This window comes from Notolabrus celidotus, chromosome 6 (genome assembly GCF_009762535.1).
Source record: "Notolabrus celidotus isolate fNotCel1 chromosome 6, fNotCel1.pri, whole genome shotgun sequence".
NCBI lineage: Eukaryota > Metazoa > Chordata > Actinopteri > Labriformes > Labridae > Notolabrus > Notolabrus celidotus.
The window spans coordinates 36212528-36415147 of NC_048277.1; the positions used below are offsets into that span (position 1 = coordinate 36212528).

Here is a 202620-nt window from a genome sequence, read left to right on the forward strand (position 1 = left end):
GAAAGAATAGACTGTAAAGAGAAAAGAGAGAGACACAATAGAAAGAGAAGATAAAGAATAAAAGAGAGAGAGAAAGAAAAAGGGAAGGGGGATTCTGAATGTGTGTATGCAGTTATATGAGTGTTGGTGTTCATGTAAAAACCCTTTTAAACACTTTGTTAGGTCATGATAAAATTCTTAAATCATGGATAAATGATGTAAAACTATCCTCACAGGACGGGGTGTTATGAACCCTTCAGGTTACATTTTAAACATTAAATAGCTCATTAAATTCAGACTTTATGCTTTTAATTCCCAAAGGTTCCTTTATATTTTTCTCTTTAACAGAAAGAATTGAAAGGAAAAAATATCAATAATATTTTACCTTTTTAAAATGTTTTAAAAATACAATTTAACCTTTATTTTACCAGGTAAGTCAATTGAGAACCAATTCTCATTTACAAGCAACACAGGAGGCATGATAATAAATAAAACAATAAAAGAAAAAACAGAGAGGACATACAGAGAAACCTAGAGACAGAACAATATTATACAAAACTATGACAGAACATTTTAGGGGCTCTCAGAGAGGAAACTGTGTTCAGCAATGTGCAGTCTCTATGCAGATGTGTAGCTCACTCTAGCACCGTCTGTTATTGCTTCCCTGCCAGCCTGAGGTGGCGTTGATGGTTGTGAAGTATGAGCAGACGCTGCCTGCAACCAATTCATCAGGACTCAAACTTTCCCCCTTAATCGGTCACTTGTTGTCTTAAATTGAGGAATCTTTTCAATCAAACCTGCACTCTGAAAGGTTTATCAACCTCACAGTGAAACGCTTATTTCTTTAAATGCATGATTCTGACCTAACGAGGGAGAAAAGCGTTGCAGAAGAGTGTTGCAGTACCCTTTAGAAACACCAGAGGGAGCTATCTGCCTCTGACCTCTTACTGAGCGTTCCTGCTGAGACTTCAACTATCCGTCTCCCCACTATCATCTCTCTCTCTCTTTACCTCCCTCTATCCCTCTCTCCAACACGGTCTCAGCAGATGTGTGTCTAACATGAGTCTGGTCCTGCTGGAGGTTTCTGCCTGTTAAAGGAAGTTTGTCCTTGCCACTGTAACTTGCTAAATGCTGCAAAGTGCTCTACTCATGGTGGATTAAGATGAGATCAGACTGAGTCCTGTCTGTAAGATGGGACTGGATTTGATCCGGTCTTGATGTTGGGTCTTTGTTAATAATAGAACTGAATCTGAACTCTAGTTTTTGTTTTCTTCCAGTTTCCCCACGATATACTTTTCACCAGCCGGACGTAAGATGAGCCCAAAGAAATACGAGGTGAGCTTCAGCTTCAGTGGCGATAAAACAAAGGTGTGTTTGTTCCAGCTCTGCTCTAACCGCTCTCTCTCTCTCTGTTCGTGCTGCAGGGAGGTCGTGAGGTGAGCGACTTCCTCGCTTACCTGAAGAGGGAGGCCACAAACCCTCTGGTGGTGCAGGAGGAGGCCAAGAAGAAGAAGAAGTCAGAGCTATAAAAGCTCCAAACAAGAACTCAGCACCCCCGCAAACACATCAGGAGGAGTAGGAGGAGGAGGAGGAGGAGGAGTGGGGACATCATGCGAAGAAAGAACTAAATTATATTCCACTCTCTTAGTGAACTACCGAATGCTCTGAAGCCGAATCAAAGAGACCCGGCTCCCCCTTTAGGTCCTCCACTGCTCTGGGGAAACGGTGGAAAGTGGTGGCCAGGGCCTGTCCGATGTTTCAAAACAAAAACAAATTTTTAGGGAAGAGGGGACAGCTTTTTGACAAATTGAGATTTTGATTTCCCCGGGTCTGTCTACCACACCTCAGGCTGATGCACTTTGGTTAGACACCAGTCTCCGGTCATCTGTCGCTTTGGTTTTTGTTGTCGTCGTCACGGGATACTGGTAGCGGTGAATTCCTTTCTTTTTCTTTTTTTTGTTTTTTGTAAAACATCTTTGTTTTTGTACATTTGGAAGGATTGTGAAATAAAAAGGCCCACAAAACCAAAAACTAACTGATCTCATGAATCTGAATGCTTCATTGCTCCGCTGCGGCACGCTCTGATTTGTTTTCTAATTCTTCAAACTCTCACTGGTGATTTATTCTTTGCGTCTCTGCAGAGACTTCATGGTCTTAATGTCTCTGTTTGTCAGATAATCTGTTCATCATTTTGTCAGAAAATAAAACAAATATTCATGTTTTCAGATCCAGAGGTCTTAAGTATTGTGTTTTTGTTTGAGCAGCAGTCCAGAGTGAATGTCCACGATGTTGAAACTATTAAAATGTTTAAAAAGATGAAGAAAAATCAGAAACAAATATTCTGTCTCTGTTGTGCTTCAGGACAGACGATAACCTTGGCATAAAAATCCACAATAAGGAAGCAATGAAAGCCACTACAACAAAAACGTGGTTCACAATTACAATTAAAAATGTTTTTATTTTTGCAGGAAAAGGAAATTTAGCAGAATAAATCAATTTTAAAAACATAATAGTAAACAGCAATGCAACAAAATTACTGTGAAACAAAAATTTTGAATGGTAGTTTGTAATAAAAAATAGTTACAAATAAATAGAATGATAGCAATGTATCATATTTTACTTACTTTTTATATTACAATTACTAACGTTGATACAAATCTTAAACTGAATCTTATTTGGCCACGTGTTAAACAAAGATGACGGAATAAATAATGTTATTAATTTAAAAATGGCGTGTAATTCATTTTATATACAGTTTCCTTTTAGCTTTATCACAACAATTAATTTAAAAAAAAAAAGGACTTTCCAAAAAATGTACACATTCGTGTCCGGGAGAATGTACAAAATCAAATTAAGGTTAAAAAAAATTAACTGAATCTTATTTGGCTATGTGTTAAACAAACACGACGGAATAAATATTGTTATATCAAATTAAAAATGGTGTGTAACTAGTTTTAGACCGTTAAATTTGAGCTATATCACAATCATTTATTTTTTTTTAATTAAGGACTTTCCAAAAGATCTACATATTTGTGTCAAGGATAATATAAAACATCTAATTAAAATAAAATTGTAATATTTTTAGATTTATTTGTACTATCGAGATTAATAAAATAAATAATTTATTAGTTTAAAAAAAACATTTTGTAAATATATATTTCCAGGCTGCAATATCACTCCCAGCCAGCAGGTGGCGACAACACCAACTGCTATCCAGTCTGTTAATCAACAAACGAAGAAGAAATCGAGCCAATCAGAGGAGAGAAGAAGAGAGTTTTGCCCTGACATGTTCTGAACTGACACGTGCTGCCTCGAAACAGGTAACATACCTCTAATTTAAAGTCTTTATTTCTCTTTACTTCTTTATTATCTGTCACATTAAGTTTCTATCGATCAGGGGAAGATGATTAGAGTCGAGTTTGACGCGTGTGTCTTTATATTATAGAGTTAACTCGATGTTTCTACCACGGAGAGCCAAACTGCATTCAAATTATTCATGATTCAATTTAAAATGTATTAATGTCACTTGTTAAAGCTTCTTAAAAATATGTTTATGCTTTTTTCTAAACTTTAAGGACCTCCTGGTTAAATCGGCTCTGATATACCTGACCAAACATGACTCATTAAATGTGTTTAAACAATAAAAACATCATGCTAACTCTGCTTCTCAACACGGCCTGCTCGAATAAACTAACATGTGGCAGCTCATAATGACTCCTGTGTGAGGTTATAGGAGACTTACTGTCTGCCGAATTTAACATTATAGTCCAGAGTTAATATAACTCGAGTTAATCTGTCAAAGAGGAAAGTTCAGAAACATTAAATCAGATTTTGGACACACTTGTCGTCATTTTGAACAGAATCAGGTAGGTGGAACATGTAACATGTGATGTGGCACATTCCTCAACACAGAGCATCCATTACTCTCACTTTACTGTGTGTAATATCAGTGATTATAACTAGATAGACTGTTACATTCATAAAACAATGTCTAGTTTCTCAGTTCATTGATACAGAATTGGAGTAGTAGTTGTTGCTGTCAATCACCCGACCCCTAAAGTCAGGGGTATTTCTGTCCCTCAGCTTAAAGCACGTTTTAAAGGCTGAATAATAAGGGACTGCACTTTATATTGTACCTGATATCACAGGCAATACAAGACCCCAACAATATGTACAGAGACCAGAGGGGCCATGACAGTAAGATGATTAAAAATATAAAAGGAAATAATGAATTCAAAGGAGATACAAGCAGTAAAAAGGAATAAAGCACCAACAGAGGGGGGGAAGCAATAAGGTGAAATAAAAGCAAAACAGAGATAAAATCATCAATAAAGACAAAAAGTGATCAAATGAATTCAATTAGAATAAATGAAAGCAAAGAAGCAGAAAGACAATAACAAGGTGAAGACATAAAACGAGATTAAAGCAATAAAATAAATGAATCCAGATGAATAATTAATAGGAAAGGAAAATAAAATGGGATATAAAGTAAAATGATAATAAAGGCAGTAAGACGATGTCACTGAAAAGCAAGTCTATAAAAAGGTGCATTTCGACCAAGAGTTCCGAGGTCTTTTAGCCCCCAGAACTATTTCAACACGGCTTTAAAATCCTTGTTAACTCAAAAAGCCGTGGCAGAGATCGGCCGGTGTTTTGGTTCAAACAGCGACCCTGTTAACTGGAGACTCTCAGCCGGATGCATCCCTCATAAACGTCTTTAGACCATCATTAAATATCTGATGAGGATATTTTGTAATCTTAATAAAAACTAAACTAGTTTGCATTCTCAGGAACTCCCTCTGTGTTTCAACAGCTGTGTAAACTCCACAAACACTGACACGTTCAGCTGAAGGTCTCCAGTTTACAGGGTCACTTTTAAAACCGGAACACCGGGAGGAGAGACACATTCACTGTGGGCTGAGAGAAGACTACTGTTACAATCTGCTAAATCAAGAGAATCACAGCTTCTTCTTTTGAAAAGTACACACACATACAAAACAGATAGAACAAATAAAAACTAATGAAAGAAAGAGAAATCAAGTGAATCACAGATGTGTGTGATGTTATTGTGGACGGCTGGCGGAATAAAAACACTGCGGCTAATCTACCAATCAGACACTTTCAGCATTGCAGGCCCCGCCTCCCGAAAGTCCCGGGACCTTTGAAAAGTACTACCTCTCTAGCAGGGGCTTTTTAGGGGGGAGGTTATCTACCCCTGAACTAAATTTAGACCCTGGGTCCACCGGTTGAAACACACATAGTTCCGGGATAAAGTTCCTCTGGTTGAAAAATGCAGTTACTTCTATTTCAGTTTTATAATCAGGCTGTTGTTTTTGTCACTGTCTCAGAAATGACCCCCAAACCTCCTGACAATGGCGGAGCGGTCGAAGAGGACGAGAGGCAGCTCTAAGGGGCTTCTCAACAACTACAGGTACCTGTGTAAGAGATCCATGATGCTGCACGCTTTGGAGAGCGCCAGAGCCACGAGGAAACATCAGCAGAGGATCATCAGCGCCAACATCAAGAGGAAAACATCGGACAAACTCACAGAACCAGCGGACACAAATAAAGTGGTCAAAAGAACTAAACCAAGCGAGCACAGTCACATGACTGCTGCGTCAGATTCTGGACTCTCTGAGCCGAAAGCTTCTGATCGGACCGGGTTAGTCGCAGCGTTCAGAGACAGCTGGGAGGTGGACAGCGGGTTCTCCTCCGAGGCGAGTCCTCCAGCCAGCGGGAGGAGCTCGCCGTGTCTGAGCTCGTGCTCGACCTCGGTGGTGGCGTTGGACTGTGAGATGGTGGGGACGGGGCCCGGCGGGCGCTGCAGTGAGCTGGCACGCTGCAGCATCCTGGACTATCACGGGAACGTATTGTACGATAAGTACGTCCTGCCGAGTCGGCCCGTCACGGACTACAGGACTCGCTGGAGCGGCATCCAGAGGCATCACCTGTTCAAAGCAACGCCGTTCACTCAGGCCAGGGACGAGGTGAGACCTGCACACTGAACTACCATCATGTGTTCTCTTTGTTACGTTGATTCAGACTCTCAGGTAGCAGGGTGTAATGGACTCTCTGCTGTGCTTGAGTTGAAGTTGTAGATTATCTTACACAGTTTAAGTAACTCCTCTTCTGTTCTCTTCTCCTGCAGATCCTCAGGATCCTCGAGGGCAAAGTGGTCGTCGGCCACTCCATCTACCACGACTTCGAGGCTCTGGACTTTCTCCATCCTGCCCACATGGTCAGAGACACCATCACCACGCGTCTCCTCAGCAGGATGGCCGGTTTCCCTCGTGAACGCTGCGCCTCCCTCCGAATCTTAGCAGGCAAACTGCTGGACAGGAAGATACAGGTGAGACTTTGTTACTATTAAACATTCGGGCTGTCCCGATTAGGGATGGGCATTTCAAGCCAAAGTACTCTTCGATAATCATTGGCATCTATTCGACGGTTATTCAAATAATCCCCTCCCCCCTGACCTGTCCCATTAACGGCCCGTTTGTGTGGCAATCTTGTTAACCTGCAGCAGGACGAGGTGCTGCTAGTAGCGGGCACTGAAAGCGTCTGTCTCGATCTTTATGTCAGTGTTTCTGTGACACAGCGTGACGTGTGTGTTTACATTTTACAGCCATGCTCGGTCTCTGGAAATACATTTGTAGTAGTGCAGGATTCAGGAACGGAGGAAACTGCTGCGACTGTCACTAATGCATTCTTCTTCTGTTAAGGCTGATTTATACTTCTGCGTCTCCCCTACGCAGCAGGGGCTGACGCGGACATGAGCCCCACATACTTGTGCGTCGGTGTGTCCGTGTCGCGCAGCAATTCTCCGCCGAAACACTAGAGGGCAGTGTGGTCTCTCTGATAGCCGGCCGCCTGCTTCCGGTCCTGCTACGATCTCTGTTTACTTTTCCACAGAGATTCAGAGCGTGTTATGTTAATCTACAGCTGATACATGTTGCTGTTTATCATACAGACATGATTACATGAAGAATAGAGAGGAGGAGATCAAATACACGGCCGATGTGCGGCCGATGTCCGGGATCCCGGAAGTGTTGTAAATGCGGGAAAGACAAAGCCGCCGAGCGGACCAATCACAGAGCTTGAGGTCCGCGTCGGCTCTACGGGGAGTTACATTTTGGAGGAGGTGCACGTCAGCTACGTGTGTAGGCCTCGGCGTAGGTACGGGAGCTACGCCATTGATTCAACGCAGAAGTATAAATCAGCCTTTACTTGATGCGGTCAGCAAACAGCTTTAAGACGCTCTGTAGCCACCGTCTGGTGGGAACACCGTATTACAACCAGGCACTGGTGAAAACGATGAAAAATCAAACTTTTAAAATGAGAAAATATTCAAAGTAACTCTTCGATTTTTTACTAAGTGAACAAATATTTGAATTTTCGAAAATTTGAAAATCATTTCCCATCCCTAGTCCCGATCCTGATCTCAACTAGTGGAACAGGGCCGATCTGGAAGTTCTTTAATTGATCAGTGATCGACATTTGAGCCGATCATCTCATCCGATCATTTACGTCTGGCAAAAATAGAAGTCTTGCATATCTGATCCGTTGCGTTCCGACCTGCCGGCTCAGAGACGCAGGCGGATCCAGTGGGGGTTAACAGATTGACTGGATTAGAAACCGATCAGATCCGGTGCCGTGATGGATCGGAGACTGACCGGAGACGGATCTGGTGGAATTTGCCGTTAAGCGTGCTGTAGTGAAGCACACCAGTTTCTTGGTGTCATACAGCAGAGCTTGTAAAACAGATTGAGTTTATGAACAATACTAGCTGGATTAAGTTAAATGTAATAAACATAAGACATATTTTAGTTATTTTTTTAATTACTTATTTTTGTGAAAGGAAAAAAATTAGTGTGCAGCTCAACTCTCATCTCCTGTGCAACTATTATCTATGCAAACACAAGTACCGTCACAAATCGTATTTCCTGATCCCCCTGGTGGCGAACAAACAGTTTGACCTGAATGTGTTCAGCTGTCGAGTTAGCAAAATAAGAATCAGGAGCCTGAGAGAGAAAAGGATCTGATGTTTGAGGAAGATGTATACTCATGCTGAGTCTGTCTGTTCACCACGTTGACCCCGTCTTCGTCTCTGTCCTCTGCTCAGGTGGGGAGGCGAGGTCACTGCTCGGTGGAGGACGCTCGAGCCGCCCTCGACCTCTACAAGCTGGTGGAGGGAGAGTGGGAGCGGGAGCTGCAGGAGAGAATGCGGGACGACGCCAACGCTCCACGAGCGCCGAGCTTCGCCGCCTCGAACCACTACATGCAGGACGAGTACTGGCCCGATGACGTCACGGCTGACGGCCAATGAGAGGAGAGCGGAGCCCTGTGACGAGCAGCTCTTAATAATGTTAATAAATGACATGGACAGTACGATGAATTTGGATTTAAAGGGCACTAAAGAGAGGAACGTGATCGTATCTGCAGCGTTTCACTTTCACAATAAATAAACACTCATTAACTTATTGATTAGAAACATGTTAAACATGGTTGGAGTGCATTTCAGCTTTTTGGCTGTTGCTTAAAGAGTCTTTGATTCACTTGATCATGTTGATCGTGTGAGGGTGCTGGAGGTTCATTTCTGAAGATCTGCACAGTTTGGAGTTCTGTTTCTTCTCTTCCTTAAAGAGAATCTACTCGTGTTAACCCGACAGGAACACTGATTTAAGGCTGCTACTTTAGAAATAAGCAGATTTTTGGTGTTTTTAAAATGTCTGTTTATATCACATGAAATGCAAAAAGATATTTAAAGTATCTTCAGAAGCAGAAGACATAACACTTTGAAATGTTTTCTGAAATACACTTGAGACAAATGTAAACTGTTGAAGTTTCACTTCATGTGTGTGATGGACTGTGATGGTTGTAACTCATTACCTCTCATTGTAAGGTTCTCATAAATGTCCAATTAAAAGTATTATGTAAGAAATCAATCCCAACAAACGTTCTCCTCAGACTCTTTCCAAACAGAGCAGGTCTAGACCGTCCTCCATGTTCTATTATTAACAAAGACCAAACATCAAGACCGGATCAGATCCAGTCCCATCTTCCAGACAGGACTCAGTCTGATCTCATCATAATCCACCATGAGCAGAGCACTTTGCAGCATTTAGCAAGTTACAGTGGCAAGGACAAACTTCCTTTAACAGGCAGAAACCTCCAGCAGGACCAGACTCATGTTAGACACACATCTGCTGAGCCCGTGTTGGAGAGAGGGATAGAGGGAGATGAAGAGAGAGAGAGAGATGATAGTGGGGAGACAGATAGTAGTAGTTGTAGCAGCTGGAGTCTGGAACGTCCACAGCAGCAGAGATCCAGAGGAACCTACGAGACAAGGGAGCTCAGGGACTCCAGAAAGGTCTAAGAAAAGAGAGAAGAGAGGGAGACCAGAAGAAAGACAAAGAGGAGAATAAATGGTGAAAGAATGACAGAAGGAAAGGACGGGATAAGAAAAGGAGACAAAGGATGAAGAAAGAAAAGAAAGGAAGGAAGGAATGAAAGAAAGAAAAAAGAGAAAGAAGTAAAGTAAGAAGGACAGAAAGAAAGACAAAGAAAGAAAGAAGGATCTACAGCAGAGATCCAGATGAACCTACGAGACAAGGGAGCTCAGGGACTCCAGAAAGGTCTATGGTTAGTAACTTTAATGGGACAGGAAGAGTTAAAGTAAGAGACAGGAAGAGAGAGGAGAGAGAGGGAAAGACAGGATCCCAGTGTGTCAGTCTAAGCCTATAGCAGCATAACTAAGACCTGGTCCAAGCCTGATCCAGCTCTAACTATAAGCTTTATCAAAAAGGAAAGTTTGAAGCCTACTCTTAAAAATAGAGAGGGTGTCTGCCTCCCGCACCCTGACTGGTAGATGATTCCAAAGGAGAGGGGCCTGATAACTGAAGGCTCTACCTCCCATATTACTTTTAGAGACTTTAGGTCTGCATGTTGGGAGCGTAGCGTTCCAGAGAGGTAATAAGGCACTATGAGGAAAAACATCCTTTTTATATGATATGTGATTATAGGACAGCATTGTGCTCATAACATGTTGTAAAATGACATGCAGTTCCTCGAGTGTCCACTAGAGGCTGAGTCCAAAAGCCAAAGAAACCCCTCCAGGTCCCAAATCAACACGCCTGTTTCTACAGCAGAAGTAAAAATATTCACAGTGAGGTACAACGATGGATTTGATCTCTATACTTAAACCGTAATGATTACATGAAGGCTAAATGTTGTGTATGATTACACATAAAAAAGGGGCGTGGCTTATTTGACCATCAGGTGGATGCGTTGCAGCTGTTTAGACCCGCCTGAACTCACCTTAGTTGCTCGTTTCTTGATTTGCCAGACGTTAGTTGAGGCTGCATTTCCAATAAAACGGCCACCATCGTTGGGCTTCATTACATCATAACTTCTACTGCCCCCTAGTGGACAAACATATGAATGAATGCCTCATTAAATGTTAGTTTTATTTATAATAATATTTGTGTTTAAACTATAAATAGACAGGATCAACCTTCTTGCATGGATTCTGTTAAATTCGTTCACCATTCATGCAACGACTTCATGGATGTGTTGTAATTTAATGAGTGATTCTGGCTCGGCTCATCGGGTCATCTTATCGCAGAGGAAACTCTCCAACAGTGTCGTCATGTTTGCCCCACTTGTGCTCCTGCCAGGTCAGCATTAACAGCCGCATTGTTAGCAGCAGAGGCATTAACGGATGAAACTCTTTATTGGTGTTGAGAAACGCTTTCAGGATCATCCAGGGAGGCTTGACAGAGTCTGACACAAACACGGGATTAGGAGGAGAAATCATATAACGGCACGAGGTTATCAAATCTGCAGGTGGGTCGAACAGAAGATAACGACCAATGAATACTTAGATTTTAAAAGGAGAGGGTTGTTTCTCTCTTTGCACATCAGGATAAACTTCAGTGAAGTCGTTCAGCTTCTCTGCCTCAGTTTCATGTTGTTGTGTTTTCTGCAAACCCTCAGAGATATGGAAGCGTTCTGTTTACTTTAACTTGATTTGACACACGCTGTGGTGCAGGTGGAACTGCACATTTTAATAATCCTGCATGTTTCTGTGAATGGCTTTATCCTTGTTTCTTTCACACACACACACACACACACACACACACACACACACACACACTCACACACACACACACCTAAAGCCTGAACTTGGCCCCACAGCTCAGGCTATAGGGAGAAAAGAGAACAGGCACGCATTGTTAGACCAATCCTTCTATTTTCGTTCCCCCAAATCGCTTTATTGAGCAGATCAGGCCTGATTTAGCCGATTACGAGTCGGCTGCCTGCTCCTTCATCGTTGCATCAGGAGGAAAACGTGTAGTGGTGACATGAGGGGTGGAAAGAAGGAGAACTTCCATCATCCACCACACAAAGAGCGATCGGCAGCAGAGACGACTTCATCGACTGGACTGGGCACCACATTCAGAGCAAGGGCTTGAAGTTGGTTTAACTTGAAGTTTGGGATTATGATTGTTAATTTCCAATTTATATCATTCCTGAATTGTTTACATTCAGTTAAAGGTGGAGTAGGACATGTTATTTTGATACATTTTTCTCAATCACGAGCAAAATGCGATGTATACATCGATAGGGAGTAATACACAAAGTGATCTAACACTGAGATGAGAAATCTCAGTTGTCTGTGTCAGCAGCTAGACTGCAATAAGTTCGTCCAATCATTCATTCGCCACCGAGCGCAATGATTGGCTGACCGGCCGGATGACCTGTGACCTGCCGAAAGACACACCTCCTGTTTACAGGAGTGCGCGTGACCTGACTGAGATCGTCATCAACAGGCTGTTCACTAACGCAGAACATCTGATAAACATGTCAGAGAGAGAGTAACCAACGATTTAGCTCAACTTCTGCCCTCAAGTTCTGTCGCTAAACAGAGCAAGAAGAGGAAGACTGTGATGGAAAAGGAGACGACTTAAAAACACTGGATGAAGATACAAACACGAGTCAATATTCGGGATGCATTTCTGCGACGGCTGAAGGATTTGAAGGGTCTCTAAAGCGACGCCATGGTTGCTGATTTTCTACTGGACAGGTAATCATGTCATTTCATTTGTCTTTGTGTTCATGGTTTAGTTCATCTATGAGACAGCTAGCGATAACTTCGGCTAATGCTAGCGGCCGGCTAACGGCTTGTAGCTCTGTTTATAGAGACCTGTACACAGTGTGTTAGCTTGTAGCTCTGTTTATAGAGACCTGTACACAGTCTGTTAGCTTGTAGCTCTGTTTATAGAGACCTGTACACAGTCTGCTAGCTGCTAGCTCTTTATAGAGACCTGTATACAGTCTGTTAGCTGCTAGCTCTTCGGTTGCTCTTTATCAGCATGAATGGGGTGTTGTACTAAGTCTAAATGCCGTGTTGTCTGTGTTTTCATAGCTACGAGAAGGAAACATCGACGTCCACACCGTTAAAACACGGGACGCAGAGGCCTCCACCCCAGCTGTTTCATGTGTTCGGAGTCCCCCTCTGACCGGTGAGTTTCAGGCCCGATAAGAACTCCATGAACATGAACGTTGCTTTGACCACTGCTTGCGTGGAGGTATAAATACTGCTCTCTTTTTTATTATCAGCAATTTTTGATTTACGTACGCAGAAGGGTTTTTTTTAATGTCCGCACAAAATAAAATCCAAACCCTTCTCTTTCACTTCACGTGATCTGCATGCTAAATCGCAATCTGAGACCACACCATACAGACTAAAGAGATGAGAGACAAAAAGTTTGGCTGATAAAAAATCCTGTGAACGTTAGCTGCTTCTCTAAAAGCTTGGTTTGGTGAAGGAAAGCATGAATAAAAGTGTTCAACAAGGAATCAAATACACAGAATAATTGTATCAATAATCTGTGGGCACAGTCTTCCTCTCCAAAGAGGGAGAGAGCATATTTTGACATCACTTACTCTGAAAATATTAGATAATATTCAAGATATCAATAAGAAATACAGTATATGTACCATATGTGCACAATACACACTGCAGTAGGCACTAAGCACACACTAGTGATAGTGGTGTCAACTCCTTGCATGGCTAGAAGAAATAACTGTTTACATATGGGGCTGAAGGAAGGGTTATTATGATCGAAATCAAATGCACAGTGCTGTAAAATAATGAGAACCTTTGACTAAACTTCTGATTCTTTCTTCTATGTCAGGTATTGCACAATATTTAACAAGAAGTCAAAAAAGTGGAGCCTGTACACAATGAAGGTGGATAAGGACTACAAGTACATCACAGACCTCCAGAGCACAATCCTGCACAGAAAGCTGACAGCAACTGGGGGATGCCATAGAAGAGAACAAGGAGGCCGGATGATCCACGCCAACATGTTTACCTTCAGCCATTATTTTTATTTCTGTAATAAATACATTTTCTAATAAAAGTAAATGTAAAACAACTCTTTGATATTGCAATTATTTGTTTATAATGTTGTATGTTACTTGATATGGATTTAAATTATTTTGTGATTTGAAGAGAGAAGGCCAGGGTAAATTTAAAGATTTATTTAACAAATGTATACACAGCACACTCAAGTATTTTTTTTACATGAAGGTAAAATATATACAAAGGAACTAAAGGGTCACCATACAAGTATTGTATGTAATCATGTCATAGTTTAATTCACTTCCAACTGAAACCTTTATACTGTCCATGTGGAAGGGTCACGGATTTTCCAGATACAGCAACAAGGTATTACTCCTCTATGACCTGCACCAAGTGCTCCATGCTGCCAGACAACAACCTGTCTGTGCAGAATGGCGGAACTTTGTGTTGCTGTCCCCAGGATCTGGAGCTCGTCCCCGGTCGTTGCTCTCCCTCTCGCTCGTATGGCTCTGCCTTGCACTCGACCCCGGTCTCGTCCTCTCCGACCTGAGGTGCTTGGCTCAGGATCGTAATCAGAAGTCATCATGAGAGCTCTAACAAGCACAAAAAACAGTCAATATGTTGTAGTTCCAACACGAAAATGAAGACTGTCAACAATGGTGAACGCTAATAAATATATAGGCACTGTAGCCGTCTAGTAACTAAACATCATGACATGCTAAATCAAAATAAACATGGCTAGCCGGAGTTATTAGCCCGGCAGCAACAACTTGCTCTAGCTGTATTTCAGATGATAAAAAAACAAACACACATAAAGCTAACATGCAGGCTATGCTGTGCATTCTAACTAATTACATTATGTTTTAATGTGGTAATATAATCGGTTTACTTACATGGGAGATAGACGTGTTTTTCCTCCGATGAAAATAAAGTCATTCGCTCGCCGCTCCACAGCTAGCTATCGTGACGTCATCCTCCAGCTGGAGTCTGCCACAGCGCGTTCATGTGTTTGGAGGCGTGTCCCTCCCCTCTCCCTACAGGCTGCTCTGAAGGAGGGGGAGGGCTCTGTTCGGCTGTGTGCTTTCAAAGTCAAGCGAACTGCTGCGGCTTTCTCAGGATCTCCTACTCCACCTTTAAGTTGGGACCATCACATCTGTAATTTCACACTGAACCCTCTCTTCATGATGTGACAGAGGAACAGCCCAAACCACTGACACGTTTACTGGAGACTAGGGGTGGGAATCGAAAACCGGATCTGACTTAGAACCGGTTCCAATTGATCAATTCCATCGGAATTGTACACCTGAAATGTTAACGATTCTTCTTGACGATTCATTTCCCAGCACGATGTCACGCCACGTCGCGGTACGTTGCATCACGTCACACACTCCTAGGAACTCCTCGGTGCAAATACCTCAAATATGCTGAAGCATTTGTGGACTCAGCCTCGAAACCTTGGAGTTCGCGTCGGGCCGAAGTGGAGAAGGGTTCCATGTGAACATGTTCATGTTGGGGAGGCAAACCCTCGCCTACCTCTCCCCTTTCAGAGTCAGGATGCTTTCCTCCAGGCTCGAGGGGCCACGTCGGGGCTCACGCGGCCGAAAATGAGGCATCGAGAGCGGGTAAAATACCTCCGCGATGTCCCCCGGATGAAAAGCATTTTTCCTCTCCAAATTCAAAGTCTTTTCCTCCAGGCTCCAGGGCCCATGTCCGGACTCACACGGCCAAGAATGAGGTCAACCTATTGTTCAGTGTGTTCAAGTTGAATATGTTCCTGTTCAGTCTTGTGCAGACATCATTTTGGAGAAAATAAAATGCTTCCTTTTGGTGCAGAAGACTGTGTAGAACTATTTTTTTCCCACAAACAAATACTCAGGAATCGTTAGAACTGATAAGGAATTGGATTGATAAGCAGAATGGACAATGACATTGACATTGACACAATCTTATCAATTCCCAACCCTACTGGAGACGCACCTCAAAGTCTGTGAGTGCCAAGTCTGGGGTTAGGCAAAACAACTAGGAAGGCCTGCACCACCAAGCAGACCAACATATATGCACAGACTTTCAAAACCAGCATACTGGTGTGGTTGATTTTCTCTGATGGTAGGCTTAATTTGGAAAGTTAAAACGGCTGCCTATCATTGTGAATCTGCCAAACAGCATTTAGCAAGTTACAGTGGCAAAGACAAACTTCCTCTGGCCAGAGCAAACCTACGAGACAAGGGAGCTGAGGGACTCCAGAAAGGTCTATGGTTAGTAACTTTAATGGGACAGGAAGAAAGATTTTTTTGTCATATTTTTCACATTAACCTGGCTTCATCCATCTTCCAGACAGGACTCAGTCTGATCTCATCTTAATCCACCATGAGCAGAGCACTTTGCAGCATTTAGCAAGTTACAGTGGCAAGGACAAACTTCCTTTAACAGGCAGAAACCTCCAGCAGGACCAGACTCATGTTAGACACACATCTGCTGAGACCGAGTTGGAGAGAGGGATAGAGGGAGATGAAGAGAGAGAGAAATGATAGTGGTGGGACGGATAGTAGGCTTTGACATATACTGCATCCAGACAGCAGAGGGAGCTCTGACGGTTTAGCTTCACTCGTGGGAGCTGTCATGCTGTTCATGCTTTCATACAATCTGTGGTTACAACACAGGTTGTGTTCCAGGATTACTCCGAGGATTAAAGCACAGAGGGAATAGAAACTGAATGAATAAACTCTCATAGATGTTATAAATTAAACTACAGGGTCACTTAACGTCAACAAAGCTCCTGCTTCAATGTGTGCTCTGTTTTCATCACACCTTCGTGTTGTGTTCTCCGTCCTGCAGCTCTCTGTTGCTCAATCTCTCCGGGTTTAATCTGCAGGTTTTTAACTCGGCCTTACTCAGAGGACGTGAAGTGTTGATTAGATGAAGTGCTCTCATTATATAAACCTTTACACTCAGTAATGCTCACAAAGTCCACGGCAGGAATAATCGAGGTGACCGGTGTCATTATGTTGAGATCCAGCGTGAACGTGAGAAATAATCTGATCACAGGGAATTGTGGATCGTTAAGGGTTCATGCTACCTGATATGAATGCACCTAAGTCTTTAGACTTAGACCTAAATCCTGTGTGTGTGGAGATATTTATGGTCTTTAAAACACAAGGGGGGTAGATTAACGTACATTTTCTAGCTCAGTATGGATTAATGGATTTAAAGTAAACTAGTTAATCAAAGCGGAGCTGATTTAATTAACCCTCCTGTTATGTTTTGTTTCTCAGTAACAGCAATAATGTTCCTGGGTCAATTTGACCCGAAGCATACTCAATTATCCAAAAGTGTCAGAACCCCAAAAAATCCCACTAAACATTTTTTAAAATCTCATCATTAACTCCATTACTAACCATTTAAATCAATATTTAGTGCAATGGTGTTCTTTAATTCTCACAGATCATGGTTCAATGAGAATAACTTGCTTGTTTTTTTATTAAAATTCATGTTAAAACTTGTTTTAATGTAGATAGGATGTTGCATTTAGCTGGTTTGGAAGGCATATATTGCCTAAAAATTAAATGGACTTTAAAAAGGGTCAATTTGACCCTTAACATAACAGGAGGGTTAATCTATCCACTCTTTTCATTTTGCATTTTGCTGTTTTTTTCATGCTTTTTATTATTATTTACCACTTAAGTGTAGAATTGCAACCAAGGATTATTTCGAGCATCTTCTAGTCTGCTGATTTCTTAAAATTGTATTAATTTAATTCAATTTGAGTTTATTTGATTAGGACATTAACATTTCAACAGTGTGCCTCAATGTAAATGTGCCAGAATTAGCACAATAGCTAAATTTCATCTATAGTCCTCCTAAGGCAGGTACTCACATAAAACATAAAACATAAAACATAAAACAACAAATTGGTGGATGAAATGCAAAAACAATATTTTAAAAATAACAATTGGTCTACCTTCATATTTACAACATTGCTTGTTTTTTCCAACCTATAGTTCAACATTGAGATATGTTGAATTAAAATAAACAGAATAACCTCACACTTTTTCATACATTAATTAAAGTATATTTGAAAACGTTAAAAAAGCATCCATATATGGATTGATCATAGACTGTATAATAAATGGACGTAGTATCTGTGATCTGTTTCTGAAGTGCAGTTTTGAAGCCAATCGGCGGCGGCAGCCATATTGGAAATGCTGAACTCAACATAACTGCTGTCGAGTGATTGTGATGTAAAGAGGCGGGCTTTGAGCCTCCTCGCCAACAGCTACAGTGTTCCCGCCTGTCAGTCAAGTCAGTCATGTCCTTATTTGGGCAAAAACTTCACCCCCCGTACAGTGTGTGCCGTGAATTAGCGAAGTAGACCAAAGCCGTTTTTTGAACCAGGCTGTAAACATGTATATTTCTGCTGCAAAGATCGTCTTCTTTGAATGGGTGTGTATGTGGTTTCCTGTGTTTCTGCAGCCAGCAGAACTGCAGTTTATAACACTTCTGCATGGGCTTCATATTTTGAGACCGGAGGACGAGCTCCTGAAAGCTCATGTTTTAAAAGTAAAGCACAACTTAAAGCTCCTGTAGGGAGTTTTTAGCGGTTTATAAAGAAGACTGAAATGAACATGAATGTCTCTCTATGGCCTATAAAAGCAAACGAGGCCCTCAGCATCATCGCTGATCATTTATATAACTTCATTTTTAATGTGTGAAACTGTCAGCGGTCGCAGCGATGAACTGCACGCTGCTGAAGAAGTGTTTTTGTTCATCTTGCACAGAAAAGACGTCCAAGGAGTCAAACGTTTGAGTGTGAAAATAAAGCAGGGGAAGATTTAGAATTACAAAGACACTACTTTGAGGGTAGCCACTTTGTCCACTTAAGGCCTCTTTGAATTATTCCATTTTGTTTCTTAGAGATATTTTGTTTGCACTGTAAAGGAATCAGCCTTCTAAAAGCTTCATTTTAAAGTGTCATTGAGATATTATTGCTCCTGGTCCTGCTTCACGTCGTCACATCAACACCAGGTTTAACTCCTGTTAATCATCATGCCTCAAAACATGTGAACTGGAACATTTGCACGCAGCCTCCCCTCTCTCTCCTCTCACCTGAGTGTGATCACGTTGCAGAAATCAAACCGAGAACGAGCCGTCACAATGGTCACTTTTCACTCCGTCCAAGTCTCCCTGGAATGTAGCTCAATCCCTCCAACTCCTCCATCCTCCACCTCTTACCTAAAGTGTTTAATCAACATTACATCATCCCAAATGTGCATCGGCCCACACTGCCGCTCACCGTGCGAGGACCTCCACCATTGGCCCGCCTCCCCCCCCTCCCTTCTTCTCACCCTCTGCCACTTTTATGCTGATTGAAAAGAAAAAAAGAAATCTGTGGGATGTAATCTGGTGTGACGCCACTAATCCCAACACTACAAATCATAGGTCCCGTCCTGCTCGCTCCACACAGACCCCTGCAACTCCCAGCCAGCAACTTCACACCTGCCTCAGGTAAGACTCCTCGGCTGAAGTGCTGCTTCATGCTCTGCTTTCTTCTCCTCCAGCTTCTCTTTGTGGAGCAATATTTGATCTGTACAACTGGTTTGAAATCCAGAAACTGTGGCGTTTTTTGCAGCTTTAAACTTTCATACAAAATATCCTTCTTGTATCTGGTGGGTGTTTTCAAAGTGCTAGATCTGAGGAAGTGAAGTCTGTTGATGCATCATAAGACTAACACTTGCAGGGTCCAGAGCTGCATTCCCACTGTGAACAAAAATCCCAAATATGCAAGAAGTAGTCCTGCAGCTTCTAGTTTAAACCTGAGTGCAGGATGGCTTTTATTATGATTTAATACGAGGATACAGGGAGGTAGCTCTGGTGTTCTGGTCTTTGGAAATATGCTGCAGAATCACAGAGCAGCAGGAAGAATACCTTGAGTGTTTCCAAACATATGCATGCAAAACTTATCAAGAAAGACATGTGCAAGTCTGCAAACAAACCCATGAGAAATATGAGAAATATGCAAAAAGAATAACAGGCAACCTAATGTAAAATGATCTGCAAGACATTTCACATCATAGTAATGCTGCAGCCACAGAAGTGTCAACTCTCTGTAAGATTTTCTTGCAGTTTTAGTTCAATAATCTTTAAAATGAGGCTGCAATAGTTTTCATATCAACAAGTCTTCTTGCTGTGTCCTTGATTCACAATTTTGGTCTGCAAAAATCTGGAGAAATATTCAAATACTACTAGGGATGCACCGATCCTACTTTATAGGTCCTGATACTGATATCGATACCTGGGCTTTGGTATCTGCCGATCCGATCCTGGTATTGATTTAATAATCTCTGTTCCTTAATGTGAGGATAGAATCATGTTTTGCAACTTCAGGCTTTTCTGACTTTGTAAACCAAAATAAAATGAACATTTTTAAACTGACAGTGTTCAAGAGATTATAAATGTGTACCAGCAGTTTGGTGAGTTAATCTTCATAACCAACAGATATTACAATTACAATTCAAGTGTAAACCTCAGCAGTGGATAAGAGGAATTAAATATTCTGGATAAAAAAACTGCTTCAAATGAGAAAATAAAAAATATGTCAACATAGTTTCCATAGAGTGTTTCCCTCAGAAGTACAGAGTACCTGTGGCTTGGATTAAAATCATTGACTACATTATTACTCTACCCAGCTTTACCCTTCCTGTTTCCCTTCTCTGCGTCTGATACTGAGACAATATGAATCAGCAGCACATTTACAAAGATGCTGATGACGTAGGAGACACTACATGTATACATTGTAAACACAGAAAAGCATAGAACTGAGATGAATAGATCTGCCATATGGATCGGCACTATATATCGGCCCTTTGTCACCGATATCTGATCTAGCTTTTTGAGTCCGATCCAGCCGATATCAGATACCAGGATCGGATCGGTGCATCCCTAAATACTACTATCACAATCTCTGAAGGCCCAAAGCTGCATCTACAAATGTATAAAGTTATTCAATTTAAGAAGCTGCAGCAGAAAAGCACATTCAAGAATGAAATAACCTGCATTACATCTACTTTACGGTCATTTTGAAGGAACATTAAAGGTGAAAATTGTGAAACTGATACAATCTGACTCACTTTCCTCCATGAATGTTATATAAAATGTGTAATAATGACACTGAGGAGTTTAAATCCTGCCTGTTGAGTATGAAACAAACAGATTCTGGACTTTAAATCTCCTGATGAATCATCCAGGAACGGGCAGGTGCTAAATTTAGCTGAATTGAGGTACCCTGTGATTGCAGAGTGGGTGGGACAAAGAGGGATTAATGTGGAGCACAGTGTGTCAATTGTTTAGTCTAACTGCATTTCATGTGAACCATAACCTCTGTCTTATTCTCCTCTGCACAGTTTGAAGCTGACATAAAGAGCAGAAGAGATGGCTGTGGTTGTAAGTACCTCCCTTCTTACTCACTATACTCCAGCTGGATTATTACTGTGGTGATGTTTACGTGGATTCCTGAGCTGAAGGACTTCCAAGAAATACTTTAAGACAAAACCGCTCTTTCACCTTCCAGACATGAACTCAGCTGCAGCTCAACATTTCCAAACACCAAAGCTCATTGTCATGGATGCCGTCAGCAGCTACAGTAGCTTTAGCTCTACTCTAATCTCTGATCCCTGCTTCAGGTCCACTACCAGTCCTCCTTACCGTGTATTTACGGGCTTTACTGGACTCATGTGAGGCAGATTAATCAAACACTGAGGTCTATTGATTATGCCCCTGCAACACTAGCAAACATGCACTCTGTCTCACGCGGCTGAGGCAACGTTTTATACCTCACACACCACAACCAGGTCTTGTGAGGGAATTAGATAGACTCAGGGAGACGTTTAGCTTTTATCCACAGCAACATGCAAGAGTGGAAAACTACTTTGGATCGGATTTACAAGCCGTGAGCAGGAAGGAGTACAAGTTTCTCTCTGTGGAGGAAGATGTAGGTGTGTTTAAAGCAAACAAAGTTATTACAGGAAGACAACAGATAACATTAATATTAGCATTTCCTTACCCAACTTGATCAAGACCTTTGTAATCAGTGGAAAATAAAAACTTCTAACTTCTAACAGGCAGAAACCCTGAGCAGAACCAAACACGTGTGAAAGCCATCTGCCTTACCTTGCTTTACTTCAAGTATTATTTCATGTCTGTTGCAAAAGTGAAGAGGTGTAACTTAAACCTAGCAGAGCTGCACAGTATCAGCTGCAAGATTATCACACAGCTAAGCGTGATATGACCTTAGTTCATGGATTGAACATTTAAAATTGATGCACCATGCAGCGCCCTGAAGAGTCTTTCAAACACTCCAACCAGACTCAACAAACCCGACTAAAGGAGGTAAATATTGTTCTATAAAAATACTGTGTCCTCTGTTTTCAGAGTGGAACTTACCGTATGGTGTCGGAGGAGGAGCAGGCTCTCAGGGCTAAGCTGGAGCGCCTCACCGTCAAGGACCACGGACCAGTTTTTGGACCCTGTGCCAGCCTGCCAGACCACACCAAGCAGAAGGTAACAAAGCTAGTTTCACATGAACAATTCACAAACACAAAATCTCTCACTCTTCATATTGAACACTATCATCTGTAGATTGAAAACAAAACTAGGTTTAGGTTACAAAATTAATATTTACAGAAGCTATTTGGTTTTTGCTATTTTGCCTCATTTCCTGTTTCATTTTGTTTTCTTTAAATGAAAAAGGAATACCTTTGCATATTAATATCTCCACCACACACTTTCTTTATGCATATTAATCTACCCATTACTGCTTTTTGCATTTTCAGATAGATGTGAGATTGTTTATTTGCCGTCATAACTTCTTGAAAAGAGCTGAGCAATGCTACAAACTATCTGCTTAATATCTTTTGGAAATAACTATCTTTAAAAATGTTTTAAAATCCACCTACAGTGTGTTTCCTCATGTTATTACAGTTAGAAGGCTTGGCTAGCTTGCTACCTTTCATGCTAGCTAGCCTGGTCAGCTACCTACGTTTAAGCTACAATAACCCCTTTAGCCTAGCTGATTTTGTAAATTGAGGAAGTAAACACATTTATTGATATTTATTGATATTGATATCTATAACACAGTCTTCTTTATGCATATTACTTTGCACATTACTGCTTTTTGCACTTCTAGATTGATGCAAGATTGCTTGACCACTTCACTTCTTATAGAAATTAGCTGTTAGATCAGGCGTTCCCAAACACTTCAGTCCGCGACCCCCAAAATATAGATGTCAAAGACTTGTGACCCCCACTGTCCCTTAAAGTGAGTTAAACATGCTTCATACTTCATTTACTTCATACTTCAAAATGAGTTTACCTACATGCACATGTGGCTGTGTTTCCTGTGCTACTGTAAATTAACCTGCTGCTACTGATCCTTTTGTTAATGGACTGTTAGCCAACCCTGACCCTGACTTTAGGAGTCATCAGGCAACAAAGGAAGGCAGAAAACTAATGAAATGTTCTTATTTGCAGGGTTTATATTTTTACAATAATGAGTAAAATGATTCTTATACCTTCTTTAAATTTGTATTCAAGGGGGGGATTTTTAAAGCATTACTCTATTTATTAGTTTATTATGATTATTTTTTTTCCAGTGTATGTCAGAACACTGCATCACACCAAAGTTATCCAAACTGTTAGCTAACCGTTGACTAACTGTCCTCTGTGGCTCCCCCTACAGGCCAAGGACGAGCTGAACGAGACGGACGAGAAGCGGATAGCTGCGGTGAAGGAGCTGAGAGGAATCATCAAGGAGAAGGCCGACGGAGGGGACGACCTGGCCAAGGGGGTCCAGGACACCTTTGGGGAGAAACCAGACGGGGTCCTGGTCCGCTTCATCCGGGCTAGGAAGTACGACGTGAACAGAGCCTACGACCTGATGAAGGGTGAGTCTGGATTGAAGAAGATATCAAATACTGACAGCTTATTCCCCCCAAAAGTTCACACTCCTAAATTTTAAACTTACATCTCTATGTTTCAACATAACGTGCAGACACATTGCCCCAGAGTTCTCTAACTGCATGAAATAAGGTTGCATCATCAACATATCGGCCATATATTTAAAATGACACTTTCTACTCTCCTTTGAACCCATGCTAGATTTATCTTTAGTTTGGGGGTTGTTTGAGTTTAATGTGTTTTAAAAAGCAAACATTTCTAGGTGCATAATAAATAGTAATAGGTCCATAAATAGATGGTGTGACTGGAATAAATATACGGTTTAGTTTTGGTGCAGAAAAAAATAGTTGAAGTTGCATTTATAAATAATTTCAAGATCATTTATTCACATAACAAACATAAATGCATATTTTTAGTTGCAGGACAGGATTTATGATTTGCTTTAGGTGCATATTTATGTAGTTCTTGGTGCATTAAAGGTACAGTGTGTAGTATTTAAAGGTACAGTTAACTAGCAGGAGCCTTTTATTTCTATACAAGGAGCAGGTCCCTTCACGGAGACCGCCATCTTGCATCGCCATGTTTTAAACCAGCAAGGGCCACACGTGTTTTTTTTTGTATTCAGTTGGAAGAAGAGCGTGGTTGTGCTCAAAATAAGACGTGTTTGATGGTAAAACTTCATACTTATCATGCATCACAGTAACTTCCTGTCCTTATGGCAGCTCAGCAACAGAAAAGGCGAGCAGGGGAGTGTTTCAATATAGAACAGATAATGGTCCCATTTCTACTCACTGTACCTTTAATAAAAACTTCAAAGTGACATAAAAACATCATGTGCAAATACATGCAGAGTAGTTGCAGGTGCATTGATTTATACTTCACTAGCTCTTGGTCCAGCTCTTCTGTCACAGAGAGATCTTTATCATGCTGTCAGAGTTGAATGACTCAGCAGAAATGCCCCCTTTGTGACTCTAAAGTCTCCCTCTTTGTGTTTCCTCTCCAGGCTATGTGCGCTTCAGGAAGGACTACCCCGAGCTCTTTGAGAACCTGACCCCAGAGGCCGTACGCAGCACCATCGAGGCCGGCTACCCCGGCATCCTGCCCAGCAGAGACAAGTACGGTCGTGTCGTCCTGCTCTTCAACATCGAGAACTGGGACTACGAGGAGATCACCTTCGATGAGGTGAGTGACGGCCACACATTGACTCCAACAGGAAAACACTGCTGTGATGAAATACAAAACAAACTAACATTACTTTGTGTCTTCAGATCCTGCGTGCGTACTGCGTGATCCTGGAGAAGCTGCTGGAGAATGAGGAGACTCAGATCAACGGGTTCTGTATCATTGAGAACTTCAAGGGCTTCACCATGCAGCAGGCGTCGGGAATCAAACCCACCGAGCTGAAGAAGATGGTGGACATGCTGCAGGTGAGAGATCTGAACTCAGACCATGACATTTTTAATAAGGAGGGCAGATTACAGGGTGAAATGCATCTTATAGAGGCAGAAATTGAGGCGTAAGATATGTTTTCTTATTCTTATTCTCACTGTAACACTCAGAAGATTTGGGTTATTCCTCATGTGTGGTTTGCAGCCTAGACTAGGTTTAGATCTGGGGGAAAGCAGCCATCTTTACACTTCCTGTCTTCTCTCTGCAGAGCTCCCTCTTGGTCCCAGATTTACTGAGAGTTTTACTTCTAAACCATCTCATCTCTTGTATGTTCTTCTCCTGCAGGATTCTTTCCCTGCTCGTTTCAAAGCTGTGCACTTCATCCACCAGCCCTGGTACTTCACCACCACCTACAACGTGGTCAAACCTCTCATGAAGAGCAAGCTGCTAGAGAGAGTGAGTTCAACAAGTAGGGTTTTATAATAGCAATGATGGCAAAGACCAGAGGTGGAAAAAGCATCTTCACTGAAGTTTATACAGATACTTATGTGAAAGAAAGAAAAGGTGTTGATGAAACAAGCTCTGAAATGTATGGAAGAGGATAAAATTATTATTACTCTGAGGAAAAAGTCAGAATTCGGTTAGATTTTCAAAATAAAAGCCTTCTGAAATATAAAAATGTGCCTGGTAATTATATATTTGGCATTACAATAATTCTCAGTTTCCACTGACATGTTTTGATTCAGACTGAAAGGAGAAAACCTTAAAATGTGATGCTGCCAATTACAGCTACACTGGATTTGGAATTTCAAAATAAAAGCCTTTAGAAATGTAGCATATTAGTGATGATTTGGGATATTTTTAAAGTGAGATTATTTTAAAAAATCCCTGTTTCCACTGACTAATTTCAGTTCAGACTAAAAGTAGACAGAATTCTGACTCAGTGGCCCTAATCCTCTTCTGTAGAAATGCACCTGAAGTCTATGAGTGAAAAACAACATACCTTATGGAACACTCTAACATCATCTCTCCTCCCTTCAGGTGTTTGTCCACGGAGACGAGCTGGAGAACTACTACAAGGAGTTTGACGCCGACATCCTCCCCTCTGAGTTTGATGGAAAATCTTCCTGCTACGACGGCAAGGCCACGTCAGCCAAGCTGTTCGACTAAACCTCCCCCCCCACATTCATGCCACCGAGGCAGAGAGCTGTCATGTATTTCACAAACCCCACAGACTGTGGAGACTCAAAGCCCAATGAAGCTGTGTGGTTGTAGGAAAACAATGAGCTGAATGAATTCAACAGTGTGTGAAAAGTTGACGCGATGTTGTCCTCCAAAAGGTCCAGACGAAGCACAGCCGCAGGAACGAGACACTTCCAATATCATATTATAATCCCTTACATTTGGCTCTAGCTTTAAGCAGCAGAGAAGCATACTGACTGCTTTTTAAAGTGGATGTTTCAAGAGTGTAAGAGAGATTAGTTCACCCCTAACATCAGTGAAATCCAAAATGTTTCAAAGTCAGACTACAGGGTCGACCTTGGCAAGACAACAAGTCCACGTCATCGCCATTTTCTGTCTCATATCTGTTGATCTGTGCTTCATTTGGACCTCCACTCGACCACACAGCTTGTTGTAACTCTGGCAGGCCCCAGCTTTCAAAGTTTCCACTCTCTGCTGCTCCTCCTCCTCCTCCTCCTCCTCCTCCTCCCCCTCCTCCTCCTCCTCCTCCTCCCCCTCCTCCCTCATCCCTCCATCCTTCCCTCCCCGTCATGTACATGGCTGATATTCCAACAAGTGCCTGTCTCTCGAGTGTTTTTTTAGATTGTTCTTCCATATGAATATTAAAAAGTTTTACCCACTGAGCTACCTGGTGCACCAAGAAGAATGTCAATAAATGTACAATAAACTGTATATAAATATGAGTCGCAGTCCTTTGCATCAATTTACAAATCATAACAACGCTCAGACTCTTACTGAGCCCCTAAAGTGACATGGGCAGAAAAAAATTATTAGATATGTCCCCGTGTGCACCAAAAACTATCCCGTGCTCACAAGAACATTTCTTGAGATCAGGAAATATTATTGCGTGCTCATGAGAAACTTTCTGAGCACGTAATAATTTGCAGAAAGCACAAAAAGGTACGCATGTGCGCACGTGAAATAAACTGCATATCCCATTGGGCAAAACACACTTCAGCGAGGCAGAATGTACGTGTCAGGTGTCGTTCTGAGACAATGAAGCGGTGACGATGTCTAAGCAAAGCCATAATATCCTTATAATGAAGCCCAAGGTTGAAATAAAGATCAACTAACTCCTGTACTGTCATTTTTGGATCCAAACTGGAAGACAGCAAAATAATTATTCTCATGAGAGTTGTCCTGACTTAAATACCCTGGACTTTTGGTTCCTTTAGCCATCTTTTTATGTGGTTTCATCAAGGCCTTAAGACTGCTAAGTAATGGGCAAGTAAGCTGCTACTTATGAAAGATCCTTTTGAAAGCTACAAGTCCTCCACTAATATGAAATGTTCTGTCCTGGTTTTATCCAGGCAGCAACCTCCGGCCATGAGAATTGAAGCCAGTGTGGAAGTGTTAAAAACTGCAGTTCATCCAGTGTCCACTAGAGGCTGGCTTTGGAAGTACTGGAAACCACATACACACCCATTCAAAAAAGACAATCTTTACAGCAGAAATAAAATGTTTACAGCCTGGTGTGTAGTCTGGAAAGCTCATTTCTTGATCGGCATACACTACATGGGGGAGAATTTTTTCATAACACAGCATTTTAGAAGATATTAAGATTACAAGTTTTCCATTATGAGAGGCACAGCTGACTTGATTGACAGGTGGGAACACTGTAGCTTTTAGCGAGGAGGCTCAAACCCCGCCTCTTTACCTCACACTAGCTCGACAGAAGTTAGGTTGAGTTCTGCATTTCCAATATGGCTGCCGCCGCCGCCTGGCTTCAAAACAGCGCTTCAGATACAGATGGGTGACGTCACGGATACCATGTCCACTAAACTAAACTATCACCCTTTGCAGGAACCTTTTAAGGGTAGGATACTTACAAAGTACCCTTGAAAGCCGCTAGTCTCTGGGGGAAGTGGAAACACACCAAATGCTTGAAATGCAAATGGATGTTAGCCATTTAAATTTAACTTGTGGGTGTGTTAACATTTGCAAAGTACGCTACATTTTCTTCTGTAAGAAGTCGGGATATCTCCTGCATCAGACGGCTTCATCCTCTGGGGATAATGAATATGTCTGCAAGAATACATGAACATTTTTAAAACTGTTTTTGAGATACCAGACATAAAATTGTTAGACCAAAAGACGCTGCAATGCTTGTTTAAATAAGAATAATAAAAAGGGACAGATTACAATAAAAATATGCGAAAAATATTTATTAGTAGGCAAGTTAAAACGACAGTCAGTCATGACTGTGCACCACATCAGAACAAATGATTATACATTGTACACCATTATGCCGACACATATAGTGCGACACAAACCAAAGTAAGTCTACAGACATTAAAGTGCAGGCTGAGCGGTCCGTATCTTTAAGAGGCTGGACATATTGCACCAACAGACACATACCTGCTGTGGTTGGGGGTCAAATCTTGAAGAGCAGATAGTAAAAGTTGCATTAAATCAAAGGATATTTTGACCGGGTGGTGCTCACTTTCTAAAAAATATATCAGTGTCTAAGATCTTGAGCGATACATTTAACAGAGGAATGAATCATATGATGAGATGAGGCACAATACAGATATATTTCCCTGTCTTCTCTCCTCTGTTCTCTGTATTAAGTAATTCTTTATGTGGCAAACTCTACCCGTCCAGCATGGGAGCTTAAGCAGCTTATAACAAACCCCTAAAAAAATGTGGGTCACTTGTGCAACAAATCAATTAGTCCTTGTTCAAAGTAATATCTACATATGTGAGACCTCCACTGTGTATAATGTGATTACTTCCTGCAGTAAAGTCGCTAAAAAGTACAGGTGAGCAGCTTCTTACTGACAGTGATCTGTGCTTTGGTCCGTTTTTTATGGATACTGCATAAACTGAGAGTACTTCTTATTTAATGTGATCACTGTTTGGCCCAGTTTTGTCCTCACAGCTCAAGCAGACTGCGTCAAGCAGTGTTTAAAAAAAGGTGCTTATGAGAGTTTTAACACTCGTCTGATTGTGCTTACGATACTGCAGATAGTTGTAAAAAAGAGTCACCTGTGGTAGGAGAAATCAATGAACAGGACGAGCTGCACAACGTAAGAACAAGATGTGCCCCTTTTTTTCTTTTCTTTTTTTTTTTTTTTTACAAAAACACAGAAAGACTAATAAAAAGAAAAGCTTCTTTCTGTGTTAACTTGAACATTTCAAAAACACCCAGATTCTTTTATTTTGAAAGTCTGCAGCAACAATGCAGGCTGATGGTCCACCAAAAAGGGTGAAAAAGTAAAAAAACGTAGATTTGAATCTAAATTTGCAAAATGATGCTTCTAGTCTATATAAATAAACAGCTCAAGTGTTTTTGAACAAGCAAGACCTTATTAGAGGATGTTAAAGAAATTAGAAGTTGAAAAAGGCTGGAAATCATCACTGTGTAAACCGTAAATTATCAACCATATCCACACGATGGCCGTTTTTCTCTGATGTCACACTCAGGGCGGGAAAATCAACCTTTTTTATTACTTCCTAATGAGTGTTTAAAGTATGTGAATCATATAAATGTGTTGAATCTGAAAAAAATCCTTACAATTTCCCAACTTTGTGATTGATTAGCAACTAAAAAGACAACTAGTGAAAACCCAGAGGGACACCGGACCATAAAACAAGTGTTAATTTACTAGATAGATAGATAACTTCCTAGCTAGCATAACAGCTATGTGGTAATACACAACACAAGGAGGAGTAGCATCACTTTCTACCTAGCATAACTGTTAGCAGAGGAGCTAATGATAGCTAGAAAGTAACAGCTTCCCAGTTATCAAACATCTTTGAAAGCTAAATTAATAAAAATCTTATATTTTTCACTAAGCGTGTAGTAGCTGTTAGTGTGGTTAGCATGCTTTCTAACTTATTAGCTGCTGTGAGACAACCGACTGTATTAGCATGAAATCCCTTTTTTGCTAACATTACACTAAGATGGTGCTGATATCAGTGTAAATCATCACTTTATAGTGAATTTTACTGTTAGCAAGGGATCTGATGTTTGTTGTGTTTTTCCAATAAGCTAACTTTTTGGCAAGCTAAACTGTGAATTTAGACTACCTGTTAGCTAAGCTAACTAGCTAACCCGACAGCAACCAAAGGCAGTGTTAGCTAGGCTAATATGCCTTAAAGTTGAAGAAGCATATTTTAGACAACAGGTAATGTTAGGATTTAACCACCTCCTAGCTAACATAACAGATGTATTAAGTTGAATAATATGAGTATTATCTAGCATTACTGTTAGCAAGGGATCTTCTGTTGGCTTTTAAATTACAGCTTTACAGTTCACTTTTAAGCAAGCTAACAAGCTAACCCTGCAGAAGCCATGGGCATTTCAAGCTAGGCTAATATGCTTTAAAGTTGGAGAAGCATCTTTTATAACTCACAAGGTGCTAGACAAAAAGTAAAGTTAGGATTTAGGCACCTCTTTGCTTAGAATTACAGTTAAAGAGTGTTAAATAATACGAGCAGAAATGTGTAGCTTTATAACTAGCATTACTGTTAGCAAGGGATCTTTTGTCGGCCTTTAAGTTAAAGCTTTATAGTTCGCTTTTAAGCAAGCTAACGAGCTAACCATAAAGCAACCAAGGGCATTGTAAGCTAGGCTAATATGCTTTAAAGTTGAAGAAGCATCTTTAAGACAACAAGTAAAGTTAGGATTTAACCACCTCCTAGCTAACATAACAGTTAAAGTAAGTTGAATAATATGAGTAGTAACTAGCATTACTGCTAGCAAGGGATCTTCTGGCTACTGTTAGGCTAGGATATCATGCCTTCTGGTTTAAAAAAGCATGTTATAACTTAGTTGCTATTAGACAACAGGTTCACCTACTTCCTTGCAAACAAAGGTAAAGAGGTCAACAATACAAGCAGAAAAACTAGCAACAACTACTGTTAGCAAAGGAAATTTCTTTAGCTTTGTGATTACAGTTTTCCAATCTCAACCTTTCCAGCATGCTAAAAATATTGTGCTATTTTAGCAAGCTAATGCACTCACCGTACAGCAGCTAGCAAGCTGCTGTATTGGTAGCTAGGAATTGATGCCTTCAGGTCAAGAGCATTACATGTTACATTAGCATTCAATCACTTCCTTTCTAAAGTTAGTGTAACGTGATATCATAGGGTAGTAGGTTATAGTTGTTCAATGATCTAACTTTGTGGTGATCCAACTTTTAGTAAGCTAGTGTGCTAAACTTTCATTAACTAATAATGATCGCTAAAAGGTTAAGCTTCTGATTTGTGTTGTGTATCAATGTCACAAAAAGCTGCTGACTAACTCTAGCCATCAGATCACCCAGTTCCCCAGTGTGTTACTGTGAAATATGGTCTCATGTCCCTCCTGAGGTTCACTAACAAATGTGTTTTTAGTTGGGGATTAAAGGAGAAGCAGTAACATCACAGTTATTTGTTAAATGGTGATGTTTTAACGGCTTTTGAGGTTCCCACCCTGAGCGTAACAACAAAGGATAACAGCCACAGTGTGAATATGATGAATGACACATTGCTGCTTAATTCAAGACACCAGATTCCTCAAACTTGATGCAGATAAGCATTCCTATCAAGGCACTTTTTTTGATTAGATATGAATCATATTCTGAGGTGTGACGTGAAAGATATCTTATCAAGTCTCACGGTTAAGATTTGAAGGATCATTTTCCAGATTTAGAGCGATGACGTCTGATTAGTGTGAGCAGCTACATCTGAGTGTTTAGTAAGGCTGCAGTCCTTCTTAATACACGTCTTTTCTTAAAGCACGCAGGGTCAAAGGTCATATGCATGAAGTGTGACCCTCCCTGACTCGTTATATAACCGTACAATCCAGACTCAAGAAGCATAGCTGCCAAATACCAGCAGAGGGTGAACTCATATTACGCTGGCGTTAAGCCGACAACAACAAGAGGAAGGAACGATTCAACGTAGGGTCATGTTACATTTTCCAGTATTATTATCTTGTATGAGTTTCAGTTTACAACTTTGTGTACCCGCTTCCTCTCAGCCTGCCTGTTTTCAGCCTTTTTACACATTCCCTGCGTTTGCCATAAAAGGTTCACCAAACCATGCGGCCTTAAGAACTGAAGCAGAGTGAAGTCAGAAGGCTGAGTTTGTGTTTTTTGGTCGAAGGTTTTTTTTCTCCTAAACGTGTGCGTTTGCTACCCGCTGGGTGTCAGCTCTGTGCTCTGCAGGCAGGAGGTGATGCCCGGGCGGCTGCTCCTCTGGCAGGCCGGGCGCTTCTTCTCCCAGTGGCAGATGGAGTCCGTGTACTCCACAATGACCTTGTCCATCCAGGTGAGCGGCTGGGGGAACAGCACGGCTCCCTCAAAGAAGCCCAGGTGGCCTCCGTGTTGGGTCAGGGCGAATATCACGTTGGGCATCTTTTCTGTGGAGAGAAGGAGAGGGAAGATCATCACATGTGTTTGCTTTAAATGTTAGAGTATGGCTAAAACCTATGATGCAAGAAAAAGAAGACATGCCTGCACACTTACTGAAGGACACAAAAAGCTTCAGAATTAAGACATTTTAATGCAAAGCTCTTCGTCAGGGGGAAGGTGCTTGTAGTGACCATCACATCGATTTCAAGGATGCATTGAAACTTTTGGTTACTGAATATTTTCAGGCTGTCCTGCTTGTCTTCTTTTCCTTAGTGCTTTAGCCGAGCACCATGATACGGCCCACTTTAGATAAAACCTTCTAAATGCAAACTCATTCATCCTTTCAAACTCAAAAGGTTGAAGGAAACACTGAACGTTTTTTAGCCTCTCTGAGAACTCAAGTACCACTTTCCCTTCTGGATGATGCCTCTAATGTTACCTATTTAAATAAAGGTAAACAACACCTCTTATAATCAAGCTGGATGCTTTACAGGGTTTGGTTTCTGAAGGGGCCTTTTAAAGCTTTAAAGAGTTCACGTTTTCACCACTTGGGGGCAGAAGAAACAAGCTCCACAAACAGTACAACAGATGAGGTTGTGAAGTGAGTGTACGGTGTTCTGTTTCCAGAAGAATGGATTTTGGATCTATTATTATTCATGTTTGTGGTAGTCTGTTTGCTCCACCAGTCAGGTGCTGAGCAGGTGGTGTACAGAGGTCTTCAGAGCGTCTTCATGGACTCATTTAATCCACTGATTTATGACACAAAAAGAGGTTTGATTGCAGACGATTTAGCATTAAGTGATTTTTGAGGCTGATGTTTCTTCAGTAATTAATGCTTAAAAATCTGCACTGAAAGAAGCACTTCAGGAATAATCTCCACCCTACTAAAAATACAAACAACATGATGATTCATATTCACAAACGGACATCTGTGTGCATGTGTAGTTAGAAATCTGCAGGAGGAATCTCATCCAGTCTGCCTTCAGGTTGATGAAATTCAGATATGTAATAGCAGGTTAACAGAACATGGATATTAAATCACAGGCCTTGTGTCCCACAAGGCCTGTGATTTAATATCCATGTTCTGTTAACCTCTGGTAGAAAACCCAGATCAGTTTTCTTGTCTTACCTAAAAACAGTCGAATGGTAGAGGCGTCGACTAACGCAGGTTTTCTGCGGTTTTGTTTCCTGAGTTCCTGTTTCACAACCTCAGATTGGTCAAACGACAACAACAGGGAGGGTTTCCGTTCAGTGCAAGTGGTTTTAAACTGCAGGAGTGGTGTTGACTCCTCTCTCAGCCTAAACATTGCATAACACAAGTTATGCATTTTAAATAGAGACAAATGAGAGGTAATGTATCCCCGGAGAAACAAACACTTGACACACTTTTCTCAAAGTGAGCAAAACAATGGTCTTACAAGGTGCTGTGTGTCCCGCAGAAAACACCAGCATGCAGTTTGTTGTACTTCATGTCACATGAATAACACGAGTCTAAGTGTTTGCTCTTCTTGTTGGTCTGGTTTGGCCGCCACAAAGTGCAGGAAAAATATGTTTTTTTAGTTTCCAAAGACTCAACTCTGACCGCGAGTCACCCGTTTACCTCGCCTGTTGTGTGTTTTCTTTTGAAACACGTGCCCAAGTTTTAAATTTGAAGGCAGTAAGACTCAATTAAACTGACTAAAATGGTTAAATACACTTTGTAGGAGCCCTGTAATTTTGCTTGACTCCACTTGTGCTTTTAAAATTTTATAGACCCCATTTTGGTCAATGCTCTCACCACTGTTAGCTTCTCTGCACTGAGTCCCGTTAAAATCTAGACTAGAGTTTAAATCCTTCTGCTGACCGACAAAGCTCTTAATGATCAGACACCTTCATATCTTAAAGAGCTCACAGTGCCCTATTACCCCTCTAGAACACTACGCTCCCAACATGCAGGCCTGCTTGTCATACCTAAAGTCTCTAAAAGTAGTATGGGAGGTAGAACCTTCAGTTATCAGGCCCCTCTCCTTTGGAATCATCTACCAGTCAGGGTCCGGGAGGCAGACACCCTCTCTACTTTTAAGAGTATGCTTCAAACTTTCCTTTTTGATAAAGCTTATAGTTAGAGCTGGATCAAGCTTGGACCAGCTCTTAGTTATGCTGCTATAGGCCTAGACTGCCGGGGGAACTGGTGCACTGACACACTGGGATCCTAGCTCACCCCCTTCCCCCCAACCCCTTCATCACTTAAAGCCTTATAGTTAGAGCTGGATCAGGCTTGGACCAGCTCTTAGTTATGCTGCTATAGGCTTAGACTCCCGGGGGAACTGGTGCACTGACACATCCTATCTCACCCCCCTTCCCCCCAAAGAAGAATGGTAATGGTAAATGGACTTTTCTAGTCTTTCTGACCACTAAAAGCGCTTTTACACTATCCGTCACATTCACCCATTCATACTCATTCACTCACTGATTGTAGAGGCTAGAGATGGTAGAGGATCTCATTCGTTCACATTCACACACCTCTGAACAACAGAGGGAGCAATTCGGGGTTCAGTGTCTTGCTCAAGGTCACTTCGGCATGTGACTGCCAGAGCTGGGATCGAACCGCCAACCTTCTGATTGATAGATGACCGACTCCACCCACTGAGTCACAGCCGCGACAATCAAACATCAGCGACAGTCGCAGTGATTTTCTCCGTTTCTGAATCTCACACTACTACACATGTATTTCTAGAAACTGAGCATGGCTGTAAATGCACACACGGCACGCCGGGTCACAGAAACACTGACATAAAGATCAAGACAGACGCTGTCAGTGCACGCTACTAACAGCACCTCGTCCTGCTGCTGGTTAATGTGGCTGCCACACAAACCGGCTGTTAATGGGACAGGTGTGTGTCTGTCAGTGTGGTGGGGGTGATTATTCAAATAATCGGCCAACAGATTCCAATGATTATCGAACAGTATTTTGGCTTGAAATGCCCGTCCCTAGATGTGACCTTCATTCAACAAACATTTAAAAAGCTGCGTCCTTCTCTCCTTCACGACAAACCAGACAAAGCTTGACTTCTTACTCATTGGCCAAATCTCAATGTCCACCCTCAAGCCCTCACTGACTCTGAGGCACGTTCCCACTAAGTCAGTGAGGGCTTAGGGTTGTCCCACTGTCAAATCATCAAGTGTGTGAGGGGATCTCTCACTGACTTTTGGAGCCCTTTATGCCCCCTTTCCGTAAGTGGGCATTTTTGCAGACTTAGCGTAAGGGAATTACCCAGAGTTCATAGCATTGCGACGTGAAACACGGGATTCACAGGGGGAGCCCCGCGGGCATGAAAAGGTAGACGAACACCGTAACATGGAAATGAAAAAAGGAAGCAACAGTAAAAAAGAAGCATGAAAGTCGCAATGAAATATACAGGTAAAAAAGTTTAAACATAGAAAACAGCCTTAATCTATTAATCTTCACATGTATGTGTGTACAGTATAATTTATATATTAATAGTTATATGGCCTATTCATATATTCTAAATGTTGTGGTTAAGCAGTCTGTGCGATAAGAGCCTGGATCACATGACAGTCAGTCGTCCCTTAAGACACTTGAGTTTGAGGAAAGTAAACATTGTGCAATAAAAATTCCTAACATGGCTAAGGTGAGCTGGTGACGTCATGCAGGTTACGTGAGAGGTCTCAAAGTGCTGTCCCATTCCAGTTCCACAGTTTTAAGCCCTTACAGCCTCCTGCCCTCAATCACTTTCCAGCTGATGTCAATTAAGTCAAGAAGGACTCAGGGCTCAGGGCTTAGTGAGGACACTGAGATTGAGCCTTTGACTCTTGAATTGCAGGGAAATCACAAGAAAATCTGACTCTCTTTTGGGTTCTGTGTCACTGTTTACAGTGAAACTGAGACTCATAGATTAACAGGCAGCAGTCTGAGGATGTAATGAATCAGGAGATGGCTGCTTTCATTTTGCAGAACTATCAGATTTTGTTCCAGGTATGATCTGAGCACAAGCACATGCTGCTAAAGTTGCTAAAAAGGACTGTTTACAATGAAGCGCACGTAAAAAGAATACCCGTAATGTCGGTCATAGTTTTCAGAGGCAAATATCTCACTGTCAGTTGAGAGACAAAGATGTGGTGCAATCAGACATTATATGACTTAGATCATCCATGTATCATAAAACACAATCATTCACACTTTGTTTGAACATTAACAAGGAAGTATGCAGCCATGACCTCCTCCCACTCCTCCTCCTCCTCCTCTGTGTGCTTAATCATGCAGCAGAGTGAAGACGCTTCACTACACTGTTGCCATAACACTTCCATGTGTTATTGGTCGTGAATATTGTGCAAGTTTCCTGGATATCAGTGACTTCATGTCCCTTCATGTTCCTTCATGTCCCTTCATGATGCAGACTACAGAGGAGGAAATGAGCCTCCCGTCTCTCCAACATTCAAGCCGGAGTCTTGAGTGTTGAAAAAGTCTTGTCAGAGCTTTCCTCTCAACACCGCCCGGCACAGACAGTCTTGTTGAATTTTTCAGGGCCATGTGATACGCCTTCGCTGTTGGATTATATATAGAGAGCTGTGTGTGTGTGTGTGTGTGTGTGTGTGTGTGTGTGTGTGTGTGTGTGTGTGTGTGTGTGTGTGTGTGTGTGTAGTTGTGGCCTGAGCCTGCTGCCTGGTCTTGCCCGGTAGGTCACATGCACGAGTCCCTGTGTGTGTAAATCAGTGTGTGTGATGACTGAGACCGTGACAAGTGAAACTCTAAACCTGTCCTCTGCTTCAAGGAGACCTGAGCACAAGAAATTTAGTTTCTTCTTTTAATTCTTTCCTTCATTATTTACAGAGACTATGAGCTAGTTTTTTTTGCACAAAAATTATCAAAATTTCCGTCGTAAAGTTGAATTTATAATGTTTGAAGTATCTCCGGTTTGGGTTTAGTTTACCTCTGTGAAGGAGCCGTTTGTTTGTCAGTCAGCTGAGCAACTAAAACACATTTTGCTTGATTTTTATGAGGCTGGGAGGGTGAGCAGAGCACTTTGCAGCATTTAGCAAGTTACAGTGGCAGGGACAAACTTCCTTTAACAGGCAGAAACCTCCAGCAGGACCAGACTCATGTTAGACACACATCTGCTGAGACCGTGTTGGAGAGAGGGATAGAGGGAGATGAAGAGAGAGAGAGATGATAGTGGGGAGACGGATAGTAGTAGCTGTAGCAGCTGGAGTCTGGCACGTCCACAGCAGAAGGCCAGAGCAAACCTACGAGACAAGGGAGCTCAGGGACTCCAGAAAGGTCTATGGTTAGTAACTTTAATGGGACAGGAAGAGTTAAAGTGAGAGACAGGCAGACAGAGGAGAGAGAGGGAAAGACAGGATCCCAGTGTGTCAGTCTAAGCCTATAGCAGCATAACTAAGAGCTGGTCCAAGCCTGATCCAGCTCTAACTATAAGCTTTATCCAAAAGGAAAGTTTGAAGCCTACTCCTAAAAGTAGAGAGGGTGTCTGCCTCCCGGACCCTGACTGGTAGATGATTCCAAAGGAGAGGGGCCTGATAACTGAAGGCTCTACCTCCCATACTACTTTTAGAGACTTTAGGTACGACGAGCAGGCCTGCATGTTGGGAGCGTAGTGTTCTAGAGGGGTAATAGGGCACCTTGAGCTCTTTAAGATACAAAGGTGTCTGATTATTAAGAGCTTTGTAGGTCAGAAGAAGGAGAGATGATAGTAGTGAGACAGAGAGTAGAAGTTGTCTACAGCAGTGACTCAGAGACCTTGATGAAAGTTTTCAAACAGCAGCAGGTAGTCTAAAGGACAGGACCAAACTCCTTTTGCTTGTTGAACAATGCAAAGTGAAGTGCAAGGTGCAAAGATGTCTGGTTTTGTATTGCTCAACAAACATGTTTCATTCATTTGGAGGCTAGTTTGATTTATCCAACGACAAATCGACACTTCAAACTAATCTAGAACTGATAAATGAACACAAACCTGCGAGTGCGCGTGGAATAGCCAGGAGAGACTGATGAATCAGGGGGTCGTCTGAGGAGTTGACCAAGAGGAGAGGCACAGTGACCTGGAGAGGAAACAACACATCTTTATTATTGGAGCAGCTTCAACTACAGTGGAACTGGAGGTAGAGGCAACAGGAACAACAACAGGCAAAGCTATTTTTAATACTGCTGTATATTATCTGTATTCATGAAAGAAATAATGTGACCATTCTGGACCCATGCTCTCTTTTTTATGAGCGTTACATGACAGGATTGACACCACCGTTGTGTTTGTGCTTTTAGATGACAGCTTGTGGTTTCCAGGGAACGACAGAGGTGTTGAGGTTGCCAGGCAGCCAACAGAGGAAGTTTACACAAAACACTGCTCATAAAAACAGTGACACTTCCTCTAAAACCACAAACTATTAATGCAACAACACCCACAAGGAAACCCCCCGTGTTCTAAAAATTAAGCCGACGAGGTGGTTTGAAAAAAACTGCAGTACCTAAAACACCCACTAGGGGCTGGCTCCATCAGGTCCGATGTTGAATGTCAATTTTGTTACTGTAACTGTAATTCCCTTTTATCAGGCTGCCCTAATAAGTCTCTAAAAACTCTTCAGTTGGTCCTGCAGCTCGAATTCTGACTACAACTAGGAAGAGAAACTGGCTCCGCATAAAATCCAGACTAGAATTTTAATCCTTCTTCTGACCTACAAAGCTCTTAATAATCAGACATCTTTGTATCTTAAAGAGCTCAAGGTGCCCTATTGCCCTTCTAGAACACTACGCTCCCAGCATGTAGGCCTGCTCATCGTACCTAAAGTCTCTAAAAGTAGTATGGGAGGTAGATCCTTCAGTTATCAGGTCCCTCTCCTTTGGAATCATCTACCAGTCAGGGTACGGGAGGCAGACACCCTCTCTACTTTTAAGAGTAGGCTTCAAACTTTCCTTTTTGATAAAGCTTATAGTTAGAGCTGGATCAGGCTTGGACCAGCTCTTAGTTATGCTGCTATAGGCTTAGACTGACACACTGGGATCCTGTCTTTCCCTCTCTCTCCTCTCTCTGTCTGTCTCTTACTTTAACTCTTCCTGTCCCATTAAAGTTACTAACCATAGACCTTTCTGGAGTCCTTGAGCTCCCTTGTCCCGTAGGTTTGCTCTTGCCTGCTGCTGCGGACGTGCCAGACTCCAGCTGCTACAACTACTACTATCCCTCTCTCCAACACTATCGTCTATCTCTCTCTTTCTCTCCCTCTATCCCTCTCTCCAACACGGTCTCAGCAGATGTGTGTCTAACATGAGTCTGGTCCTGCTGGAGGTTTCTGCCTGTTAAAGGAAGTTTGTCTTTGTCACTGTAACTTGCTAAATGCTGCAAAGTGCTCTGCTCATGGTGGATTAAGATGAGATCAGACTGAGTCCTGTCTGTAAGATGGGACTGGATCGTATCCTGTCTTGATGTTGGGTCTTTGTTAATAATAGAACATGGAGTACGGTCTAGACCTGCTCTGTTTGGAAAGAGTCTTGAAATAACATTTGTTGTGATTTGTTGCTATCTAAATAAAGATTGATTGATTGAATAGTAAGGGGGTATCAACATGATGTACTCACTTTGTGGATGTGATGCACGCAGCTCTCCTTCTCGTAGTATTCCTTCAGAGAGCTGTAGCCGTGAAATTTTCTGCAAGGAAAAATCACGATAAGACATTAGTGACAAAGACATGAGCAGCCGGGTCAAATTTAAAAACGATCACGATGATTCCAAACGTCACCTCATGATGCTGTCGTCGATCTGCATCAGAGACGTGGCCGCATACAGACGACCCAGGTCTGCATCGCCGATGTTACTGGAGTTCAGACCCAGCAAAGTGCTCCTGTTGAAGAGTGATAAAGTTAAAGAAGATACAATTTTTTTCTGTATCATTTAGTAAATGTTCAAGATGCTAAAAATGGAATAAAAAGAACAGATCATTGGAGAGATGAACCCCTCTGTGACTGGTTCTGTGTTGTGTTTCTCCACCTGTGCGTCAGGATGAGCTTCTTCATGTTGTCCGCCAACACAAAGTTGTAGAGTCTTCGACACTGATCCCACTGAAGGAATGTTTCCTGGGCCCTACAGACGCACAAAGTCTGCTTGAGATCATGCAACAAACACGCAGAAGTCGTCTTACAGAACATGCATCTTCATCTTCACCAACCTGAGGGCGCTGTACCCCTGACAGACGGTGACGCAGCACAGCACTCGCTCCTGGTTGGATTGGTTCTCACCCAGAAACTTACAGACGATGTTTCCCCCCAAACTGAAGCCCACGACCACCAGCAGCGTATCTGGGAACGCCCGTTTGATGTGGCCCACCATGGCTGCATACTCCCAGGTACACCCTGAAGGAGAGAGAGAATGTGAAGACGTGGTGTGGAGAATAAACATGAATAAGATGACTGAGTAGAGGATCATAACAGAGGGAGGTTGTTTTAGGGAAAACAAACCCTGACAGGAAAAGGATTACTTTACGCTGTCACAACACCTGCTGTCTGTGTGTGTGTGGCTGCTGGCATTTCTACATAATCTAGATGGTCAGTGTTTCCTTCTTCTCTTTAAGGCCGCAGTGTTATCAGGCTCAAAGACATATTACTAACAACAGATAGACATTAAACTTAACCAGACTTCTTTCTCTTGATCGATCATTTTCATTTATCATTTCATTTTGGATTGGCATGCGAGTTCTTTAATAAAAGCTTATAGTTAGAGCAGGATCAGGCTTGGACCAGGTCTTAGTTATGCTGCTATAGGCTTAGACTGACACACTGGGATCCTGTCTTTCCCTCTCTCTCCTCTCTCTGCCTGTCTCTTACTTTAACTCTTCCTGTCCCATTAAAGTTACTAACCATAGACCTTTCTGGAGTCCCTGAGCTCCCTTGTCCCGTAGGTTCCTGTGGATCTCTCTTTCTTTCTTTCTTTCCTTCCTTCCTCCTTTCGTCTATTTTTCCTTTCATTCCTTTCTTTCTTTCTTTTTTCTCTCTTTATTCTTTCCATGTTTCTTCATCCTTTGTCTCCTTTTCTTATCCCATCCTTTCCTTCTGTCTTTCACCATTTATTCTATTTTTTTTTCTTCTCCTCTTCCTCACTTTTCTCTTTTCATAGACCTTTCTGGAGTCCCTGAGCTCCCTTGTCTCGTAGCTTCCTCTGGATCTCTGCTGCTGTGGACGTTCCAGACTCCAGCTGCTACAACTACTAATATCCCTCTCTCCACTATCATCTCTCTCTCTCTCTTCATCTCCCTCTATCCCTCTCTCCAACTCGGTCTCAGCAGATGTGTGTCTAACACGAGTCTGGTCCTGCTGGAGGTTTCTGCCTGTTAAAGGAAGTTTGTCCTTGCCACTGTAACTTGCTAAATGCTGCAAAGTGCTCTGCTCATGGTGGATTAAGATGAGATCAGACTGAGTCCTGTCTGTAAGATGGGACTGGATCTGATCCTGTCTTGATGTTGGGTCTTGGTTGATAATAGAACATAGAGTACGGTCTAGACCTGCTCTGTTTGGAAAGAGTCTGAGGATAACGTTTGTTGCTTTGTGATTTGCTTAACAAATGAAATAAAAATAGAAAAGAAAGTCCTTTAACTAAATGAGTTGTGTCACAAACATGAGTTTCTTGTTGTGTTTCTTGATGAAACTTCAGTTTGGACTAACACCTGTGAAGTCTCTTCATACTCTGCTTTGTTTGTTGCTTCCCTTACACTCAGGCGTCCACGCTCAAATGCACCAACAAGTAAACAGAGCGGAGGTGAACGTGCGATCATTAGCGTGTGTTGTTTCTCTCGTTACCGTAGGTGAACATGCGAGGCGAGGTGAGCTCCATGTTGGGAAGAGCTCCCAGGTGGTTGAGGACGGCGCAGCGGTAACCCTGCCGCTGGGAGTGATCCACGAAGGTCCTGATGTAGTTCTTCTCGCTGTGGTTACCGATCCCAGGGCAGATTACCATGGTGATGTCGTCTGAAACACACACACACACACACACGAGGAAACACATGCTCAAATAAACAGAGAGAAGTCATGTGGTGGTAGAGAGAGTGGACCTCATGAGTGAGTGTGTGTTGATGTAATTGGTCGCATGGCATTCCCACTCTGGGGAGTTCATTAGTCGTTCTTTTTCACACTGTTCTCAATTTGAAGACTTCAAATTCAAACAAGGACATTTAATTCAAGAGACAGAGATATTTTTAAACACATAAAGCTGCTGCACAAATCTAGCTCTCTTATTTAATATCTCCAGAGTCTCAAACTCACAACAACATCTTGTGATCACGCTGGACGACACAGAGACATGAGTCACCGAGGAGGCTGTGCACAAAAATTCAGGTCATCCATGCAAAGTGAAGAACTCAAACTAGGTCCAAATATTTACTCAGGGAAACAAAATTCCCTGAGTTTGTTAAGTTGTTTTGACGTGTCTGAGGTAGAGAGAGAATATGTGGTTCAGTTTTTACAAAGACCGGTTTCTCCAAGTGACAAACTAATGATACTGTTGTTGACTGCAACAAGAAAGTACTTATTAGGTGTAGCCTGCGTGAGAATCTGCAGTCTGGAGTTATTTACACTAGAACAGTTTGATGCTTTCTGAGCTCAACTTTTGATGCTTAAGAAATACATCTGGTCTGTTTGTGCAGGAAAGTTGTGCAGCAAGTTTGGTTTCAATTGAGCAGCAAAAGGGTTAGTTCTCACTTCTGCTGCAGACAACCTTTATTTTGAAAGGACCCAAAGAGTCATGCAGCCAGTCATACTCCACTTTTTCCACTTCTAATCCTTTTTCCACTTCTTCTACTTCTTCTACTTCCACTAATTCAACTACTTCTACTACTCTTCCACATGTTCAGCTGTGTTTCACAGCTTTCAGCCTTCAGCATTTCAACACATTTGCTTTCAGGAAATGCAACCTTTCTAGTTTATTTATTTATTTATTATTTAATTCAAATTTTAGTCACTCCTTATTTCATTTTGTTTGTTTATTTTAAGTATAGCATCTTATCGTATTTTAATGGTTTAATATTTTAGAGTTTTATTATCTTAGAAATGTATTTTATTTTGGTGATTTTAATTCCCTGTGTTGAGTTTTAAGATCTTATTTTACCTCCAGTGTTTCCTCATTAAGATATCATGAGAGCGTTTCCTCAGTTCGTTCAGCAACTTCTTTTTTATTTTGATTTATTTATTTCATTTTCATTGTTATTATTGTTATTGTTGCATATATTGTGTTCTTAACCTTAGGATTGTGGGGTGGGTTTGGAGTCAGGGCTGGGGTTGGGATTAGGATGGGGGGATCTTTTCATTATTATTTTTATATATATAAATGATATATAATGTTTTGTCAGCGTGCCGCATCAGGTGAGGACACTGAGATATGCTGTATGGGTAATGGTTCATTAATGCGTATAGAACATGTAATATATGTAATATGTGGTTGATATGTATGTGATGAATATAATATGTAATGAATATGGTGTGTGATTAATGTATATGTGGTGAGTGTAGTGTGTTGTGGATATATATGTAATGTATGTGTATGAATTTATGTGCTTTGGCAATAACATGTCTTTGTTCATGCCAATAAAGCAAAATTGAATTCTTTTATGTACAGCACTTTGTGTTACAATGTCATTGTATGAAAAGCTCTTTATAAATAAAGTCTGATTGACTGATTGATTGATTGATTGATTGATTGATTGATTGATTGATTGATTGATTGATTGATTGATTGATTGATTGATTGGGGCGTCCAGTAAACCATCGTCTCTTTTACAACTGAGCAAAAATCATGGGGAAGAGACACAAACTTTGTTCAACAGGTTTTAGTAAAGAAAGTGAATTCACCCAGCATGAGAAAGTTTCTGCTCCTCAAGTTTTGGATCCATTAGGCCTGGGATAAACTTCCTGTGCAGCTTTGCGTTTGTGTACGTGTCCGGCTGCATCGTGAGTGTATTTGTAAATATACTTGATTAAGCACTCAGCGTGTTATTTGAGGATATCTGCAAAGGGCACGGCATGAAGCTCAGGCTGGATGTGTGGGATGTAAACAACTTATTCGTAAGGGGCGCTACATCAAGCCTGTGTGATTGGGGCATTTTCGCCTTTATTCATAGGACGGCTGAAGAGAGACGGGAAAAGAGGGGAGTGGCGAGAGGGGGAAGACATGCAGCAAAGGGTCGAGGTCGGGTGTCGGATCAGAGAAAGCTGTGATGAGGACTGTAGACTCTGTTTATGGGTGCATGCTTAAACCGCTAGGGTAGGGGTTCTCAAACTTTTCAGCTCGCGACCCCCAAAATAAGGTGCCAAAGACTTGTGACCCCCCCTGTCCCTCAAAGTGATTTAATGTGGCTTCATTTAGCTGGTCTGCAGAATATTAGCATACCTATATGAGCCTGAGGCTGTGTCTCCTGTGCCTTTATAAATGAACCTGCTGCTACTGATGCTTTTGATAATCAACTGATCACTAAATCTAAACTTAGGAGTCATCTGGAAACAAAGAAAGGCAGAAAACTCATTACATTTACTATTTTCAAGGTTTTATTTCAAGGTTAGCTATTATTTTTGTCTATATTTTTTACCAAAATATGTAAAATGGTAAAACCGTTTTTAGATAACTTGGAAAAAAAAAAAAAACATTCAGGAAGACATCTCAAGATCCCCCGTTTGTGTCTCACGACCCCCCAAGGGGTCCCGACCCCCTGTGCTAGGGCAACCAGCGATCAAATCCCCAACATGTTCTCAGGTTTAGTGTCCTACCTCCTGTGCTGTGGTCTCCTAGTGCTTCAAAGAGGTCAAAGGTCGCTGTGGCCCCGTCGTGCATGTGGAGGAACTTGCGGACCCCGCTGGGCGTCGGCGTGTTGACACGTCCCATCTTTCCGTACAGAGCCGTCTGGAGGTGACCGCTCTTCCCCCACAGCAAGGGAGGAATGTATCTGAGGAGAAGACGAGATCAATGTCAAGGTACAGCTGAAACCTCTGCGCTGGAGATGTTTTGAGACGGACTCACAGTGCACAGTGCACAGTGCACACCACAGGGGGTGGAGGATCTGCAGAACCTAAGATACCTGATTCTCATGTGCTTGTAAATATATTTAAAGAAGTGTGTTTTAAGTCAGTGAGAGCTCTGAAAGCTTCGGTATCTTGATGGATTGAGTCCCAAGTTCAGAGGATTAAGAGCATGAGCAGGTCATTGATGTTGAAATATGAGCAGCAGAGGTTTGTCAAAAACACACCCTGAGCCAATCAGATAAATCAAATGTTTTTGCCTTCACTCTGAAGAGATAAGAAACTTAAAGAGCAGCTTTTAGTCTTCCTACTCTGACTGTCTAAATGTCTCAGGGAGTGCTGCTGCTTACAGTCCAACAAAAGCTTTGTGAAGTACTTTGCGGCACCACGCAAATCTGATTAATTGCCTCAAGTAGATTCTCAGAAATGGTTGCGTTTTAACCTCTCTGATACGTTGAGGTTTCAGTGACTCATTCGGTTGTAATTCATCGGGACTGTGTTCAAACAATGAGACAGAAGCGGCTCCTTCTCAGTCACTGTGCGGTTCGATATGAAGATAAATACTGGGCATGTGTGAGCTGCCAGGAGCACATTCTTCTCTTATCAGCACTGTTTTTCTGTAGTTGGACACCGAATGTTACTCATTAAGAGATTTTTTTCTCACAGATACATGATGTTTAAGAATCCCAAGAATAAAAACTTACATCACAAGTTAAAAGAACTCCCTAAAAGATGTCTCAGAGTTAGAAATGACGCAATCTGGAGGAGGTGAGTCAGAGAGGAATGAGCACACAAGGCGTGGTCCACTCCGGATAACTTATTCTGCAGGCCTAGCTTTCATTACACTCGTTTTAGTGACTTGGTCATTTTTCAGACCCTGCTCCAGAGTACACCGCCTATCATGCTGCCAAAACAAACACATCACATGCTTTAATCTGGACATGTTACATAAACGTAGATTTAACCCAAAACTATGAAAGCTAAACTTAAAGATCAAATCCCTGATTTTGAAAGTTAAGGTGACAACAAAATTCATCTTAAAGCCTCTGGAAACGTAAATGGAATTTTTAAAATTCACATAGAATATCAAAATGTAATGTGTAAATCAAGCTTCAGCAAAAGTCTGAGTGAAAATAAACATCCACAACTCTGAAAAAACTCCCTTCCAAAACAGCTTATTTTACAGGTCAGGGCATTTCTCAGGACTGTGTGGGCGTGGCCTAACTCTTTGATTGACAGGTCAAGAGAGAGTTCACAGCCTGCGTGTTTGAGCCGTCTGACTCTGAATCTAAAGACATCAAAACTCCAGAATCTGAAAATTGTTCATTTACAATAGTCTCTGAGTGCTGAGTCACAAAATACTTCAGAATCAGGACTTCTATCATTTATTAGTTTTATCACTCCGTAGTCTCCGGGGCATCAGGACCATGGGACGCCCGGAGCAGAGGAGGCTGAAGTGTAGTATGTGCACGCAGGGGAGCTCGGCTCCGGGTGTCAGACGGAGCTGTTTGGGAAAAGTGAGTGAACCGGTCCTGAGGAAAGTTAAGATGCATTTCGACCAGGAGTTCTGGGGTCTTTTAGCCCCCAGAACTACTTTCCCCTGAACTAAAAGGTTCCTGTGCCCCCATTGTTGTCTGCGTTTCGACCACGGGCTGAAGTCTCGGGTAGATTGTGCAAATCAGGCCAGTGACGTATGGAGGGGGAATAAAGTAAATGCACTACACCACCAGACCAGTAGAGGGCAGTAAAACAAAGAGGAATGCCATTCATCACAGATGACACCATAGAAGCAGACGGACAGGCGGGTATCATTATGAGCAACACAGCAGTTAGCCTGTTAGCATGAAGAGACTCAGCTGGCGCTGTTTTAGATGGTGCTATATTTCATCACAGATGGATTCACTGAATCAACACGTGAGAGGAGATAAGCACGAGTAGCAAAGACGTTTCAACACGGCTTTAAAATCCTTTTGAACTCAAAAAGCCGTGGCAGAGATCGGCCGGTGTTTTGGTTTAAACTGCGACCCTGTTAACTGGAGACTCTCAGCCGGATGCATCCCTCATAAACGTCTTTAGACGAACATTAAATATATGATGAGGATAGGGAAATAAAAGAATGGTAACAAGCTGTCATCTTCACCGGTGGATGTGCAGACAGGGACACACGAGCACAACGGTGCAAAGAGCAGAGAGACAGCTTGTTTGCTAATCACGTACTGCCTGTAATCTGTCTGTAGAGCTAACAGCTAAGACAACACTGAGGGGAGCTGGCTGAGACGTCAGGAGATGGTCTGAGCAGGAGCGGAGTAGTTTTGTTGAACATGTGTACGTGACTCAGTGTTTAATTTCTGATTAGTTAGATATTTCAGAATAAATATCAGGTTAAACCAGCCCTCTAAAAACCCAGTGTGAAAACGTGTTAAAAAAAAAAAATTGAACATATTTGAAAAGTTGAGTTCTAATATTTTTACACAGTTTTTAGTATTTACATATGGTTTGAAATATCATAGGTAGAACATTTTGGCTGATTTGGGTTCCCAGAGGCTTTAAAAGGTTTATATTGTTCACTAACCTCATGCTCGCTTCAAAAATCTGAAAAATGTGACACTATCTCAAGTAATCAAACACAAACTAGCTGCCAGGTGTTAAAGATCTGGATGTCAACAAACTCTTACTCTTTGGTCAACAGTGGGCAGGACTTGAGCAGGTAGCGGTTGAGCAGCGTGTCCTGATAGGTGATCTCTGGTGCTGCGGTGGGACTCTTCAGGTTCAGAAGACGGACGATGATGTAGAGGATGGTCGCCACAGCCGCCAGCTTCACACCGTCGAACATGGCGGGCAGCTCGGGGCCGAAGGTGTGCATGTCAGCGTCCTCCAGGGTGGTCATTGTGGACACCGGAGAGGCCTGTGAGAAGCACGGGTGGACAGACCTTGACTTGCATGATTTATTCAGAGCTCAGAGGAGGTGGGTGGTTTTGAAGCTGAAAGACTTGGAGATTGAAAGATGTTGATGGACACAGACCCGGACTTTAGATAAATCCAATCAAGATAGACAAAGCTAGCTGTTATTTTGTAGAATTGAACCTGTTAAAAACATCTAAAAAGTCCCTGTAGATATCCAAAACTTCAAAAATAAGCACAGTAAAGGAATGAAATGCTCTATTTGTGGCATTTACGTTCAAAGAAAACACACATAATGACTACAAGGCACACATTTTAAAGAATAAGTTGCTTCAATTAAACTATTCTGACATATTTCCTTAACAGTATTAACCAGCAGAGTGGATTCAAACAGATTTTCCCTACCTTGTTTCCTGACTTTGAAAATCCAGTGGTTGTTGTGGTCCCTCTTTCGTGAACCCAAGGTCTGACAATGTTCTCTCAGTGCTGGAAGAAAAACACACAGGTATCTGTTAAAACGTGACAGGGTTCCAGTGCCTCGGGTGAAGACAAACAAAGAAAAGGCCGTCGGTTAAACAGTAAGAGAGAGAGGTTTGTCACTGTGCAAGAGGTGACAGAAGAACTAGTTGGAATTCCAGGTGACGTGTGGGGGAGACCAGGGAGAGGTGCAACAAGTCACATATCTGCTTCAAGACACGTGCCACAGAGGGATGGTGACACTCCCAGGAAGTTAAGACACAGTGAACCATTGCTGCAGCAGTTATTGAAAGCAGAAGACAAAATAATCATAAATTAGAGACACTGATTTAGCTGTATTTTTAGCATGCTGTTCTAAAAAAGGTCAAAGTAGTGTGTCAGGCAAGCTGCAACCTCCAGTCTCAAAATATGAAGCCCATGCAGAAGTGTTAAAACTGCAGTTCATTGAGCGTCCACTAGAGGCTGGCTGCAGAAACACAGGAAACCACATACACACCCATTCAAAGAAGATGATCTTTACAGCAGAAATAAACATGTTTACAGCCTGGTTCAAAAAACAGTTTAGGTCTGAATAGCTCTGTCAGCACACACTGTACCTCACACTAGCTTGGACGACGTTAGGTTGAGTTCAGCATTTCCAATATGGCATCCGCCGACGATTAGCTTCAAAACAGCGCTTCAAGCTAGGGTTGGTAGTCACGGAAAACTAGCATGAATTTGAATGTAGCATTTCCTCAGGACTCCGTCTAACCCCTCCCCCCCTCCCCTCGGAGCTCCTCCAAAACGACGCTCCCGCTCACATGCACGACCGCAAACAAACATGAAATGTACGCTTTGCAGGAGGCGGGCAGAACAGCAGGACGGGGTCTGATTGGTTTCATCATTTGGCTCCTAATGGCAGGGATTGGTTGGTGTTTTCCCAGGTTTACTCTGGCTGTTGATAGCAGCCCTTTATACCTCTTTTTTAAGAATTCATTATGTATTGATTACCATCTGGACATAAAGATCATTCTAACCAGTATAACAAAAAGTGGATCTAAATCTGATTACCAACCCCAGCTTTAAAGGAACAGATGGGTGGCATCACAGATACTACCTCCATTTATTACACAGTCTATGGTGTCAAGCTGCTGTATGATGTTCTGTTATGACTTGTAGGAGGGGATATTTATTGAATCACTAGGCTGAATGTTAGATAAGAGTTCCATTATTACAAGATCACACCATAGACTGTATAATAAATGGACGTAGTATCCGTGACGTCACCCATCTGTTTCTGAAGCAGAGTTTTGAAGCCGATCGTCAACGGGTGCCATATTGAAAATGCTGATCTCAACCTAACTTCTGTCGAGTAAAGGCTGATTTATACCTCTGCGTCTCCCCTATGCAGCAGGGGAAGACGCGGACATGAGCACCACATACTTGTGCGTCGACGTGTCCGTGACGCGCAGAAATACTCAGCCAAAACGCTTGAGGGCAGTGTGGTCTCTCTGATAGCTGGTCGCCTGTTTCCGGCCCCACTACGATCTCTGTTTACTTTTCCTCAGAGATTCAGAGCGTGTTATGTTAATCTACAGCTGATACATCCATCCATCCATCCAGCCATCCATCTTCTTCCGCTTATCCGGGGTCGCAGGGGCAGCAGCCTCAGCAGGGAAGCCCAGACACTCCTCTCCCCGGCCACTTCCACCAGCTCTTCTGGGAGGATACCGAGGCGCTCCCAGGCCAGCTGAGAGACAGTCTCTCCAGCGTGTCCTGGGTCTTCCCCGTGGCCTCCTCCCAGTCGGACCAGATGCCCGAACCACCTCATCTGGCTCCTCTCGATCTGGAGGAGCAGTGGCTCTACTTTGAGCCTCTCCCGGATGTCTGACCTCATGACCCTCTCTCTAAGGCTGAGCCCAGACCACCCTGCAGAGAAAGCTCATTTCAGCCGCTTGTATTCTCGATCTTGTTCTTTCGGTCACTACCCACAGCTCGTGACCACAGGTGAGGGTTGGGACGTAGATTGACTTGTAAATTGAGAGCTTTGCCTTCTGGCTCAGCTCTCTCTTCACCACAACAGACCGGTACAGTGCCCGCATCACTGCAGACGCCGCCCCGATCCGTCTGTCAATCTCCCGCTCCCTCTTCCCCTCACTCGTGAACAAGACCCCGAGATACTTAAACTCCTCCGCCTGGGGCAAAGACTCCCCTCCGACCCAGAGAGGGCAAGCCACCCTTTTCCGACTGAGCACCATGGCCTCAGACTTGGAGGTGCTGATCCTCATCCCCGCTGCTTCACACTCAGCTGCAAACCGTCCCAGTGCGAGCTGGAGGTCACCGTTCGATGAAGCCAATAGGACGACATCATCTGCAAAGAGCAGAGATGGAATCCCAAGGCCACCGAACCGGACACCCTCCGCCACTTGGCTGCCCCTAGAAATTCTGTCCATAAGAGTTATGAACAGATACATGTTGCTGTTTATCATACAGACATGATTACATGATGAATAGAGGAGGAGATGAAGTACTCGGCTGATGTGCTGTAAATGCGGGAAGTGCAATGCTGCCGAGTGGTTACATTTTGGAGGAGGTGCACTTCAGCTACGAGCGTAGGCCTCTGCGTAGGTACAGGAGCTACGTGGACCCCTAGCGTAGGCTACGCCGTCGATTCGACACAGAAGTATAAATCAGCCTTTAGTGTGACGTAAAGAGGCGGGCTTTGAGCCTCCTCGCTAACAGCTACAGTGTTCCTGCCTGTCAATTAAGTTCAGCTGTATCTCTCATAATGGAAAACTCTTATGAAATAATTCACCCTCTGTACAGTGTGTGCCGATTGAGAACTTAGCTATCCTGACTACACTTGTTTTTTTGAACCAGGCTGTAAACATGTTTATTTCTGCAGTAAAGATCGTCTTCTTTGAATGGGTGTGTATGTGGTTTCTGGTGTTTCTGCAGCCAGCCTCTAGTGGACACTTGAGGAATTGCAGTTTTTAACACGCTCGCATACGCTTTAAACACTAAAATAAGGTATTTAATTAAGAATTAAATTCAAGTGTAATGACGTGTTTGAATAAATCATAGTATAATTATAGATATGATCATACAAGGTGCAGATATCTAGTGTAATCTGCATATGGAGCCATCAAAGACCGGTAATGGAAGGACTTTAATGTATTTTAATATGTTGCAACCTTCCCAGGTCAGTGTTGCAACCGCCTTGAGTTGTCTCCAGTTGCACTTTCTAACTCCAACGCAAACTTTCCAACTTCACATTTTGTGGTCAAGTCCAAACAGACTTTGAGTCTCTGAGAGAATGCTGAGAAATGTGCCAGCTCTCCCCGGTCTCCCCTATTTGTGAAGTCTGAACCACAAAGTCTGAACAATGCAAACTAAAGTAGGATCTAATGGACCAGAACAAGCCACCAGCTGATTTTCTGATTGCTTAAATATGAGTCACAAGTGATCCTGGTCCCAGTCCCAGTCTCTGTACACCCTTTTGTCACTCAGGTAAAAAACTGATCCTGAAGTGGTTCGAGGTGAAACTGAGCGCTTCGACACAAACTAAAACACCTTAAAAACACAACATGGAGTCCAGAAGAAGTTTAGAAGTGGACAGGAAACGTTTCCAGTCTTACCATTGTGCTTCTCTCAGAGTCTGTCCGGGTCCTGGTCGGATTCATCCGGAGTTCAGCTCAGTTTCCCGACACCGTCTGTTTACAACGGCCGAGCCAACTGACCAGAAGAGAGCTCCTGGTGCCTTTAAGTACTTTCACAAAGCTCGGATTTTCTGACACTCTAGGTCATACATAAAATAAACTATTCAAACATCACCTTTTTGTTATCAAATTACAAGAGCCTAATGCAATAAATCTAATCACATGCATATACTATCACATGATAGGTGTTATCACATTATATTCAGTTCAAGTTAAACCCTCAGAGTCTTCTTCTGTCGTCGTCGAGCTTTTAAAAGCAGGATATCCGACAGTCAGTGAAGGCAGCATTACAAACAGCGGTGTAGCTTACTTCCTACTTCAGAAAAACTCATTTACAGTAAAGACATGCTGTGATCACATTAATACTCATGCTGTATGCCTGCAATTCAGAAGGACACTCAATTTAATAAAAATAAAAAAATTGAAGAAAAAAAAAAAACACATTACAAAAAAACCTTCAACAACAATAGTCTAAAATTTGAATTTAGCTGACAAAAATGGAATACACTTACAAAAAAGCTCACCTGAATGCTTCAGTTACAACGTACAGGTATATCTTTGAAAACAGAGGAAGCACAAAAAAATATATTGATTGTGGGTGGATGCAATGTTTTATTTTGGAAGTCACTACAATCAAATTATAATAATAATTTGAAAAAAATGTTGTATCGAAATAAAATTGAAAGTTTAAAGCGGTTTTCATTCTTATTTGTCTAAAGTATAGAGTTGATGAATGTCCATTCAATTTACAGTGATCAACCAAACCCTCTTTAAGTGTTTTAACCACTGGAGGGCGCCATTCACTTACACAACACAGAGTGCATTCACTTCTGATCAATATATAATGAGCTTAACTTGCTTTTAAATAACAGAAACTTTCAGTTATTGGTGATTTATTAAATATTTTGTAACTTTTAAGTGTTTTTGAAATAACTAAATACTATTTATATTAGTATTTTGTGTACCAAGGACACTGAGAGCAAGAATAAACTATTAATTTGAATTTATTAAAGCTCTGAAAAATTTAAAATATAAATAACAGTGCTGATGTTGAATTATAAGCGTGAGAAAATTCTGTTTTTTTTATTTCATATTAAAAATAAAGCTTTGGGCTTTTGAGATAGTTTTTTTTTTTTTTTTTTACCACAAGTTGTTATTTTCTTTTTAAACATGTAATCAAAGCTCTGAAGAATTGAAAAATATAAATTATACATTTCAGAAAATTCTGTGTTTTTTATTTTATTTTACAAATACAGTTTTGGGCCTTTGAGAGACTTTTTTTTTTTTCTTTTTTTTAAGTTATATTACTTAACCATACACACATTTTATGGGCAAAACACAATTGGCTCTTGAATTGATATTTTTCTTTTGTATTGATCATGTGTTATTGTTGATGTTAGTTTTCAGTGCTGTTTTGAATTGACTTAAACTGAATTAAATTAACTAGAGCAAGCTGGATTGACTTGAAATACATCACTGAAACTTCTCATCATTATAAAACACCATGAGCTGAAATAATGGGACAGAGATTTGAATGCAGAGAGAAACATTTGACTTTTTCCTTTAGGTTCATTATTTTATTAGACTATCAAGACTATTAAGAGTATTAAGTTAGTCTTACAATGCATGAGCGCCAGCTGTGCATGCATGCTAGCCCCAGCTGCTCAAGCTTGTCTTCTTATTTCCTCATCATTCATCTTTCCTCTTTAAATGCTTATTGGATTTATTCTCTTTCATCTCCCCCGAGGATGAATGAAGTATATCTGATTCTGATTACCTCTGAACAAACACCTTGTATCTCTAGTTCTCAATAAACTTGGGAGCAAAAAAAATATCTGTAAGAAGAGAAAAAGTGAACCGGAAGCTTTGATTTAGCTGTTACCTCCTCAATCATTCTCACTTCCTTATCTATAATGTTGATAAGAGTGAGAAACACTCAGGTTTCACGTAAAGCAGAAGTGAAAAGGGCTCAGTGGGTTTGTATTAGAGTGGGAAATAGAAGTGAAAATTTGCTGACGTCCCACCAACTAAAGATTTATGAATTCCATTACACATCTCTTTAACAGCATTCCTCTGAACCACCTTTTCACGTGGTTCAAATTTACAGGATTATGTACGAGGATTAGGATCAAACAGGCTTCTGTCACATCGAAGTTCTATCTAACCATCATTAACTTCCTCGTCGGGCTCAGACTCAGCGAGGGCCAGTCATGAGAAGAAGCTTTGTGTGATGAGAGAGAAACATCAGAGGATGTTTCTGCTGTGGAGTCTCACAATGTTTGACGGCTTCTTTATGTCAGCCAGGTCCCGCACATGAGTGCACATGACTGTCTCATCTGTTCTTACGGCACCATGACTGTACAGATGAGACGGTTTTAGTACGTGTGCCTGTTTAATTTAGCATTCAAAGGATTCTACTGACAAACCAAACCAGTCTTTAAGAATCTTTGCAGAGGCACACGTCAACATGATAAAAGCACCAGCGTTTCAGGAAGCAAAGCAGGATTTCCTCTATCCCTGCATTTAGCTGTCAACACAAACTTTGAATATTTTAAACCACAACCAGCCATTACGGGTGTCTGTGGTAATATTTTTAACCTTAGTTTGTTATATTGAACGTCTTTACTTGATGCTTCATCATGAAATGTGAGGTTCAGACTAGCCCATAATGTAGGAGTCATTCAAGAACCCTCTCTTCAGCTCATGTTGTTGCATCTGTATGGTCTAAATATCCAGTTTATTGGTCATAAAATGAGCCTGAGGTCACGGGCAGTTTCCTGCTTTGCCTTCTCAGCATTCCAGCCTATAACAGAGAGAAAGAGGAGTTGATCTAGTGATGTAGTAATTCTCTAGCTACAGCAGTCGATGGATTATACAACAGATTTAACAGAGTGGAGAGTGAAAAATGGTACAACATACAATTACACACGACACAAGCACACAAACATAAGTCAGGGTACTATTTAGGAAAATAAGACAAGATGCAGCATGTCAAAGGGATGGGATACGAACAATACCACATCATAATAGGATATGATACAATATAAAATAATATACCATATGATACAATATAAAATAATATACCATATGATACAATATGAAATAATATACCATATGATACAATATGAAATAATATACCATATGATACAATATGAAATAATATACCATATGATACAATATGAAATAATATACCATACGATACAATACGTTGCAATATGATACGATACGATACAGTACAATACAATACAATAAAAAACTTTCAATAAGATACGATACATTACAATACGTTGCAAGAAGATATGATGAAATATGATACGTTACGATTCAATACAATACAATACAACAAAAAACGTTGCAATAAAATGTGATCCAATAAGATACGATACAATACGATATATTGCAATAAGATACGATACAATACGATATATTGCAATAAGATACGATACAATACGATATATTGCAATAAGATACGATACAATACAATATATTACGATATGTTGCAATAAGATACGATACAATACAATACAATACGATATGTTGCAATAAGATACGATACAATACGATACAATACGATATGTTGCAATAATTTACGATACAATACGATATGTTGCAATAATTTACGATACAATACAATACAATACGATATGTTGCAATAAGATACGATTCAATACAATACAATACGATATGTTGCAATAAGATACGATACAATACGATATGTTGCAATAAGATACGATACAATACAATACAATACAATATTTTGCAATAATTTACGATACAATACGATAATATACGATATGTTGCCATAAGATACGATACAATACAATACAATACGATATGTTGCAATAAGATACGATACAATACAATACAATACAATATTTTGCAATAATTTACGATACAATACGATATGTTGCAATAAGATACGATACAATACGATACAATACGATATGTTGCAATAATTTACGATACAATACGATATGTTGCAATAAGATACGATACAATACAATACGATATTTTGCAATAATTTACGATACAATACAATACAATACGATATGTTGCAATAAGATACGATACAATACGATATGTTGCAATAAGATACGATACAATACAATACAATACAATATTTTGCAATAATTTACGATACAATACGATAATATACGATATGTTGCCATAAGATACGATACAATACAATACAATACGATATGTTGCAATAAGATAGGATACAATGCAATACAATACGATATGTTGCAATAATTTACGATACAATACAACAAGAAACGTTGCAATAAGCTGCAATACAATACGATACAATATGATATGATACGATACAATAATATACGTTGCAATAAGATACGATACAATACGCGACAATACGAAACAATACGATATGTTGCAATAAGATATGATGAAATATGACACTTTACGATACAATACGATACAATATAATATGATATGTTGCAATAAGATACAATACAATACGCAACAATACGAAACAATAAGATACAATACAAGACAATATGATACAATACAATATGATGCAATACAATACAATACTTTACGATACTATACTATACTATACTATACAGAATGAGATGATAGCATACAATGGGATATAAAACTGTGCAACTTGACTTGCTAAGATTTAATATATCACACTTCAAAACAGTTTAATAAGTTACAAAACAATACAGTAACATGCAGCATCATACAATGAAAGAGAATAGGATTGGACAATACAGTGTATTAAGAACAGGATGTGATGCGATGCTATGTGAATTGATGTGTCATGTTAAGGTATGAGATGATCACATGCAACGTATTAAAAAAATATGCAATTTGACTTGATGGGGTACAATACAATATGGTACTTTACAGTATGATACTATGGAATACATACAGTACTTGGATTCAAATATTGCAAACGTTTAGTTGTCCTCACAGCATTATGAATGAATAAAAATAATACAGACTACCGAATATAAGTCTAAACAATGTAGCTCATGCATATGACTACTGAAAATTCAAATTTAATAATCTTATCTGCATAATATTTACAGATAGTTAAAAGGATCATAAGGAACAAGCTTTTTCTGAGATAATTAACCTCCCAAAGAGAAACTTGCTTACTTTTAATTTTTGCAGTTCAAGTAAGAGTCAAAGTCATGTCCTTCAAATCCCTTGTTGCAGTATTATATCCACGCTCTGTTTGACTTACAGCTCATCAAACTAATGAGCGGGAATATAAGAAGAGTTTTATACAGCTTGTGATTGAGCTTTGATGTAGGAAGGTCATCTAGGGAGGGATTTTTTTCTTCCTGCTCAGTATGTGAGGGAAAGGCCTATAGGTTTCACACAGCATCGCTCCAAGACTGAAGCGTCGTTTACTGTGTTTGATCCGAAGGTGCAAGAGAACGGAGAGTCAAACCGAGCAGGAACAAGAACAGATCATCAAAGCCTTTCACTATTTGAGCGTGAGACCACTTAAAGCTGCATTCAAATCACTTTGGCTTGTTACTAGGCTACAGAAGGGTACATTTCACCCTGCCAATCAAACTGTGAGGAGTTCATTTGAGAGTATTGTTGCTGCTATTTCAGAATGTGTCACATTTTGAGCAAACATGGGAAAGATGTTAGCCAGAGTGATACTCCAGGGTCACTGAGCAGGTATCAGATCCTTTGAGTGTTATATTTAGTCTGCTTTTGATTCCTAAGTTTTGAGAAGGAAAGAAAATCACGTTCACTTATTTTCATCCTTACAAGAGGAACTGAGTTGGTTTAAATACTGAAAGGGAGATTCCTGTCAAACTAACACTCATTAAAAGCAATGTTTCGCCTCACACCCACTCCCTCTGAGATCAGCTCTGACCCACTGCTGGATCTTGGCTCAAGAAACGCCCACAGATGAACCTTTCAGCTCTCCACAATAAAAACATTGGCCTTAATCTGCATTTCAGGGCCGTATTCATGCATGGTTTCATCATGGGAATTTTCCCAGAACTGCGTAAGAAAAGGACAAAAACGCATTACTTAAGTAAGAGCAGCTACAACAAGAAATGTATACATGTTTAAAGAGGAGGACCCACATTTTAGATTTAACTTTAAAAAGAGAATAAACTGTGTAAAAAAATATAATCATATTTGAGAAACTAAATCACATGTTTGTCCAACTGGTTGCTTTCAGAAAGTTCAAATATTATTATATTTGTGTCATACTTTTGCTGATGATATATAATTATAATAATTATTTTATTTGTAAACACTTTCTTTTGGAAATTAAGAAGATATTTAAAATTGATGTTCCTTTAAACCCATTTAGTTTTGTATTGGGATTAGATTCAACCTATCAACGAAAACACAGATACATTCTTAGAATTGCTCTTTATGCGGCACGGCTCACTATTCTCCAGAAATGGTTGGATGAAGAGCCTACTGACATTAAAACGTGGTATGAAAAACTCATGTCTATTTTACCATTAGAGAGATTATCTCATGTTCTCAGAGGCACTCTTGAAGTTTGACTGGTCACCAATAGCAACTTATCTGAAAGAAGAATGGGTAAGAGTAATAAGTATAGGGGTATCAAATGTATCACATTAAAATGTTAAATGTATACAGTACATGTTTCAGGTTGTGATTGCTGCATGTACTAACACTGTAAAAGAAAAAATTGTCCTTTATTTTATTTTTTGTCTTGTTTTGCTTTGTTTTGATAATGTTTTCTGTGGGAGCATTATGGGTTTATTTTCTTTGTGGGGTTATTGTGTATTGTGAAATGTTTATTTAAGAATAAATATATTGAAAGAGTAAACACTTTCAAAAGTGCTTTACATGGGCAGCAAAATAAAACAGGCAGTTCATAAAGTCAAGATAAAGAAATAAAACATATTTTAAAAGGAATAAAATTCCCCTAAAAGAACTCTAAAGGAAAACAAGTCTTTAAGAATATATTTCTTAAGATGGTTAAAATAAAATAAAATAAGATAAAATAAAAAAATAAAAATAAAAAAAATAAAATAAAATAATATAAAATATTATAAAATAGAATGTTATTAAATAAAAGGGAAGGCTCTACAATAGAATAATAATATTCACATTCAGAGAACTTTATTGGTCCCAGAAGAGCAATTTAGTTTGCATTCTACCAGCTTGTCAAATAAACAACACTAACACAAACACACAAACACTCAACGGTCAACGTGTTAGTGACAACAACAATGCAAGATGGGGCTTGTCATAAAATACATTACTATGCATAAAAGTTTCACTGGGATATTATTAATTGTGTGGCATTTGAACACATGTAATTGAAAGGCATTTATTAATTTCAGTCAGACAACTCACGTTTAAATTGTTTATTGTAGCAGCAATACATATTCAAGTTTGGCGCCCAGGCTCCGGCCTCATCACTCGCTGCAGATAAGTTTACACGCAGACATTGAGGAGTGATGAGCAAAACATACTGAACACCCCCGGAGCCTGCAGGTGGATGCTGGGGTGGTGGTGGGGATGAAAGAAAATTCAGCAATAGGCATGCAGGGCAGCAGAGGCGTTGACAGGCAGAGGGAGAGTTGGGAGATTTTCCCAGTTTAAATAGACCGCCAATTTGAGAGGCAGAGGGCAGGATTGGATGATGGTTATGAGAGTGGGACATGTGACGTGTATAGCAGTGCAGCTCGAGTTGTGTGCCTGAATTGCTCGCAGGCGTCGCTTCATTTGTCCAAATTTACAAAATATTTGCATCCATACTGTCCGATACTCTCCAAAAACATGTCTTTACAAATATGCAAGACCAAAAACCCATCAAAAAACATGGTTTTGGCATACTTTTTTCAAATCATACTACATGTAGCTGTGGGACAATCCTTCTAAGGTCAAAGGTCATGAAGTGAATCTAATTCCACAGATCAATATGAATGTTTTGGAATAATTACTGCAGCACGTATCAGCGGAATATGCTGCATTAAAGTAATTAGGTAACCTCAATATAGATTCTTAAATAGAATTAAAGTTGCTTTAGTCTGTCAGTTAAGCCAACCTAATTAGTTTCCACCTGTAAAACATTAAACTAGGTCAGAGGTTAAAGTCACTGCAGAGGAGGAAATTGTGAAGCATTTATTAAAGATGTTAATCAGGACAGTTTATTAAGTTTTAAAGGTAAGTGTGTGTATGTGTGTGTAAGGGAGTGTGGTTTTTGGGGTGCTGGGGGTGGAGGCATCAAGACGGGTGAGGCCAGCAAGCTTAACAAGCTGGTAAAGAAGGCTCGCTCTGTTGTTGGTCTAGAACTGGACAGTCTGGAGTCAGTGGCTGAGAGGAGGTTGATGGACAAACTGCGAGCCATCCTGGACAACCCCTTTCACCCTCTCCATGATGAGCTGTGGCTGATGGGGAGCTCGTTCAGTCAACGCGTCATCTCACCATGGTGCAAGACTGAACGCTTCAGGCGCTCCTTTGTGCCCACCGCAATCAGACTGTTGAATAGTAACGGAGGCCACAGACTGCACCATGCTGACCACTGACCCCTGACCCCCCCATGAACAGATCCATACCATCCCTGCTCTGTCTGTCACACTCCATCATCTCATCCCGAACTGACTCTCTTGACTGCAGCTGGCATTATAATGCATAATATACTGTATTATAATTATCTTTGCCATATTATATTATGTTATATTACATTACTATTGTAACTACAACGCATGGTCATATTAGGGCGGCAGTAGCTCAGTCCTTAGGGACTTGGCTTGGAAACCGAAGGGTTGCCGGTTCCAGTCCCAGTATGGACGAAGTTTGGCAAGTGGACTGGTGGCTGGAGAGGTACTGGTTCACTTGCCTGGGCACTGCCGAGGTGCCCTTGAGCAAGGCACCGAACCCCCAACTGCTCGGGGTGCGCTGGTTGACGGCAGTATCCTCACTCTGACATCTCTCCCAAAGTACATGTCCACTGCATGTGTGTGTGCATGATTGTATGTATACATACCAAAAAAACTGTGCGTGTAGCATGACCAAAAAACAACACGAGTGAAAAAATTGAATTTCCCCCCTGGAGATTAATAAAGTATGTTTCTTTTCTTCTCTTCTCTATTACATACCCATATTTACTTTTATTTATGGCTTAATTTGTCATTACCAACCACAATCACTCCATGTCAACCTGTCACTACTGAAACATTTTAATACTGCCTGTAATGACTTCTATTTAATCTAAATTCCATTGTAACATTGTATATATCTAAATTGTATTCTAGCTTTATTTATCTATTTTTAATTTTACTTATTTTATTTTATTTTATCTTATTTTACTTATTGAAACTTCTTCTTGATTGTACTTCTGTCTGGGTTGCTGTAACCACTGAATTTCCCCCCTGGGGGATCAATAAAGTAATATCTTATCTTATCTTGACCGCTGACCCCTCACACCCTGGACACAAATTCTTCAAACTCCTCCCCTCCGGCAGGCGCTACAGATCACTGTGCGCCAAAACAACCCGCCATAAGAACAGTTTCTTCCCCCAGGCTGTCACTCTGATGAACACTAAACCATAACAGTGTCATACATGTTGGATCAATACTCTCTGTAAATATACATGTAAATACACAATGCAACAATTCTCCAAACAGAATTCCATATTTCTATTTTTTGTATTATTTAACTACTATTTTTATAATGTAAAAACTACCTCTTCAACTCACCACTGCACTTTATCATATTATATTATTTTAGCCTGTAACTATTAGTCAAGCCTATTTGTTGTTTCTTTGTATTTATAGCTAATGTTGTTATTATGTTTTTATTTTATTTTTTACTGTAGGTCTTATTCTTATTCTTATGCCTTGTACAAAGAGAGCACAGTTTACTAAAGTCAAATTCCTTGTGTGTTCAAGCATACCTGGCCAATAAAGCTGAGTCTGATTCTGATTCTGATCTTATCTTTTTTTCTGCTCTAAAAGCGGGATAAAGGGGGAGGAGCTACAATTACAAGCACCGGCTGTGATTGGCTGGGAGCTGGACGCACGTGCTTCTGCTCTCCGCCTGCTGGGAGCGGAGTTTGGAGCCCCGCACAACAAGCTCGAGCCACAGAAGCTCCACCAGCCGCTGAGTCCAGTCCCTCTGCCGACCCTTTAAACTAACAACGACCTACTTCAGATCCAGGAGCGTCCAGGAACCTAGCAGCCATGAAGGAGAGCAGAACTTTATACCTTTGGCTCCAACTTTTCTCCGCGTGCCTGGTGTTCGGAGTGAAGGGTGAGTCGTTCTGTGTGTTTGTTTACACTGCAGCCGTTAATGTCCTCGAGACCACAACCGTTAGTTTAAATTCAGACCCACGTTTACGTCACTCTCTATCCGGGTCTTTTCCTCCTGTTTCCTTCAATATTAATCTATATTTATCTATATTAATCTATATTTATGGAGTTTTTTAAATATTAAGACTCTTATTTTCTGCTGGGTTTGCTATGTGATGGTTTAATCTCTGCCTGGCACAAGTGGCACCGTCAATTCATCACCAGAGAAACGAGCTGTGGGCATTTGTAGGAGCACAAGTTCAAGGGATCCTTGAAGAAGCAGACAGGACGTGTGGGAATGTGAGAAAGTCAGACATTGCCCAGCTGCCTGTCTCTCCTTGTTTTTGTTTCCTGTTAAAAACTGCCTTAAAAATAATGGAAATAAACTAAACTTTGCACATTTGTCCTGCAGCCCCCTTGTGTAAGCAAACGTTAAAGGTTATTTCTGCAATTTATACTTACATTTATGCCCATTTGAGCAAAGACATGTATGTGCATTGAGATGTCAGGCATAATTGAGTCACACATTATGTTATTTTTTATCCAAATGTTGCCACTGTAAATTATCAATTTACAATGCTAAACTCAATCAATCTTTATTTATTTATTTACTTAGCACCTTTCATAGAAATCAAATGCAATTCAAAGTGCTTTACAGCGATTGAAAACAAGAAAGAAGCAGAAATAAAATATTAGATGTATTAAAAAAACAAAAAACGATTTAACAATAGAGACTAATGCACACCAACAACAATAAAATATGTGTAATTCAAATAAGTTAAAGCATCAAATTAATATTAAAGATATAAATAGTTAAAGTAAATAAATAAAGTAAAATTGGTCAGGATAAGAGTTGGAAATAAAATGAAAGCTAAAAATATCAAAATTGATTAGATAAGTAGTTAAAATGAATAAAATGACTTAAAAATGTTATTTTTTTAAAGTTATGCTGGATGAAGTGTTTAGTTTGCAATTTATTTTAATCTGAAAAACACCTTTGTGATAAGTATTTTTGTTTTTTGTGCAATCAATCAGTAGGAATAAATCACAGATATCTTTAAGGCTCCTGTGGAGAACTTGCTCTTTGGTGCCCCCTGTGGATGAAGTTGTGTTTGCAGATTTTGTGCAGCGCTTACTGACAAAAAATGTTATCCTTCTGTCTTTTTATAGTCAAACTTATTTTATTTTATTCTATCTTATTATATATTTTTATTTTTTTAATTGAATTCTATCTTATTATATTATATTTTATTTTTATATTATTTTATTTTATTTAATTCTAACTTATTATATTATATTATATTTTATTTTTATATTTTATTTTTTCTGATATTTCTCTGATTTTATTTCATTGATTTGATCATCATTATTTTATTTTTTAAAGTCTTTTACATCCTTTTCCTTTCTACTTTTACCTCTTGCTGTTGTTTTCTGTCTCACTTTTGGCTGCATGCTTGAATGTATGAAAGGTGATATATAGAAATGAGTTGAGTTATAGAGCGATCAAACTGTAAAACTGAACCCCAGATATCAGTGATGACAGTTCTGCTCATTTCCCTCCCCTGAGCTGGTTTTTAAGAAACCTCTCAAAATTCACAGAATCAAACCCTGATAACGTGGACAGGATATCTTCATGTTGTGTCAGGTTTTGTAGGCCACCCACTAAAGCCAGACTGGTGGCTGAAGGAATACTGCCTGAGGGGGATTTTTGTGCACAGTGCCCCTTCTAAGGAGAATGACACATACTGACCGACTATTATACTCGTCCGTGTCCGCCTCATGCCACTGGCAGCCGTCTTTGTTTGCATTTCTATGGATCAAACACATTTAGGCCAGTGGACAAAGGGGAAAAAGCCTGGTTTGAAAGTCCTCTTTTTCTTCTGCACAGACCAGTGAGAAGCAGCACATGGCACACACATTTTTCCTGCCGTGATGGAGTATTTTCCAAGAGTCAATCTCAATGTTCCACTGAGCTCTTGTTGCAGGTTTAAAATGAGGCCTTCATGACTTGAGTTAGAGACTTGTGTAAGACCAGCTTGTGTGTGTCTTGTTGGTTTCAACTTTTGGACTTTTGAGTTTACACGCAATCCAACCTTTGACATTTCCTCCCTCACACGGGACTTCCACCAGATCCGTGTCCGGTCCTGCTCCATGCTCTCTCGTTCGGGACGCAGCACAAAGCAGGTCCGCCGGACAGCTGGAGTCATGTGACCGAGGTTTTCCTGCGGTACCTACTGAATGACGTGAAATACGATCTGGTGATAACACAGAGTGTTTTATTCTGAAAATGAACCGGATGTTTTCATTTTGTTTTGGTGAAACCTGACTTCCTGTCCCGCTCCATCTGCTCTGTTGAGATTGATGCGTCGTGCTCCTGCATTCGGCAAAAATAGAAGTCTTGCGTATCTGATCTGGAGGGCTCTGACCTGCTGGATCAGAGACGCAGCTGGAATGCCACGGAGCGGCTCCAGTGGAAGTTAACACATTGACTAGAATAGAAACCTATCAGATCTGGTGCTGTGGTGGAATTAGGCCGTCAGAGATCTATGCTCACTATCAGGTCTGGTATATTTTCCACCCTTTGACAGAGTACATAAAAACTTAGCAAAGGAATATGTCGCCCTTATTACACGAGTGATTTATGTACTGAATATTTTCCAGATGCTTAAATCTATCCAACGTGGAACTTCCTCCGTACGCCCAATCCTTTTCATGCACCGTCCTCATAAAGTTGCGTGACCGTCACTTCTGGATTCTCCCCGCTACATTACTCACATAAATGTTTCATATTTTTTTTCAATTAAATGAAAGTGAATAAGACCGCAGCTTGAGGAGAAGCACACATCCCAACATGTTTGTTCCTCAGTGCTCCGGGACGGGAACGGGGGACAGGGACAGGGACGGGGCAGCCTCGGAGGATAGGTGTGGTTACACTGACCACAACGTTGAGTCATGTTTCCGGATGCTGCTGCCAACACAGACAGCATGCTGCCAGTGAACTTCCACCCACAACAGCGCCCACTAAGACCTCTCCACACTGCCGAGGCGGGGGGGGGGGGGGACTTGTTGCTGCTGTGTCATGCAGAATGTTTACGGGGCAGAATTCGAGCTGAGGGGAGGCGTATTGGTGTTCCCCGGGCTTCATTCAGCAGCTTGTAGCTCATTTGTCTTTTCTGTTTGCTGCTGAGCAGAGAAAAGTAGAATGTTCTTCGTCAAAGCTGAGGCTGTCTTTTCTCACAACAACACCACTTAGGGCAACTGAGTGAACCGGCGCTAAATATAGCCAGACGCTGGGCCAATGGCGTGGCAGCTGTGTGTGCGTGTGTGTAATTTGTGGATGTGGGCAGGTGAATTTGTGCAGATGTACTCGTGGGTGTAAGAAGGTTTGATTGTCAATAAATCAGGCAGTTATTGAGCTTACTCTGATCATGTGATGGATGCCTCTTTCCTGCATACACTGCTTATCCAAATCTTAAAGGGACTTCAATCTAGAGTTTGATTAAGGTGAAGTTTATATCTTTGTTAATTCTAATGCATAAGTCATCCCTAGTACTGAGCACATCTTGTTTCCCCCGCTGCACATCATTGTTTGCAGTATTTCACAGGGTTTTTTATGACAATCTGATTCTGTAAAACTTTAGTTATATAACTTTGAACAAAATTAGATTACATATTTCATATTGGTTTAATGAAATCTGGAATGGGATGTTTCTTTTGGTAAATAATAAACTATAGTTAGTATCAGACATTGAATTACATGACTGGCCAGAAGTGTCATGGTTTGGAAAAGACTGAGGAGGACCCATATGCAGATTTAAATAACAAAAGATTTAATCAACTTAAACTGAGATAAAACAAAAACTGTGGAAACACAGGAACACTAGAAACACCATCACTTGACACCGATCAATCAACCTTTATTTATAAAGCGCCAAATCACAACAGAGCAGGTCTAGACCGTACTCTATGTTCTACTATTAACAAAGACCCAACATCAAGACCGGATCAGATCCAGTCCCATCTTCCAGACAGGACTCAGTCTGATCTCATCTTAATCCACCATGAGCAGAGCACTTTGCAGCATTTAGCAAGTTACAGTGGCAAGGACAAACTTCCTTTAACAGGCAGAAACCTCCAGCAGGACCAGACTCATGTTAGACACACATCTGCTGAGACCGAGTTGGAGAGAGGGATAGAGGGAGAGGAAGAGAGAGAGAGATGATAGTGGAGAGACGGATAGTAGTAGTTGTAGCAGCTGGAGTCTTGAACGTCCACAGGAGCAGGACAGAGTAAACCTAGGACAAGGGAGCTCAGGGACTCCAGAAAGTTTTTATGGTTAGTAACTGTAACGGCAGATTATGAATGAATGTGTGTGACCTGTGTGCGTAATTAAGGTTGTACGGGGGTCATTGTCTATTTAGGTAGGAACCTTTGTTGTGTGGTCAGGTGTTCCGCCCGGATGGTTATACAGTTTTTGACCGCTCAAGCAGCATGGTGCTGCGGGAGTTATGCGTGTATGTTTGTCTATAAAATGTCATGTTTTTGGACACTTTTGGAGATTATATCACGAAAATAAACGGACCAAGAGTTCAACTGGGAAATATGACTCGGACTTTCATTCATCAATCACGGTAACCCAAGCGCGTCAGATAGGTATTCCAGGTGCAGCGCCTCAGTGGCTTAAAGCTTTGGCTTGGCCTCTACAGTAACTTTAATGGGGCAGGAAGAGTTAAAGTAAGTGATGAGGGGGTTGGGGGGGAAGGGTGGGAAGCCTAACTAAGAGCTGGTCCAAGCCTGATCCAGCTCTAACTATAAGCTTTGTCAAAAAGGAAAGTTTGAAGCCTACTCTTAAAGTAGAGAGGGTGTCTGCCTCCTGGACCCTGACTGGTAGATGATTCCAAAGGAGAGGGGCCTGATAACTGAAGGCTCGACCTCCCATACTACTTTTGGTACAACAAGCAGGCCTGCATGCTGGGAGTGTAGTCATAAGATCCTAATCATCCTATTTGTTTGGCTTTGGGACGTTTCTGTCGTTTCTCACACAATCTGATTTGATGGATTAATCCGTAAAATAACGAGCAGATTGTTTGATAACTGAACAAATGGCTGGTTTCAGCACCAGAGTGGAAATGTTTGGATGGATTGGCTTCATACCCTGAGGACTTGTGTCACTTAATTTTGTGAATGTGTGTGTTTCATTGTGAAATCTAGCTCTCACCATCTCTTTCCCTCCAGGCTGCCGTCTTCTTCTTCTTCTTCTTCAACAACTATGACTTTATTTTTGCTTCTCACCAAATCCCTCAAAACCATGTGGGCCAATTTTTCCTCCATTTGAATTTCTGAATAGCTTCCTTAATCAATGTTTCATTGCAATATGGAGTATCTTTCTAATTCGGGACGCTTTATTAGTGTGTGCCGGCCCACTTTCCAATCTGCCATGTTAAATATTTTACAGGCTGTCATCATGTGAGCTTCAATATTTAGCCGAGGACGGCGAATGAGCACACGAGTCCGAGGAGAAATGTGATCAGTCATCTGTCAGTTTATGTGGTACAACTCCATTCAGTTTGGACTGTTGTTGTGTTTCTATTCCTGTCTCTTTCTCAGTTACAGGACCTCAGAGTGAAGCTTGTTGTTAGGTTGATGGTGCGTGACTAGCGTGTGTATTTTTAGACGCTGGCTGGCTCTTGTGTTTTTATTTTTTTGGAGCAGCAGATGTCTGTCGTGCTCCTGAGTAGCCGAGATAACGGAGCGCTCACCTGCAGATGGAGTCCTGCTGAGAGTTAAGTCGGCAACGGGCTCAGGTCATTCGAGGACTCAGAATCCACCTCCAGTCACACACCTACTGCTCACTCTCCTTTCAGGGCATCAGACTAGATGAGGACTTTACGGGTCTAAAGCCATCTTTTTACGGTTTAACAAGGACTATATGTGTGTGTCTGTGTGTGCACAATGCATGCATCTCTCATTGGTTTCCTGGAACACTGAGTTCCCACACAGCCCATACACTCCAGCATGCCAGTGAGTGCGTGACAGAGCAGAGGGTTGACTGCTTTAAGGCCTCAGGACACGGCAGAAATGAGTGCTGATGTAACACACAGATATATACATTATACATTCACATGTTCATTTAGTGTATGCATCATCAGTCCTTGCACACCCACCAGGTTCTATCAGATTTAAAGATGTACCCCTTTACAGCCTACGTCATCAAAGAGGTGCGTGCGCGTTTTGGCAACAGAAGCAGCGTTTAGCTCCGTTCATTCAGACGAGTTAGCGAGCTTTAAACGCTGAGTTACAACTGTACGCAGCATCAAAGTGTCTGGTTGTCAAAATTGATCCTCCACCACAGAGTCAAGCTCTCCAGAATTCAGACAGGATTATGACCGTTTCAGAGCAACCGGTGTTATGGTGTTGAGAGTTACCGTATTAACTGGTGAACGTGTCCGCGATTGTCGCGACTACAGCAGCTGTTGAAACCTAAAAAGAGAAAATTAACTGTAACTAAATGTGTAACTAAAAGCATTTGTGAGAGGCGCACTCGGTTGACAGTCACCACTTAACAGGGTCACACTTTACACTGAAACACCAGCGGCATCTGTAACTCATAGACTGTATTTGGACCTAGTATCCGTGACGTCACCCGTCTGTTCCTGAGCGCTGTTTTGAAGCCAATCGTTGGCGGGAGAAGAGATAAAGATTTCTCAAGCTGTCAAAGTGTTTACATTTTTATACACTTCTGATTTATTCCACGTCGTCTTCGATAACTCAAGAATAACTGCAATGAAAGAAATGTTTGCCCTCAGCTGCGCACGATCACGATGTATTGTCTGAGACTCCACTTCAGCCCCAGGAACTGATTAAGTTCCACATCAAGCCGATTAAACCTCGCCTGCTCACTTTTGTGGAAACCATTTTAACTTAAAGTCCTGCTTTATCTCTGTAACACGTCGCTGTTAGTGTCCTTCAAGAACTCCCACCTCCCTCTCTCTCCTCTCATGTCCTGAAATACCCCCCTCAGTTTATCGTCAGTCATGGTGCAGAGCTTGAAATGACAGCAGATTTTACCATAACATCCTCAGGAGGTTCTACTCTTGTTGTGATATCTCTGTACCAATGTAGAAGAGTTATGTTCAGTGTGATCCTCTGGGGTCTGGTACAGTCAGAGGGCAGGATACTGGTTGTTCCTGTATTGAATTCACTTGTGGGGGCTGATTTTCTGAGGAACTCCTGCAGGAAAAATGTTTTCTTTTTTCTGCTGCTCATTTGTCTTGGGAAAGTAAACACAAAACTCATAAAGTCAGCTTCCTGCCACAGAAACAGTCAGTATGATATCTGATTTTCTTTCCATACGACAGCTTGGATACGTTTTTTGCAGAATCTTTTAGACCTTTTAGTCATTGGTGGAAATCTGATTTCTCTGCCACTCCATCTCTGACTGCTCTGTGTTTTTTTGGTCAGGTATTTGAACCTCATTCTTGGGCTGATGCATGCTGGGAAAGGCACAGGCCATGACTCATAAGGAGTGCGAAAACACACAATGCCCTGTGGAAATGGCTTGTCCTGCCAAATGCAAACTCCACATACCTCCTTCATCTATCACTGCGGCGGGCACAAAGTGGGGCACCGTGTTGGGTGCTTTTCTGAATTTACACAAAGATATTGAATGTGTTTTAACAGCATTAAGAAATGCTGCTAATGATGTGTTAGTGGGTGCACCCTCAGATGAATCAGAGCTAAGTCGTTTATTTTCCTTTTTTTTTTAAAAGAAAAATGTGTGTTTACGTAATGAAACAACTGTTATGTCTTTGTTGGATTCCAGCCTGCTGTAACAGGGCTGTGCCCACATTAACTGAATTATCAGAACGACATTAACATGCTTGGACTTGTTTTAGCTGTTGTTCCTGTAATAAACACACTAAGGTTTCATTTCTCGAGCAGCACAGTAACCGAGGACGGTTACAGCCGAGGTCAGAGGCCTGTGGATAAACAGCAGAATATGTATTTTTGGATGACTGATTAGTTTTGGAAATTGTCCTTATATAGTGAGCTGCAGCAGCATGAAGGGTCTGTGAAAAAGCATTTCACACCCACAGCGGCAACAGTTGTGCTTTTGTGAATAACAGACAGCGATTCTGGAGAGAGAGCTCACAGTTGATGTGTGAATGTCATTTCTCAATCCAGTGAGCGCCACATTTGAATGAAGCCAAAGCAACGATAGATATTACAGGGGTCACACAGAACTTCCACCAGATCCGTGTCCGGTCCGTCTCTGATCCACTGCAGTCCGACTCCGTGCTCTCTCGTCCGTCAACACCAAGCGGCAACCTCCGGCCGTGAGAGTTGAAGCCAATGCAGAAGTGTTAAAAACTGCAGTTCATAGAGTGTCCACTTGAGGCTGTCTCCAGAAGTACAGGAAACCACATACACACCCATTCAAAAGAGCAGATCTTTACAGCAGAAATAAACATGTTTACAGCCTGGTACAAAAAACAAGTGTAGTCTGGATAGCTCATTTCTCGATCGGCACACACTGTAGGGGGGTGGAATTTTTTTATAACTCTTTATTTTCGAAGATATTGAGGTTGCGAGAGGCACAGCTGACTTGATTGACAGGCGGGAACACTGTAGCTGTTGGTGAGGAGGCTCAAAGCCCGCCTCTTTACCTCACACTAGCTCAACAGACGTTAGGTTGAGTTCAACATTTCCAATATGGCTGCCGCCTATGATTGGCTTCAAAACAGCGCGTCAGAAACAGATGGGTGACGTCACGGATACTGTGTCCATTATTTATACAGTCTATGATCAACACCCACCAGTTGGGTTTCCAGATCTAGCACGGAGCAGGACCGCCGGGCAGCTGGTGTCATGTGACCGAGGTTTTCCCGCGGTAATCACTGAATCAAGGATTCTCCTCCTCCTCCTCTCCTCATCCATGTTGTCTTTCTGGTCCTCTGAAAACCTCTGACCTGTTGACTCCAGGCCTGGCTCCGCTCATCATGACTTTGGTTTGTAGTTGTAGTTAAGTGAAATACGATCTGGTGATAACACAGAGTGTTTTATTCTGAAAATTAACCGGATGTATTTATTTTGTTTTGGTGCCTGACTTCCTGTCCCGCTCCATCTGTTCTGTTGAGATTGATGCGTCGTGCTCCGGCATCCGGCAACAGAGAAGTATCTGATCCGAAGGTCTCCGATCTGCTAGATCAGAGACGTAACGGAGCGGATCCAGTGGAAGTTAACACATTGACTAGTATACAAGCCTATCAGATCCAGTGCTGTGACGGACCAGACATGGATCTGTTGGAATTTGGCCGTGAGGGAGTAACCAGGGAGTGAGAGGTTGTAAAAAGCTAATGATAAGCTTTAATGATAAGATCATCTTATACTCTGAAGACGATAAATACCATGCTGGATCTTCACTCTGGGTCAGTCATACAGACCTTGTCTCGCTTGTCAGATCACTCTGCCAAAGCTCACTGTCGGCTTTAATAAAGCTCACAAAGACAAATCGTCGTTGTTTGAGTGTTTCATTTTCAGATTTCCACTACAGTTCCCAAAAATTGAACTGAAACAACTACCACAGATTTCCATTGCACTAGAAAATCCTGGTAATCTGAAACTTAACCTGTGGGGTATTCATAAAGATAACATGGAAGGATAACTTTCGTTTCCTCTGAAACAGCAGACCAGCTCAGGTTAGGAACTAGATATCTGCCTATATCCTGAATAGAAGAGTCTCATTTTCTCTGAGTGGGAGTGTGACCCTTGTGGACATTCCTGTCATATTTCAAACACACTTTGTCTCGTTAGAAAAAACAAACACTTTCGTTTCTTCATTCCTTTGAGATCGTAGACTTTTCTTCCAGACAGTGACATGATTTTGGGGAATTCATGACGTCTCTGGTGGTTTGACCACCGTCTCTTGGCTGACCACCCTGACTAATACACAACAAATTTCATATCCTCTATAAAACCAGAGAGCAAACTTTTTCCTGCAAGTCCTCTTTACGTCAGAGCAGACTATGTTTAACCGTTTACAGGAACAGTAATTCACATCATCAGTCAGACAGTTTATATTACTTTAATCTTCCAGTCATTCATTGTTGTTATTTCTCAGCTTCCTGAGGGGAGCTGTGTGCCAGTGAAGGAAGGGAGTTTGTGTTCCTTCCCAGAGATAAACAAGCAGCACATTTGGATGAGGATATGTTGGCGCTGCTTGCCAAGCCTGTTGCCCAACAGTCTCATGAGATGTGAGAGCACTTGAAGGCCGTGACACTGGATACAGCCCTGATAAGATAGAACATCCAGAGAGGAAGTGCAGTTCAGAGGGAAAACAGCCAAACAGGATGTTGGCAAAGTGAATCTCTTTCCTTCTCGGTCTCCCCTCTCTCTCTCTTGCAGGGACGATGACGCAAATGTCCCCTGCATCTGATATCAAATCCATATGCTGAACAATCCACAATTACCCCTTTTCCACCGAGGCAGTTTCAGGGCCGGTTTGGAGCCGGTGCTTATTGAGAACCAGTTTTTTGTGTTTCGACTGCGAGGGAACCGGCTCCCTGCCAGGAAAACAGGTTCCAGAGCCGCACCAACTCTCTGCTGGTCTAGAACCGCAAACCGCTTACGTCAGCTGCAAGGGGTGAAGTCACTGCCATGTAAAGCACGACAAGTAGCACAGAAGTGTTGGTAAAGTTGGATAAGTTCTCTTTGGGACCTCATGTGATTACGAAAAGCCAGGAGCAACACCAGCAAGCATGCTACGTTGTCCGCCATCGTTGTTGTTGTGAGGGTTATGGCTGGGTCACACCTTGAGGATTTAGCCAGCGTATGCAGGGGTATAAAAAAGTTGGCGAGTATGCTGTCATGCATCGCATAAGTTATGGGTAAGTTTTGTATTAGTTAAGAGCATGCTGAAGCAAGCTGGTATACGTCATAGTACGCTGAGTAAGTATGCAGCGTATGGATCATACGCCCGGCATACGCCTGCCATAAGTTGTAGGTGCGTTATGCCATGGTTAACACACGCTCACACACGTGGAGCTGTGTGTGTGTGTGTGTGTGTGTGTGTGTGTGTGTGTGTGTGTGTGTGTGTGTGTGTGTGTGTGTGTGTGTGTGTGTGTGTGTGTGTGTGAGAAGCCTTGGAGCCCTCAGTCAGTGTCAAACAGCAGAGCCTCTGAAACAGAAGCTGAAGCCAGCATTTCGGAGTCTGGTGGTGTTCAACGATAAAGCTGCTGTTGTTGAATTAAATTAAGTTTAAAATGTTAAAAAGTTAAAATGTTAAATGACTGCAGAGTTTTTGATAACGCACAGAGCTCTGCCATCAAACATCACACAGCTCTGACGATGCATGGGGAAACAGAGTAAATGGCATGCAGTGCATTTTCCAAAAAAGTATACATCGTCATTAACGAGCAGCAGCCTTTAATTCACTTCGTCGGCGTTATTACCCTGCTGCACGCTTTGCACAAGTGGACTGTAGTTGGGCATAAGTTATGAATATGCTAAGATAAGATAAGATAGTCCTTTACTCGTCCCACAGCGGGGAAATTCAAGTGTCACCGTAGCAAACTAGACAGTGAAAAAAAAAATATAAAGCAAACAAGAGCCTATAAAGAACAATTATTAAAAAGTTATTAGCAATTTAATTAAAGAGGTAAAAATAAGCATATCTACAACATATATATATATATATATATATATATATATTATTGGTTATAGAGTCTGACCACTGCAGGAAGAAAAGACCTGCGGTATCTCTCCGTGAGACACCGCGGGTGACAAAGTCTGTCACTGAACGAGATACTTAGTGTTGTTATGTTCTCCTGGAGGGCTCCGACCATAGACTTTAAATAAAATGGACAGCGTTGCTCCGCCTCTTCCCGTTGTACGGTTCTGAAGCCAAAAAATCCCCCTCCTGGGCGCCGCCATTGTGCAGCCAGAGCCTGTGAAGCCACTGTAATAAGCTCCGCCCTACAGCCTGACGTCACAAGACGCTGTGAGTCCTGAAGTTTCGTTCTACGGCGGCTGTGAATCAAAGGAAACAGGAAGTAAAACCCCGTTTTTTAAACTCTAATAATTAATGAAAAAGAAACTTTTCAGGAAAAAGAGGACTTTGACACAAAACAGTCAAATACTAACTACATATCACCACAGCATACGGACGGGAGAAACATTCGTACCACGTGTATTTATTTTTTAAAGTTTGACTGCTCCCCCATTCAAATGAATGGGGAGATGGATTTTTTGACCTATACTGCAGCCAGCCACCAGGGGGCAGACACACTGCTGAAAGCCTCACCACCAGCCACCGGAACCGCTCCCTTGGTTGTGACGTGTTATACGCCCCAAATTGACAAAACATCATCGTATGTCAGCGTTTTAGAGATATTTTGATACGAGAACGCTGCCTAATTCGTCAATGTGTGACAGGGCTATTAGTTTGCGCTAGCGCTGCTGGGAAAAGCGGTCACGTAGAAGTGAAGTCATGACGTGACTCTTCCACGTGTTCGAGCAGGTAGAAAAACAAACTGGTGCCAATTTGGTTCACAAGTTCAACCGGCTCCAAACCAGTGCAAACACCAGCCCGGAACTAGAACCAGGTTCACGTTGGTCAAAAAGGGGTAACTGTTGCTTTGTCAGAGTTAACATCTACCCACACTCTTCCATGAGTGTTTGGAGAACACGATGTGTGTGCATTGTGAGGTTAGACGGATGGAGAGGACGCAGCAGTTCACAGGAAGTTTCTTTTAAAATGCCATTTTCAGCCGTGGCCTTGGGGCCTCTGAATTATACCCTCAGCGGTACTAAGAGGCCACTTTCCTTCCCGAGAAATCTAAAAAAAAAATATTTATCTACTCCTGAGAGTCTGCTTTGTTTGAGGTGGGAAGAGGTCCCCCACTGAAACTCACAAAAAAAGGGGTCAGAGCTCCTTTTTTTAGCCTGAAAGTCAGACTTTGTGGTGCTTAAACCACCAATTTCACACTTGGGGTTCAACCTCAATTTCCCTCACAATTATCCAAATGATAAGTGCTAACTTGTCCTCCCTGTCTTCAGGGCTCAGACTGGCTCACTATTATTTACCTCCTTCATGCAGAAGTGTCAAAACTGGGTAATTAAAGAGTCACTCCAAAATGCTACGTGTTGTGTCTGGACCCAGAGAAAAGGGTCATTGTTATGTTTGATTTACGTTTAGAGACAACCTCACAAACGTGGCATTCCTGAATTCCACTTAATGCCTTCATTGTCTCGTAAGAATATTTCTCATAGTTTCCAAAGGACAAAAATAAGACGTGTCATAGTTTGTTTGTCGCTCCTTCGAAACCACAACACGCCTCCTGAATCCTTCCAGTGATCTGAGTGATTCCCCTCGTGCTCAGAGAGCTGCCAGATTGTCAGGCTGAGGTCGGGCAGCCGTGATGCTGCTGGAAGCACCCAGAGTTTGTGTTGTGTTTACACTGTAGTGATGGCTTACTCAGCTGTTCAGGCGAGCACATCCAACCTGCAGCAGGCTGTTTACTTTTCACTCAGCTGCACAGATTTAATAACAGGAGAACACACCATCAAAGCCCCCAGATCATCATTCCTCTATACTCTTCTATTAAAGCTGCTTCATGAGTCGATTTAGATCCTTTAAAACTGTCCAGGAAATAAAAGAAGAACACATTTATGCACGATAACAAAACCACAGCGACAGTGTCTGATGTTTTTCTCCCTGTCCTGAAATAAGAGCTGGAAATACCAGATGTTTGACAGGAAATGCCGAGCTCTCAGGCATGAATGTGACGGAGATGAAGAGCTCACAACTCAGGGTTCAGGAGCAGTTTCAGAGCTGCTTGTCTTTCAAAATATTTTTCCTTGTGTTGTTTTTTTTAAAGCAGTAATCATGGACTTTGGTAGACTGTAATGTTGCATGTAAATGAGCTACTTCCTGACTATAAAACAAGCCGTTTCTTTTTGATTTCTTCAGGTGATTACTGTGAGGTGAACGTGTGCATCAATGGAGGAACGTGTGTGACCGGTGCAGGAGCTCCGTTCATCTGTATCTGCCCTGACGGCTTCACTGGAGACACTTGCAATGAGACTGAGACTGGTAAGCAATGCATCTGAAATCAAAGTGTATTGATGACCAAGTAGATGTCTCTGAGTGTGAACTGGATTTCTTTCTGCAGATCTGAGGCGGTACTTTAAGATCTGAGTAACAACCGAATGTAGTTGATAAGATTTAGCACACCTTAACTGAACCATCTTCATCTTCTTCTGTCTTCCTCTCTATAAAAAAGGACCCTGCAACCCCAACCCCTGCAAGAATGAGGCAGTCTGCGAGGTGAGGGGTCACTCACGCCGAGGGGATGTCTTCAGCGAGTACGTCTGCAAGTGCCAGCCGGGCTTCGATGGAGTCCACTGCCAGAACAGTAAGTCTTTGCTCCCTCTTTTATCATTATATACCTGTAGGTGTTAAAAATCATGTGTTGCTGTCTGTAGAGTTGGGTTATAGATATGAAATTATGGGATGTAGTCTTATTGGACTCTGTTTGAAATCTTGGTAGAGCTTTCTCCAGGACACAAGGGTTCACTTAAAAACAAATGCATTTAAAGAATGACTTTAAATAAAGGATTTAATGGATCGACTAAACTGGGTATCTTACGGTACCGTGATCTTACACAGACTTTTGTTGTTGTTTTGAAAGTGTGATCTGATGTGTGTCTCTGTTTTAAAATGCATGTAATCATCCCAATCATTGGGTCTTCATCATTTCATGAAAAGTTCACAATCAGTCTGGAATTATGACTTCTTCCAGCTCCTACAGCTTCACACCAAATTAAAAATCTCACTCATGCTGGAGAGAGAAACTTTCTTCAAAGTTTGATGGCAAACATGAAGCTATCCCCGTTAATCTAAAGTAACCAGACTCACTATACCATGGAGACAGCTGCTGTGGGTTGCTGGCCACCAATCAGGCAGCTGTCGCCCTTGTGGGAGCTTCATTCTCTCGTCACTCAGACCGGGTTGGTTCAGTCAGGGTCAGCGTAAGACAGGGACCCAACTCCGGGAACATGTGCTGCACTCCTTCAACTGCCTGCAGTCCCGCGCACAGAGACAGATGGCTACTGTTTGTGAGAGGGCGGAAAATAAACAGTGGCCAAGTGTGCTCCAAGAAGCAGCTTAGAAGGAATCAAGTGGGAATCTTGGCTTTATTTTTAATTTGTGCTTGATCATGTTTGCCTTTTTATCCTAGGTGTCCAAGGCGCTGAGTTAATTACGAGCAAAGGTAACGACGGGACTTTGAGGAGGGAAAGATGTCTGTGTGTTTGTGTTTTCTTGAATCCAGGTGCTATCTGTTCTCAAGGCTGCATGTGGAGGCTGTGAAATACAACAAAACACATAAACACACACACAAACACATGGAACTGCTGAGTCCGGCACTATCTCTGCTTGTTTCTGAGAAAAGGCAGCAAGAGCAAATCCCGGAAGATACACACCCTGCTATCAGTTTCACTCCCTCATGCCTCAAACTTTATCAAAGGTCTTTGAATGCCTTCTTGTTGTTTTATCAGTTCACCCACCTTAACAGGAAGATGTCTTCTCATGAGTTGCATTTCTACCAAGGATTCTTAAAGGTCTTTTAGCCCCCAGAACTACTTTACCCCGAACTAAAAGGTTCCTGTGCCCCCATTGTTGTCTGCTTTTCGACCTCGGGCTGAAGTCCCGGGGAGATTGTGCAAATCAGGCCAGTGACGTATGGAGGGGAAAAAATTAATGCCCTGCACCACCAGACCAGTAGAGGGCAGTAAAACAAAGACAAATGCCATTCATCACAGATGACACCATAGAAGCAGACGGACAGGCAGGTATCATTATGAGCAACACAACAGTTAGCCCGTTAGCATGAAGAGACTCAGCTGGCGCTGTTTTAGATGGTGCTATATTTCATCACAGATGGATTCACTGAATCAACACGTGAGAGGAGATAAGCGCGAGTAGCAAAGACGTTTCAACACGGCTTTAAAATCCTTTGAACTCAAAAAGCCGTGGCAGAGATCGGCCGGTGTTTTGGTAAAAAAAGCGACCCTGTTAACTGGAGACTCTCAGCCGGCTGCATCCCTCATAAACGTCTTTAGACCATCATTAAATATCTGATGAGGATATTTTGAAATCTTAATAAAAACTAAACTAGTTTGCATTCCCAGGAACTCCCTCTGTGTTTCAACAGCTGTGTAAACTCCACAAACACTGACACGTTCAGCTGAAGGTCTCCAGTTTACAGGGTCACTTTTAAAACCGGAACACCGGGAGGAGAGACGCATTCCCGGTGGGCTGAGAGAAGACTACTGTTACAAGCTGCTAAATCAAGAGAATCACAGCTTCTTCTTTTGAAAAGTACACACACATACAAAAAAGATAGAACAAATCAAAACTAATGGAAGAAAGAGAAATCAAGTGAATCACAGATGTGTGTGATGTTATTGTGGACGGCGGGCAGAATAAAAACACTGCGGTTAATCTACCAATCAGACACGTTCAGCATTGCAAGCCCCGCCCCCCGAAAGTCCCGGGACCTTTGAAAAGTACTACCCCCCCAAGCAGGGGCTTTTCAGGGGGGAGATTCTCTAGTTCTGGTGTAAAGTTCCTCCGGTTTAAAAACACCTATATTAAATGACTTGTTGTCGTGCCTCAAACCTCAGTTCAAGTCTTCAGAATCTGTAACTCCTGGACTGATAGTTATGCTACAGATATTCCCGTTTGACTCTAAACAACACTGCCCAGTTAATTCTTGGTATTTGAACTCACCCCAGAGAACCACAAATCACAGCTCATCAAACTCCAGATATTCCCGGTTCCTCTTGGCAGACTCTGCCAGAAGAAGAAGAGCCCTCAAGCACAGCAGGCTTTTACACTAATTAGATAATGCTTCAGGGATAACGATGAGGGGAATTTATTTGACCTTGCTGGTTTAGGAGAACCCCTCTGAGTGCTGCCTTGTCAGGGAGGTGTCCCTCCATTCACAACTCCTGATGACTGTGTTGTGACAGTTTAAGTGCTCTCTAATTTGTGTGTGTGTGTGTGTGGGCAAGGAGTGAGGGTCACGGCTCTCACAGCTTGTGTGAAACAGACAGAGCTGGCTGCAGGAAACCTGTGACTGTGGTGAGCTCGGGGAGGCAGAGTGTAATTAAACATTTAACCAGCGTCCTCACACTCACTTAACATGTGAAAATGTGTATGATAACAGACATTTGAGGAGTTAGTGAAGTTCGGAAATGTCACCACAGCCCTCTAGGCGGTCTGCTGTGATGATGTATGGAAGCCTGCTGCTGAAGGATACACATCTGAACGCAAAGACCGACAATTTAGGTGTTTGAAAACTGGAGCCAGACATGAAATATGCTGTTCTTACACAAAGTACTGCATCCAGAGGACTATAAATAGAAAGAGGCGAGTGGTGAAGAAGTGGAAGATTGAGTAGTTGGGAATAGATGGCAAAAAAAAGCATCATCGCTTCCACAAGGCAGCGGGAAGCATGGGAACGAAGGATAAACAGTTTTCTTTTGTACCAATAGGAAGTGAAAATATTTCCCCTTGCTGCTTTATTTTTAAAGGCCTTAAATTCCCTGAGAAACAGATCAAGGCATCAAAAACAACGACTGCTCCCACATGAACGACCACGCAGCTCATGATCTCATGTACACACTGTTTAGCATCCTCATGCACACACGGCTCGTCCCTCGTTGGCAGTCTAGCCAACAGAAAGTGGCGGTCCGCGCTGAGCGTGCGTAGCGTCAGCGCTGCTTCTGTTGCCAGGCGGAAAAGTGAGCGTGGAGGCGGAACAGTGAATTAAATCTGCCCTCCTGACAATGTCACACTCACTACTGAAGTCTGCCTGCAGCACCTCTGACTGTCCTGTCAAATTGTCCTGAAAGCTTTTATGGGTCGCAGAGAAGGAGTGTGTGAAGGAGGACGGAGAGAAAGAGACAGCAGATGGATGAGAAGGAAGAGGGAGTGTTTTTCTTGCCCACAGAATCAAAGCTTTTCATAACAGACTAAGGCAGACTTTTGCGTCTTAAGTGGATGTGTGTGTGTGTGCTGCCCCTTTCAGTTGTTTTGGAGTTTTCAGCTCCTCCTTAGATGTGGCTCTGTGGGCACACTGGGCACGATGCCCCCTGTGGAGTACAGGCTGTGTGTACGTATGATACATGACTGTGTGCTCATGTGTTGTTGTCAGTGTTGTTATGGATCTGACTGAGCCTGTCAGGTATTTACTAATGTTTTCAATCATACATTAGATCAGTGGTTTTCAAACTGCTTAATAAGAAACAATACACCCAATTCTGCATTGCTAACTAGATCAACCATGTGTATGTGTGATAGAAGTGAAGTGGCAGGTAAACATAGTAGCGTAGCAGAGTGATATGTGACAGATAAAATCGTAGATCTGACCCCCTCCACTCTGTGTTACCCTGTGACACTTCAGAGCAGAGCCACGCTCAGCAGCTGCAGCCCGTGCTGCAGGGATTTTCATCTGTTGCTACGGCTCTACCTGCTTCACAGTGCGTTAAAACCAAGCGGCAACCTCCGGTCTCAAACGATGAAGCCCATGTGGAAGTGTTATAAACTGCAATACATCGAGAATCCTCTTGAGGCTGGCTGCAGAAACACCGGAAACCACATAGACATGAATGGGAAAAAGAGGATCTTTGCAGCATTAATAAACATGTTTACAGCCTGGTTCAAAAAAACGGCTTGGCCCTAAGAAGCTAATCTCTCTATCAGCACACACTGTACGGGGGGGGGGAATTTTTTTCTAATGTGACGGTTCAGAAGATATTAAGATTACGAGTTTTGCCCAAATAAGGACATGACTGACGTGACTCCCGGTCGGGAACACACAGCCATTGGCTAAGAGACTCACACTATGTCACACTCTGCCTGGTTGAGTTCCGCATTACCAATATGGCTGCTGCCGTCGATTTGCTTCAAAACAGCGCTCAGGAACAGATGGGTGACGTCACGGATACTACGTCCATATTTTATACAGTCTATGGTTAAAACTTGGTTTTCTAAAGTTCAAGATGAGTAGGATCGATGATTGTAGCTGTGACTTGAAGCCAGATGAACAACTGTACATATTATAACTCCTGATGGCCGGCCCTAGTCGTAGTTAAGCTACTTCAATGATTAACATTCCATTTCCGAAAAAACTTTTCACAATAAAAGTCCTCTCATGTTCCGTATTGCAAAAAACTCTACTTTGAGTATTAAGTTTCAGTAACTTTCCTGATTTGCAGAGAAAGTATTCAATGTTTCATCCTCTGTTAACCACCGAGACATCGAGGGGCTGATTGCCTCGCTCCACGTCCTCCATAAAAACTGAAAACCACGTTGTGTTTATACGTGACCATAATGTGGTGTGGAATAACTCGACATACTTAGCGGGGAAAATCCATCCTCTTACACATCAAAGACTCTGTTTTTTATACTCATGCCACAAAGACATAAAGTTATGACCGTGTCAGAGGGATGCTGATTTATAGCTCTGACTCAGATGTTAGTCAGAGGAAGTTCTCCGTGTGTATTTTTAATGAAGGAAAGAAGAAGTTAATGAGTGGGAACTGTAGAGAGTCCAAAGGCAGATATTCAACTGAGCTGAGGTTTGGATGAAATCAGAAGAAATGTTTGTGACAGATTTAAGAACTAGATCTTGTATTAATTAGTGCACAGGGTGGGATTCTTCTGATCTATCCAGAGTGAGCGATAGAAAACAACGCTTAAATAAACCGCTCTGCAGACTTACTTTCTCACATCAGAAGTTTGCATCCTGGCAGAGATCTGATCCACAGCTATTCCTGGTGCTGCTGGTTCTCCCTGGTGTGCTGCTGCCAGTCCAACGAGTACGCAGCAAATTATACATCTGCAAACTTCTCTTCTATTTCATTAAATAATACCATCGTGGTTTTATACGGTGACCATAATGCCAGTAGAGCACCCCCTCGGTTGCTTTACCATGGAAACAGTGAGAGTGCAGATTAGAAATGTGTAATTTCCTCGCTTCACGTAGTTGTTAGTTGGAAGAAAACTTCTATTTTCTGCAGCATTCCCAGTGGAAACGTTGTGTCTGAGGCTGCTGCTCATTAATGTCATGACTTCTGTAATGATCCGGCTGTTGGATGATACATTCAGGGATTTAACAGTCTGCTCTTTGACTTTGTGGGGAAGTGCTGTCGTCCAACCATAAACATCACAGATGGCTTCATTTAAAACTCCGTTTGAGTACCTTGTGGGCCGAGGCCTCCGACTGTGAGCTGAGGAGAACATAACAACCACCCGTTTAGGGCTGGGCGATAATTTGATAACGATAATTATCATGATATAATTTTTCTTTAAATGAATATAACAAATGTTCGATACAAATTTGAGTTAAATAAACATGTAATTACACACCCCAACCACTAAAAAGGGAGGAGGCGCTAGTGAGACTTAAATGCTAGTTGCCACCAAACACTAGACAGAAGAAGAAGAAGACATCATTGAACAGCCAATCATGTCGCAGGGTGACAGCATGCGGCAACCTCCGGTCTAAAAATATGAGTCCAATGCAGAAGTGCTAAAAACTGCAGTTCATCGAGTGTCCACTAGAGGCTGGCTCCGGAAGTACCGGAAACCACATACACACCAATTCAAAGAAGCCGATCTTTACAGCAGAAATAAACATGTTTACAGCCTGGTTCAAAAAACGAGCGTAGTCTGGATAGCTCATTTCTCGATCGGCACACACTGTACGGGGGTGAATCTTTTTGTAACGTTGCAATTTCGAAGATATGAGATTACGAGTCTTCCAATGAGAGGCACAGCTGACTTGATTGACAGGCGGGAACACTGTAGCTGTTGGCTAGGAGGCTCAAAGCCCGCCTCTTTACGTCAGAATCGCTCGACAGCAGCAATATGGCTGCCGCCGCCGATTGGCCTCAAAACAGCGCTTCAGAAACAGATGGATGACGTCACGGATACTACGTCCATATTTATACATTTTTGGTGAGGTAGGCGGGGCTTAAAGACGTTCAGAGCGGAACGTAAGCACAGCTGAAACAAGCGACAGCGACACTGAAGAAAACTCAAAACCTAGCAGCTCAAAGCAGAGTCGTTAGTCTGACACTGAGTCGACTCTGATTTAACTTTTAACTTGAAACACTTCCTCGAATATTCTTTCAAGATGTGGGTAAAGGAAGAGCACAGAGACAACTTCTGATGTGTATTTCTAACACGTTTAATGTCCACCGTGACCGTAAGACAACTGAACACTGAATAATCGTGATGCATTCACTGCACTGTGGGAAACAACATCACTCTGCCTGTAACCCTTAGTAACCTTAAAGGCACTATGAGGAGTTTTTAACTGGCTGAGAAACAGACTGAAACTGATACTGATGCCTCTTTATGACCCTCAAAAGCAAACAAGACCATCTACAACAACACTGATACCTTCTCTGTTGTCATTTTTAATGCCTGAAACTGCTCTGAGGGGGTAGGTGTCAGAACAGATGATTGACATCTCGCTTTAGAAACACCCTTTTTTGGCTGTTTTCATTGCAAATAATCACATTGTAAGATAAGTCTAAATGTTTAAAGACAACAGGATGAGGTTATTGTCAGAAGACACTCATTTTGCATGTACAGGACAAGAGATAAGAGGTATCACTTTGTCCACAAGGGGGCGCCAGAATCGATACAAGCTAAAATTTCTTCACAGCCGCTTTAAGGGGGGGTGCACAACTCAAAACAATAATCTATTAAATTATGCAAATGATCTCAACCTAAACTAAAACTTCACAAAAATCTTTTACATGAAAGACCTGCTTCCTGTTAGCACCATCAGAAATGATGGATTCAAGAAGCCCATCAGGAAAGTAAATCCAGATACAAGCTAACAAACTGTCTGATTTCTTCAACTCAGCAGCAAAAATCTGCCTTTAAATGTAAATGAAATAATGATTTGATATTTATTTATTTATTGTCACAACACAATTTTCAGTATCGCCCAGCTCTACACCCGTTCCTCTCTCACAGCAGCACAAAAGCAGATTCTAGCCTTCAGACGCCGACTCGCACCCTTTTTTTTTTCCTGTCCTAAATCCTGCTGGCCTTAGCACAGATCCTGGATATTCAGTAGGTGGCTTTGCTGATCATCACACACGCTGCCAGCTGACCTTGGCTTTGCATTGATCTGGGTCAGGTTTCAAACGAGCAGCATGAGAGTCTATTGGTTTTCGCTTCACGCTGGGACGGATATCGACGATCTAAATATTGTGGCAGTGTGCTGTTTCTGTTAGAAGCTTATAGGCTGTGTTGGACGCAGGCCATGGAGATGTTCTGTAGAGCACATCCTCTGCTCTCCTAAATCTATATTTATATGCCAACTGTGAGCTTAGAGCAGATGCAGCTAAATATGTAACCACTGATCAGATGACAGTATTGTTTTAATTTGTAGCCGTTTTAGAGCTGCAAAGCTTTAGCCCTGAAGCGTCTCTGTATGTCGTTGACATGCTGTGCACAAGTAATAAACAAACATCCATCCACCTGTTGGTCTACCTGCGTGAGGAATGCTCCTCAGGCCCCTCCCTCCCTCGGCTGACCCCCTCTGCTTGTGATAAAAGGATTAGACTCTGGAGCTGACCAGGCTGTTTGGTTCTCCTGCTGTACAAATCCTCTTACTGGAGAGCCACCAGCTGACACATGTACAGACTAGAGTTTCCCTCAGTGTGTCATGAGTCACTAATACAGGTCTCTGGGTGAGGAGAGGCTCAACGTTTGGTTGTTTGCACCCTGAGCTATTGTTAAAGTCTGAGGCAAGAGCAGCTTTAGAAAACTTCTGGAACACAATCTGGACTTCTGGAGAGTCTATGGTGAAACTTTTCCTCCTGATTTAAATTAAACAAAAGGTGTTTTTCGACCAGGTGTCTACTTTCCCCGGAACTAAAAGGTTCCTGTGCCCCCATTGTTGTCTGCGTTTCAACCGTGGGCTGAAGTCCCAGGTAGATTGTGCAAATCCGGCCAGTGATGTATAGAGAAAAAAAGAAAACTAAATGCATGACACCACCAGACCAGTAGAGGGCAGTAAAAGATGGTGCTATATTTCATCACAGATGGATTCACTGAATCAACACGTGAGAGGAGATAAGCACGAGTAGCAAAGACGTTTCAACACGGCTGTATAATCCTTTTGAACTCAAAAAGCCGTGGCAGAGATCGGCCGGTGTTTTGGTTTAAACAGCGACCCTGTTAACTGGAGACTCTCAGCCGGATGCATCCCCCATAAACGTCTTTAGACGATCATTAAATATCTGATGAGGATATTTTGAAATCTTAATAAAAACTAAACTAGTTTGCATTCCCAGGAACTCCCTCTGTGTTTCAACAGCTGTGTAAACTCCACAAACACTGACACGTTCAGCTGAAGGTCTCCAGATTACAGGGTCACTTTTAAAACCGGAACACCGGGAGGAGAGACGCATTCACGGTGGGCTGAGAGAAGACTACTGTTACAAGCTGCTAAATCAAGAGAATCACAGCTTCTTCTTTTGAAAAGTACACACACATACAAAAAAGATAGAACAAATAAAAACTAATGAAAGAAAGAGAAATCAAGTGAATCACAGATGTGTGTCCGGGATAAAGTTCCTTGGGTCGAAAAACGCCCAAAGAGTACCAGAGTGACCTTTTCATAAATTCCAAGACGATGAACTGATAAACAAGCTTTTTTTTGTGCAGCATAGAGCGCCTCATGTCCTGAAAACATTCAAATATTCATTCTTGAATTAGTCTGATTTACAAGATTCAGTTTGAACCCTCAGAGCCCAGAGGACTCATGGCTGCAGACCTCATTATCCAGAGTTTTGGATGCACATTTCAAACTGCCTGTATCCTTCCCGTGACTGTGTGAAAATGAACGTTTTGACTCGGGAGCTATTTATGGAGCACACATGTGGGTAGGGAGATGCTGCCATGTGTGCGCCCATCGGAGAGAAACACAGCATCAGCGTGCCCGGGTCGTTAGCGCGCATTTTCTTTCATAATAACAACCACAGAGGATGAAAGAGAGACTCACTGAAATCTGCCTTTTGGTGTGCAGTCGTCTGTGCAACCAGCCGTGTGTGTGTGTGTGCGTGTGTGTATGTGTGTGTGTGAGGTCCTCACAGAGCATGCTCAGAGCATGTTTAGTCACTGACAGTCCTGTGGGGGAGAGATGGACGGAGTTTGAGTTTATTTCCATTTAATGCTGCTGATTTGTTTCATCTGACTCATCGAACACTGAGTCGGACGGATTATGTTGGAGAGGGCGCCATCTAGAGGCAGTACAGAGGATTACAAGAAATCCACATGACATACTACTTCATACTCACACATGCAAACTCCATAACTGACCCCACATCCTGACCGCATGAGCTCCTGATGCATCAGTTACTGTGACCAAGGCTTCATCCTCTCCTCTACAGCTCCAGCTCTCGTCAGCATGGCTTCAACTAATCCCGGTGTGAACCAGCTGAAGAAAACCACAACCATGTCCTTTAAAGCATGTCATGTGACTCACATTTCTAACTCATTTTGGTCTACAGTGTGACCTGCTGATAACACTTCACCAGTCAGCTGTTGTTGTTTACGTCCGACCTCTCTGTAATGACTTTACTCTTCTCCCCGCAGACGTGAACGACTGTGCCACGCAGCCGTGTGAAAACAGCGGCACCTGCAGGGATCTGGAAGGAGATTTCAAATGTCACTGCCCTTCTCCGTATGTGGGCAAACGCTGCCAACTGCGTAAGTGACCGGTCATTACTCCAAACACAAACAACTTCCACACATTCAGGGTCTGACATTCTGATATGGATTAGGTGTACTTTGTTGTCCTCAAGGGGCTGGAGTGCAAAAAGACAACATACAGCTCAGTGATACTTGATGTGTGTCAAGCTGTAAAAATGAAATAAATAATGATGAAAAAATTAAATAAAATAGGGTTTAATATATTGAAATAGCCAAATGTAGAATCTATAATTTTATCTTAGCTATGTTTATGAAAATAAATAAATATATTCAGTAAAAGATGAGATAGAGATGAGTGAAGCTAAGCCAAGATAATACTTTCAGTTGATGCTCCAACACGGACATAGTAACAAGAGAAGTACAAGAATAATAGAGCACAAATAGAGAAAAAATGAAATAAAGTAAAAATAAACTAAAATAAAAAAAAATAGATAAATAAATAAGAAGAATAAAAGTTTCAAGGTATATACAAATGTTACACTTTTTAAATGTGAGCTGCGGTGCAAGCGGGATAGATAGATATATGAGTAAATAAATAATAAAATTAATTAATTAATTAATTTTTAGATTAATGAACAAATAAATAATAATAAATTAATACTCTAATAATACATATATAAATTGTTAAATTAATGAATAGGTAAATAGATAAATAAATAATAAATTAATAATGAAAAAAATAAATAAATTAAATGGTTAGGTTAATTAATAGATTAATAAATAAACAATCAAATAAATAAAAAGGGAATTATTAAATTAATGAATAGATACATAAATAAATAATCAAATGAATAGATAAATAGATTGTAAAGTTAATGAATAGATAAATAAACTTCATCATGAATAAATTAGTTAATATGTAGATAAATAAGTCAGTAAATACACATCGGTAGATCAGCTGTACCAAAAGAAAGAACGGTACACAAAACTAGCAACCATTAAAACAAATCAAGTAGAGTAAAAAAATATTAGATACACAAAATAAGTTTGTTAGATATGGGCATAATGTGAAAACATAATGAATACAGATTATACCCAATAATAAGGGATAACAAAGAAAGGTAAACAACAAGCACTGGAGATTGACAACCAGGTATCACAAGTGTCAGGTGGTTTGTCGTTAGGACTCGAGGGTCGCCTGGGTAGAGCAGATGGTTGAGGCAGATGAGTCCTCGGTTATGGTGAGTGTTTCTGGGTTAATATCACATTAACACACACAACAGAAACTTATCTGTATAAAGACATAACACAGGTGACTGAGGCGAGTAGTAAAGAGTGTAAAGCAGAGAAACTCGGCTCTACGTCCTGTGTAAACTCAATCTGGAATCAGTCCGGTTTAAGTCCAGAACGAGGGAATCAAATACCTGCTGTCCAACCTGTAGCTCACCTGGGTAAAGTCAGAAGGTTTTCAGGTTAAGTCCAGAACGAGGGAATCAAATACCTGCTGTCCAACCTGTAGCTCACCTGGGTAAAGTCAGAAAGTTTTCAGGAGCACAGAGCTCAAGGTGGACAGAAGAACTAAACTTATGTGGAAAAGTGTCACCTTCAAAATCCTCAATTATTATTGTTTTCAAAATTCACATTCATTCATGTAATTTAATTTACTTTGGGCACCGAATCCTTACTTAATGCTGTACTCTGGTCTGTGTTATAAAATCTATCTATTAATAAAACTAATAACAAAGGAGGTTGTCAATGATAATGGGAACAGGAAGGAGGCCAAGCTGCCTCTTCACGATGATGGAAGGAGCATGCCAAAGGATCCATTACCTCAGTCTCATAATTTGATTCAAAGCTCTCCTCCTTAATCTCTTTCTGCTCCACACAACTCAGTAACAGCTGCACACAAGAGCTCTGTCTGAATCTGTATCAGACATGAATACCTCTTAGACTTTTACTGTCTGGTATTATATATTCTAGGTAGACATCCGAGTAATCAGGTCTCTGAAGGGTTACCCTGAGCCCACTTTTATTAGAGCCACAGTTGGAAGTCTTTCACTGACGTCAGACCCCCCCCCCCCCGTCTTCTCTCCAGGTTGTATTTCTCTGCTCGGTATGGAGGGAGGGGGCATCGCAGAGTCCCAGATCTCAGCCTCATCAGTCCGTTACAGCATGCTGGGCCTGCAGCGCTGGGGACCTGAGCTCTCCCGCCTGAACAACAAGGGACTGGTTAACGCCTGGAGCCCCGCCGCACATGACAAGAACCCATGGATACAGGTAATACGGGGGACCAGGTACACCAAAGACATGTGGATTACTGTGTAGAAAATAATACACATATTATTTTTATTATTAATATTATTCATATTATTAATATTAAGTTACTGTTATTATAGTATTATTATTATTGTTGTTATTATATTATTATTATTATTATCAAGTTATTATTATTATTAAGTTATTATTATTGCAGTTATAATATTGATTGTTTTTATTTTATTTTAAAATTATTATTATTATTATTTATGTATTATTATTGTAGTAATAATATTGATTTTTTTTAATTATATTTTTAAATTATTATTATTATTATTTTATGTATGGAGCACTTTTTAAAAGCCAGGTAACAAATAAAACAGGCAGGTTATAAAATCACACAATGCAAAATAAAGAAATAAAAGATATTTTAAAAGACATAAAATCCCCCTAAAAGAACTCTGAAGGAATGCAAACATTTGAATCTATATATATTTTAAAATATATATAAAATATATAAATTTTGAAAATGTTAAAATCAAGTAAAATCAAATAAAGTTCATATATAGTGTGCAGATGGGAATTCTTAAATCCAGATTTACTTTTGCTGCCATTAACTTGTAAGAACTTGCTTGTTATACCAGAATAGTCTGTCTGGATGCATTAAGGACAGGCTCACATGAACGCCCACCTTCATGTTGTATCCCTCTCTTTTCCCAATTTCAGATCAACCTGCAGAGAAAGATGAGGTTCACGGGTATCGTGACGCAGGGTGCCAGTCGCATCGGAACAGCTGAGTTCCTGAAGGCCTTCAAGGTGGCCTCCAGCCTGGACGGAAAGACGTACACCATGTACCGGACAGAGGGAGAGAGGAAGGACCGTGTAAGGAGACACAGCACTAACCAATCAGACGAATTCTAGATGTCTGTTGAAATGAAAGACACATAAAACATTGCTAATGCTCCTGTCACACCTCAACTACCAACAATTTCCAGATACTTGTGTGCACATTCACTGTACGATACATAATCAAGATTGCAGGAAAGAGTAAAAACCAGTATTTCTGCACATTTTCAGCTCCTTTAAAGATCCAAGTCATTTCTCTTCTGTCCTTTTTGGTATCAATCAGTCTTTAATCTCAAGATGCTCCAAAGGGCTTAATTTGCAAACTATAAGAACCTTTTTAAAAGCATGATGGCTTGTGCAAAGAGCTCCACTATAACTTTTAATATTTTTCAAAGAACTTTCAGTCATATTATATATATATATTTGGCTTTAATCCCTCCACCTTGCAGACTTTCTGAGCAACAAAAAGCTGCTTAAAGTGTTCATGAAGGGATTCAGAGATTTGTGTTCTTGCATGTAGCTCGTCTGGGTAATGTCAGGGAATTTCCAGGAGTGCAGTGCGATGTGTGAAAAAGGCTTATGTCCTTAAAAAACATAGATCAACTGCAAGAAGGAGAAGTAATAACCACAAAGAACTCGTGCTGTACAATTTAAATTTGACACTGCAAACACCAGTTGTGAAAAACTTGGATCTTTCTGCTTTATTACACTTCAAAGAAAATATTTTTGTGTGCATGTGTGTGATATTTTCTGAGATAATGTACATGTAGCGAGTGTACTTCAAAAAATAAATGCAGCATAGACATGCTGTACATCAATTGATAGATTTATTTCCATGTAGCTGCATGCTACTCAAACACTCAGGAGGATCAGTATTGCATTTGACTCCGTTTTGCTCCTCCTCTCGTCTCTGCAGGTCTTTGTTGGAAACGTTGACAACGACGGCACAAAGACCAACCTGTTCGATCCTCCCATCATCGCTCAGTACATCCGCATCATCCCTGTGGTGTGTCGCAAGGCCTGCACGCTGCGCATGGAGCTGGTGGGGTGCGAGCTCAACGGTAAATCACACAACATATGAAAAGTGCAGCACTCAGATGTTTTCTGTGACTTAAAGCAGCTGAACACTTCAGTTTTCTTGAAGCAGCGTTCAGGTCCTGTGTTCCCTCTCTAAATGTTTGCAGCCCTTCATGCAGCGACTGATCGTGTTTCAAAAGGCATTACTCAGACGACTGCTCTACTTGGCAGCTTTAAGCACAGATGCACATTTATCAAAAGCACATGAAGAGAGTTTACTTTAGTGATACTGGACAGATTTATAGTAATGATTCAGAGAACGCTGAAGTCATACTCTTCTTAAAATCGTGCTGCAATCAGTCTCAGTTTATCTTGCCCCTTTGATGTAAAGCCATTGTAGTTATTGGGAATCATTGGTCTCATCTGACTGTTGAATGTTGTTTCTCTTGATGGTCATCTCATCTATCAGATCTCGCTCTTTCTCCTCCTAACAGCTGTGCCTCGCAGTTTCTGCATGTTTAAAAAAACGACTCTATTTGTTGCATGTTTGTTTTTTTGGGTCACTTGTTTGTGTTGCATCAAATCACATCCAGCACGAAGGAGTTCTGACCTCCTTCAAGCTCAGAGACACATTTCACTGCTGAGAGTCTCTTTGTGCGACATACTCATTCTGATATCTGTGTTTCTTAAAGTTAGATGATCCGTGTTTTGATTGATTCCACTTCACTGAGCGGATGAACTGAAGTGTAAAACGCTGTTGAGAAAGAGAGAGAGGATGTTCCTTAGGGAGAGCAAACTTCTCCACATCTGTGACTGTTTGTTCATTTCCCCTGCATGGCCAGCTGCTTCGCTAACACACACACATCCAAAAGTTTGTTAAAGCTGCAAAAGGCAAGTTTAGTTCCACTTGTCGCGCATTTGAACCTAAAGGTGCATTTCAACCAAGAGTTCCGGGGTCTTTTAGCCCTCAGAATTACTTTACCCTGAACTAAAAGGTTCCTGTGCCCCCATTGTTGTCTGTGTTTTGACTGCAGGCTGAAGTCCCGGGTAGATTGTGCAAATCGGGCCAGTGACGTATGGAGGGAAAAAAAAGTAAATGCACTACACCACCAGACCAGTAGAGGGCAGTAAAACAAAGAGGAATGTCATTCATCACAGATGACACCATAGAAGCAGACGGACAGGCAGGTATCATTATGAGCAACACAACAGTTAGCCTGTTAGCATGAAGGGACTCAGCTGGCGCTGTTTTAGATGGTGCTATATTTCATCACAGATGGATTCACTGAATAAACACGTGTGAGGAGATAAGCGCGAGTAGCAAAGACGTTTCAACACGGCTTTAAAATCCTTTTGAACTCAAAAAGCCGTGACAGAGATTGGCCGGTGTTTTGGTTTAAACAGCGACCCTCTTAACTGGAGACTCTCAGCTGGATGCATCCCTCATAAACGTCTTTAGACCATCATTAAATATCTGATGAGGATATTTTGAAATCTTAATAAAAACTAAACTAGTTTGCATTCCCAGGAACTCCCTCTGTGTTTCAACAGCTGTGTAAACTCCACAAACACTGACGCGTTCAGCTGAAGGTCTCCAGTTTACAGGGTCACTTTTAAAACCGGAACACCGGGAGGAGAGACGCATTCACGGTGGGCTGAGAGAAGACTACTGTTACAAGCTGCTAAATCAAGAGAATCACAGCTTCTTCTTTTGAAAAGTACACACACATACAAAAAAGATAGAACAAATAAAAACTAATGAAAGAAAGAGAAATCAAGTGAATCACAGATGGAATAAACAATAACTGTGAATGGTTTTTGGAAAAAATTGAAAAAATAAAATTGAAAAAAAAAGTTGAAAAAAAAAATTATAATTTGAAAAAAAAATGAAAAAAAAAATTTGACAAGAAAAAAATTGAAAAAAAAAAATTGAAAACATTTTTTTGACTAAAAAAGTTGACCCAGCTCCTGTCGAAATAATACATTTTACTCAAATTTGAAATTGTGCTCCAAAAGCAAAAATAATTGAAAAAAAATGTTTGTTTTTTTTTTGAAAAAAGTTGAAAAAAAAAAAATTGAAAAAAGATTCTTGAAAAAAAAAAAATTTTGAAAAATAAAATTGACAAAAAAGTTGACCCGGAACCTGTCACAAAATAAATTTTCCTGAAATTTGAAATTGTGCTCCAAAATTAGAAAAACATGAAAAAAGTGAAAATTTTGCGCCTGCTGTTAAAAACATGGAAAAAGCAATGAATGAATCAACACGTGAGAGGAGATAAGCGCGAGTAGCAAAGACAGATGTGTGTGATGTTATTGTGGACGGAGGGAGGAATAAAAACACTGCGGTTAATCTACCAATCAGACACGTTCAGCATTGCAGGCCCCCCGAAAGTCCTGGGACCTTTGAAAAGTACTACCCCCCTAGCAGGGGCTTTTTAGGGGGAAGATTATCTACCCCTGAACTAAATGTAGACCCTGGTTCCTCCGGTCAAAACGCACGTAGTTCAGGGGGTTGCTGAGCTGCAGATGGAAAGAATAAAAAGTTGAAGACACAGTCAGACTTCTCCTTCATTATTGGTACACTTGTAAGCTGTATCCACCCGCCGCTCTCATCCTCCTCCTCCTCATCATCACCTCTGAATGTCCGCTGCTTCGCATCACTGCCGGCCTGAGCTGCTTCCTGTCCGTCCCCGTCTATCATACTTTCTCTCTCTCTTTCCATTCCTCCTCTCTTCTGTCTCTTCCTCCTCCTCCCTGCCCGATCTCACCTCTACAGTGTATTCAAACACCTCAGGTTGTTCAGAGCCGATGGGCATGAAGTCTCGCTTGGTGACCAACCGCCAGATCTCAGCCTCCAGCACCTTCCGCACCTGGGGCATCGAGGCCTTCACGTGGCACCCTCACTACGCCCGGCTGGACAAACAGGGCAAGACCAACGCCTGGTCCGCCGCCTCCAACAACCGATCTGAGTGGCTGCAGGTGAGTAGAAGGACGGGACCGGACAGAGCTGCAGGCTGTTGAGTTTTAGCTCGCTGTGTTTTTTAACTGAAGCTGTTTCTGTGACCTCAGGTGGATCTGGAGTCCCCCAAGAAGGTTACAGGAATCATCACACAGGGGGCCAAAGACTTCGGCTCCATCCAGTTCGTCACAGCCTTTAAAGTGGCTTACAGTGACGACGGGAAGACCTGGACCATCGTGAAGGATGAGACCACGAAGACAGACAGGGTCAGTCCAGCCGTGTGTGAAACATGAACTAAAAAGGAATACAATAAGTAAAGTGACTGTATGATAATGAGAGAATTAATAATAATAATAATAATGATGTTTATTTATAGAGCACTTTTCAAAAATCTATGTTACAAAGTGCTTTACAATGCCTCAAAGGACATGTGCAAAATGAAGAACATTTTAAAAGACCGTACAGTTAGTGCAAGTGTCAAAACTATTAAAAGAACATAACATCATAAAAACAAAATGAAAGCAGGACCCTGTGCGAGACACCTTGATCAAATAAAATCAGGAAATGCTCGTCTACACGTGGAACCGGTTATGAAGACACTGGGTTTGATTTGTGTGCCGTGTTCTCTCATCCATAATGCATCCTCACCTGCCAGATGTGGAATGAAGCAGAACCAAATCAAATCCTTAAAGCTGGGGTTGGTAATCAGATTTAGATACACTTTTTGTCATCCTGGTTAAAATGATCTTTATGTCCTGATGGTAATCAATACATGATGTGTTCCTAAAAAAGAGTGAAAAAAAAGCTGCTATCTACAGCCGGAGTAAACCTGGGAAAACACCAACCAATCACCGTTTTTTGGCTCCCCAAATTTTAAACCAATCAAATCCCGTCCAGCCGTTCTGCCCTCCTCCTGCGCGTACATTTCCCCGGCGTGCACTCCTCCGAGTCTCCGTCTCCTGCCTCTACTTCCCCTGACTCTGTTTACTGCCCCTCTCGCTCGTCCTCGGGCCTGTCCCCTCTGACCTGATGAGGTGCTTTGCTCAGGACTGTAGTCCGGATCAGAGTCTAAAAAGCTCTCACCAACAAGCAGAATAATTAATGACGTTCAGTAAGTCCTACAGAATATATATATTTATTGTAGCGTCCGTCCGGACGCTGTAGTGATGACGAGCCGATTCGTGAACACGTTGAGCTTTAATAACCGGTCACTGTCAGCCGTGATCACGCCAACCAACAAAACAACAATCAATGTTTGAATGAATGAAGAACTTCTCCTCTTGTCTCTCCTCTCTCCCACTCACACACTCTACACCTCTCCTGATGCCTTCACTGACCGTCAACACTGTAGGAATTAAGAACATCTACACTGAACAGGTTTAACAAACAGTAGAGCTGTTACAGTGTTATATATGTGTTATAACTTTTCTCCTGATATCGTGTCACGGGTACAACTGGATAATGCTAGCATGATAGTTGTGAGTACTAACAGCAGCCATGTTTGTTTGTGTTTTTAACTTTCACTATGAGAATGTTTTGGTGAGGACCGGTTTTGAATCAGTCACGATCATATGGTCGAGAATCAGCGGCGCTCGTGCATGTGAGCCGGGGGGGCGTCGTTTTGGAGGAGCTCCGAGGGAGGAGGGGAGGGGTTAGACGGAGTCATGAGGAAAAGCTACATTCAAATTCATGCTAGTTTTCCGAGACTACCAACCCCAGCTTTAATGAGAGAACAGAGGATTAGAAGTGTTCTTTTATTAGATAACGCTCGTTCTTCTTTGAGTTTTTAATTAAAGAAAGGAGTTTTACCAGGTTTAATAGTTATAGAAAAGGAAGATAAAGAGTGTCTGTTGGTGTTGTTTTGATCCGCTTCCATCTTCTTCTTTTTTATAATTTTTGTATTCACATTTAACATTATACACATAAACACCAAAGCAAACAAACACACAATAAAACAATAAAACACAGTGGACAAATAAATTAACATTAACCCAAAACAACAAACAAACAAAAACAAGATTAACAAAGGGGACTAATACAGACATCAACACACTCCCCACCGACAAGCTCGACCTCTATACATAAAAACAGCCGAAAAGGGATGTTTCTAAAGTCAAATGTCAATCATGTGGTCTGACACCTACCCCCTCTGAGTGGTATAAGGCATTAAAAATGACAACAGAGAAGGTATCAGTGTTGTTGTTTATGGTTTTGTTTGCTTTTGAAGGTCATAAAGAGGCATCAGTGTTGGTTTCAGTCTGTTTCTCAGCTGGTGAAAAACTCCTCATAGTGCCTTTAAATAAATGTTAGCTGTAAAAAAAAAATCAAAATAACACAAAAAATCTTTGATCACATTCAATTTTGCATTACTCTCACTAATGTTATGAACTAAGTGCCTGCAGTACTTTACCCCAGATGTTTTCAAAATGAAATATTTTGTTCTTGTCAAAGGCTGATGATTTTTCCAATTTCTAATAACATTACAGTTCGTTACTCCAGTGTTGAAGTAAAGGAGGATATGTATAAAGGAAAAAAGAATAACCCAGCTTTGTGGATATCTGACTCTTACATGTGAGACGTCTTGAAAGATGCAAACGAAATATTGAAATTAATTTCCACTCCCAAAACCTCAGACAACCAATTCTCTATTTCCTGCCAAACTTTCTGAACTGAGCTTCCATCTTCTTCTTCTTCTTCTCAGATTTTCCCGGGAAACAGCGACAACAACGTTCACAAAAAGAACATCTTTGAGCCGCCGTTCTACGGTCGCTTCATCCGCATCCTGCCCTGGGAGTGGCACGAGCGCATCACCCTGCGAATGGAGCTCCTGGGCTGCGACGAGTAGCACCACCCTTAACCCAACTCCGCCTCCTTCTTGCCCTTATTTCTCTACCTCCTCCACCTCCACCTCTTCTAACCCTCCCTCCCTCACTCCCTCCTCCCCTCCTCCTGAGCCACACCTGCACTGCCTTGCTCTCAGCCCTAGGGGGCAGCAAACACCAGAGTAGCACACCACCACCACCACCCAGACCACCCGGCTGCTTGGAGGTTGGAGATGTTGCCCTCCACCACTGATTAAATTCAGCTCTCAGTGTCTCCTCTGTGTTTCTGTCCTGAGTGGATCCAAACCTGTGATCATTTCAAGAAGCGACTCCATTTTTTTTAATCCCACCTACCGACCACATCAGAGGTGGTGACTCCTCCCTCCCTGAGTCCGAGGTCAGAGCTAACAGGACTGCTGCTGTTCGGCTGGTGCTGCCTGGACTTCAGTCCAATCCTAGATCAGTTCTACCTGAAACTCTAAGCTTCAAGACCCTCGGCTGGTGATGTATATATGCTCCAATTTAGCAGCTTGCACACTTCCTATACATGAACATTTCACCATCCCTAGAGGCACAGGCGATATGTTGAGACTTAGCTTTGAATATTTTCCATATCCACAAACTCAATGTGTTTAAATCTTTAAAGAAGTGCTTCTTGACCTTTTAGAGGGAAAAACTAGAGATAAGTATTCCTTGTTTTTCAGGCAGTGAATCCTCTGTTCATGTGTCCTACAGAACTTTTGTTTGACCTGCTTTAGAGGCTTCACATTCAGAGTTTCAGCTTCATAAAGAAGAGAGCAAATGCCCCGTTATAGCTTTCTGTGTGTGTGTGTGTGCGAGGCCACGTCGTCCTCGTCCTCGTCGGGAGGCTCCAGGCTGAATCACAGTCAAGTCATTAGCTCGTTTTGTGCCAACGCCCCCTCAGAGTTTTCCATCTGTGGGTTTGTTTTGAAAATGAAGCGCCGCGACACAAAAAAAAGATTAAAGAACACAGTTTCATTCGTGGACAAAAATCCGTCAATGAGCCGTCGCAGTCAGCCGGGTGAGCTGCCAAACAGATGTGAGCTGAAAGTCGGGGACGCCACCCTCAGTGACAGACAGACGGACGATGTTATAAACAGAAGACAGACTCACAGAGCGTGAGATCACTGTAGGAAGACAAAAGAGACTTTACTGCTGAACGCCTTCCAGAGAGATCTGCTCAAGTGACAGGTTTAGCCCACAGTCGGCTGCTACAACAAACAGGTATAAAACAGCTGATTGAAAAGAAACGTCATGTTTGTGTTTATGAGTTTAAAGCAGATTAGAGAGACTCCTTTTCTTTTCTTCTAATCTAATTCTTGAAATGACCACGACAGTATTTCACCAAAACAAGTCCCTAAAATAAAAGATGGATGTTATCCTCTCAGGTCCAAATGTCTCCTCTAATGTACAGAAAATGCTACTGACTCCCTCGGCCGCTCTTTAGTTGAGTTCTCACATTTCCCTTTTTTTTTTTTATGGCACTTCGATGTTTGTGTTTCCAGAATATCAAGAAACAGAAACAGAGTATTCATCGCTCCTTTGTTGGATGGATCTTCTCTCTGACAGTCTGGGTGAGATCTTTTAGTTGTTGTAAATAAGTCACACACACACTGTGTTAGGTTTATCTCTCTGCCTCCAGTGAAAGCCAAGCCGCCCCCCCTCCTCCTCCCCTCCTTCTCCTGAAACCAAATTAAATCTGAATTTTACGCTTTCAGTGGACACGCGACACGAACCGTCATATCACCTCTGCCTCTGCCTAAACCTCTCCACTCCCATGAATTATGTATTATGGGCTTGTGCAATATTATACTGTGTTAGTTTTGATAACAATGAATATTAATTCAAGACCCTTTAAAAAATGCATGAGGGGATAGCGGTGCCACTGAGAGGTCGAGGGTGGAAGTCGCCCTCGTTTGTTTTTGTTTGTTTTCTACGTCTGCATGCGTCGTACGTTGGACCCGTTGGTGACGTAGTTTGATTCTTTCCTTCTTTAGATGTTCATCGTCATCACGGTGTTGTAGAAATCCCCCGATGTTCAGGTTTTCTATTATTGATTTAAAAAAAACAAACGATGTATTTGAGTTCTCGCTCTACAGACTGTTGACCTCATAGACTTTTGACTGGATTTGATTTTTTTTTTATTCCAGTTTTGTGTTTCTAAGAGGATTCCTTTATGTTTGGCCTTTGTATCTTTAAATGAAGAATAAATAAAGACTTGAAAAAGACGTGTGCAGCTGCCTTTAATGGTGCAGAAATGTCTCAACACTGGGTGGAATATTCCGGTTATTATTAAACGTATCACTGGGTTGAATTAATCGGAGCTGCTTTCCATTTAAAAAGGTGGAAGATCAAAAGAGGAGAAGCACCGAGCGTCATTTTGCCTGTTTAGCATTCAAACACCCAGGGGGCCGAATCTCTAATCTCTCTTCAGACAATCTTCTAAAAGTACCTTCACCCGACCCGAGCTCGCCGTGTCCCCTTCCCCGTTTCGTTGCACTCTGAAGGTCACACACACACTTTAGGGAATAAACTCACACTGTGACACCGTCCAGGTTAGATCATGAAAGCCTTCTGTTTGATGAGTGTGAGGAGGAAAAGAGCTGCTGACATCACGTTTTGTTCTCCATCAGTAAATACCGGGTAATTATCTTGTAAGACAACAGTTGTCAGATGATCTCAGCAGCTGTTTTCCCTCGGGAGTCGCTGGCAGTCAGAGCATTGAGAGTCTAATGACAGCTTTCTCTCTCCTGTGTCCCCTCCTGTTGTTCTTTCTCTGCTCAGGAGAGGATGGTTCAGTTTCCTTCATGCTCCATAAACCTGCACAACAATCCTACATATTCAGTATGTGGTGATTTAGAGCCGATTTCTCTTACTTCCAAAAAACATCACTAGCTTTACTTGTTTCAAAGAATTCATCCATCACATCTGCTCCCTTTTTTCCATCTAAGCATGCAGCCCAAAGCTCCTCACACAGAACAGACGGATAAGTAAATAAGACTGAAACAAGAAAGAAGAAGATAACTAATGCATTTATTCCACAAGGGGTAATTGGTTCAGAGCAGCTTGTCCGAAGCCACATACTGAGAGCAAATACATAATTCACGAGAGGTTAAATATTGAATGAGATCTAAAATTGGTGCTAATATTTAAGTAGTTTTGGGGCGCTGGTTTAGCTCCATGATGAGGCCATACGCCCCAACGTCAGACCCTTTGTCTTCCCACACTCTCTCCTCCTCATGTTTCCTGTAACTCTCTACAGTCTTATCAAGAAAGGCTTTTTAAAAATTATATTTAACCAGGAAAGAGATTTTAGTAAATCGTCACCGCCAAGATAAGCAGCACATTCTGACAAAGTTACACCCGTAGAACAGATAAGCTGTCAGGATGAGGACTAGGGGGGATCTTAAAGGTGACATATCATGCAAAATGGACTTTTTAATGGTTCTCTACCTGAAATATGTGTCCCTGTCTACAAACCCCCCGAAAATGAAAATTCTGCCCCTGTTCTGATTTCTCCACCTTTCTGTAAATGTGTGCTGAAACCAGCCGTTTCAGTGTTTTTCATACGTCACAACGCCATCCGGTCTGTAACAGGAAGTCAGAGCTCGGAGCTTGTTCAGCCCATAGACTGTATAAAATACAACTCAACCCCTCCTCCGTTTTTCATTCCCTGCACACATGTGTGCTAACAAGGAGCTTAGGAGGGAGGCATGCTAGTTGTAGGCTGTCTTAATAAACACAAAGGTCGGTTTTGCTCCCCACGTCTGCAGATTTGAAGATCTAGTGGATGATTTTTATTTTTCATGGAGAAGTACTAGTTAGCATAGCCACATAGCTACATGTTGGTAGCTGTGTACCAAGACACACGTCGACATACTGACAAATAAAACAACAAGAAACACTAAATCTGTGACCAATGGTTCAGAAAGGTCCTGCTGCAGGCGCCTCTCCGTCAGGATCAGATTCTGGATCAGATTCAGAGGGTTGAAGTAACGCAGCCGTGTATATTCAGCCAACATGTAAACATTAGATCAACGTGCTGGAGAGCCGAGGCCACACCCACTTCCTGAGGGGGCGTGGTCAGGGAGCTCATTCTCATTTAAAGGCACAGACACAGAAAACAGCCTGTTCTGAGCAGGGCTGAAAAAAGAGGGGTTTACAGGCAGACCAAAATCTGATTTCAAAGTGTTTTTATGAGCAATAAACTTTAAAGACATGTTTTTGGGACCTCTTAGACCAATATATGTTGACGAACAAGAGCGTAATATGTCACCTTTAAAGTTAATCCAAAAGGACTAACAACTAAAATTACGAACGATCAATATATTTATATATATATTATTTATTTATTTATATATTATTTTATGTTATTCTTTTTTTATTTTGTATTGTCTTTTTATTTTATTTTATATTGTCTTTTTATTTTATTTTACAATTATTTGTATTTATTTTACAATTATCAGAATTGCTATTCTTATTTTTGTAACTATTATCACTTATCATCTTTCTCTTTGTTAATGTTATAAATACGCATAACTTTTAGTATTACTTTTAATTTCACTTTTACCATTATTACTATTTATTTTATTTTATTTTTTTACTTTATTTATTTTGTATATGTATATATATTATTTTTGATTTACCTCTTATATTTTATTTGATGATTATTGTTATTATTTCTACTAAAATTACAAGAGATAGTATATATATATATATATATATATATATATATATATATATATATATATATATATATATTACAAGAGATAGTATATATATATATATATATATATATATATATATATATATATATATATATATATATATATATATATATTTATTTGTTTTATTTTATTTTATTGTATAGAATTTTATTATTATTGGGGGTTTTTTTTGGGTCCTGTCTGTAAGACCAGACTGGATCTTATCCGGTCTTGATCTTTAGGTTTTTTAGCCGTCTCTGTGGAGCTGATAATAAATGTGGAGAACAGGTCGGCTGATGAAGAATCTAAAGATCCTCAAACTGGATTCAAAAAGCAAAGAGGAGCCCGTGAAGGGATCTGAGCACGGAGGAGACGTGAGACTGTTTGTTGACCTGGTAAGTTCAGACGTTGACTCAAAGATCCATTAATTAAAGTTCCTTAGATGAAAACAACATGAAGCGGTGAGGATGTCTGTCTGACTGTGAACAGCATGAGACCAGGACTCAGTGTTCTGTAAGACTGCGGTAACAACCTCAACTTTGGCAACAACTGAAGCCTCACTCAGCCGTAATCGTCGTTCTTTCTTAATTCTCTTAATTGATTTTATGAAGCCCAGGTGTCTCCACAACCTGCAGGCCTCCAGTGGGTTTATGTTCATTCTCAAAGGAGACTCAAATAACAGAAACATGCATGAGGAGTTAAAACGAAATGCCAAAGATATTAGAATAAAGTACGTTCAAATAGAATAATGACGCTTCAGTACAGTTACAACAAGGTGCATGTTGAAGGTTCATTAAAAGTTTTGAAAAAGGTTTAACTCAAACGATAAATTAAAGTTAAGTTATGATCGTCTGTGTTTAAAAGCCCTCCTCGCCTCTTAAATCAACAGCTTCAATCATAACAACGAAAGGATTTCCCCTCTCGTCGTCCCTGAGGTGTTCGCCTGTGTCGATGCAGACCCTGATCTGAAGTTACCGTTGTTTTCCAGAAGTGGATCCTTCCTGTTTGAGCCCGCCGTGGTGCCTCCAGTTTCCTGCCTCCTCAGTTTGTCCACGACTTCAGACCAGGAAACCAAACAGGGAGAAACCCGGCTCAGAGCTAAGGATGGTGCAGCCAGTCAGATGTTGTTTCTGCATTAAAGTCTGTCTCTTAAAGAAAGATAGAAGGAGCAATCCTTACCTTCTTCATACGTATCAGTCCTTTCCTTAAGTCTCTTGGGACTCTTCTTCTTCCCCCTCTTCTTTACAAAGTAAAACATCTTTAAGATCTTCAATACTTGAACAGAGACCCAACATCAAGACAGGATCAGATCCAGTCCCATCTTACAGACGGGACTCAGTCTGATCTCATCTTAATCCACCATGAGCAGAGCACTTTGCAGCATTTAGCAAGTTACAGTGGCAAGGACAAACTTCCTTTAACAGGCAGAAACCTCCAGCAGGACCAGACTCATGTTAGACACACATCTGCTGAGACCGTGTTGGAGAGAGGGATAGAGGGAGATGAAGAGAGAGAGAGATGATAGTGGGGAGACGGATAGTTGTAGATGTAGCAGCTGGAGTCTGGCACGTCCACAGCAGCAGAGATCCAGAGGAACCTACGAGACAAGGGAGCTCAGGGACTCCAGAAAGGTCTAAGAAAAGAGAGAAGAGAGGGAGACCAGAAGAAAGAAAAAGAGGAGAATAAATGGTGAAGGAATGACAGAAGGAAAGGATGGGATAAGTGAAGGAGACATAAAGGATGAAGAAATATGGAAAGAACAAAGAAGGAATGGAAGGAAAAGAAGGAATGAAAGAAAGAAAGGATGAAAGACCCAAAAAAGGAATCTGCAGCAGAGATCCAGAGCAAACCTACGAGACAAGGGAGCTCAGGGACCCCAGAAAGGTCTATGATAAAAGAAAAGAGAGGGAGACCAGAAGAAAGAAAAAGAGGAGAATAAATGGTGAAGGAATGACAGAAAGAAAGGATGGAATGAAAGAGAGAAAGAAAGAAAGAAGAACAGAAAAGAAAGAAAGAAAGAAAAAACAAAGAAATGAAAAATAAAGGACAGCAGGAAAGAAGGAAGAACAGAAAAGAAAGAAAGAAACAAAGGAATGAAAGAAAGGATGAAAAGAGAGAAAGAAAGGATGAAAGACCCAAAAAAGGAATCTGCAGCAGAGATCCAGAGCAAACCTACGGGACAAGGGAGCTCAGGGACTCCAGAAAGGTCTATGGTTAGTAACTTTAATGGGACAGGAAGAGTTAAAGTAAGAGACAGGCAGAGAGAAGAGAGAGAGGGAAAGACAGGGTCCCAGTGTGTCAGTCTAAGCCTATAGCAGCATAACTAAGACCTGGTCCAAGCCTGATCCAGCTCTAACTATAAGCTTTATCAAAATGGAAAGTTTGAAGCCTACTCTTAAAAGTAGAGAGGGTGTCTGCCTCCTGGACCCTGACTGGTAGATGATTCCAAAGGAGAGGGGCCTGATAACTGAAGGCTCAACCTCCCATATTACTTTTAGAGACTTTAGGGAAGACGAGTAGGCCTGCATGGATGTTTCTATCACTTTGCGAGGCAGAATAAATCATAAACCTTACATGAATGAAGTCGCCTTACTTGGTGGAAGCTTAACTTTTGTATTTTAGTTTCAAACTACTGAACATTTTTCTGTTTATGACATCAAAAGGAAGAAGAGGAGGAGATGTTCTTTGTTGTTTCTGCTTAAGAAATGTTCAAAACTGTTATATTTAGATGTAATAAGATGCTTTTATGCGCTAACTATCATAACTGTTCCCTTAAATGATCATTCAGTGTGTTTAGCCGGTGCTTAAGTTGCATCTTTAAGTTGGAAAAAAAGTTATAAATAGTAGTTTTTGTTTTTTATTACAGCTCTTTTTACGCTCTGTCGTTTAATCACGTTAGAAACTGTCACCCTGAAGCCTGCAGTTCACTCTCCTGTTTCAGCTTTCCTCTCTAATCATTCAGTCACACACACACACACACACACACACACACACACACACACACACACACACACACACACACACACACACACACACACACACACACACCTTCCGTGACCTTGTATCCTCTCTATGATGAGTTTCCTCTAATGAGAGTGTGTGACACAATCGACCACACACACACACACACACACACACACACACACACACACACACACACACACACACACACACACACAGTCATCACTCCGTCTTTCATGTCGTGTCTCCGGTCCTCGCTCCGCTCTCCTCTCTGGGACTGAATCTTGCTGTCTTGCAGAAATTACACCCCAGCCACCCAGCAGTTCACACGGGCTGCTGGTATTTGGGGCCCCAGGCCAAAACCTTTCATCTGGGGGCTTTGGGAAGAGCACCGGTCTGCTCTCTTCAAACACACAGAGAGATAATGGCTTAGAGAAAACAGAGGGAGGGGAAACGGCTGTCACACTGGCTGAGAGCGGGGGCTGCAGCCGGTAGCACTCACTCTGGAGAGCTTTTAGGAGCTGTTGATGGCTAATCTCTCTGCCTCTTAACATTTTATGAGGCTTTATTTGGAAAAAGGTGATAAAGGTTGGTGTCATTTGGAAAAGATGAGCCTCACTTTCACACTGAAATCCACGAAGAAAGGACGAGTAACTTGAGGTCTTTGTGGTGGCGCTGCATCTTGTGAGAAGCTTATAAACACTTTGTGAAAACAGCAAAATACACGTCTTTAAACATAGTACTGTAACTTTGAATCCAGCTGAATCCTGCAGTAGTTCTAACAGTTGCTAGTGCCAGTATAGGCCTTCAATGCAGTTGGTATAAGCCTCCCAAAATCAGCTGGTTTGTGGTAAATAGCGACCTGATTTCCCCCTGATAACATCCTTTTTCTTATCCTGCTGGTATCAGAGGAATGTTAGGGATCAGCAAACAGAGACGACAAAGAACTAGAAAGGGAAAAATAAAATCCAAACATCTCTACTGAATGCTGCAGAAGCCATGATAATCAGACAAACCAGCGACCTGGATCAGATCCAGTCCCATCCTCCAGACAGGACTCAGTCTGATCTCATCTTAATCCACCATGAGCAGAGCACTTTGCAGCATTTAGCAAGTTACAGTGGCAAGGACAAACTTCCTTTAACAGGCAGAAACCTCCAGCAGGACCAGACTCATGTTAGACACACATCTGCTGAGACCGTGTTGGAGAGAGGGATAGAGGGAGATGAAGAGAGAGAGAGAGATGATAGTGGGGAGACGGATAGTAGTAGTTGTAGCAGCTGGAGTCTGGCACGTCCACAGCAGCAGAGATCCAGAGGAACCTACGGGACAAGGGAGCTCAGGGACTCCAGAAAGGTCTAAGAAAAGAGAAAAGAGAGGGAGACCAGAAGAAAGAAAAAGAGGAGAATAAACAGTGAAAGAATGACAGAAGGAAAGGAGATGAGAAAAAGAGACATAAAGGATGAAGAAACATGGAAAGAACAAAGAGAGAAAGAAAGAAAGAAAGAAAGAAAGGAGGAAAGAAAGAAAGGAGGAAAAAGGAATAAAAGAAAGAAAGAAGGAAAGAGAGGGACAGCAGGAAAGAATGAATGATAGAGAGAAAGAAAGAAGGGATGAAATAGATAAAGAAGGAAAGAAAGAATTAATGAAAGACCCAAAAAAGGAATCTACGGCAGAGATCCAGAGGAACCTACGAGACAAGGGAGCTCAGGGACTCCAGAAAGGTCTATGGTTAGTAACTTTAATGGGACAGGAAGAGTTAAAGTGAGAGACAGGCAGAGAGAGGAGAGAGAGAGGGAAAGACAGGATCCTTGTCTGGCAATCTAAGCCTATAGCAGCATAACTAAGACCTGGTCCAAGCCTGATCCAGCTCTAACTATAAGCTTTATCAAAAAGGAAAGTTTGAAACATTTATCACGATATAGGTATACATTAAAACATGCTGTCCTTTCTGAATACACTCTATGGATGTGACGTCATGATTGGCAGCTCTATTGATGGACGTGGACAGGATCAGGAACAAAGAGAGGAGATGTAACAAACATAATCACTGAACTATCCAGGTGTTATTGGAAAGGCTTGGACGTTTTGTTCTTGCTAAATGTTCTACATCTCATCGTATCTTAAAGAGCTCATAGTGCCGTATTACCCCTCTAGAACTCTACGCTCCCAACATGCACGCTTGCTAGTTGTACCTAAAATCTCTAAAAGTAGTATGGGAGGTAAAACCTTCAGTTATCAGGCCCCTCTCCTTTGGAATCATCTACCAGTCAGGGTCCGGGAGGCAGACACCCCCTCTACTTTTAAGAGTAGGCTTCAAACTTTCCTTTTTGATAAAGCTTATAGTTAGAGCTGGATCAGGCTTGGACCAGCTCTTAGTTATGCTGCTATAGGCCTAGACTGCCGGGGGAACTGGTGCACTGACACACTGGGATCCTAGCTCACCCCCTTCCCCCCAACCCCTTCATCACTTACTTTAACTCTCCCTGTCCCGTTAAAGTTACTAACCATAGACCTTTCTGGAGTCCCTGAGCTCCCTTGTCTCGTAGATTCCTCTGAGCTGCCGTAGACGTCCTCCTGCTGCGGACGATCTGGACTCCAGCTGATACGGACGTGCTGGACTCCTGCGGCAACAGCTTCTATGACTCGTCTCATCAGTATCACCTCTCTCTCTTACTCCCCTCTATCTGTCTTTCCAGACCCAACTCGGTCTCAGCAGATGTGTGTCTAACATGAGTCTGGTCCTGCTGGAGGTTTCTGCCTGTTAAAGGAAGTTTGTCCTCGCCACTGTAACTAGCTAAATACTGCGATGTGCAATGCTCATGATGGATTAAGGTGGGGTCAGACTGAGTCTTACCCTGTCTCTGTTCATAATTTGACATAGAGTGGTCTAGACCTCCTATGTTTGTAAAAGCGTCTTGAGATAACGTTTGTTGTGATTTGGCGCTATACAAATAAAGATTGATTGATTGATTGAGAGATGTGAACAATTAATCAAGTATCGATGAATTGATTGTTAAGGACGTTTTCAAACATGTTTTTTTGTTTCTGATTCTCTATCACGTGGAACAAACATCAATTTTAAACTTATCTATGCACAGAGTATCTAAATATCTGGCCCACTTGTCGTCATGGTAGAGGTGCTTCTGTTACAGACTCAGCATAATCAGATGGGTTCATCCTCTGGAAACCATGATTCTTAGAACTTTATTTACATTTAATGGAACAGACGTATTATACACCTCCGTGTGGTTGAGGAAAAGCTTGGGGTAAAGGATCACCAGAATCTGAAAAATTCATCCTCTTGGGACCATGAATCATCACACAAAAATTCAGTGGTGAACACATCGACCAGCATCGACTCCCCCAGCGTGACGCCGGCACCGTGACGCGGATGTGGCTGAAAAGGAAATCCCAGTTGAGGAAGTGAACCCCCCGTTTGAAACCCACCAGAGATCTTCAGTTTCAGAGCTCCTGTTTTGGATGGTCATGAGGACTCACAGGGGCGAGAGAGGAGTGGTGGAGAGCACGCACGACTCACGAGAAGGAATGCACCTCATTCATAGTTTCAGCGTCAGAGAGGATGAATGAAGATGAAAACATTCCAAACCTTCAACCCAAACCTCAACCAGAGACGTTTAAACCTCTCTGTGTGACAAATCTCAGAATCATGCTTCCATTTTTTCACTCAGAGAGGAGTCTGAAACATGAATCATCCTCTGAATACCCTCACCACGTACGTCTGTTTGGAGGAACACAATAACATCGCTGTGTGTTGTACTATAACGAGGAGGAGTAAGTAAATGTTAGCTTGCCAACGCTCTCAATTATGGTGACTTAGAAGTGCCAAGCGTCCACGTTAGCATGCATTGTTCACCAAAACAAGGGTGTAGTGTGACACCACTTTTCCTCTTTCTGTGTTTTGATAGAAAGGATAGATTTTCAAGTTTTTTGAAGTATTTTCTGGAGGAATTTTGTCTTTATTGAACGGTCAGCTGAAGAGAGACAGGAAACAGAGAGAGAGCGTGGGAAGACATGCAGCAAAGGGGCGTGGCCAAGAGTCGAGTGAGCACATTGGCCAACCAGCGGCCTGATTTTTAAAACCTTTTAATACATAATCTAAAAGTGTTTCATAAAGATGAGATGTCCAACTTATGCATGTACAGAGCAGGATCAGAAAAAGGATGAGTCTTATTGCTTTGTAAATACTTGATTCTGATTGGTCCATACCCCGTAGCAGTGGTCTGTTATTTCTCAATAGCATACCTCTGTTAGAGTCGCAGCTGTAATCACAAACCCTGGAGGACTGGCTGTGATCAGATCGATATGAAAGGAGAAGTCTGAGTTATTTGACGTCAGAAAGGAGACAGAGACGTGAGGTTCACCTTGTTTCATTTCACCATCAGTGGAAATGTTCACTTTAATGTGAGTAACAACAGTGAAGTGTGTTCATCTTCAGAGGGCTGCAGAGATAACCTCTACTATGGACGCAGCTCAAACTGGGAGTGTAAGATCATCAGAAGGGTACCAAAAAGTGGGACAGTATGGCTCGGTAATTTGGGAACCTGTCCCGGTTTTAGCCAATGGAAACGCCACAAAATGTGTGCCGTACCGAGACGAACCGAACTGAACCGCTTGGTGGAAACACGGCTTTAGTGAGAGCTTGGAAAGCTACAATCAGTCTGTTTCAACAGCCTAAATATTCAATTTTAAGATGCAGTAAGTCCCGCCTCTGACAAGGCAAACAGCCAATCATAGCTTAGTATCTTGGGGTTGGACTTAGGGGGGGTGGGGGGTCAATGCCTACCCCTCTGGACCCGCCCCTGTTTTGATCCAGGCTGTAAACATGTTTATTTGCTTTTAAAAACAGGAACTTTAACAAGTGTGTTTATGGGGATTCCCTGGGTTTCTGAACCTGCCTCAAGTGGACACTCAAGGAACTGCAGTTTTCCTCACTTTTGCACTGGCTTTGGAGGTTGTAGCTTGATCACAACCCGCTTACTTTGCGTTATCCCTTACTTTGCCTCAAGATCAGCACAGAACAAAGTGCCTGAAAGTTATTGTCAGTAAGTTATTTCCTTTATCACACAGCTGTTTTGGTTGGATGGCGTTCCAATCCTGTTTAAAAGCAGAACTTTTCTGTGTTCAGGAGGAGCATTCTTGCAGAAATGTGGGAAAGCTGTTTACAAATGAATTGTTGAACCAGAATGCCTGCTGTCCTTGATTGTTGACCACAGAGGAGATTAAAAATGGAACCCTTGACATCCTGGTTTTTCCTCCCGGGGCTTTCAAGGCAGCTCTTCCCTCAACCTCCTCAAACCGAGCAGCACATCCCCCATCCTGCCGAGGCTGTGGTGGTCTTTGGTTTCTGCTATGTCGGCTGGGTGTCAGTCATGTCACACGAAAAGAACAAGAGTGGCTGCAAAGGGCTGACCACAGAGGAAAGCATCGCGTGCAGGATTCACAGAGGCTCTGGACTTCAAGTTTGGAAAACTTCAGGGCTGTGGCTCTCCTTTGACTCGGTGTCAGGAGGGCAGCTTCCATCTGCACACAGACATCTACACTTCAGTCAGAGGATCAGGGGCAGCACATTCTCTCGTGCCCCAGCGGAGAGCTGGAATTGCTCTTGTGTGTTTTTTTTATCTTGGCAGTTTTTATTTCAGCTGATGACTGAAATATGAGCACATGTAATAATATTTGCTGTGGTATGAAATGTGCTCCGTCAGCCTCGACATACCAGGAAGAGAGGAGCTGGAAATACCTCAGAAGAGATTTTACTGAACAGCCTGTACTCTTAATGTGGAGTAACTTACTCACACCTCACTGATGTTTTATATAAACCATGTGAAGATGTTGAAGCCTTACCAAGAAGAAGAGTCCATTCTCATCTCTCATGTTTGTAAATAAGACTCTGTCAACTGATTTCTAGGTGTCGTTTGGAGCTGACTGATCAGACTCTGCAAATACCAGAAATTACACAATTCCAGTCCAACTAAAAAATCTTAAAGGTTTAGGAAAGTGTGAGAAACTTTGGGAGAAACTTTGGTTCAGAAATGGCCAGATTTGTCTTCAGAGAATCAACACATGTACAGAATGAAACCAACAAAGAGAGGAGACGTTCTGTCGTCCACAGGGGCTTCCAAATAAACAAAATAAGTGAAGGTTAATGTCTCCTGTGATGTTGGCAGGTCGTCTTGAGGATGCTAAATGTAATTAAATTAAATATAAGGCGCCGTTTGTAAAGTTGTGTACACAGAAAATAACAGGAACATGTCTCCACAGTTAGCTCCAAAACATCATAAAACACAGTGTGATATTTTAAGTCACTTTAAGACATTTAGATTTAACATTTAATATGATATTTAACATTTAATATTTATATTTAACTTTTAATATGATATTTAACATTTAGATTTAACATTTAATATTGATATTTAACATTGAATATGATATTTAACATGTAGATTTAACATTTAATATTGATATTTAACTTTTAATATGATATTTAACATTTAGATTTAACATTTAATATTGATATTTAACATTGAATATGATATTAAACATTTAGATTTAACATTGCATTTTGATTTAACATTTGACATTTAATATTTAGATTTAACATTTGATATTTATATTTATTATTTAACATTTGATATATCGATTTAACATTTAATATTTAGATTTAACCTTAATATTTAGATTTAACATTAAATATTGATATTTAACATTTAATATAAAGATTTAAAATGTAATATTTAGATTTAACATTTGATATTGATATTTATTATTTAACATTTGATATTGATATTTAACATTTAGATTTAACATTTAATATTGATATATGACATTTTATATTGATCTTTAACATTTAAAATTTAGATTTGTTATTTAACATTTGATACTGATATTTAACATTAAGATTTAATATTGATATTAAATATTTAATATTTATCTTAAATATTGATTTAGATTTATTATTTAACATTGAAAATTAAGATTTAACATTTCATGTTGATATTTAACATTTAACAATTATTATTTAACATTTAACAATTATTATTTAACATTTAATTTTTAGATTTAACATTTAGGTTTAAAATTTCATATTTATCTTTAGATTTCATATTTAGATTTTTATCTAGCTTTTAGATTTAAAAGTGATTTTAACTTAAATATATTTGCAGTGACAAAAATAAATGTTAAAAAAAGATCACACATATTAAATGTGATAAAATAGTGACTTTTAATATTTCTCAGCTACATTTTTAAGACACTTTAACAGCTAGATATAAAGAATTGTTGCTGTTATTTTCAGTGTGCACAACTTTAAAAATGGCGCCCCATAATTAAAGCTCCACAGGAGGAACGTTCTCTTTTGCCAACCTTGGTGCCTCCTGTGGACGAAGCGGCACGTCTTACCTCTGTGTAGATCTTGTCTGGTGCGTGTGCTCTCTGTAAATCTCTGCTGTGCAAATGTAAAAAAAAACTTGGTGACTGTGAGATCAGGCGATCACAGAGCCATAAATTCAAACCGACACTCTTCCCCTCATGACCAGCGTGATGAAGTTTGAGGGAAGAGCGGCTGGGCTCGATGACACCCGGGTATGCTAACAGCAGTTACTCACCGGGTTCCTAAAGTGCATGGCTGTTTCTCACCATCACTTCTCCTTCTCAGCCTGTCGTGGTCATCCCACAATGACACATCATTAAGGCAGGGATGTTACTCCCAGAGCCTCATGAACTTTTCAAGCTTCATCATTCTTCCTTTGCTTTGACGCTTTGTTCAATAACAAAGACTCTGTGCTCTCATTGGTCAACGTCAAGTAGAAGGCAGAGAGACAAATCAAACATGCTAGGCTTTCTGTTGTGAGTGTGAGGTGGCCTTGATTGTTGTTCACACTGACACATTATATGAGATAAAGTATTCTAAACAACCATGTAGAAAAAGTCTGACTTGTCACCTTTGCTTTCTTTTCAATCAATCAATCAATCTTTATTTAAATACAGTGGCAAGGACAAACTTCCTTTAACAGGCAGAAACCTCCAACAGAACCAGACTCATGTTAGACACACATCTGCTGAGACCGTGTTGGAGAGAGGGATAGAGGGAGATGAAGAGAGAGAGAGGTGACGAATAGTAGTAGTTGGAGCAGCTGGAGTCTGGCACGTCCACAGCAGCAGAGATCCAGAGGAACCTACGGGACAAGGGAGCTCAGGGACTCCAGAAAGGTCTATGGTTAGTAACTTTAATGGGACATGAAGAGTTAAAGTGAGAGACAGGCAGAGAGAGGAGAGAGAGGGAAAGACAGGATCATAGTGGTTTAGTTCCACCAGCAGTCTAAGCTTATAGCAGCATTTAGCAAGTTACAGTGGCAAGGACAAACTTCCTTTAACAGGCAGAAACCTCCAGCAGGACCAGACTCATGTTAGACACACATCTGCTGAGACCGTGTTGGAGAGAGGGATAGAGGGAGATGAAGAGAGAGAGAGATGATAGTGTTGAGATGGATAGTAGTAGTTGTAGCAGCTGGAGTCTGGCACGTCCACAGCAGCAGGTCAGAGCAAACCTACGGGACAAGGGAGCTCAGGGACTCCAGAAAGGTCTATGTTTTTCATTGAAAACAACATCATAAAAATAACTTTGAGGTATTTTCAAACTTTTTTCCAAATTCCCTCAGCTCTCGATATGATTTATGTCCTCTGATTTTTCTGATCCCAAACGTCTTTTATGTTTTAAGAAATCCTGGACTAGAGTCAGGTCTTTCTTCGTTCCCTCACCCTCAGAGGAGGCAGTTAAATACACCTGCTCTGTAAACTCCTCAGGATGATTTCCTCCAGCTGTTAAATAGACCGAGTTATACTCTAAAGTAGACCATGCTTGAGTTGCAGTTTGGTTGGAATCAAACACACATCGAACAGATTACTGCTGATGTGTCAGAGTAGGAAGAAAAGATCATTGGTTTGGTTCTACCGCTGTTTTTTAATTGGGCGAGTCCAGGTCAAGAGAAGGGTCAACTGGTCTGACCTGACCCCCATTAACTTCAGACAATAATGGAACCCAGGCTGCATCTGTGTTCAAGATGGGCTCCAGTATGAGGATCTGTGAGGCTTTATATCCACACAGGAGCAGGACGCCATGTTTTATTTTGTATCTTTCACCAGGGCGGCTCTGCAGAGATACCTCAAGAACAATATCCTTAGAGTGCAGCAAACTTAACACTTTATTTTCAGCATTGAGTGGCTACTTTTGTGACCAATTGTGGTGGAAACTGAGTAACGAAAACAAACTATTGATATATCTCTATATTACTGATAATAATAATACATAAAGATCATATAAAAAGTCACACAGAGGGCACTTCTTTATGTTTTGTACACTTGAGGGGCATGTAGAGGGCACTTTTTTTAAACGTTTACACACTTGAGGGACATTTTGAGAGAAATGTTTCATGTTTTGTACATTTTAGGGGCCTCCAGAGAGCACTTCTTTACATTTTGTACACCTGAGGGGAACTTAGAGGTCACCTTTTTTTAACATTTAAACACTTGAGGGGCATCTAGAGGGCACTTTTTGCATTTTATACATTTGAGGGGAATGTAGAGGTCACTTTTGATAGATAGATAGATAGATTTTTATTTGTCCTTAATAAGGAAATTTGTTGTCACTGTTTATAAGACTACATACTTAAAACATACACAATAAACACCCAGCCTCACAACAATGGTGCACATCAACCCACATGTATACACACTGGACACATATGTGTATGTTTTGTATATTTGGGGGCATCTAGAGGGAACTTTTAAATGTTTTATACACTTAAGGGGCATTTTGAGATAATTTTTTAACGTTTTGTACATTTTAGGGGCCTCCAGAGGGCACTTCTTTACATTTTGTACACTTGAGGGGAGTCCAGTGGGCACTTTTTCAATGTTTATACACTTAAGGGACATCTAGAGGGCACTTTTTTAACGTTTATACACTGGAGGGGCATTTTGAGGGCACTTTTTTTTTCATTTTATACATTTGAGGGGCATCTAGAGAGCACTTTTTATAGATAGATATAGATAGATAGATCTTTATTTGTCCTTAATAAGGAAATTTGTTGTCACTGTTTATAAGAATACATACTTAAAACATACACAATAAACACCCAGCCTCACAACAATGGTGCACATCAACCCACATGTATACACACTGGACACATATGTGTATGTTTTGTATATTTTGGGGGCATCTAGAGGGAACTTTTAAATGTTTTATACACTTGAGGGGCATTTTGAGAGAAATTTTTAACGTTTTGTACATTTTAGGGGCCTCCAGAGGGCACTTCTTTACATTTTGTACACTTGAGGGGAGTCCAGTGGGCACTTTTTCAATGTTTATACACTTAAGGGACATCTAGAGGGCACTTTTTTAGTGTTTAATATTTTTATTGAGATTTGAATAACATACAACAATATACATCAACAAAAAGAGGGAAATAAAATCCCCCAGCCCCCCCAGAACCAAACACCCCTTATCCCACTGTCACAAAAAGAAAAATGTCTGTAAAACACAGACATGTACAGTATATACAGACTATCAGTGTAGGAGTCCGCCAGAACATGAAGATAAGGATTCATTCTTGTACCCTTGTTGACGGTTTGTTAAAGAAATTTAAAAAAGGCTTCCAAACCTGATGAAACTTTCTTTCAGAGCCCTTCATTACATATCTAATTTTCTCAAGTTTCAGATGAAAAAGCACATCGTTAACCCAGTGTGATTTTGTAGGGGGTGCCGCATCTTTCCATTTCCGAAGGATCAAGCGACGTGCCAGCAATGTTGAAAAGGCAATGAGTTTCTGACCATTCGCAGGTACTCCCGAAACCTCAGCAATGATCCCAAAAAGTAATAATAGAGGGCACTTTTTTAACGTTTATACACTGGAGGGGCATTTTGAGGGCACTTTTTTTTCATTTTATACATTTGAGGAGCATCTAGAGAGCACTTTTTATAGATAGATAGATAGATAGATCTTTATTTGTCCTTAATAAGGAAATTTGTTGTCACTGTTTATAAGAATACATACATAAAACATACACAATAAACACCCACCCTCACAACAATGGTGCACATCAACCCACATATATACACACTGGACACATGTATACATACCGGACACATATGTGTATGTTTTGTATATTTGGGGGCATCTAGAGAGCACTTTTTATGGATAGATAGATAGATAGATCTTTATTTGTCCTTAATAAGGACATTTGTTGTCACTGTTCATAAGACTACATACATAAAACATACACAATAAACACCCACCCTGCCTCACAACAATGGTGCACATCAACCCACATATATACACACCGGACACATGTATACACACTGGACACATGTATACACACCGGACACATATGTGTATGTTTTGTATATTTTGGAGGCATCTAGAGGGCACTTTTTTTTAATGTTTATACACTTGAGGGCATCTAGAGAGCACTTTTTGCATTTTATACATTTGAGGGGCATCCAGAGGGCACTTTTTATAGATAGATAGATAGATCTTTATTTGTCCTTAATAAGGAAATTTGTTGTCACTGTCTATAAGACTACATACATAAAACATACACATTAAACATCCACCCAGCCTCACAACTATGGTGCACATCAAACCACATATATACACACTGGACACATATATACACCCCCCTTCCCCATCCCCTGAGTACACCACTGTTTATCATGTTAAAAGTCTGAATGCTTCACAATAGGGTCTGTTAGTGATGCAGCTGATTGCTCTTGCGCCATTCTGTCTCCTGTTATTTGTTTATTTTCTTATAAAGGAAATCCAGAGATCAGCTTTTCTATTCATGGTAAAGCCTGATACATTAACAGGAAGGTGTAGCTTTAATTTTTGGCACATTGAGTGGATACAAAGGCAACAAGAATGTCACCAAACGCTTTTAAAAGAAGGTAAAACCCTTTAAAGGACATTTGTTGTTCTTGATTTGTATTTGAATGTTGAAATAAAAGAAAGTTTGCTGCGCATTTGTCGGATGAGGTTGTGCGTAAAGATGGTATGAGGTTGTGCGTAAAGATGATGTCAGGTTGTGCGTAAAGATGATTTCGCTCCCTGCGCTTCCAAAGTGGCCTCGTGACGTCACCACGCGCGCACCTCTGAGCTCCTGGTCTGCGCGCGGAGCGGAGAGGCAGCAGAGGATGAGGAGAGGATGAGCTGAAGACACGCTGGGAGGACAACAACTTCTCTGTGAGTGATTCTTTCTGTAACGACTTGAAGAATCAGACGCTCCTAAAGCGGATTTTAAAGCGAAGTCAGTTCGCTTCACTCGGTTTGACGCACACTGTGCGGCTGAGTTCTAAAGCAGTGGGAGAAACAGAGAGCTGGGATCAGGCTTTAATATAAGAACTGTTTACAAGGCAGCAGAACCGCTTTAAAGTGAGAGCTGCTTTCATTAAAATAAGCTCCAGTGTGAGAGTTTGGGTTTGAAAGAGAGAGAGAGGGAAACTGGAGGACAGGGAAGGACTTAGAAAAGAGAACAAATGCGCATTTTCTGCAGATTGACATGTGGAAAACTTTATTTAATTCAACACTTGTATCCATAAGATGTTTTAATTCATGTATTCATGACTTTTTGAACGTTTTGGTGGGTTCTGTCTGTTGAAAGTGAAATGAAAGGATGAGTGGAACAAACACTGACCCAGAGAAGGAGCTAGTTTTTGTAGAGAAAGCTGTTTTATTTGCATTTTTTAAATCATCACATCATACCTCAAAGCTTTCCTGGATTTGTTGGGATTATTTCTGGAGTTTTATATATTTTTAGGACTTATGTGAGAATATTATGGGCTGTAATCTCACCGTGTCTCCACTCCAAACAATAGAGTTTACAGACCTCACCGCTCCCCTCCCCTCCTGCTGGTATTTATGACAGTTGAATACAATAAAATAAAAAAAAAGCTCTGTGTTTATTGTGACTCGTGTTCCTGCAGAGGACAGCATCATGCTGAGTCTACTGCGCCCCCTGCTGGCCGCCCTCCTGTACCTGCTGCTGCTGCTGCTGCCCGGCGGGGAGAGCAGGTTCCCCGTTTACAACAACGGCTTCCACTACCAGGACATCAGCAACGGCAACGGCAACGGAGAGAGTGAGTCCTATTTGTGTGTGTGTGTGTGTGTGTGTGTGTGTGTGTGTGTGTGTGTGTGTGTGTGTGTGTATGTGTGTGAAGAAGTCCAGTTCAAAAGGATCTGAGATTATATTTTAATATTTTGTTATTAGCCTTGATTATTATTTATCAATTAATCAATCAATCAATCTTTATTTGTATAGCGCCAAATCACAACAAATGTTATCTCAAGACGCTTTTACAAACAGAGCAGGTCTAGACCACTCTATGTCAAATTATGAACAGAGACCCAACTTCAAGACAGGGTAAGACTCAGTCTGACCCCACCTTAATCCATCATGAGCATTGCACATCGCAGTATTTAGCTAGTTACAGTGGTGAGGACAAACTTCCTTTAACAGGCAGAAACCTCCAGCAGGACCAGACTCATGTTAGACACACATCTGCTGAGACTGAGTTGGGTCTTGAAAGAGGGATAGAGGAGAGTAAGAGAGAGAGGTGATAGTGATGAGACGAGTAGTAGAAGCTGTTGCCGCTGGAGTCCAGAACGTCCGCAGCAGGAGGAACCAACGAGACAAGGGAGCTCAGGGACTCCAGAAAGGTCTATGGTTAGTAACTTTAATGGGACAGGAAGAGTTAAAGTAAGTGATGAAGGGGTTGAGGGGAAGGGTGTGAGCTAGGATCCCAGTGTGTCAGTGCACCAGTTCCCCTGACAGTCTAAGCCTATAGCAGCATAACTAAGAGCTGGACCAAGCCTGATCCAGCTCTAACTATAAGCTTTATCAAAAAGGAAAGTTTGAAGCCTACTCTTAAAAGTAGAGAGGGTGTCTGCCTCCTGGTCCCTGACTGGTAGATGATTCCAAAGGAGAGGGGCCTGACAACTGAAGGCTCGACCTTTATAGTGGTTGACATTAATCAGATTATTATGAATCAAACATTACACAGTGTAGCTTCTAGAAAACAGTGTTTTTCTACATTTTGTAGTTCACCATTTGTGCAACTATTAAAAAAATGTCTAAATCAGAAGTGTACAAAAACTTTTTAATGAGAAAAAAAAAGTCTCATACAAGGGGGGCTGTTATTCTCTGGTGAAAACAGACAAGGGAACTCAACTCATTTTTATTTATATATCACTTTTCATACATTCAAACATGCAGAGCAAAGAGCTTCACAAAAGAACAGAGAGACAGAAAACAACAGGAAGAGATAAAATGATACAAGACTAGAACAAGATAGAGGAGAGTGATATTAAATACTAAAAAATAAAATAAAATCAATCAATTAAATAAATAGAATCAAATAAATGCCAGATAAAAAAGAAAGAAGATTAAATAAATATAATAAAAATGATGCTAAAACAATAGTCATAATGGTAATAATGCAAATGTGTAACACCCACAAAAGGACTCGATGCAGGGCGCCATGAGTAATATTTTAGGTGCTGTTATAAATCGCCAAGAGAATCTGTATTATGAATAAAAGAGTATGTAAACTTTGTGTTATCTTTTATATATTTTTTATTAGTTTATTAATCTATTTAGAGGGAGACGACATAATGAAGGAACAAAGAGAGGTGAACACAGTGAGACTAAATACTCACGGGGCAATCTAACACAGGTGTGACAACAAGACAGGTGAAACAAACGGAGAGTTATCAAAGTGGAGGGAAAACAAAGGCAGGAAGTAAAACCAGGCATGAAACACAAGAACCGACAAAATGAAAGAGGAAGCACTTCACACACACACAGAAGGTAAGCAAGAACACAACGAGTGAAGACAGACGCCCCAGCTTGACATTTTAATTGTGTCTTTTCTAGTTTATTTCAACGGCGTTCGTCTCCACGTGGAATCCCCGCAGCATGCCGTGTCAGCCACCAGGGGGAGTAGCGTCATCCTCCCCTGTCACTTCCACTACGAGCCTGAGCTGACCAAGCCGCGCAGGACACGGGTCAAATGGTCCTGGTTACCCGCCAACTCCATTAACGAGCCCGTTCCCCTGTTAGCGTCCGGCAGGGAAACCGAGGTGATGGTGGCGATGGGGAACCGGCATCGCAGCTACGGCGGCTTCAGGGGTCGGGTGCGCCTGCGACGCTCGGTGCCGGGTGACTTGTCTCTGGTGATCAACGAGCTGCAGCTCAACGACACGGGCAGATACCGCTGTGAGGTGATCGACGGCCTGGAGGACGAGAGTGTGACGGTGGAGCTGGAGCTGCGAGGTGAGGAGTGTGCGTGTACTGCTGTAAAGTTCAGGTTTTTAAAACGGGGTCTTATGGGGACTGACTCACTTTTGGAATCGGCCTCAAGTGGCCACTCCAGGAACTTCAGTTTTTGGCTTTTTGGTGCTAGTTTCATTTCTTTGTACTGCAATCAGCTGCTTGTTGTTACCCAAGATTGTGAACCATGAAGTTTCATTGTTCATGTTTCATGTTTTTAAGTAGATTTAAAAAGGTTGGAATTATAAACAAGGAGTCCCTGAGCAAACATTTAATTAGAAAGTATAATTCAATCTTTGACTGCTGATGCAGAACATGCAGACAAATGGAACAAAATTAGACCAAGATTGTTTTTATACCAGGCTCCAAACAGGTTTAATTCTGCTGTAAAGTTTGCACTTTAATACAGGGCCTGATGGGGACTGACTCACTTTTGGAATCTGCCTCAAGTTGCCACTCCAGGAACAGCAGTTTTAGCTTTTTAGTGCTAGTTTCATTTCTTTGCACTGCAACCAGCTGCTTGTTGTTTCCAATGATTCTGACCCATGAAGTTTAATTTTTCATGTTCATGTTTTATTTTTTGAAGTAGATTAAAACAAGATTGGAATTATCCACAAGGAGTCCCTGAGCAATCATTTATTAAGAAAGTATAATTAAATCTTTGGCAGCTGATGCAGAACATGCAGACAGATGGAATAAAAGGAGACCAAGATTGTTTTTGTACCAGGCTCTGAACAGGTTTAATTCTGCTGTAAAGTTGAGGTTTTTATACAGGGCCTTATGGGGATTGACTCACTTTTGGAATCTGCCTCAAGTGGCCACTCAAGGAACTGCAGTTTTGGCGTTTTAGTGCTAGTTTCATTACTTTGCACTGCAATCAGCTGCTTGTTGTTACCAAGGATTGTGACCAATGAAGTTTCATTTTTCATGTTCATGTTTTTGAGTAGATTAAACAAAATTGAATTATCCACGAGGAGTCCCGGTTTTATAGGAAGTGATCATATTTTTGACAACTGATGCAGAACATGCAGAAAAAAGGAACAAAATTAGACCAAGATTGTTTTTGTAACAGGCTCCAAAGAGGTTTAATTCTGCTGTAAAGTTTGCACTTTTTTATACAGGGCCATAGGGGGAATGACTCACTTTCGGAATCTGCCTCAAGTGGCCACTCCAGGAACTGCAGTTTTTGGCTTTTTAGTGCTAATTTCAGTTCTCTGAAAGCCTACAGCTGCTACAGCTTTAAAAATGTTGTTCATCAGATTTTATTGTCACCTGGAAATTGTTAAAAATAAACGTTATTCCATTTCAGATGCGTTTCCATATTTAGTTGTGTTTGACTTTGCAGCTTAAACGTAGCGTTCACTCTCGAGCACTAGCTGTGTTACCCTCCATATTTTTTTGTACAAGATAAAACATCAAATTCATGAAGACATGAAACCAAACTGTGACCATACTACTCTGCTCCAAACAGGCGTGGTGTTCCCCTACCACTCCCAGAGAGGACGTTACAATTTTAACTTCTTTGGTGCCCATCAAGCGTGCCAGGATCAGGACGCCACCCTGGCAACCTTTGAGCAGCTCTTCACAGCATGGGAGGAGGGGCTGGACTGGTGTAATGCCGGCTGGTTGGCTGACGGCACGGTGCAGTATCCAATCACTGTCCCACGTGAAGGCTGTGGGGGGGTTGACTTGGCACCTGGTTTGCGCAGCTACGGACAACGACATCGCTTCGTCAACCAATACGATGCTTTCTGCTTCTCGGCGTCTGTTAAAGGTCAGTTTGTGTTTGAACACTGAAGCCAAAACTGAATCCAGGATAGATGTTATTTACTGTCGTATGTACAAAGAAGTTATCATCCAAAAGTAGTAGAAACAATATTTATTTAAAATCCAAAATATTGTCAACAATTTTTGAAAGCCTTTCTGAAACTGGGAAGAATAAAGAATAACCACTCTCGTTAAAATAATCATTTGCATGCAATAAGTTATATTTGGTGATATGGCTCTGTTCTGGGAGCTCCCTGCCCCTCCATGTGTCCACGTGGAATGCCAAAGCTTGAGGTGGGGAGAGCACACCTCCCATCTCTTGTCTCATACATACATGAAAAGCCAAGGCAGGGAGCGGATCAGCAAAGACAGGGCGGGTATCAGGGAATTATCCTTTGTGGAATGCCAAAGCCTGATGTGGGGAGAGCACACCTCCCATCTCTTGTCTCATACATACATGAAAAGCCAAGGCAGGGAGAGGATCAGCAAAGACAGGGCGGGCATCAGTGAATTATCCTTTGTGGAATGCCAAAGCCTGATGGGGGGGAGAGCACACCTCCCATCTCTTGTCTCATACATACATGAAAAGCCAAGGCAGGGAGCGGATCAGCAAAGACAGCGCGGGCATCAGGGAATTATCCTTTGTGGAATGCCAAAGCCTGATGTGGGGAGAGCACACCTCCCATCTCTTGTCTCATACATACATGAAAAGCCAAGGCAGGGAGCGGATCAGCAAAGACAGGGCGGGCATCAGGGAATTATCCTTTGTGGAATGCCAAAGCCTGATGTGGGGAGAGCACACCTCCCATCTCTTGTCTCATACATACATGAAAGGCCAAGGCAGGGAGAGCATCAGCAAAGACTGTGCGGGCATCAGTGAACTATCCAATGTGGAATGCCAAAGCCTGATGTGGGGAGAGCACACCTCCCATCTCTTGTCTCATACATACATGAAAAGCCAAGAAAGGGAGAGCATCAGCCAAGACTGTGCGGGCATCAGTGAACTATCCAATGTGGAATGCCAAAGCCTGATGTGGGGAGAGCACACCTCCCATCTCTTGTCTCATACATACATGAAAAGCCAAGGCAAGGACAGGATTAGCAAAGACAGGGCGGGCATCAGTGAACTATCCAATGTGGAATGCCAAAGCCTGATGTGGGGAGAGCACACCTCCCATCTCTTGTCTCATGCATACATGAAAAGCCAAGGCAGGGAGAGCATCAGCAAAGACAGGGTGAGAATCAGTGACAATACATACGACACTGGTGAAATCAGACACAGCAGAAAGAAGGAGAAAGGGTGGAGGCAGGAGAAGGCAGGCTGAACTAACACGCACATTTTGCCGATCTGAGGCTGGCGTTGAGCGCAGCTGATGTTCTGTATGCCGATCTTGACTTCATGGCCTGTCTGAACCAACGCTATGCTCATTATAGTAAAATTAAAAGCTGAAAAACACGCTTTTCTCTACTTGTAGTACCTTCACTGCCCACCAGAGGGCTGTGATTCACACTTAAGATGAACCTCCTCATTACATCTGTCTCATCCTCGACTCTCCCTCTCTCTCTCCCTTCAGGTACCGTGTACTTCCTAAACCATCCGGCTAAGCTCAACTTCACTGAGGCGGTCCAGGCTTGTGTTGGTGATGGGAGTCAGATCGCCAAAGTGGGTCAGCTGTACGCCGCCTGGAGGCTGATGGGATTGGACCGCTGCGATGCCGGCTGGTTGGCCGATGGGAGTGTCCGTTATCCAATCACAAAGGCCCGAGCCAACTGTGGCCCACCTGAGCCAGGGGTGCGTAGTTTTGGGTTCCCGCCTGCGTACCTGAAATTCGGCGTCTACTGTTATCTGTAGATCTCTCTTTTTTTTTATCGACACGGAAGAAAACAAACAATTTAGAAAGCTCACTGGTTCATAATCTGCTGGAGAGGTTAGCTTTAGCTCCGGAGCTACTTTAAAGGTTTTCTCCTCCTCAAGAAGACTTTACCTGACGTCTGACCTGTAAACTCCGTACACCATCCATGTGATGCCACTCGCTCTCCTCCACTCTCCTGGCCGGGAGTAAGTGGACATGTGGACTCCTCTCATTCGACACCCACGGGCATTAACATGCTGCTATAACACTCTCCACTCTTCTTAAAGGTTTCTGAATCAGTCTGGAGTTTCCTCTCAGAACTAGTGAGTACAGTCAGTGCCTTGCTAAAGGGCACCTTAGCTTCAGGTGAATGTTTAATCTGTCCTCTAACTGTAGTTCATTTCCTCCACTCACTTCATCTGTCTCTCTGATACTGTGAAATATTCTGTTCGTCCGTTCACTGAAACATGTTTTTATTCACTTTTATAAAATGTAATGCATCTCTCTTCACTTTAATGCATAAAGGATGGGAGTGAAGTTAAGAGTCTCTGTATCGTAGTTATATTCAAACTTTCTTTTTCACATCCATCAAGGAAAAGAAAAATCACTCCTCTCTTATATTTACTCTTTGTGTTTTCATTATGCACTGTATGTCTTTGCATTTGTACCTTTTTCTATAAATTGATTAAAAAACACTGTAAAGATGTTTCATGAGTCAAATGTGAGGAAGGGGAACTTTCATTTCAACCTTTGATTTACTGACTCCTGCAGGTTGATGACGCAACTGCAGGGAGAAGCTGGAGTGTTTGACACACAGAGAGAATCTGAGAGATCAGATTTAATACTAACTCGTACAACAATCCCACAAATCATTGTCCATAAAAGAAAAGCGAGGGTTTCTAGACGAGGAAAGAACAGGTTTGACAATTCTTACCTATGAGTCAGGTAACTTCTCCCGCCTCTAGTCCTGCTGCTTCAGGTGAGTCACACATACTCAAGTGTTAAAACACAGACGTGTGTGAACAATATGCTGCAGGGAAGTGCTATTTTAAAACATGCAACAACATAATGACTGGGGAAAAATACAAACACAGGATTAGAATCCTGAGATCGAGGTCAGAATTTCTGGATCAAAGCCAGAATTCTGAGATCAAGGTCTTAATATTGGGATAAAAGACAGAACTTTGAGATCAAAGTCAGAACTCATGAGATCAAAGTCAGAACTCATGAGATCAAAGTCAGAACTCATGAGATCAAAGTCAGAACTCGGAAAACAAAATCAGAATTTGGAAAAAAAAGTCAGAAATGAAAGATCAAAGTCTGAATTCTGAGATCGCAGTTAGAATTTTGGGCTAAAAGTCAGAACACAGAGATTTTTTTAATTTCAGGAAAATTCAATTTTACTTACAATCCAATCCAATATTTTATTTTTCCAGGCGCCCTTATCCTTTCTGTATCTGCAGGTTATGAAACAGACTGATGTTAAAACTGATGCTTTTTTATAAAACAGAAAACAAGACCTCCACAGCAAATTATAACGTCTGAAAACGCTGCTGGGGGAAGGTGTCAGATAGTGATTCACTGCATGCTGCTGAAAATGTCTTATTTATTTATTTGTAGTTTTCCACGGCAAAGATCAAACACATCAAGGGTCATATTCAGGAACTAAAGGACACCTTAAAGGCCTTAAAGACATTTGTGATGATGGACACCTCTTCACGTGTTCTCTTTGACATCAACCTTTCTCTGAAACTCAGTGGTTGCTCTCCTCAGTTTGGTTGACAGGAGAGATGATCAGAGGAGCAGAGTTTTTACCTCCATCATTAGTACAGGGACCGAAGTATGGGTAGAGTTTCTCAGTGAAGGAGCAGCCAGTGAAGGAGTAGATCAGAGCTGCAGCATCAACATCATAAAAGGAGACCAGACCCTCCTCATAGTCCACAAACACCCCCACCTTCTCAGGATCAGACTGCAGAGAGAGACGGACTGAAGGGCCAGCACAAGCCTTGTACTCATTTTCATTACTCAAATATATCGTCCAGAAACCTTTCTGAGGAGTCACTGTGATTTTTCCCTTCCTGTTGATCGACTCTCTGGCCACTCCTAAATCCCACTTTGTCTTCCCTTTAACCTGAACCTCGAAGTAAAATCTGCCTGAAGAGAAACTCTGCTTTGATAAGACACAGGGACAAGTATCAAATCTCTCTGGATTGTTTGGGAGATTCTTCCTCACATCACTGTCATGAACTTGTTTTCCATCATCAGACAGGATGAGATCAGGATGTGCTGTATCAGGATCAAGAGTCAGATCCACCTCATACTGCTGGACTCTCTTCAGCTCGGCCTCAAACAGCTTCTTCATCTGTTCACTGAGCGTCTCCTCCAGCTGCTTCACAGCTCTCACCACAGTCCCCTCATATGAAGGTGGATGGACTCTGACTCCAGTCCAGTTCTTGGTGGGTGGAGCAGCGTTCAGGGCCGTGATGTTTTGGAGGAGGTGGAGGTGGTCTTCAGAGCGTGAGAGCTTCTTCACTTCAGAGCTTCTCTTCTCCAGCTCAGAGATTTCCTGTTGCAGCTCTTTGATGAAGCCTTCAGCCTGTTCCTCCGTCTCTCTCTGCTTCTCTTTGATCGTGTCCATCAGATTATTTAGGCGTCTCTCAACAGTCTCCATCAGAGCGCTGAAGACCTGAACACCTTCTGCCATCTCTCTGTCTGCATTCTTCTTGCTGAGCTCCACTGACTGTTTGAACTCTTCAAGCTTCAGTCGTCTCTTCTGGATCATCTGCTGAATTTCAGCCTCTGTCTTCCCCAGCTCGGCCTTCTTTCCTTCATATCCTTCTCTCAGAGGAACAACATCATGAGTCTTGTGGTCTAAGATAGTGCACATCATGCAGACACACATCTGGTCGTTCTTACAGAACAGCTCCAGCAGTTTGTCGTTCTTCTCACACATCCTGCCTTCCAGGTTCTCCACAGGGTCGATCAGCTGATGTCTCTTCAGACCTGTCATTGTCAGGTGAGGCTCCAGGTGAGTCTCACAGTAAGAAACCAGACACACCAGGCAGGACTTCAGGGCCTTCAGTTTGGTTCCAGTGCAGACGTCACAGGGAACTTCTCCTGGTTTGGAAACTTGTTGCTCTGAGCTGCTGCTGCTGGCTTCCTGTTGAGCTGACTGTCTGAACTGAGCAGCCATCTCAGAGATGAAGGTGTTGACCTTCAGCTCAGGTCTTGTTTTAAAAACCTCTTTACAGTTTGGACAATCATGTGGGACTTTAACATCCCAGTGTTCAGTGATGCAGCTTTTACAGAAGTTGTGTCCACATGGTGTGCTGACAGGATCAGTGAACACATCCAGACAGATGGAGCACAGGAACTGATCTTCAGTCAGCAGACAGCTGGCAGCAGACATTTCTACAACCTGAGGACAAAAAGAGAGGAAGAATAAAAACAAAGTATGAGAAGTGGAACATAGAAAGTGTCACCATTACAGGATATTATCAACAAGTCACAGACTTAAATAGTAAACGGACTAAAAACTAGCCGATCACTCATTCCTGTTCTACATATCCCGTTAATACGGCTCGTCTACTCATCAACACAAAAGCTAAATCAGTGAAAATTAAACTGATGCTACAAAATTATGGGGCGCCGTTTGTAAAGTTGTGCACACTGAAAATAACAAAGACTCTCCACATGAAGTGATACAGACTTAGCTTGTCCGTTCCATAGACTGGGTCAGTCTCTGAGTGTTGTTTGGTTCAGTGTGAATTAGTATGGGGTGCCGTTAGTACCAAAATAAGAGCTTCATAAAGCGATACAGATATCCCGACCACAGACTGTCAGCACTGACTCCTTCTAGGTTATAGTCGGACTTCCTGCTGTAAAAATGTTAGAAAGGCAGTTTTGGAGTTCATCAAGAGATTTCACAACGCTCAGAGACAGAACTGACCCGGTCTGTGGAACGGACAAGATAAGTTGCTATCGCTAAGTCTGTAACATTTTATGAAGCTTTTATTTTGGTATTTCTGCTAGGCTGCAGTTTGAATTTGCATATCAGCTAAATATTAAGTACCACAGAGCAACATTCAACATTTAGATTTAACATTTAGATTTAGATTTAACAATCAACATTTAGATTTAACATTTAGATTTAACATTTAGAATTAACATTTAGGTTTCAAATTAACATTTACGTTTACATTTACCATGTAGATCTATATTAAACATTTAATTTTTAGATGTAAAATTACCATTTAGGTTTGACATTTATATCTATATAAAACAATTTATATTTATATTTCAAATTAACATTTAGCTTTAACATTTAACAGTAATATTTAACATTAAATATTTAACATTTAATATTTAGATTTAAAATGTACATTTAGGTTTAACATTTAATATTTAGATTTAACATTTAAAATTTAGATTCATATTTAGCATTTAGATTCAACAATCAACATTTAGATTTAACATTTAGATTGAACTATCAAAATTAAGATTTAACATTTAGATTGAACATTTAGAATTAACATTTTACATTTAACATTTATATTTAAAATTACCATTTATGTTTAACATTTAGATCTGTATTTAAAATCTAATATTTAGGTTTCAAATTAACATTTACGTTTACATTTACCATGTAGATCTATATCAAACATTTAATTTTTAGATGTAAAATTACCATTTAGGTTTGACATTTATATCTATATTAAACAATTTATATTTATATTTCAAATTAACATTTAGCTTTAACATTAATATTTAACATATAATATTTAGATTTAAAATGTACATTTAGGTTTAACATTTAGATTTAACATTTAGAATTTAGATTCATACATTTAGCATTTAGATTTAACATTGATTGTAACGTAAATATATTTTTCACAACAAATTAAATGTGAAGAAAATCACAAATATTTCTCTAAATGTGAAAAAAAGTGACTTTTTATTTTTCTTTGAGGTTTTGGAGCTAAATGTGGAGAATTGTTGATGTTATTTTCAGTGAGCACAACTTTACAAACAGCTCCCCATACACAATCACATGAACACAATGGTAGGACTCTTCACATCAGGAGTGTGGGACATAAAGTCCTGCAAGCCAAATCCAGGAGCAGAACCACTTTGATCCAAACTTCTTCTGAAGAACCAAAACAGCAGTCAGGGAGTGATAGCAGGCCACACAATAACCAGGGCCTGACTGTCCAACACTCATGCAGCACAGCCTCGGAGCATCAGAAGGAGGGCCACAACCCAACCACCAGAGAACTCTGGACCGGACCAGAACCAGCCTCCAGACCAGAGAACTCTGGACTGGACCAGAACCAGCCTCCAGACCAGAGAACTCTGGACCGGACCAGAACCAGCCTCCAGACCAGAGAACTCTGGACTGGACCAGAACCAGCCTCCAGACCAGAGAACTCTGGACCGGACCAGAACCAGCCTCCAGACCAGAGAACTGCTTCCTAGTGCTCCAGGAGTCACAACAGCTTACACACCAATCGATCCCCTCCTTCCCTCCTTCCCTCCTTCCCTCCTTCCCTCCAGGCTGCAGACACCCGGAAGGAGCGCGAGAGTGAGGCCCGGACACACACACCTGTATATATCAGTGCGCGCGACGCCGCCCAGTAATCAACGCTCCTGAAGCTGGCACAGTGCCATGCAGAGACAGGGAGGGAGAGCCAACTCACCACACCTATAAGGCCTTTCACCAAATACACAACCACTTTATTTAGACTGTGTTCACCTAGAACCACTCTATTTAGACTGTGTTCACCTAGAACCACTTTATGTAGACTGTGTTCACCTAGAACCACTTTATTTAGACTGTGTTCACCTAGAACCACTTTATTTAGACTGTGTTCACCTAGAACCACTTTATTTAGACTGTGTTCACCTAGAACCACTTTATTTAGACTGTGTTCACCTAGAACCACTTGATTCTACTTTAGAACCACTTTATTTCCGTAGATATCAACTTTATAATCCTCTGGCTCTACTCCTCGTCGTCTAGTGTCGAGTTGAACAGACGGGGAGGGAGCAGCTTCTTGTTTCCTCTTAAATGTTCAGTCAGTACATTTAGTCTTTGTAGGTCAGTGTACTCACCGCTGATGGACACAGATTCTGCTGTTCAGTTGAGAAAAACTCCAAGACTTTGCTTGAATTTGTCTTTAGAGAGAAACAGGGAGACTTTTCTCGACCGCAGCTCTGCTCACACTCAGACTAACTTTCACTTTCATCTCAGGAAAAGTGGCGTTCAAGCCCCTCCTCCTCCAGTGACGTCACTCAGGCCTCGTGGGCGCACACCTTGACGTGGCTTTGATCTAAGAAGTGTCTTTACTGACTTTTCATTCTTCATATTTAAGAACATATAATTATACTCAGAAAACAAGAAGTCTGTCAGATGAATGAACATACTGTATGTTTTCATAAACAGGCTGCTACATGTGTGGAAAGGTCACTATACATCATCCCTCTTATTACCTGGCTACCAACCACAGACAAACAAGCTGACACTACAATTCAATTTAAAGCTGTTTTTATTGATTTAAATAGGATTTATCTAAACAGATCAAAAAGATTGATTTTCTCTCTTTTGTTTTATTTTAATTGTATTTAAATAAAGTACGAGTGCATCTCAACAATTCTAAATGTTGTGAAAATAAACAATATTGTCCATCAGTCATTTAAGAAAGTGAAAATGTAACATATTGTCGTCTCATTAGACATCAAGTGAAATGTTTTAAGAGTTAAATCTATCTTGACTTTGATAATTTTGGCCTACAGCTAAAAAAAACATCAAATCTTGTTTCCAGTTTCTCATTTTGAGCTCGTATGAAAAAAAGAGAACCATCTCACTATATTCTAACTTTGTTAAATACACTCCTTTATACTATATAGAGAATATATTTGAATATTGTCTAAAGCATCTTACAATAAAACAATCAATCTGAGAATAAACGATCAAAATGACTCAAAATAGAAAAACCTGCTGAAAATGTCTTTTATTGATTTATTTGTAATTTTCCACGGCAAAGATTCTTGATGAGTGATAGACTCCAGAGCTACTTTAAAGGTTTTCTCCACCTCAAGAAGACTTTACCTGACGTCTGACCTGTAAACTCCGTACACCATCCATGTGATGCCACTCGCTCTCCTCCACTCTCCTTGCCGGGAGTAAGTGGACATGTGGACTCCTCTCATTCGACACCCACGGGCATTAACATGCTGCTATAACACTCTCCACTCTTCTTAAAGGTTTCTGAATCAGTCTGGAGTTTCCTCTCAGAACTAGTGAGTACAGTCAGTGCCTTGCTAAAGGGCACCTTAGCTTCAGGTGAATGTTTAGTCTGTCCTCTAACTGTAGTTCATTTCCTCCACTCACTTCATCTGTCTCTCTGATACTGTGAAATATTCTGTTCGTCCGTTCACTGAAACATGTTTTTATTCACTTTTATAAAATGTAATGCATCTCTCTTCACTTTAATGCATAAAGGATGGGAGTGAAGTTAAGAGTCTCTGTATCGTAGTTATATTCAAACTTTCTTTTTCACATCCATCAAGGAAAAGAAAAATCACTCCTCTCTTATATTTACTCTTTATGTTTTCATTATGCACTGTATGTCTTTGCATTTGTACCTTTTTCTATAAATTGATTAAAAAACACTGTAAAGATGTTTCATGAGTCAAATGTGAGGAAGGGGAACTTTCATTTCAACCTTTGATTTACTGACTCCTGCAGGTTGATGACGCAACTGCAGGGAGAAGCTGGAGTGTTTGACACACAGAGAGAATCTGAGAGATCAGATTTAATACTAACTCGTACAACAATCCCAAAAATCATTGTCCATAAAAGAAAAGCGAGGGTTTCTAGACAAAAAGAACAGGTTTGACAATTCTTACCTATGAGTCAGGTAACTTCTCCCGCCTCTAGTCCTGCTGCTTCAGGTGAGTCACACATACTCAAGTGTTAAAACACAGACGTGTGTGAACAATATGCTGCAGGGAAGTGCTATTTTAAAACATGCAACAACATAATGACTGGGGAAAAATACAAACACAGGATTAGAATCCTGAGATCGAGGTCAGAATTTCTGGATCAAAGCCAGAATTCTGAGATCAAGGTCTTAATATTGGGATAAAAGACAGAACTTTGCGATCAAAGTCAGAACTCATGAGATCAAAGTCAGAACTCATGAGATCAAAGTCAGAACTCATGAGATCAAAGTCAGAACTCGGAAAACAAAATCAGAATTTGGAAAACAAAGTCAGAAATGAAAGATCAAAGTCTGAATTCTGAGATCGCAGTTAGAATTTTGGGCTAAAAGTCAGAACACAGAGATTTTTTTAATTTCAGGAAAATTCAATTTTACTTACAATCCAATCCAATATTTTATTTTACCAGGCACCCTTATCCTTTCTGTATCTGCAGGTTATGAAACAGATTGATGTTAAAACTGATGCTTTTTTATAAAACAGAAAACAAGACCTCCACAGCAAATTATAACGTCTGAAAACGCTGCTGGGGGAAGGTGTCAGATAGTGATTTACTGCACGCTGCTGAAAATGTCTTATTTATTTATTTGTAGTTTTCCACGGCAAAGATCAAACACATCAAGGGTCATATTCAGGAACTAAAGGACACCTTAAAGGCCTTAAAGACATTTGTGATGATGGACACCTCTTGAGGTGTTCTCTTTGACATCAACCTTTCTCTGAAACTCAGTGGTTGCTCTCCTCAGTTTGGTTGACAGGAGAGATGATCAGAGGAGCAGAGTTTTTACCTCCATAATTATGACAGGACTCAAAGTATGGGTAGAGTTTCTCAGTGAAGGAGCAGCCAGTGAAGGAGTAGATCAGAGCTGCAGCATCAACGTCATAAAAGGAGACCAGACCCTCCTCATAGTCCACAAACACCCCCACCTTCTCAGGACCAGACTGCAGAGAGAGACGGACTGAAGGGCCAGCATGAGCTTTGTACTCATTTTTATTCATCAAACATATCGTCCAGAAACCATCCTCAGGACTCAGTGTGATTATTCCCTTCCTGTTGATCGACTCTCTGGCCACTCCTAAAGTCCAGTCAGTCTTCCCTTTAACCTGAACCTCGAAGTAAAATCTGCCTGAAGAGAAACTCTGCTTTGATAAGACCATAGTACAAGAACTAAATCTCTCTGGATTGTTTGGGAGATTCTTCACTTCATCACTGTCATGAACTTGTTTTCCATCATCAGACAGGATGAGATCAGGATGTGCTGTATCAGGATCAAGAGTCAGATCCACCTCATACTGCTGGACTCTCTTCAGCTCGGCCTCAAACAGCTTCTTCATCTGTTCACTGAGCGTCTCCTCCAGCTGCTTCACAGCTCTCACCACAGTCCCCTCATATGAAGGTGGATGGACTCTGACTCCAGTCCAGTTCTTGGTGGGTGGAGCAGCGTTCAGGGCCGTGATGTTTTTGAGGAGGTGGAGGTGGTCTTCAGAGCGTGAGAGCTCCTTCACTTCAGAGCTTCTCTTCTCCAGCTCAGAGATTTCCTGTTGCAGCTCTTTGATGAAGCCTTCAGCCTGTTCCTCCGTCTCTCTCTGCTTCTCTTTGATCGTGTCCATCAGATTATTTAGGCGTCTCTCAACAGTCTCCATCAGAGCGCTGAAGACCTGAACACCTTCTGCCATCTCTCTGTCTGCATTCTTCTTGCTGAGCTCCACTGACTGTTTGAACTCTTCAAGCTTCAGTCGTCTCTTCTGGATCATCTGCTGAATTTCAGCCTCTGTCTTCCCCAGCTCGGCCTTCTTTCCTTCATATCCTTCTCTCAGAGGAACAACATCATGTGTCTTGTGGTCTAAGATAGTGCACATCATGCAGACACACATCTGGTCGTTCTTACAGAACAGCTCCAGCAGTTTGTCGTGCTTCTCACACATCCTGCCTTCCAGGTTCTCCACAGGGTCGATCAGCTGATGTCTCTTCAGACCTGTCATTGTCAGGTGAGGCTCCAGGTGAGTCTCACAGTAAGAAACCAGACACACCAGGCAGGACTTCAGGGCCTTCAGTTTGGTTCCAGTGCAGACGTCACAGGGAACTTCTCCTGGTTTGGAAACTCGTTCTGGTCTGCGGCTGCTGGCCTCCTGTCTGAACTGAGCAGCCATCTCAGAGATGAAGGTGTTGACGTGTAGCTCAGGTTTGGTGTTGAAAACCTTTTTACAGTTTGGACAATCATAGAGGACTTTAACATCCCAGTGTTCAGTGATGCAGCTTTTACAGAAGTTGTGTCCACATGGTGTGCTGACAGGATCAGTGAACACATCCAGACAGATGGAGCACAGGAACTGATCTTCAGTCAGCAGACAGCTGGCAGCAGACATTTCTACAACCTGAGGACAAAAAGAGAGGAAGAATAAAAACAAAGTATGAGAAGTGGAACATAGAAAGTGTCACCATTACAGGATATCATCAACAAGTCACAGACTTAAATAGTAAACGGACTAAAAACTAGCCGATCACTCATTCCTGTTCTACATATCCCGTTAATACGGCTCGTCTACGTCTAAGTGTAAACGTTTTCAAAGCAACTAAAGCAACAATGATCACAGCTCGGTCTGATGTGTCATTTCAAAATAAAAGACACTTGAAATGTAGCATAATTGCAATAATTTGGGATATTTTCAAAAGGAGATTATTTTACAAAATCCCAGTTTCCACTGACTAACTTCAGTTCAGACTAATAGTTGAAAATATTCCAAAATTATTGCTACTTTGCCAAATTTCAAGTGTCTTTTATTTTGAAATGACAGATCAGATCTTCCTGTGATTGGCAGGATTACATCATGGAGTTGTCCACTATTAGGCTGTCTCCAAAACGGCCTCCTACATACTACTTACTAATGTAGTAGGCAGAAGGTATCACCTACTACATACTGCGTTTGAATTTAGTCTGTAGTTTGACTGTTCTGTTTGATCTGTGTTGAAGTACGCTGGGTCAGACGTCACTAGATTTCCGGGTTCGGAAAGCGGAAGTAAACAACGGCGAAGCCGATACAGAAACTGCTTCTTTAGCATCACTTTAAAAAGTTAGGAAGTGGTTTATATGTAATTCAATAACATTCACAGCACCCAAAAACGGATTTCATCCCGTCAAAAAAGAACAAAAAAGAAAAAGCGGAACGAGCGCAGTGCATTGTGGGAAACAGGACGTGAGGCAGATTGGTCCGATCATAGACTGTAAATAAAAATGGACAGCGTTGCTCCGCCTCTTCCCGTTGTACGGTTCTGAAGCCAAAAAATCCCTCTCCTGGGCGCCGCCATTGTGCAGCCAGAGCCTGTGAAGCCACTGTAATAAGCTCCGCCCTACAGCGTAGCGTCACATGACGCTGTGAGTCCTGAAGTTTCCCTCCACGGCGGCTGTGAATCAAAGTTAACAGGAAGTAAAACCCTGTTTTTTAAACTCTAATAACTAATGAAAAAGAAACTTTTCAGGAAAAAGAGGCCTTGAACACAAAACAGTCAGATACTAACTACATATCACCACAGCATACTGACAGGAGAAACATTCGTACCACGTGTATTTATTTTTTAAAGTTGGACTGCTCCCCCATTCAAATGAATGGAGGAGACAGATTTTTTTACCTATACTGCAGCCAGCCACCAGGGGGCAGACACACTGCTGAAAGCTTCACCACCAGTGGAGGGAACTTCTCCCTTGGTGTGGAAGGGGATATAGTAGGGGGCCTGTGCCCCAGTAGAGCTTTAAGCCGAGCAACGCCCCTGGTAGAAACACTTGTTATATTTCCTGTCAGGTTAATAAAGTTTCATATGAGGCTGATCATTAATGAGCACGGGGTTTTAAAAGAGTTGCATGGTTTCTATTTTCCTGTAACTTAATACATAATTTAATAATGAGGCATTTTACCGGTGAATGGATCTGTGATGCTTCAGGACAGAATAAACAGAGAGCAGATTCTCTTCTTCTGCAGGTGTTTGTTAAACAGGTAAACACAGAGACAGAGCTCTGTTACTGTTTATATGGATCAGAGTTATGACAGTGAACATGTGTGCAGACACAAACAGCTGTTACTGACGTCATCACAAACCAACGCCTCATTCCTCTTAATGCAGACAGAGAGGGAGAGCCAACTCACCACACCTATGAGGACGTTCACCTCATACACAACCTCTTTATTCTGGTTTATAAATACTTGATTTTAAATCTTCTTCTTTTTAAAGGCTCTACTCCTCGTCGTATAGTGTCGAGTTGAACAGACGGGGAGGGAGCAGCTTCTTGTTTCCTCTTAAATGTTCAGTCAGTACATTTAGTCTTTGTAGGTCAGTGTACTCACCGCTGATGGACACAGATTCTGCTGTTCAGTTGAGAAAAACTCCAAGACTTTGCTTGAATTTGTCTTTAGAGAGAAACAGGGAGACTTTTCTCGACCGCAGCTCTGCTCACACTCAGACTAACTTTCACTTTCATCTCAGGAAAAGTGGCGTTCAAGCCCCTCCTCCTCCAGTGACGTCACACGCTGACACTACATATCAATTTAAAGCTGTTTTTATTTATTTAAATAGGATTTATCTAAACAGATAAAAAAGATTGATTCTCTCTGTTTTGTTTCATTTTAATTGTATTTAAATAAAGTACGAGTGCATCTCAAGGAGAAATCAGTCATCAAAAAACTGTCTTTATTATCACAAATGTCTTTGGTTCACTATTTTGTGATGTTATTTCAATGGACACTTGCCGGTTTAACCCAGAGTTCAGTCAAACACTGTAATCTTTCTTTAGTTTTGATAAGTGTAATATCAATGTGAGATAAACACAAGGTACTTCTGCTGAAAGAAAGGATGAGCGCTGAGTGAAGAAGCCCGCCCCACTACACCCTTTACTGATACATTTAGTACCTGACCCCATGGCTCCTCATGTCCCCAAAAGCCTGAGATAGAAAGGACAGATGGGGAGCGAGAGCCAGCACATCTCTGGGGTTATCAAGTGGGCTCCTCCCTTCACTGATGTTTCCTTTAGTCCGGCCCACGACACCTCAGAGAGTTAACTCTGGGGTCCCAGAGTAACCCCCCTCCATGCCAGCTCGCACCGTCCATCATCTCCACCAGCAGAACACCCCGATTTAATAACCCGACACATACAGTACTGCCACCTTCAACGGACCCAGGCTCCATACATGCAAGCTCCAGGTGGTGACAACACCCAGACTACCTACTCTAGCACCTGGATCACAGCCCCACCACCCAACAAGAAGAGTCTGCAGCTAGATGTTAGAGGACAGGGGAGGCAGAGCCAGGATGAGATGCTGGTCTACCCTGTGTGCTCTACCTCCCCTACTGAATATTTCCTGATTCTGTTTTGGCCCTCAGCTGATATCACTCCTCCTCATCCAGATCCTCTGACTGGTTTTAACTGCTTCGTCTGACATTTCCTTCACCGTCTGTCCCAGACTCCCAGTTCTCCCAGTAGTGAGAGTTGATGGTGCTCCAAACCCTCTACATCCTACTTCTACTGAACAAACCTGAACCTTTCTGCTGCCAACTCTGAGTACCTCAGCTTCTTCCTTTTATACGCCTCCTCCACAAGTCCTCCCGCTGTCAGCTCTGTACAACTATACAACAGGAGAGACTACAATGATCCAACACAGGACGGGGGAAACAGAGGAACTGAACACACAGAGTGATCAACACAGGTGTGGACACAGGACACAGGTGAGACTAATCAGGCTCATCAAAGAAGGAGGGAAACACACAAGGACAGGAAGTAACACTAAACTGGAAGCACAGGGAGCAAGAACTACAAAATAAAACAGGAAACACAAGAAAATACAACAAGAGACGAGGATCACTAAACACACAAGAGGGAGACGAAGGAGAACTAATACAGAACAAACACAGGGAGGAACCAAGGCATGAAACACAAGGACAACACTAAACTAAGCATCAAGTCATGACATCAGGATTCTAACTCACATAATCACCAACTCACTGAACATTATCCCTGACTGAAGAACTAAAGAACCAAACCAGACTCAGAGAAAACTTCACTTTAGTTTATTTGAAAAATCAAGACAAGAAAATGAATTTTTCATTCACACTGTTCATCAGTAACATGTCCCAGAATTCAACACTTCTCATAAAACACTCGACTATTAATTGTGACTATTACATGAAAGCAGAATGAGATTTTGTTGTTGAAGAAAACACAGCAGGGGGCGCCAAACCCACACAAACAGAAAGGTTCTCACAGGAGCTCGTTTGTTGTCTTTGCTCAATGAAAGAAGAACAAAGAACCTGATCAGACGCAACAGAAATTCACAGAAATCAAGAAAACAAAATGACTTTTTTTAGACACACTGTTCATCAGTAATATGTCCCAGAATTCAACACTTCTCATCAAAAGATCCATCTGACACACGGACATTTAGGAAAAGTTACACAGAGGAAAATGTTGATTTTTGACACTGCATTGAATTGTGCTAAAAATCAAAAAGAACAATTAAAGAGACTTTTCAAATCTCTGATTTATTCTGATTATTATTGATAATCCCTGATTAAAAGTGACTTCAAAGTCATATTTACAGATTCTATTTACAAAAACAATCCTTTATATGTCAAGAAGAGGTGTAACTGTGGTCATGGTCACCTGAAATCTTGTGCATGTCACCTCCTCTACAGTAAACAGCACGCTGCTGTTAACACCAACTCTCTGCAGACGCTCACAATTTGACTCTAACAGTTATAAAACTCAGATTATAATTTTAATCTCATGAAAGAAATGTTTGTCTTCAAGGAGTGAGCATGCTGTCAGCAGGATGAAACACATCAAGGGTCATATTCAGGAACTAAAGGACACCTTAAAGGCCTTAAAGACATTTGTGATGATGGACACCTCTTCAGGTGTTCTCTTTGACATCAACCTTTCTCTGAAACTCAGTGGTTGCTCTCCTCAGTTTAGTTGACAGGAGAGATGATCAGAGGAGCAGAGTTTATACCTCCATAATTAGGACCAGGACTAAAGTATGGGTAGAGTTTCTCAGTGAAGGAGCAGCCAGTGAAGGAGTAGATCAGAGCTGCAGCATCAACGTCATAAAAGGAGACCAGACCCTCCTCATAGTCCACAAACACCCCCACCTTCTCAGGATCAGACTGCAGAGAGAGACGGACTGAAGGGTCAGCAAGAGCTTTGTACACATTTTTGTCCCTCAAACATATCGTCCAGAAACCATTCTGAGGACTCAGTGTGATTGGTCCCTTCCTATTGATCGACTCTCTGGCCACTCCTAAAGCCCACCAAGTCTTCCCTTCAACCTGAACCTCGAAGTAAAATCTGCCTGAAGAGAAACTCTGCTTTGAGAAGACCATAGCACAACGATCAAATCTCTCTGGATTGTCTGGGAGATTCTTCCTCACATCACCACAATGAACTTGTTTTCCATCATCAGACAGGATGAGATTAGGATGTGCTGTATCAGGATCAAGAGTCAGATCCACCTCATACTGCTGGACTCTCTTCAGCTCGGCCTCAAACAGCTTCTTCATCTGTTCACTGAGCGTCTCCTCCAGCTGCTTCACAGCTCTCTCCACAGTCCCCTCATATGAAGGTGGATGGACTCTGACTCCAGTCCAGTTCTTGGTGGGTGGAGCAGCGTTCAGGGCCGTGATGTTTTGGAGGAGGTGGAGGTGGTCTTCAGAGCGTGAGAGCTTCTTCACTTCAGAGCTTCTCTTCTCCAGCTCAGAGATTTCCTGTTGCAGCTCTTTGATGAAGCCTTCAGCCTGTTCCTCCGTCTCTCTCTGCTTCTCTTTGATCGTGTCCGTCAGATTATTTAGGCGTCTCTCAACAGTCTCCATCAGAGCGCTGAAGACCTGAACACCTTCTGCCATCTCTCTGTCTGCATTCTTCTTGCTGAGCTCCACTGACTGTTTGAACTCTTCAAGCTTCAGTCGTCTCTTCTGGATCATCTGCTGAATTTCAGCCTCTGTCTTCCCCAGCTCGGCCTTCTTTCCTTCATATCCTTCTCTCAGAGGAACAACATCATGAGTCTTGTGGTCTAAGATAGTGCACATCATGCAGACACACATCTGGTCGTTCTTACAGAACAGCTCCAGCAGTTTGTTGTGCTTCTCACACATCCTGCCTTCCAGGTTCTCCACAGGGTCGATCAGCTGATGTCTCTTCAGACGTGAAGCTGTCAGGTGAGGCTCCAGGTGAGTCTCACAGTAAGAAACCAGACACACCAGGCAGGACTTCAGGGCTGACAGTTTGGTTCCAGTGCAGGCGTCACAGGGAACTTCTGCTGGTTTGGAAACTTGTTCTGGTCTGCGGCTGCTGGCTTCCTGTCTGAACTGAGCAGCCTTCTCAGAGATGAAGGTGTTGACCTTCAGCTCAGGTCTTGTTTTAAAAACCTCTTTACAGTTTGGACACTGACACGAGACTTTAACATCCCAGTGTTCAGTGATGCAGCTTTTACAGAAGTTGTGTCCACATGATAAGGCGACAGGATCAGTGAACACATCCAGACAGATGGAGCACAGGAACTGATCTTCAGTCAGCAGACAGCTGGCAGCAGACATTTCTACAACCTGAGGACAAAAAGAGAGGAAGAATAAAAACAAAGTATGAGAAGTGGAACATAGAAAGTGTCACCATTACAGGATATCATCAACAAGTCACAGACTTAAATAGTAAACGGACTAAAAACTAGCCGATCACTCATTCCTGTTCTACATATCCCGTTAATACGGCTCGTCTACTCATCAACACAAAAGTTAAATCAGTGAAAATTAAACTTGATGCTACAAAATTATGGGGCGCCGTTTGTAAAGTTGTGCACACTGAAAATAACAAAGACTCTCCACATGAAGTGATACAGACTTAGCTTGTCCGTTCCATAGACTGGGTCAGTCTCTGAGTGTTGTTTGGTTCAGTGTGAATTAGTATGGGGTGCCGTTAGTACCAAAATAAGAGCTTCATAAAGTGATACAGATATCCCGACCACAGTCTGTCAGCACTGACTCCTTCTAGGTTATAGTCGGACTTCCTGCTGTAAAAATGTAGCATCAGTTTAATTTTCAATGATTTAGCTTTTGTGTTGATTAGAAGTTTCTTTGCAGTTGTTTATGAAGCTTTTATTTTGGTATTTCTGCTAGGCGTCAGTGTGAATTTGCATATCAGTTAAATATTTAGGATCAGGAGCAAAATTTAACATTTAGATTTAACATTTATAATTAACTATCAACATTTAGATTTAACATTAAAAATTTAGATTTACCATTTAGAATTAACTTTTTAACTTTAGATTGATATTGGACATTTAATATTTATATTTAAAATTAATATCTAGCTTTAACATTTAGATTTAACTATCAACATTTAGAGTAACATTTAGAATTAAAGCCACAAGCGGCGATGAACGGGCCCTCGCACACCCGCGGCCGCCGCCTACGCGAGCCGCCGCCACATGTAAACCATTGCCTGATATTTGCCATCACACGATGCGAAAGCAAGATCTGAGAGTATATACGGCCTCAGGTGGTGCTAATGTTCCAAGTTTTTGGCAGATTGCCAAGAAAACCTCAAAACTTGACAGTGTGCCACGCCCACAATTTTAGTGTGAACAGAATTCCTTTAACAATAATTTATATTAAAGTCACAAAAATCCATTTTTGGAGGGGTTTTTTTTATGGCCAGCCCAAAAATTTGCCACGCCTACATCTTTTGTCTGAATGGAATGCCTTTACTTTGTATTGATCGTCAATGGGTTTACTGTAGAATGTGCCTAGTTTGGACAGAATTGGAGAAAAACTGTAGGAGTAGCTCTCAAAAGTATGCACCCTTATTTTGCCCTGTTTTTCACATTCAGAGCTGTATGTGCGTTTCATGCCCCGCCTCAACGCATGCCACGCCCACACGCCCTTTAACACTAATGTAATCGTCAATATGTCTGCTATACAATGTGCTTTATTTGAATTGAATCGGAGAAAAACTCTAGGAGGAGCTCTCAAAAGTATGCACCCTTATTTGGGCGTCATTCAAAGCTGTGTGTGCGTTTGATGCCCCGCTGCGACGGCTGCCACGCCCACATAAAAAAAAAAAAAAATTGGCTGGATAAATGTTTCTCGAAAAATTGTCTACTATAGGTTGCCCTTGGTTTGGAGTGAATCAAAGAAAATCTGTGGAGCGCAACTACGTTTGAGTGCACCCTTATGCTAGCTGCGTTTTTTATGATCAAAGCTAGGTGGCGCTCTTCCTGTTGAGTTTGCGATATGGGTGCAAGAGGCTTTTTTGTGCGGCATGATGTCCTGAATATGCGTACAATTTTTCAGGCATGTAGCTCAAAATAACCCCTATGGGGAGTTGTTTTTGAAACCTGTAGGGGGCACCAGTGAGCACATTTTTTTTACTTTTTTTGCGAAACCCATAAAATGTCGCAATTTTTCCATGGACTGACGAGTGAGTTGGATGTCGTGAAATTACGTGCATATTAAAGTCACAAAAATCAATTTTTCGCCGGTGGCCACCGGCGGTGCTCGGGCCCTAATTAGCATTTAGATTTAACATTGATTGTAACTTAAATATATTTTCCACAACAAATTAAATGTGAAGAAAATCACAAATATTTCTCTAAATGTGAAAAAAAGGGACTTGATTAATTTTGGTAGTTCTTCTAGGCGTCAGTGTGAATTTTCGTATTGGTTAAATATTTAGGATCACAGAGCAACATTTAAAATTTAGATTGAATAATTAGATTTAACATTGAACATTTAGATTTAACATTTAGAATTAACATTTAGATCTATATTTAACAATTTATATTTACATCTAAAATTAACATTTAGGTTTAACATTTAGGTTTAACATTTAGATTTAACATTTGAAATTTATATTTATATTTAGCATTTTTTAGCATTTAACATTGATTGTAACTTGAATATATTTTTCACAACAAATTAAATGTGAAGAAAATCACAAATATTTCTCTAAATGTGAAAAAAAGTGACTTTTTTCTTTTTCTTTGAGGTTTTGGAGCTAAATGTGGAGAATTGTTGATGTTATTTTCAGTGAGCACAACTTTACAAACAGCGCCCCATACACAATCACATGAACACAATGGTAGGACTCTTCACACCAGGAGTGTGGGACATAAAGTCCTGCAAGCCAAATCCAGGAGCAGAACCACTTTGATCCAAACTTCTTCTGAAGAACCAAAACAGCAGTCAGGGAGTGATAGCAGGCCACGCAATAACCAGGGCCTGACTGTCCAACACTCATGCAGCACAGCCTCGGAGCACCAGAAGGAGGTCCACAACCCAACCACCAGAGAACTCTGGACCGGACCAGAACCAGCCTCCAGCCTAGAGAACTCTGGACCAGACCAGAACCAGCCTCCAGCCTAGAGAACTCTGGACCGGACCAGAACCAGCCTCCAGACCAGAGAACTCTGGACCGGACCAGAACCAGCCTCCAGCCTAGAGAACTCTGGACCGGACCAGAACCAGCCTCCAGCCTAGAAAACTGCTTCCTAGTGCTCCAGCAGTCACTACAGCTTACACACCAATCGATCACTCCTTCCCTCCTTCCCTCCTTCCCTCCTTCCAGGCTGCAGACACCCTGAAGGAGCGCGAGAGTGAGGCCCGGACACACACACCTGTATATATCAGTGCGCGCGACACCGCCCAGTAATCAACGCTCCTGAAGCTGGCACAGTGCCATGCAGAGACAGGGAGGGAGAGCCAACTCACCACACCCATGAGGCCTTTCACCAAATACACAACCACTTTAATTAGACTGTGTTCACATAGAAACACTTTATTATCCTATACAAATACTCTATTCTTCTATATTACCACTTAATTATTGTATATAGATCCTTCATTCTCTAATATAACGACTTTATTTAACTTGTTTCTTGTTTCCTCTTAAATGTTCAGTCAGTACATTTAGTCTTTGTAGGTCAGTGTACTCACCGCTGATGGACACAGATTCTGCTGTTCAGTTGAGAAAAACTCCAAGACTTTGCTTGAATTTGTCTTTAGAGAGAAACAGGGAGACTTTTCTCGACCGCAGCTCTGCTCACACTCAGACTAACTTTCACTCTCATTTCAGGATAGGTGGCATTCCAGCCCCTCCTCCTCCAGTGACATCACTCAGGCCTCGTTGGAGCACACCTTGACGTGGCTTTGATCTAAGAAGAGTCTTATAATAATAATAATAACTGATATTTATATAGCACCTTTCAAGAAACCCAAGGTCACTTCACAGGGTCAGGTAGGGGGTCTGGGGGGTGGGTAGGGATATCTAACGGGGAAAGGCCTTGAGGAAAAGGTTCATTTTGAATGCCTTCTAAAAAGTGTCCAGGGTTGGGGCGCTGCGGATGTCAGGAGGGAGAGAGACCCAGGTCCGAAGACCTTAGGTTCCGGGATGGAGTCAGGAGGTCAGCCAGGTATTGGGGGGCGAGGGCATGCAGGGATTTGTAGGTGAGGAGGAGGAGGAGCTTATAGGTGATGCGGTACTTTACAGGGAGCCAGTGGAGGTGAATGAGAGTGGGGGTGATGTGCTGCCAGGGCTTGGTGTGCGTGAGAACCCTGGCTGCTGAGTTCTGCATGTATTGGAGCCGGTCCAGGGCATTGCTGGGTACCCCGAACAGGACTCCATTGCAGTAATCCAGCCGGGAGGTAATGAAAGCGTGGATGAGGGTCTGGGCAACTGAATCAGAGAGAGATGGACGCAGACGGGAGATGTTCTTCAGGTGATAGAAGGCAGACTTTGTGACTGATTTGATGTGTAACAGGAAGGAGAGGGTGGAGTCAAGAATGACACCCGGGTTGCGGACTTCAGGAGATGGGGAGATGGAACAGCAATCCACATGGAGGAGGAGATCTCCAACCTTCCTGAGCAGTGGCTTGAGGGCCACAACCTCGAGCTCCGTCTTGGTACTGTTGAGTTTGAGGAGTTTAGATGTCCTCCAGGTTTTTATGGCGTGAAGGCAGTTGACCAGAGACTGAGGGGGAAGCTGGGTGGATGGTGAGGTGCTGAGGTAGAGCTGAGTATCATCAGCATAACAGTGGAAATTGAGACTGAAGTGCCGAATGATCTGACCGAGTGGGAGCATGTAGATGGTGAAGAGTAGGGGACCGAGCACAGAGCCTTGGGGGACACCTTGGTTGACAGGGGCCGGGGGGGAGGATGAGCCGTTGATGCTGACAAACTGAGTCCTGTGTGAAAGATATGATTGGAACCATGAAAGAGCTGTACCTGTGATGCCGAGATTGTCTGACAGGCATTTCAGAAGGACTGTGTGGGAAACTGTGTCAAAGGCAGCAGAAAGGTCGAGGAGGATGAGTATACTGATGTGTCCGGAGTCTGCAGTGAGGAGGAGGAGGTCGTTGGTGATCTTGATGAGGACGGTCTCTGTGCTGTGGTGGGGTCTGTAGGGTGACTGTAGTGGTTCATAGAGCTCATGGTTGGACAGATGTTGATGTAGCTGGGCGGCCACTGCTCTTTCCAGGGTTTCACTGAGGAAAGGAAGGTTAGAGATCGGCCTGTAGTTGTTCAGCTCCTCAGGGTCCAGACCAGGCTTCTTAAGGATGGGAGTTATGGAGGCAGTTTTGAACTGAGAGGGAACTATTCCAGAAGCCAGAGAGGAGTTGATGATGTCCGTAATGATGGGGCAGAGGGTGGGAAGACAGGCCTTGACCAGCACCGTGGGCATAGGGTCAAGGGAGCAGGTGGAGGCTTTAGCTCTGGGAACCAGCTTCGAGACCAGTGAAGCATCGACTGGGGAGAAGGAGGAGAGAGAGCATTGGGAGTGGAGGGGTGTGGCTGGGAGCATGTCATCCGGTGTCATGGATACGTGAGAAGGGGAGGGGCCAGGCGCCAGGAGTTGACTATGGATAGAATTTACCTTGGCTTGAAAAAAGTCGAGGAACTTTGAGCAGAGGTCAGGAGCATCGGCAGTGAGGGAGGGAGCAAGTGGGCGGAGAAGTCGGTGTATGGTTGAGAATAAAGATCTGGGTTGATTTTGTTGTGAGGCAATGAGGGTGGAGTAATAGGAGGTCTTGGTCTTGGAGAGTGCCTCCTTGTAGGACCTCACATGGTCAGCAAAGGCCAGACTTTACTGACTTTTCATTCTTCATATTTAAGAACATATACTCAGAAAACAAGAAGTCTGTCAGATGAATGAACATACTGTATGTTTTCATAAACAGGCTGCTACATGTGTGGAAAGGTCACTATACATCATCCCACTTATCACTCTTATTATCAGACTGATGTCCTCCAAAGCCTGAGACAGAAAGGACAGATGGAGAGAGAGACAGCACATCACGGGGGTTATCAAGTGGGCTCCTCTCTTCACTGATGTTTCCTTTAGTCCGGCCCACGACACCTCAGAGAGTCCTCCATCGAGTCCTCCCGCTGTCAGCTCTATAAGACAAGATAAGATACTCATTTATTCGTCCCACAACGGGGAAATTCATGGAGTTACAGCAGCAAACAAGAAGGTGTACAGTACAAGAATTTAACAAGAATGTATATAGGAAAGAAATGTCCATCAAAGACGACAGCTTGGCCATAATTCTCCTGTCAGCCACCACCTCCACAGGGTCCAGGACTGAGCTGGCCTTCTTCACCAGTGTGTTCAGTCCCGCTCTCCTGTATCCTGTCCGCCCACAGCAGGTGAAATCCTTCCAATGTGGGGTTCATGTCCGGTGTTAGCTCTGTTAGCATGATGCTACTCTGCCAGTATTCCCTCTGGTGCTGGGTTAGCTCGTCCACCTTATCGTAGATAGATCTTACATTCCCCATAGCGGCGGGTGGAGGGACAGGTCCATGTCGTCTTTTCTTAGCTTGCACCTCAGTACCAGCACGCCATCCTTGACAAACACATGAAACCACAGAGGAAGCATGCGCGTGTGCAGGAACAGCTGAAGTGAATCAGCTTCATTAGAAAGAGAGAAACTGGTGTGAGTTAAAGCAGAGGAGATGGAGGCAGGTCGCCACCTAGTGGACAAACACTGAAACTGCACACAAGAAGCTGCAAAAGTTCCTCCCGGCTGCTTCAGTCACATTTCCTCTGGTCTCCAGAGATTTGAATGAACATCGATCGATTCATTGATTTGATTTGATGGAGATGATTTCACTCAACAGTTTCAGTGTAGAGCGTGAAACTGATGTGTTGCACGGAGAGTTTGTGTTTGAACATAAATCATCTGCTGGAATAATGTTCAGTCATCGAGTGTTAGAACAACTCTTTCCAGCTTTCTCACTGATCACCAGGCGGAGTTGAATACTTGATTCTGATTGGTCTAAACCCCTTGACAACGGTTATTAACTCCTATTAGCTCACACACATCCCATTAGATCAATACGCAGTGAGGAGATTTGGAACATTTCATCTCCACCTGTTGACACTGTGGCAAAAATATTTTCATGCTTAACAACATGGATGTTTTTTTAACATTTGATCCGATGCTGCAATCCAGGCCCTCTCACCCTGTCAGGTGTCATGAATGGAGAAACTGGAAGTGCAGATTTAAAATAAAAGGTTTTAATAAACAAAACTTACTAAAAACGTCAAAGAGTCAAATCCAGATAAAACACAGGAGAGACGAACAATGATCCAACACAGGACGGGGGAAACAGAGGAACTGAACACACACAGTGATTAACACAGGTGTGGACACAGGACACAGGTGAGACTAATCAGGCTCATCAAAAAAGGAGGGAAACACACAAGGACAGGAAGTAACACTAAACTGGAAACACAGGGAGCAAGAACTACAAAATAAAACAGGAAACACAGGGAGCAAGAACTACAAAATAAAACAGGAAACACAAGAAAATACAACAAGAGACGAGGATCACTAAACACACAAGAGGGAGACGAAGGATAACTAATACAGAACAAACACAGGGAGGAACCAAGGCATGAAACACAAGGACAACACTAAACTAAGCATCAAGTCATGACATCAGGATTCTAACTCACATAATCACCAACTCACTGAACATTATCCCTGACTGAAGAACTAAAGAACCAAACCAGACTCAGAGAAAACTTCACTTTAGTTTATTTGAAAAATCAAGACAAGAAACTGACTTTTTCATTCACACTGTTCATCAGTAACATGTCCCAGAATTCAACTCTTCTCATAAAACACTCGACTATTAATTGTGACTATTACATGAAAGCAGAATGAGATTTTGTTGTTGAAGAAAACACAGCAGGGGGCGCCAAACCCACACAAACAGAAAGGTTCTCACAGGAGCTCGTTTGTTGTCTTTGCTCAATGAAAGAAGAACAAAGAACCTGATCAGACGCAACAGAAATTCACAGAAATCAAGAAAACAAAATGACTTTTTTCAGACACACTGTTCATCAGTAATATGTCCCAGAATTCAACACTTCTCATCAAAAGATCCATCTGACACACGGACATTTAGGAAAAGTTACACAGAGGAAAATGTGGATTTTTGACACTGCATTGAATTGTGCTAAAAATCAAAAAGAACAATTAAAGAGACTTTTCAAATCTCTGATTTATTCTGATTATTATTGATAATCCCTGATTAAAAGTGACTTCAAAGTCATATTTACAGATTCTATTTACAAAAACAATCCTTTATATGTCAAGAAGAGGTGTAACTGTGGTCATGGTCACCTGAAATCTTGTGCATGTCACCTCCTCTACAGTAAACAGCACGCTGCTGTTAACACCAACTCTCTGCAGACGCTCACAATTTGACTCTAACAGTTATAAAACTCAGATTATAATTTTAATCTCATGAAAGAAATGTTTGTCTTCAAGGAGTGAGCATGCTGTCAGCAGGATGAAACACATCAAGGGTCATATTCAGGAACTAAAGGACACCTTAAAGGCCTTAAAGACATTTGTGATGATGGACACCTCTTCAGGTGTTCTCTTTGACATCAACCTTTCTCTGAAACTCAGTGGTTGCTCTCCTCAGTTTGGTTGACAGGAGAGATGATCAGAGGAGCAGAGTTTTTACCTCCATAATTATTATCAGGACTAAAGTATGGGTAGAGTTTCTCAGTGAAGGAGCAGCCAGTGAAGGAGTAGATCAGAGCTGCAGCATCAACGTCATAAAAGGAGACCAGACCCTCCTCATAGTCCACAAACACCCCCACCTTCTCAGGACCAGACTGTAGAGCAAGATCAACTGAAGGGCGAGCACAAGCTGTGTACTCATTTCTATTACTCAACCATATCGTCCAGAAACCATCCTCAGGACTCAGTCTGATGTCTCCCTTCCTGTTGATCGACTCTCTGGCCACTCCTAAATCCCAGTCAGTCTTCCCTTTAACCTGAACCTCGAAGTAAAATCTGCCTGAAGAGAAACTCTGCTTTGATAAGACCATAGTATATTTACTAAATCTCTCTGGATTGTTTGGGAGATTCTTCTTCTTATTACTGTGATGAACTTGTTTTCCATCATCAGACAGGATGAGATTAGGATATGCTGTATCAGGATCAAGAGTCAGATCCACCTCATACTGCTGGACTCTCTTCAGCTCGGCCTCAAACAGCTTCTTCATCTGTTCACTGAGCGTCTCCTCCAGCTGCTTCACAGCTCTCACCACAGTCCCCTCATATGAAGGTGGATGGACTCTGACTCCAGTCCAGTTCTTGGTGGGTGGAGCAGCGTTCAGGGCCGTGATGTTTTGAAGGAGGTGGAGGTGGTCTTCAGAGCGTGAGAGCTTCTTCACTTCAGAGCTTCTCTTCTCCAGCTCAGAGATTTCCTGTTGCAGCTCTTTGATGAAGCCTTCAGCCTGTTCCTCCGTCTCTCTCTGCTTCTCTTTGATCGTGTCCGTCAGATTATTTAGGCGTCTCTCAACAGTCTCCATCAGAGCGCTGAAGACCTGAACACCTTCTGCCATCTCTCTGTCTGCATTCTTCTTGCTGAGCTCCACTGACTGTTTGAACTCTTCAAGCTTCAGTCGTCTCTTCTGGATCATCTGCTGAATTTCAGCCTCTGTCTTCCCCAGCTCGGCCTTCTTTCCTTCATATCCTTCTCTCAGAGGAACAACATCATGAGTCTTGTGGTCTAAGATAGTGCACATCATGCAGACACACATCTGGTCGTTCTTACAGAACAGCTCCAGCAGTTTGTCGTGCTTCTCACACATCCTGCCTTCCAGGTTCTCCACAGGGTCGATCAGCTGATGTCTCTTCAGACGTGAAGCTGTCAGGTGAGGCTCCAGGTGAGTCTCACAGTAAGAAACCAGACACACCAGGCAGGACTTCAGGGCCTTCAGTTTGGTTCCAGTGCAGACGTCACAGGGAACTTCTGCTGGTTTGGAAACTTGTTCTGGTCTGCGGCTGCTGGCTTCCTGTTGAGCTTTCTGTCTGAACTGAGCAGCCATCTCAGAGATGAAGGTGTTGACCTTCAGCTCAGGTCTTGTTTTAAAAACCTCTTTACAGTTTGGACACTGACACGAGACTTTAACATCCCAGTGTTCAGTGATGCAGCTTTTACAGAAGTTGTGTCCACATGGTGTGCTGACAGGATCAGTGAACACATCCCGACAGATGGAGCACAGGAACTGATCTTCAGTCAGCAGACAGCTGGCAGCAGACATTTCTACAACCTGAGGACAAAAAGAGAGGAAGAATAAAAACAAAGTATGAGAAGTGGAACATAGAAAGTGTCACCATTACAGGATATTATCAACAAGTCACAGACTTAAATAGTAAACGGACTAAAAACTAGCCGATCACTAATTCCTGTTCTACATATCCCGTTAATACGGCTCGTCTACGTCTAAGTGTAAACGTTTTCAAAGCAACTAAAGCAGCAATGATCACAGCTCGGTCTGATGTGTCATTTCAAAATAAAAAACACTTGAAATGTAGCATGATTGCAATAATTTGGGATATTTTCAAAGGGAGATTATTTTTAAAAATCCCAGTTTCCACTGACTAACTTCAGTTCAGACTAATAGTGGAAAATATTCCAAAATTATTGCTACTTTGCCAAATTTCAAGTGTCTTTTATTTTGAAATGACAAATCAGATCTTCCTGTGATGGGCAGGATTACATCATGGAGTTGTCCATTATTAGTCTGAAATGAAGTTAGTCAGTGGAAACTGGGATTTAAAACAATAATCTCCCGCTGAAAGAATCTAAAATTATCATTTATTCAGAAAATGTAAAATCAGTGTTTCCACGCTATTACCGTAATGCCTCTTCTAAACGCGCACAACAGAATACAGTGGAGGCTGACCGCAGAGAGAGGAAGGAAGGGAGGGACAACCAAGTGGCAAACTCCGGTCTCAAACAATGAAGCCAATGCGGAAGTGATATAAACTGCAATACATCGAAAATCCGCTTGAGGCTGGCTGCAGAAACACAGGAAACCACATAGACATGAATGGGAAAAAGACGATCTTTGCAGCATTAATAAACATGTTTACAGCCTGGTTCAAAAAACAGCTTGGCCCTACAACGCTAATCTCTCTAATGGCACACACTGTACGGGGGGTGAAATTTTTTCTAACATGACGGTTAAGAAGATATATAGATTATGAGTTTTGCCCAAATAAGGACATGACTGACGTGACTCCCGGTCGGGAACACACAGCCATTGGCTAAGAGACTCACACTACGTCACACTCTGCCTAGTTGAGTTCCGCATTACCAACAAGGCTGCCGCCGTCGATTTGCTTCAAAACAGCTCTCAGGAACAGATGGGTGACGTCACGGATACTACGTTCATATTTTATACAGTCTATGGGGACAACTCACCACACCTATGAGGACTTTCACCAAATACACAACCACTTCATTCAGACTGTGTTCACCTAGAACCACTTTATTAGACTGTGTTCACCTGGAACCACTTTATTAGACTGTGTTCACCTAGAACCACTTCATTAAGACTGTGTTCACCTAGAACCACTTCATTAGACTGTGTTCACCTAGAACCACTTTATTTAGACTGTGTTAACCTAGAACCACTTTATTAGACTATGTTCACCTAGAACCACTTTATTAGACTATGTTCACCTAGAACCACTTTATTTAGACTGTGTTCACCTAGAACCACTTGATTCTACTATAGAACCACTTTATTTCCGTAGATATCAACTTTATAATCCTCTGGCTCTACTCCTCGTCGTCTAGTGTCGAGTTGAACAGACGGGGAGGGAGCAGCTTCTTGTTTCCTCTTAAATGTTCAGTCAGTACATTTAGTCTTTGTAGGTCAGTGTACTCACCGCTGATGGACACAGATTCTGCTGTTCAGTTGAGAAAAACTCCAAGACTTTGTTTGAATTTGTCTTTAGAGAGAAACAGGGAGACTTTTCTCGACCGCAGCTCTGCTCACACTCAGACTAACTTTCACTTTCATCTCAGGAAAACTGGCGTTCAAGCCCCTCCTCCTCCAGTGACGTCACTCAGGCCTCGTGGGTGCACACCTTGACGTGGCTTTGATCTAAGAAGAGTCTTTACTGACTTTTCATTCTTCATATTTAAGAACATATAATTATACTCAGAAAACAAGAAGTCTGTCAGATGAATGAACATACTGTATGTTTTCATAAACAGGCTGCTACATGTGTGGAAAGGTCACTATACATCATCCCTCTTATTACCTGGCTACCAACCACAGACAAACAAGCTGACACTACAATTCAATTTAAAGCTGTTTTTATTTATTTAAATAGGATTTATCTAAACAGATCAAAAAGATTGATTTTCTCTCTTTTCTTTTATTTTAATTGTATTTAAATAAAGTACGAGTGCATCTCAACAATTCTAAATGTTGTGAAATAAACAATATTGTCCATCAGTCATTTAAGAAAGTGAAAATGTAACATATTGTCGTCTCATTAGACATCAAGTGAAATGTTTTAAGAGTTAAATCTATCTTGACTTTGATAATTTTGGCCTACAGCTAAAAAAAACATCAAATCTTGTTTCCAGTTTCTCATTTTGAGCTCGTATGAAAAAAAGAGAACCATCTCACTATATTCTAACTTTGTTAAATACACTCCTTTATACTATATAGAGAATATATTTGAATATTGTCTAAAGCATCTTACAATAAAACAATCAATCTGAGAATAAACGATCAAAATGACTCAAAATAGAAAAACCTGCTGAAAATGTCTTTTATTGATTTATTTGTAATTTTCCACAGCAAAGATTCTTGATGAGTGATAGACTCGACTATTAATTGTGACTATTACATGAAAGCAGAATGAGATTTTGTTGTTGAAGAAAACACAGCAGGGGGCGCCAAACCCACACAAACAGAAAGGTTCTCACAGGAGCTCGTTTGTTGTCTTTGCTCAATGAAAGAAGAACAAAGAACCTGATCAGACGCAACAGAAATTCACAGAAATCAAGAAAACAAAATGACTTTTTTCAGACACACTGTTCATCAGTAATATGTCCCAGAATTCAACACTTCTCATCAAAAGATCCATCTGACACACGGACATTTAGGAAAAGTTACACAGAGGAAAATGTGGATTTTTGACACTGCATTGAATTGTGCTAAAAATCAAAAAGAACAATTAAAGAGACTTTTCAAATCTCTGATTTATTCTTATTCTTATTGATAATCCCTGATTAAAAGTGACTTCAAAGTCATATTTACAGATTCTATTTACAAAAACAATCCTTTATATGTCAAGAAGAGGTGTAACTGTGGTCATGGTCACCTGAAATCTTGTGCATGTCACCTCCTCTACAGTAAACAGCACGCTGCTGTTAACACCAACTCTCTGCAGACGCTCACAATTTGACTCTAACAGTTATAAAACTCAGATTATAATTTTAATCTCATGAAAGAAATGTTTGTCTTCAAGGAGTGAGCATGCTGTCAGCAGGATGAAACACATCAAGGGTCATATTCAGGAACTAAAGGACACCTTAAAGGCCTTAAAGATATTTGTGATGATGGACACCTCTTCAGGTGTTCTCTTTGACATCAACCTTTCTCTGAAACTCAGTGGTTGCTCTCCTCAGTTTGGTTGACAGGAGAGATGATCAGAGGAGCAGAGTTTTTACCCTTGTTATTCAGAAAAGGACTAAAGTATGGGTAGAGTTTCTCAGTGAAGGAGCAGCCAGTGAAGGAGTAGATCAGAGCTGCAGCATCAACGTCATAAAAGGAGACCAGACCCTCCTCATAGTCCACAAACACCCCCACCTTCTCAGGATCAGACTGCAGAGAGAGACGAGCTGAAGGGCCAGCAGAGGCCGAGAACTCATTTTCATTCCTCAAATATATCGTCCAGAAACCATCCTCAGGACTCAGTGGGATGTCTCCCTTCCTGTTGATCGACTCTCTGACCACTCCTAAATCCCACTTAGTCTTCCCTTTAACCTGAACCTCGAAGTAAAATCTGCCTGAAGAGAATCTCTGCTTTGATAAGACAATAACACAAGGATCAAATCTCTCTGGATTGTTTGGGAGATTCTTCTTCTTATTACTGTAATGAACTTGTTTTCCATCATCAGACAGGATGAGTTTAGGATGTGCTGTATCAGGATCAAGAGTCAGATCCACCTCATACTGCTGGACTCTCTTCAGCTCAAACAGCTTCTTCATCTGTTCACTGAGCGTCTCCTCCAGCTGCTCCACAGCTCTCACCACAGTCCCCTCATATGAAGGTGGATGGACTCTGACTCCAGTCCAGTTCTTGGTGGGTGGAGCAGCGTTCAGGGCCGTGATGTTTTGGAGGAGGTGGAGGTGGTCTTCAGAGCGTGAGAGCTCCTTCACTTCAGAGCTTCTCTTCTCCAGCTCAGAGATTTCCTGTTGCAGCTCTTTGATGAAGCCTTCAGCCTGTTCCTCCGTCTCTCTCTGCTTCTCTTTGATCGTGTCCGTCAGATTATTTAGGCGTCTCTCAACAGTCTCCATCAGAGCGCTGAAGACCTGAACACCTTCTGCCATCTCTCTGTCTGCATTCTTCTTGCTGAGCTCCACTGACTGTTTGAACTCTTCAAGCTTCAGTCGTCTCCTCTGGATCATCTGCTGAATTTCAGCCTCTGTCTTCCCCAGCTCGGCCTTCTTTCCTTCATATCCTTCTCTCAGAGGAACAACATCATGTGTCTTGTGGTCTAAGATAGTGCACATCATGCAGACACACATCTGGTCGTTCTTACAGAACAGCTCCAGCAGTTTGTCGTGCTTCTCACACATCCTGCCTTCCAGGTTCTCCACAGGGTCGATCAGCTGATGTCTCTTCAGACGTGAAGCTGTCAGGTGAGGCTCCAGGTGAGTCTCACAGTAAGAAACCAGACACACCAGGCAGGACTTCAGGGCCTTCAGTTTGGTTCCAGTGCAGACGTCACAGGGAACTTCTCCTGGTTTGGAAACTTGTTGCTCTGAGCTGCTGCTGCTGGCTTCCTGTTGAGCTGACTGTCTGAACTGAGCAGCCATCTCAGAGATGAAGGTGTTGACCTTCAGCTCAGGTCTTGTTTTAAAAACCTCTTTACAGTTTGGACACTGACACGAGACATTAACATCCCAGTGTTCAGTGATGCAGCTTTTACAGAAGTTGTGTCCACATGATAAGGTGACAGGATCAGTGAACACATCCAGACAGATGGAGCACAGGAACTGATCTTCAGTCAGCAGACAGCTGGCAGCAGACATTTCTACAACCTGAGGACAAAAAGAGAGGAAGAATAAAAACAAAGTATGAGAAGTGGAACATAGAAAGTGTCACCATTACAGGATATCATCAACAAGTCACAACAATCAACAAGTTGACTAGTACTACTAGTGAAAACCAAAATGCACTCTTCTTATAGTCGTTGCAGAGGATGCTAATGAGCAGGCGGAGAGATTCATGAAGTGAAACGTTCCATTGGCTCTCCAGAGAGAATAACACCCATTCAAAAATGAACCTCATGAAGCCTGATGATATTTCACTGATGCTAATCACATGCTTTTTCCACCTTCTGAAAATGACATGACATATTTTTTTATTAAATATTTAAAAGCCTCTGCTTTATTTCTGATTTCTTTCCTTTGGCTTTAGAACATCAGAATATGAATCTATGTTATCATAGATCATAGTTCACTTTAGTTATCTCTCTTCCTCTCCCTCTCTGTTTACGTTTATATATGTTTACTAAATGCATGGAACCCAGGTTATATTAGCAGAAGATTTTAATGTGCTTTAATTGATCCTCTTTTACTTCCTTCTGTCCAGGTTGTTTTATTTCAGCTTACAGATAAAAAAGAAAAGCTTTTATTTTGGAAGATCACTGAACAGAGGTTCTGACACTTTGTAAGAGTATGTGAGTGATGACGATCAACAGAAAGAAAAAACCCTCAGTACAATTTGTTTTAATGTTAAGCCCCCTCTAACAGGAATTCAAGTAGTTAGATGATCAGCTGTTTTTAAAATGTCTAATTATCTTTTCAGGGTTAAAAAAAGATAAAAGACATGAAAACAGTTTTAAAAGACCTGTGCCCTGATTTTAAAAAAGTAAATAAGTTGAATGATATGAAATTTTGAACTTCAAAATAGACTTGAACTGAAAACGAAACTTAAATTAGCAATTTTTTTTTTATATAATTCAAAGTTGCATTCAATTATTGTCTTAATAAACGGTCTCTAGGATTCTCCTTTATTAATTAAACAAAAATGGTTTTTTTTGTATTTTTTGAACATAAAAATGTGATTTTAAATCTGTCATGGTTTTCATGTGTACCTGAGTCAAACATGTATTCTGCTAAAGCACAATCAGTGAATTGCCAATTCATGATAGTACAAAAAATGCCTCAAATTGCTGCTTAAGCTCAAGTTACAATTCTGAGCTGGCCCTTTAAGACTTTCAACCACACAGAGCAGACATTGACCAATCACAATCAACGTCCCGCCTGCTTCATTTGAATGCCGTCCACTAGTGACTCTAATGCCGCTCATGGATTGTATGTTACACTTAACATGTCAACTAGTAAGGACCACATTTCCACTAGGAATACTAGTTCAGGGGTCTCGTTTATAAAAGAGTGCGTTCTCCGAAAACCCGGAAATGGCGTGCGCCAAAAATAATTCTGATTTATAAAACCATTCGCAAACTTTACGCAATGTTCGTTTATAAATCACAAAACACCTGGAGATATGCGCACGTAGATCAGCCTCTTATTCTGCCCTCTTCACGCCCACATTCAACCATATACGGTCAATGCAAAGAGCTTTATGAATGAACATGCAGACAAATGAGCCGGAAGATCAGAGGTTCTCACGGTGAACCACAGAAACAACAGAGAGGAAGACAGAGGGGATAAAGTTTCTGCACTCATTGTTTGTTTCTCACAGCAGGAGAGACACAAAAGAAATACAAATAACAAATAAAATATCCAGTGACACGTCGCTGCAGCATTCATGTATCCGTCAGCAGTGCCAGAGCATCCATCATTCATCATTACGCACGGTCTCACTGCAGTGTTTCATGTTTACAGGACACACACTTTTATTTCACATTACAGAGAGCTCACGTCCTTCAGAGATCTCCTCTCTCTGATATTATCTGACAGAAGTTTAATCCCTGAATATAAGTTTTAATGTGTTTCATCACGGACAGCTTGGCCTGCGCTCTGACTGATTATGATGATATGTAGGATAATAACTGTGAGAAGCGGTCATGGCTTTACTCCACACTGTTCTCATTAACACAGTAAACACGAGCAGGTGAGGAAGATGTGATCAGTGTGTGAGGCAGCTGGTGTCTCTGCGCTCCGTGCGTCGTACAGCAGTCTTTATTAAAGTATAACTACACTCAGTGACTCTGTCTTTATTAAAGTATAACTACACTCAGTGACTCTGTCTTTATTAAAGTATAACTACACTCAGTGACTCTGTCTTTATTAAAGTATAACTACACTCAGTGACTCTGTCTTTATTAAAGTATAACTACACTCAGTGACTCTGTCTGTATTAAAGTGTAACTACACTCAGTGACTCTGTCTTTATTAAAGTATAACTACACTCAGTGACTCAGTCTTTATTAAAGTATAACTACACTCAGTGACTTTGTCTTTATTAAAGTATAACTACACTCAGTGACTCTGTCTTTATTAAAGTGTAACTACACTCAGTGACTTTGTCTTTATTAAAGTATAACTACACTCAGTGACTCTGTCTTTATTAAAGTATAACTACACTCAGTGACTCTGTCTTTATTAAAGTGTAACTACACTCAGTGACTCTGTCTGTATTAAAGTATAACTACACTCAGTGACTGTCTTTATTAAAGTATAACTACACTCAGTGACTCTGTCTTTATTAAAGTATAACTACACTCAGTGACTCTGTCTTTATTAAAGTGTAACTACACTCAGTGACTCTGTCTGTATTAAAGTATAACTACACTCAGTGACTCTGTCTTTATTAAAGTGTAACTACACTCAGTGACTCTGTCTGTATTAAAGTATAACTACACTCAGTGACTGTCTTTATTAAAGTATAACTACACTCAGTGACTCTGTCTTTATTAAAGTATAACTACACTCAGTGACTCTGTCTTTATTAAAGTATAACTACACTCAGTGACTCTGTCTTTATTAAAGTATAACTACACTCAGTGACTCTGTCTGTATTAAAGTGTAACTACACTCAGTGACTCTGTCTTTATTAAAGTATAACTACACTCAGTGACTCAGTCTTTATTAAAGTATAACTACACTCAGTGACTCTGTCTTTATTAAAGTATAACTACACTCAGTGACTCTGTCTGTATTAAAGTGTAACTACACTCAGTGACTCTGTATTAAAGTATAACTACACTCAGTGACTCTGTCTGTATTAAAGTATAACTACACTCAGTGACTCTGTCTTTACTAAAGTGTAACTACACTCAGTGACTCTGTCTTTATTAAAGTATAACTACACTCAGTGACTCTGTATTAAAGTGTAACTACACTCAGTGACTCTGTCTTTATTAAAGTGTAACTACACTTAGTGACTCTGTCTTTATTAAAGTGTAACTACACTCAGAGACTCTGTCTTTATTAAAGTATAACTACACTCAGTGACTCTGTCTTTATTAAAGTGTAACTACACTCAGTGACTCTGTCTGTATTAAAGTATAACTACACTCAGTGACTCTGTCTTTATTAAAGTATAACTACACTCAGTGACTCTGTCTTTATTAAAGTGTAACTACACTCAGTGACTCTGTCTGTATTAAAGTATAACTACACTCAGTGACTCTGTCTTTATTAAAGTATAACTACACTCAGTGACTCTGTCTTTATTAAAGTATAACTACACTCAGTGACTCTGTCTTTATTAAAGTATAACTACACTCAGTGACTCTGTCTGTATTAAAGTATAACTACACTCAGTGACTCTGTCTTTATTAAAGTATAACTACACTCAGTGACTCTGTACAGTGTTAGAAACATTGAAACATGACTGTCACTTTGCTCCGCAGCTGATTTACGTCTTCTGATGTTACTTTGGTTTTTACCTCCTGATGAACACGTTAGGATACGGCCCGTTTTGTTCCTCTACACTTTGGAGGAATGTGACGGTGAGACAAAGCTGATGAAATATTTGATGAACTTTAAGACTTTAATCTTTTAATGACAGCTTATTGGAAACGACTCACCACAGACACATTCAAATAGAATATGCAGATTTTAGTGATGATGGTGACATGGGTCTGTTAATGTTGTTATTTAATGAATGAAATGTGTAAAAGGCATCAAAATATAATCTGACTTCAGTTCCCCCTCTCACCAACTGCGTCGCCAATTCCCCCCTGCCTCTAAAATGTACGTACGTCACAAACTTGGCGTGAAAACTGGCGTACGCCAATTTCAGGCCCCGTTTTGTGCGTAAGCAACGTTTATAAATGAGACCCAAGAACCAGCCTCCAGACCTGAGAACCTCTCCCTAGTGCTCCAGAAGTCACAACAGCTTACACACCAATCGATCACTCCCCTCCTTCCCTCCTTCCAGGCTGCAGACACCCTGAAGGAGCGCGAGAGTGTGGCCCGGACACACACACCTGTATATATCAGTGCGCGCGACGCCGCCCAGTAATCAACGCTCCTGAAGCTGGCACAGTGCCATGCAGAGACAGGGAGGGAGAGCCAACTCACCACACCTATGAAGTCTTTCACCAAAAACACAACCACTTTATTTAGACTGTGTTCACCTAGAACCGCTTTATTTAGACTGTGTCCACCTAGAACCACTTGATTCTACTTTAGAACCACTTTATTTCCGTAGATATCAACTTTATAATCCTCTGGCTCTACTCCTCGTCGTCTAGTGTCGAGTTGAACAGACGGGGAGGGAGCAGCTTCTTGTTTCCTCTTAAATGTTCAGTCAGTACATTTAGTCTTTGTAGGTCAGTGTACTCACCGCTGATGGACACAGATTCTGCTGTTCAGTTGAGAAAAACTCCAAGACTTTGTTTGAATTTGTCTTTAGAGAGAAACAGGGAGACTTTTCTCGACCGCAGCTCTGCTCACACTCAGACTAACTTTCACTTTCATCTCAGGAAAATTGGCGTTCAAGCCCCTCCTCCTCCAGTGACGTCACACGCTGACACTACATATCAATTTAAAGCTGTTTTTATTTATTTAAATAGGATTTATCTAGACAGATAAAAAAGATTGATTCTCTCTGTTTTGTTTCATTTTAATTGTATTTAAATAAAGTACGAGTGCATCTCAAGGAGAAATCAGTCAATCAAAAAACTGTCTTTATTATCACAAATGTCTTTGGTTCACTATTTTGTGATGTTATTTTAATGGACACCTGCCGGTTTAACCCACAGTTCAGTCAAACACTGTAATCTTTCTTTAGTTTTGATAAGTGTAATATCAATGTGAGATAAACACAAGGTACTGCTGCTGAAAGAAAGGATGAGTGCTGAGTGACGAAGCCCGCCCCACTACACCCTTTACTGATACATTTAGTACCTGACCCCATGGCTCCTCATGTCCCCAAAAGCCTGAGATAGAAAGGACAGATGGGGAGCGAGAGCCAGCACATCTCTGGGGTTATCAAGTGGGCTCCTCCCTTCACTGATGTTTCCTTTAGTTCGGCCCACGACACCTCAGAGTTAACTCTGGTGTCCCAGAGTAACCCCCCTCCATGCCAGCTCCCACCGTCCATCATCTCCACCAGCAGAACACCCCGATTTAATAACCCGACACATACAGTACTGCCACCTTCAACGGACCCAGGCTCCGTACATGCAAGCTCCAGGTGGTGACAACACCCAGACTACCTACTCTAGCACCTGGATCACAGCCCCACCCCCCAACATACAACAAGAAGAGTCTGCAGCTAGATGTTAGAGGACAGGGGAGGCAGAGCCAGGATGAGATGCTGGTCTAGGCTGTGTGCTCTACCTCCCCTACTGAATATTTCCTGATTCTGTTTTGGCCCTCAGCTGATATCACTCCTCGTCATCCAGATCCTCTGACTGGTTTTAACTGCTTCGTCTGACATTTCCTTTACCGTCTGTCCCAGACTCCCAGTTCTCCCAGTAGTGAGAGTTGATGGTGCTCCAAACCCTCTACATCCTACTTCTACTGAACAAACCTGAACCTTTCTGCTGCCAACTCTGAGTACCTCAGCTTCTTCCTTTCATACGCCTCCTCCACGAGTCCTCCAGCTGTCAGCTCTGTACAACTATACAACAGGAGAGACTACAATGATCCAACACAGGACGGGGGAAACAGAGGAACTGAACACACACACTGATTAACACAGGTGTGGACACAGGACACAGGTGAGACTAATCAGGCTCATCAAAAAAGGAGGGAAACACACAAGGACAGGAAGTAACACTAAAGTGGAAACACAGGGAGCAAGAACTACAAAATAAAACAGGAAACACAAGAAAATACAACAAGAGACGAGGATCACTAAACACACAAGAGGGAGACGAAGGATAACTAATACAGAACAAACACAGGGAGGAACCAAGGCATGAAACACAAGGACAACACTAAACTAAGCATCAAGTCATGACATCAGGATTCTAACTCACATAATCACCAACTCACTGAACATTATCCCTGACTGAAGAACTAAAGAACCAAACCAGACTCAGAGAAAACTTCACTTTAGTTTATTTGAAAAATCAAGACAAGAAAATGAATTTTTCATTCACACTGTTCATCAGTAACATGTCCCAGAATTCAACACTTCTCATAAAACACTCGACTATTAATTGTGACTATTACATGAAAGCAGAATGAGATTTTGTTGTTGAAGAAAACACAGCAGGGGGCGCCAAACCCACACAAACAGAAAGGTTCTCACAGGAGCTCGTTTGTTGTCTTTGCTCAATGAAAGAAGAACAAAGAACCTGATCAGACGCAACAGAAATTCACAGAAATCAAGAAAACAAAATGACTTTTTTCAGACACACTGTTCATCAGTAATATGTCCCAGAATTCAACACTTCTCATCAAAAGATCCATCTGACACACGGACATTTAGGAAAAGTTACACAGAGGAAAATGTGGATTTTTGACATTGCATTGAATTGTGCTAAAAATCAAAAAGAACAATTAAAGAGACTTTTCAAATCTCTGATTTATTCTGATTCTTATTGATAATCCCTGATTAAAAGTGACTTCAAAGTCATATTTACAGATTCTATTTACAAAAACAATCCTTTATATGTCAAGAAGAGGTGTAACTGTGGTCATGGTCACCTGAAATCTTGTGCATGTCACCTCCTCTACAGTAAACAGCACGCTGCTGTTAACACCAACTCTCTGCAGACGCTCACAATTTGACTCTAACAGTTATAAAACTCAGATTATAATTTTAATCTCATGAAAGAAATGTTTGTCTTCAAGGAGTGAGCATGCTGTCAGCAGGATGAAACACATCAAGGGTCATATTCAGGAACTAAAGGACACCTTAAAGGCCTTAAAGACATTTGTGATGATGGACACCTCTTCAGGTGTTCTCTTTGACATCAACCTTTCTCTGAAACTCAGTGGTTGCTCTCCTCAGTTTAGTTGACAGGAGAGATGATCAGAGGAGCAGAGTTTTTACCTCCATCATTAAGACAGGGTTCAAAGTATGGGTAGAGTTTCTCAGTGAAGGAGCAGCCAGTGAAGGAGTAGATCAGAGCTGCAGCATCAACGTCATAAAAGGAGACCAGACCCTCCTCATAGTCCACAAACACCCCCACCTTCTCAGGACCAGACTGCAGAGAGAGACGGACTGGAGGGCGAGCACCAGCTGAGAACTCATTTTCATTCCTCAACCATATCGTCCAGAAACCTTCCTCAGGACTCAGTGTGATGTCTCCCTTCCTGTTGATCGACTCTCTGACCACCCCTAAATCCCACTCAGTCTTCCCTTTAACCTGAACCTCGAAGTAAAATCTGCCTGAAGAGAAACTCTGCTTTGATAAGACCATAACACAAGAATCAAATCTCTCTGGATTGTTTGGGAGATCCTTCCTCACATCACCACAATGAACTTGTTTTCCATCATCAGACAGGATGAGATAAGGATGTGCTGTATCAGGATCAAGAGTCAGATCCACCTCATACTGCTGGACTCTCTTCAGCTCGGCCTCAAACAGCTTCTTCATCTGTTCACTGAGCGTCTCCTCCAGCTGCTTCACAGCTCTCACCACAGTCCCCTCATATGAAGGTGGATGGACTCTGACTCCAGTCCAGTTCTTGGTGGGTGGAGCAGCGTTCAGGGCCGTGATGTTTTGGAGGAGGTGGAGGTGGTCTTCAGAGCGTGAGAGCTTCTTCACTTCAGAGCTTCTCTTCTCCAGCTCAGAGATTTCCTGTTGCAGCTCTTTGATGAAGCCTTCAGCCTGTTCCTCCGTCTCTCTCTGCTTCTCTTTGATCGTGTCCATCAGATTATTTAGGCGTCTCTCAACAGTCTCCATCAGAGCGCTGAAGACCTGAACACCTTCTGCCATCTCTCTGTCTGCATTCTTCTTGCTGAGCTCCACTGACTGTTTGAACTCTTCAAGCTTCAGTCGTCTCTTCTGGATCATCTGCTGAATTTCAGCCTCTGTCTTCCCCAGCTCGGCCTTCTTTCCTTCATATCCTTCTCTCAGAGGAACAACATCATGAGTCTTGTGGTCTAAGATAGTGCACATCATGCAGACACACATCTGGTCGTTCTTACAGAATAGCTCCAGCAGTTTGTCGTGCTTCTCACACATCCTGCCTTCCAGGTTCTCCACAGGGTCGATCAGCTGATGTCTCTTCAGACGTGAAGCTGTCAGGTGAGGCTCCAGGTGAGTCTCACAGTAAGAAACCAGACACACCAGGCAGGACTTCAGGGCCTTCAGTTTGGTTCCAGTGCAGACGTCACAGGGAACTTCTCCTGGTTTGGAAACTTGTTGCTCTGAGCTGCTGCTGCTGGCTTCCTGTTGAGCTGACTGTCTGAACTGAGCGACCATCTCAGAGATGAAGGTGTTGACCTTCAGCTCAGGTCTTGTTTTAAAAACCTCTTTACAGTTTGGACACTGACACGAGACATTAACATCCCAGTGTTCAGTGATGCAGCTTTTACAGAAGTTGTGCCCACATGGTGTGCTGACAGGATCAGTGAACACATCCAGACAGATGGAGCACAGGAACTGATCTTCAGTCAGCAGACAGCTGGCAGCAGACATTTCTACAACCTGAGGACAAAAAGAGAGGAAGAATAAAAACAAAGTATGAGAAGTGGAACATAGAAAGTGTCACCATTACAGGATATCATCAACAAGTCACAGACTTAAATAGTAAACGGACTAAAAACTAGCCGATCACTCATTCCTGTTCTACATATCCCGTTAATACGGCTCGTCTACTCATCAACACAAAAGTTAAATCATTGAAAATTAAACTGATGCTACAAAGTCACATGAACACAATGGTAGGACTCTTCACATCAGGAGTGTGGGACATAAAGTCCTGCAAGCCAAATCCAGGAGCACAAACACTTTGATCCTAACTTCTTCTGAAGAGCCAAAACAGCAGTCAGGGAGTGATAGCAGGCCACGCAATAACCAGGGCCTGACTGTCCAACACTCATGCAGCACAGCCTCGGAGCATCAGAAGGAGGGCCCCAACCCAACCACCAGAGAACTCTGGACCGGACCAGAACCAGCCTCCAGACCAGAGAACTCTGGACTGGACCAAAACCAGCCTCCAGCCTAGAGAACTCTGGACCGGACCAGAAACAGCCTCCAGACCAGAGAACTCTGGACCGGACCAGAACCAGCCTCCAGCGTGGAGAACTGCTTCCTAGTGCTCCAGGAGTCACAACAGCTTACACACCAATCGATCACTCCTTCCCTCCTTCCCTCCTTCCCTCCTTCTCTCCTTCCCTCCTTCCAGACTGCAGACACCCTGAAGGAGCGCGAGAGTGAGGCCCGGACACACACACCTGTATATATCAGTGCGTGCGACGCCGCCCAGTAATCAACGCTCCTGAAGCTGGCACAGTGCCATGCAGAGACAGGGAGGGAGAGCCAACTCACCACACCCATGAGGACTTTCACCAAAAACACAACCACTTTATTAGACTGTGTTCACCTAGAACCACTTTATTAGACTGTGTTCACCTAGAAACACTTTATTATCCTATACAAATACTCTATTCTTCTATATTACCACTTAATTCTTGTATATAGATCCTTTATTCTCTAATATAACGACTTTATTTAACTTGTTTCTTGTTTCCTCTTAAATGTTCAGTCAGTACATTTAGTCTTTGTAGGTCAGTGTACTCACCGCTGATGGACACAGATTCTGCTGTTCAGTTGAGAAAAACTCCAAGACTTTGCTTGAATTTGTCTTTAGAGAGAAACAGGGAGACTTTTCTCGACCGCAGCTCTGCTCACACTCAGACTAACTTTCACTTTCATCTCAGGAAAAGTGGCGTTCAAGCCCCTCCTCCTCCAGTGACGTCTTCAGGCCTCGTGGGAGCACACCTTGACGTGGCTTTGATCTAAGAAGAGTCTTTACTGACTTTTCATTCTTCATATTTAAGAACATATAATTATACTCAGAAAACAAGAAGTCTGTCAGATGAATGAACATACTGTATGTTTTCATAAACAGGCTGCTACATGTGTGGAAAGGTCACATCATCCCACTTATTACCCCCCCACAGTTATCCATGAGTCTCATATACTCTTCTTCTGTCAGTGTATCTCAGTATACAGGTAACAGTTGGAGATATTTTCATTGGATGCGTCAACATATGCACACATCTTCAACTTGCTATAAGTTCCTCTGCAGCTTCATATCTCTGTCTGGTGTTTAGCTGTCACTTCTGTGTAATGTTTATGCATCCTAGAAAACATTGTGTTGTTTACATGCAGCATTCATAAATGAAAACACTAGCGTAGGTCTCTGTTCCTTCGTCTGTCACCATGTTGTAAACATTACCCTGAAGCTTCAGCAGCGTGCTTTTGACGTCTCACCAAGACTTCTCCACACAGAGGCCCTGACTGTACCTCAGACTCCCAGTACTTTGCTGTATTTCATCCAGATTGTCTTCTTCTAAGACTCCTGGTCATTTCAGCTGTCTTATACGGTGATCATTTTTTGATGTGGGGATCTATTTGAGTGCTTTTATGTATTTTAGTGTAAACCCTGTCAGAGCAGCTCAGAGCTCTGCTTCTGTATCAGCTGACCGCCATCTACTGTGGGTAATAAACTAGCTCATTAAATGTAAACCTCAATTTAAAAAGACACCCAAAACTATTCCTTTGAGATCAAAGTCAGAATTCTGAGATTAAAGTAGGAACCCTGAGATCAAAGTCAGAATTTTGGGATCAAAGTCAGAATTTTGGGATCAAAGTCAGAATCATGAGATCAAAGTCAGAGCCATGAGATCAAAGTCGGAACCCTGAGATCAAAGTAAGAAATTTGGATCAAAGTCAGAACCCTGAGATCAAAGTCTGAACTCTGAGATCAAAGTCTGAATTCTGAGATCAAAGTCAGAATTTTGAGATCAAAGTCAATATTCTAAAATCAAAGTAAGGCCCCTGAAAAAAAAGTCTGAACCCTGAGATCAAAGTAAGAATTCTGAGATCAAAGTAGGAACCCTGAGATCAAAGTCAGAATTTTGAGATCAAAGTCAGAACCCTGAGATCAAAGTCTGAACCCTGAGATCAAAGTCAGAATTTTTTGATCAAAGTCAGAACCCTGAGATCAAAGTCAGAACCCTGAGATCAAAGTAGGAACACTGAGATCAAAGTCTGAACCCTGAGATCAAAGTCAGAACCCTGAGATCAAAGTAGGAACACTGAGATCAAAGTCTGAACCCTGAGATCAAAGTCAGAACCCTGAGATCAAAGTAGGAACACTGAGATCAAAGCCTGAACCCTGAGATCAAAGTCAGAACCCTGAGATCAAAGTCTGAACCCTGAGATCAAAGTCTGAACCCTTGGATCAAAGTCTGAACCCTGGGATCAAAGTCTGAACCCTGGGATCAAAGGCTGAACCCTGAGATCAAACTCAGAACCCTTGGATCAAAGTCTGAACCCTGGGATCAAAGTCTGAACCCTGGGATCAAAGGCTGAACCCTGAGATCAAACTCAGAACCCTGAGATCAAAGTAGGAACACTGAGATCAAAGTCAGAATTTTGTGATCAAAGTCAGAACCCTGAGATCAAAGTCTGAACCCTGAGATCAAACTCAGAACCCTGAGATCAAAGTAGGAACACTGAGATCAAAGTCAGAATTTTGGGATCAAAGTCAGAATTTTGGGATCAAAGTAGGAGCACTGAGATCAAAGTCTGAACCCTGAAAAAAAGTCTGTATTTTGGGATCAAAGTTGCAATTTTTGTGTCAAAGTCAGAATTCTGACTTTCATCTCAGAAGTTTGGAAATAAAGTTAGAATTCTCTCTTATTTTTCAAAAGTCTGACTTTAATCTCGGATGACTGAGAAAGAACTCAGTATTAAAAACAGATATTTTTTAAATGTAAGGAAAATTCAACTTTACAGACCATCCTTCATATTTTGTTTTTCCAGTCTGTCTTATCCTTTTCTGTATTTGCAGGTTATGAAACAGACTGATATTTAAACTGATGCTCTTATTATGAGTAAAAGTAGAAAACAAGACCATCGGCATGAAGAGTTTTTCTACACAGCTCATTATAACGTCTGAAAACGCTGCTGGGGGAAGGTGTCAGTTAACACAACAATTCTCCAAACTATCTCATAAAATAAACACCTCCCTTTAAAAAAAGCCAAACTACTCCTATAACCGGCGCTGGTTGGCGTGCTCTCTCAGCCCAAACAGGACTGCAGGTGTGCAGAGGTGAGGTGGGTTACTGCTCCGTTATAAAACAGCCTCTGTAATAAACAGCGTCGCTCTGTCTGAGTGCTTTTAGACGAGCGTGTTGTCGAACACGCTGCTCCCCCGGTGGGAACAGAAGTCCCACTGATGATACGCCCGTCAAGTTTTTATAAACAGCTCCTGTTTACACCTGAACATGTCCCCACATACATACACAGCTCCTCTCCCTGCAACATACTCACACAGCAGATCTGTTTGCGGCGGCTGTAGGGATGAAGGCCGTCGCTGTACAGGTCGATGAAGGAGCTATTTACCGTGTGTTTGTTCATGGTTGGGTTCCACAGGAGGGCAAAAACAAACTAAATGCCCGGTCTGTTCCTCCGGCTCCGAGAGTTTACCTCAAATTTAACGGCTCCGGGAAGCAAAAGTGACAGAAGAATCTCAGTTTGTGATTCAACGTGAGAGAAGAGTCACAGAGTCGCTCTTAAACGTGAACGAGTCCAATAATTGAACAGAGACGGATGATTCCAAGTTTTATTTGGCACAGCACAGAATACTGCATGTTCACATCAGGTGTCAGGATCCCAACAAAGTCACGACACAAGTGTTTGTGAGCGATGTTACACATAATTTGACTTATTGAAGAATTAAGGGCTCACAAACACTGACACAGACCGCTGCTCACAGATTCATCTGTTTTTAAAGAGTCCCTCTCGTGATGATGTGCAACAAGTTTTAAAGTTAGACACACCAAGAGCACCCACTCATTAATCTGCATGTTTCACTGTGCAGCTTTGTGAAACAGAAACCTCCTCTCCTGTTATCTTTGTTTTTATTTGAACTTAGAGTCCATGAAAGCATCACTTTGCGCGTCTGTTTCTGAGTTTGTGAATACGTCCGTGGAAGTCGGACGTATTCACAAGCGTCTGCTCTGAGTTGAAGCAAATCTTGACCTTCAAAAAGGTCATGGTCAACATTTCATATCCTCCTCTTCCACCTCAGCCTCATCATTTATATAAACTCCTACTGCTTTCACAGCTTTCTTTTTCCTAAAATCACAACATTTCAAGATGTACATTTCTGTTTTTAGACCCTGTCACATGAGGAAAAGCCAGAAACCTCCCAAAAAAAAAAAACGTCTTCAGTTCAGATGGCGGTCAAAATCAGTCACACCCACTTGATAAATAATGCATAACTGCACCTCACCGGTTATTTAAGCTAACGAATGTCTGCTCTGCGTAAGCTGTCGACAGATCCTGCTGTTCAGAGAGTTGTAGAGAGAATATTTACAGTGAGAAACTAAACCATTCAGTCAATCTAAATCTTAGAAAAGCACACAATCCTCAGCTGCTCTCAAGAAGCACCAAATATTCACCCCGGCCTGCAAACTGAGCGTGCATCCTCTGCAACAGATTGAGGAGGTGGACTTCAGCACCATCCTTTTACATGTGGTGTGGTGTGGTGTGTTTATTTTTGATATAAGGTGCACTGGATTCAAATATTTAGCACAGAAGTTACTGAAGGCTCCCAAAAGTGCGTGAGTGCTGACTATTTAGACCCAGCTCTGTTGCGAAAGACTTAAAGGTGACATATTATGCTCTTTTTCATCAAGATATATTGGTCTAACAGGTCCCCAAAACATGTCTTTTGAGTTTATTGCTCATAAAAACACTTTGAAATCAGATTTTGGTCTGCCTGTAAACCCCTCTTTTTCAGCCCTGCTCAGAACAGGCTGCTTTCTGTGTCTGTGCCTTTAAATGAGAATGAGCTCTCTGACCACGCCCCCTCAGGAAGTGGGTGTGGCCTCGGCTGTCCAGCACGTTGATCTAATGTTTACATGTTGGCTGAATATACACGGCTGCTCACAGACCGGGTTACTTCAACCCTCTGAATCTGATCCAGAATCTGATCCTGACGGAGAGGCGCCTGCAGCAGGACCTTTCTGAACCATTGGTCACAGATTTAGTGTTTCTTGTTGTTTTATTTGTCAGCATGTCGACGTGTGTCTTGGTACACAGCTACCAACATGTAGCTATGTGGCTATGCTAACTAGCACTAGCACTTTGCCATGAAAACTAAAAATCATCCACTAGATCTTCAAATCTGCAGACGTGGGGAGTCAAACCGACCTCTGCCAGAAAGGCAGCAGGACCTTTCTGAATGATTGGTCCCAGATTTAGTGTTTCTTGTTTTATTTGTCAGTATGTCGATGTGTGTCTTGGTACACAGCTACAGCTACAGCTACAGCTACAGCTACAGCTACAGCTACAGCTACAGCTACAGCTACAGCTACAGCTACAGACATGTAGCTATGTGGCTATGCTAACTAGCGCTAGCACTTTTCCATGAAAATGAAGAATCATCCACTAGATCTTCAAATCTGCAGACGTGGGGAGTAAAACTGACCTTTGTGTTTATTAAGACAGCCTACAACTAGCATGCCTCCCTCCTAAGCTCCTTGTTAGCACACATTTGTGCAGGGAATGAAAAACGGAGGAGGGGTTGAGTTGTATTTTATACAGTCTATGGGCTGAACAAGCTCCGAGCTCTGACTTCCTGTTACAGACCGGATGGCGTTGTGACGTATGAAAAACACTGAAAACATTTACAGAAAGGTGGAGAAATCAGAACAGGGGCAGAATGGATTCTTTTCATTTTCGGGGGTTTGTAGACAGGGACACATATTTCAGGTAGAGAACCATTAAAAAGTCCATTTTGCATGATATGTCACCTTTAAATCAACCTTCTCTCATTAAATGGACGAGCACAATCTCTTCAATACGTCTGATTCTGTGGCGGGGGAAGCTGCACGATGCTTCTCAAACTAAATCATTTGTCTTTTCCCCCCTACATTTGGATTTTTATACACTTCTGAATTGTTGAAAACACGCCTCGCTTTTAATTTTTCTTTCTAAAGGGAATCCCAACCAAACAGCTCGAGAATAAAAAAAGAACCTGCTTGATTGGCGAGGCTGAATCACACACGTGTCGTCCTTAAAGTCTAACACCAAATACAAGAGATGTAGAAATAATACTAAGAAACACAGATCTAGAAAACACCTAAAGTTCTACGAAACGATGTGTTTTACTTCAGAGAATCCAGCTGCATTTGAAAACACTTCTATCGAGGGGATTCGTTGGACTTTGGGTGCCACTCTAAAGCTTCTTGTATCCCTTTCTGACAGTTTTTTAACCGACCTCTGTGTGCAGTGCTGGCAACCGATTGCAGGAAATTTTGGCTTGATTTTTACAAATACTGAGTCACATCTATAAATTAAACAGTATAAATACAAAGTAAACTACGTTAAGAAGATGTAGAGTGACACTCAAAGATCCAAAACGTACGTCAGTTACTCTACCAATGTGCTTAAAAGTATGTGTGTGTGTGTATATACACGGTGGGGAATGTTATCTTTTTGGTCGGGCATTTGCATTGGTGTCCATGCCTCTTTACAAGAGGGGTCCTTTGTGGCTCTCTGCAGTGTGTCCTTTCATTCCCGCTCAGTGCAGCTTCCTCTGTTCCTGTTGGCTGCCGACACCTTTACTTCTCCTCCTGAGGGATCTTTTGTGTAGTCTGTTGCTGTTGGCGCCGGCTGGGGGAGAAAAGGTACGCATACTGATGAAATCATGTTAAAGTGGGGCTTGTTTATTAAACAGAGGAACACTGATGTGGCTTCAAAGATATCACAGGTGAAGAGAGTTGAAGCGTTAGCTTCAGGCGGTTTATTAACCCTATAAGCTTGCGGCCTGACAATGGTTATTAACTCTCACCAACAAGAGCAACACAACAGACATACGGCACATTTTATCACTGCTTGTTGACACTGTGGCTAAAACGTTTGTTCTTGTTAGCATGCTACATTGCTAAACAACATGCAACTTTTTGAGAGGATCCAGTCCTGCAATCCTGTGACCTCCAATGGAAATGTTCAGCTAAATGATTATTATATATTTGTACCCTAATGTTTTAACTAATTATTATAATTATTATTATTATTATTGTTTTTTTAACAACACTTATTTAGTTAAATATTTATTTTTTGCATTTATCTGATCCTTTTTAACTCACTCATTTTTTAATTTTTCTTTCTACCCTTATTTATTTTATTTTATTTTATTTTAAAGCATTTTTATGATTGTGTTTTTTTATTATTTCTTATTTTTATTTTAATATATATATATATATAACAACATAACAATTGTTTTAACAACATTTATTTAGTTATATATTTATTTCTTGTATTTATCTGGTGCCGGCGACCCCTGGGATGAGGACTATAGCTTCTGTATGTGGGGTGCTTAGACCACTAGGCCACCAGCGCCCCATAACAATTGTTTTAACAACATTCATTTAGTTATATATATATTTCTTGTATTTATCTGATCCTTTTAACTTTAACTGATTTTTAATTTTTCTTTCTATTCTCATTTTTTATTTAATTATTTCATTGTAATACAATAAAATTACTGAAATTAATAAAAAGAGTTCATTTTCTCACTTTAAAAAAAATGTCAAATAGTTTAAAAAAAACATTTTTTCTATAACTAGCTTTAGATATAATCAATCAACTGCAGTTGGGTGGCTTTGAATAAGTGAAAATTACATTATTAATTTAAGGCATCTTAAAAATGTAATTTCATTAAATATGTTTATTAAAAAGAAATGTGTTTTTTGAAAATGTATAAAAACGGAGTTATCAGCTTTTGCAAATAAACCCTTCTTATTTTATTTTAAAGCATTTTTTCTGATTATGTCGTTTATTATTTTACCTATCTCTGTTGTTTTCTGTCTCTGTATAAAAAGGTGCTTTATAAATAAAGTTGAGTTGAACTTCCTCTGAAATGTTAAGTTTGATGTTTGTTTGTGCTGCAAGAAGGACGATTAAAATCTGTAGAATGCTAACAACTGAGGATTCTGTGATTAAAAAAAAAAATCTCAATCTAAATTTTAAATCAATAAAATCATCTTTGAATCAATATTTAGTGTCAATTTGTTTAAGATCTTAGTGGGTAGCAGGATTATAAGCATGTAACCCTGTTACACACTAATGTAACATCATCTTTTAAGCTGCTGACCGCTCTCTCCAGCTGTTGTCTGACCTTTGCTTCTGTCTTATGGAATACTTATTCACATTTAGCAAAGTCTTCTATTGGTACATTATAACAACATCGAGCTTCAAACTCCGGGCATGATGTCAGAAATAAATGGACCACAAGAAAACAAACTGAAGGCTGAACGTGTATCGCTAAAGGTGGTTTGACGTATACGTATTCAAAATCAGCAGAAATCAAAGATTTGCATTCTTAAACTTGGACCAAGCCAAGCTTTTCTACATTTAAAGGTGACATATCACGCTTTTTTCATCAACATATATTGGTCTAAGAGGTCCCCAAAACATGTCTTTAAAGTTTATGCTCAAAAAAACACTTTGAAATCAGATTTTGGTCTGCCTGTCTGTTTTCTCTCTGACCACGCCCCCTCAGGAAGTGGATGTGCCCTTGGCTCTCCAGCACGTTGATCTAATGTTTACATGTTGGCTGAATATACACGGCTGCTCAGAGATCACGTTACTTCAACCCTCTAAATCTGATCCAGAATCTGATCCTGACAGAGAGGCGCCTGCAGCAGGACCTTTCTGAACCATTGGTCATAGATTTAGTGTTTCTTCTTGTTTTATTTGTCAGTATGTCGACGTGTGTCTTGGTACACAGCTACCAACATGTAGCTATGCGGCTATGCTAACTAGCGCTAGCACTTATCCATGATAAATAAAAATCATCCACTAGATCTTCAAATCTGCAGACGTGGGGAGTAAAACCGACCTCTGCCAGAAAGGCAGCGGGACCTTTTCTGAAGGATTGGTCACAGATTTAGTGTTTCTTGTTGTTTTACTTGTCAGTATGTCGACGTGTGTCTTGGTACACAGCTAGAGCTACAGCTAGAGCTACAGCTAGAGCTACAGCTAGAGCTACAGCTAGAGCTACAGCTAGAGCTACAGCTAGAGCTACAGCTAGAGCTACAGCTAGAGCTACAGCTAGATAGCTGTAGCTGTAGCGATGAACATGTAGCTATGTGGCTATGCTAATTAGCGCTAGCACTTTTCCATGACAAATAAAAATCATCCACTAGATCTTCAAATCTGCAGACGTGGGGAGTAAAACCGACCTTTGTATTTATAAATGCAGCCTACAACTAGCATGCCTCCCTCCTAAGCTCCTTGTTAGCACACATTTGTGCAGGTAATGAAAAACGGAGGGGGGATTCAGTATTATTTTATACAGTCTATGGGCTGAACAAGCTCCGAGCTCTGACTCCGTGACAGACCAGATATTGTTGTTACGTAACAAAAACACTGAGAACTGAAACGGCTGGTTTCAGCACACATTTACAGAAAGGTGGAGAAATCAGAACAGGGGCAGAATGGATTTTTTTAATTCTCGGGGGGTTTGTAGACAGGGACACATATTTCAGGTAAAGAACCATTAAAAAGTCAATTTTACATGATATGTCACCTTTAAGTATTTCCCAACCTCACCTTCTGTACACTCCACCTGAGGCTCCTCCCACTGACCATCTGGCATACAGCGTATGACAGGCATGTGGCGCTGTGTGTAGCCTGCATCACACTGATAGCGGACTATAGAGTCGACGGGGTAGCGCGCTCTGCTGCTGCTGCCCATCGGGCGGCCGTGCTCCACCTGAGGGGGCGCTCCGCACATGACTGAAAAAAGATTATAAAAAAACAATGAAGGTTCTTGTTCCAGCGTCAGGGTTCAATCTGAGGGGTCTTAAAGATGTTTCAGATTAATTCATTTATTCATTTATTTTTAGAGTGACACATTTCCGGGTATCAGTATCTTTAAACCCAGTAGGCCTACCTGGGCCAGTCTTGCAGGTGAAGGGAAGGTGGTAGTTGCAGGGCACGTCATTCCACTGTCCACCCTCGTGCCAGATCATCACCACGCAGTCCTCTTCAGAGTTGAAGTAGTTATCCGGCTGGTTGGGCCTCCAGTTCTCAAAGGCCTGAGAAAGTTAAAAGACGGCTGATGAAGACAAAGTTTCAGGTCGCTGAAAACAGATTTTCCAAAATACCAAGGTGGAGATTTTTAAAAACTGTGTTTCGTCTGTATTTGTGTTGAAGTTTCAGGAAATGCTGATGTCATTATCTCAACTTGCGCCTGGCAATTATTGTTCATATGTTCTTCTACGTTGTTTGACATGGACTGATTACACACCTTAGCCATCTGCCTGTCTGGCATGCTGATGTGGTCGTTTTCAACCATTTCAAAATAAATCCACCCTGGTATGGACGGGGTTTTCTTTTTTTAATAGAAGAGTTTAAGCTCTATTTTCAAAATGACCGGTTTAATATGTGGATTTGGTACAAAACAGCAGGTAAATCTAAGGGGGACTGGTTTTTGGCTGACTACCGGCCAAATTCCACCAGATCCATGTCCGGTCTGTCTCTGATCCGTCACTGCCCCAGATCTGATAGGTTTCTATTGTAGTCAATGTGTTAACTTCCACTGGATCCGCTCCGTTGCTTTCCGTCTCTGATCCAGCAGGTCGGAGTCCTCCAGATCAGATACACAAGACTTCTATGTTATGCCGGATGCCGGAGCACGACGCATCAATCTCAACAGAGCAGATCAAGAGGACGACAAGGACAACATGGATGAGGAGAGGAGGAGGAGAATCCTTGAAACCTCGGTCACATGACTCCAGCTGTCCGGCGGTCCTGCTCCGTGCCCCGTCCTGAAAAGGCAACCGGTGGGTGTTGACGGATGAGAGAGCACGGAGCCGGACCGCAGCAGATCGGAGACGGACCGGATGCAGATCTGGTTGAAGTCTGATGTCCTTCTTTTAACCTACAAAGCCCTTAAAAATCAGGCACCCTTGTTTCTTAAAGAGCTCATAGCACCCTATTACCCCTCTAGAACACTACGCTCCCAACATGCAGGCCTGCTTGTCATACCTAAAGTTCTAAAACTAGTATGGGAGGTAGAGCCTTCAGTTATCAGGCCCCTCTCCTTTGGAATCATCTACCAGTCAGGGTCCGGGAGGCAGACACCCTCTCTACTTTTAAGAGTAGGCTTCAAACTTTCCTTTTTGATAAAGCTTATAGTTAGAGCTGGATCAGGCTTGGACCAGCTTTTGTTATGCTGCTATAGGCCTAGACTGCCGGGGGAACTGGCGCACTGACACACTGGGATCCTAGCTCAGCCCCTTCCCCCCAACCCCCTCATCACTTACTTTAACTCTGCTTGTCCCATTTAAGTTACTAACCATAGACCTTTCTGGAGTCCCTGAGCTCCCTTGTCTCGTAGGTCCCTCTGAGCTGCCGTAGATGTCCTCCTGCTGAAACGGACGTGCTGGACTCCAGCGGCAACAGCCTCTACTACTCATCTCATCACTATCATCTCTCTCTCTCTTACCCCCCTCTATCCCTCTCTCAAGACCCAACACGGTCTCAGCAGATGTGTGTCTAACATGAGTCTGGTCCTGCTGGAGGTTTCTGCCTGTTAAAGGAAGTTTGTCCTCGCCACTGTAACTTGCTAAATACTGCAAAGTGCAACGCTCATGGTGGATTAAGGTGGGGTCAGACTGAGTCTTACCCTGTCTTGAAGTTGGGTCTCGACCTGCTCTGTATGTCATGAGATAACGTTTGTTTGGCGCTATACAAATAAAGGTTGATTGATTGATGTATTCCAAAGCTTAGGAGCTGCTGACTCAAGAAACAATCTCCTTGTGCTAAATATTTATGATACACTCATGCTAAAAGCCTTGCAGCAGCATTGTAGGTGGTGTTTTAGGGCAGGTGTAGTGAGGCAGGCACAAAGAGGATTACAATTGTCCAATCGTGTCGGAACCAAACTCACCAGAGGACTTCCGTCTGTCCACCGGAACTCGTTCTGCACATCTTTGTCGTTGAGTCCGATCCACTGGTAGTCCTGACCATTGGCTGCATGCACACAGAACAGATTTTAGCTTTAAATAAGAATATACATGATGATGCCATAACCACAAGAGCATCCCCCACTCTCTGACACATTAGCTCTCCTTACAGAGTCAGATCCCTCTCTCCATTCCCTCTCATGAAACCAGCAAGTGTTCATTCATTAAAACTGGACAGGCATTAAAAACGTTTATAGGCTCTAAATGCTTTTACAGCCTTTAAAACTTTAAAAGCACACACAGCTACTCACAGTTGACGAACTGCTGCTCCTCCTGGGACCCGATGCTGACCAGGTGGGAGTTCAGCTCCTGACAGCGCTGCTCCGCCTCAGACCAGGTGTCTCTCTCCGCAAAGTGGAGGTAACAGCTGCCCATGAACTCCAACCATCCGTCGGCACAGCCCTGCACACCTACACATAGAAACATTCACATCCCAGAGCAGGTGAGCAAGAACTACTTATAGAAATGATTGAATTTCCATGTCTGTATCTTCTGCTGTGTTCATTATGCAAAGGTGTAAAGGTTGTCTTACGCGTTGAGCAGTCTTCGCCAGTGAAACCGGTAGGACACTGACACACTGCGATGTCTCCCTGCACAGTGCAGGATCCTGATCTGCAGGGGTTTGGATCACAAAGGTCTACAGAGTCTGACAGAAGAGAGACAGAAACATTAGCCACTTTTACATCGCCTTGACAAGAGGGGACAGTTATGCCTTATTTTTAATGTAAAATGCACAGAGGTGTAATGGTGGGTGAAGTCGTTCTAGTGGGAGTAACAGGCAGTAATAGGAGTCACGATGGCGTCTGTAAACCGAACAGAACAGCACCCCACATAGCAAAATTGGTCTGATAGGTCTGGGCCAGATCTGGCGTCAAGGTGGCACCGTTGGCTGACTGCTGGCATGGCAAGTGGTATGTCAACCGGATGTGGACCAGGTCTGGCAATGATGGCATTGTATATATGATGGCATGCCACATCTGGCCCGATTGTGGCTTTGTTTATGTGGCCCAGATCTGTCCATGCCACATCTGGGCCGAGCTTTTGATTAAGCTGGCCCATGTGTGGGCCGTCTCTGGTAAACTATATCTGGGCCACTTAAAGGTGACATATTATGCTCTGTTTTCTGTGTCTGTGCCTTTAAATGAGAATGAGCTCTCTGACCACGCCCCCTCAGGAAGTGGGTGTGGCCTCGGCTCTCCAGCACGTTGATCTAATGTTACATGTTGGCTGAATATACACGGCTGCTCACAGACCCGCGTTACTTCAACCCTCTAAATCTGATCCAGAATCTGATCCTGACGGAGAGGCGCCTGCAGCAGGACCTTTCTGAACCATTGGTCACAGATTTAGTGTTTCTTGTTGTTTCATTTGTCAGCATGTCGACGTGTGTCTTGGTACACAGCTACAAACATGTAGCTATGTGGCTATGCTAACTAGCGCTAGCACTTTTCCATGACAAATAAAAATCATCCACTAGATCTTCAAATCTGCAGGCCTGGGGAGTAAAACCGACCTTTGTGTTTATTAAGACAGCCTACAACTAGCATGCCTCCCTCCTAAGCTCCTTGTTAGCACACATGTGTGCAGGGAATGAAAAACGGAGGAGGGGTTGAGTTGTATTTTATACAGTCTATGGGCTGAACAAGCTCCGAGCTCTGACTTCCTGTTACAGACCGGATGGCGTTGTGACGTATGAAAAACACTGAAAACTGAAACGGCTGGTTTCAGCACACATTTACAGAAAGGTGGAGAAATCAGAACAGGGGCAGAATTTTCAGTTTCGGGGGGTTTGTAGACAGGGACACATATTTCAGGGAGAGAACCATTAAAAAGTCAATTTTGCATGATATGTCACCTTTGAGGGCCGTCATTCTTTGCGGTATGTTGGCCGAGTCTAAGTGTATTGTGGGCTAGAACTGGGCCAGACCAATTTTGCTATATGGGACCATGTGTGTCTGAATTAATGTGTATGCAAAGCTGGCACTGCTTGCTGATGTGCATGCCTCTTTTGCTTCCATAACACTGAAGAACTGGGACAACAAAATGACGCTGTTGTGCACTTCAGTGTAGAAGTACAAAGAAAACAAGACAGCAAAGCTCCCTTGCAGCACTGTCGCAGAACGGTTGAACAACAAGGACTTTATTTTGTATATTTTGAGGGATTGTGTAGCTCCAGTTTAAAAGATTTGGAGCATGCACACATTGAATTTTTAACCTTTTGATGTAAGATAATATCTGTTAATCATCTTAACCACGTACCTTCAACAACTTCAGGCTGCTCAACTACAGAAGGGGTTGCTAATGACACTGATGGTGCTGTGGTTGGACTGGTGTAGGTCGTGTCGGGGGTCACGTAATCTGAATGTCGTTCCTGATTGTCCTGGCCAAGCCCTGAATGGTCAACACTGGAAGTGTACTCAGATGGGGTCCCCTGGTCTCCGCTTCCTGACAGATGCATTCTTTGGTCCGTGGAGCCGCTGAATTCATGGTGGATCCCTGAGCCGCTTCCTTCTCCGCTGACCTCCACCACGCCCCTGCCCTGCTCAGGGAGCCTGACCTGTGGAGGCTCTGTCACCTCCATCAAATCCATGTCTGTAAGGTAGATGACGTCACCCCGGTGCTGGAAAGAGTCCCCAGACGCAGAGCCGCTGATCGAGACACCAGATGGGAAACCGCTTGAGAAGCCGCTATGGAAGGGGCGATATCCAGACACCTCCTGCTCTCCGGACGACTGGACGGTGAGGTCGACGGCACTGTGGTCTATAAATGAGATGCCAGAAAATCCAGAGCCGGTCCCGGACAGATCTCCTGATCCTGACATGCCTGATCCCAAGGACACCCCACTGGAGTCAATACCTCCGCCGCCTAACTCCTGCTGAGTGGGTTTTCGGTCGGTTCTCGTCACCTCCACCATCTCACCATCCACCATGATGATCACCGTATCTCCACTGCCACCGCTGACTTCTCCACTTCCACTGCTGTAACCTGATCCTGATACACCGAAACCAGAGTGTGGTATGTCCAGCCTCTCCCCAGATCCGGATGCACTGCCCTGTTGTCCAGATGTGAAGAGAACAGAGCTTTCCCCTTCTGCCTCCTGTGGATGTCCAGACGCCGAGTGATCTCCAGAGAACATGTCAGTGCGTCCGCTGAATAGGATCTCCTGCCCTGATCCAGAGGACTCTCCACTGCCACTGGAGGAACCGGGCTCTCCTGGGAGCTCTCCGCTGGCTGAATGGTCGGCTGAACCCGAGCCGGACACATCAACATGGTATGGTGGTAAAATTGTTTTCACTGGTGGAAAGGGTACAAAGAAGAAAGGATTAGAGGTGTTCAGAGAAGTGACAAAATGTGTTTATTGTGTATTCCCAGCTGTCTTACCAGTAGGAACAACTTGTTGAGTAGTGATGGTTGTCTCGTTGATGTACTCCTCTATTGTTGTAACATTTACCTCAAATTCAGTTTCATTGTAGTGCACAGTGGTTTCAACTAAAAACAGAAGGAACAAAACAGAGATGTGGTGATATAAGGACCATTTATAAAACAAGCCAAGACAAGGACTTAAGGATTTCAGAGAACAGAGTTCATGCATCGTGGTTACCTGTCGGAGCCCAATGATCAACGGTGACTGTTGTTTTGTCGATGACATCCACGGTCACTGTGCTCACGTTCACCCTAGTTTCTGTCTCGACATGTACGACCCCACTCCCAGCTGAAAAAGACCAAACATGGTTAAGACCAGTCCCACAGAGTGTTGGCACCAAGGACTATAAAACATGGACTTATTGTCAGTGACATCACACATTAAGCAACATCAATTCAATTCAATTTGCTTTATTGGCATGAACAAAGACATGTTGTTGCCAAAGCACATAAAATTCATACACATACATTACATATATATTCATTACATATTTTACACGCATTAATGAACGATGGTGTCACCCATACAGCATATCTCAATGTCCTCACTTGATGCGGTATGCTCATAAAACCTTCACCTAAAATCAGATATTATGGGATGGTGCGTCCCTCAGGCTGTGACAGGCAGACACATATTTAGCAGCCAGAGGAGCTGCTGACCCTTCCCCCAGGAGAAGTGACAGTTTCTCTTCTGGGGTTCATGTTGGGAAGTTTGGTACCATTTTAGTAATTTCCCTGTAGTGGGAATCTCTTAGAAAAGAGAACTTCCTGCAGTGGAGGAGGAAGTGCATCTCTGTCTCTATGACCCCTGTAGAGCAGTGAGCACATAGACGCTCCTCTCTGGGCAGCCATGTCTGCATCTCTGACACTGTACAGATATTCAGATCATTTATAATCACGGTTTAGGGTCAAATAACAATTAATTCTACTTTGGGTCTTTGTTTGGTTTCTCCAGTGTTCTAAATACAGATCTTTGGAGTGCTTCGTCACTGTGTGGTACGGGGGCCTGCACTGCGTCCTGCCGAACGAACCTCCAGCGCATCGTGAGAACAGCTGAGAAGATTGTTGGTGCCTCTCTCCCCTCCCTCCATGTCATTTACTCTTCCCGCCTCACCCGAAAAAGCCCTGAGCATAGCAGGCGACCCCTCCCATCCGTCTCACAGCCTCTTCAGCCTGTTGCCATCAGGAAGGAGACTACGCAGTCTCCAGGCCAGAACCAGAACCAGCAGACTGAGGGACAGTTTTATCCACCAGGCAGTCAGGATGCTGAACTCTCTCCCTGTTTTGCCCCCTCTTCCCATAGTGCCCCCTTCACAGACTTAACCCGGTCACTGACCCCCCCCCAAATCAACGCTGAGGTCTGTCATCCTCAGGACTGAAACGCACACTCACTTTGATTTTAAATTGCACTATAGCAAAGTTTTTGCACTGTTTTAAACTGTATTTTATTATTTTTATTAGCTTACTCATTTTAATTTCAGCTTATCTTTTTCTAGCTTTCCTATGTTTATCTGTTGTTGTTGTTCTGAGAGAGAAACGTAATATCAAATCCTCTGTATGTCTGGTGCATACTGCAGTTTTTGACAATAAAGAAGACTTTGAACTTTGAACTTTGGTCTCTGCAGAAGCCAAACGATTGCAGTCACCATATTGGAAATGCTGACTCAGCCTAACGTAAGGTAAACTTTCTTACCTTTGAAACAGTAAGCATCGTATCGTGAGTGCTCGTCAGGGAATCCCGTCTGGTTGGGGTAGGCGTAGATGATTTGGACTCCAACCTGACCGCCTCCACAGTGGGACCTGGGGGTGGTGATGGGGTAGCGCACACTGCGGTCCATCAGCCAGCCTGGACGGCACTTATCAAGGCCTTGGTTCCAGGCAGCGTACAGCTGTCCAGTGTTGGCCAGGGTGGTGTTGAGTTTCTGACAATGCTGCACAGCTTCCTCAAAGGAGAAGCTGTCGTAGTCGCTGGTGAAGAAGACCTCGCCTGGAAGAAGAACGGAGGCGTTCACAAACATGAAGAAGAGGGTGGATACAGTAGATAGGTAGGTGGTAGGGATGTCAACAATCAATCGATTAGCGATTCATTGATTGTTAAGAACTTACTCAAACACATTTTTTTGGTTTCGATTTTCTATCACATGAATCAAACATCATGTGGTCTTATATTTCATTCAGCTTTCAGGGAGGGGTTTTACATCTAAAGCATGTTTCGATGTGAATCAGCTGACTGAAGGTGTTGCTCACTGAGTTGACACAGGTGTACCACACAGTCAAGCACAACCTCAGCTACAACAGTTCAGACTGTGGACACAAACTTAATCAGAAGATACTCAGTGATTCCAAAATTGGAAAGAAAATGTCTCTAGGGAGTTAACTAGTGTAAGCATTTACTCAAGTTGTGTGATGTGTATTTAATTGCTGTATCTGCTTTTACACAGTTTATATTTGCAGATATTTTCTGAAAAACAGTGTGTTATAAAGTACTTCAAACTTTAACTAATATGGTATTTAAAAAATGTCTTCATTATGATTTACCACAACTGGTGCCCCACCCCACTATTAGGCCATTGGTGGTCATGCCCCCGTAGAGCCCCCCCCCCCACACTGCCAGGGGTGTCCTTTATTTTTCTGCTTGGAAAGTGGCAACCCTAACTGTGGCTGAGTGACAGGTCTCCACGAGCGCTTTCTTTATCCGCAGCCGGACTGATTGTGACCCAGTTTCGCTCCCGGCTGACACCTGAGCACGTAAACATGCTCATTTTACTCAATAAGAACGAGTAGACAGAAAACTGGACTCTGTGCGTCTGAAATATGTTTCTGTTCAGTTCCCTTGTTGAAGTCTGAGCCTTCACTTTTATGACTGTGTGTCCGTGGAGATTATGAGCCTGCTCCACATGTTGATATTCAGCGTGTTTAATGTTTTGAACGCCTCAATATGATCTGTAGATATTCAATACTTTCAGTTATATACATTGTGTCATGAAGGGAAATTTGATTCAGGGGGAAAAACGCATTTGGCATTATTTTTGAAGGGAAACGTAAATGTTTTTTTTAATGATTAATCGATTATTAACGATCGCGATCACGGAAAATACTTGTAATTTACACCCTAAGTAGGTGGAAAGATGCTGAAGTTGATTTGATCTCACCTTGCAGGCGTTCTACGTAACAAAATACATCGTAGTGCTCGCCAGCTGGTCTCAGGCCGTAGGACCTGACTCCTGGGAGGTGGGGCAGATTGCCGGCACAGTTTTCTCTGGGTGACACGATGGGATACCTGAAAAAGAAAGAGGATGTAGGTACAGCACAAAGGAAAGCATCATGTGTAGCTCTTGATTTTGGGTTCTCAAGTTATTTGGGAAACAGTTATTCATCTATGGGAAACATCTTCGTATTGATATATTGGTTTATCTCACATGAACCACATACCGCCCCCTCACCTGACTGACTGGTCACGGAGCCAGCCCGCATCACATTGGTGCAGGCCTTTCTCAAAGGCTGCCTGCAGCTGCTGAGGGCTGGCAATGACTGCCCCGATACTCTGGCAGGCTCTGGCAGCCTCCACAAAGGTCAGAGTGTAGCGACCGGTGATGGGTCTGTAGTGGAACACCACACCTGGGCCATGAGAGGGAGGGAAGAACACCAAACACTTGAGCATTAGAAAGGTGTAAGGTCCAATTGAATGATCGTTGCTGTGCTTCAAGCTGCTGTTGTGATGCTTCTCGTACTTCCTAATGGTTGTCATACCTGTGGGTCCCATGGCGGCGTAAATGTCAGTCAGACCCAAACCAGGCTCAGGTACAATCGGAGTCACTCTAGTGAAAGTGTCTGTCGCACTCGGGGGCACCGGCAGTGGGGAAAGGGTTTGGACTTCATCGCCTTTGCCCTCCTCCTGTACAGGGGTGGGGATGATACCTGGGTATATAGCTGAGCCAGGTGAGATGCGAATGATGTCTGGGAAAGGAGTGGTCCTTACGAGGACGGAACCTTCATCCTCACCAGCTGAGGAAACAAAATGCATTAACGACTGATGAGTTTCTCAGCTTTGAAGGTTTGCTGACAAACTCTGGATTTACAGGAGGGGGTCACATCAGCGAGATGATCCTCCATGAAATACACTAAACATCACATTTAGTATCACAAGATGCTCATGGATCTCAGAGTAGACTGTTCTTCATGTGTCCATGAGGGATTTACCTTGGAAGCAGATGGCATCATAGCGGGAGTCTGGGTAGGGGTATCCTGTCTGGTTAGGGAACAGGTAGACGGTCCTCACTCCGAGGAGCCCCCCTCCACACTGGGGTCTGGCGATGTTGATGGGGTAACGCACACTCCTGTCTGCCAGCCAGCCAGCGTTGCACACATCCATGCCAGCCTGCCAGGCCAGGTAAAGCTCTCCGGTGCTCGCAAGGCGGGCCCCAAGTTTGGTGCACTGATCCCCAGCTTCATAGAAGGTGAACTTCTCCACAGACATGGAGTAGAAGACTCTGCCTGGGGAGGAGAGAGGAGGGGAGTCAAAGACAACGAACGTGACAGACTGCAGCTGTGGGACTCCGTCAGATGAGTTTACCTGACATCTTCTCAGCGAAGCAGTACACGTCGTAGGTCTCGTTAGCATCTCTCACGCCATATGTTCTCACGCCAGGGAAGGTCTCCTTGTCTCCGTAGCAGCGCTCACGAGGCTCCTGGATGGGGTACCTTGAAAGGTCAAGACAGATGTCAGTCAGGGGATTCACAGTTCTTTCCTTTATCGCAAATCTATTAGTATATTAAAGGGACATTTCAGTATTTTTGAAATGGGGTTCTATGAGTTTTATGTCACTAGCAGTGGCGTGTCCAGAGGGGTGGCCAAGGGTGGCACTGGCACCCCTTGATATCCAATTGGCCACCCCAAAATCCTAAACTATGATTGGCTGTTTGTCTCTTCAGAGGCAGGGTTTCTGTTACAACCTATAATTTGGGATGAGTTAAAATGCTGACAGTAGATTTCTTTTTTAGTGCCGTCAAATGTGACTTTGAAAAAACATCTTTTATAAGTCCTTAAAGAATTAAGCTTAGAAGATTTATGACACTTCGTCGTGTTTTTTTTTTAAGTCAAAGGGGATATAAGAACTGTTTAATACTTTAATGAAAGTAGGTTGTGAAGACAGAAAGGGTAAATCTTATTTATTTGTAAATGCACTGGCCACCCCTGCCTATGTGAGAGCCTCAGTTGGGCCACCCCGGTCAAAAAGTTCTGGACACGCCCCTGGTCACTAGTAATTGTACTAGCCAAAACAGATGCCGGTCAGCTTGGCCCCTCTTGAGAAACTGCTGGGACAAACGGCACACAAACTAGGCTACAGGCGGCAGAGCACGAATGTGTTGCATCCACAAATAGTGCAAAAACAAACAGGCTTTCTGGTGGAAAAGTAAAGTGCTGAAAAAAAAGAGTCTTTCAAAAGTAGCTAAATTACATGGCCCCATCTGCTGAAATCTGTAGCCTACCTTGCGTGATGTTTGTCCCTGGAGGTTCTCATTACTAGTAACATAAAACTCATACAACCCCACTTCAATAGAAATGAAATATCCCTTTAATGTGTATATGTGTGTGTATGTTGGAAATCGGTGCTGCGGCTGTCCCCTCCTGGGATAAGTCCCTGTGAATTGGACTGCATCGATAAATAAATAAATTTCCACGTATGCAAGCTCTTGGAAACAGTAGCAAAGAGAAACCCTGTTTTTAAAAGGCAGAAACCTTAAACAGAACCAGACCCAATGGTGGACAACCATCTACCGTGAGAACTCCCCTGAGAGCTGAGCATAGGGGTCAATCGGTGGGGTTTGGTGGGTTGTGTACGACCATTTTGGTGCCTGAGAACTCTGTCTAACTTAAAGGAGACCTATTATGCTGAACTGTATTTTAATACAAACATATAATGTTACAATGTTGGATGTCTGTACTAAACCTTGGCAAAGTTTAGAAGACGAGATGCATGTTGGCGTAATCACTGGATGTGTTTTCTGACTTCTCTGGACAGCTCCAAGAACTTTCCTAGACTTGGCCTCAGGCTCTGCCGCCATATTCAGACGATGTTAAAGGACACGCCCACTCGCCCTACTGACAACCTTGATCCCTGCCGCAATGTGGCTAAATGAGTCAACCTGTCATCCAATAACCACATTAAACATTGGGTTTGAATCCACTTCCCATTCTGTAGTTTCTGAGGTTTATCTCATTATCTTCCAACTGTCCAAATACATACTGGTACACTTTCCCGTGGTTATGATCAGTACTTTTGCGTGCTTCCTCTCCATTTCACCTGGTATATGTCCTTCACAAATGTCAGATGGATGAACGGACCCTACCTGACGGTCTGATCAGAGAGCCATCCAGCATCACACTGGTGGTATCCGTCATCGTACGCCGCCTGGAGCTGAGCTGGAGTTGCGATGCTGGCACTGTTCTGGATACAGGCTGCTTTGGCTTTCTCAAAGGTCAGGGTGTAGCGCGTGGAGATGGCTCGGTAGTGGAACACGATACCTGTGACATAAAAACTTTGTATGAAGCAGGAGAGCCATGATGAACTTTGGTTACTTTTGTACACTCAACCTAACAACCAGTCAAAGAAGATGTCTTAAGAAGCAAGGCATGTGTGTATTTTTGAGCGTCTTCCTTGAGGGAAATATGGAGAAAGTAAAGGGGGAAAAGCTCACCCTGATAACCTTGACTTTAAGAGGACTACAGCAAAAGAATTGTTGGTTTTTGTTGCTCTATATATGAACAATATTGATACACTGTGGTGAGTAAATTATGACTTTCTGTTTCCCAAGCATACCCTGAACCAGGATGTCCACGGTGTCGTAGTTGTCCTCAATGCCGTGCATCACCTCGCAGCGGTAGGTGCCAGAATCTTTGGACCTGAGCTCCGTTATCTCCATGGTGGCATCGGTGGGCACCAGCGGGTAGTTGATCATCGTCACCCTGTCCAAATACTCCGTCTCCACTTGGACTTTCCCCTCCGATGCGACCAGGATGGTGGTGACTTTCTCCTTGATGATGTAGGACCATTTGATGCGGTGGGAGAGCGGGGCGATGGTCGGGGCACCGGGGTCGTTGACCGTGTTGTCCTGGAAGTAGCATGGAACGACTACTTTGCTGCCGAGCAGAGGACGGAGAGGCATCTCCATTGGGATGCTGACACGCAATGTGCCATCCAAGTCTAAGGGAGGAAAGGTTGAGGTTAGTTTGTAAGTTTTTTATTGTTTTTTACTCAGCTGTAATTCCCTTTTATCAGGCTGCGCTAATGAGTCTCTAAAGACTCTTCAGCTGCAGCTCGAGTACTGACTAACGCTAGGAAGAGAGAGCACATCTCCTCTGACCTACAAAGCTCTTAATGGTCAGACACCTTCATATCTGAAAGAGCTCAAAGTGCCCTATGACCCCTCTAGAACACTACGCTCCCAACATGTAGGCCTGCTTGTCATACCTAAAGTTCTAAAAGTAGTATGGGAGGTAGAGCCTTCAGTTATCAGGCCCCTCTCCTTTGGAATCATCTACCAGTCAGGGTCTGGGAGGCAGACACCCTCTCTACTTTTAAGAGTAGGCTTTAAACTTTCCTTTTTGATGAAGCTTATAGTTAGAGCTGGATCAGGCTTGGACCAGCTCTAAGTTATGCTGCTATAGGCTTGGACTGACACACTGGGATCCTGTCTTTCCCTCTCTCTCCTCTCTCTGCCTGTCTCTTACTTTAACTCTTCCTGTCCCATTAAAGTTACTAACCATAGACCTTTCTGGAGTCCCTGAGCTCCCTTGTCTCGTAGGTTCCTCTGGATCTCGGCTGTAGATTCCTTTTATAGGTCTGTCATTCATCCTTTCTTTTCTTTATGGCTTTCTTTTCTTCTTTCTCTTTTTTCTCTTCATTCCTTCCTTCTTTCTCTCTTTTATTACTTTTTCCTTTCTTTCTTTCTTTCTTTCTTTCTTCTTCTTTCATTCTTTCATTCTTTTTCCTTTCATTCTTTTTTCCTTTCATTCCTTTGTCCTTTCTATCCTTTCTTTCTCTCTTTGTTTTTTCCATGTTTCTTTATTTTTTATGTCTCCTTTTCTTACCCCGTCCTTTCCTTCTGTCATTCCTTCACCATTTATTCTCCTCATTTTCTTTCTTCTGGTCTCCCTCTCTTTTCTCTTTTCTTAGACCTTTCTGGAGTCCCTGAGCTCCCTTGTCTCGTAGGTTCCTCTGGATCTCTGCTGCTGTGGACGTGCCAGACTCCAGCTGCTACAACTACTACTATCCGTCTCCCCACTATCATCTCTCTCTCTCTTCATCTCCCTCTATCCCTCTCTCCAACACGGTCTCAGCAGATGTGTGTCTAACATGAGTCTGGTCCTGCTGGAGGTTTCTGCCTGTTAAAGGAAGTTTGTCCTTGCCACTGTAACTTGCTAGATGCTGCAAAGTGCTCTGCTCATGGTGGATTAAGATGAGATCAGACTGAGTCCTGTCTGTAAGAGGGGACTGGATCTGATCCGGTCTTGATGTTGGGTCTTTGTTAATAATAGAACATGGAGTACGGTCTACTTCTGTTTGGAAAGAGTCTGAGGAGAACGTTTGTTGTGATTTGGCGCTTTATAAATAAAGATTGATTGATTGACTGATTGGCAGAGCTACTATTTGGTATTTCACATGTGAACTGACATTGCCTGGACTTGCTTTCTCAGCCCAATCAGGCAATGTCAGGACTGCTTCAGAAGCACTGGGTTGCACCAGATTTGCTTCTGTTCAAAACAAAAAAGAGGGGCCAAGGATCGATCCAGCATCTATATCTACGAGTGATTAGACAAACGAGCTCAGCTAATTACAGTGGAAGTTAAACTGTTACAAAATGTATCAAAAGTGTACTCACCATCATGGTCTTTCGGCAAAACTGTTGCCAAGATGAGGGGCAAGGACACGCACAGCAGAAGCAGGGGGGTCATTGTTACCTGAAAAATACCCAAATATCCCCACTGGTGTTAATGCTGCTGGAACAAGATAATACAGACACTGAAACCCACTTTAAAACCTTACAGGTCCACAAGTTTGAAGAAAAGTGGAACCATCAATGGAAACATAAAGTTCAGCTCTTTCCCACTGCACACTGAACAGTGGACGAAGTGTTAGAGCGAGTAGGAGGGTTTATCATCCTTTCCTCTCCCTCTTCAATGCCACTGTGTTTTTCCCTAACTCCTAACTGTACACTCACTGACACTCCTATTCTGTGTGATTCAGGATATTTAATGTGTTTTTCGGTTGTTGCGTCAGCCTCGTTAGCTAAGATGGAAATACAAAGTCAAGAGTCTCTGGTATTATTTAGAAATGCCGCACATGCCCTCTGAGGTATGAAAGCCCCTCTGTCTGTGGGAACAGGAAATAACCGAGGAGTGTGTGATTCATTCATCTCAAATGCTTTTCCATTTGTTCGTGCTTAAAATAATTAACTACGGCAGTTCTTTCCACCTTCTCAACGCTCCTCTTTGACTCATTGTGCTGTGTGAGAACTGGAAACTGTGTCCATGCACACCATGTATAAACTGAACCACTGTGATATGACTAACAGGAGGATTACAGTGACATCTGTTACAAATCTCAGATGGTATTCCAAAACCAAACTTCTTACCCTACCATGACGGGACAGCTGTGGTTTTTGGGTGAATTGCATGAACAAGAAAGTTGCTTCTCATGCTTCCCTCAGGCTGAAGTGCAACAACAGTTAATGTCTTAACTTTCTCATTTTGCTCCATCCTCAACGTGTCGTCATCCCAAAAGAACGATGCTAAAATCCCTAAAAGCATGTGAGTTTAGCTTCAGCAACATCTGTACTGTGGGATTCCTACAGGGGGTGGGGGGGAGTTGTACTCTGCCAGTGTGTTTAATTAAGTCAGTGAAGAGCTTCAATATTATATTTATTTAAAGCTTGTGGAGTTTTTGGTGGATATGTAAGAGAGTGAAACTAACATTGATGCCACTTTACATCCTGTTGTTTTCGTTTCTCTGGAACAGCAATAATGTTCCTGGGTCAATTTGACCCGGGGCATATTCAATTATCCAAAAATGTCAGATACCCCCCAAAAAATCCCAATACACATAGTTTTAAATCTAATTTTTAACTCCATTACTAACCATTCAAATCAAGATTTGGTCCATTGGTGTTCTTTAATTCTTTTCATGAAAATTCATGTTAAAAATTGTTTTAATGTACATTGGAAAGCCCTAAATATAAATACAACAGTTTGACATACAGATTTTTTTATTTTTTTATTTTTTTATTTCTATGTCGTGATATTGATAAATTAACATGACTCCTCTTCTGTCACATGCTGCCATGATTTTTATGCTGCATTTAGCTGGTTTGGAAGGCATATACTGCCTAAAATATACTTTTAAAAGGGTCAATTTGACCCCCAACATAACAAGAGGGTTAATTAAATAAATTAATAAAAGTGTTAAAGGACAATAAAAGGGTTTTAAGAAGAAGACAACACATCAGAGAAAATACAAAAGTATAGATTAATAACAGAGCAATGAGACGACACTTTGTCCTCAGGAGGTGCCAAAATCATCACTGGTAAAAAGTTCCTCACAGTAAAGGTGCTTTTCGACCGGAAGTACCAGGAACTTTTAGCTCTTCAAGGAACTAAATGGTTCCTTAAGGCCCATTGTTGTCTATGTTTTCATGTGCATGTGCATTATGCAAATCAGGCCAGTGACGTATGGAGGTCAAGCGGCAACCTCCGGTCTAAAAATATGAGTCCAATGCGGAAGTGTTAAAAGCTGCAGTTCATCGAGGATCCGCTTGAGGCTGGCTCCGGAAGTACCGGAAGTCACATACACATGAATGGGGAAAAGACGATCTTTGCAGCATTAATAAACATGTTTACAGCCTGGTACAAAAGATGAGTGGAGTCTGAATAGCTAATTTCTCGACGTCCTCTCACTGTGAGGGGGTGAATTTTTTTTCTAATTCGGCAATTTCGAAGATATTGAGATTACCAGTCTTCCAATGAGAGGCACAGCTGCCTGCAGGGACACTGCAGCTGTTGGCTAGGAGGCTCAAAGCCCGCCTCTTTACGTCACACTGGCTCGACAGAAGCAATATGGCTGCCGCAGCCGATTGGTCTCAAAACAGCTCTTCAGAAACAGATGGGTGACGTCACGGATACTACGTCCATATTTTTTACAGTCTATGATGGAGATGCAATAAAAAAACTGTCCTCATTCATTGTTGTTTTTGATTGTGCTTTATTGCATTGCAACTTGGAAGGAGAAAAGCACGAGTGACCAAGTGGATTCATAACACCATCCATCCATCCATTATCTTGACTGCTTATCCCATTAGGGGTCACGGGGGGCTGGAGGCTATCCCAGCTGGCTTCGGGCGGAAGGCAGGGTACACCCTGGACAGGTCGCCAACCTATCACAGGGCTAACACAGAGAGACAGACAACCATTCACGCACACACTCACACCTACGGGCAATTTAGAGTGATCAATCAACCTGAGCATGTTTTTGGACTGTGGGAGGAAGCCGGAGAACCCGGAGAGAACCCACGCATGCACAGGGAGAACATGCAAACTCCACACAGAAAGGCACCCGCCCGGCCGGGGATTCGAACCAGGAACCTTCTAGCTGTGAGGCAACAGCGCTACCCACAGCATCACCGTGCAGCCCGGATTTATAACACCCAAAATGGCACTAAATTTAGACCCTGGTTCCTGCTGTAGATATGAGTTCCCTAGTTCCTGGGGACAGTTCATGCGGTCTAAAAGCACCGTATCATCGTCATTTCTGTTGGCCTTGTCGTTTACTCACTGCCCTCTACTGGTCTGGCGGTGTAGTGCAATTACTTGTTTTGCATGACCTTTCGAGACTTCAGCCCGCGGTCGAAAGGCAGACAACGATGGGGCCACAGGAACCTTTTTAGTCGACTTCTGGTCAAAAAGCATTTTATGTTAGCTCTGATATTTACAGCTAGCAAGCTTACTAGAGTTGGCATTTAGTCCAAAACATAACCAGCAACATGGCTGAAGACTCGACTCAACTTTCACACAAGAACTCTGGAAAACTTCCAGTCTTTCAGGTCCTGACAGCGTCCGGACTTTCCCTTTCTCACATGAAGCACAAAGCAGGATATTGTCTTAGCGTTGGACACTTTTTGCAGCTGGAAATAGCATGTTTGGTCGAGGTGAGGGGAGGCAACTGAGGAAGAGGAGGAAGAGTCTTCAGTAAAACTGTTTCTGTGTTATAGATGTGTAAGGATGTTACTGCAATACAAACACAAGAGTGGAAACCGAGGCGTGCAGGAGAGAGTATAAACCCACTTGCATGAGGTGAATGCTCTCACATGCAGCCCTACCAGATTAGAATCAGGACATTCTCAGGAGTGTAGTGCATGTGTGAAAGGGGCTTGTTTATGGTGTAGCGCTTTATAAGTCGACTGTAAATTTCCATTTAAATGCCAGTGATTCATGCAGAGCTGCAAAAGATGATTTATTTTGCTCCAGCAGCTTAAACGCTTCTTTTTATGCTTTTCTTCTGACTACAAATATTGTTTAATATCAGCAGCTGTAAACCTGAGTCCACAAACATCAGCTCTCCTATCACAAACCCACATCTGTCAGACACTCATTACCACGTTGCTTATTTTCTCTCAGCTTTCCAAGGCTGTGACGTGCAGCAAAGTCAAATATACAAAACCGTTGCAAGCACCAACTGAACCCTCATTGTGCTGCGTTCACAAGCTCCTGGACGAGCTGCAGAACGCGCCCAGCTCATTCAAACAAGCCACACAGACACATTTACAGCCAATAAACCTGGAGCTCACAGTCACAGTCACAGAGCGTTCGCTGTGGCTGATCAGTGTTTGGAAGACTGGGGAAAGGCCAAAAGGGAAATCCAGTGACCTTTCAAAATAAGTGACTCAGCTAAGAGACAACAATCAGGTCTTTACTGTAAAGGTAAGTCTACTTGGGCTGTATGAATAAACGTGTGGGTGTGTGTGTGTGTGTGTGTGTGTGTGTGTGTGTGTGTGTGTGTGTGTGTGTGGGCTGGAAGAATTCTCAGAGTTCCACATATCCAGGACATACAGTACAGTAAGACTAATATTTGCTCTGCTGTCTAAGATCTGTCTGAGAGTGAATGCTGGCCAAGTTTGGACGGAAATACAAAATACCTCACAGCAGATGACGACGGATGGACCGGTCGTCTCTGGAATAATCACACACTGTTGTTCATTTATTATGATCCAGTAAAGTTCAGTCAAACCTTCAGGATCTATTTGGGATCAATAACTATTTATTCTTTATCCCTCTATTTCTTATTCCTGATTTTATTCCTAAACTTAAAGAAAATGTGGAGAAGCTTTGATTCTGTCTGGATTTTGGCGCCCCCTGTGGACAAAGCAGTGTGTCCCATCTCTTTGCTGATCTTTCCAGACACATGCTTGTGTCATATTTGTACCAAAAAAAATCCACGTTCAAAATTGAACGCATCACAAAGTAACACAACGTTAAACATAAGATAAGAGAACAGAACGAATGTTTCCTAAAACAACGTGATGCAACATGAGGTAACATAATGTATCGTAACATAAGGTAACGTAACACAATGTATCGTAACACAATGTATCGTATCATAACGTATCATAACACAATGTGTCGTAATACAATGTATCGTATCGTAATGTATCATAACACAATGTATCGTAAAACGAGGTAACAAAATGCATAGTAACATAAGGTAACGTAACACAATGTATCCTAACACAATATATCGTATCGTAATGTATCGTAACACAATGTAACGTAACACAATGTATCGTAACACAATGTAACGTAACACAATGTATCGTAACACAATGTAACGTAACACAATGTAACGTAACACAATGTATCGTAACACATTTTATCATAACACAATGTATCGTAACACAATGTAACGTAACACAATGTAACGTAACACAATGTATCGTAACACAATGTAACGTAACACAATGTAACGTAACACAATGTATCGTAACACAATGTATCGTAACACAATGTATCGTAACACAATGTAACGTAACACAATGTATCGTAACACAATGTAACGTAACACAATGTATCGTAACACAATGTAACGTAACACAATGTATCGTAACACAATGTATCGTAACACAATGTATCATAACACAATTTATCGTAACACATTGTATCGTAACACATTGTATCGTAACACAATGTATCGTAACACAATGTATCGTAACAATGTTTCATGACACAATGTATCGTAACACATTGTATCGTAACATAGTGTATCGTGACACATTGTATCGTAACACATTGTATCGTAACACAATGTATCGTAACACAATGTATCGTAACAATGTTTCATGACACAATGTATCGTAACACATTGTATCGTAACATAGTGTATCGTGACACATTGTATCGTAACACATTGTATCGTAACACAATGTATCGTAACACAATGTATCCTAACACAATATATCATATCGTAATGTATCGTAACACAATGTATCGTAACACAATGTATCGTAACACAATGTATCATAACACAATTTATCGTAACACAATGTACCGTAACACAATGTATCGTAACATGAGGTTACACACATATTGTAACAGTGTATCTTAACACATTTTATCGTAACACAATGTATTGTAACACAATTTAACGTAACACAATGTATTGTAACACAGTGTATCTTAACACATTTTATCCTAACACAAAGTATTGCAACACAATTTAACGTAACACAATGTATCGTTACACACTGTATAGTAACATAAGGTTACACACGAATTCTTACGCAACGTAATGAACTGTAACATTAAGTGACATAACTTGATGTAATGTTAAATAAAAACACCAAACACGCCAAAACACTTACTGTAGCTTTAATTTTTAGTCTGTTTTATTACCAGGTAATAACTCCTCCAATTAGGTTTAAGTTATTCTCATCGTTCGTATGATAGTAGCTATACTTTCAGGGTTAGGGTTTCATACTTAAACACCATTTTAAAGCTCTTGTTGGAAGATTTTAGCTGATTATTCTGCTTTGTCCAGAGGTGGCGCCAAAGTCAACATAAACCCAAAGTTGCTCAGTGGAGCTTTAAGTTGTTTTGGTGTTTTTATACGTTTGTTTTAGGTCTCTCCCTCTCACGTGTGTTTATTTCCTTTATGAGCTGGTTGAACCTAAACATGACCAGCTTGCACTCAAACAGCCTCCCAACACACTAACACAACACACACCTTCACTCCAGCTTGCTCACTATCCAACCATTGAGTAAATCCTCTCCCTCTCTTTAAATGCATCATTTAAACTGTGGCCACTTCATAGTTTTTCACGCCAGACCCCCTCTCCACAGAGTGCCCATTCAGTCAGAGGGCGGCTGCTGCTCCCCTGTTCGGTCGCTGTGGTATGTTCCGCTCCCAGCTGAGGTGGAGCGCAATAAGGCCCCGGTCTGTTCCAACAACGGACAGGAGCTGAGTCTTTTTTTTAGGGGTGGGGGCGCACCCCTGCCAAGGTAAACACAAATCGGGCATCCAATGGAGCCCCCTCCCCCTTTCACCACCACCTCCCACCTCCACACACTCCCCTCCCAAACCTCCACAGAACAGAGTTGACATTGATACAGCACACACACACACACACACACACACACACACACGCACACACAGAGCGGCACTCAGAGATCACGCCTCAAGCCGCTAGCAGAGAGAATGTTTGGGAGTGTGTGTGCATGTGTCGGTGTTTGGCACATACTGTAAGGCCTGTGTTTGTGGACACACACACACACTCTCTCTCTCTCTCTCTCACACACACACACACACACACACACACACAGATCGTTGTACAGTAAAGTGGAAACATTCACATCACAGCTGCTTTTGAGTGCATCAGTACGTGCCTTCATACTTCTGGTTAAGGGCATGCTTTGGGTGCATGTGCACATCAGTCAAACATCAGTCAAACATCAGTCAAACATCAGTCAAACATCAGTCAAACATCAGTCAAACATCAGTCACGTCACGTTTCTGAGAAGTCTGAGACCTTAAAAATAAACATTGCTGCTTCTGAAATTTACACAAATGCAAACTCCTTTAGAAAAACAAACCTGCAGATATTTAAAGAAAGAATAAAACTGCAGAACAATTGTGAATAAAACACGGTAAGCATTACATTCAGAAGTCTGCGTCAACATGTCGACACACGATCTGCTCGATATGAAGACAAGAGACCAAAATAATACAAAAAATCTCTATTTCATGTGGCAAACTGTCAATAACAGACCTCATTTTACAAAAGTAGCAAGGTAGCACTCTTGACACTTGTGATAATATCTCTATTATACTATCTGAGCTCCTGAAAACTGCACTGAAACTTCTACTCCCACACTTTCTGACTGTCTTCCTCTACACAAGCTTCTGTTTTATCTGTTTTAACATCACCCTCATTTTCCCTTTTCATGCCTTTCATTCGTAATCTTGAAATGTCGTCTTGTAACACCTTGTTAGTGAAGTTTTGAATGAAACCAGCCTCTGTTTCAAGAAGCGACACTCTCCTCAGAGCGCATTTGTGTCATTAAAACATCTTGTTTCTCTCAATCGAAGCTGCAGTGACCCGACGAGTCCAGATTTAAACATTATCACAAGATATTAAAGCTGAAAATACGAGTTTAGTTGATTATAACGAGTAAAATGTCATCTTTCACAGCTAAAACTGACTACCTGACTCTGTGACGATCCTGAATGTGTTTTAATTTGCTCTCTGAAAGCATCACTTCTGAGATCGTTGGGGGTCGATAGTCTCGCTCAGTCTCTCTCTCTCTCCTGTTACATCTCTGTCTCTGTACGCCGTGAGTCGCCTCTAAAGTCTTACGTTCAAGCTTTCTTAAGATAAGATAAGATACTCCTTTATTCGTCCCACAAAGGGGAAATTCATGGAGTTACAACAGCAAACAAGAAGGTGTACAGAACAAGAATTCCAACAAGAATATATATAGAAAAGAAATGTCCATCAGAGACGACAGCTTGGCCATAATTCTCCTGTCAGTCACCACCTCCACAGGGTCCAGGACTGAGCTGGCCTTCTTCCCCAGTTAGTTCAGTTAGTTTAGTTAGTTCTTGAACTCAGATCTGCTGCGTGTGAGAAGTACCCATGAGCATTTCTGCACTTTACACATCAGTGTGAGCAAAAGGGTGAATGCAAAGTGTGAAGAGAAGTCTATTCATGGTTTCTGTGAACCGTCATGTCTAATGAATCAAAACTAAAACTTCAAAATGAAGAAAGAGAAAGCACTACTCCTTGTTTCATGGATCTTACTCCACCTGTTGCTCCCTCATGGACTTGGACTTGTCTTTAAGACTACTCACACCACGTTCGGCAGAGGGATGCTAGAGTTCAGCTGATTGGGGTCGCCAAAGGAAACTTCGGTATGTGGGATCAATCCACCAGCCTTCCAATCGAGAGACGACTCTAACCGCCACAAAATGGAAATCCAAGCCTCGCAAGGTGTCAGGTTATAAATCTTAAGCGTCTCAAGATGATGAGGAAAACTCAAAAGACATCTGGGGCCTCATGTCCAAAGACTTGTGTGGATTTCCTACTGAAACATGGCGTACGCTCAAATCCAGAAAATGTTGTACACACAAAAATATCTAGATGTAGCTCTAGATGATCTAAATGTATGATGCACCCTTTGTACATGAGGCCCCTGATCTGTCTGATCTGCTGCAGGAGAAACAGACTGAAGAAGTCTTTGCTGCCCTGACCTCCATCAGCTTTCTAAAGAGCTCAGTGTGAAGTCTAAAAAGACACACAGAGAGAGATGGTAAAGACATCCTGACTTCTTCATGCCACTTAAAGAGACGCTCTGTGATTTAAGTGACCACAAACAAAGACGTTTATATCATGAGTAATTCAGGAAAAGAGACGGTTCATTCATTCTCTCCATCCAGAGGAGAGAGCAGAATATGATCTAGCCAATGAATCAGATCCATTTCCATTCCTTTGCATTTTTAAATTTGCAATCAGAGTAGAAATGATAGCGACAACAAATCAAACACAAACAAATCACTGAAGTCAACCTCTTAACAACTTAAAGTTAACACACAAGAGATCAAATCCCACTTTACTCAGCTCTGATGTGAGTGAGTTAAAACTCTCACTCCTACTTTACCTCTACCAAACACCTGAGGATGAACAGGAGTCAAAGTTCCCCCTCTACAATATTTTCTCTTTTCTCAAATATTCCTCATCAGGAGCTCCGGCAGTGAGTCGTGAACGTACCGTTGATGCTCCAAAGCTCCCGGTGGTAGCGACTCCAGGGGCCTCTCACTCCTGCCTGCGTGGGAGAGCAGAAAGAAGCTTTATTCAAACTCCAGGGCACATTTAGATGTTGGAAGGAAGAGAGAGGGAGGGAGGGAGAGAGAGAGAGAGAGAGAGGGGGAGAGAGAGAGACGTGGTCCTCTCCTGCCAGGTAGTGAGGTCATACAAACAGCCTGGAATACCAGAGCTGAAACAAGTGACCAGAAACAACTTTAAAATAACTGAAGGAACGGTCGCTGCTCTGCATCTTTTAAATGAGCTCTGATGCTTCCATGAATACAAATTACAGATAATTAAATCAATGAATGTTCATTTAATGGATTCATTAATCCTCATAGGAATGTTTTTATATACTGAATGTGTTTGTTTGGATTTCCTCAGAGAGAAACAATAGAAAGAGACACAGAGTGCCCGTGTATGAAATGTTGATGAAACCAGATTTTGAAAAAAAGAAACATCTGGAGGAACATCTCTCAACTAATGAGGTTTATGATCAACAGGTTAGTCACAGGACTGGATATAAAAAGGACACTCCAGAGAGACTGACAGCCAAATTCCACCAGATCCATGTCCGGTCCGTCTCCGATCCATCACAGCCCCGGATCTGATCGGTTTCTGTTTTAGTCAACGTGTTAACTTCCACTGGATCCACTCTGTTGCGTTCCAGCTGCGTCTCTGATCCGGCAGGTCAGAGTCCTCCGGATCAGATACACAAGACTTCTATTTTTGCCAGATGCCGGAGCACGACGCATCAATCTCAACAGAGCAGATGGAGCGGGACAGGAAGTCAGGTTTCACCAAAACAGAATGAAAACATCCGGTTCATTTTCAGAATAAAACACTCTGTGTTATCACCAGATCGTATTTCACTTAACTACAACAACAAACCAAAGTCATGATGAGCGGAGCCAGGCCTGGAGTCAACAGGTCAGAGGTTTTCAGAGGACCAGAAAGACAACATGGATGAGGAGAGGAGGAGGAGGAGGAGAATCCTTGATTCAGTGATTACAGCGGGGAAACCTCGGTCACATGACTCCAGCTGTCCGGAGGTTCGGCTCCGTGCTGTGTTCTGAAAACGCAACCTGTGGGAGTTGGTGGACAAGAGAGCATGGAGCCAGACCACAGCAGATCCGAGAGGACTGGACAAGGATCTGGTGGAAGTCCCGGGTGAGTCTCTCACACGCAAAGATGGGAGGAGGTTTACCACTCTGTGAGAGACTGTGTGAGCAACTAGTAGCAGTTTCATTGAGTGGATTGAGCATTTAGCAAGTTACAGTGACAAGGACAAACTTCCTTTAACAGGCAGAAACCTCCAGCTGGACCAGACTCATGTTAGACACACATCTGCTGAGACCGTGTTGGAGAGAGGGATAGAGGGAGATGAAGAGAGAGAGAGATGATAGTGGGGAGACGGATAGTAGTAGTTGTAGCAGCTGGAGTCTGGCACATCCACAGCAGCAGAGATCCAGAGGAACCTACGAGACAAGGGAGCTCAGGGACTCCAGAAAGGTCTATGGTTAGTAACTTTAATGGGACAGGAAGAGTTAAAGTAAGAGACAGGCAGAGAGAGGAGAGAGAGGGAAAGACATGATCCCAGTGTGTCAGTCTAAGCCTATAGCAGCATAACTAAGAGCTGGTCCAAGCCTGATCCAGCTCTAACTCTAAGCTTTATCAAAAAGGAAAGTTTGAAGCCTACTCTTAAAAGTAGAGAGGGTGTCTGCCTCCCGGACCCTGACTGGTAGATGATTCCAAAGGAGAGGGGCCTGATAACTGAAGGCTCTACCTCCCATGCTACTTTTAGAGACTTTAGGTACGATGAGCAGGCCTGCATGTTGGGAGTGTAGTGTTCTAGAGGGGTAATAGGGCACTATGAGCTCTTTAAGATATGAAGGGGTCTGAGCATTAAGAGCTTAAGAGGATTTTAAATTCTAGTCTAGATTTTATGGGGAGTCAGTGTAGAGAAGCTAACACAGGAGAGATGTGCTCCCTTTGGACCAGGCTGATTTGACTGACAGGTAGCTGTTTTCCAGGGGGCAAAGCTCTAGACCCTGTGAAGGTGTCTGGTTTACCTGAAGGTAGTCGGAGTCAGCATTTTGGGCTTAAAACTCCTCTTCAGAAAGCGATGAGTTTACTGTAACTCTTCAGGAAAGATGAAGGATTGTATGTTAATGTGTGAGTGTTTGAGTGGTGGAGAGGCATCCATTAAAAGGCTAAACTCAGGAGCGATGTTGGTGTGAATACCTGCGTGAGCACGTGTTTGCACACACACTGCCACATGTGTGTGCCGCTCGTGCCTGTGTGTATTCAGTTTAAAGTTAAACATGCTAAAGTTGGCCTGAGGTTGAGTTTAGGCGTGTCTCCCGTTCGTCTCCCAACCAAACTCTATTCAGAGGTGTAAATACTGGCTGTGTGCTCGCTGCACTCACTGACGCACACTCGCCGTCTCCGTCTTCAAAGGGCGGCGTATTAACGGGAGATTAAGTCTAATTTGGTGCTTGTTTGCAGACTCAATGTTTATCAAGCAGCAGCAGCAGAGGGAGATGTTAGCCCCGGACTCTTTGGTTGGCAGCTCAGGAATGAACACCGGAGAATTCCTTCAGGTCTCAGAAAACATTTATTGTAGTCAGAGGTTAAGAAGTACAGAGGTGGTTTCAAAATGACAGAGCTCCCACAGGAAATCAGCAAAATGAGCCTCGAGTCCTGGATATGATAATCTTATATACAGTATCACCTTCAGAGGCGTTCAGCTGGGTGTCAGCTCGCAAACGTCTCCTATTGGCTCTAATTTCTGACACATATTTATCAAATGATACTCATGTCTTCCAGACAAACTATCTATTGTTCACTAGAGTTCATCAGGAATATGATGTGTGTGTTGTTTCTCGGCACTCAGCTGTCCTTGAAGCAGATCTGATAACCATGAGTTTCTCCCTCTTTTATCAGCTGACGGTAACACAGTGCTCTCAGCCAGTGGCGGTTCTGGGGACAGGCCAACAGGGGGCGGTGCCCCAGTAAAACTGAACCTGGACCCCCCTGTGGTCCCCCTCCACACCAAAATAATATTTTACAATAAAAAAAGCTTTGGTATCAATGTTACAGGCAGAACACGTGCGTGTGGTACTTGGTTCCAGTCCCTTAGAGCTCTAAGGGACTCATGTTGAGGGTAAACAGCCAAACAGCTGCTGTCAGTCTGCATGTTGATATAGTACACAGAAGTATATATGTCTAGTATAAAGGGATGCACTGATGTTTTACCAGTTTGTTCTTAGCTGGTCTCTCAGTCTCTTTTGTCAGGTTTGAATGTGTCCCTCTGACAACACCCTTAGCCCCAGCCTGGCCCCCCCAGTAAAATTGGTCTAAAACCACCACTGCTGATTCCAAAGAATGAAAAAAGGAAAGAAAGAAGGAAAGAAAGAATGAAAGAAAGAAAGGAACAAGGAATCAAAGAAAGAAAGAAGGAAAGAAGGAAAGAAAGAAAGAAAGAAAGAAAGAAAGAAAGAAAGAAAGAAAGAAAGAAAGAAGAAAAGAAAGAAAGAAAGAAAGAAAGAAGGAAAGAAGGAATGAAGGAAAGAAAGAAAGAAAGAAAGAAGGAAAGAAGGAATGAAGGAAGGAAAGAAAGAAAGAAAGAAAGAAAGAAAGAAAGAATGAAAGAAAGAAAGAAAGAAAGAAAGAAAGAAAGAAAGAAAGAAGGAAAGAACGAATGAAAGAAAGAAAGGAAGAAGAAAGAAAGAA

The 202620-nt window shown here is 42.0% G+C and overlaps 13 protein-coding genes across 24 annotated transcripts in view; 5 read left to right on the plus strand and 8 right to left on the minus strand.

The window, feature by feature from the left end:
• pdia3 (protein disulfide isomerase family A, member 3) overlaps positions 1–2210 on the plus strand; it is a 14464-nt gene extending 12254 nt beyond the window's left edge. Inside the window, exons 12-13 of the mRNA XM_034685588.1 lie at positions 1257–1314; positions 1404–2210. Of these exons, the coding sequence (XP_034541479.1) occupies positions 1257–1314; positions 1404–1508 (163 nt within the window). The 3' untranslated portion in view covers positions 1509–2210. The remainder of the gene's footprint in view (positions 1–1256; positions 1315–1403) is intronic.
• Positions 2211–3167: 957 nt separating this feature from the next.
• On the plus strand, positions 3168–8924 carry isg20 (interferon stimulated exonuclease gene). Its single transcript, XM_034685929.1, has 4 exons — positions 3168–3299; positions 5328–5966; positions 6128–6328; positions 8102–8924. Exons 2-4 carry the CDS (start codon positions 5352–5354, stop codon positions 8303–8305), a joined length of 1020 nt encoding a protein of 339 aa, XP_034541820.1. The 5' UTR covers positions 3168–3299; positions 5328–5351; the 3' UTR covers positions 8306–8924.
• Positions 8925–18479: 9555 nt separating this feature from the next.
• On the plus strand, positions 18480–26610 carry rlbp1b (retinaldehyde binding protein 1b). Of its 2 annotated transcripts, XM_034685943.1 has the most exons (8): positions 18480–18850; positions 20746–20785; positions 21773–21901; positions 23079–23283; positions 24300–24478; positions 24565–24723; positions 25031–25141; positions 25727–26610. In XM_034685943.1, exons 2-8 carry the CDS (start codon positions 20774–20776, stop codon positions 25853–25855), a joined length of 924 nt encoding a protein of 307 aa, XP_034541834.1. In that variant the 5' UTR covers positions 18480–18850; positions 20746–20773; the 3' UTR covers positions 25856–26610. The 2 variants fall into 2 exon arrangements, with proteins under 2 accessions (XP_034541834.1, XP_034541833.1); XM_034685942.1 differs by lacking the exon at positions 18480–18850 and having other exon boundaries at positions 20646–20785.
• A 1466-nt stretch (positions 26611–28076) lies between these two features.
• LOC117813777 (monoacylglycerol lipase ABHD2-like) lies at positions 28077–52370 on the minus strand. The gene is made up of 11 exons (XM_034684811.1): positions 52261–52370; positions 48572–48652; positions 47941–48170; positions 45017–45192; positions 42062–42229; positions 40438–40621; positions 40260–40352; positions 40012–40113; positions 39851–39920; positions 38238–38322; positions 28077–32276 (listed from the first exon to the last, which is right to left on the minus strand). The coding sequence occupies exons 3-11, from the start codon at positions 48150–48152 to the stop codon at positions 32050–32052; spliced, it is 1317 nt and encodes a 438-aa protein (XP_034540702.1). The 5' UTR covers positions 48153–48170; positions 48572–48652; positions 52261–52370; the 3' UTR covers positions 28077–32049.
• A 9979-nt stretch (positions 52371–62349) lies between these two features.
• mfge8b (milk fat globule EGF and factor V/VIII domain containing b) lies at positions 62350–99508 on the plus strand. 4 transcript variants are annotated; one of them, XM_034685380.1, is made up of 11 exons: positions 62358–62581; positions 76589–76711; positions 76902–77033; positions 77859–77891; positions 87311–87424; positions 89463–89644; positions 90350–90505; positions 91386–91530; positions 94263–94465; positions 94556–94711; positions 97147–99508. In XM_034685380.1, the coding sequence occupies exons 1-11, from the start codon at positions 62512–62514 to the stop codon at positions 97288–97290; spliced, it is 1458 nt and encodes a 485-aa protein (XP_034541271.1). In that variant the 5' UTR covers positions 62358–62511; the 3' UTR covers positions 97291–99508. The 4 variants fall into 4 exon arrangements, with proteins under 4 accessions (XP_034541274.1, XP_034541271.1, XP_034541272.1 ...); XM_034685381.1 differs by having other exon boundaries at positions 62359–62581; positions 94281–94465; XM_034685383.1 differs by lacking the exon at positions 77859–77891 and having other exon boundaries at positions 62350–62581; positions 94281–94465.
• Positions 99509–117108: 17600 nt separating this feature from the next.
• hapln3 (hyaluronan and proteoglycan link protein 3) lies at positions 117109–131361 on the plus strand. Of its 2 annotated transcripts, XR_004631506.1 has the most exons (6): positions 117109–117212; positions 117953–118105; positions 119902–120300; positions 121769–122071; positions 123639–124022; positions 130999–131361. XR_004631506.1 is itself a non-coding variant. In XM_034685212.1 (5 exons), exons 2-5 carry the CDS (start codon positions 117964–117966, stop codon positions 123914–123916), a joined length of 1122 nt encoding a protein of 373 aa, XP_034541103.1. In that variant the 5' UTR covers positions 117109–117212; positions 117953–117963; the 3' UTR covers positions 123917–124600. The 2 variants fall into 2 exon arrangements, 1 of the variants encoding a protein (XP_034541103.1); XM_034685212.1 differs by lacking the exon at positions 130999–131361 and having other exon boundaries at positions 123639–124600.
• LOC117814085 (E3 ubiquitin-protein ligase TRIM21-like) lies at positions 125507–136433 on the minus strand. 2 transcript variants are annotated; one of them, XM_034685200.1, is made up of 3 exons: positions 136257–136433; positions 134091–134294; positions 125507–127131 (listed from the first exon to the last, which is right to left on the minus strand). In XM_034685200.1, exons 2-3 carry the CDS (start codon positions 134283–134285, stop codon positions 125671–125673), a joined length of 1656 nt encoding a protein of 551 aa, XP_034541091.1. In that variant the 5' UTR covers positions 134286–134294; positions 136257–136433; the 3' UTR covers positions 125507–125670. The 2 variants fall into 2 exon arrangements, with proteins under 2 accessions (XP_034541091.1, XP_034541090.1); XM_034685199.1 differs by lacking the exons at positions 134091–134294; positions 136257–136433 and adding an exon at positions 130029–130198 and having other exon boundaries at positions 125507–127335.
• Positions 132481–140109, minus strand: LOC117814091 (E3 ubiquitin-protein ligase TRIM21-like). Its single transcript, XM_034685211.1, has 2 exons — positions 140103–140109; positions 132481–133894 (listed from the first exon to the last, which is right to left on the minus strand). The coding sequence occupies exon 2, from the start codon at positions 133842–133844 to the stop codon at positions 132645–132647; it is 1200 nt and encodes a 399-aa protein (XP_034541102.1). The 5' UTR covers positions 133845–133894; positions 140103–140109; the 3' UTR covers positions 132481–132644.
• Positions 138426–144038, minus strand: LOC117814090 (E3 ubiquitin-protein ligase TRIM21-like). The gene is made up of 2 exons (XM_034685210.1): positions 143887–144038; positions 138426–140502 (listed from the first exon to the last, which is right to left on the minus strand). The coding sequence occupies exon 2, from the start codon at positions 140491–140493 to the stop codon at positions 138874–138876; it is 1620 nt and encodes a 539-aa protein (XP_034541101.1). The 5' UTR covers positions 140494–140502; positions 143887–144038; the 3' UTR covers positions 138426–138873.
• A 3929-nt stretch (positions 144039–147967) lies between these two features.
• LOC117814086 (E3 ubiquitin-protein ligase TRIM21-like) lies at positions 147968–152273 on the minus strand. 4 transcript variants are annotated; one of them, XM_034685204.1, is made up of 2 exons: positions 152158–152273; positions 147968–150530 (listed from the first exon to the last, which is right to left on the minus strand). In XM_034685204.1, the coding sequence occupies exon 2, from the start codon at positions 150519–150521 to the stop codon at positions 148869–148871; it is 1653 nt and encodes a 550-aa protein (XP_034541095.1). In that variant the 5' UTR covers positions 150522–150530; positions 152158–152273; the 3' UTR covers positions 147968–148868. The 4 variants fall into 4 exon arrangements, with proteins under 4 accessions (XP_034541095.1, XP_034541092.1, XP_034541093.1 ...); XM_034685201.1 differs by lacking the exon at positions 152158–152273 and adding an exon at positions 151688–151759; XM_034685202.1 differs by lacking the exon at positions 152158–152273 and adding an exon at positions 151119–151192.
• Positions 152274–152833: 560 nt separating this feature from the next.
• Positions 152834–164701, minus strand: LOC117814087 (E3 ubiquitin-protein ligase TRIM21-like). 3 transcript variants are annotated; one of them, XM_034685205.1, is made up of 2 exons: positions 164610–164701; positions 152834–155619 (listed from the first exon to the last, which is right to left on the minus strand). In XM_034685205.1, the coding sequence occupies exon 2, from the start codon at positions 155544–155546 to the stop codon at positions 153897–153899; it is 1650 nt and encodes a 549-aa protein (XP_034541096.1). In that variant the 5' UTR covers positions 155547–155619; positions 164610–164701; the 3' UTR covers positions 152834–153896. The 3 variants fall into 3 exon arrangements, with proteins under 3 accessions (XP_034541096.1, XP_034541097.1, XP_034541098.1); XM_034685206.1 differs by lacking the exon at positions 164610–164701 and adding an exon at positions 161470–161534 and having other exon boundaries at positions 152834–155555; XM_034685207.1 differs by lacking the exon at positions 164610–164701 and adding an exon at positions 160279–160393 and having other exon boundaries at positions 152835–155555.
• On the minus strand, positions 161987–165958 carry LOC117814089 (E3 ubiquitin-protein ligase TRIM21-like). The gene is made up of 2 exons (XM_034685208.1): positions 165642–165958; positions 161987–164545 (listed from the first exon to the last, which is right to left on the minus strand). Exon 2 carries the CDS (start codon positions 164534–164536, stop codon positions 162902–162904), a length of 1635 nt encoding a protein of 544 aa, XP_034541099.1. The 5' UTR covers positions 164537–164545; positions 165642–165958; the 3' UTR covers positions 161987–162901.
• A 2723-nt stretch (positions 165959–168681) lies between these two features.
• Positions 168682–198940, minus strand: acanb (aggrecan b). The gene is made up of 19 exons (XM_034686704.1): positions 198850–198940; positions 189424–189502; positions 187362–187745; positions 186892–187066; positions 185114–185241; positions 184741–185034; positions 184291–184545; positions 183984–184158; positions 183693–183820; positions 182234–182527; positions 180719–180829; positions 180499–180606; positions 179377–180411; positions 177650–177763; positions 177369–177527; positions 177042–177124; positions 175041–175185; positions 174698–174883; positions 168682–171754 (listed from the first exon to the last, which is right to left on the minus strand). Exons 2-19 carry the CDS (start codon positions 189494–189496, stop codon positions 171663–171665), a joined length of 3939 nt encoding a protein of 1312 aa, XP_034542595.1. The 5' UTR covers positions 189497–189502; positions 198850–198940; the 3' UTR covers positions 168682–171662.
• Positions 198941–202620: the final 3680 nt, after the last annotated feature.

Bases quoted from the DNA above. Each gene is read 5' to 3' on its own strand.
- isg20 (XM_034685929.1), top strand. From the start codon at position 5,352: ATGGCGGAGCGGTCGAAGAGGACGAGAGGCAGCTCTAAGGGGCTTCTC. The intron at 5,967-6,127 runs GTGAGACCTGCA...CTTCTCCTGCAG, and splicing joins TCACTCAGGCCAGGGACGAG to ATCCTCAGGATCCTCGAGGG. The intron at 6,329-8,101 runs GTGAGACTTTGT...TCCTCTGCTCAG, and splicing joins TGCTGGACAGGAAGATACAG to GTGGGGAGGCGAGGTCACTG.
- rlbp1b (XM_034685943.1), top strand. The intron at 24,479-24,564 runs GTGAGTGACGGC...TTGTGTCTTCAG, and splicing joins AGGAGATCACCTTCGATGAG to ATCCTGCGTGCGTACTGCGT. The intron at 24,724-25,030 runs GTGAGAGATCTG...CTTCTCCTGCAG, and splicing joins AGATGGTGGACATGCTGCAG to GATTCTTTCCCTGCTCGTTT.
- LOC117813777 (XM_034684811.1), bottom strand. From the start codon at position 48,152: ATGACCACCCTGGAGGACGCTGACATGCACACCTTCGGCCCCGAGCTG. The intron at 42,230-45,016 runs GTAGGACACTAA...TGTGTGTTTCAG, and splicing joins AGGAGACCACAGCACAGGAG to ACGACATCACCATGGTAATC. The intron at 39,921-40,011 runs GTGACGTTTGGA...TTTTCCTTGCAG, and splicing joins ATCGACGACAGCATCATGAG to AAAATTTCACGGCTACAGCT.
- mfge8b (XM_034685380.1), top strand. From the start codon at position 62,512: ATGAAGGAGAGCAGAACTTTATACCTTTGGCTCCAACTTTTCTCCGCG. The intron at 77,892-87,310 runs GTAACGACGGGA...TTCTCCCCGCAG, and splicing joins TGAGTTAATTACGAGCAAAG to ACGTGAACGACTGTGCCACG. The intron at 90,506-91,385 runs GTAAGGAGACAC...TCGTCTCTGCAG, and splicing joins AGGGAGAGAGGAAGGACCGT to GTCTTTGTTGGAAACGTTGA.
- hapln3 (XM_034685212.1), top strand. From the start codon at position 117,964: ATGCTGAGTCTACTGCGCCCCCTGCTGGCCGCCCTCCTGTACCTGCTG. The intron at 120,301-121,768 runs GTGAGGAGTGTG...TGCTCCAAACAG, and splicing joins GGTGGAGCTGGAGCTGCGAG to GCGTGGTGTTCCCCTACCAC. The intron at 122,072-123,638 runs GTCAGTTTGTGT...CTCTCCCTTCAG, and splicing joins CTTCTCGGCGTCTGTTAAAG to GTACCGTGTACTTCCTAAAC.
- LOC117814091 (XM_034685211.1), bottom strand. From the start codon at position 133,844: ATGTGTGAGAAGCACGACAAACTGCTGGAGCTGTTCTGTAAGAACGAC.
- LOC117814085 (XM_034685200.1), bottom strand. From the start codon at position 134,285: ATGTCTGCTGCCAGCTGTCTGCTGACTGAAGATCAGTTCCTGTGCTCC. The intron at 127,132-134,090 runs GTCAACACCTTC...CCTGAGCTGAAG, and splicing joins ACACCAAACCTGAGCTACAC to GTCAACACCTTCATCTCTGA.
- LOC117814090 (XM_034685210.1), bottom strand. From the start codon at position 140,493: ATGTCTGCTGCCAGCTGTCTGCTGACTGAAGATCAGTTCCTGTGCTCC.
- LOC117814086 (XM_034685204.1), bottom strand. From the start codon at position 150,521: ATGTCTGCTGCCAGCTGTCTGCTGACTGAAGATCAGTTCCTGTGCTCC.
- LOC117814087 (XM_034685205.1), bottom strand. From the start codon at position 155,546: ATGTCTGCTGCCAGCTGTCTGCTGACTGAAGATCAGTTCCTGTGCTCC.
- LOC117814089 (XM_034685208.1), bottom strand. From the start codon at position 164,536: ATGTCTGCTGCCAGCTGTCTGCTGACTGAAGATCAGTTCCTGTGCTCC.
- acanb (XM_034686704.1), bottom strand. From the start codon at position 189,496: ATGACCCCCCTGCTTCTGCTGTGCGTGTCCTTGCCCCTCATCTTGGCA. The intron at 185,035-185,113 runs GTAAACTCATCT...TCTCCTCCCCAG, and splicing joins CTTCGCTGAGAAGATGTCAG to GCAGAGTCTTCTACTCCATG. The intron at 177,528-177,649 runs GTAAGACAACCT...TTCTATGTGTAG, and splicing joins TGGCGAAGACTGCTCAACGC to GTGTGCAGGGCTGTGCCGAC.